At 42.5% G+C, this 288,358-nt stretch overlaps 3 protein-coding genes across 5 annotated transcripts in view; 1 reads left to right on the top strand and 2 right to left on the bottom strand.

The window, feature by feature from the left end:
- Nucleotides 1-15,617: 15,617 nt before the first annotated feature.
- On the bottom strand, nucleotides 15,618-223,349 carry MAN2A1 (mannosidase alpha class 2A member 1). The gene is made up of 22 exons (XM_075932033.1): nucleotides 222,610-223,349; nucleotides 208,657-208,917; nucleotides 188,183-188,327; nucleotides 166,405-166,576; nucleotides 158,733-158,860; nucleotides 157,225-157,398; nucleotides 145,531-145,717; nucleotides 142,736-142,913; nucleotides 134,957-135,159; nucleotides 121,162-121,347; nucleotides 115,702-115,816; nucleotides 113,924-113,991; nucleotides 73,896-74,061; nucleotides 66,979-67,215; nucleotides 66,763-66,885; nucleotides 61,257-61,371; nucleotides 56,223-56,356; nucleotides 54,114-54,255; nucleotides 48,916-49,049; nucleotides 40,908-41,102; nucleotides 19,743-19,853; nucleotides 15,618-18,691 (listed from the first exon to the last, which is right to left on the bottom strand). Exons 1-22 carry the CDS (start codon nucleotides 222,742-222,744, stop codon nucleotides 18,539-18,541), a joined length of 3,462 nt encoding a protein of 1,153 aa, XP_075788148.1. The 5' UTR covers nucleotides 222,745-223,349; the 3' UTR covers nucleotides 15,618-18,538.
- Nucleotides 223,350-254,764: 31,415 nt separating this feature from the next.
- LOC106732414 (uncharacterized) lies at nucleotides 254,765-269,275 on the top strand. Of its 3 annotated transcripts, none has more exons than XM_025187654.2 (2): nucleotides 254,765-261,464; nucleotides 266,698-269,275. In XM_025187654.2, exon 1 carries the CDS (start codon nucleotides 255,623-255,625, stop codon nucleotides 256,973-256,975), a length of 1,353 nt encoding a protein of 450 aa, XP_025043439.2. In that variant the 5' UTR covers nucleotides 254,765-255,622; the 3' UTR covers nucleotides 256,976-261,464; nucleotides 266,698-269,275. The 3 variants fall into 2 exon arrangements, with proteins under 3 accessions (XP_025043439.2, XP_075788149.1, XP_014431927.2); XM_014576441.3 differs by having other exon boundaries at nucleotides 266,898-269,275.
- Nucleotides 269,276-283,753: 14,478 nt separating this feature from the next.
- The window catches only part of LOC142830017 (uncharacterized), a 7,399-nt gene continuing 2,794 nt past the window's right edge, over nucleotides 283,754-288,358 (bottom strand). The window contains exon 3 of the mRNA XM_075932855.1: nucleotides 283,754-283,787. Within this exon, the coding sequence (XP_075788970.1) occupies nucleotides 283,754-283,787 (34 nt within the window). The remainder of the gene's footprint in view (nucleotides 283,788-288,358) is intronic.

The following is a 288,358-nucleotide window of genomic DNA, read 5'->3' on the forward strand; positions in this document are numbered from 1 at the left end:
AATTCAAAAAGCTTTTATAAGTTAGCCCAACAACTAGAGAGAAGAATATGTAGCTTGTACAAAACTGACTCATGTCTTAGAGTTGATGAAAAATGTATTAAGGAGGACATCTTCTATTAAATTCTGTTGGCCTCTAACATGATTTGATTATTATGTAGCCAGTGCTGATTTTTGCCACTATACTCAAGATTAAGATTGCATAAAATTCATGTGGGTTTTAGCATCCTCCGAAATAGTCTTTTCACCTGATTTCCAATTCAAGACAACTGCATTTTGCACTCTGATGGAGTCTACATTGAGCTTCACCAAATCCTGTAAAACTAACCAACTCCTGCTCCCCATTTCCACTGCACAACTTTTTAAAGGCAGCTTTAAAAAAAGACAATACACTGTAGCAGTGTTTTACAAGTACACCTCTATGTACTTAAAAACAAAATGATTAATATTTGTATTAGAAAGACATTATTATATCTACATGAATCTGGGTTGCATCTACCCACTCCAGCAGGCCCACTGGGTAAGGCTGGGTGCAGGGCTCTGCCCTAGCGGGGCCTTGGACCGAAGGAGCAGGGTTTTGGCAAGCTCAAGGCCCTTTGTATCACCGGGTCCCAAGGAAGTTGTGCCCTTTGCCACCCCATCAGCAGGCCTAACCCACTCTTCATTAAACCAATGACAAAAGCATGAATGCCAGTGTATAGAAAAGTTAATATGAAGACTAAGCAATTTTTTTTGAATGACTTCCTTTTCAAGGTCTTCCTTTCTCCAGTTAGTCTCCCCAAATGGATTGTTTAATGCATAACTAACCTGGAACTTCCTCTCTCTCTTGCTAATGGAAAAGTTACAGTTCATTTTGTTCAAGCTATGGTGCTTATGTTGCACATTTAACAAACAATGATATTTTTAAAAAGCTGCATGGCAGCTGTCTTGCATTTCCTCCATGGAAATATTAGTGTCAATTGCTTTGATAAATATACAATGCTCTTCTGTAGTACACACAAGAACAAGAAAATTACTTTTTTCTATCAATTCAGAATCTTCCTTGTCTGAGCCTGGGAGTTTTATATACCCATGTACCACATTACTTGAAACTTATTATTGCTTTAGATGGGACATGTGGCCTGCTGGCACAAAGGGATAAAATTACAAAGGAGGAGACATGGAATTTTGTATTACCTCTCATTTCTGTTACACCCAATATCTCTGAGCAATCGTGAAACAAAACATGCATGTCACACTCCATGTATCAGCTCATGTTGGTTAAATTATGGGACAAAGACAGCTGACATTTATATACAGGTAAAAAGAAAACATGCCTATTCAGAAATCCTAGGCCATGCCTGTGATGGAATGGAGTAACACTATAGGCTGTCCTGGTTATTGGGCTATTTAGTGTATTAGGTAAGTTGGGGAGGTGGAGGACTAAAGAAAACAAGGAAGAAAAGTATTGCTGAAGATGCATGTGTCACTGAGCGGCATGCGAGGACTCCTGCTGGGCCATATTTTGCTTAGCCCTGTTCTACAGGGTAGCTTACCCCAAGCTCTTTTCTCCAGTGCTTACAACCAAAAAGGCTGAGAACCCCTTTTATAAAATCAAGTCCAATGGTAACTTGTATTCTCAGCTGAATGCCAGGATATGTCTCTATCCCCTCAGTTATACCAGACCAGGCCTTTGCTGCTCACCTGAAATTTGGGATCCCCTCTTACTAATTTGTTTCTGAATTATCCGCATTATCTTAATTAGCATTTGATTAATAGACTTCTGTTGTAAGCAACAGACAGACTACCATAAGATAAGTGTTTCCCATCTCCAGTCTGGAGCAATTTGTCTCAGCTTGAGTGAGCTGCTTTTACCCCCAATGCCTAAAGAACATTTTTCAAAACATGTACATAACTCCTCACGTATTTGCTGTACAGGCATATGATCATGACTAACAGTATGACACATTGATCAGTTGGCTTCAAGATATCCTTGGGTCCCCGTGCACTGGGAGAAACTAGGAAGACAACAGCTATTTCCACAACTATGATAATATACGTAAGCTGGACTCCATCACTGTGGGACCTTATTACTGCTACAAATGGCATCAGGGAAACACGCACTTGTACGTTTTCAAAATACACCATAAACGTTTTAGAACAGAGAATGTGTCTAGACAGGGCTTATAGCACAATGGGATATGTAGGTTCCATTATAAATTATGTAACAATAATAGTAGGAATGTTAAAACGTGTTTATTTGTGTAAATGTGTAACCATTGACATTTTCAGCAGTTACATGTTTACACGTGGGGGTAGGGGGGTGGAGGCAGGAGCCAATGGGAAGCAGCAGTGGGGTGGAGGTGGAGACAGGCAGTTCCAAGAGAGCCAGCTTCCTGTGTGTAGCTCCTCCTGCCTATCCCTCTCTGCCTCTGCTACAGAAGCAGCAGAAGAGTAGGGCAGCTGCATATATCCATGACGGTAATGTTCATATCCCTAAATAGATGGTTGAGACAGCACATCTCCTGCATCTATAAGAAAAGAAATCCTAAACCTTTCAAATTAAGAGAGCTCCATGATCTATGGAAAAGTTGCTTCACTTCAAAGAAAAACTAGTTAGACTTAGCCTTTAAAAAGCTATGTGGTCAGCACCAGATGTTCTAAAATGTTGTCAAGGACTAGGCCTTGGTGATGATTAAGAGAAGAAAGGCAGAAGGAATGGGACATACACTACAGGTGCCACTAAAACAACCAAACAAAATCTTAATGAAAGAACAAGCAGCCTAAGATTGAAAAGTATTGACTGAATAGAATGAAGGCAGCAGTGGATGAAATAAGAGCAGGCTGAGTTATTTCCAGGTAGACTGTGTTGTGAACTGATATCCACTCTTCAACAGATTACTGAAAAAGCAACTGCTTGGCAAAACACCATTTTAATAAACTTTACCAGCATTTAACAGCGTCCAGAGAGACCCTGTGCAATAATACTAGATGCTATTGGATGCCAAGTATGCTGATAAACATAAGGTGGCATTTAGATGATGGAAGTAGATATGCAGCAAGATCAGATGCCGTCTGGAGGAGTGGTGTGAATTCGACAAGAATGCACGACAGTCCTCTTTGAATTAGCAATAGACTGGATGATGAAGCCAGCAACCAAAGGCATTGTTGACAGTGTGAAATTGGTTACCAGCATAGGCACAGACTCCATGGGTGCTCTGGGTGGAGTGAAGACCAGAATTTGGGGAATGGTTGGGGGTGGCTGGGAGAGAACAGGGGCACCGATTTATGGAAAGGGGTTGAGAGGGGGCAAGGTCTGGGGGTGGAAGAAGGGTTGAGTCCTGGGCTAGAGGGAAGCTGGCACCTATGGTTACTTGTGATAAGTTACATGATCTTGACTGTTGACAATATTGTTTTACTAAGGATGCTGTTGATTGGAATGATTGCCATTACATCACAGGTAGATCAGGAAACAGCAACAATTGGATTGAAAGTAAATGCAGAGAAAACCAAGAATGTAGGAGTTGGAATCTGCTTCACAGAACATCTTTAGCAGATATGGGTAGAAGAATTAGGAACTTTGCTTTTCTAGCATTAGTTCATTGACACTGATAACAGACACAGTGTGGTTGTGATAGCCACAGGTTGTGTGGAAAATTTGTTTTATATAGTCCTATATGATTTTTTGGCCAGGAAACATTTATAAGAGAATTTACACAAAGAAAATCTATATATGGATTCAATAGGTAGGCAACCCTGAACTAAGTTCTCAGGAAAGTAATAGTGAAAGACTGCAAGAGGCAATAAGTCTTCATCTAGGCCCAAGTGGTGAAAGGCATAATGAGGTGCCCAAGAACAGACTGCATAAACTTAAATAAAATAAGGGACCAACTAGATGTTTAGTTTGGACTGCTTCTACACAGGAGTTGCAACAGAGGTAGAGGATATTCCGAGGACCTGCAAATTGTTTAACTCTGCTTAGAGCTAACCGAGACAGTGGTAAAAATACATAAGTCCTGTCTATACTACAACTTCCATTCCTATCACAAGTGCAGCTGCAATGATGATGCTCTTAAAGTCCTAAATGTGCCAGTGGGAGTGGCCAAAAGGGGGAAATCAGAACCAGTGTCATTTAGTTGAAGGTGAAGATACGGCTACTGCTCACTCATTGACCAGAAGTGTTGAAATAACATACAAAATGCAAGTAGAGCTGGTCCAGGAGTGAACACCACCATGCAGTCTTTGTTGTCCCAAGATTCATCAATACTTGTCAATGGCACAGTGTCTTAAAGAGAAATCCATGGGTATAAAATGATAGCAGAGCTTGGCAGAGCTCAAACACATGTAATTGCAAAGAAATCATCATGACCCTTGCTAACATATGCCACTCTTTCTAGGAACAGAAAGGTCCTGAAAGGCCTTGGCACTGGTAGACCTATAGTTTTAGCTGTGCTGCATTCACATTTCCTCATTTTTATTTGAAGACTTAGTTATCAGTCATGCTTTCTTATCTTGTTTGCTGTTAGTCTATTAACTTTATCTTATCTTTCCTTTCTGTAAGGTATTTGGAGCAGGAACAAAGTTGAGCATCAAGCTCTGAGGATGCAGAGCAAACACAAAAAAATGCTAAGCATGAAATAGAGACCAGAGCTATTGCCATGGCAACGCGAATCAGATGTGAGTGGTTCAGCTTCCACTGTGCCAGTGGGTGGGTGAAAATCCTTACTTCTGGACTCACTGGTTAAATATTTTAAATTTCTAAAAATTGCAACCTAATTCACAGCAACTCCAAATAGAGATCTCAAAAATGAACACGTACAGGTACAAAGTAAGTCCAAAAACAAACATTTTTATTATAGAACATGGACTACTATACTATTCTATTATGCAGGGCAAAATACTAAGAGAAACCTTTCAAGATTTGTCCCTTAGCAGTTTACAGGAACTATTATAGTTCTCCAAACATGTAAGTAGTTCCTAATGGAATATCCTTACAAATTTGTTTCCACAAAGTCCAAATACAAGCAGAATTTAGAGTGTGAATATGGCATTTTTGAGGCTGTACATTGCATAGAAAAAAAAGACAGGTCACTGACACATGAGGTAAACAATATAAAAAAATGATTTCTAGAAAGTATTGGATTCTCCTCGCCACCCTTTTTTTTTTGGGGGGGGGGAGGTCTGAAAAGATCACATTTGAAACAGCTTCTCAAACAGCATGGATCTATTCCCCTTCATCATCTAACAAACAACTCTCCTGCATTCCCAGAGTTCAGTACATTACTTTACTTTACAAAAGGTACTGGATACACTGATGGATTCTTGGTTCAAGATTTGTGACTCCAACTCATGCTTTTCCTGGCTGATGAAAATGTAATGAGAAACTTCCGCTGATAGTCAAAATACACAACACCTCATTCAAGGAAGCAATCTTTTCCTTCCTCCTTTAAGCATACAACAGTCCGTCCAATAAAGAATAAACCAAGCTTAGATACATTTGTTCTAGCTAATTATTTCTCAATACCAAACCACCTGTCCTGAGCGAGTGCAGAAAATCTACCCAAAAACCACATGTAATTGAAGCCAAAATTCTACTATGGTCAGGATATAGAAAATATGGAGCTTAATAGCAATAATGCCAGATATCCACATGTACACCAGAATTTTGGCATAATTTAGGTTCAAGCCTTCAATACATGGCCAACAACAGATGCTGTTTTCTGATTCACACAGAGTAGATGTAGGCTGAGTCACTACAACTGCTAACTAGCTGAGCTTAACTATATACTCTTGCTAAGTTGAAAGTAACTTCTTTTTTACCCTTTTCCCTTCTCTTCCATATGATTTATGCCTATACATTTTAAACAAATACCAAATAAAATAACTTAGCTTTAGCTATGGTTTCCTGAGGTATACTCCAAAAAATGAGGAGTACAGGATCTGCCAAAAAAGCTCCCCGGTGTCAGCAGAACTGCGGCTTGACTTTACTTTTACTTTTGAAAGGGTGGTTGATCAGCACAGCACTGGAACGTGAGTATGGAAATGAAGCCCGGGATATTTAAATCCTGGGCTCATTTGCAGTTTCAAAGTGCTTGATTTGCATCCTTCTGCCGGCAGAGGGATGCAGTCTGGAGGTACCCAAGCAGTCTAAAGAGAGAGACTTACATGAACTTCAAAATGAACCTTCCTGCAGACAAAGTACTGGTGGAAAGAACATGAAGTCAGGTATAGTTGGCCAAAGGATCACAATTCCAAGGGGCCCCCCAAAATAGGTTAGAGATGGGAGTTAAACCACCAGGTGTTCAATGTGTGGGTCAACACATCTATACAAATTGGTAGGACAAAAGATCAGATAAGAGAATTTTTCAGATAACACTGCAAAAAACCATAAAGGAGATGCATTTTCTTTCTGGCTGATAAGAAGAGACATAATGTGTTGGACATTTAAAAGCTTTGCCAGAAACAAGGTCACATTGATTGGCCACCATTATATTTGTCAAGGAGAAGAACCAGGTCATGCCACCTGGAGAAACCATGGGTTGTTCAACATATTATTCCTTGAAACTGAAACATGATGGAGCAGAAGAGGACTGATGTGAGCAGGAGTTATCACTTGGCTGGAGACAGCAACTGTCACTCGGTAACGGCTCAGGTTGTGTCACTGACAAGCATCCTGTTGACTTGTATAGTCCTACAAAGGGGGACCACTGTGAAATACAGAAAGCAAATAGGAATACAGCTGTCCTGGCACCTTGAATGAACTCGTTCTTGAAAAAATAGCCATTGCCAGTGCTAAGCGAGCGCTACTACGGTGACTGTTGCTTTGTCTTGATTGATCTTGAGAAGCCTGCATATAAGTGGGAACGGAGGAAAGGCATACAGGAGCTGCCTCATTCACGATAGGTGGAAAGCATCTGCTACGGACCCTCAATTGCGGACCCGGAATGAGCAGAACTGGCCACACTGCTGCTGTGGAGAGTTGTACACAGGTCCATCCGGGGATGACTCCAGCCGTGGAAGAGGGTGAGGGCCACATCCACCCTGAGGGACCAGTTGTGCACTTGGAATGAGCAACTGAGCTGATCTACGAAGCTGTTTGAGTAGTGGGATGAGGTCTGAATTAGTATGTTGTGCTGAATGCATAAGTCCCACAGTCTGAACTGTCTGACTCAGGCAAGCAACACTTTGATTGATATCTCCATATTTTTTAAAAAAATATTCCTGTGGGACAACAAAGTGACATCATATGTCACTTTGCCTTCCCCATCTGGAAACAGCCTTTTGCTAGACTGAGCTCCACTGGCTTCCCCACTGACTGGCCTCATTGTTTGCAGCCCTCCAAGGCCTGTATGGGGGGGGGGGGTTGCACAAATGCACCCCCTATGGCCCTCAAGTAAGCAGGAGGCTGGGGCAGTGCATTGCTCCAGCCTCCCTCCCCTGGGCTCTGGGTGGGTGGAAGCTGGGAGCCGTGCAACCACTCCCCTACCGAATGCTCCCAAGGGAAAGGCGGAAAGGCCTGTCTCCTCCCCAGACCCCCCCCCCCTCACATCCTCCCTAGGTTTGGGGGAGACCGGCAGCTGGGGAGAAGGGGGCGGGAAAGGCCTAGGGCAAGCCAGGGGAGTTGGGGGGGCTCTGCGGGCCAGAAAGAGCAAGGGGGAGGCCCTCCCAAGCAGCCAGGGGGTAGGGGGAGTGGTAGAGCCCTGGCTCCTTCCCCTTGGGCAGGGAGAGTGCTCTGGAGATGTGGGGGAGGGGTTTGGCAAGTGCAATGAGCAGAGGGTGCAACCCCCTAATAAAACAACATTGTGTTGTCCATCAGGATCAAAACACATTTGCCCCTCAAGTAGGGCAGAAATGCCTGGCATACCAATTACAACATCGAGCTCCCTGACATTGATATACAATGAGTTCTCATCCACAGACACTGGGTGTGAAGGACATTAAGGTGCACTCCCCACACCTCATAAGTGGAGTCTGTGACCAGAGTGACTGTTGGTTGCAGCCTGATGAAGGAGACCCCTGCATACACTACCTAAGGCTGAAGTTGAGTCTATAGTTGCTTGAGCTAGAATGACCAGCTGATCAAGAGGTACTGAAACACTAATGCCAACCACACCTGTAGCAGACAGAGTTGGAATCAAACATAATAGAAAACATAGGTGCAAGATGCCATATTCTATGTGGGCTCTTATGAAGTTTGGTGATAATGCTCACCAAAGTTTGCAACTGTGCCTCAGGCCATAGGATACTGAAAATGTGAAATTGTGTGTCTTTGAGGTCAAGGGCAGCATACCAGTCCCCCAGATCCAAGGATGGAATGATGGAGGCCAGGGACACCATGAGGTATCTGAGCTTTCTTATGAATGCATGTAATTTCCTGAGCTCCAGGATAGGGAATAAACTCCCATTGACCTTGAGAATAAGGAAGTACTGGGAATAAAGATCCTGCTTCTGAATTCCTCAATAACCTCCTGACAGTGTGTGGTCACAAGAACTGTTGGCTGTGCTTCCTGGGATGCTGACAAAGCCACTGACACTTGCCTCCTTGCTCTCTGGGGCTTCTCACTATCCTGTCCTCTGTGCCAGCTCATCTGGTCTGGTTCCAGCCAAGGCACAGAGCTGAGATCACCACCCCCCTGAGAAGCAGTACAGACACGGAAACACTTCAGGTCCAAGGAAAATGCAGTTTTGGGCCCAGCTTCCTCAAATGGGATACCAGTCCCCAAATGGGATCTGAACCCCAAATGAATTATTCAGGTAAGCCCCCTTTAACAATGAAAAGACAATGCACACACTGTTATTTCTCTCAGATAACAATTAACTTATACTGGGCTTGTTAGAAAATAAAAGTGATTTTATTAAGTACAAATAGTAGGATTTAAGTGGTTATAAGTGAGAACAGGCAAAGCAAAACTAAGTAACAGAAAACGCACAACTAATTCTGAAACTAAAACCTCAGAACAAACTTATTACCAACTCATCCTAAAACAGTTTTTTCCAGCTAAGCCTTCAATACCTGGGAAAACTCCCTCACCCTGGGGGTGTCTAGTTCATCCTGTTTGGTGTGCCACTGCAATCAAAGACAAAAACTCCTAGCTTCCTATTGTTTTATAGATACCAACTTTCCATGGACAGTTACTTGTTGTTGGGGTAGACATGTGACTTCCTAAGACCAACCATTGCTAAGACATTAAGGACAAAATAGGATGTTTACAGTTGGTCATCATTGTAAACATGATGGCTTTCATTTGCACATTTAAAACCATAAACCATTGCATACTCAACATGGTTTCTGTAAAGGGAAGTCATGTCTTACTAATCTATTAAGAGTTCTTTGAAGAGGTTAACAAACATGTGGACAAGGGTGATCCAGTAGATATAGTATACTTGGATTTTCAGAAAGCCTTTGACAAGGTCCCTCACCAAAGGCTCTTGTGTAAATTATATGGCCATGGGATAAGAGGGAAGGTCCTTTTATGGACTGAGAACTGGTTAAAGACAGGAAACAAAGGGTAAGAATAAATGGTAAATTTTCAGAATGGAGAGAGGTAACTAGTGGTGTCCCCCAAGGGTCAGTCCTGGGACCAATCCTGTTCAAATTATTCATAAATGATCTGGAGAAAGGGGTAAGCAGTGAGGTAGTAAAGTTTGCGGATTATACTAAACTGTTCAAGATAGTCAAGACAGAAGCAGACTGTGAAGAACGTCAAAAAGATCTCACCAAACTGAGTGATTGGGCAACAAAATGGCAAATGAAATTTAATGTGGATAAGTGTAAAGTAATGTACGTTGGAAAAAATAACCAACTATACATACAGTATGATCGGGGCTAATTTGGCTATGACAAATCAGGAAAGAGATCTGGCGTTATCGTGGATAATTCTCTGAAAACTTCCACAGAGTGTGCAGCGGCGGTCAAAAAGGCAAATAGGATGCTAGGAATTATTAAGAAAAGGATAGAAAATAAGACAGAGAATATCTTACTGCCCCTGTATAAAACTATGGTACACCACATCTTGAATACTGTGTACAGATGTGGTCTCCTCACCTCAAAAAAGATATTTTGGCCTTAGAGGGTTCAGAAAAGGGCAACTAAAATGATTAGGGGTTTGGAACGGGTCCCATATGAAGAGAGGTTAAAGCAACTGGGACTTTTCAGTTTAGAAAAGAGGAGACTGAGGGGGGATATGATAACGGTATATAAAATCATGAGTGGTGTGGAGAGGTAGAATAAAGAAGTTATTTATTAGTTCCCATAATAGAAGAACTAGAGGACACCAAATGAAGTTAATGGGTAGCAGGTTTAAAACTAATAAAAGAAAGTTATTTTTCAAACAGTGCATAGTCAACCTGTGGAACTCCTTTCCAGAGGAGGCTGTGAAGGCTAGGACTATAACACAGTTTAAAGAGAAGCTAGATCATTTCATGAAGGTTAGGTCTATACAAGATTCTTAGCCAGGGGATAGAAATGGTGTCCCTGGCCTCTGTTTGTCATTGGCTGGAGAAGAATGGCAGGGGACAAATCGCTTGATCATTGTCTTCAGTCCACCCCCTCTGGGGCAGCTGGTGCTGGCCACTGTTGGCAGACAGGCCACTGGGCTAAATGGACCTTTGGTCTGACCCAGTATGGCCATTCTTATGTTCATATTCCATATATCTAACTTTATACACAAGAATGATACATACACCAAAATAAGATATACAGACCCAGCAGATTAAGACATTGATGGGTTACATGGGGCAATTTGTCCCCAGCATCTTTCAGTTATGTATATTTGTGTCCATAAGTCCATTTCATAAAGCGGAGCGGGGGGGGGGGGGGGCAGGGGGGATGTTCCATCAAACCACCTCTATTGCAACTAAGGCCAGGAGCAAGTGTACTTCCTGTAGGAGGAGTTGCTCGTGAGTAGGGTCCCTGAAGAGGAACAAGGAGGGAGGGTTGGTGGGAAGGAAGACAGCAGAGTTTTATAGAATATCCCACTGCTACTGTGTTCAGGACTCAGCGATCTCAGGTAATTTAGGTCCTAGCATGGTAGAAATGGGACAGATAGTTCCCAAAGGGTGGGGAGGAATCCTAAATGGTTGGTGCTCTGCCCTTGGCATACCCTCAAAAGTGAGGCTTAGGCCGGGGAGGCTGCTTGGAGAAGCCCTGGTACTAAGTGGAGGAGGACAAATTGTCCCTCTCCCATTATTCCGTCTGCCCCTATGATGGCCTTGCTCTTCTCTAGGAGGACTAAAGAAGAAGCGTGGAGGTGGCTGTGGCCCCAGCTGTCAGTGCTGTGGAGCAGGCAAGTGAATTCCCAAGGACTTTAGCATGACCCCGGAGTCCTTGAGACTATGGAGACACAAATCCATTTTCTCACCAAACAGACCAGATTCGTCAAAGGGCAGGTCCTGAATGGTGCACTGCACCTCAACTGGGAGGCCAAACACCTGAAGCCACAAATTGTGGCGCACAGTGATCCCTATAGCCATAGTATGTGTGGCTGAGTTCTCAAGAGTCTAGGGCTGCTTGGAGAGCTATTTTGCTGATCCATTTTTTTCTTCAAGACCATTGCAAACTCCTGCCAGGCATCCAGGGACAGGAGTTCCTGCAACTTAAGAGAGAGCATTCCAGGAGTTGAAGGTGTAGTAGCCAAGAAGCACCTGATGATTGGAAACCCACAGCTGGAGGCCTCCAGTGGAATAAATCTTCATTCAAAAAATGTCCAACATCCTTATTTTTGGATGCAGGCCCGCCTGCCTCTGCTGCTCTCTGGTTTATTGAGTTGACCACCGATGACCTACGTTGAGGGTGTGTGAAGAAGTGTTCATAACCTCACTGTGGTCTGAAATAGTGCTGCTCTAACCCTTACCCATGGGTGCGATTAACTCTGGGGTCTGCCAAAGTACCTTGGTTGTGGTCTGGATTGACTTAATAGGTAGAGCTTTCTGGAACCTCAGGTGACAGTACATCCACTATGGGGTCTGATTCCATCACCACCTCCCTGGCTTGGAGGTTAAGGTGGTTTTGGCCACCCACCAACACAGATTCTGGTGGGCCTGGAGTCCATAGATAGGGGTAGGGCAAAGAAGTGCTCATTACTGTTTTGTCCAGAGACAAGGATGAACCACTGGCAGCATAGGATCCTCCTGTCCCATAGGGTCTTCCAAGACCTCCATCTCCTGTGGCTAGTCAGAGAGGGTTGTTGTGGGTGGGAATGCCATAGGCCCCTGCTCACTGTGTCCCACAGTTTCCTTCAGCACCAGAAGGGGAGCTGGGGTGGCTGAGGAGGGAGACAGTGACGTACGAGTGGAGTGCGCCACGCATGTAGCCCTGGAAGGCAGTCCTTGCTCTTTGCTCTGATGGTAAGACCACGGAGTGCAAAAGGACCATTGCATAGGCCATCTGATGTTTTTCCTTGGCATGCCATCTTATTGATTCATGCCACTGTAAAGAGTAGGGATATAAAAGTTTAAAGAGTTAACTGACAGGCTGATACTTATCCGTTTCTGTTACCATTTAAACTCTGCTAGGGAGCGCAGGCAGGCAGTTGGGTGCTGCAGGGCCAGTGGCAGCCAGGGATAGCAGAAGCCTGAAGCTCGCAAGGCCAGAGCCTGTTGGGCCAGTGGTAGCCAGGATCCTGCAAAGCACGTTTAACCTTGTAACTGATGTATTTTCCATTGGTTACATGATTAATTTTTTAACATTTTTCACATCCCTAATAAAAAAAGATCCAGTTATTTCATCTGCTGTCTATTCCTGCAAGCTACTAACAACAGAGCTAATGAAACAAATGTCCCTTTGGAGATGCAGCTTCTCCATATACTGCTCTTCTTCAATGTAGTGTCAGGAAAGGCCTCCACTGCCCTCCTAAAATCCTTTTTGAGTTCAGCTCATAACTAAATAGGAGATACTCTCTCAGTCCATCAACTGAATCAATAAATCAATTTATCATGATAGGATTCTACAAAACTAAGTCACTGCAACCGACTTTTGTGATCCATCAATCCCATCTAGGAGATGTGCTCTATGTATCATGAGCCTGGATGCAAGCTCTCTGCGCACTTTGAACACAAGGCTGTGAAGACTTTACATCTGGGTAGCTCACCACTGCTAGAGTCCAGGAACAGAGGACTTACTTTACCAGGGCTCCTAGAAAATCAAAAAAGTGCAAACAATTACTTTTATAGCTACGAAACTCAAGCTAGCTCCTGAGGCAGGAGTCCGTACCTGGTATAAAGGTAACTGTATTCCATGGGTCTCCTGCAGCTTAGCGCCAGGGATGCTTACAGTCCTTTCCTGTGGGTAATGAAACAGTGGCCCACAGACCCAAATGGTTAGAGATCAATTCTTCTATCCAGTCTTGTAGGCCCATCTGCACCGAACTAGTATCCACACATGCAGTTCTTTAACACCTCCTGCTTACAGGACACTGTGCTGTTTATCCTATTGTTGTGACTCCTGCCAGCAATAGGCTCGTTTACTGTTCAGCTTTCATATTTTCAGTCACAACTCTAAGGCCTGGCCTTCTCTGTGACAGTTAACACCTAAATTAGGGCTCATGTGCAGCTTCTTATTCTCTGCCAACTTAAGCCTGATCCCTTCTGACCTCTCTCCTGTTCTCTTTAGCATTGTGTAGGTCTTTACTGATCAAATTTTGAAATTGTTAACAGCCCTTTCCCTTCAGTTCACTGTTGATAGTTAGAAAGCATTTAGTAATGAGACAATGAGATCAGTATGTTATAATCTTCACCAAAAGAAAAGATTAAGTTTATCATGGTTCTGAAGTCTGCAGCTTTAAACTGACAAGAAAGGAAGGATGAGTTGAAATATGATCACTTTCTTGTTTCACGGTCACTGTGTTCCAGAAGCAGCATCAGCACATGACTAGCTAGCTCTCCCTGAATCAATAGGAAGTGATCCATAACCACATTTTGGAAGCCATTGCTTTAAAACCTTCTACAGAATGCTTCATTTGCATGTGGTATCCTTGTGAGATCCAACATTATCTTCAGCATGATCATGAATGTAAACAAATAATTCTAAACAAGAAAAAATTATTTGCTCCATCACAAGTAAACTATCTGTAACCAATTATGATCCCATGATAAAATGAGCTTAAAAAGGATTTGGTACTCCAGAAACAATCAGTACAGGCCCAGTGTAGACCATGACACACACTGCAGCATGCACCGATTATTTTGTTCTTTATTTACCAATTTCTGATTTAAAATCCTGGATCTTAAAATTTCGTATTTTCTGACCACTGGTTAATCATCAGTTAACCTTTTGGCTCTGGCTCAACATGTTCCCCCATTAAGCCATCTTTATGCTAATTCTGTCTCAAATAAACAGCATCCATTGCTATTTACTATCATTAAGCTAAATCAGCTCCTTGGGAGATGTCCTAATAATGCAAGCATCTGTCCCAATTAAAGGTGTCACAAGCTGTAGTTAGCTTTAGAAAATGCAAGACATTCATAATCATTTTAATGAAAAAAATATAACCCGGTTAGCATACTGTCATTTTGAAAGCATTTTCCAACAGTCTACACTTGTTAATTTACCTAATGAAATTGCTGAAGTAAATTCGGAGTACTCTTCACTTTATCACTCTCAAATATATAAAAAGAGAACTGAGCTGAATTCTTCTTTCAAATCTTGTTAGAAAACAATTCAAGTATTTTAAAGCTGTTCTTATCCTGTTATTTGGTACATTTCCCCTTTTTGATATTACAGAACATCTCTTTCTGAACAAAGTATTCTCTTCATTTTTTGGTAAGAAGTCACATATTTAGTTTTCTGAAGTTATCATTTATAATGTATCTACTATGCACCGGAGAAGAAGGGCCTTGAAGATGCCTCACTCATTAATTTTCAGTTTTATTTATTGTTAACAATTTATTTCCAGTTTTTAAAAACGTTCCTTTAAAAAAACCGATTCTCTTTATATTTTGGAAGTATCAGAAATCTGAAGGAGATAAGGCAGCTTGGAAACCCAGGCCACCAAGTTACTGAGCTATGATCTCTCCCCCTAGAGAGGATCCAGAAAAAAAAGGGGTGTAGGAGGCAAGGGCACCATTCTGCTCCTGCTGCCTCCTCCATCTCGTTTCCAGGCCTGCTCGAAGTGAGATGACTCTAATCAAGTTACCAAAATGCATTTCACTTTCCAAAAGAGCGTGCTAGGTCAGAAGTCCCTAGGAAGATTCGAGCCTTGGTGTTCATATTGCTGACAATCCCACATTCACCACCATGCAAAACAAATATAAGTATGTGAATTACTTTTCATGCCAAAATGGGTCATTTCCCATCCCCCGCCACCAAAAAGAGAGAGGTTTCACTACATTTTTTTCCAAAAGTAAAAAAGACAAATCAGGAAATGAGTTATATTTACCCAGAAAGCTGTAAAATTAGTTTTTTGCACTTACAAAAATAAAAACAAAAACACTTGAAACAAAAGCGTTGATATATTTCTGAGGAATTATAAACAAAATAAAAACTAAAAATGAAGGACCCTAGGCATCCTTCAATAGCAATGCATTTCACACCAGGAAATCCTTATGCCAATCATATGTTACTGAAGCCTCAACAATTTTAAAGCACAATTTTTGTTTGTTTTTAAATCAACTATGGTCAAGGCATTAATGACACAGACAGCATATCACCATAAGTTCTTTTATTAGCGATCTTATATTCCATTTCCCCAAAAAGATATAAAACCTTCCAAGAGAAAATATCAAAAACATTCCATTTAAACCAGTTTTTCAGAGACAGGATGAGCAAGAAAAAAAATCAAAGACATTTAAGATAAGGGAATGTTTAAAAAAAAACAACACCCCACAACCTCAATGTAAGTACAATTATGGTCTGGAAAATAATTACAATGTTTGAAGCCATATCCTGAACTGAATTTTCTTTAAATCTTTATTTGTGGAAATTAAGGATGCTTGGATCTCAATCACCAGTGCAGCTATACAAAATTAGAAAAAATGTAAAAATATAATTAAAATTGGATGGTGTATGTATAGTTAATGCATAGAAAAAAATATCTCCAAAACCACAATATTACAATTAAAGTATTGAGTAACAAATCATAGGAGGTATGGGGGAGAGGGAAGCAAGAGCACAATCTTGAACTGACACCTAAGCATAATCTCTGCTTGCTGACTTTGATGGAAATTTTGATTGAGATAAGGAGGTCCATAACAGACCTCAAACTGATTCAAACTTTACCATAACTTATAATTTAAACAGAAGGCATTTAAGTCTCCTGTACATCCCCCCCACCTCCCGATAAAATATACTAGAACAAAGCAGAAATCTGCTGGTTAAAGAATATTCAGGTATTATGATTGTACAGTTGGTAACAAATGAAAAACTTATACAATACATGGTTTAATTCTATAGAAACAGATCCTTTGGAAACGACTCCAATGGGGAAGAATACTTTCAATTTTATTGCATCAGAATTTTAATTTTCTTCCTAACATAATTTAAGATATTATTTTGAATATTGTCTTTGCAAAGAATGCTCGGAAGATTTCTCATCTAAATATGCAACAAAAAATAGAAAATGTTACTACAATTTTCTACGAATTTACAGATTGTAAATTTCAATTTAAAAGGGGAAAATTTCAAATAATGTAGCCAAGAAAGCTTACAGTACATCTTTATTGCATGAAAACATCAATTTACTGTTCTCTATAGTCTCAAATATAATTCTCAACTTCTCATAAATGGTTAGTGGTCAACATATCCTTGACATAATTCACACTAAATTCTGCTAAATATTCTACTCTTAAGAATATTTAGCAGATTGAACTAAGTTATGAATTATGCAATCATGATAAACAGACATTGAAACCATGACAGTACATGCAAAAAGAAAAAGTAAAATGTTTTAATTTAACATTTGAAATAGAATGTATGGCTACAAGATATGATTTGATATATCACAGCACCAAAATTATCTAATTAAAATAGCACAGCAGTCATTTTTAGAGTTAGAAATGTCTTTTGTTGGTAAGAGGGTTTATCTGTTATTATTAAATAAAATCACTGATGAATGTAAAAGTAAAGCTTAAGCAAAAATGAAGGCAGAGATAGAAGATTAAAGAAGATCAGAAAGGGAATAATACTCAGATGCAAATTAGTACAATTTAATTGTAAACAGTAGCTAATTCAGGGAAACAGAATGTCCATACTCACATGGTTTCAGCATTCGATGCAAAATACTTAACATGGTGAAAACGAAGTGAGAGGAATAAAAAGCTATTCCCCAATAAGGTAAACATTGGCAACATATGTAAGCATGATTATTAAGTTTGAAGAGTGGCATTTTAAAATATATAGGCACATGAGTCTCAATGCACAGTTTACTGCAATCTGTGAAATGCAAATACATTTATGATGGGTTTTGCAAACTGTTTTACATACTATCAATTCTCTGCATCAAGATGCAGTTTCCTTGACAGTGGCTGAATATGAATATTACAGTATTCCTCATTCTTACAATATTTTGTCTTGTAACATTTTAGTACATTCAAATAGTCAAAATGTTCAGAACAACACAGCCCAAATTTGGTGCTGAAGGACATAGATCAGAGTGTGGCCAGCATGGTCAAATAGAAGACACATAGTAAGTATTATATAAACTACCCTTTTCCCCAAAACAGTGTTGTGGACAGTAAAATAGTAACGGGACACATTAAAAAATAAGGCACATTAATCTTGATATAGAAAACCCATTTCAGAGAACATCAGTATCCAAATGAGTTTTTGTAAAAAATCTTGTATTCATGATTATTACACATTTACTTTTCTATTGTATATGATAATGGAATAATTGCACATATCCCAATATGTCAAATAACAAAATGGGAGTTTTATTAAATATTCCTATACTTTTTCCACCGCAGGATTAATTTGAATTTCTACATTTTCTTAAGCCATGAAAGTCACAAAGTGATGATAGGGCAAAATTTTTAAAAACTACCATCACTAACAAGACAGACTCCTGCCTTTTATTTTACCGCGGGATTCAATTTTCTATCCCATTGAATAAATTGAAATTCAGTATGGAATAAACTGAGATTATTGTTATTTATATAAATGGTTCAAAATATTTGGACATTAGCTATTACACAAGAGCTTTTTATTCCATTTCAATTCAAAGCTGTATTAGGGATTTCAACATGACAATTATTTGTATATAAATCAAGCAAGGATCAGAAAAACAAGTCATTTAAGTTCTACTCCCTTTCCCTTAAAAAACAAAAAAAACCCCAGAAACTATTAATCAGCATTTAACCTGAGATTCAACGTGTTGTCGAGAGGTTAACATCCTTAGAAATTTCTTCACGTGTTGCATTAACTTATACTGATGTTGGTATTTATGTAAAAACGAAAAAGTTGTTTGCAACATGGCTATTTATTGTGTTGGTCAAAAGACAAAAAAATTCTAGAATGCAGATTCTCTCACAGTATCCAGAAACTGGAATAACAATGTGCTTCTTATTGCACGTCAAATTTAAAGGAAAAATAACTGTAGATTCTTGTTCTCTGTATGAATAAAGCCAGGTTTCATCTCAGTCTGATCCGGAATGTATTTATCTCCATCGAACTCATATTGATCTCACTAATATTTCTGGCATCTGGAGGTGAATGCATCAGTGATAAAGATGCAGGTATAAGACTTTCAATGATTAACTTATTAAAGAGTTTGTGCACCTTTATCTGAAAAACAAAATTAAATACAAGTCAGTGACATTTAACATAGTGCTCCCTTCTACACATTAACAATGCTGTCTGAAACAGTACGGCATAAATGTGCATTAAGGAACTTTTAATATGCACCAGCAAGGTAAACACAGAACAGTTAGTATGCAACCCCCTAGTGTGCAGGCAACAACATGCATGACTATTTTAATTGTTATAAGTTATGCTTGAAAAAGCCCATTTAGACACTATTCACATTGTGTCACATTTGAAAGCAACAAATTAAAATTATCATTACATAGCAGGTTTGATTATATAGGCATTGTATTTGACAACCTTATAATGAAAACGGTAACCAAGAAAACATGTAATCTTCCCCCACTAACTCTCTAGACAACCCTTCAGAAAACTACTTCCAGATTGGATTAAACCTTCTATGTGAATTCTATGGATTCATTACCACCAGCCAAAGATCTAGAATCCCCCACAAACCTGGTTACATAACCAAATAATCACAGGTGACAAATTAAATAATGTTTGTGAAATGTTCAGACACTAAGGAGATGTGGGCCATTCAAATACCCATATAGACAGAGAAGTTGATAGACTTGCTTGGGTTGCTATGCTGATGTTTACTGCAATCTTCAAAGCAACATTCATATGGGAGAATGTATGTTTGTTAACTAATCATATGTGCAGAAGACAAAAATATTTAAGACTCCATAACGTAAGTATTTCTGTATGAAAATTATTCTAAACAAAAACCAACAATTTGAAAATCATCTTTACAGAAAGCTTATACAAAGGAACTCCAACCTGGAAGTTTATGGCAATGTTTAACTAGGCTATTTTGACATGCAAAAGCCATATTGTTAACCTACATACTTCAGGCTCTACATATAGTTGCCAAACACAGAACATTTTACTTGGCTTTCAAGAAGTATTAAATCAAAAGCATCCTGAAAATAAGACATTTTAAAAAATAAACTGTTCAACCAGAATACATAGAGTTCTAAAACATTTTAAATTAAGCATGCATGCAAAAAATATCTTCAATATTTCAACATACCTTTCCCTGAGTAGTAGAGCATAATAGCCCTGTGTCTTTGTTTGAAAATCTACAGTCAAATCCTTTTCTGTGAAGGATCAGGGCTGCTTCATCAGATGGCCCAGAATCTGCCTGCACACAAACATAAGAACATAAGAATGGCCGTACTGGGCCAGCCCAGTAGCCTGTCTGCCGACAGTGGCCAGCGCCAGATGCTCAAAAGAGGGTGGACCAAAGACAATGATCAAGCGATTTTGTCTCCTGCCATCCTTCTCCAACCTCTGACAAACGGAGGCCAGGGACACCATTTCTATCCCCTGGCTAATAGCCCTTTATAGACCTAACTTCCATGAAATTATCTAGCTTCTCTTTAAACTCTGTTATAGTCCTAGCCTTCACAGCCTCCTCTGGAAAGGAGTTCCACAGGTTGACTACACGCTGTGTGAAGAACTTTCTTTTATTAGTTTTAAACTGCTACCCATTAATTTCATTTGGTATCTAGCTTGGTGTCTAGTTCGCTAGTTCTTCTATTATGGGAACTAATAAATAACTTGTCTTTATCTGACCTCTCCACACTACTCATGATTTTATATACCTCTATCATATCCCCCCTCAGTCTCCTCTTTTCTAAACTGAAAAGTCCCAGTCACTTTAACCTCTCTTCATATGGGACCCGTTCCAAACCCCTAATCATTTTAATTGCCCTTTTCTGAACCCTTTCCAAGGCCAAAATATCTTTTTTGAGGTGAGGAGACCACATCTGACCACAGTATACAGGGGCAGAAAGATATTCTCTGTCTTATTTTCTATCTCTTTCTTAATGATTCCTAGCATCCTATTTGCCTTTTTGACCGCCGCTGCACACTGTGTGGAAGTTTTCAGAGAACTTTCCACGATAACTCCAAGATCTCTTTCCTGATTTGTCATAGCCAAATTAGCCCCCATCATACTGTACGTATAGTTGGGGTTATTTTTCCTGATGTACATTACTTTACACTTATCCACATTAAATTTCATTTGCCATTTTGTTGCCCAATCACTCAGTTTGGTGAGATCTTCTTGGAGTCCCTCACAGTCTGCTTCTGTCTTGACTATCCTAAACAGTTTTGTATCATCTGCAAACTTTACCACCTCACTGCTTACCCCTTTCTCCAGATCATTTATGAATAAGTTGAAAAGGATTGGTCCCAGGACTGACCCTTGGGGAACACCACTAGTTACCCCTCTCCATTCTGATATATAAGAAAATATATAAACAAAATATAAGTGTAGATTGGAAATTTAACACTACAAATAAGAGACTTTTTGAACCTTCAAACTAGTCATTAGACTTGTGGGCCACTTATGTTCTGAATACCAGTCTCCATAAACTGACAGAACACATGTAACAGTTGTAAAAAGAGTGAAACTGCAGAACTGGCAGCAAGATGATTTTTTAAAATATTCTCTCTTTAAAATGTCTTGAAAACCTGGTCCCAAATTTAAATGTACTGGTAATAGCTATATGGGCAAGCTTTCCAGAATAAGCAAGGCAGTACAGGCTTCATAATTATGAAAGCACAACTCTAGGTTTAAATACTGACCATGTCTTTGGTCCTTCCCAAGCTTTATAACTATGTTTAGCAACCCAACTACTAATCACTTAGGGTGCATCTACACAGCACCCAAAACTCAAAATAAGATATGCAAATTGCGTAGCTTATTTTGAGTTTATTTCATAATAGCTTATTTTGTCATTTGGCGCTGTCTACACAGTGCCAAATTTCAAAATAAAATGCCATTTCAAGCCATCCCATACTCCCTCATAGAATGAGGTTTACAGGGATGGCAAAATAGTGCATCCACTATATTTCGAAATAGTGGACGTATTCAAAAGACATAGGGGTAGCTATTTTGGGATACTGCTAGTATCCCAAAATAATTTTGCTGTTTAGACATACCCTCACAAAGCTTACTAAAAACCATGATCAACAATATACAACCATGAGATTAACTGTGTATGTACAACTATGAGATTAACTCATGTACAACTATGAGACGCCTGATAGAATATGTAACGTATCTTCAAGTAGTAAATTACCATTATTATTATTACTAATATTATATCAGGACTCTACAAAAAAACAATACGGCTGTTTGGGAAATAATTTCACTTCCATGAAAAATTTTGAGGCTTTGGAAAAGGTTTCATCCCCAATTGGAATGAAAAGCTCAAATTCCAAAATTTTTCATTGAAGTGAATTTCTGCAATATTCTGTTTCAGAAATGAAATGTGCTCCCTGGCTTCCCAAGGAGCCAGGCTGGCAGCAAAGGGGCCAGACAACAAAGCTGGCAGGATATACAGCTGTACATTTAGAGAATCCTGCCTGGTTCTGTCAAAATTTCAAAGACATCAACACATTTCCACAGAACATTTTAATTCAATGAACTGTCATTTATTGAAGGGGAAAAAATGCCTGTAAAATTCCTGACCAGTTTCAGTGGAGTGTACCTGCTCTAAAGAGCTTATAAACGTAGACAACAAATCACGGAGGAAAGGGCAATGGACAAGATGACAGTAAACCATGTACAGTTTGTACACACAAATGCACTTTTCTTTGGCTACTGAGCCTAAGCATTTGGTACTATGGAATACTGGCACAATTTCAGAGCTGATCAGTAATTTTCTGACAAAATACTTTCATTGGAAGATACAGATTTGTTGACAAGGAGGTCTTCTCTGGAAATGTGTAGATTTTGGTGCAACTTTCACAGAAAACCAGGCAGGCAATGATTTCCTGCAAGCTCAACCACCTTCACCTCCATAGCCCATCAAATAAGTTGCTGAAGAATCATGGTGCCCAGGGTCCCTGGTTCTGCTCTTTAGGGCAAATGGTTTTATAAAAATGTGGACTTTTCTCATAGGAGAAAAAACTGTTTTGCAGCTAGTTCTAAACAAAATGTTTATACTAATTCATAAAACCAGAATAAATTCATTCTCTTTCATTTAGTTGCTGCCAGTTAAATATTTCTGTTAATGTAACCAAAACAGACTGTAGGTGAGCAAATGCTGCAAAACACAAGATTTACATTTAATTAACAGGAAAATACGAAAGTATAGTCATTTTTAGAATACCGATCCTACAGCCATCCTGCTATTCAATAATTAAGCCCACACTTTCTATCCAATTTCAAGAGCCATTAATGTACCATATATTTTAGCAGGAATGTCAGTACACTCTCACCCGCTTTACAAAGAAATGGAGATATAAAAGGAAAGGAAGGAAACACAAAGACAACTTGTCCTTTAATTAAGCAACAGGGTATCTAATAAGACCCTTCCATTTCTGGCCATTTGAACACAAAATGCGGCAGCACTTGGCCTTCAACTATGAGATCAATATTTGGACGATAACAGTTACCGAACAGTCATTCTGCGACAGACTGCCAAATTGCAGTGTCTGTGTCTGATAAGAAGACTGCTAGTAATAGTTCTAACAAGTTTGCTTCTTTGCTGACATGCTTGATGAGGACATAGCCTGGGGCTAGAAGAACCACAGATGGGCTTCTGAAAGGTCTGAATATTTTTCAGTATGGTGAGTACATCAAGTCCAGAATACTAAGACAAACTATTTGTTACAGGAGGATGACAGAATATGCACAGGGCATCACCAAATAGGCAAAGCTACTAATCAGTTGCAGAAGATACTTGTGAGCTTGACTATAAAGAACAAAGTGGAAATTACCTTCACTACCTTCCTATGAACATTTTTTACATTGTTAGGCCCTAGATAGGAATCTAAAATCATGTTTAATTGGTTAACTGGTTAAACGCATTGTTTAACCAGTTAACCAATTAAAGGGGGGAAATTGGAGTGGGGATTCGCCAGTCTGGCTGGGCTGGAATGCTACCTCCCCCCCCCATTCTCCTTGCTGCTGGGGTGAAGCAGCCTCCTACCAGACAAACGCTGCTTCGGACATCCAGAACAGCCCCTAGCTATGGGGCATCCAGACCTGCCACAGACAAGGACTGCTCCAGCCCTAGAGCAGCCCCTGTCTGCAGCAGGCCCTGCAGGGCTGGAGCAGCCCTTATCTGCCACATGTGGGGAGCTGCTCCAGCCTTCACCTCTTAACTGGAACTAGTAAGCATTACCTGGGTAAGGGTGATACTTACCAGTTAATCTTTCACATCTCTAGTGCTAGACTGGTATACTACTGGTGTCAACAGAAAAGAAGAATATGGATGATCTATGGGAAAATAACTCTAGATATACAGGCAGTCCCCGGGTTACGTACAAGATAGGGACTGTACGTTTGTTCTTAAGTTGAATCTGTATGTAAGTCGGAACTGGCGTCCAGATTCAGCCGCTGCTGAAACTGATCAGTTTCAACAGTGGCTGAATCTGGACGCCAGTTCTGACTTACATACAGATTCAACTTAAGAACCCCAGGCATCCCCAAGTCAGCTGCTGCTGAAACTGATCAGCGGCTGATTCCAGGAAGCCCGGGGCAGGGGCTTCCTGTAGTCAGCCACTGGTCATTTTCAGCAGCTGCTGACTAGGGGACACCTGGGGCAGAGCAGCTGGGGTGCTGCTGGGTTGGTCCAGTGGCACCCAGAGCGGCGCTACGGGACCAACCGGCAGCGCCCCAGCTGCTGTACCACAGGCGTCCGGAGCAAAGCCGCGGAGCACGGGGGCAGCGGGACAGCCCAGACGCGCCGTGGCTATCCTGCTGTCCTCAGGCTCCGCGGCTTTGCTCTGCTTTGCTCCCCGTCCCCCTGGTCTGCAGACCAGGGGGACGGGGAGCAAAGCGGCAGAACACGCGGGCAGCGGGACAGCCCAGACGCGCCGTGGCTATCCTGCTGCCCTCGGGCTCCGCGGCTTTGCTCTGCTCTGCTCCCCGTCCCCCAGGTCTGCAGACCAGGGGGAGGGGGAGCAGAGTAGAGCAGAGCGGTGGAACGCGCGGCCAGCTGACAGCCCAGACGCGTCTGGGCTGTCAGCTGGCCGCGTGCTCTGCTCTGCTTCCCCCCCCCCCATGGTTTGCAGACCAGGCGGAGGGGAAGCAGAGCGGAGCAGAGCAGAGCAGAGCGGCAGAACGCGCGGCCAGCTGACAGCCCAGACGCATCTGGGCTGTCAGCTGGCCGCGTGCTCCGCTCTGCTCCCCCCCCCCCTGCAGATCAGGGGGAGGGGGAGCAGAGCGGAGCACAGCAGAGCGGCGGAACGCGCGGCCAGCTGACAGCCCAGACGCGTCTGGGCTGTCAGCTGGCTGCGCGTTCCGCCGCTCTGCTCTGCTCTGCTCCCCCTCCCCCTGGTCTGCAGAGGGGGGGGGGGGGGAGCAGAGCGAAGCGCGCGGCCAGCTGACAGCCCAGACGCGTCTGGGCTGTCAGCTGGCCGCGCGTTCCGCCGCCGCTTTGCTTCCTCTTCCTGGTCTGCTCGAGACCAGGGAGAGGAAGTGCCCCGTTCGTAACTGCGGATCCGACATAAGTCGGATCCGCTTAACTCGGGGACTGCCTGTAGTCTATTGGCTCAGTGCACGTGAACTACAGCAACTACAGTAGAGGGTAGCTTCTATTTGATATTTAGTTTTCTTCCTTGACTTTAGTATCCATTTATATATTGTCCGACATGACCTCTCAAACAAATGGGAGAAATATAGCAATTAAAGAGCTGCTACGAGGTGGGTGCAGAACTAATTGGAAAACTGTTCCCAGCAATTAGTTATCAGTAGTTCAGAGTCAAACTGCTTCCCTCAAGAATTGTCCTTGTTCTGTTCAATATCTTTATCAATGATTTAGATAATGGTATAGAAAGGCATCGTGTAACATTTGCAGAAGACACCCTGATAAGGGTTGCAAGTGCTTTAGAGGATAGAATTCAAATTCAAAATGATCTGGACAAAACTGCAGAAATGGCCTGAAATAAATAGAATGTAATTCAATAAAGATTATAAACATAAAATACTTCACTTAAGAAGGAAATACCAGTTGCACACATACAAAATGGGAAATTACTGCTTGGGAAGGAGAACTGTGGAAAGTGATCTGGTGGGTTGTGGTGAACCACAAGCTAAACACAAGTCTGTTGCAAAAACCAAACAAAACCAAAACTAAAAAGCTAACATAATTTTGGGATATATTAGCAGAAATGTCATAAGCAAGATACAAGAAATAATTCTTCCGCTCTACTCCATGCTGAAAAGGTCTCAAGTAGAAAACAGTATTCAGTTCTGGGCACCACATTTCAGGAAAGATTTGACTAACTGGAAGTTTTGAGGAGAAGCACCAAAATTATTCAAGGTCCAGACTTACACGACCTAGGAGGAAAGACTAAAAAAAAAATTGGGTATGTTTTGTCTGGAGAACAGAAGGAACATGGAAAGCTGTTGTAAGTAGAAGGTGAAAAATGGTTCTCCTTAACCTCCAAGGATAGGACAAAAGGCCCAGTGCTTAAATTGCAGTTAGGAAGGTTTAGGTTGGACATGAGGGAAAAAAAATCCTATCATGGTAATTAAACTAGACCAAATTGCTAGGGAGGCTGTGAAATCTCCATCACTGGAGAGATAAAAAGAATAGGTTAGGCAAATACTTTTCATGAACAATTTAGTTATTACTCAGTCCTGCCGTGAGTGCAGGGGACTATATTACAAGGTAGGTCCTACCTGGTCCGGCACCCTCTACACCTGAGCTATCCCAGACCATGTTGTTTGGCAGACAAGGAGAGGTCAAGGCTCCCCTCCTGGCTGTCAGGCCTGCTCCTATGCAGGCCCTGCTCTCCACAGCCTTGCTGAGGCTATGCTCTCCCCACCTCCGCACTGGGGGTCCAGGCTCCACTGCCTCCAGCCCAGGTGGGGCTGTGTTCCCTGCTATGCCAGCCCCAACCAGGGCTGCACTCCCAGGCACCATTGGTCCCAGTGCCTGTGACCTGGGCAGGGCTGTGCTCCGCACCAACATTCCCAGCTGGGGTTGTACTCTCCAGCATGCTGTCCCGCTGCACTCCCCATTAACAGCCCAATTCCTGAACCTAAACAGCCAAGGATCTCGGATCCAGCAGTATCTGTGGTGCCAGACAAGAGAGTCCTGAATTTGAGAGGTTTAACCTATTGAGATCTCTTCCAGTTCCACATTTCTATATTTCTGATTCCTATGCTCCTAGAGCAACATCTTAATACAGTGAGCCACAGAAACAGCTCACACACACAAAGGTTTTAAGCTTGGGCTGTTGAACAGCTTTCTAAACTCTACATCTGTTATCATATTAGATATCAGCAGTCAGATCACAGGTTCTAGGAGCTATAAAATGACCTCTTCCCCCATCCTGAACAAAGTAAAGCCTTCTGCAAAGTGAGATTGTTGGCTGAGGAGCAATCAGTGGCAAAGCACAAAATTTGGCAGTCATACAGTATTTGTGTCAGAGATAGCGAATACTGTAAGTGAATGGAGTGGGTATGGAAAGGGAATAAATGACACCTGTTCTCCAATCAAAGGAAATTTCAACAAAAGATCAGAAATGACTGATCCAAGACATTTTCATTGAAACCATCACTATACTGACTAAACTCACTGTGAATGTGGATCACCTGAAATAATGAAGATGAGGCTGAATTCAATCCAACTACTGTCACATTTTGGGTATATATGAAGATTCTGTTACTGAACAGAAGTTGCCACTACAGCAATATTCAGTAAACGTCCTTGGTGCAAATACCCTTTGCCAAGGGTAAAGACAACATCTTGTCCCCATCTTTGCTTGGTTAAGACTAAATACAGGTTCTACGAGACTCTGGCATTCTGGATCACCTTATTGGTTTTACAACTTATTGGTAAAACAGCACCTCCCGACAGCACACTAGAATAATTTCCCAAGCACTCGTTACTGATGAAAAGATCATGTAACTGATACCATTAGGTAGCACTTGGCCATTATTTGAATGTTCTTAATTGACAACAGGATCAATAATTACTGAAATGTGTTTACAGAATAGAATAGTACTGAGCAGGTAGACTGTACTTAGTGCATTTGTGGGTTGTGAATTTTTTGCTATATTGTTTATTAGAATAACAACTCATTATATTATTGACCATCTGTGTAAAATGCAGGTTAGAGAAACATCATTTAAAATGTATAGTGCAGAAGCCTGACTTCCTATGGGGGTGAAGTGATGCTAGAAATGACAAGCTGCTCATCCACTGGATTTATCTTATAGTTATCTGCATACAGTGGTCCCCAACGCGGTGCCGGCGGGCGCCATGGCGCATGCCGGGGCATTTACGTGCGCCCACCAAATGATCTGGCCTGGTCCCGTCCCTGGCGCATGCGTGGTGCCGGCACTGGGCGCACGGCACATAGGCGGCCCCTGCCCCCGGGCGCGCGGTGCCGGCCCCGCCCCCGGATGCCCAGCAGCCCCAAAAGGTTGGGGACCACTGATTTATAGCATGAATATTTCAACTCATTTTTAAGTTAAAAGTTTTCCTAATTAAGATTTGAATTTATTAAACTAGAAATACATTAAATTCTATTAACATGTAATTGTTTTATTAAATATAGGCATGCCTATGATTTAGTAATTACATAGGCTATGCCTATACTACAGAACACTTGCTTCAGTATGTGGGCGAAGTGTAGCTAAGACACTACAGTGAAATGCAGGCTACATCCACACTGCAGTGTATAGTTTACATGCAGCAGTGAAAATCTTGAGGAGGTGGGAGGATGCAGGAGTTTTCACTGTGGTACCATCTTGCTTAGCAGTGGGGGAAGCTAAAATTATACCATTAAAAATAGCACTATAGACAGGGGAGGCATCTCTTCGGCATACAGAGCCCTGTGGAAGGTATGCATGTGTTTTTCCTCATCTAAGGAGTACTTCACCATCTACATTGCTATTTCCTATGCTAGGGGGAGGAGGGGCTGCGCAGCGTATGTACTCTACATGCTGTTTTGAGGAGTGTGCAATGCAGGCATATCTTAACCTAGAACTATTAGTATATAACCATCCTACCAACGTGTATTATAATAATATATACTAGACAGGTCTAATTTATACAATAGAGTGGTGTCAAAGTCACTTTCATTTTACTTTAATCTAGATTTCACTATCCCCACTCCCAGCATGTAAATTAGACTGAGTGTAATTAAGTTTAGGGGAGTGACTAAATATAAGAGAATCAAACTTATATCAATTCTCAATTCCTCTTGCTATGATTAATGTATAAAAATTTACTTTTACTCTTCTCTGTATTCAATAGACATTAAATACCTTCAGCCTTGTAAAATGTGACAGCATTTCCTAAGCAATTGCACTATCAAAACTCCCAAATTTTTGGTACAACTGCCAATACCTTCAATACTGATTTAATTTTGAACCCTTGATAATTTAACAGTGTCAGGTTCTTGGCCGATAAAAACAAGAAAAACAAGCCCTATTGCCATGAATTCTCCTAAGCAGTATCCCAAGGCAATACTACTAAAATTTTAAACTGAATGTGGGAGAAGGGCCATTTAAACAATTTTAACTGATTACCATAAAATGTTTAGTCATATATTGGGAAGTTTAAGCAACACTATAAAGATATACATTTATGTTTGCTATACAAGAATATGTTAAAAATTATTTTTAATGCTGAAAAACAATTTAGAGTATATCACTTTACATCAAATCCCATTTGAAACGAGAAATATTCTATATCCCTGAAGCACTAAGACATGAAAGCTGATGTTTTACAATAGTCGAAATTACCATTTTTCTGTAGAAGAACATAATTTTAAATTTAAGTAACTTTTTCAGTATTTTTCTCACTTGTTCTTTCATGGACTCCTTTAGAGTACTATCATCTAAAAATCTAAATAATGTTCTTGTTATTTTATGATAGGGTTTTTTAATATATAAAATGACAACACTATAATGTCTCTAATATGAATCAATAGCTAGAACAGTGCAAAATGTATAATTTCAGGTAAGAAATGTGTTTTGTAGGCTAACAAAGAAGTCATGATATTTATCATTCTGACTTGGAATTATCTGAAAAAAAGAAAGGCAGTTTCTTTGTTCAAGAAATTCATTTCACTTGTTAATACAGTTTTTACTGTGAGAAGGGAAGGTTTCATACCTCCAACTGTTTTCTTTGCTTACTGCCTCTGCTGATTTGCAGGTGCACATATGAGTACTACAGGCTCTGGGGTGATCTATAAAGCACTGATTGTTTGAACTGAACACATGCACCTTTTTGGCTAGATAAGGGACCATAGTCCCAAACAACCCACCTAAGCTCTGGATCATCAGTGGCATCTTGAAACCAGTTGGAAAACAGAGAATTCCCTCTACAAATGTTCACATATGGGAATTAACACTTCTTGAAAGAGGGCTATAGCACACAAAAGAAGACTAACAAATTGCTCTCTGAAAGGACCATCTGTTTTAGCCTTTAAAGATATGTCTACACTAATTAAAAACCAGTAGGTGGTATGTATCAGCTGACTCAGGCTTGTAGGCTCAGGCTAAGGGACTGTTTAATTGTAGTGTAAACAATGAGTCTCAGCTAGAGTCTAGGCTCTAGGACCTTGTGAGATGTAAGGGTTCCAGGGCTCTGGCTGCAGCCCAAGCCCCAACATCTACACTACAATTAAACATCCTGAATCTGAGCCCTAAGTCAAAATCAGCTGGCACATGCCAGCCTCAGGTTTTTAAATGCAGTGTAGACATATCCAGAATCACAAAAATAGTGCTAGGTATATTTATGAATTGAATTGTTGTAAATGATGTTGTAAAAATAAGTCCGAGGGAACAGTGGCTTGAATGAGTAGCTTCTGGAGTAAATTGTCAGCTGTAAATTTAACTTCCAAGAAGGTAGTGGGACTAGAACCAAAGGGCTAATGTGGATTGGGCTTGCGAATTCTTCTGACATTCTGGTGAACATTTACCCCTTATCCTAAGCTTTTGAGGTTCATGAGAGGGGAACTAAGTCTTTGAACTGGAAGATAACAGCTTGTTAGAGATAACACACATCTGGTATGAACATGAAGATAACTTGTTCATATTAAAAATCACTCCGTATAACCTATATAGGAAATGGTGTGGGCAGAAGGGAAAGATGCAGGCTCCCAACCACATTAAAAATACTATTACTTGCTCTAGAGTTATAGATGCATGAGCATTAGAGGTCCTGTATTTCTGAAGTATCAATGTATTATCTGATAATCCATAAAAATGGGTACAATGGGTTATCCTGAGCAAATCAGATGAGGACACAGGATAAGCAGCATGTTCAACACCTACCTATAATATATTGCTAGTAAAAATCATGGGGGATTTCAATCAGACACACACATCTTGAGGTTACATGCTGGGGTAAAATGTTCAAGGATTTCCTAAAAATTATAGAAGGTAACTTTTTAACAAACAACATTACAACTATCTCTAGGTAATTGTGTATTAAACTTAATTCTGTTGGATGAACATGCAAGAGAAATGAATTAAAACAGTGATTGCCTAGATTCAAGTGATCATAATCTAACTTCATTTGTTACATGCAAACAGTGTAATCCTAACCAATAATATACAATCTTGTTGCTTTAAAAAAGGTAAGTTTCACAAAGCTGAAAATAATTATAAGCAAAACTGAGCAGGAGAAAATATAAAGCATATAATATGAAAGATAATTGGGAACAGTTTACAAAATCTTTATTAGATGCCAATTTCCACCCATCCACCCATTTTGCAGTGGGAAAAGAGATCTCCTTTCATTAAAAATTCATGGTTAAGAGGGTAGGTGAAAGAAGCAATACAAAAGCAAAACAAAAACCCAATATGTAACAACAAATGGAAAAAGCAGCAAGTTGATAGTGAAGGCTACACAGCAGCAATTAGGAGTTGCAGACAATTACAGTGAAAGTTTTGTTATCTGGCACTCTGTTAATCCAAAAACCTTGTTAACCAGCATTGCCCCAGCCACAATACCGCTGCATCTTCAGGCACATGTGCCTGATTCCTGCCTGTCCAGCCGGGGGTGTTGCGGGACTTCTGACAACTGGCAACACTGACTGACATCAGCAAGCACCTCCTTCCTCCTTAGCCTGACTTTAGCTGCCAGGAGCCAGGTCTGCTGGTAGGGGGCAAAGGCAGAGCAGTAAGTTTTATCATCTGGTACATTCAATCAACCAGAAATCCCCATTTCCTGTGAGTAGTGGATAACAAAGCTTTCACTGTATGAACAAAGCTAAAAGTATTGGGGGGAAAAATCTGTGTCAAGCAGTGTAAAAACAATTACATTTTAAAAATATATTAGGAACAAATTGAATTCTTACAATGGTAGAAATCCAACACAATAATGGTAAAATTATCAATCGCGATGCAAAAAAAGGAGACATTACATAATATTTCTATTTTGTTTAAGAAAATAGCAGAATGGCTGTCTTCATATCTTATAGGAGCAAGGACATATTCTTCCTCCCATCAGTAACTAGGAAGGCTATTAAATAGCTACTATAACAAAAATTAGCAAGATCAGATAGCCCCTCAACCAATGATTTTAATACTTTTGGATGCAAGTTATCTGAAACATGAACACTGATTTTAACAAAAATTGGAACACTGTGAAAGTTTCAGAAGACTTGAGAAAAAGCCAGTGTTTCTCCAATATTTAACACACATGGAGAGACAGGAAACAATTTACTGTTTAGCCTAACATCAATCCCAACTATAGCATGGAAAAGCTGACATGGGATACAATCAGTAAAGAGTTAAAAGACTAATATACTTAATGTAATTCAACTTGTTTTTATGGGAAAAGTGTAAAAATATATTTCTTTTTATGAAATCACAAGTTTGGTTATTAAAGGAACTATGTGGGTATACTATACATGCTTCTGTAAGGCATCTGACTTAATCCTGTATGACATTCTAATAAAAACTGCACTATTCAAAATCAATGCAGTCATTTAAAATTGACTGAAAAAAATGGCAAGCAGACAGCTCTCAAGTAGTAATTATAAATGCAAAGTTGTTGCCCAATGGCCTCGTGATACTGCAGGAATCTGCTGCTTGCCCTACATTGTTCAAAAATCTGCACATGACAAAAAATGGTGGAGTAGCAAATATTGACAGCATCGAGTGATCAATTATATAGACCACCACAGATTGCTTGTATGGTCTGATTTAACTCAGTGTGTTTTAACAGTCAAATGCAAGGTCATATATCTAGGAATAAAGAATGAAGGAAACTCTTTGGGTATGTGGGAGGGGTAAGGGACAAACCTGAAAAACAGAGGCTTCTCAAAAAGGGCTAAAGAGTTATTGGGAAATAGGGCTGAGGTTAGAAATTCCTTCTTCAGCGTGCTTGTGGCACCTCTTTATGGCCCCCTATAAATGGAGGTAATCTTCCTCCTCCAACAGGTCTCTTTTATTAGATGGATTCCCCAAAGAGGAAAGAAGGGGAAGAAAGTGAGGTAGCCTGGAGCAGAAATGAATGGAATAATCTTTGCAGATGGTGTTTAGTACTCAATAATTGTAAGAAATCCTGCACCAAGCACTGGTGAAGAAGATATGGAGGTCCAAAGGATTGAGGCATGCGTGTGTAGTTTTCAACCATCAAAAAATGTCAACCATCAACAAAGCCACAGTTCAGCTGATAATCAGTGAGGAATTCTCCTTGTATACTGACTTCTTTTATTGAAAGCAGGCATAGTCAAAGATGCAGACTGGCACCACATCTCAGGCTGCATCCCCTTCTTTCAGACAGGGAGGCTTTTTAAAATCGAATGTTGCATTTGAATATTTCCTTCTTGTAGCAAGCTTCAACCATTAGGCACAGCAACTTGAGTTGCTCTGCTTTTTTCTAAAGACCTCTGCCTTCAAAGGAAGATTTTTGGTGTTATTTGACTCAGAAGTAAGGTTAGAGGACCTTAATCAGAAGCACCTTCGCCACAGCTATACATTCTGATGCCTCCTGGTCCTTGAGTCACATATACCTTTGGGTATAACTCTCACATTATTATCGGAGACATCACAGGCTCTTCTCACTGTGTTTTTGCTAGGGTTCAATTGTGGTTACATGAGGCTTGGTGCCACCTTTTATTTCCCTGGTGAAGAGTCCAAAATGTGATTCACAACATCCCATAATGTGCGCTTATCAGGACATCATGATTTGACAAGGTTGCCAACAACTGCCCAGGGTTGTCCTGGAGACCTCAGGAATAAAAGATTAATCTTCAATCAAAGATAATATCATCTGATGAAACCTCCAGAAATACATCCAACCAAAGCTGGCAACCCTATACCCTGATAATTGGCTACATTAAAACCCAAAGAGGTGAACAAGCAGGTATTTCTGACAAAAGTGACACATTTTATCCTTTCCTGTCCAAAGGAAAAAAGAACAAGATGTCTTGGTATCACTGGGAAGTGTCTATGCAGTAGATACCACCATGGAATTTTCAAAAGAATATTCTAGTGGAAATAGCTGACCCTGAATAGGTGTTGGGAACACACTACTAACTCTCTTTGATATTGGTGGTGAGGAAAACAAGAGAAATATCCTTAAAATGTCCTGGATTAACAGGAATATTTATTTATTTATAGTACGCAGATGCAAAATATCAAAAAAAAAAAAAAAAAAAAAAAAAAAAAGGTCAAAGCAATTCTGTTGCTAAAATGTGGTTCAAATTGAAGAGGGATAACCATTATTTCCCAAAATTTCTGGAACTACCTTTGTTCATCAAGGAACAAGTGAATGAGATGCCTGTCAGATGCTCTGGTGAAGTTTCAATTGTATATACATTGACAGGTGATTTGTCAACGCCTTCAGATGGCTCTGATAGGGAATGTCTATACTGGGAAGATATTTCAAAATAACAAGGTGAGCACTGACACTCCCAAGACTTATTTCAAAATAGAGGGCTTGATATTTAGAAATAACCCCTGCTTGTGAAGAGGAATAAGCTTACTTCTCTATAGACATCTATCAGGGATGGTCTAGATGGTACTGGGTCCCGCCACGAGGGCAGGGGACTGGACTTGATGAGCTCTTGAGGGCCATTCCAGTGTGCTATGATTCTAGGACTTAAAATAGTTATTTCAAGAGTTATTTTGAAATAACATATTTAAAAATAACCTGGTAGCGTAGACATAGCCATCCAACTCATCCAATACTGGCAATTCTTCTTGAGAAGCAGCGTTGTTGAAGCAAGTGCAAGTCGTGATTTGCAAGACAACTGTGCAGCTCAACACCATATCCCACAAGAGGGAATGTGAAGAGGCCCTCAAAAAAGAAACACGTCCTATAGTTAGACACACAAAAAGCTCCATCTACTTAGTTTATCCAAAAAAATGAGATGACCTGCTCACACTCTAACAAGCACCTATACAGGGAAACAGACATCACTTTAATCAATACAAAAAAGTTAAAATGAGATCCAGTGGTTAGATTAGATGGCTGTCAAGATGAAGGTTAACTAATTCAGATTAGAAATAAGGTACACATTTTTAACAATATAGGTAAATTAACCATAGAATAACTTGCCATATGGATGTGGTACATTCTCCATCACAAGGGAACTTTAAATCAAGATTGGCTGTCATATATATATTCTACTAGCAGGTGAAGACCATCGGAAATGAAAGAACAGTTTTACATTTATAGCATTTCAACTTCAAACATTATTCATTTTATTGAATAATTACTACAGATAGTATACTTGAATCAGAAACTTGCAAAGCGTCCATTACTCTTTCTATAACTAATTTGAATTGTTTTGTTTTTTGTAAATGTAAACATTTTCTTGGCACTAAAATGACAGTTGAATAGGTGACTCAATTTTATTTTTGTTAGCAACTATTTTTATTAACTCTAATCATAATGCTCATGACTTTTTCCAATGAAAAACAAAAATATTTACTTAAACCTTTCACCCAGCATATTCTGGTATAAAAAGTAGTGCATTCAACTAATTTAAGTGGCAGGAAAATCTGGTATCTTTAGGTAATTGCAAAACATTTTGCACAAATAAATCCATGAACAAACTCTTCAAACTATACAATAGATACCAGAAACATGAAATATGGGAATTTATGTACAAATTACTGAATTATAGTCAAGTTGGCTACATCTACACTGCACTGCTACTTCGGGATACACGAGGCACTCCAAAATAGCTATTCATGTCTTTGGAGCATGCCAGTTATTTGAAATATAAAGGGCTCACAATTCCAACAGCCCCGAAAACCTCATTCCATGAGGTAAGGGAGATTTTGAAATAGCAATTTATTTTGAAATAAGTGCTGTGTAGACAGTGTCAAATTTTGATATAAGCTATTTTGAAATTGACTCAAAATAAGCTATGCAATTTGCGTAGTTCAAACTGGGTACCTTATTTCGAGCTACAGGGGCAGTGTAGATGCACTGTCTATTATTTGAGGAAGTAAAGAGACAGGTAGCAATGTATACATGTACCTGATCTATGAAAATGCATCACCAAAGTACCAGCCTGTTCTTGACAATAAAGAAGGCATTTGTGCAAGGAATGAAGTTCTAGCTAACATTGTCCCCATTTTCTGAAAATTCTCTTCACCATTTTAAGGAACTATTTATTCTGATGTCTACCTCTAAGTGGTCTCTGAAGATTTCTCCCTATCCCCTAGTGCCTTGTAGTTGGGCACCTTAACACTAGGGTTACCATCCTTTTTCTTTCTTTGGGCTCCGAAGGACTCCACATTAGGCAGTCTTGACTCAATAATATCACTTCTTGGGACCAAATTATTAAAACAACATAATGTAAATAATCCATAATGCAGTCCCAAAACAGTCCATCTTTCAACCCCACTGCATAATAGTTCTTAAAATCCCATTACATCTAGTCCATTGACATCCATCACACCAGGGCTTTTATATTTCTGACTCTACAGGTCAGTGCAGGAACTATTGGTGTCAAATTCTGTTTAATAAGTTAACCAATTAAAGGTTACATTTAACAGGATACTCTATTAAACAGGTTTGTTACACTTTTTGTTCTATACAATTTTCCACCATATTTATACTGTATATCTAGATATACTGCATACTGTACATCTAGTTCCTTGCACTTTAGTGTGTATACTTTGATTTAATTTTTGGCACTCATCCGAACCATCACAGACTTTTTTTAATCTTTCATCATAGAATTATTTCTTTCCCTAGTTGTTTTCACTTCATTTTTTTCAGCAGTCTTGAAACTTACTGATCTGCTTCCTCAGCCAATTCATTTCTCAGGTCAATATCTTTAGTTGGTCAGCTTTCTTCATACTGCAGCATTCCAATCTGGAATAACAGCACTAGCACAGTTGTCATATACTGATTATAAAATTTATCAAAATGTCTTCAGTCTTCCCGTTCTCACAGAATATTCTAAATGCAATATTAGTTACTTTGATTCTTCTTTTATTATAATTACTACTGTTCTTTAATACTAGCCCTCGAAGAAACAGTTTCTCTCTCTGTGTTCTGGTTCATTGTTTCCATCTTTTTGACCTTTATTTCTTCCTTTTGTTTTCCAATTCAAATAATTTGTTTTCTCTATGCCAACCTTCATTCTGAATCTTTTGTTTTCCCAGTCACCCTTCTCAGTTTTTTTCTGTAAATCTTCCAAGACTATGAGGACAATATCAAGTGAATAACTTTAAGATCCAAGGAAGGCACATCTGGCCCTCCAACTGCGTGAAGTCTCCTATGGTTATGAAGTCAGCCATACGACTTCTAAAAGAATGATACTGGCAGAAACAGTGTTGAAGCATGGTAATGGAATAGCTCCGAGTATGGATGCAGATAGTCAACCACAAAATGAATGAATTACGGTCAAACAATTGGTGAATATTGGACCCTAGAAATCAAATGAAGACTGGAAAGAGGGAAAACAAGCGCAGTCCTGAATGAGTGGGGGAACAATAAAAGGAGATAAGAGCAAGTACAAGATTTACAGAGGAATCAGCTTATTAAGGGTACCAGATAAAGCATTCACCAAGATGTTGTGGAGGAGAAAGAGGTATGTGGAAGCAGTGCTCACAGAGGAACAGACTGGAGTTGGATCACATGAAATGCAATAGATCAGCTATTTGTAATAAGACAGATATTGAATAATAAAGAACACAACCCAATCTTCTTCAACACCTTTATAGACATTGAAGAGGCCTTTGAGAGTATTTGGCAGAAAGGGTTATAGCAAATATTGAGAATGTACAATGCTCCTGAGTGACTGAGCAAACTGAAAGAAAACATCTATAGTAAGTTGATGAGTGCAGTCAAAGTAGACAAGAAGCTGATAGAACAATTCAGGATAACTATAGAAGTCTTTCTGTGATAGAATTGCCAGGGTGAAACTGGGGATTATGAGTCCTCTATGTTCCCTTAACTCACTAAACTGGGTTGTCTCAAAATACTTTCTTGGGGACAACCAGCAACCCCCCTCCAGGTACCATTACAACTCAAACTGCATGTGAAACCCCACACTGACAGATTGCATGAATGATCCCAAAGCCACTCATCAATGAAACAGAGAAAAGTAGCAGCCAAATCCTCCCTGCTCCCAGGCTTATACCACTGGAATATACTGCCGTGCACTACTGAAGACCCTTTCTGAAGCAATGCTAGTTTATTAATTGGGTCACCACTTCTTCAATGGAAAGTGGAAATTCACCAACCTATGTAATCTTAGCAGATTTACAAAACACTTGAGTCAAACTCACTGGTAAGAATGAACATTAGAATAAATGTATTGATTATAAAAGACTGTTTTTAATTGATTAGAAATAGGGCCCTCCCTATAAATAAAAAAGCATCATGTACATGAAATTTGGTCTCTTGAGCCTTTACCCTATACTACACAGATTTTGTGGAGAAGACCAGAGTTTCTCAAACTTGGGATCCTGACCCAAAAGGGAGCTGCAGGGGGTCACAAGGTTGTTGGGGGGAAGGGAGTTTGCAGTATTGCCACCCTTGCTTTTGTGCTGCTTTCAGAGCTGGGAGGCTTGGCCAGGCTAGCTGTGAAGGCAGAGCCCAGCCAGCAGCAGCAGAGAAGTAAGGGTGGTAATGCTATACGATGCCATTTGTGTGCTGCTGCCTTCAGAGCTGGGCAGGTGAAGAATGGAGGCTGCTAACTGAGGCTAAGCTGTGCAGGCAACAGTGCAGAAGTAAGGGTGGCAATACAATACAATACCATGGCATGTCATCCTTCTGTGCTGCTGCTAGCGGCTCTGCCTTTAGTGCTGGGCTGCCAGCCTGCAGCCGCTGCTCTCTAGATACCATGTTATGAAGGCAGCGTGGCTACCTGCAGCTGTACGGTAGCAGTAATGCATTCCCCCCTACAATAACCTTGCGACTCCACCACAATTCCTTTTTAGGTCAGGACCTCAACAGTTACAGCACTGAGGGTATGTCTAGATTACATGGTTCTGTCGCCAGAGCCATGTAGATTAGTTTACTAGACATACCCAAAAGAAATGGTGATTTAAATAATCGTTGCTTCATTTAAATTAAAATGGCTGCTGTGCTGTGCCGATTAGCTGTTTGGCTGCACAGCACTGTAGTCTGGACACTACGCAGTCGATATCAAAGGCACTTGTCGACCTCCCCGGTATGCCTTGTGGGATGAGGTTTACCAGGGAGGTCAACAAATGCCCTTGATGTCGACTGCGGAGCATCCAGACTACAGCACTGTGCCGCCAAACAGCTGATTGGCACAGCACAGCAGCCATTTTAATTTAAATGAAGCGGCAATTATTTAAATCACCGCTTCATTTGGGTATGTCTAGTAAACTAATCTACATGGCTCTGGCGAGAGAGCCATGTAGTCTAAACATACTCTATGAAAATTCAGATTTAAATAGCTAAAATAATGAAATTTAGAATTTTTAAATTCTATGTACATGAAACTGATTAAAATGGACCATGAATTTGGTAGATCTCTAATAAGAGATGGGGAAAATCAGAATTACAAAAAAAAAAATCTAAATTTTCAACCTTAACAGACTAGGGAACATCTCTCGACTAAGCAGTTTCTCTCACCTCTCTAGATACCAGAAGCTGGTAACAATCTTTCATACACAGGCGCTCGCTGATAGCCAAGTCCAGTCACCTTGGCTCCAGCATTCTTGTGGCTTTCAGTGTAGGTGGAGGATGAGACAGGACCAACCTCTGTCCTCTATTTTATGTCCTCATTCCATGTGCTTAGAAAACACAAGTCTACACATGTTTGGTTGGCATTACTGAGTAATCAGGCAAGGTTGTGCAATTTCCCTAATGTGGCCTTGTTCAAGTGAGCCACTGAATTGTAACTTTTGATGGTTGTTTGACATTTTTCTGGCTTTGGTTAACTCCCTTGTCTCAAGGGATCTAATATATGGGAATTCCCCAACTCACAATATTTTAGTGACAATACAACTAAATATCATAACTTTCTATGCACTAATGATATACATATTTAGATAGAACAATGGCTTCGAACATATCAGATAAGCTTTGCCATGATACCTGACATATTGTGCTTTAAATGAAATATATTTATATAAAATAAGGAATATTGGGATAACAGGACACTCCACCAAGATACAGTAAGTCATATCCGAGTATTAACTCAACAGAGTACTAAAGGCAGTAATAACTGTAGCACTGAGAAGAAATATGAGCAATCATATGTGGAAGAATAGTGAATAACCTTACCATCGCAGATTATATTGACTTTCTAGTAGTCATTTCAACATGCCCCAAATTAAATTTATTAATTAGTAGTAGTAGTTTTGTATTAATGAAAGACAACGAAAGAAAACAAACCTCATCAGGCAGGGAAAAAAGCTGACTATCTGGAGGAGTCAAGAAGAACTTGACTCCACATACAAGATTGCCCAATTGGTTTGAGTCATAAGTGAGGGTGGAGGGGATTGCTTTTCTCCATCTTCTGACCACAGCTAAAGGCAGGATGGACTTAATGTACATGTATGGTGACGTGGTATATCAAATCTTGTATCTCTATGATGTTTCAAATATAACGACTGGTGAGAATATGGAAATCCTTCAACTGTTGCAGAAGAAAAAGACCTGCATTCTTATGGTGAATCACTTACTATATCCTTTGTGGATTCATAATTCACTTTTATAGAATGAAATGTTTTCCAGAATATATCACTGTTATATCAACGTTATATAAATGTTATATCATACATTTGTTCATAACATTAATATTTTGAACATACCTTAGATTGTATTGTCCTTAGATTGACCATGTGCATGTCACAAGGCATGGATGAAGAGAGTGGAGAAAAGACATTCAAAATCTGTGGGTTACCAGATTCTGCATATGTAGTCATTGGAATTACAGGATGATTTAGGAAAGACGATGTTATATGGCTCAGAAGAGAGGGGAAACTGACTGATGACTTTGCTTCTTTCTATAAAAAATAAGCATATTAAACCACTTAAGTTTACATATAGCTGTTTTAATTAAGTGCAAATCTGTAAATTAAAACAATTATTTTTACAAACAACAAAGATACAACTTCTCAATCAGTTGTTTGTCTACTTCTCTAATAAAAAAATGTTATATAACTGCTTGGTTACTTTTCTTCAAGATGTGTTGAAGTATAAAGGAGTGGAGCTATCCCAAACCCCTCTGTTCCTTCTTACCACACATGGTTGGCAGACAGAGTGTTGGGGGATTTTCTTGGTCTTTCCCATATTTCCCTTTAAGAAAATGTAGGTACTGGTACAGGGGAAAGTTCTCCAGATACAATGCACCAGTGTACACAAATCTCAAGTGGAATGAAAACGTGCCAGTTGTAAACAATAACTATAGTATCTACTCTTATACAGATCAGTAGCTCTCAAAAAACTTTACCAAAGAGGCATCATTAACACTTCTGTGCTTTTTTCCCATGCCACCCATCAAACTTCCTGTAAAATCTGTCAAATTTTTTCATCCTCCTTGAAGTATCTCCATAAGATTAACAAGTGCTGTAGTGCCTTCAAAACATTCCATGAGAATGACGAGGTGGTTAACACAACATTATGATTTTGTAGGAAAACATACCATTTACTGTTATCTTATCTTGCCATCCCATTGACTATTCCATCTACTTATTCACTCTTGTTATAAACCTAGACTGTAAACTGTGGAGCAAGGATTCAGTAGGACAGCATTATTCTCAGTGGAGTTCTGATCATTTACTTCAATGCAAATAATAGTGCCAGCAAATTAAAATTAAAGCTATAGAATTCTATACAATTTAAATACAGTTTTGTATGCTTAGACTAGTTCAAGAGATAAAATACATGCTAACTTTTTAACACAATTTATTGGAAAGACGTGAGTGTTGCTTTTCCTATTTTTGTCTAGCAGAACAACACATTTTTATTGTATTTTTATGTGGGTAAAACAACCAGCAAACATCTGATATGAAATTCAGCTAAGAACTGAAACTTTTGAAACTGTACTATGCAGTAAATAACTACTTTTCACCATCCTAATTTAAATGAAATGAACACAGCTTCCTTATCTTTTGTTTTAATGAGTATACATTTAATGCAGTACTATATTATACAGTATATGGACATTTTTTAATCTCTGCTGCCTGACTGTATTCTTTCAGTTTCAAACATCTTTAACATTTCTTTAACACTATATTTGAGAATTTCCTAATTCAAAAAGTGTTTCAACCAGCATGGGGGAAGGGGAAAGTCCTATATTTGACCTCACTTCAAAAAATAAAGAGGGACTGATCACTGGTCTAAAAAATGATGGTAGCTTAAGTACTACAAGTAAATCATGCCTTGTTTACATTTATAATGTGCATGTAGAATAAAGTTCAGACCAGTAATATAAGTGTATATACTTGGTTTGGTAAATAGGGTCAACAACGCTGAAAGCAAATATGAGCCAAATTAGCTGAAAAGAAGGATTTAATCAGAACAATGTTAGCGTTGGGAATCATTTATTTATTATTCATTTAAAATATTTTTACCCCGCCTCTCTATTTAAAATATTAGAGGCAGCTTACAAATTTGTAAAAAACACAATACAAATATATATAAAAATACGAGACCCCAGAGGGACATAAAACCTGCTAAAAATGTCTTGAGAGGAAGAACACACATACAGACTCAAACACCAATAAAAGAATGAGTAAGAAGGGCAGCTTTAGCATGACTCTGAAACAATGTTAGCGTTGGCACCAGGAGAATATCCCAAGAAAGAGAATTGCACAGCCCAGGAGCAAAAGCTGAGAAGGCCCTGTTCCACATAGATGTTAATCTTATCTCCATAAGTGGGAGAACATTGAGCACAGCCTCCTCAGCTGACCTCAATCCCCGGACAGATTCATAAGGGAGAAGATGGTCCTTTCGATATCCCAGACCCAACCCATTTAGGGCTTTATAGGTCATAACCAAAACCTTAAATAGTGCCTGAAAACATACTGGAAGCTAGTGCAGCTACTGGACACTGACAATGTGCTCTGTATAATAAGTATTAGTTAAAACTGAAGTAGCCGCATTCTGGATCAGTTGAAGTCTCCGAAGGCTCTTTAGAGGCAACCCCACATAAAGCGCATTACAGCAATCCAGTCGGGATATAACAAGAGCATGGATCACTGTGGCCAAGTCATGCTTGTTCAGGAAGGGTTGCAGCTGGCGGATCAGATGAAGCTGCCCAAAAGCACTCCCGGTCACCGAAGAAATCTGGTTCTCAAATGTTAAAAAAGGGTCCCGGAAGACTCCCAAGCAGCGTATCTGTTCTTTCGGGGGAAGAATAACCCCATCTAAAATAGGTACCATGCCACGTTCCCGAAAAGATGGCCTCCTGATCCACAGGATCCCAGTCTTATCTGGATTCAACTTCAGCTTATTTGACTTCAGCCAGTCCATCACCTCCTCCAGATACAGTACTCATTTAGATCAGTCACCGCCACACCTGATTTTGACGTCACAGGGAAACAGAGTTGGGTGTCATCCGCATATTGATGGCACTGCCCTTCAAAACTCCTTATGACCTCTCCTAGAGGCTTCATGTAGATATTAAACAGCATAGGAGACAAGATGGAGCCTTGCGGGACTCCGAAGCACAATTGGCATGGGGTCAAATAGCAGCCCCCTAGTTCCACCTTCTGAAAACGTCCAGACAGGTAAGACTGGAACCACTGCAGAACAGTGCCTCCAATACCTAACTGCGTCAGGTGTTCCAGAAGGATACCATGGTTGTTGGTGTCAAAAGCTGTTGAGAGGTCCAAGAGAATCAACAGGGATGCACTCCTCTTGTCTATCTCTTACTAAAGAAATGCCTCAAAATCCATAAACTCAAAACTGAAGAAGATTATGGTGGTTAAAAACCAAAGATGTTTAGAAAAAGGTGAAGGAAGCTTTAAAATAGAAAGGAAATAACATAACAAATAGAAGAAAGGAGATGTTAATAGGAATGAATAAGTCAGAATTTATGGAACTGCAGAAAATTGATAAAGCACATATGGCTAACAGAATTAAGGACAAAAGAAGGTTTTTTAAATAGGAACAAAGAATTCTGACAATGGTATTGATCAATTACAAAATGGATGTTAGAATTAAAAGTAATACAGAAAAAGTGTTAAATATTTCTGTTCTGTATTTTCTGGGGTGAGGGGAAGATAAATAGTCTCACTAAATGGTGATAAGGCCATCATTTTCATTCCATTAGTATATCTAGAGGATATTAAACAGAAACTACTGAAGTCACAGATTTTAAAATCAGCAGATCCAGGTATCTAGCTTCCAAAGAGTTTCAAAAGACTGGCTGAGGCACTTCTAATTCTCAGTAAGTTTTGGAGCACTGGGCAAGTTCTAGACAACTGGAAGAAGGCTAATGATGTGCTCATTTTTAAAAAGGGCAAGTGGAATGACCCAGGTAATTACTGGTGTCAGCCTGACATCAATCTCAGGAAAGATAATGGAACAGCTGAAACAGTTCAATTAATAAAGAACTAAAGCAATATAACGTAAATAAAGAACTAAAGGGATATAACGTAATTGATGTAAATCAACAAGAGTTTATGGAAAACAGAGTCAAACTAACTGTCTTTTTTTTCCCCCAATGAGATTACAAATTTGGTTGATAAAGGTAGTAGTGTCAACATAAACCCCTTAGATATTATTATGTTGTTTGACTTGGCATTACACAATTTTGATAAAAACGAATATAACACATAACATTACTCTGGCATACATTAATGGAATAAAAACTGGCTAACTGATCAGTCTCAGAATGTAAACAGAATTATTATTAACCTGGCCTGTTTTCAGTGTGGTCCTGCTGTGATTTTGACACTATACTAAAAATCTTTATCAATGATTGTGAAGAAAACAAAATAATCATAGACTAACATTTACAGATGACACAAAAATTAGGGGAGAGGTAAATGAGCATATGTCCCTGATTCAGAGCAATCTGAATTGCTTGGTAAACTGAGTACAAAATACATTTTTAATGTGGCTAAATGTAACAACATTCTTCTGATAAGATCAAACTTACAGAATGGGATATTTTATTCTAGGAAGCAGTGACTCTGAAAAAAACTTGGGATCATGGTGGATAATCAGCTCAACATGAGCTCCCAGCATGGCCAAAAATCCTAATGTAATCCTGGAATGCATAAACAAGGGAATATGTAATATCAGTAAAGAAAAGTTACTTTACATCTGTATTTGGCACTGGTGTAACCATTACTGGAATAGTGCATTCAATTTTGAGTTCCACAATTCAAGAAGGCAGGTGATAAATTGATGAGGGTTCAGAGAAGAGCCACAAAACGATTGAAGGATTAGAAAATATGCCTAATAAACATGCCTCAAGGAACTCAATCTATTTAGCTTGACAAACAGAAGTGTAAAGAGCAAGAAGCTGTAAAACAGCTGCCATTGAATGCTGCATCTCACACTTGGGATATAGCAGGTAATAGAATGGTCAACTAACCAATGAATTCTTAACTGATTAGTTAACTACTCTATAGTCCTCTGGGGCGGGTCCAGTGCAATTCAGCACCACTTCTGGGGAGTCCCCTGCCACTCTGCACTGCTGCCTCTGTGTCAGTGTGGGGTGCCAGGCAGGACCCAGTCTGTGAGGTGAGAATTTAAAAACCAGAGGCAACAGTTCCAGGTTGCAGCTTCAGCCACTGTCCGTGTGTGTGTGGGGGGAGTGGTCGTCAGAGCTCCCCATGTTCCAGCTTCAGTCCACGGGAAGCTCAGACCCTCCTCCCCCCAGACAAGGGCTGCTGCTGGAGGAGCCTCTGTCTACGGCCAACCTGAGCCTGCTGTGGGCAGCGGCTGCTTTGCAGCAGCCTGCCTTGCCCACGTCGCATGCTGCTACCTCTAATAGAGGCAGCATGGCAAGGGAAGAGGGGAGCAGGGAGCACCATGGATCTGGTCTGGGGGGAACTGGCATTTAAGCCAACTCCCCCCCTTACTGCCTCTAAAACAGAGGCAGCGGGGTGGGGGAGGGAAGGAATGAATGCAAGTAGTCAACTAGATTAACCAATAAGCCTAGGCTTATCGGTCAATCGACGACAGGTTGTACCTCTTTTAACCAGGACTCTAGTCTAGCATCTCTACATTTTGGGGGGGAGAGGAGAGAGGAGATGTGGAGAGACAGGCGACAGCAGAAATTTCTTCTCCCTGTGGCCAGGAGGTAGCAGGCATCAGCAGCAGCCGTGGAGCTTGGGCTCCAGCCACGGACCTCTGGCTGCAGCTGCGGTGCTCCAGCCGTGGAACCTGGGGGCTGGCAGTGGCAGCTAGGGAGCTCCACAGCCTGGCAGGCAGCAGCGGTGCTGGGCTGGAGCCCTAGGAGAGGGCAGTTCAACATGGGCCATGTTGGGAGGAACACCTCTCCTGGTCTAGCAAATCCCCTCGTTCGGGACCGGTCAGGTCGTGAGGGTGCTGGACGAGGGAGGTCCAACCTGTAGCCAACTTCTCCTTCACATCCCTATCTCGAACCATAGGCAGACAGGCCTGCCTATATGCCATGGCACAGGAGCACAAATTGCTTTTTTCTGTGCAAGTGTGGGTACACAATCGTTGCTTTATAATTTCCACAGAGGCACACGTACATTCTGTAGTGGAGCACCACAGGGATATAGATACTCCAAGAGCACAGCAACTTCACTGGATAGTTTTTCATACAGTACTACTGTATGTAACAATCATTCTTCTTAAAATGTTTTCAATCACAAGTAGGACTTTTTTAAAATAGCCTAATTAACTAATCTAAGCACAGAGTTCTATACTTAAACATTTAGTGCAACAGCCGACAACTCAAGATACTCAACTAAATACCTCCCAGAACAAGATTAACCTTTTCAGATAAATACTTTACCATACCTAATAATATGTATTATTATGCTTAATAATATCCTTAATAAAATCCCTCATTTAGGTTCTCTTAAATTTATCAGCACACGCTGGCAATGTTTATGGTGCTACTTGTAAAGGCGTACTCTGGAATTAACTCCAGCATTTCTTTCTAACAACATCAACATAAAACTAAAACAGTGAATTCTGTCAAATTTATAAGGTGTTTGAAACATATTTCCCTTGTCTTATGCCACCAGCACACGATAATGTTAAAACAGCAAGTACCTTAAACAGCAGGAGTTGAAATGGCTCACAGCTTCTGCCCCCCACTAACGTGATGTCTGGGAGTGCAGGGGAGGCACAAGCCCTATCAACACCTGCTATTTAAAGGTCCTACCCCTTCTGCCCAAGGTCCCACCCCTTCTGGGGTGGCCAACAACTTAAAAATTTTTTAAAGTGGCCCCCCTTCAAAAATTATTGCCCACTCTTGACCTAAACAGTCAATGGCTGAATAGTTGCTGACAGCTCGTTAATCCTGTCTTTTGAACATTTTACAATTCTTTTTCTGTATAAACTCTCCCAATCCATCTAATTCTTCATCTAATTTTCAGTTTCATCTTAGTATCATGTCCCGCTTCTCCATTTTTATTTGCTCTCTCACAGAATTAATATTTCTGGCAAAAACAATAGATAATGGTATTGTGAAATGAGGTTTACCGGAGCGGTAGACAAAGGCTTCCCTTGTCGACCACGGTGCATCCAGACTGCCCCGCTGTGCCGCCAAACAGCTGATTGGCACAGTGTGGTGGCCATTTTGATGTAAATTAAGCGGTGATTATTTAAATTGCCGCTTCATTTTCCTATGTCTAGTAAACTCGTCTACGTGGCTCCGTCGACGGAGCCATGCAGTCTAGACATACCCTTAGTTTTAAAATTCATAACCTTTGTGCTACATTTAATCTAAATATCTCAAGAGTTTGTGTGCAAAAGGTCTCAACTCATATGGTATAAACTTAAGGTGGTCACTTATTCAGCTTATCAGAGAATCCATCACAATCCATAAGTACCTATGCAAACAGAAAATTTCTTAAAGTGGATACCTCTAATCTGAAGTTGGAAATAGAAAATAGAAATAAGACACATTTTTAAACACTGAAGTTACATAATACTTGGAACAACTTATCGAGGAATATGATTGATTCTCTACTCTCTGAAGTCTTTAAATCAAGACAAGATATCTTTCTGAAAGATATATTTCTGCTGAAAAAAATGTTATGGTCTTAATTCCGAAATTATGATGTGAAATACTATGTTATATAAAAAAAGATGTTGACCGGAAGATGCCAACAATACCTTTTGGCATTAAAAAAAAAGAATTTTAAAAAAATCTATGAATCAAATGAACACTGGGATTTACCTTTAAGTGATACAGAATAAGTATTCTAATCATGCCAGTGGTTGCTATCACCCACAGAAAATAATTAATTCCAGCTCCTTAATATATTAAACTTCATACACAATTCCTCATCTTTAGAAACTACCTTCTGATTTTAAATCCACTCTGTCATAGCTGCTGCCATTTGTCTCTAATTTTCCAATAAGATACTCAATTGGTCCTCTCTCTAAAGTGATGGGCAAAGAAAGGAGAGAAGAAAAAAAACTCAAGAAAAAAGAGGAGACACTGAAGGGTAAATGTTTGTAAAAGTCAGAGTGAATCAAACTGATCATCACTATTACTGTATTCAACTTTCTAATCTTTCTGGCTTACAAAAAGTCAAGATGTGTAGGTATCTGACTTACCAGGTATTTCTGGATATAGTTTTACAGAAGTATCAAATATTTATAACTTCAGTTTTATTAAAAATACAGTAGATAAACCAATGTAATTACACCTACCTCATCTACTCCATTTCTTCTTTCCAGTAGAAGTCGGAACAGATTAGCTGTGATCTTGTTATCTTGAACACCCTGTCCAAGGCCACGGTTATCATCCTGCATAAGTCGACGGTCCATGATGACTTCCAATTGTCCTGAAAAACAAATATTATATTAATGCTTTTTATCAACCACATGAACATTATTACTGCAAACAGCAATGGCAAAAAAATAATTCAGATATTTTTTCCTACAGCTGGAGAGCTTGTGATATCTATGGCATTGGTACAACTATTAAAAAAGAAATTCCAGAAATCACTATTTGAAGAGCTCTAATTCCATAACGGGGAAATTGAAAGTTGAAAATTTACAGGAAAAAAAAGGGTTATTTACGACTGGCTCTTGTTCTTCAAGAGTTGCCTCTATACATTTACACTTATGAGATGTGTCTCTGACAACAGCCTGCTAAATTGCCTTGAGAAGCTTTTGCTTCAAGTACCTCCATCTTGGGAGGTGTGCTGACTGCCAGGGGCCCATATCCGAGATGTTACGAAGGCATTATCGAGGATTAGCCAGCCTCTGACTACTATTCCATACTACTCATCTACGTGGGCACAAATGATACTGCAAGGTGTGACACTGAACAGATCAAGAGTGACTACAGGGTTCTGGGAGTACAAGTGAAGGAGTGTGGAGCATAGGTGACACTCTCTTTATTTCTTCCTGTCAAAGGTATGGCCCAGGCAGAAAGAGGTGCATCCTGGAGGTGAATGCATGGCTGTGAAAATGGTGTTGCTAAGAGGGCTTTGGCTTCCTTGACCACGGGATGCTGTTCCAAGAAGGACTGCTATGCAGGGATGGGGTTCACCTTTCTAGGAAGGGGAAAAGAGTATATGGATTCAGACTGACTAACTTCATAAAGAAGGCTTTAAACTAGATTTGACGGGGACAGGTAAGTGAAAAACATGGAGACCTGGGAGACGGCTCAGAAATGGGTGGTATCATGCTAGGGGTCTATTACAGACCACCTACCCAAGCAGAAAAGGTGGATAAAGGTTTTTTTAAACAATTACCCAAATCATCCAAAGCACAGAATTTGGTGATGATGGGCGATCTCAACTACCCAGACATAAATTGGGAAAGTAACATAGCAAGGAACAGATTATCCAATAAGTTCTTGGACTACATTGGAGACAATTTTATAATTCAGAAGGTTAAGAAAGCTACCTGGGGGAAGCTGTTCTTGATTGGATTTTAACAAATAGGGAGGAACTGGTTGAAACTTTGAAAGTGGAAGTCAGCTTGGGTGAAAGTGATCATGAAATCATAGTGTTCATGATTCTAAGCAATGGTAAAAGGGAGAACAGCAAAAGAGAGACAATGGATTCCAGTATCAGAGGGGAAGCCATGTTAATCTGAATCTGCAAAAGCAGCGAGGAGTCCTGTGGCACCTTATAGACTAACCGAAGTGTTGGAGCATAAGCTTCCATCTGACGAAGTGGGTCTTTGCCCACAAAAGCTTATGCTTCAACACTTCGGTTAGTCTATAAGGTGCCAATGGATTCCAGAAAGGCAGATTTTAGTAAATTCAGAGAACTGGTAGGTAAGGCCCTATGGGAAGCAAGACTAGAGAAAAAACAACTGAAAAGAGATGGCAGTTTTTTAAAGGGACATGATTAAGGGCCCAAAAGCAAACTATTACACTCTCTAAGAAAGATAGAAAGAATGGCAGCAGACCACCTTGGATCAACCAGGAGATCTTAGATGATGTAAAAATCAAAAAGGAGTCACATAAGAAGTGGGAACTGGGTCAAATTACAATAAATGAATATAAGCAAACACCACAGGTATGCAGGAGCAAGATTAGAAAGGCAAAGGCACAAAATGAGGTAAACCTAGCTAGAGAGAGACATAAAGGTTAACAAGATGACATTCTATAAATATATTAGAAGCAAGAGAATGACCAAGGACGGGGTAGGCCCACTGCTCAGAGAAGAGGGAGAAACAATAACAGGAAACTTGGGAAATGGCAGAAGTGCTTAATGACTTCTTTGTTTTGGTTTTCGTTAAGAAAATGAATGATGACAGGATGCCTAACATAGTGAATGCTAGTGGAAATAGGGTAGGATTAGAAGTTAAAATAAAAAACAAGTTAAAAATTACTTAGAAAAGTTAGAAGTCTGCAAGTCATTAGGGCATAATGAAACGCATCTTAGCTTCTCTATCAGCTTTTTCAGTATTCTATCTGAGCCTTTAGCTATCATCTTTGAAAAATCATGGAAGTTGAGAGAGATTCCAGAAAACTGGAAAAGAGCAAATATAGTGCCATCTATAAAGAGGGAAATAACCCAGGAAACTACAGACCAGTCAGTTTAACTTCTGTGCCAGGGAAAATAATGGAGCAAGTAATTAAGGAATATATCTGCTAACATCTGGAAGATAATAAGGTGATAGGTAACAGCCAGCATGGATTTGTAAAGAACAAATCATGCCAAACTAATCTGATAGCTGTCTTTGATAGGATATCAAGCCTTGGGGATAAAGGAAAAGCGGTGCATATGGTATACTTAGACTTCTGTAAGGCATTAGATATGGTCTCGCATGTCCTTCTTATCAATAAACTAGGGAAAGGCAGCCTAGATGCAGCTACTATAAGGTGGGTGCATAAGTGGCTGGATAATCATTCTCAGAGAGTAGTTATTAATGGTTCACAATCATGCTGGAAGGGCATAACAAGCAGGGTTCTGCAGGGGTCTGTTTTGAGACCGGTTCTGTTCAATAACTTCATCAATGATTTATATGATGGCATACAAAGCATAATTGTAGGGTAAACTGAAGCAGTCCATAGTATTTCACGAAGAACCCCTATTTAATCCTAAAATTTGAGACAGGCCTGTAAACTTAACAGCACAGGCAGTTAGCATAAGTTAGCATAACCCTAGGAAAGGCACAGTCGCCCTGGCAACCACATTTCAAGGGTTGATAAGACTGTCTGGTACCTAAGCAACCTTGTTAACGTTAGCGAGTGTGATATGTTCTTATGGTTTTCCTTTAATCCTAGATAATGGGCCCAAGACCCAAGGATCACACCACCACGAGGCAGCATCATCCTCTTGTAGACACATCATAACTTAAATAGACCAAAATTGCCATTAAATTGTCTGTTCTGTTTACGTTGGCTTATTTAGCTTGTTAAGGAAAACTACCAGTATTAAAGATAAGGTTTAACTGGCAATGGGTGGAGATGCTGTGTAATCTTCATAGCTTATTGGCTTACGTGCTCATTTTGTTTTGCTCCTAGAACTTACTGAATTGCTTCCCCTCCGTCCATCAGCCCCCTATATAATCTATTGTAATGTTTTGCTTAAACAGTGTTAATCAGCTTAACCACTGGTAGCACTCCACCAGTGCAGTTTGTAATAAATCCTCTTGCCTGTTTTCATTGTATCCAGAGTTTCCAGACTTATTTCCAACAAAGATCATTAAGTTTGCAGATACCACCAAGCTTGGAAGGACTGCAACTGCTTTGGGGGATAGGGTCATAATTCAAAATGATCTTCACAAACTAGAGAAATTGTCTGAAGAAAACAGGACTAAGTTTAATAAGGAGAAATGCAAAGTATTCCACTTAGGAAGGCACAATGAGTTTCACACTTAAAGAATGGGAAATGATTGTCAAGGAAGGAATACTGCAGAAAGGGATCTAGGGATCATAGTGGATCACAAGTTAAACAGTCAACAGCGTGATTCTGTTGGGGAAAAAAAAGCAGCAAACCTATTCTGGGGTGCATTAACAGGAGTGTTGTGAGCAAGACAGAAGTCATCTTTCTTCCACTCTACTCAGTACATATTGGGCCCCAATTGGAGTATTGTGTCCAGCTTTGGGTATCACATTTCACGAAAAATGTAGAGAAATTGGAGAAGGTCCAGAGAGGAAGAACAAACATGATTAAAGGTCTAGAAAACATGACTTATGAGGGAAGACTGAAAAATTTGGGCTTGTTTAGTTTAGCAAAGAGACGAGTGAGGGGAGACATGACAGCAGTTTTCAAGTATCTAAAAGGGTGTTAAAAGGAGAAGGGAGAAAAGCTTTTCTCCTTGGGCTCTGAAGATAGGACAAGAAGCAATGAGCTTAATTTGCAACAAATGATGTTTAGTTCTAGAATTATATTAAAGCAGGGGTATGTATGCCCTGGGAGAGAACCACTAGTCTATAAGATCCTTTCTGAAGGAAAACAGTCATTTAGTCAAGTGTTGAAGTATGTTCAAGCATCAAAATATGAGGGAATAACCTCAATATTTTGCACATATAAGGAAGAATTTGTGAATGGCTATAGTTTTGTATATGGTCTTCAGACAGGTGAACTATGCTGAGAGTAATTTGTGGGTACAACATGTTAATACACTGTTTCTTCATTCAGCACCCACAAACTGATCGTAGAGATTATTTGAACAATGGAAACCTAAAATGTATTCACTGTTTGGCAGCACACTGAGAAGACAGACAAAGTACTGGATAACTATCAATAAAAGAAAAAATAAAAGTAATACATAAAGATCTACTGATATTGCACCTAGGGTACTATATACATCTTTAAACATCACTTCATAAGCTTAAACAGTACTTATTCATTAATACTTTTTATGCATAAAAGTGAAGACTAAAAAAATGTTTTATGACATGAATTAGTAGACGAGAAATTTCTATTCACCCTCTTTTACAATGCAAGACTAAGAGGATATTCAATGAAATCAAACAGATGGAAAATTCAGATCTTATTGAAGAACATACTTTTTCGTACAACATTCAAGGTATCATTGAGGCCAGAAACTTAGCAGGATTTACAAAAAGCCACTTTCATAGAGATAAAGAAGGCAATCCAGAATTATAAAAGCAAACATTAAAAAACAAACAAGAGCAACGGATTGGACAAAATCCCATCCCCTTATTGGCATAAAGTAACTTCTAAGTAATGGGGAGTTAGGAAGAGAACTTTCCTGGAAGTAAATCTCATATTTGCTTATGGCATGGCTTCCTCTTAGCAACTCGTGTGCATCACTGCTGGAGATAGGATACTAGAAAAGCTAGATACTTTTTCTTTACATTCTCAAGGAAGGGATACTATATAGCATAATAGTCTGTAAAACAACCTTCTGAATACTTTAGATAATTTACTATGTAGGCTAGACTTTGAAAACCTCTCCTGTATTCTACTTACCACTTTTCAAGCTTGCAACGCCTAGAGACTGAGCAGAATGTAAGGTCAAACGAATGGTATCATCCTGGATATAAGCCATTGTAGTCATTGGATAGATATTTGCCTGAAGGGGCAATTTGCTCATTGTCACTCTAGGCTGAATCTATGATATCAAAATTAACATCAGTACATTACATTGATATTTAAATATGTAAAAACCCCTAAATATCTTTCTAAGCATTATCTTATATGCCTTGGGAGCAACAATTAATAGATACCTAAACAAGTCTCTGCACTGTATCATTCAGTTTTTTTAGGGACTTATGGCCAACATTACTTCAGAAGCAATGGAGCTTACATATATTTGTAGTTCAAAGTAGTTTTCAAAAAATGAAATGTTCTTCATGGAAATTTGCATCAAGAATTATACTAGCTCTTAGCATGAGGAGCAGTATTTGAGATAATGTTTTTCTTTATATTTTAGAAAGTAGATTGTAAATAAAATCGAAGTAGACACACATATTCCTAGGATTACTTAGCAGGGACATGATTAATAGACCTCTCCATGCAGTTCTTGCAATCTATATAGATGAATATATAATACTATAAATATTCTTGATGCAGTTTTTAAATTTAAGTGCAGTACTACTTTGAAGTAATTAAATTCAATAGCAATTTCTTACTCAAGAGATCTGGGTCACCAGAATTGTTTCTGGGGAGGATAACAAACCAAAAGTTTTTACTTCTGTAAGCACCACAGAGCCAACGCAGCTAAGAAAAATGATGTGCATTCATTTCTATCAGCTGCATCATCCATACTATGGCTAACTAGGTACCAATAAATTATTATATAATTTATTTGTGTCACATTTGCCACTGGAGATCCCAAACAAAGGGTCTGCTAGGCACTGTGCAAGCACATAGTAAAAGTCAGTATGTGCTCCAAAGACCTCAATTCACATAGACAAGACAGAAAAGGAAAGAAAGAAATACTGGTTGAAACTCTCTTAACCAGGATTCTCTTGGCGGGCAACATCCATATTCCAGCATGGATGTTACAGGACCAGAGAATCCTGGTGGAAGACCAGTGGCAAGGATCCCTGGGCTGCTAAATGGGGTTGGTAAGGCAACGGGGCCAGCAGGAGTTGAGGAGCTGGCTGCGAGGCAGCGGGCTGGTGCCCAGCAGCAGGGGGTCCAGAAATGACCTCCCTTGGTCCAGCAAAATCCCTCGACTGGGACCAGTCAGGTCCCGAGTGCACCAGAACTGGGAGGTCCACCATGCACAACATAGCACTTGGAGTGTGCTGGTTTGTTAATGACATCTTAGTTCAATTTAATTTTGCACTTTGACTATGAGAACTAAATGGAGTTTTTTCAGCTCATCACAATGTGCACTGAGCAAAATGTGGTTGCCAGAAACAATCGTAACACAACTGATGTAGTTTATATCCATTTTAAGGGTGGTTTCTACTTTCCTTTTTGCAGCACTTTGTTCTTTCTTGGGTTTGGTTGGTAATTTTGGTTTTTTGTTTTGTTTGTTTGTTTGTTTTTTTTAAAGGAGGCAACCTTCCATAGGAAATATCATGCTTTTTGCCATGGACGTTGGGGTTCTTAGAAATTTGAGTTTTGGGGTTTTTAGATTTGCAAAATTTTCATGGCCTCCTAATAGAGAAGATGCCAAAATAGAAACCCCAAGTAGTTATTGAAATCTTAAACTGCATTGAAATGGAACAGAGGAAGTCTCTTGGATATTTGTAACATGCTAACATCAACAATGACCAACATCTACTTTAGCACCTTTTCAGACAAAAATCTTCTACAGCACACAGAATGCTGATGGCACTCAAAAAATAACAAAAAAAAAATCAAAGTACTGAATTTTATTAAACCTTTATTAACCCCTCCTCTTTTAAATATTCATTCATAAAGGAAAGAAGTCTAAAGCACCATACACAATTAAAATATTAATAGTCTATAAACCAAGTCCCATCATATTTTTATAACTAAACACAGATTTGCAATATAAGACAGGCTGGTTTGTCATGACAGACATAAAATACACTTTCTTGAATCCTGGAACCATGAACATGGTCATCGTTACTATATTCAGAATTAATAGATAGTAATTACCTGAAACCCATTAAGGTCAGTGTAAAACCTATTTTGGCTGTTAACATCAGATGAAATTCTCATTGCAAGCTCACGATTGTATTCTCCTCTAATATCCACAATATTGGACAGTTCAAGAGACTGGGCTTCCAACCCTATATTTAAAAGTACATTTAAAAGTTCTGATTATTAAAAATTGAAAACCAAGTTCTACAGAGTTCTCCTCGTAGCATAACAATAATCCAATTCCCTCAATTTTCTTTCCATCATAATGTCTACCCTGATAGAGCAGAGTAAGCTTTGAACCCAGTGTATGTATCACTATCATAGAAAGGGAAAGCATAGACTCTCTACAACACAGCTACCTACCAGATTAGCCACGTATTGTAATTTTGAAAGCTTCATTAATGTGGAGTAGAAAAATCTGCGGATTACTAATAGCAGTTAACACTATTAGCAGTTAAAAGTTAACACGCCTCCTGCAGGCAATACTGTGTGCAGCACTATTGATAGATCATGCTCAGTGTTCCCTCTAATATTTTTCATCCATGTGTGGAATACATTTTTATGTGCACTAAGGCATGTGTGAATGTACACCTCTGGTTGAAACAATCCTAGCTATGGGCATTCTGCTAGTTTGCTGACAGGCATGCAAATCTCTTCTGAGTGTCTACAGAAGCACACAACATACAGGGAGACAGGTCATGCTCCTGAGCAGCAGCTAATGCTCTGGATATTAGGACCAGACCATTTATTGTGCAGAGTTACTGCTACTCCTCTTGGGTCATGTAGAACTCTGATACAATCATAGGAGTAAAGAGGAAGTAGGGAATAATTTGAATATGAGTAAATAGGGCTTTCTAGATGCACTGAATTGGAAGACTTCGTTTTTATGTGACTGGGACCATAATGTATGTCTTTGGGCAGGGAGGGAAGGAGGAAAGATGAGGGTCAGATTTTAAAAGCTAATTAAGTATACATAATGACCTTGGAGAAGTTTAAAATTAAGCTTACAGATTAATTTGACAAGACTGTATACCAAATCTTGGTCAAAATAAGAAAACAATGAAATGTTTGTTTGTAAGCTAAGAGCTTCAGACGTCAAAATCTGAGCTAAATTGTGTGAAGCCTTGATCTCATCAAGGCATCAAGAACATCCTCAACCTAATTTCATAGTGAATAAACAGCCTCTGCTCTAGTTGATCATCCTGTCATGCTTCGGCTTTCCAATGTAATGCTAATGTTTTTTCAATAATTAGTACAAGAGTAAGCCATACAATCTTTGAACAATTCCAACATTTAGAATAAGTTTGGGGAAATACATTGCAAGACATTCTCCAACAAGATTCAACGAGTCAGCAGCACAGGGGGCAAAAATGCATAGTGATGTATCTACTGAATTTGATTTTAAATGCCTTTGTATGCTGGTGCCATGCCATGTTAGCTCTCATCATAGCTTTGTCTCCTAAAAAAACCAAAAACCTAAATAGTATTTTTTCAGCATCTCTAACACACCAACCATTTTACAATTCCCAACCACCCAGTGACTGCCTCCATCTGTTACTTTGAATGTTCATATAGGTATAATCACTTGCAAAAGTGGAAAAAGTTTGTGAACCTCATCGCAAAGGAATATGAGAAGTCTGAAAAAGCAAACAAGTGAAACAACAAAAAGGAAAGAAACTGTACATCAATCAAGATCACTGGTACAACTCTCCTGTAAAGTTTTGACAAAGAACCACAATTTAAAATCTTTCTTCATTTGCATTCACTGAGCAAGCAAGATTCATCTAATTTAACAGGACCATTTTCTCCCAAAAAAGGTAGAGTGGATCTGTCATATTTATTAGTCAAAATTCTGCCCCACACTTTCAATAACGAAACCACTTTTGTAGTTCACAGCTCTAAGACTTGTGCTACCAACAAATGGACAATTTTCTGCTGAAAATCAGGTTCTAGAATTGATAGTCCCAGACAAGTTGACTGCCACTCTCTGATGGAAGGTATATATTCTGGTCTCTGGGGACATGTCTACACAGCAGTACTAAATTCGAAATAAGCTACTCAACTTGAACTACTCTAATGGTGTAGCTTAAGTTGAAATAGCTTATTTCAACTCCTGGTGCTGTCTACACAGCAGCTATTTTGAGATAGAGCACTCTTCCCCCCATTTCCCTTACTCATACAATGAGGGTTACAGAAGCTGGAGTAAATAGTCCTCCAGCTAAACATTACTTTGACATTATGTTGAAATAACTGCTTGTGTGTAGACAAGGACTATATTATTTTGGAATAATGTAAGTTATTCCAAAATAATGCTGCTGTGTAGACATTGCCTGGGTGAACAGTTTTATCTTCTCTGAGTAACCAGGGCTTGGGCTGCTGCAGCTCAATCAGGAAGAACCTTGGGCCAATTAAGAGCTTGCTAGAAGCAGCAGACTAATCAGAACACCTGCAGTCTATTAAGGACCTTCTGTGGCTAATTTAAAAGACTTCCCTTCAGGGAAGGCCAGCAGACTGTGAACTGGGAGTGAAAAGGGGAGAGCAGGAAGAGCAAAAGGAGGTGGACAAGTACCAGGAGAAAGGTCCTGGGCAGAGTTGGCTGGGGAAGTGGCCCAGGGAGAAGCTTCAGCTCTGATAATGGAGGAATTATTACCTGCTGCTGCTGCCACCATTAAGGTCCCTGGGCCAGAACTCAGAACAGAAGCCAGGCGTGGATTCTTCTCAACCCTCTCTGCACCACTATGGCGGCCACCCCTGAAGGGGGAAGTTTGGAACTAAAGAGAGGTTCATCCCAAACCTGTTTAACTGGCCTGTGATGAGTATGGATCAGTAGGCTGTGATCCTTGCTTCTCGTAAAGAGTGAGAGGCTAAGGTGGAGGGTCACAGCAAGCCTCTGAGGCAAACACTATGTGCCTAGAAGTGCAGAAGCCCTGAGGCAAGTCTGGCTCTGCCATTGATCCAACAATTCAACATCAAGTTTTGTGCCAGAATCAGACACTCCAGAACTGAATAAGCCTGACAAACCCAAATCAATGTCCTCAGTAGCAAGAAAGGGTAAGAAATGCAAGTAGCAGAACTGTCTGCAGGTTATTCACCAGGAACATCCTAAAATATTTCAAGATATTTTGTAGACCAGCGGTTCTCAAACTTTTTGGGCTCTGGAGCCCTTTACATGTGTAAAAATTTATGTGGAGCCCCAGCGGTCCATTGATTGTATGTGTTGTACCTATTGATGTTTCCAGTTTGTCAACCTCGCGGAGCCCCTGGAGATGTCTCGCAGAGTCTGGGGCTCCACGGAGCACAGTTTGAGAAACATTGTTGTAGACCATTCACTTTTTTCTAGTAATTTTTTCATAAGCCTGCTACAGCTTGCACTTTTTAGCATGATTCTCATGTTTATAGGTATTCATTGCAGAAATCACAGTTTACCCAATTAACATAATTTACATTCAAAAACTGAAAAGTATTTTGAAAGGAAAAAAATAGGGAATAGGAGTGTGTTCTCTGCACTCCCTCAAACACTGTACTTCTGTTTTACTAAGGTACAAAAAAGATAATATGCAAAGGGTGAAGGTGGCAGTAGAACAGATTTGAGAAATTCTCAAAGGGTATGTCTACACTACCCCGCTAGTTCGAACTAGCGGGGTAATGTAGGCATACCGCACTTGCAAATGAAGCCCGGGATTTGAATTTCCCGGGCTTCATTTGCATAAGCGGGGAGCCGCCATTTTTAAATCCCCGCTGGTTCGAACCCCGTGTAGCGTGGCTACACGGGGCTCGAACTAGGTAGTTCGGACTAGGATTCCTATTCCGAACTACCGGTACACCTCGTTCCACGAGGTTCCACGAGGTGTACCAGTAGCTCGGAATAGGAATCCTAGTCTGAACTACCTAGTTCGAGCCCCGTGTAGCCGCGCTACACGGGGTTCGAACCAGCGGGGATTTAAAAATGGCGGCTCCCCGCTTATGCAAATGAAACCCGGGAAATTCAAATCCCGGGCTTCATTGGCAAGTGCGGTATGCCTACATTACCCTCCTAGTTCAAACTAGGAGGTTAGTGTAGACATACCCAAAAGTATTATATTTCTCCCGCCTTCATTTTAGCAACCATTACTTACCTATTTATCATTTCTACAGAGCAGTAGCCAAAGGCCCCAGTCAGAACTGCAGACTCATTAAGTGCTGCATGCAGCCCAGAAAAATGTAGGGAGTGCAAACGAGCCATTTACACTTCTCATTTCTGGGGCTGGTTCCACAGTGTCCTAGTCCTCAGCACAAAAGCAGCCTCTCTAATCTGCAACAGCAGCATATAGCCAAAGAATACCAGAGTAACACTTCTGTTTAAACTAAGGATGTAATAGCGTAGATGATTAACCAATAAGCAAAAGCTTATTTCAAAAGATCCCCCCACCAATAAATTTTTTTAGAGAGTAGGCCAGCAGCATGGCTCAGTTCTGGCTGGTGCTGGGTCCACAGAGCTACCTCTGCTGCGGCTCTGCACGAAAAGTAATTGAGGAGCTGGGGCAGCTCCTGGGACCTGGTGCAAGCCAGGACTGACCTGGGCTGCTTGTCAGCCTGTTCCAAAACTACTTTCAGTGCAGAGCTGCAACAGAAGTAGTTGCCAACCCAGCACAAGCTGGGACTGAGTGCTATCCTTGATCGATTAATCCCTAGTTTAAACGCCTTGCATTAGATAAAAGAGTAAAAGAAGATGCCCCAAGCACACAATTGCTACTTTGCTTATTGCAGGAATGCCACCTGTGCTGGATTTTGGGTGGTATAAGAGCCATTCTGACAGCTCTGCATCACAAAAGGATTTCCAGTGCTGAGGTAATCCAAGGATTTAAGCCTGCCTTAAATGGAGTGACTGTTGCAAGACTCAAGTATAGATAATACGTTCTTAAATTCTCTGAAGGTTGCAATCAGAAGGTAATTCCTACAACAGCATTGTAACAAGCGTAAGTTATGAAAGCACGAGGAAGTCAATGTAAGGCCTAAACTCAACACTACAAATTAACAAGAAAATAAAATGACACAATTGCAGCCACTTACCCTGAACTTTGTAAAGTCGCACTGTGTGTGTCAAATGATGGAAAAAACAAGTAATTTCAGAGAAAATCCTTCCATGAGTGACTCTAATGGTTGGTGGATCTGTGAAAACATAAGGCTGCAAAAAGGCACAAAGTTAAAACAATGTTATGAAAAATGTTTGTTTTCCTTATAGCAGCATGAAACCCCCCACAGCATATAAATTATTAAACCATTTTAAATCCTAATGTAAAATTTCTCCAAAATAATTTTCATCTAGCCTAGATGACTGTAGGTTTGGTAACTGAAATATAAGACTAGGATCTGGGAAATCACAACTTCTGATCCCCACTTTGACTTTCTTTGGGGCCTTGGGCAACTCTCTTATCCTTAACTTGTCTTAGAACACGGACAATCTTCACCTTTATTTTACACAACACAAGTATGTTCTGAGAATTATTAAATTAGTATTTGTGGAGCACTTTGAAGATGAGAGCAATTTATGTGTTAAGCAACATATTGCTGCGTTTACATATCAGCTTCAAAATTTTCTCTCTCACAATGTTATAGTTGTCGGCTGTTTGACCCAGCTGCTACAGAGTGGTATACTCCACAGTTAAGGTTTCAAAAGATATTCTGTTAAAAGTATGATGATGGTGCTTCCCTAAAAGATTTAAATATACCTGGAAATTAATAGGTCATTTGTAGGAGCTAAAGTAAAATGTTTCTAAAAAGTTGGACAAAGTGTTCCTGATTTAGGATATCCAAAATAATAAATACCATTGGTTTGCCCTACCTTGAACTCAATGCACAGTTAACATATGGAAAAACACAAAAGGAACAGCAATATGTTGAGTATCACAGCAAAGTCCTAGCTAAACCATTAGCTACACTCTTGATAAAGCTTTAGTGCTAGCTCAGTCTGGCCCCACCCATCCCATCTGAGTATTACAGGGGATCAGGCAGAGACAGAAAAAGCTGGGTCCAAGACCTGAAGCTGTCTCAAGCGTACTGATGCTCTCACAGTGCCAACTCCTAGCCATGGCTTGCTAATCCTCAGTGAATTTGGTAGGTAGGCTGAGGGTCATTATTGAAGCTTAGAGGCACATTTCTATATTATTGTGCATGGTGTGGAAGAAAAGAGTAGAAGTGGGCCTCTTACTTACACTTTTAATTTTGCTACTTGCTCCCCCATTATTTGTCCATTCATTATTTTTCCTCTCTTAAATGCTTCCAAAGTCTCTAGAAATAGTCACTGAGTTCCAGCCTCTGATGTTGGCTTCTTGCATTTTACCAGGCAAACCCAAGGTGGTTTACTACATGGATAATTGCTCATAACAGTTTTTCATCTAACACCACTCCTTCTGACTGGCCAGTTCATACTCTGAGTTGTTTGAAGGGGTTAGCAGAGGGAAACTCTTGTATATGTAAATCTCCAAACTCACTGATCTCCAGCCATGACTTCAACCAATGAATCATCTGTACTTTGTTAACTTGTGCTCAAGGAATTTTTCTAAGAAAAAAATACCTTTTTTGAGATGTATGTTTGCCAGCCAACTCTTTGGTTGCCAGCTCTTGCAACCAAATATTATGGTCTGTTTCAAATTCAAGTAATAATCCTTTGGCTCATTAGATTGATAGCTAGGACAGGAAGCATCACAGGAACTGAGCAGTTCATCAGTTTTGTAAGGACATGAAAATTGCTTATCACAATGGGCTTTCTTATCAGTGCACAAATTTGATGAAAAGTAGCTGCAAACATACTGGTCTACCTTTAACCAGTTAACTATAGAGACATTGTAAAACATATCTGGATGCTGTTACTCTAAAGTCGATTCAAGCAGGCGAAGAGAATAGTTAAGCAGTTTGGCAAGTAAAGGAGTCCTTGGGGGTTGTTTGCACTTCACTAAAAGCTTTTTCCTTTTGGACTTGCAAGTAGTTCTACTAAATGTCCTTCTGGGACATCAGAAGTCAAGAACCACTTGCTCAGACAGAACATGCTAACGGATCTCTATGTTATAAAGCCACCTTTTGGGAGAAGATTCCCATATTGAGATAAAGCAGGTAACATGGTTCTGAGTGATGATCTGAAGCCAGATTCAACAACATGACTCATATTAGGTTTAGCCATTTGCAACAGAGTAAAAAAACCCACAGTTCCAACGCAATAAGAGTTACTTTCTTCAAACCATTCTCTCTTCCAAAATTTGGCAGTACATTTACAACAGAGTTTAGTATCAAGCCATATAACAACCACAAAAAGAGTACTTTATTACGGTGATCTTTTTTGTACCATAATGAGAAGCAGAGATTCTTACTTGGGTGATATATGATTAAAATCAATTGCTCTTGTCCAGTACTACAGGAAAATCTGATCAGTCAGTTTCTTATTAAAAGATCATTTGTGAAAATCTGTTTCAGCTTAGCCCTATCTGACACTGTTCTTTTTCCCTGACATACACATGGTGACAAGGCTCATCTTGTACAACACACAATACTCCCACACCTATAATGTTTCTCAAATGAGGGAGTACATTTTGTGTCTCCCTCCATATTCACATAAAACATGGTTGGTATGGCTGTTCATTTTAAACAGGACTTTTAGGGGTATATCCAGTTTTTCACAGTCCTTAGAACTTACGAAAATCTCATCTCTAGAACACTGACAAAATACTATTGAGACCAAAATCTTTTGATAGAACACAGATGCCTTCAGCTAAACAGACCAAAGCAGGCTTTCGAACTTGGGACAAAGATTCTTTCATTGTCTCACTTGAAAAGGCTGCCCAAACCTGCAGCCAGGCCAGGTCTCCACTCTCAGACTAGCTTCTTTAAGCATCCAGGGTGAATGTCGCTTTTTTCCATAGTTCTATCTGAGATTTGGTTCATGTTTCATAATGTACAGTGTGGCAATCATGAACTGGTCAATTCTTTGCTCAATACATTACCAACACCACAGCTTAATTTCTGGGTAGGCAGTATCATAATTGTGTTTAGTTTTCCCTCCAGTTATGGCTCTGACCCCACCTTCTACCCAAGCTCCCATTGGGAGCTCAGAGAACATACATCCTTGGGGAGAATATATTTTTTCCTCACTGCATTGAAAGTTGGGATAGTGAATTGAGGTTTTTGCCACACTTTCTTCAGCAGCTGGTTCACAGTGGAATGTAATGGTGTGGCATTTCTACTTGACAGGGGTTTCTGGCCCAAGTAACTAAATTTTGTAGATCCTGTAAAGTCCTGGACTAACTCTCTTTCAAAATCAGGAATACTTGGTGTGCTTAAAATGTCTGGTATCAGTAGAACTCCAGTTAAAGAATGAAATTAAACACAAATTGTTCTTGACAAATACACATTGGGTATTACTTTTGATTCTATTATACTCTAGGTGCTAACTAATTTATTGTTCAATAATTTGTTCCAGTGTCTTTGAAGGTATCAAAGATACACTTACTGGTCTAAAATCCTCTACTATGGTTTGCCCTTCCCTAGTCCTCTTAAAATCCCACTCTTTCTCTAGGAATTCTGAAAAATAAATTGTTAACTGCTCTGAGACTGCTTCAGCTTGTTCCATAAGTCCCCTAGGATAAATTTAATCAGATTCTGCCAACGTGAATACAGCTAATTCTTCTAAACATTCTTTCCCTTTTGGGGGTTTAATTCCTACCCTCTGTTATTAATGTTTATTGTGGTAATATTGGGTCATAATTGATCTTTCTATAGAAGACTGAAGCAAAATAGTTATTAAACAGCTCAGCCTCCTTTTGTCATAGGTTACAAGCTCTCTCTCTGTATGCAGAGGGCCTATTTTTCCTTCTGATTCTCCCTAATATATATATTTTTAAAACCATCTTTTTATTACTCCTTTGTGCCTTAGCCTTTCTAATTTTATCCCTATATGTTTGTGCTATTTGATTGATTAGTTGCTTAGAGCTCAATGATGGCCTTACCAGTCTGCCTTTCAGTTCCTCTCTCCTTTCTTCTGTAGTGGAAGTTGAGGGGGAAGTGGGATGTAACCAATGTGAGCCCCGCACATCTCCAAAGCCATCTACAGCATGGCTGGCTAGCACAAGGACAATAAACATGTTATATGCCCTTACTTCCTTGTGTGAACACTCAGAGGGTATGTCTACACTACAGAGATTTGTCAGAAAATCTGCCATTTTTCTGACAAATCTGGTGGTATGTCCACAGTGCAATTGTGTTCTTCTGCAAGAAAATCAAAAGAATGGAGGGTTTTTTCTGGCATTAGTAATCCTCATTCTACGAGGAAGAAGCCTTTTTGCGAAAGCTCTTTCACAAAAAGGTGTATGGGGATGGGCAAGAGGGAGTTCTTTCGTAAGAAAAGGAAAAACGAGGGAAAGCACAGGTGCGCCCTGGTGGCTGTTCCATCCATTGCAATGACAGCTTACATGCGGGAGCGTGTCCATTCAGTCTGGACGCTCTCTTACGAAAAAACAAACCGCTTTTTCCAATGCACGTCTAAAAGAGTATCCACGCTGCAAAAGAAGGTTTTTTTGGAAGATCTCTTCCGAAAAAAGCTTCTTCCGAAAGAAGCCTGTAGTCTAGACATAGGCACACAAAGCTTCAATCTGACCCATTAAAATTCCTCCAAGGGAAAACAGAGTTTGGAAAAATAAAGAGAAACAGTAAGCTGCATACTATCATTTACCTTTGTAAAACTGTTTTCTACACCATTTCTCAGTTTATATTTTTCCATAAAAGTATTTACATTCTGAGAAATATTTCACAAATGCTATATATATATATATATAAAAATGTAGAGATATTTCTGAAATCCATGTTTATGAATTTCCAATGAAGTAGAACACACAAGAATTATCAGAAAAGACTGGGTTTTTTTAAATCACTAAATTAATAGCCATTTGCTCTTCCTTTTTGTTCATCATCATCATCATCATCGCAATAACGCTGAACATGTCAATCAAAGTCGGACCTTTTTATGTTAGATATTATATAAACACATCATAAAAAGCAGCCCATCCCACAAACAGCTTACAACCTTAAAAAAGTTTAGCATATTCACAATATTATTCCATGTATAAATTTAGGATATCCAATCTCAGACTAAAGGGAAAAATGAGATCTAGGGAAGAAAGGAAAAGCAGGGGAAAATGAATGAATATCTGTAGTACACTTAACACAATACATGAAAATGAGATCGACTGCTTGTGGGCACTGAAGATCACTTGGCACTTTCTGTCAGAGTTGTCAGTGTTTTGTTAAAATTCCAATGTGCACAATTTGAAGGCTATGCTTCACCACAGAAGTAGCTATATTTCAGTGTCAAGTATCAGGCGATAGACGTAAAATGTTAGTCTGAATCTGCAAAAGTGGCAAGGAGTCCTGTGGCAGCTTATAGACCGGTCCGCCAGGGTTATAATACCGGTCCACCAGGGTTATATTTCAGTGGTGGGCCAATTAGTACTTCTATACACAATTTGCCAAATGTTTTGGGATCTTTCACGATGAAAGCCTTTAATAATAAGTATAATACTAGTACTATTACCTTGGCCTCTCCATCTGGTAAGAAGAGATAAGCCCCGCTCTTATCTCTGTTACTTGTGGTTCCATACCATGCAAACTCCACCTTTACTTGATAATTTTTGCCATCTTCTTTCATGTTAATTTTCTAAAGATAAACAATCATAAATGTGAGGGTGACAAATTTAACTTTTATGCTCTTAAGAAGAAATACAGTACTTCAAACTGTGAGCCAACATACCTTTAGAAGCCCTGAGATCCCAGAAAACCATAGTTTCACATAAGAGTTTTCTAAAATAATATCATCCGCAGAATTTTGCATCTCCTTGATCTTGAACACTTTATCTGGGTTCACCTGAACATTATTCTCTCCACTAGTATATATTTTATAATCAGCCAAGACCATTTCTGAATTCAAACCCTCCATAAGCTGGTAAACTCCCAAACCCAAAGGTGGTAGGTGCACCATGAAAGTGATCTGTAGGAAGAAGAAGAAAATAACATATTAAAAATGCACTGTTATAATTAAAATAAAGTTTTGAACTAGGGATTTAAGAGAGTTTAATGGGTTAACGCAGGGATGAGTAAATACTGGTCCGCCAAGGTTAGCCTCTGGTGGGTTCCTGCAGTGCCGTCTTTACCTGCACTTTTGCAGGTTTGGGGGATCGCAGCTCTCAGACCACAGATCACCATTCCCAGACAACTGGAACTGCAATCGCCCATAGCTGCAGACACACAGATAAAGATAGTGGCAACATCCCACCAGAAATTAACCTGGGTGAACCACTGCCATTTTATTGCCCTCCCCTGGATTAATCATTAAGATGATGCTTATTGGTTCCTGTTACCAGACCTGCTGCTAGGGATCCCGGACCTGCAGCCAGAGCCTGGAAGGGCCAGAAGCCCAAAAGAGCTAGTGGCGGCGAGTCCACGAGGGCTGGCAGATAAGAGCCCTCTAACACCTTTTCCTCTCTACACCTATGTCCTCGGGTGACACATTTAACTGTGTAACTGAATTTCCATCAGTTATAGTTACTATTTTCACATTTTTTTACATCCCTATTTTGAACATACTGCACCAAATTCATGCCTGTTGTAATTCTAGTCACATCAAGTTATGCTAGCACTAATTTTGCCCAATTTCTAAGAACACAAATAGATTAGATTATTAAGGATACTTCAAATTACTAAATCAAATGTTCTAATATTTCATTGTAAATAAAATGTTTTTTTCTATTCATCTGAATTGCAGTCTTAGTGTGTGCTCCCTCCCCCAATCCCAGGAGTGAGGCATCCATCATTGTGATTGATGGTGTGTTGCGTTGGAATGGTACTCCCACGCAAACATTGCTGTGTACTGTCCACCATGCTAGGGATGATTTTATCTTGTTCGGTATGGATAGAAATTTGTGTAGTGGGTATGTTTGTGGTCAATAGATTGTGCGTAACCAGGCCTAGAGTGGTCTCATGTGTAGGCGATCATAGGGTACGACGAACGTTGCAGCTGCCATGTGCCCCAGTATTTGTAGGCATAGCCTTTGCTGTTATGATCAGAGGGTTCTGTGCAGATGCTATCAGGTCCTTTATGGTCATTCATCTGTGGTGAGGCAAGTAAGCTCTGGCTGTTGTGCAGTCCAGATATGTACCTATGAATTTCAGTAATTGAGTTGGGGACAAAATGCACTTATGGTGTTTATTTGTAGACCGAGATTTTCAAAGAGTGTTTTTGCTATTATGACCGCTTGCTGCGCTTCTTGCGGTGTACAATTCGCTAGGAGACAATTGTCAAGATACGGGAATATTGAGATCCTGTTCTTGTGTAAGTGTGCGGTGACCACTGCCAGTACCTTTGGAAGCACCCTGTACTGGAAGTGTCTGTTCTTTATTGTAAACCTCAGGAACCTTGTGTGTGCTGGATGTATGGAAATAGGCATCCTCTAGGTTGAGGGCAGACAGCCATGCTCCTTTCTCTAAGGCAGGTATTATGGCCGTGAGTGTGACCATTTTGAAACATTGGTATTTGACAAAGTGGGTGAGTTTGCACAGATCTAGTATTGGTCTCCAATCACCAGACTTTTTGGTGGTGAGAAAATTGTGAGAATAGAATCCTCTGCCCTGGTGTTGTTCCGGTACCTCCTCTATAGCTTTGAGACTAAGTACTCTGCCTCTTGAAGAACCAGTATCTCATGAGAAGGGTCCCTGAAGAGGGATGGGGACAGAGGGTGCGGTGGGGGGTTGGTTATGAACAGGATGCAGTATCCTGTTTTCACTATTTCCAGCACCCACTTGTTGGTGATAATGGCCGACCATACTGTATAAAAGTCCACTAGTTGTTGCCAAATACTGCAGATGAGGTGGATTGCTGCCTGAGAGATTTCGGGGCTATCAGACCCTCGACAACACTTCAAAACTGTTGTCTGGATGTTGATGGTTGTTGGGCAGAGGCTTGGTTGTTGCACTGTTTGTGCCTGTTTTGTCTCTGACATTGTCTGTTATCGTATTCTCATTGGTGTTGATTGAATGGTGCATGTCTCAATCTTTGTTGGAATGACCTGTTTTGCCTTCTTACAACAGGTACCTGAATACCTAAGGTTCTGAGGGTAGCCCTCGAGTCCTTCAGAGTGTACAGAAATGTATTTGTGGACTCTGCAAAGAGATTTGTACTGTCAAATGGAAAGTCTTGTACGGTGGACTAAACTTCTCTGGGAAAACCCGGCAACTGGAGCCAGGAGGCTCGTCTCATTGCTACAGCTGCTGCAAGTGATCTGGCTGCTGTGTCCCCAGAGTCGAGCGCAGCCTGCAGGGTGGTATGGGATATTAGTGTGCTCTCTTTAATGTTTGTTTTAAATTGAGACAAAGGTTGTCATGTGGTCAAAGATCTGGTGTGTGTACTTTGCTAATGCTGTGTAGTTAGCAATTCTCATTTGGAGGCTTGCCGATGAATAATCCTTTTCCCCCATTGCATCTAGTCTCTTCCAATCTTTATCATATGAAGTTGTCCACACTGACTGTTGTTTTCCCCTCTGGTTTGCGGTTTCCACTACAAGAGAATCTGGTACCGGGTGCAAGAAAAGAAATTCTGCCCCCTTGGGAGACCCATATTATTTCCTATCTAGGTGCTTAGAAATGGGGTTAGTTGATGCTGGTTTGAGCCATATATTTTTGGCAGGGTCCATGATTGCTTCATTCATAGGAATGGCCAGCTTTGGATGACAGGAGGTTTGTAGGATGTTTGTAAGCTTGTGTTGTGTCTGTGGAGCATCTGAAAGATCTCCAGGGTGTCAGTAACTCTCTTAGAGAGGTCTTGGAACAACTAAAAAAATTATCACCCATATTTGGTAGCTGGGTTATGATGGTGTCCTCTTGAGATGTGGAGGAATTCTGTGTGGGTGGGGAAGGAGAGGACCGCTTTTCTTCATCCATATAGTCCAGCTCCTGTTCCCCTAAATCAGAAGTATTGTGCTCTATGGTATGGCTATTAGGTGCCTGTAATCTTGGTGTTTGGCCCCTGTGCTGTAGTTGGGTGGGCTGTTGTTGCCTGTAGGCTACCCATGGGTCCCCAACACGGCCAGGAAGGTAGGAACTAGGTAGGGAACCACTGTGGTATCTGCTATTGCTGGGTATGTTTCTGTGCTTCTTGAACGGTGGGTCACTTTAAATGCAACAGTTTGAGAGATGTCTCCTCCTTATTAGTGAGTGAGGAGGCAATAGAACTGGCCAGTGAAATTGACAGGTTGCACCGTGAAGCATTTGGTGTACTGTCGGTGCCGAGGAGAGGCGATCCTGGTGCTGAGTTAATTGAAAGCTCCGCTGCAGTGCTGAACTGCGGCAACAGCTGTACAGTGGGTAGTGGTGGGAGGCAGGCAGCTTGTGGTACAGAGAGTGGTGTTATTGGGAATGCCAGCTGAGTACTGAGCGAGAGCAGTGCCGAGTACACTTGCAGTGCCAGCAGAGCCACCTTCATTGCTTTGCTTGTGCTCAGAGCCTTGCGTGAGTGGTGTGTGCTTGGCATAGAAGCTGGTGCCGCAGTTGTTTGGCTCAGTGCTGCTGCTGAGGGTTTCCACTTTGCCTCAGGCAGTTTCTGTGAGGAGCACTGAGAGTGCTTAGGGTTCCGGCTTTTCTCTTTGCCGGTTCCTGTGGTTTGTTGTTTGTCATACCCCGTCTGCGCAGTTGCTGGGTGCGGCTTTCTTGTAGGGAGCACCTTTCCTCAATGGGGAGTCAATCCCTGACGAAGAATAGGACCATTTCTTGTTCTTATTTTCACGGTCCTTGGGACTCGACCCAGTATGCGCCATCCCCTCTGACTCCGTCCCAGGTGATATTTGTCTGGGAGGAGTGGAGTGCTCTAGGTCAGACGTTGACCGAGTTTTTTCCTCCATCTGGAGCAGTTTAATATGTAGTTCCCTCAATCTCCTGGATCAGGCTTTGAGCTTTTGGCAATATGGGCAACAGTCAGGAAGGTGGTGTTCACCCAAACAGCGAACACACTCTGTGTGCCCACCAGAAATTGAAAAGGATAACCTGCAGCTCGTACACTTTTTAAACCCAGACGAGCCGGGCTATGCAGACTAGCACATGGCTTTTCGCGCTCATCCAGCACCGTGTCTGTCCTTTCTTCTTAAAAACAAAAAAACAAAAAACTAGAAGGTCTAAGGAGTCAGGTTATAGCAATTAGGAAGTATTCCTGAGGTAATTTTGAATAAGTAGAGAGGAAGGATGCGGTTGAAGGGAGACTTCTGATCAGCCAGGGCAGCTGACAGTGGTAAAGAAGGATCCAAGGAGGGGAGCCAGCCATGCGCAGTAGCTTCTCCGGAACACATACAGACTCCCTGTGTGCACAGCTGGCCAGGGGCACTACTGTCATAAATCTCCGACCTCGAGCTCAGTTGCACAAAGCATCTAGAGGTGGAGCACCCCATGGGGACACTCCTCAAAGAAGAAACAAAAATTTTGTGGACCACTCAACTGATTAGGCATAGCACTCACTTCCAGCTTGTGCTGGGTCAGCAACTACCCCTGTTGGTGCTCTGTACTGAAAATCATTTAGGAGTTAGGCAGGCAGCCTCGCTAAGTCTCGACTCATGCCAGGTCCCGGGAGCTACCCCCAGCTCTTAAATTACTTTTCATGCAGAGCTGCAGTGGGGGAAGCTCCCAGGATTGGTGTGGTCCGGGACTAAGTTGGGCTGCCTGTCCACCCAGCTCCTCCACTACTTTTTACGCAGAGCCGCAGCATAAGTATCTCCCAGGAGCCCGTGCGAGCGGGGACTGAGTCATGCTGCTGGCCAGCCCTCTAAAAATGTACTGGGGGGGGGGGGGGGAAGGAGGAAATACATGTAGACGACAGCACTAACCGATAAACTTTTGCTCATCGGTTAATCATTTAATTATCTACCCAATTACATCCCAACAAGAAACAATATGCTGGAAACTTTCCTTTCTCTCTTCTACAAAAGCTTCCTCAGAATTCCACATTAGAGATTTATTATCAGTAATTAGCCCCTTGGAAGAGGGATGAAAAAAATGTACACTATAGGAAAGTGGTTCTGAAATAGGAATGCAACCTGGCTTCCACATAAAAGAGTAATGTTAAGTAAATATATGAACATATCTCTATGTAACAAATCTCTGTCAAATCTCAGTGAGAAGTTCATAGTAAAATAGAACTAGTGGCATATTAAGATTGAGAAAAATCTCTTATGAGGAGGTACAATTTGAAACCACGTGTTTGCTCCAAGATCAGCTTGTACAGGGAAATGGAGAGTACATGAGAGTCCAGACCTAGGGATCCAAGACTTTGGCTCAAATCTTTGGATCTGATCCACTTAGCTCAAATGTCACATCAAATCCTCCTCTGACAATGGTTTTATAGCCTAACACCCCCTCCTTTAAGTCAATAGAGAGTTGGGAACTATGCTTTTTTTTCTACTTCATGATAGCGGATAGTGGATCTGAGGTCAAGATAAGCTAGAAAAGCCACAATGGAACTCATCAAATTTCCAGTGTTTCTTTTTATCACTAGATACCACTTCTTCTATATTTATGGCATTCTTTAAGCTTCCTCACAGTTAGGAATATTGTGATAACATACATTTATAAAGACAACTGAAATTATTTAAAATCAGCATTTTTACAAAACAATCCTAATTATGAAGTACAATATTTATTAATTAAAATCAATAAGTCTACAAGAACACAACAATCCAAACCAATGTGGTAAAGTCCTATATTATACACATTTTAGCCTTCCAGTTTATGCTTACAAGAATGTTAGGATTTTCTTAAGATTCTGCTATAGTTGATTATTACATATACCCTGCCAGTATGAGACCTTCTAAGAATATAATGATTACTATGAACATTTCTTTCAATAACCAAGTATTAGTCTACCAGTACAATAATATACAATTATTATAATTATAGATTATTTCTATTCATATATTTCTTAGTCTGCCCTGCTAGGTATTAATTTGCTGTGTTGTCTTCGAAACCTCTGTATTAGACTATTAAACATGAAAAACTAAAAAATCATTACTTGAAACACTTCAAAACTGGTCTCAGATTTCTACTTGATTTTGATGCCCTGGTTACAAGCACATATATCTCCTTAGAAATGCAGCAAAATAGCTAACACATTACTGGGATGTTTAATTTCCATTTAAATTCATGGGGCTAAAGAGGCAAAAAAAATCTAATGTACACCGCAGCTGTTATTCAAATAATTTTTAACAACTTTAAAACAAATATTTCAACATACCAGTTTTCTGACTCAAACACAGATAAACAGAAATGTAAGCAGGATATAAGACATCTATATATTTGTAGAAAAGCTACAGGGGACAACTATATTTAAACACATACTTCAAGTTATAACCCAAGGCAACTGTAAATGATACCAAATAATAAATACCTCAAAATGAAACACTTAATCCAGTATTAAACTTTGGTAATATGAAAAATAACAAAGATTAAAAAGTTGATGATATATCCTAAGACCAAAATAATTTAATTATTCCTTCTCACACTCAAAGAGTATAAAACTGATACATGATTTATACATTTGAAGTGTGCTTTTCTTTGTTTTCTCCTCTAATGCGAAGCTACAGTATATATTTAAATGCAAATCAGTATAACTTCCACTTTTTATTTCCAGTAACATACCTGATATGCTTCATTTGATACTGTAGTTGCTGTATCCCATACTCCACTAATCTGGACCATAACAGGTTTTCCCAAAGGAGATAATACTTTAGCTTTGGGTGAATTCACATAGATTGACACCACTGAGAACCGCTCCTGTTCTGTAGGATTATAAATCAGAAGGTGCCTGCAAAAATATGTTTGCCATATTATTTTTATTTCAAGTTATTGTATTATTTCACACTAATTATATCAGTAGAATAATTAAAAACTATTATCTTTCTCTGTATAAAAAAGTTTTTCCTGCGGGGAGAGAGAATGATGTCATCACACTCACTGGCCGTGAAAGTGGCCGGAGGAAGGAACAAGTGTCGTCAGCATGGGGTGCAGCCCACTAGGGTAATATGAAATTAAAATACATGGAAATTAAACAGAAGAAAACAATGGACACCTTAATGCTATTCTTTCTCAAAAGCTTAAGATGGAAAGGCATCTTATGGTGCTTATAAAAATTCTATATATATTTTGCAAACAACATGACTAGGAATTTTCTTTCACTGTTACACATGTAGTCTAACATTAAGGACAAATCTTTGCAATGAAATGCTTTTTAGAAAATTGAATTATTTAAAGTTTGTTAACTGTACAATTTTGAATCATGTTTATTTGTAAATTATGTAAAAGAAGAATGATTTTTTGGGTTCAGTATAATCAAAGAAACTAAAATATTTTAGTAAGAATTTGTAAAGACATATTTTTTAAGTACCCACTGCTGAGCCTAAAAGTTTGAGGGGAAAAAAAACAGTGATAGTAAAAAAGAATAGCCTTTAAAACGTATGCAACCTAGGCTTAATCAGATTCCAATATACATTGGTTTCCAAAGTGTCTGAATTCTCTTTGCTAAAAGAAACACAACAAATGGTTCAAAAGCATGAAACCCTGCAGACATTCTCCAAAAGATAGTTTCAGCCCACATTGAAAAAATTGAAAAATCAATTTTATTTGGAGGCATTCTTTCCTTTTCTTACGTCTGCTGCCCCATTTCAACATTTTCATTAACCAATTATATTGAACCCTTTTTCCAGTACTTTAACAACTATTCTACCCAATGTAATTTATGTGTCTGAATTATTTTTATTTATGTGAATTACTCTTGCAAAACTGTATACAAGTAGAGAATGGTACTACCGTATTTCTATAAGCCGATATGTTTTGGAGTACTGAATTCTCTAATAAGTTTCCCAAGATGTTTTATGAAAGCCTCCAATAGAACTTTCACAGTTTGTACTAATACTTTCAAAATAAAGATTTGGTTCTTAGTAATACCATCTCAATTGCTAATTCTATAGTAGATATTCACCCATATTTTTCTAATTTTATTTTCATCTTTTAGAGTAACATTGTATAGGCAAAACAAAGCATACCGTTTGCCCTATACCGCCCCCTTCTCCCTCAAAAAAGCAGGAAACACTATGGAGAAAAAAATTATATCTATTTTGAGCAGAAGATATTCTTCATAAAAGTTCAATTGCTTTTAGGTTTTCATATTTTTCTACAATCGTTATAAAACAAGATGAATGCATGTACAGAATACATGATAATGGATCACAGTTGTGACTTTTCATGCAAAGGATTCACTTAAATAGTTATTTATCACATGCAGTAACTAAGGCTCTTTGAGACAGTTGTCCCTGTGAGTGCTCCACTTTAGGTGTTTTGGAGCCCTGCATTTGTAATTGGAGATTTGTAGTAGCAAGGTAGTATATGCACAGTAGCCATCTCACACAGCTTCAAGAAGATACCTAGTGTGTGCAACTAACCATGCCCATGTACCTCTATTCCCTTTTCTTTTTGTTCTTCAAAGAGCATTCCTGTGGGCACTCCAAAATGATTACGGGGCTGGAGCATATGACTTATGAGGAGAGGCTGAGGGACTTGGGTCTGTTTAGTCTGCAGAAGCGAAGAGTGAGGGGGGATTTGATAGCAGCCTTCAACTTCCTGAAGGGAGGTTCCAAAGAGGCTGGAGAAAGGCTGTTCTCAGTAGTGACAGATGGCAGAACAAGGAGCAATGGTCTCAAGTTGTGGTGGGAGAGGTCCAGGTTGGATATTAGGAAAAACTATTTCACTAGGAGGGTGGTGAAGCACTGGAATGGGTTACCTAGGGAAGTAGTGGAGTCTCCATCCCTAGAGGTGTTTAAGTCTCGGCTTGACAAAGCCCTGGCCGGGTTGATTTAGTTGGAATTGGTCCTGCCTAGAGCAGGGGGCTGGACTTGATGACCTTCTGAGGTCTCTTCCAGTTCTATGATTCTATGACTGTCTAGTAATGCTGCTCAGTGGAAGGGAGGGGCTTGGGAATTGGTTTGACAGTAGCTAGCACCGACCGCCCAAATGAGCATCTGCAGCTCATTGTTTCAAGAGCATAATGTTTAGTAAAAATTGGGGCAGAGGCCCAGACAACAGTTTTGCAAATGTCCGTGAAGAATATGTTATTGAGAAATGCTATCAAAGTGGATAACACTCTGATGGAATATGTGCGATTCTTGGAGAAGCAGGGAAATTGCTCTGCTGGTAACACAAAAGGACATGTCCAAATGGATATTGGGCTAGTCTCAGTTTCAAAATAATCATTCTGTTATAAAGAGTAAGACAGGATGATTTTCTAAATGGTTTTGTTGTAGTTCTACAGATAAAATTCCAATACCCGGCAGACTTCAAGTGTGTGAAGAGAAGCCTCATTGTTGCCAAAATATGGTTTCAGGAAAAAAAAACCCGTTATGTAGGTTGATTTAGGTGAAATGGGGAGGCTTCCTTGGACATGCATTTGGGGTGTCATCAATGGACCACATTTTCTTTGTCAAATGTAGTATAAGTAGGGTACGCCATTATGGCACCTAACTTTCCCACACTTCTTGCGGACATGGTGATGGGGAAAGCAATCCTAATCGATAAAGTGTAACAAGTAAGCTGCTAAAGGTTCAAATACTTTCCCCATCAGGCTGTAGATTATATGATTAAGGTCCTTACAGGAGTTCAGTCTTTTAGTGTTAAGTGTTTATTTATGCCTTTTAGAAAGTGCTTAGTAGTTGCGTGAGCAAAGATAGTACCCCCATCCATCTTGCGATTGTAGCCAAGTGTAGACTGATGGAGCTGTTAAAGAGTGCTAATTTTATATATGTATGTATGGTGGCCCTATCTTCTATAATTCCAGAACTAGAAAAAGGAAATTGGCTCTTGTCCCTCTGGCTGGAGCAGACCCTGTCCACGGCCAACAGGGAACTGCTCCAGTCTGGCCAAAGCAGATCCTGTCCACAGCCAGCAGGGAGCTGCTCAGCTCACAGGCTGCGAAGAGTGACATTTGGCGAGATGGCATCTCATCTTAGTATCAGAATGTGCCTTGACAGATTTCTCCATCAGCAAATTTGAGCTGGATGACCCTGGCCTTTCATGTGTTCAGTTTTTTGCAACATGGGCAATCTGAGACTCTAAGACATCAGACAGACTGCATGTGGCCATTTGACGTGGCAATGGAAAGTCTGAAGCTCAGGCGGCTTTAAAAGCCGAGAGAGCTGGGCAAGCCTCAGGAAAGAGGATAAGCTCTGTCCTATTGAAGTGTTATTATTTGAGTGAGGGCAGTATGTGGTAAATAATAGCTGACTACAGAAAAACTGAAAGATAGTATACCCTACCAGGAAAGAAGAAAAAAGATTTAGCTACTTATGTTTTGGAGAAGCAATACAGCCCTTCCTACTCAAGTCAAAGTCAGCTAAGAAGGAACTGTGGGACAGTTGGCTGTGTGCGCGACAGACAGTCACTCAGAAAGTTGCAAGATTGGCTGCACATGCATGTGCAGTCAACCAGGGCACTGCTACTACAAAATTCTGATTACAAGTGCAGGGTGCCAAAACACCTAAAGTGAAGCCGTCACTGGGACGCTCCTCCAAGAAGAATTTCTATAGCACAGCTAGTTTCAGGCAGTACATCTAACACTCCAGAGTGTCTCCCAGACCTCACCAGTATACAGGGAAAACTAAATTCTGCTAAACTCCTTTCTGAGAAGCATTGTCTTATTACCTGATTTGGTGCCAAGGTGAGTTTGGATCCTACATTTCTTTCTTATACTCCAGAGGCCAGCAGTCCCTATGTTTTCTTAAATATAGGGACTGCCATCATGCCTGGCCCTTAAATTGTCTGCAGAAATAATGGCAGAGGCTGCTTACATGTGTAGATGAAGAGAATGTATATGTAATGAGTCAGGTTATTGAAGAAAGAAAAATTAACTCAAAAGCCCCAAGGTAGTATTACTTCTCATTCATCAAGATGTGAGAAAAAAGCATTAATCTTTCACACTTCTTTCTCTATATTACAATGTACCTCCACAACTTCTATCCTCACTGTTCTTCATGACAAACACATTTAAATTAACTTTATTGGAAATTAGTAATAAAAATAATATTAATGCAGTTTAAAGCATCAGTACTTATTTACATCTTCAAAGTTACATGCTCAACTACTGTAGGATAATACTGTATGGAAATATTTCCAGGAACTTTGTGTATATTTGTAAAACATGTTTGTTCTATGTAATCGTTTCAAATAACTTTTGTTAAAACAAAATAAACAAAATACTGTAAGACTGATAAATGCATTCACCAGAAAATACAGACCTGACAATATGCAAGTTGAAAGGCTACAAAAGCAAGTATAGGAGTACTTCCTTGCTTTTCAGACACGGACAACATGACATGTGAAAGTTCAGTACTGTATGAGATACTAAAATCTCCTAATCATGATATAACATAACTGATTTCCCCCCTCAATATTTGTGTGGGAGAAGCAGGAAAGGAATGAGTTCAAAGTTACAGAATAAAAAGATAAAGGTAGTACGGGTTGCTCAGCCAAGTTCCTAGGCACAGGAAACAGTTGGGTGACAACAAGGAGTTGTTGTAGGCCAGAAAGATGAAGCACAGAGGATTGCAGAGGGGAAAAAAGTATACAAGAAAAATGAGAGGATGACGACAGAGGAAGCACAGGAAAGAGCAGGGTAATCATAAATGGTCACTGACCAGCTAGGAACTTTTGAACTTATGGCTTTGCTAACTATTTTAGAAAAGCTTCAGCGGGCTAGCCGAGTTAGTCTGTAACAGGAAAAACTTCAACAACAAGAAAGAGTCTAGTAGCACGTTAAAGACTAACAAAACGTATAGATGGTATCATGAGCTTTTGTGGGCACAACCTACATCTTCAGATGACAGGAGAGTTGGAAGAATTGTTATTTTAGAAAAGGTACAGCTTCATACCATACAGCATGGAACATGCCAATTGCCAGATAACAGTGGGGAAAGATGAATTTAAGTGATAAAATTTCAGAAACGGACTGAAGAAGTCCCACCAAATAAATAAAAGGTTTCAGTGTTCTGAGAATATACCATCTCTTTTTCCAGACAAGTTCCCCATGCTACATTATTTTAAAGGTTAATAATTTAATATTAGCTTTATTAAAGACTTGTTTATATTTCACATTTAGATTCTCCTTTTGGATGGAAAGCTAGGAATTAAAATCACAATTCAGAATGTAGACAATTCATTGGATGGAGCTACAGTAAATATTGGAAGAGTTAACTTAATGGGGAAAAGTGTCAATGAAGAAAAAACAAATGTATCAATAAATGTTGTATTTTTCTTGTGCCTAGATGTCCAATTCATATTTTTTCAAATTTTACTTTAGTGGAACTGAAGATGTCACTCATATAATTAAGTTTTACACTTATTACAGAAGTGACTAATAATAATTCCAAAACATTTTAAATTGCCATTTAACTCCTACCCACAAATCACACAGCACCATTAACTGCAAAAAAAAAAATCTAGTTTAATTATGAGCCATCACTCACATAGAGCTTACGTCAGAAACACAATAGTATTATGTAGAATAACACCTATTAGTGTGGAATACTACTGCTGGTTATGTCCTGCCTACATCAAACATGGAGATATTATGGCACCACCTAAAGGTCCCATGATATAATTGAAAGGTAAAAAAACTACCTACACTTCAGAATGGTGAAAGTAGCATTACTGCAAACTGCCTCTAAGCAATTCTTTGTGTCACTGTCTCAGAATAATCTGCTGGAAGTCATATCTCCCTTCAAAAAATTAAATTCAATCTTGTTTTGATTGGCCAGCAAGACATTGAAGAAAAAAAAATCTGAAGTCAGAACATTTTCTCTCAGAAGCCTATTCCATGTTAATCAAGTGCTCATGGAAACTCTTCCTCCAGAGCAAGACAGTGCATTATAGCTTAGATTTTCCCTTAGGTTCATCAGCATGTTTGATTGTTAAAGTTAATTTTAAAAAAATAAGGTTCATGTAAAAAGATCTTGTCTTTTACTATGAGCATATAAAACCCCTGGTAAATACAGGCTACGATTTGTATCTAGCTTTCTATATGTTTCTATAATCCATTCAAAAGAATTTTTAATTAAAATCTTTACCAGTACCATTTGCAAGTAATTAACATTACTACAGTATTCTTTATAACAAGACTAGGGACTAAGATGAACATTGCAGTAACACTATTTGTGTAAATATAAAATTGTAGAGATTCTAATGTGAACACTATAATTATTCACATACATAGTGAAAGTTTCAAAGTCCTTTTAAGATGCTTGACTTTTTTCCCCAAATAATACAATTTAACAATTGGTTAGACCAACTGTGTAATTAAATAAAAATTCAAAAGGGGGAAATTATTTACCTCAATCTGTTTCTTTGAAGAGGCTTTCATGCAGGAATCTTATTCTTGTCTGGAGCTACCAACATGAAGGTAAAACTAACCTAGCTCAGAGGTCTTTATAGGAAATTGTAGCAGTAGGCGTCATGCAGATATTCTGACACCCTGGCCAATGTATGCCACTAGCTGCCCCTACAAACTTCCTGTCGATTCTTGCTCCTGTCACATAACCAACTGAAATGTGTCTCATATGAACAAATGATACAAAAAATTGTCAGGATAAAAGCTACTGTGTTCAATAGCACATCAATTCAGAAACATCCACGAATTTGTAGCAAGGCTGAAGAATGTGAATCCTGCATATCTTCTAAGAAAGAGAATTATAGTCAAGTGAGATTCCCTTCTTATAAGTTCTTAGTATATTCTCAGGTTAAGTTCTTTAAGAAAGACTGTAAAATAAAAAACAAAACATTGCAACCATAAAAAGATAGTTCAATACCCAATAGGTAACAAGATAACAAGGGAAAGAACGAGGCTTCTAAAAAAGCATTATTTGAACAAACAGCACCTTTCTGATATATTCTCACAAAAAGAAAGTCAAAATGTTGGCCAGCTCAAATAGTAATTTCAAAATAGAGGTCAGGAAAATGCAGACACCCCTTCTTTACAAGTAACTCTACACAACAAAGAGGTAAGACTAACATGCAAAACAAATACAAGAAATAATACCTTGAACAATGTATGTAGTGAACACGGTCATAAAACTATGACAAACATTTTTAAGGCTTGCAAAAAGCTTCTCTGCCTCAGATAGCATGACCCAGTGTGAACCAACTGCTGGCTAGCTAAGAAATGACAATAAGATATAAATGACTATGTATTTAATCTGTTGACAAGAATGATTACCAAAAGAAAAAAAAGTTGAATGGATCCTAAGGTGTACGTTTCATTTCAAATGAAGCCACATGGACCATACTGTGGCAAACTTTGGGACAGACAGGCATATACGGGAAGAATACTGACAAAATGACAGGCTAATTAAACTACTTTTCCATCACTATCTTGGACTAGCTTGCAGATCTTGGTCCTGGAAAATATGCTAGAAGGATGGGAATCACTCATTAGGAGCCCAAAGTTCACCCACATTGCTAATTCACTGCCATCAGAAAATGGCCTCTTATGACAGAAAACTGAGGTCACAAGATCTGATTTGTCTAGAGAGAGCTTTCATCAGTTATATCAAGACTACTTCAACATCCCAAGACATGAGGCTTTTTAACAGGAGTGAGCAGTGTCAAGCATCATATAAACCCAATGTCTTAAGAGACACTATTTTAAACTAGTTAATAAGATCATAGTAGCTATCAAATGTAATTGGATGGTATCAAACTATATTAAACTCAGGGAGATGAAGTAAGGCAAAACTGTTCATGTGTTTAATTAAAGAAATCAACATGAAGTTGCTTCCACCATGCTACAAACTTCTCCAGTTACAATTGTAAATTCTGCTGGCAGATGGTTTCTAAGGCCGTGTCCACACTCAGGGGTTCTTTCGAAAAAAGTACCCTTTTTTCGAAAGAACTTCCCCTGCGTCCAGACTCAAGCCGCGTTCTTTCGAAATTATTTCGAAAGAACGCGGCTTTTCTTTCGATGGCGGTAAACCTCGTTTCACGAGGAAGAACGCCTTCTTTCAAAAGTTCCTCTTTCGAAAGAAGGCGTTCTACAATGTAAAGAGGCCGTCTTCAAAAGAGAGCATCCAGACTCGCTGGGTGCTCTCTTTCGAAAAAGCGGATTTCCTCTATCGAAAGATCCGCCTGCTGTCTAGACGCGATCTTTCGAAAGAGGCTCTTTCGAAAGATGCTTTCGAAAGAGGCTCTTTCGAAAGAAGCCTGCAGTCTAGACACAGCCTAAGAGACCAAGGGGGAAATAAGCCACCTCTGTGAAAGCTACCATATTAATCGGACTCTGCCACATCAGGAACCAAGATGCCAGGGAAAGGATCCCTAATTGGGATGAATCTGTTTGTCCTCTTTTCTGGGAAGGCTTACATTTACTGCCATCTCTCTTCCTACATAAAAAAATGCCTGTAAGTTGTTCAAGATGGACTCCACATATCCACATTCCAAGAAAGTATAAACTACGAAGGTACAGCTCAGGCAATGGAACTCTAAATAGCAATGGGTGCGAGAGCACTCACATGGCTCACGCTTACTTCCCCCCGCCCAATGTTTCTGAACATTATGAAGGCAAGGTTTCAGTAGGGGCATGCAGCCTCAGTATCTTCTGCCACATCCTCAGGCCCCTCACAGTAATCACGACTTGAAAGAAGAGTGGAAGGTGGGCAATGAGCATTAATATACTATGTTGATCTTGAACGCATGTTGCAGTTGAAAAAACTTCATTTTTTTTTTCAAACATTCTCTTCGTATTCTCACACGTGGAATAGTTTAGCTACCAGCACCCCCACCAAGGAAGGGAAGACAGGGAGCCCTAATTCAATAAGGACTGAAGAATTACCCTGACAAGTTTAGCATCCAATCTGTATGACAGATAAAAAAGACAACATTTGGGAAACGTGAATGGAACATCATGTTGCTGTTAGACATATTTCAGTATGTACGATGTCTATGAAAATTCAGAGATACTGCTTTGGTTCTAAGAAAATGGGACCTAATCCCTTCAGGGAGACACACAGATGGTGTCTTACAGGCTTCTTGGATACATAATCTAACCCACTTGATTAGTGGTCAGATTGTAAAAGCCTGACTTTCTCCTTTATCATAAGAAACCAAAAGATTATCTCAACTCTTCAGTTCTGTTTAGGATAGGTAGTAAACTCACACCCTTTTCACATCCTCGTGCACAGTCTTACACAATTCCTAATGATTCCATTGGAAAATACCTAGCTAGGTCATAAGAGTCACCTCTCACAATTCCATTGTTTATCCTTTTCATCAATGAAGGTCTGGTAGTCTGAGTAAGCCAATGGTTGCATAATAGTAAATCCACCTAACAAATTAAACCATGAGTCTTGGGGCACAGTAACATTTTGGCTACACTTTCCTTTAGCCATGGCTGTTTCTGCCAGTTGTCAATGGGTTTTGGAAAAAAATTCTACTGTATTTGGAGGTTTGATAAGCAATGAACACTTTCATCATTAACTCACCAAGACCACTGAACCCTCTGCATCTTCACTGCCAATTGCCATAGAATCGCTATTTCCACGCAGGTAGTTTACTACAGTTCACTGATTAAGAAGTAGGAACATTAGCAATGACTTGACAAATTATGCTTTTGACTACTCCTAGGCCCTCAGCATCAATACCAGTGATCCTACTGATATCACCACCACTCAGAGTCAGGCATCAATATAAATGAAAAGAGCGCAGCTCTTGCACCAAGAATTCTAATAGGCTTTGATGAAGGATCTTTCAACTATGCATCAAGGACAAGATTTTTGTCACCTCCTTCTGAGACCTGAGTCTATGCTGTCAACACATGTTGTTCTGAGAGATCGGGTAGTGGGGGGGGGGGGGGCGGTGGGGGGGAGGAGATGGCTCTATATCTACATCAAGTCCTGTGTTCAGAGGAAGAGCTTGATTTGGGTTTTGCTTCAGGTACTAATCCCTTGAAGCAATTTAAGTCCAATACTAAACAGACCTACTGGAATCCCTTTTAGGAGCTTCCAGGAGGAATTTTTTATTCCCCACAAAAAAGGACTACTCTGAATGACATTCCTAGGCAGATCTGCTCAATTACAACGCAGTGGATACAGTCGTAATGCTCATCCATCACTAACACCTTTCTGCCGCAGGCTCATTGCTTGAAGCTGTTGAGTTTCTTTCCTTCAAGTGCATGGAGATAACCTAAAAAAAGAAAGCATCCCTGAAAGAAATGCATCCAAGTCTGACAAGAGAGGCAGCCAAGAATCTAGACTATGTGCAAAAAGAAAAAAAAATTATGACAGAAAAAGAGCCAATGAAGTATGAACACAGAAAAAGTATTGAAATGCCGAAGTACATATTTTAGTGACTTCCTCTTTATTATATTTTATTAGGAAGCCAGTTGTCATGGATCACAGAGCAACAAGTACCCATGAGAGAGAGAATTATTCTATACTAAAGGAGGACTATGAGATAAAAGAAATCTAATCTCTAAAACTGAAAAATTAACAACATTCCACATAGATTTGTGGTAGCCTTGGAAAACAGCATCGGACTCTGTACATCCTCTTACACAATGAATTAATGTGCAGTTACTAGTTCGTTAAGATTTCTTCTGTAGTCTCAACATAGTATAACTCAGACAATGTTAAATATCCTTAATAAATGCTAGATGTCTCAGTATGTGATGCATACAGGCCAAATGAAGCAGTCAGCTTGCTGAATTCAGAGCTTAGAGAAAATGCAGAGAGAAGGCTTTTTCCCTTTCTCATATATGAATGAATTGTGCAATATATACTTTTATCCACTCAAGGCCAGAAACCAAAGTTTCCAGTGTGAAATTTTCTTGACTGTGGTACAACTGCAAAATTAACATTCCAGGGTCAAAGACAAATGCTTTAATAAGTATCTCACGTGGATAATATTAACATTCAAGTCAAAGATTTATCATCAAGTAAACAATTCTTAAGTCATTTAAATCCTAGTGTCACCTATTCAGATTTTGTCAGGTAATGGCTGAATTCCAACTACAATACAAAATATGTATGTGGATTCTTTTTCATTGCATTATAAGACATGCATTATAAGATATACTATCCTTAGGATGAAGATGTATGGAAAGTTCTTACATTATGATTTCTTAAATAAAAGTATGCAAGGAAGATACATTTATACATGAAAACTGTACTCTTAAAAATCATGATTTAGAGTTAACAGATTTACTCTGAAAGTATTAATCTAATGATTTACTCAGATTATTCATCAAAAACCTTGTTCAAAGTTGAATTATTCATGGCTACTGAGTACCAAAATACGAACAAGGGAAGTTAACCATCTGTCTGTAGAACAGAAAAACAACTACTTTAATATTAAAGAACAAGAGAACTTGTGTGCACAATTCACTATGAATGACTTCTCTGTTATTATCTTCTTCATTGTCATCATCAACCTTTTGCTATTTTCCCCTACTCTTCACAAACATTGGGGGGGGGGGGGGGGTTAATTAGAATTTTAATAGGGTGGTTGGTATATTTCATGATTAACTGAAGCTGATGTCAACTTCTCTAATCAGTGGACTCAAAAAGTCCAAATCCTGAAGCATTTTGAAGGCTTTCCACGAAAGAAGGGAAGCATATTGGTTCTAGAGGAGAATTGCAAAGAATAGCAATCAATCAAGCCATCAGCTTCAAAACCTGATTAAAGAGAGCTGCTTGCTTCCGCTTCCAGATGCTACCATCTTCTGGACCAGAAGGCCTGTGATTTCACCATCATTGCAGCTGAGCACCAAGGAGTGGGAATCCAGCAAAATGCGGCACTGAATATTTGGCATCTACAAGCAAGTAACTTCTATCCTGACAGCAAGCCTGTCAATATTAACCAACGAAGCCAAGAAATTCACCTGCCAATATTTTCAACTGTATACTATCTTCTTGAAATTGAATGAAAAACACAAGAGTTGCAGCATCCTAATCAGTATCATATTTCCTGTATATTGTTTTTTATTTTCAATTTTTATCAATAAAAGGATATTTCTACTTCATCCTTTAATTGCTTTAGAAAAACTTTACTAGGTGACTAGTAGGAAAAATGTGTGCACATGTATGCGAGATTCATACTCTGCACATGGGGAAGCAGTGGAGACTGGCCACCTACTCCACACACATGCATGCACACACATTTTCTCCACCAGCCACCTGCTGAATATATTTTTCTACTTTTTAAAAATATGCACATCTGAGCTTTTAGATGGTGAGATGCTTTAATATAAGGTTGTTTCAGAAGCTATTTGTTAAGTGTTTCTCTCATATTCGGCTTTAATACCGGACACTAGAACATATGATCCAAAGATAATAAATTCGGTTATAAAATCCAAATTACTACACCAGAAAAAAACAAATGCAAGATTTCATTAATAAATAATAATTAAGATAACGAAAATTCAGTGATCTTAGCATATGTGCCCCATGCTTAGATGGCATGTGACCAGAATTCATCATCGAAAATGACCTTCTGGGTGGATTGTTAGCTTCCCTGACTTTGGTCAGGTATTGACAGGGAGTGTGAAATGAACGCTGATCCATGCCTCTCAAGAATTCAGTGGTTCAGAAGAACGCAAAATGAAGCATGAAGCAGCTGACATTTTATGATGAAACTGATGTTTAAAGAATTAGTAAAGAAGGAAGGGATAGAAAGATTAAGTTTAGAAACAGTAGGTCTAAATATTAAAGGTTAGCAAATAAAATTGCTACTGCTTTCAAGAGCAGTATTGGACTACCAGAATTCTGTATAACAAGGTGCTTAAAAATAATGATTTTGTGGACAAGAGACTCTTTCACTGATATTTTAAATTTTACCATTCAAGCAAAATGATTCATAGTAAAGTCTCAGATCATGCCCACAGATCTATGCACAGCAGGAAGTGAGGCTCAGTCACCTCCACGAGTCTTCTCCTTCAGACTCCATAAGTTCTGAGAGAGAGAGAGAGAGAGTGTACTGTGCACACTGGGCAAGCAACAAGCACAATTGAGCCTTATAGAAACTGGTGACAACAATATTACCTTGGGCAGCTCTCCACGAGTAAGCACCTGGCAGGAGGAATTGAGCAGGAGTGTGCTACTGGGGAACAGAGGTAGTTAGATACAGAAGCGCTGAAGAGAGAGCCTTAATCTTCAAATGACCCAATGCAATCTGCACAGAACCTCACAGATCTGCCATGTTCGGATGTGGGTCCCTTGGCCTTTTCTTAGGATGCCAAATATGAGGAAGGAATAGTTTTGAACTTTCTCTCCAGCAGGGGCGGATATAGGGCAGGGCGAGCGGGGCGGCCGCCCCGGGCCCCACGCTTCAAGAAGCCCTGTGCGTGCGCCGTGGCGCCACCGTGCATGCACCGTGTCAAAGGGGGAGCCCCGCAAAATTGTGCTGCCCTGGGCCCCGCAAAATCCTCATCTGCCCCTGCTCCCCCGAGTCCCCTCCCAAGAGCAGATGATTAGAGTCAAGAAGAAATAACATTTTCAAAGAGCCATCTGTTCACTCTGGCATTTCAGAAATTCTGCTATTCGTGATTTGTTGAAAGAACAGAGCCATAGCAGCATAGATAGCTTATATTTTTCCAATCAGAGATTCTTATTTACCCCCTTTAAAAAAAGTTGACTATTTCCCCCTTTGATACATACATGTGATTCAACAATGTCATCTTGCTTGAGTTATCTCACTCTATATAAGCAAGATCACATAAGGAGAGAGTAAGAAAATGTATTAGACAGAACTAGGCCTACTCTCCAAATTAGCCAATCACCAGATATGGAACACCCTCAGGAAAACAGCACTCACAGTGAACACAGACACAATGGCACAATGAGTAAGAATTAAAAGTGTTCAGAGAAAAAGCAAAAAGCCGACATCAATCTAAGACAACACTTTCTACATATGTTATGCACCTACAAGATATTCCAAATATAGGTACTTCCTGTGATACAGACTCATTCCTAGTGGTAAATATATCCTATACTGAAGCACAAAACTACTCTCTCATTGAGGATCAAAGGATTAAATCCAAAGGCACTATTTTAAATTTTCTTTTACCACAAAGTTGTGAAGTGTTCTGAAGTCCAAGATGGGCTTGAAGCCCCCTGACTTTTTCAGGATCAGGAAGTACCTTCACTAAAATCCTTTCCTTGTTCCTCTTGTAGTGCAGACTTTATTAATCTGTATTTAGAAGGGAAAAAAAATCCAGTTCAGAAGAACAGAAGATTTGAAATATGCCATATCACTTCAGTCTGTGCCCTGACAGCCCTGAACTAACTACAATGTTGCTTTAAGCAACAGCAGAAGAAAGGCTGAAGGAGAAGACTACGTACTGAAGCTAAGAAATAGTATACAGACATCCTGATATACTCAAAGGGAATAATTCACTATTTCTAAAAATACTTTTAAAATACATGCATGTGGTCCAAAAGGTTCCATTTTTTCTTAATTTTTTGCTAGAATATTAATTTTATTTACAAAGAGCATGCTCTGCTTTGAGAAAACATTTTACAGAAAGACATCCTGTAAGTTTAAGTAGTGGTACTGCAGTTCACATTTCCATAATAAGCCCAACAACTTATTTTTAATGGATACCAAGAATTATTCCAAAGAAGAAGATGCAGCATTCCTCATTTTTGATATTATGGTCTCTGTCATGGAAAATGAGACAATTTCATAACTGGCTGACTATTGCAATCAAATAATAAATCAAATAAAAAAATCATAGAATCACAACGTATTGGACCGCAGGGGACCTCAAGAAGTCATCAAGTCCAGCTCCCTGAAATGCAGCAGGATCAAGTCTAGGCCATCCCAATAGGTTTGTCCATCCAACCTGATCTCAAAACCCTCCAATGATAAAGATTCCACAACCTCCCTTGTAAATATATTCCAGAGCCAAATGATCCTTTCTGCTATCCTTACTAGTAGAAAGTTCTTCCTAATATTTAACTAATGTAAATCCTCCTTGCCACAAATTAAGTCAGTTAACTTTTTGTCATACCTTCAATGGGACACCATCCTTTTTAAAACAGCCATTCACATATATAAAGACTTATTAGTTTTCTCCTCCATTTTCTTTTGTCAAGCTTAAAACATTCCCCATATTTTCAATCTGTCCTCACAGGACAGGTTTTCTAAATTTTCTTATTCTCTTTGGGATTCTCTTCAGTTATCCACATCTCCCCTAAAATGTGGCATCCAGAACTGGACACAGTATTCCAGCTAAGGTCTCACCAGTACTAAGCCGAGGAAGACAATTACCAAGAATCCTGATCTCCTTTCCCATCCTTTCATGATGCTGTTGATTCATGTTTAATTTGTGCGTGCACGCTCTCTCTTTCTCTCTCTGCGTATGTGTGTGGGTATGTCTACACTTGCAGCCTAATTCGAAATAGGGCTGCAAATGTAGGCATTCAAAATTGCAAATCAAGCCCGGGATTTAAATATCCCATGCTTGATTTGCATCTTCCCAGCCGGGCGCCATTTTTTGAAATTGACAAGACTAGAATAACTGCCCACGTCTACACGCAGCAGTGAAACGGACATTCGAAAAAAGCCCTATTTCGAACTACCTGTTAGCCCTCATTGCAAATCAAGCACGGGATATTTAAATCCCGGGCTTGATTTGCAATACACAATACACACCGTGCACGCGTGCGTGCGTCTAAGCTTTTCCTGCCAGGTAACAGAATGACATCATCAGCATCAACAGACTGGGGGGGAGGAGTTAAGCGAGAGTGAGGGAGATTCCCCTAGTGACACTGCGATGCTGGGGAGGAGGCGGCACTGAGGCGGGCCCCTGGCTCAGTTCGGAACAGCCCATTACAGCGAGCGCTGGCTGGAATTCATGGTGCCCCGCTGCTGGGGGAGCCGACGGAGCTCGGAGCACTGCAAAGAGACTTGGAAAGCCCAGCCTGACCACAGCACATGCTGCCAGTGGGTGCAGTGTGGAAAATCTCTGGGCAGTAGCCGCATCACAAAGGGCTCTTTGTCACAAGCCCTGGCAGCGCCCTCTGCCCTCTATCCTCCCAACTCTCCTCCCCATCCCTGGCCTCTGCAGTGCCCCCCACTCGCTTCTCTCTAGCCATGGGGGTTTATACAGCTACCCTGAATCCAACAGCCAGCCAGTGAATAACAATTGTATCCATCCCGCATCGACGAGAAGCACAACAGTGGTGCCAAAGCTCTTACCTGTTGCCCAGAGGGGCATGAGTGAAGAAGCTGCTAGCAGGCCTCCCTGGTGTGGACCATGCTACCCACAAGGCTCTCTCCAGTTCGACTGTGAGGGAGGTGAGAAATGCACAAGGAGCCCTTGGTAGTGCAACCTATGCCTCGGGCCCAGGGCTTTTCCACACTGCACCTGCAGATAGTGCAAGGTGTGGCCGGGCTTTCCCTTCATCTCTGCAGTGCTTCGAGCTCACCTCATCTTCCCCAGCAGGGGGGCACCAAACACTCAGCCAGAGCTCACTACTGGGCTGTCCCAAACTGAGCCTAGAGCCTGCATACTCCTCTGGCATCACAGCGTCACTGGGGGAAATCTCTCACTCTCCACTTTGTCAAGATCATTTAGAATTCTGATCACTACATAGAAAATCTTGAATTCAATTCAATTGTAAAAAACTGCAAAGATAAACAACTTAAACAATTCACAAACTAGTTTTATAGTGTAATTTTGAAATGGTAACCACACTAGAAAGACCAAAGAAAAAACTAAGGAAAGAAGCTAAGCACATTAAGTATTCGTAGCACACTATCACAAATTCATGAAAAAAAAAAAGAAACCCATAACTAGAGGACAAGTAGAATTTTATACAATCATTTCATGTACTAATAGTTTATGAAAAAGATTTGAAAGCTTTTAGAATTTATTACAGAACTTGACCTCAGAAGCATATAGATACCCAGTCCAAACTGGATATTTATAGAAAAATAATTTAATTTCTTAGAATGCTTTGGAGTGGAATTAGTCACTAAAGAAGGCTTGTGTCTTCCTGTGGAAAAACCAGTATCAATTTCATTTCTCAAAAATGAACCACAAGTAAATCTTCACAGTGATTATCTTTATGGGTCAAAATACGTATTCAGTACACAGTTTTCTTTACATTTGTTTGGTATCACAAACAAGCCTGTTGCCTCACAATAAAACACATATCTCCTGAAATTATTTATTTTGTTTTTAATATTCTATTAAGTCAGGGGTTCCCAAACGTTTTGACACAGGGACCAGTAAATCCATTCACGAGATTTTGGAGAACTGGTAATAGTCATTTGCATATTCATTAAGCAACTGATGAATATTCAACTAAGTTGTGTCTTGTCCTCCCAAAGCCCCCAGAGCCAGTGTTAGCAAAGCTTTTGATACAGTCACCCACAATATTCCTGTAAGCAAGTTAAGGGAATAAGGATTGGATAAATGGACTGTAAGATGGATAGAAAGCTGGCTAGATCAAACTTTTTACTTCAGTTAGAACCCATTTTTTTCAGTACTGTTTTTTGCAGCCCAAAAATATAAATACCTATAAAAAGGTTCGGCTGCCTGCCCTCCCCGATCTCTGCCGGACAGCCCCGCTGCCCCCAACCCTGCTTCTGCCGCCCGCCCGGATCTCCGCTGGACAGCCCCGATACTCCTAACCCTGCTTCTGCCGCCTGCTTGCCTGCCCTCCCGGATCTCCACTGGACAGCCCCGCTGCCCCTAACCCTGCTTCCTGGCAGCCGGTCTCCCCCCACCCACCCTCCACACACACACCTCCTCCCAGCCCACCCCGCTGTGCTCCCCTTCCAGTAGTGGGCCGTGGCCCATAGTTTGGGAAACGCTGTATTACGTGGTTAAACAAAATACCAGTTACACAAGGAAAATTACACAGAACAGACACTGTGGTCATGGGGAACTTAGAGTTCATTAAACAAATTAGCAGGCATGTTCATACAGTAAACAGTACTCTACTTATCCAAGTGTTAAATACAAAAGACAAACGCTTCAGTTTTGTTAATTTTTAATTATTTCTGAAAGAGCTTTTGAGGTGTAAAGAAAGAGCATACTTTCATATTTATGTGCTTGAGGTTAAAACTATCAAAACCAATACTTAACATGAGCTTTCTATCAATTTCAGCATTACATGAACTAGCTAAGTTGTTCATGTTAGAGAAATTAAAAAAGCAACCATTTAACCATAAAGTTCATAAAATTCCATGATTGTCTTCAGCACTAAAAAAACCGGTTACCTCGTTACTTTTGTTCTTCGAGATGTATTGCTCATGTTTATTCCAATTAGGTGTGTGCACGCCACGTGCATGGATTTTGGAGCTCTCTCCCTTAGCAGTACCCACTGAGCCAGTCAGGGAGCCCCCTGGAGCAGCACTGGTATATTGGTGCATATATACCCCAGCTGGCTCCTCACCCCCTCAGTTCCTTGTTGCCGGAGTCTTCCAACGAAGGGGAGCTGGGTGGGATTTGGAATGGACATGAGCAACACATCTCAAAGAACCACAATTACAAGGTAAGTAATAGTTTTTTCTTCTTTGAATGCTTGCTCGTGTCCATTCCAATTAGGTGACTCCCTAGCTGTGTCCTAGGAGATGGAGTTGGAGACTAACATCCATCTACATGGTAACAGATTGCAACATTTCCCTGCCAATGGTCATATCTGCTCTGTCCTGCTGTGTAATAGCATAGTCCTCCGAGAAAGTATGCACGGAGGACCACGTGGCCACCCTACATATGTCAAGTATAGGTACTTGCACCAGGAACGCCACGGATGTCGCTTGCGCCCTAGTAGAGTGTGCCGTCAGTGGAGGCACCAGTGTACCAGCGCTGTGTCAGTACTCCCTGATGCAGAAAATAATCCAAGATAACAAGCACTGGGCTGATACTGGGGAACCCTTCATCCTCTCAGCTATTAAAATAGAAAGTTGAGGGGATTTACGGACCTCTTGCTCTTTCTATATAGAACGCTATGGCCCTTCTAACGTCCAGGAAGTGCAGGGCTTGCTCCCTAGCTGAGGCATGAGGTTTTGGGAAGAACACCAGTAGGTAAATGTCTTGTGACCTATGAAATTGGGAGACCACTTTCGGGAGGAAGGCCAGGTGGGATGTAACCTAACTTTGTCCTTAAAGAAAATCATGTATGGGGAGCTCCAAAGTGAGGGTCCACAGTTCCGAGACCCTTCTGGCAGAGTGATTGCAATAAAAAATGCCACCTTTCACAATACGTGTTTCAACAAGCAGGTGGCCAATGGCTCGAAGGGTGCTCTCATGAGGCCTGTAAGGACCAAATTGAGATCCCAGGGTGGAAACAAGGGGCACATATAGAGAAGCAACCTGTTAACCCCTTTCAAGAATCGCTTAACCATGGCATTAGCAAACATGGACCTGTGACCCTCTCCAGGGTGAAAGGATGCAATCACTGCCAAATGCACCTTCAGTGAGAATGTAGCAAGGCCTTGATGTCTCAGCTGTAGCAAATAGTCTAAGATTAGAGGGATTGTGGCACACGTTGGGTTTATCCCCTTTTGCTCTGTCCACATAGCAAGCCACCTCTACTTGGCCTCGTACAGCATCCTGGTGGAAAGTTTTCTACTCTCTAGAAATACCATCTGTACCTCCTGCAAACAACATTGCTCTAGGCCTGCCAGTCACACAGGTTCCATGCTGCCAGATGGAGAGCCGCTAGGTTCAGGTAGCACAACCTCTCTCCTCCTAAATCCTGGGTAATCAGGTCTGAGACTAAAGACAGTCTCACTGGGTCCTACACCGCTAGCTCTAACCGGGTGGTGAACTAGCATTGATGAGGCCTTACCAGCGCCACCATGACGACCATCACCTTGAACTGCCTGAACCCTGATCATGGTCTCATGAATTAGTGGGAAAGGAGGGGAACGCATACAGCAGCCCACGGGGCCACTGTATATGTAGTGCATCCCTGAGACCTGAGCCTGTGGCCCATGAACGAGCAGTAGCTCTGACATTGGGCACTATTTCATGAGACAAACAGATCCAGAAAGGGATAACTTCACCTCTGGAAGACTTCCTCTATAATATCCACCCTTTCGTGAGTCTAAAAGGAGCAGTTGAGGCTGCTAGAACATTGCTAGACCCTGGCAGATAAGCATTTCCCAGAACATCCACCTGGAGGCAGCCTAACTCTCAGAGTTCCAGGACATTTCTGCAAAGGGGAGAGGAATGAGCTCCACCCTGTTTGTTTATATAATACATGGTGGTCGTGTTGTTCATCAGCACCGCAACCACCTTGTACTTTAACGGGAAGGAAGGCCTGGCATGCCAGCCTAACCGCCCTGAGCTCTTTGACATTTATGTGTAGGGAACTCTCCCCCAGGTACCACATACCTTGAGTCCTGAGGGTTCCTGCTTGGTAAACGGGACCCCCAAACATACAGTCTCCTCTTGTGTCCACCAGTCAGTTCAGTGAGTGGAGTACGGTCTCTGGCAAAGTGACCACTGCATCCAGATGTTCCTCAACCTCCTCAGTAGGGTTCGGAGCCTTAGCCTGGTGTGGCTCATAACATAAATGCAAGCTGCCATATGGCCCAGTAGCCGCATACATGTCCTTGCTGTGGTTATAGGGAACCACTATAGGTCTGCAATCATCGAGCTCACAGGCAGGAACCTGCCTCTGGGCAGAGACGCTCGTTCGATGGTGGAGTCCAGGTGGGCCCCCACAAACTCTATTGTCTGCATGGGGTCCAAAGTGGACCTCTCATTTATGAGGAGGCCTAGCTTGAAGAACAGCTTCCTGGTCACTGTGATATGACTTATCACTTGCTCTCGGGATGTACCCCTTATCACCCAATCATCCAGGTAGGGAAAGATCAGGATCCTGTGGTGCCTCATAAAAGCCACTACTGCAGCCATACATTTGGTAAACACACTTGGTGCTGTGGAGAGGCCAAAGGGCAGGACCACAAAACTGAAAATAATCCCAAACAACTGTGAATCTGAGAAACTTCCTGCGGGTGGGGATCACTGCAATATGAAAATGTGTGTCCTTTAAATTGAGAGCAGCATACTAGTCTCCTTTTTGTAGGGAAGGAATAATGGAGGTTTTCTTTACGAACGAGTTCAGCCTGGTACTGGAACCAATGGGATACACTGCTGAAATCTGAATTATAAAACACACTTGCCTGCGATTTTTCCTTTGTGTAAGTTTAAGCCAGGAGCTGGGGGAAGCAGAGTATTTTAAATCCAGACAGGATTACCATGCCTCCAAGGAATACTGGGCATGAAAATGGCCTGGAACTTGAAGTGGATTGTTAGTAATAGGGAAAAATATCTATTTAATTATAATGGAGTTATTTTCTTTGTTTTATTGCTTGGTTAACTTCTCTCTGCTAATCCATGTGCACCCTTCTCCCTCATTCATTGTATCTATGCTGCAGCCCAGAGAGACTATGTTTTTCTGTTTTAATTTGTTTTTCTTGGTTGCTCTAACACCAAGCTGCCAAATATGCCTTATTAGTAGATCTTTTGGTTTTGTTAATAAAATCACCTTCTTTGAAATCAGTGATTTGATTCCTGTGTCCTTGCAAGTAGCAGGAAGTCTGTGTATGCATGCCTAGACTGAGAGGTCAGCTATCAGAAATTGTAGGATTTTTTTTAAAGATCTCGTGGTAAAAAAAAGCTTGTGGTACTCCTGTGGAAGAAGTTAAAGTGATGCTTCCTAGATTCCAGAAGAAGGAGCTTTTACACTTGACCGTGACAGCCATCTCCCAGGGCCAAAAAATCTGTGCCCTTGGGGAGTCTTTGTAAGCAGAAGCCTATAGAGACAAGTTATTTTTAAGGTCTCTTGTGAGCCCCCACCTTCTGTACTCAGGTAACAGTGCCAAAGTGGGTAACAGTTCTAACAAGGGGTCATAATGGACCACAAGCTAAATATGAGTCAACAGTGTTGACAATGTTGCGCAAGAAAAAAAAAAAAAGGAGGGGTGGGGGAGACATGATTCTGAGATGCATTAACAGGAGTGTTGAGAGAGACCCAAGAAGTGATTCTTCCACTCTATTCTGCACTGATTAGGCCTCAGTTGGTGTATGGTGTCCAGTTCTTGGCACTACATTTCAAACAAGATATGGAGAAATTGGAGGAGGTGAAGAGAAGTGCAACAAAAAAGATTAAATGTCTAGAAAATATGACCTAGGAGAGAAAAGTGAAAGAATTGGGCTTGTTTAGTTTAGAAAAGAGAAGCCAGAGGGGACATGATAGCAGTTTTTCAAGTATCTAAAAGGATGTTACAAGAAGGGAAAAAATTGTTCTCCTTGGCTTCTGATGATAGGACAAGAACCAATGGGCTTAAATTGCAGCAAGGGAGGTTTAGGCTGGACATTAGGAAAGAATTTACAACTGCCAGTGTAGTTAAGCACTGGAACAAATTGCCTAGGAATGTTGTGGAATCTCCATCACTGGAGATATTTAAGAGCAGGTTGGGTATACATCCATCAGGGATGATCTATACAGTGCTTGGCCCAGCCACGAGGGCAGAGGACTGGACTTGATTTCTCAAGGTCCCTTCCAGTTCTGGTATTCTATGAAAACCAAATGAACAAGGCCAGAAAAAGGAATAACTGGCTTGGCCGCAGTACTGCTGAGAACCATCTTCGAGTTGTGATGGATCACAACCTCAACATGAGCCAGCAAAGAAATGCTGTTGCATAAAAAAAATACTATTTTAAGTTGCATTAACAGAGGTATATTATACAAGTTACGGGATGCTTAGCATGTTGAAGTGGCATGTGGAAGTATGGTCAGTAATGAAAGGATGTGGAGAAACTTGAAAGAATTTAGTCGTAAGCAACAAAAGATGACCGAAGAGATCAAATGTAAGCAATAAAAGGAAAAATTAAAGACACTAGATATGATTTGTTTGGAAAAGAGGAGACTGACAGGGTCATCAAATACTTAATGTGCGGTCTTAAAAAAGATAAAAGTTATTTTCTCTTGCCACAAATAACAGCACAAGGTGCAATAGATTTAAACTACAGCATAGAAGACAGTTAAGAAAAAATTCCTAAATGTAAAATCAGTAGAACAATATAACAATCCTCCTAGGTAGACTGTGGAAATTCCCTCCCTGGAAGTTTTCAAAAGGAGGCTAGATAGCCATCTATCCTGAATGGTTTAGAAACAACAAATCCTGCATCTTAACAAAAGATGACCTTTCAGATCCCTTCTATGTCTGTGATTTTATTAAATTCTTTGCAATTTATTAACTCTGTATATTTTATATAGAAAACTACTATTCTTTTTAATGCTATTTACTAGAATATTAAAGAAAGTCAAATGTTATTTTGTTATGCTACTCCAATAAATAATTCCTATATATAGGGTTTTTTATTTGTACGTATTTATCTTATTTATATCAAGGTCCATGTAGAAACTGAACAAAATGTATACAGTCATCAAAACATTATTATTGAAAACTGCATATCAATGTAAGACACTCAGGGTGTGTCTAGACTACCTAGTTTTGTCGACAAAAGTGGACTTTTGTCGACAAAACAATACCAGCGTCTACACTACCGCGGAGTTCTGTCGACATAACATCGACAGAACTGCGCGGTTTTGTCGACGCTGGTATACCTCTTTTTACGAGGCAAAACACCTTCTGTCGACAGTTCTGTCGACAGAAGGTGTTACTGCCTGTAACGTTGCGTCCAGACTACGGAATTCTGTCGACAAAGCGGCTTGCTTTGTCGACAGAACTCCATGTGTCTGGACGCAAATTGTCGACGGAAGTTTTGTCGACAGTATCTGTCGACAAAACTTCCGTCGACAAAACGCGGTAGTCTAGACGTACCCTCACATACTCATCCTGTACCAGAAAGATGGTACAAGAAACTGGACTTGAAATTAGATTTGCCAAATTCTAAGATTACTATGCCTCTGGGTGAAGTTTTAATCTTTATAGTTCAACAAGATACCTAATTTTCCAACAACACTTACTACTGCAGCTCTCACAACCTTGGCTCAAGTGTTCAGCACAGGGTTTCCATCCTATCATCTCACACTACATGTCTCCTTTACAACTAACTTACACATCTTGTGTATATTTTCCTTATCACAAACGATATGAATAATCTGACCTTAGTATGCATTATAATTCTGTATTTTTACAACAGTACCAAAAAATTCTTGCCAGGTATTTTCTTGAAAAGATAATAGCAACTTCACACTCACATTTCTTCAAAGGTAATCAGTGAGGTTGATTGACTAACCTATTGTCCAACTGAGATCAGAGTAGACATGAGAACTGCCTGGCTGAGTATCATTGTGAAAAATGACTAATGACATTTTTGAAAGCTGGGGATAACAAAAGCAATCAATTTCCCCAAATGAAAGTTTGTTACCAACATCTGTTACTCAAGTTTGGAAACTGAACTTCTGTTGTAGTTTTATGTGCTACTAGCTATTGATATAGGTGCCAAAATTAAGGGTGCTTTTTTCAAATTGGTCTTGGCAAGAAAACTAACTTTGTATTTCAAGGAACAGAAATCACTGTAGTTGTGTGGTTTTGTAACCTTGAGTCTTGTCTATTACAAGGTATTTACATAGGGCTAAACCTTAAGACAACAAATTCAGGTAGCACAGAACATTAGCTTGCTTATTAATAAGCATATCTCAAGAAACCATCACACCCATGGATTGTGGTGATTCATTTAACTTCTGCATAAATCTTAAGCAGTTTGGTTTGACCCTAGAAAACCTTATGTGATTTGAAAACTACTTCTCTTCCTGTTATACTCGGATTTCAATGAGATGGGGTCCCTGAGTTGACAATCCTTGGCTTTCAATTAGATGGACCCTACCTGAAGAATGGTGATAGTTGACCTCCAGCCATCCTAGGGGTATGCTCCTATGTGAAAGTCCCTTGTTATCACTACCACTAGCAGGATTGCGCTGCAGGACAGGATGTCCCCCAAGGGTTGTGGCTCAGTCCAGAATTGGATTAATTCAGTCCTGTTTTTCTCTACTGTTAAGAAGTACTATGAAAGATCAGATAATACAGATCCTGATTCACCAGGCCTTGTGTTCTGAAGTAGTTCCAGGATTCACATCAGAATACTTTAATATATACCACATTACATCAATGCCTGGCAGTTATGAAAGCTCAACTAGCCTCTGTTTTTCCCAGAGTTTTTAATACTCATGCTAAGCTACACCCCACAATAGCTTACAACAGCATAACTGTTGAACATTTGGCTTAAGATAACAGGGCACTAGTCAAAATCAAGATACACTTGTTCTGTGACTTAGTACAAGAGAAGTACCTTCATAGGCCAGTACCTCGAATGCTAGTAGTGTCCAAAATAAAGATAAGAAATGGAACAGCACAAAAAGGAAAGGAATCAAGAAAAAAATAATAAGAAGGATTTGAGCAATACCCAAAGAGCTTTATAACTTGTAAAATAACCCTGTAACTAATTCTAGCTAAAATGTATAACTTTGGGAGCACATTTTTTGTGAAAGATGACAGTAATAGTACATGAGATTGCTTCCTAGAAACTGTTATTGTATTGAACCTTTTCCCTATATTATTACTGACTTTTAGCACCAAGCTCACTGATATTTCTTATTTGGTCTCTACTTCATTATGAAAAATATCAAAGTATTATCAAACAACTGACTATAATATTTTATAGTAACTGTAGTTCTTTGAGGTGCATGTCCCTATGCGAGCTCCACTCTAAATGTGCATGCACCCTGATGGACTTCAGATGGGAGAGTTTAGTTAGCAGTGCCTGTTCAACCTGAGAATGTATCACATGCAGCCCTATGCTATGGCTATATAGAGCTGTGCAGGGAAATCACCCTAATTTCCTTCTCTACTGCAGAGCTCCATGGTAAAGAACTCAAAGCAGAATGGCAGAAGGCCAGAAGTAGAATACAAGTAAGACACACATCTCAAAGAACCACAATAACTATACAAAGTGCTAACCTTCTCTTCTTGAAGTGTGTCTATGGTGCTCCACTACAGGTGATTACCAAGCAATAAACTTCACAGAAGGTTGGAGCTTCCGAGTCAAGGCCAAGACTGAATAGAGCACAGTAGAGCCAAACACTTCATAAAAAGCTAAAGCCTGAGTAACTGCACAGTGTTCAGAAAAGGTTTGATTGGATATTCAAGTTGTGGTTCTATACATTTCCATGACGGGCATTATTTTAAAAAAAGTGATTGAAGTGTAGAGAGTTCTCTTGAAGTGGGTTAATATTCTAGAAAGAAACTGAAGACCACGAGAAGGAGAGCAAAAATAGAAAATGCAGCCAGATATGCATTTAGAAAGTCTTTGGCTTGAAAACTGGGGATTCCTTACTTCTGTCTACAATGGAATGGAGGAAAAATTCAGGAGGTTTTCTAAAGGGTGTAGTCCTGTTGAAGTAAAAGGCTAATGTCCTTCTGACCGACAGAGTAAGTAATTCTATATTTTAATGTATGGAGATGTATACCATCTCCTAGAACTGGAAGGGACTTTGAGAGGTCATTGAGTCCAGTCCTCTGCCCTCACAGAAGGACTAAGTACCCTCCCTGTCAGATTTGCCCCACATCCCTAAATGGCCTCTTCAAGGATTGAACTCACAACCCTAGGTTTAGCAGGCCAATGCTCAAACCACTGAGCTATCTCTTCCCCCCCCTTCTGGTGTGGTTTAGGGAAGAAAACAGGAAAGGGCATGGATTGATTTATACGAAAAGCCTAAGGGTACCTTTGGTAAGAAAGCAAAGTTACTCACCTTGATGCAGTAACTGTCGTTCTTCGAGATGGTGCTCCACTGTGGGTTCTAGCCTTGCCCCAGTGCCGCAGAATGGAGATTTTTCTGGAAGCAGTAGTCAGCCAGACCACGCATGCACCACAGCGGCTCACGGTGTTCACGCTCTTTTCTCTGACGTGTGGTCCGGCCTCCTGCCAGTTCCTCTAGGCTGTCTTGGAGTCTGTAAGACATAAGCAGAAAGTGGACTCCGAAGCGGCAGGTAGTGGAGCACCCATGGGGGGACCATCTCAAAGAACAACAGTTACTGCACCAAGGTGAGTAATTTTGCTTTCTTCTTCGAGGATGTTTCCACGGGTGCTCCACTGCGGGTGACTGAACAGCAGTAGTCGCCAGAATGGAAGGAGGGAAAAGAGTCCCTATTTATCCACTGTGGAGAACACAGCCATCACCACCACCTCATCTGAGAGCGTCTCCTGAGATAAGGTGTAATGTTTGGCAAAAGTGATGTGTGAGGACCAAGTGGCCACTCTACATATGTTGTTGAGGGAAACCCCTTTGAGAAACGTGGTAGAAGTTGCCATGGCCCTAGTGGAGTGGGCCCGTGGCTGAACTGGGAGCAGTATACGCTTCACCGAGTATGTCTGAGTTATGCAGGAAGTTATTAGTTTCAAAATCCTTTGAAAGGATATAGGCTGTCCTTTTGATCTCTTGGCAAGCGATACAATTAAACGGTCGGTCTGTCTGAAGGGTCTCATCTGCTCAATGTAGAAGGCTAAGGCCCTTTGGGCGTCGAGAGTATGGAGGGTCGCTTCTCATGGGGAGGAGTAAGGTTTTGGGTAAAACACTGGCAAAATTATTGGTTCACTGACATGAAAACGAAATGCTATTTTAGGGATGAACTTCGAGTGTAGCCTCAGTATTACACCATCCTTTTGGAATATTGTATACGGTGGTGTCGCCATTATAGCTGAAAGTTCTTCTACTCTGCGTGCTGATATTATGGCGAGTAAGAACACTGTTTTCATGGTTAGGAGCTATAAGAGTATAGTGGCCAGTGGTTCAAATGGTGGAGCCATTAAGGCCTCAAGGACCACATCTAGGTTCCAGATAGGTGGGGATGGATCTCGTGGTGAACTCATATTTGCGAGATCCTTAATCTCTTTGTAATGGGGTGAACAAAGACGGAGGTTCCGTCAATTGGTGGTCTGAAAACAGAAATTGCCACCAAATGTACCCTGAGAGATGCTAATAAAGACCTGTATCCTTTAGGTGTAGTACGTAATCAAGGAAAAGTGGAAGAGGAGCCACTTCTGGGAGCTGCTGTTTCGTAGCGCACCAAGAGACGAATCTGCGCAACTTGGAGAGGTTAGTATTTCTAGTTGTTTGTCTACTTTGTATGAGAACGCGTTTGACTTATGCCAAACATAGGGATTCGGATGGGTTTAGTCAGCTAGGAACCATGCTGTGAGCTTCAGAGTGGGAATCTTGGGGTGTCATAGCTTGTTTACGAGGAGTCCGAGAGTCTGAAAAATTTGTTTGGTGACTTGAATCATATTGAGTACCTCAGAGGCGGTATGACCTTTGAGTAGACAATCGTCTAGATGTGGAAAGATAATTACTCTCTGATTCGGAGATAGGCCGCAACTACCACCAGGATCTTTGAAAACACCCTGGTGGCAGACGAGAGGCCAAATGGTAAGACTTTGTACTGGTAATGGTCCATGTTGACAACGAAACGTAGAAATCTTCTGTGGGCTGGATGGATTGAGACATGAAAGCAAGCATCCTGGAGGTCAAGGGCCGCAAACCAGTCCTCGCTATCTAGTGCGGGAATTATGGCAGCTAATGTGATCATTCTGAATATTTGCTTTCACAGGAATCTGTTCCAACAGCGGAGGTCTAGAATTGGTCGACATCCTCCCGACTTTTTCTGAGTGAGGAAATAGTGGGAGTAAAATCCCTTACCCTTGAATTCATTCGGGACCTGTTCTATTGCCCCCAGAAAGAATAGATGACTGACTTCTAAACATACAAGGGCCTCGTGAAAAGGGACGAGGTGGGAGGGTTGTTAGGAGAGATGGAAATGAAAGGAATGGCGTAGCCTGTTTGAACAATTTCTATTACCCGTCTGTTGTAATTTCAGCCCATTGGTGGAAAAAGGGCTTCAGGTGTTGATGGAAAATTTGGGTAAACTGGTCTTTGATGCTGCCCAGAAATGCCTGCGTGCCCCTGACCACAGAATCAAATTTGTTGCTTGTTGTTAGGTGCGGTCTGGGTACGGATATTGCCGTTGCACCGTCGTTGAGGCCTCTGGCATGAGCATTGATTGTCAATGTCCCTGTTGCTGGTGGTGTTGTTGCCATTGGTGTCAAACGTATGAGTAATCGTACCTCCGCTGGTATGGGGTGTACCAACGTCTTCTAAATGGGGGGGTATACACCCCCAACATCCACAGAGTTGTGCGGGAGTCCTTTGAGGAGTGCAGGACTGTGTCAGTCTTCTCGGCGAATAACTTATCCCTGTCAAAATGTAAATCCTCAACTTTGTCCTCTGCTGCTTGGAGGTAGGACACTCTCCGCCTAACCACTGCAGTAGCTGTAGAACGAGTCACTGTGTCCACCACACCCATAGCAATTTGGAGGGATATTCTGGCTGACGTATAGCCCTCCTGGATCACCGATTTCAAGATGGGCTTTTTAGAGGTTGGCAAGTGGTCCATCAATGGAGTAAGACGTGAGAAGGTATCAAAGATACGGTTGGAGAGATGAGCTGTGTAATTGGCAATTCTGAGCATTCATGTTGTCGATGTGTAGACTTTTCTGCCAAGAAGATCCAACCTTTTCATGTCTCTATCAGAGTCCGGGTGTTTGAATTGTGGGGCCTTGGACCTCTGTTGGGCTGCATCCACCACCAAGGAATTGGGCTGGGGGTGGGTGAAGAGAAATTCCATCCCTTTTGGCGGAACGAAGTATTTCCTATCCATTTTTTTTTGTTAGTCAGCAGAGCGGATGCTGGTGCATACCGTATTTCTTCGGCAATCTCTAGGATGACTTCGTTGAGAAGAATAGCCAGCCTTGACCTCTGCTGCGGTTGACGATTTTAACAGTTTGCGCTGTTTGTCCTTGATTTCCTCCAATGGTATCTCCTGCATGATAGCTACTCATTTAAACAGTTCTTGAAATTGACGAAGGTCGTCTGGTGGAGAGACTTCGCCAGATAAAGCGGTCATTCTTGGCAGAGAGGAGTCTGCGGGAGAGACTTACGGTGGCTGATCCACAAGATGGGTCTGCTCCAGTTCCGATGACAGCGGAAGCAGTGACATTGTTTGCCTTGTAAGAGTCGGGGAGCCGGAGTTGGTGAATGCCTGGAGGAACCATAATCGTAGTCGGATCATGAGAGGGAACAAGATCTGTAATGATAGGAATATCTGCTGTGAGAATCATGGGAGTAGTGATCATTCTGGTGGTACAATCTATCCAACGGTGTTCGTCTTTCTGGATAGTATGAGGGAGAACGTTGTCAATGATGGATGTACGGGGAATGAGGAGAACGAGAGCAGTTATAAGATGCTCTGGAAGAAGCAGGAGAGATAGAGCAATGTCTTTGATAGTGGCTTTCATGGTAAGTATTCAAAGCCTGGAATGGAGATGGCAATCTGTGTGATGAATCTGCAGATCTGTGATTGCTGCCTCAGTAGGACAGAGAACGCGGTGCCGGAGAAGGGAACGGTGCCGGCGAGGAAACGAGGGAGTGGGAACAGCTTCGATGTGGTGGTGTCATAGGGTTGGACTCACTGTGCCAGCAGTGAACGAGCGCAGTGCCATGGTCCTCGGTGCTGCCTTCCCCAGTGCCTTCGGCTCCGGTGCCATCATCATCGGCTCCGTGCTCTCAAGTGGCGCTTGCCCCGGTGCCGTGTGCTCTGGTGCCGCAGCGGCTATTGGTGCCGACATTGCACTCAGCGCCAGTTCAGTCATCGGTGCTGGAGGCTTGGGTGCCAGCGGAGCTGATGCAACCCTCGGTGCCATGGATGGTGCCGGCTCTCCGGCTTCCTTTGGTTTTGGCGCCGTTGATAGCTTCGGGCGCGATTTAGCTGTGCTGGACATGCTGGGCTTGTCCCCATGGCTGACTCTGCTGTGCGAAGCGGTAGGTAGAGATCTTGTGGGAAAGACTCAATTTTTTTGGCGAGACTGCGGTAGGAGACGAAGCCCTACACTTTGTAGGTTGTACGTCTGCAGTAGAGACAGGGAGCTGTGGTTGCAAAGCCTTGTCAAACAAGAGCATGCGCAGGCACATCTCTCTGTCCCTCCTTGCCCTTGCTGTGAGTTTGGTGCAATGGAGGCATTTTGGGGGGACGTGGACTCCCACAAGCACCTTATGCAGGAGAAGTGACCATCCGAGGCTGGCATTGCCTCGCAGAAGCTGTTGCATTTTTTAAAGCCCAGTGAAGACAGCATACTTAGTGCCTTTGCAGGCGGTCTTTAGTTGTTCCAGTTGCAGGCTTTTCTTCTTATTGATTTTATAGTGTTTGTATTTCTGTATATTTACCGATATCTATATAGATATATATGTGTGCAGAAAAGACTAACTATATACAGTGGAAAATAGAAAAGGGAATGGGGTACAAAAAAAACTATGAGGATTGTAAATAAAAACTTTTTTTTAAAGATTAATGAGGAGGATGAACGCAGTAAGGTATAGGTGTGTGTGTGTGTGTGTGTGTGTGTGTATACACACACACACACACACACACACACACACACACACAGAACTATAGAGTAGATAGTCTCATGAAAGGAGGAGTTGGTATGTGAAGAGTGCGGTTCCGTCCGTCTGCAGCCTGAGGCCGTCGAAAGGAACTGGCAGGAGGCCAGACTGCGCGTGAGAGAAAAAAGTGCCAACACTGCGAGCCACTGTGGCGCATGCACCGTCTGGCTGACCACTGCTTCCAGAAAAATCTCTGTTCTGCGGGGTCCACAGTGGAGCATCCATGGGACATCCTTGAAGAAGAACTTGGAATGTGATTACAATAAAACATCTTTTAAAAGATTGAACATATCTCTCCCCCACTTTTTAGCAGAAGTAAAGGCTACTCGAAAGACCATTTTCATACACACATATAGAAAGAAGCAGGCAACCACAAGTTCAAACAGCACCTTGTAAGGTATCTACATAACAAGTGGAGGTTCCAGGATTCATGTAGGGTATCTGGAAAAATTCCTCAATCCCTTGAAAATCTTCATCACTGTAGCATGAACAAAGATAGGAGAAATCTGTCTACTGCATGATGGAAGGTTATAGTAGCTTTCAAGGGTATACAGTTTAGAGACTATCGTGGCATTTTAAAGCTCTAGGATGTAATCTAGTATATTGGATAATGGAAAGGATGTAGGTTAAAGATGTCTTAGGTCACATTAGTGACTATCTCCTCCACCTTTACAAGCAGGTGTTAGGCATGAAGATTTCTTTCTATGCAAAAACATCATCTATATCCTCAGAAAACATTGTTTTTAACCCTGCAAACCACCCATCAGTCATACCTTAAGTCAAAGAACCTTGAGATTGATGGATTTGACTAGCATACTGATAGAGAATATGGGGGATGGTCTGGAGGGTGATTGGTTGGCTGACAGTGAGCTGAATGAGTTAAGGGAATCATGCTAGTCTTGGCCATATCAAAAATAATAGAATAACTCCAGCTTTATCTATCCATCTCATCAAAGGAATTGAGGGAAAGAGGGGGGAGGGAGAGAATACATACAGCTCAAACTTGAACAAAAATGAAAGGCATCCCCCAGGGAGTAGTTACCCACAGTGCCTCTAGACCAAAACTGGGAGCACTTCTTGTTCTTAGCTATGGCAAAGACTCCTACTTGCCTGGGATGCCCCAATAATGAAATAGCTAATGGAGCATAAAGGGATTTAACTCACTACTTCGGCGCAGAGGAACGGTGATCTTGCCCCTCCTGGATGGCTGGCATAAATGTATGATATGTGGTACATCATGGTCTTCACGTATTTGCCCCGATCAGTGGATAAAATGGAGGCAAGCATTTTGGACTGTTGTGCATTCCAGTAATATGATGATGTGCAGTGTGGAATCAAGAGGATACTAGTGTGTTCAGGATAAGTTCTTCATACTAGTACGAATGCATTTGTTACTACTGACATTGGGGGTGGCTGTGGAAAAGCAAATCCAGTGCAAACAGTGAGTGCACTTCCACCACTTAGGGGACTTGCTCTCAATGACTTTTGATCATGAAGTTTGTTCAAAGTGTTTTCTTGGCAAATATAGAGTTCTGAACCACCCCTGAAGTGGTTCATGTGAAGCTGTATTGAGCAGGCAATCACTGAGGTATGGGAATATCAGAATTCTTTGTCTATGAAAATAAGCAGTCACTAAGAGAACTTTTGAGAACACACTCGGGTCAGAAAAAAGACTGAATAAGAGCACCCTGTACTGAAAATGCTCGATTCAAATGAAACATAGGAATCTTCTGTTAAAGGGATGGATTGCTATATGAAAGCAACTTAGAAGTCAAGGGGCAAGAACCAAAGTGCTACCCGAATCTCCGATTTGAGATGCACAGTGTGAATGTGCACCTAGAGTAGTGAACCCATAAGGATCTTGAAATAGAACAAGATGTTCCAAACTAAGGTTATGTGGCATTTGATTTCAATTGCTTTATTTCCCTTTTTGTCTCTTTCCTTGGGTCTCTGATTTTCAGGCTCATCGAAGAGAAAGCCAAAATGTTAGCTACAGATAAATATTGTTAAGAGTTTGTTTTAAATGGATGTTCTGCTGAAGAGTGCACACAAAAACCAGTTCCTTGGAGAATTGTGCATCTCATTCAAACAAAGTAATATATCTTTGCATACATGCCATGTAACTAATTATACACATTTGGTGTTTATTTAATTAGTAGACTATAGTAAATTTAGGACTTCGCATTGGTTATCAATTTCAAATTCAAGTTTAAATAAGGTTTGTTTAAAAAAAATAAAGATCTACCTAATTTAAATTTTTTAAAAAACATTTTTTCTTCATCCTTGATTTTTATCCCCTTTGCCTGCCTTCAGTGTCTGGAAGTCTAGGAGTTCCTCAAACCTATGAGGAACAGAACTAACAACTTCTCTTTATATCAAGGGCTGTTGTATCAAGGCAGCTTTCAGCACCTATAAATTTCATCAAAGGAACTAGTGAGCCAATGAAGAATTCCATCTTAGCCCCATGTATTGTGGTTACAAAAACTAGTTGCTCCAAGCACTTACTGCAGATTGATTATAAACAAAGATATCTCACCTCAATCCTGAGAATAACGTATTCTTTCCTTTTTTAGAATTGTTTAAGGACGAGGACAAGAAAAGCACATGCACTGGTAGTTCAAATTCTGACTATAGATCTATAATGAAGGGTTCAGGTTTATCACATTAATATTTATCTCATGTTACAAAAGTGTGCCTCCTCTCCCATTTCACTCATATACATGCCATCATTCCCTCAAGGTATAGTTGTATATAGATTCCTTTTGATTGTGAAGTTTTTCAAGTTTCTTTGGACTTCTCCATCACTGCTATGATAAAGAAATTAATGATATTGGTCATGTGTCCTTAGAAACATAGTTTGTTTACTCAGTTAGATGAAAAGAAAATATTCCAAGGTCTAAGGACCTGTTCATTTCAAAAGCCATACAAAAATCATCCTGTGCCTGGATCTATTTGGCTCCAGAGCCACTATAAAAAAAAAGCTCGTACCCACCAAGCACATTCATACCATCAAGATATTCTATTAAGGGGGCGAGGGTACGTCTACACTTGCACCCTAGTTCAAACTAGGGATGCAAATGTAGGTAACCGAAATTGCTAATGAAGCGGGCATTTAAATATCATGCGCTTCATTAGCATGATCTCACCGGTGTGTTACTCCGCTGAACAGCTGTTTCGAAAGTGAAAGTGTGCACCGGGACGCGTTAATTTGAACCAAACCGCTTGGTTCTAACTAATGTTATGCCTCATTTTTTGGTTTGGTTCGAACTAATGAGTCCCGGCGCGAACTTTCACTTTCGAAACAGCTGTTCAGCAGAGTAATACTCCGGCGAGATCATGCTAATAAATCGCAGGATATTTGAATTCCCACTTCATTAGCAATTTCGGTCCCTACATTTGCATTCCTAGCTCAAATTAGGGTGCAAGTGTAGACGTAGAGAGAGAGAAAGAAAAGAAAGGGTTTACAGTGTGATCTCAAATCCAGATCTTGAGTGTGGAAAATTAAATGAAATTCAGGGCTGAAGTATATATTGGACTATACCTCCATACAATTTTCCTTAAACATCATGAAACACATTTTGTAGAGAAGAAAAAAAAATCTCCTCTCGAAATCAGACCTATTTATTTTTGAGAAGCAACACAAAGCAAAGTATCTTCAAAGGCCCTCAGTTCCCATATCTGATTTCTAAAAGGGAGTTTGTACCACAAAAAATGTAAGCAAAAGTACATACATTTGAAATATTACTTCTGGGAATGGACAGCAGTTCTCAATGCCGCAGCAAACCCCTTCCTAGGAGACTGTGCTCTTTATATGTTCTTTTAGAAAACTAGATGCCACAATCCTGCTTCATTTTCTTGAACTCTTGTGGGTGCTAGCTTTCCAACTCTTACATAAAAGGTTTCTTAAAATGAGGAACAACATAACTACAGAGGCATCCTTTTTGACGCTGTAGTATCTGTGCAATCAGGTCTCAAACATTTCAGTACCATCAGCCTTCCACCAGACCCATTCTATTTAAATCTGGGTACGTCATTCCGACCACTGTGGCATCACAGAGTAAAAGACATGACCTTTTACAAATTACAGCTATACGGAAATACATATGACAGGAACGTACAAGAAAGTGAGTTCATTATAAAATGAGAAAATACTAACTAATGATTCTGGTGGAAAACTTTGAATTCTTTTTAAAGTGACACCAGCAACTTAAAAAAAAATCACAAATTAAAAGTTTCTTCTAGCTGCATCTAATCTTAGGTATTATTTGTAACTGCAAAAACATTACAGAAATACTGAAATATACAATGTACCAATTCTGTGTACCGTCCACGTCCATAGCTTCCCCTAGCTTTCATTGCTGCTTGTGTGCATCTTTCACAGTCAACAAGGATAAGACTACACATTTTTAAAAATCAGTTTTAGTACCTGAAATTACATCTAGCTCATTTTAAAAAATTACTAGACTTCTAATGGACACTTTTATATCTGTATTAAGAAAAAAAAATTGGTAAGGAATGAAGAATCTTCACGTATTAAAGAATGCTTGAAATTTTCAAAATATAAATGCATTAGCTGATTTGGATGAATCCTAAAAGTTCAAAAAATTACACTAATCACTATTTTTTAAATAATCATGGTCCACACAGAAGCACGGGAAGATCACAAAAAAAACAACCCTTCATATAGTACCAGTTTTCAGTTATGAAAAGAATGATGCTATCATTTAACATTCCACAAATTTAACTTCTAGCTTTGATAAAATATTATAACAAATATGAATAGAAAAAACAGTAAAGATCTACAAGCTAACGACTGTGAATAAATAGCACAAATTAATAATGAATACATTATTGATAACTTATTAAGCATCTTGCAACCATCAAGAGATGGAATACAATTGAATTTTAGTATCCTGATCCCAAGTCTCATGATAGTGGACATTATATTATACCTGACTTTGAAGCGGATATGGAAAAGCCATCAGAGATGCAGACTGTAAAACAGCAAGATGGCAAAACTCCTGTTTATATTATACACTTTTTCTCCACTTTCACGCCTCCATTTTCTTGCCTCTAAGCCTCATGAGTAATTTTGATGTCATATCTCTAGAGCACTTATGAATGGCCAATGAAAATTTAACATTAACAACATACACTTACGGTACAGCTAGCTGATATTACTTCTATTTTGGTCAGCTACATGAAATATTTTTGAACAAGTTCGAGGGAGTTCAAAGAAGAGCTACAAAAAGGCTCATTAGGCTGGTGAAACTGATTTATATACTACTACTAAAAAGAGGTCAACATGTATAGCTTGCCTAATACACAACTATGCAGAGTTCAAATATCTGAAATGTGCAAATACCAAGGAGGAAGACATTATTTAGAATGGTACATATAGAAATAACGATGAGTAGTAAGAGGAAATTAAGTGAGGGAAAATATAAGATGTATAAGGAAAAATTTTCAGCTATACTGCATTAGATTACTGAACACTGTTGTAGCCAGACACAAACCCCATCTTGTTTTTCCACAAACCCCATCTTGTTCCCCCCCCCCCCCCCCCCAGAGAGCAAGAGAAAGGCAGTCAGCCTTTGATGCCCTGGGAACACAGGTGTGCTGCCTGTCCCTGACTCTACCATAAACAGAAACCAGACAGTAAATGGGCTAGCTGACGACCCGGGGCCTCCCGTCGCCCTGATGGCTAGTACCAGTAATTGACACGCCTGCACTGTCCCAGGAGAGGAATCTTCGCCCATCACATACCAGAGGTGCCCATTGTCTGCATTTTTCCCAGGTGTAAATTATGCTTTGCACCCTTCGTGGGAAACTTGGCGTTCAAAGCCATTTTTCCTAATTGGCCACTTGAAACCAAGCCTACATGACCCAAGGGGTATAAAAAGAGGTTCAGCAGCCCACCCCATTTGAGCTCCAATCATCTATACCTGATGGCAGGTATTGATTGTCTCCCGAGGTCTGTGGGACGCCCAACCTCGCCCTACTTCTTCCTGAGGGATTGAGAGAAAGACGCTGGCCACGCCAAGTCTGGAACGCAGGGGTGAGAATATATACCTGCTATGTGTCTATTTTGCATGCATTTAATAAGAGCTCAGAGAACCAAAGGGTTTCATGGTACCTGTAAGTGACTTATTAGTGTAATTTCTGTCCTGTCCTTTGTAGTGTCTGTGTTATCTGTAACACAGTAGTAGCATTTAATAACTAAGTTTACCCTGTAACAATAAACTAGTAACTGTTTAAGCTTTAACCTGACTCCTTCAGTTGCTGTAACAGAACCAAGCACAATTTAAAAGAACTTCAGCCGGTCTTAAGGGACTCATTGCCCTGACCGTCGGCTGACAACTGTCTGTGTGGACAATGCCTTCACTAAATGTTCCATATTGCATTTCAGTTTACTCCATTTTAAAAAGGGACATAATTTTGCCTAGAGGTGCAGAGTCCCTTAAGAAATTCAATATATGGTCTGCAAACCCCTATCATTGAACTTTGAAAACTGGCTCAACAGAATTCAGCTGTAAATACTGAATAGGCCTCAGTACAGATTTGACACAGCATAAGAAAGGGCACTAAACTGCTGGCTTCTATGATAATGACAACCCTTAGACGTTTTGACCTGCAGGTGGGACTATTTACAGTAAACGCCTGATAATCCAGCACCTTTAGGACCCAGGGGGTGCCGGATTATCAAATATGCCAGATTATCGGAAGGGGGGGCTATGAGGGGTCTGGGATGGGGTGGGGGGGGATGCCACCCCAGACCACTCATAGCTCCCCCTTCCGATAGTCCGGCTCTGCCCCAGGCATCCCCGATTCAGCCACTGCTGGTCAATTTCAGCAGCAGCTGAATCGGGGACGCCTGCGGCAGAGCAGCTAGGGTGCTGCCGGGTTGGTCCGGTAGCACCACTCGTCGGCGCTGCAAAACCAATCCAGCAGCACCCCAGCTGCTCTTGGCGACGCCTGGGACAGAGCAGCTGGGGTGCTGCCAGGTTGGTCCCGTAGCGCCGAGGGGCAGTGCTACGGGACCAACCCAGCAGAACCCCAGCTGCTCTGCCCCCAGCTTCCCCAATTCAGCTGCTGGTCAGTTTCAGCAGCGGCTGAATCGGGGAAGCCGGGCGCAGAGTAGCTCCAATTGTCTGCCTGCCCAGAGCACTTCCGGGTTCCCAATGGTGCCGGACCATATGAAGTTCCGGAGCATTGGATGTCGGACCTATGGAGTTTTACTGTATATATTTCTAATTGATGAGAAAATCAGTATGTCTTTTTTAGGATCTGAAACTATTTTCCATAGTCACCTTTTACAGACACGTTAGACTTAATCTGTAGAATGCATGGTTTGTAGACTAGAGGTTGAAAACTCGTGTACAAGACTATGGAATCTCTATGTGTCTTCCTGGGAGTTATTACTACCTTAGAATGTGATATCACAACTGTCTACTTCAGGAGTCCACCTTCATAGTATCTTGTTCAATCATTTGGAAGGATAAAAACAGGTATCCAGAGTAGCCCAGATATGCATTAGTCTTGGAAGCAAGGTGCAGAGGAAAAGCATCATAAAGCCAGATTGCTTCAGCAACAGACAAGAACACAAGGGAAGGGTTGGCTTTTAATAATACTGTCATATTTCGATACTAGATAAAATTTCCATAACAAATCATTGTGAACTGTCATGTGCTATTTGTGGAGAAAGGCTACATCTGTTAGCTCAAAACTAAGAATGGATGGCTCAAGTAGTGGAGGACCAGGCTCTTCCGCAACTCGACAGCCACTGGACTTCAGTCAACCTTTCAAAGATTTTGGTTTTCATTAACCAAAGTGTTATTTAACGAGACTTAGCTACAGCTATCATTTAAATAAACTTTAAGCTCTGAAAGGAAAGCCAGCATATCTTATAAATTGCAATCTTAGGATTCCATTTATGCTAACATTTAACATGAATAAAGCAGGAAACTTCCACTATAGGGAAAAATTTTAATTTTGGAAAATTCACTATGAAATTAAATTTTACCAAAACTAATTAGTTCAGGACAACATAAACTGGACAAAAATTAAAAACACTTAATTTCTTAAGTGATTAGCAGAAGTCACATTGCTACATGGAAGCTTTCAAATACTGCATATTCATGTATTATTTACCTTGGCTGTGTACTCAGCTTTATGACTGTCTTGCGTGGCAGAGAATCTTGTGAAGACTGAACATCATCCTGCAGGGAGGAAAAAAAAACTTTGAATTTGCCTTTTAATGTATATAAATCAAACTAGAAAGCATAACGTTTTGATTTTGGAAGAACACACACATACGCACACACAAATGCACTATCGACACCACACCAATAATTACTTCCATTGAAATCTAACGTACCACAATATGCAGGAAGATACTAGTCCCCACTTCACCAGATAATCATCTACAACCCTGCACCTAAGGCAAGGAGATTATGAACATACCTGTCTAAATAGATTTTGATAGAAAAGAAAAATGTATATTTATTTATCCAATTAAAATCATTATCTCCATTAAGTCATTTACTGTTAATTCCAACCTTCAAACTTACTGATGCCTATACACATTTCTACAGCTGTGTTCTAGATCTTCTAATCACCATCATATATGGTGTAGTTTACAAATTATTTCAGTTTTTATTACTGGACATTTACCCTCACAGGTACTATAGTCCTGCAATTTAGTTACAGAAGCCATTGGTTTACTTGACAGAAGACTGGCTCTCAATTAGGAAAGCTGATTTATCACTGGAGAGGTCACTTAGATCCACCGAGCCCATAGGTCTACACTACAATTTTCATAGCTCTGCAGCCCAGGACTTCCCAGGTTGAGACACTTGACACGAGCCTGCCATGTTTTATTGCACTGTGGATATACCCTCAAGTACCCAGAGGCAGGATTCCTCTGACAGCAGAGCAATGAGAGCCCCAGAAGGTGCTCTTGACTAGATCTGTGACTGCACAGATGCTGACCAATTAATGTACCTTAAAAAGTCAAAGTAATTAAAGATATGCAAAAATGAAATAGCATAAATATCAACGAAAAAATATTTCAAGATATTATTTATGTACATTGTTGATTATAAAATCACTTTCACATATTATATTACATTACTTAAGTGTCATATGACCATGTAACTTAGAGGGTGTGTAAAAAGCAAAAGCAGAGTTAAGATGTGTGCAACCTTTAACTTTAGAGTGTCTAACCAGGCAATTTAAAAATACAACAAAGAATTTTGGTAAAGAATAATACAATTAGTTTGTTAAAAGATGACTGACTAAAATATTACAGTATTTATTTTATTTAAATTAAAAATATGTCTTTAATGTTTCTCTTTTCTGGAAATAACTCTTCAAAAATGGCCTGTGTGAATTTTGTGATCTTTGTTCCTCAATAGATTCCCCTATCAAATTCTCTCAAATTTACAAATAAGAATATGCCTGGTCTATATGCCAATATTGCACAATCAATGTGGACTTAGATTCAAGATGAGCTCTTTCTTCCTCCTACATTACTGTAAGTAATTTTGATGTGCATATCAAGTTAGCCCCATAGTTACACTTGTAAAAATTGATGATAGGTAGCACAAATAGTAGTAGATGTAGATAATGGGAAAATAGATAAATTATTTTGATGATGCACAACATGGAAACTTCACTCAGTTTCAGATAAGTAGATTCTTTAGGACAAATGACAAAAAGTAGTAAAATATATGTTTGCCATCATCAACAACTTTAATTCCAAGAATATCCAGAGACTAGATCTACTGAGCAAGACAGGACCATCTTTACATAATTAATTTTCAAAGTAGAAGTGAACTTAAGTTGAATTCCACAACACTCATATTCAGTATTAAAATATTATTCATATAACTTCACAAAAATACAAAGAAGGAAGTAGGACAACTCACCATCTTAAGGAATGGAGACGACGGGTTAAAGATATAGGTATCTGTGTCTTTTAGGATAAGAACATGAGCAGAGTCAATGATCACCCTCTTCAAATTCATTAATGAATGGAAAAGCCTGTCAACAGAATTTTCAGTTGTTACCTGAGATATCTTATAAGACCCTAATTTGAGGAAGTATTTAACACCAGTCTCCTGAAAATTAGATCCCCATTTACCCAGTCTCAATATGGCCACCCAAAAATCATGACCATCTTTGCCACATCATCAGAAGTACAGTATATGAGGAAGGCATATAATCCCTATTCTGGGCTCCTGTTTCTAGCTCTCTCATATTTAGCAACAGTAATGCAGTTTCAGCCATTAATATGCTACAGAGTGTGCCTCTAGGTCAACTTTTCCATGCCTTGCTCAGGAATCAGCAAAGAAATGTTAGTTTATGTAGCAAATTACTGAGCATTCTTAAAAGATGTCCCAAATTTGTCCAAATTCTCATGTACTACTTGCTATGTAAGTAGGTGTGACCAAAGACCTCTTTAATTACACTAAATAACCAGTTAATTTTACTTTGGATAGTCTATTAGACATCAGTACTAAGAGCTATTTCAGTGTGCACTAGATATAGTTTTTTTCTAGGACTCTGTTCCATAGAAGAGGTTTCTTAAGGTCTTTAAAAGCACAAGTCAGTGTGATGTTTTTGCTAATCACACTGGACCTTCCATATCACAAGATTTTTTAAATACAGCACTTACGTTACCTATTCAGGGCTTCATGCCAAACACAGTCTCCAATATTGTGAACGATGCCACCCAGATAAGTTTATTACTGGTTTTCCGGCTTCACTTTTTCTATGCGAGTTCCACTATCTCCTACTGATGCTAACACTCTAGACCCAAACATGGTATCAGATGATGAGTCATGGATAATTTCACAATATCCTGAAAAACATCTGGGAAGATGCCCAAATTTCTGCCCTGCATATTTCTGTAATGTGAACACTCCTGATGAAGGCTACAGAAGTGGAAACAGATCTTGTGAAATGAATTTGGTTTCCAGATAGGTATTGAATATCGTAGGCATGATAGCAATATTTAATGCAGTTTGATCTTGCTGATCCCATAGTTTGCAGCTTACTGTATTGTGTTTTCTGTGCCACCCTGAAAGCTCTCTCTAGAAAGAGGGAAACATTATTTCAGTCCTTTAGCGTACAGAGTAAGGAATCTATCTTTTCTGCAAACAGTTTAGATCCCTCAAATGGAAAGTCCTCTACCGTTGTTTGGATTTCCCTTTCTAGACCAGAAAGGTGAAGCTAGGAAGCTCTCCCCATCACCAATGCCACTGATACAAAGCTGGCCGCTATCTGCAGTGCCATTCTTCTTAGTTGCTAACCCATGGCAATGATTACTTGGCACTGTTCTTTTTTGGTCATCTAGGAGATGATCAACAAAAGCACTACATTTCCGATAGTTGATATGATTATATTTCCTCATTGGCACCTGATAATTTGCAATCCTAAACTGTAGGGTTGTGGTAGATACAATGGTCTGCTAAAAAAACTCTAGTCTTTTCAAATCCTTGTTGTAGGAAGTTGACGCTGTATTTCCTATTTACAGAATCTACAACAAGGGAATTTTGAGATGAGTGAGAAGAAAATCCATAGCCATCGACAAGTAGTCCCTTGTTTATCGGAAGCACTATCTGTGAAATTTGTGAAATATGTAGGACATTCAACAGTTTATAATGTGACTTCTATACCTCTTCTAGGGGAATTTGAAAATCAACAACCTCTTGGGTGAAGTCCTGGAATTGTTTTAAATTGTCAGCCATTAATGGCAGAAGCGGCATTGCAACGTCATCCAGAAAAGCTGAGGAAATATTTGTTGGCAGAGTAATGTCCTGTTCCGTACTAGCCTCTTGCTCCTCAAAGGTCTCCTCTTGGGGATTGGGAATCAAGAAAGGACAGCTGAGGGAGCCGGTCTTCCACTCTGCCGATGGGAGATGCTTGAGGTCCTAGAGGGCTGGTGTCTGCAGGGCATCCATTGATCTCAATAAGGCTACAAGGCTGGATTAAAAGGGCATCAGTAATGACACCTAAGGATATCCCATTACAAAAGGGGGGTTGAGGTTCTGTACACACCTGTAATTGATTAGTCCTTGGTTGTTGCTCTAGTGAGGTGTGCACCAAGGCTAAGGAGAGGTTGTCATTCACTCTGCAATTTACTTTGTCACTAAACAAAGAGACCAGAGGTGAGTGTTTTGGTACCATGGGGGATTCTAGAAACCAAGTACTCATTACTGCTGATACTTAGTAGCAGGGATTCAGGTGTTTAAGAAACCAACAAGTTCCTGGAGGGAAAAAAATCCCGCAGCACAGTGGTGGTGATCAGTACCAGTAGGGTCTGTCTCTTCTGGCATGTCAGCATTGAAGTCTGAGGCTGTAACTTCTTTTGGTGTAAAGATCACCCAGAAAAGTGCACCCTGTGGAAGTGCTTAGTACTGTGGTCTTCTCTTCATTAGTGCGATTTTAGAAGAGGCACTATTATCTCATTGACTCCTTTGTCAGATAGTAACAAAACCTCTCAGCTTGTAACCCTTGGGTTTTTAGGCTTGATGATGGTACCAGTATCCAACATGCCTTATGGTTTCTGTGGTGCAGTTCCATCAATACTGAAGTTTTTAACCAATATCTTATCTCCTGCTGTGAAGCAAGGGGAATGCAGAATAGCATAGATACAAATAGGACACACAAAAATAGTTTTCTAGTATAACTCATATGATTATCATCTTCTTTGCCCTGAAGAACTTCCAAATTTATCATTCTATGAGAGGATGGCTTAGGAAACATCTGTAGAAGCTACAACATTCTTTAAGGTTGCAGATAAGTCATCATGTAACCGTCATGTTAGAGGGCAGTTTCCTTACACTATCTATTCACTAAGCAGGAAGCATGCACCCAAAAACAACAATGCTGCATTCATCATGGAGACTCACAATGCTTCCACTCTGGGAACCATACAAAATCTTAGCTCTTTGGCCTTCATAAAATTATTGAATTTGCCTAGTCCGATATTATAATTTCTTTTTGGCACTCATTTGCTCTTTATCATCTTCCACAGAGAAGGGTAAGCCATACTTTCTATCTGGAATAGAACACAAAATATTTTTATAGTCTTACTATCCCCCCCAGTCTTGTTTGTCTAGTACTAGTTTTATCTTCTTCTGGTTATCTCACTAAAAAGTGTTTAATTATGGTTTGGAGGGAATAGCCTTTCTTGGGTTTATTCTTTGTATCAGAAGGATTGGAGTCTGAATGATCCTCAATCAATAACAGGCTGAATCTCTTTCTAGCCTCTCTTTTTTATTTGAGATTTCTATACTATGTTTCTTTTCCTCACCTCATAAGATGAGAGATTTTCATTTTGATTTCTTATTTTTCCATTATTAGAGCAATGACCATTTTTTTAGTCTCAGAGTAACCACATAACTGATGAGCCAAGATTATCAATAAAGGCTTTTTTGCTTTACCTTCTCTTAGTAGACGTATATATGTGGCAAGATGAAGCCAGGGTTTTAAACATATGTACCTCAAAGTTAAATTTCTATATCTGCATTAAGGCATCGACAGAACTATCCTAATTTACAAGAGTGCTAACCACCGAGAGGCCCCTGCTGACTTAAATACAAATACAATACATGCCATGCACCTTCTTATAGCCTAAGGAACAAGTGATATTCAAATCAGAATGCCCCAAGTCCCTTTGATAATCAGTGAAGAATTTATAGGCATGTATACATAGCAAATCAAACTATACTGATAACACCAAGCACTTTAAGTATTCTTTTAGAAGGGCACCCAATTTTCCTTATATTACAAACACAGATAAAGGAAATTAATAATTTATACAATATTGAACTCTTTTACATTCAATACTTGGGAGAATTAACGTTACATGGGAACTGATCTAGCTTTCCCTCACATTCCAAATGGCACGTATATACATGATCAACAAATAGGAATGTTTTGAGCATTGTTTTAAATATAAGTTATTTAAAACTTCTGTAAGTTAGAAACAGAAGAGGGCATTATTCTTAACATTGGCTTATCCAGCACAGTATTCTCTCTCCACCAATAAGACATCCATTCAACATATTTACCACTACCAACTTTTCAAATCTTCTAGACATAGAAATGTTCTAAATAAAGCCTACATTAATATAGCTATAAGTGTGGGTGGACGAGTGTTAAAAGCAATATCTCTACTTTGCAAATACTTCGGAAAATATTGCAAATTATTCTATCAAAGTACTGTATAAATAAATGAGTTCTCTTCCCATTCCGATTAACGCAGGGCAGAATTAACGCATTAGCCACAGAGGTCAACAAACCAGCATGACCTGCCCCAGAGACGATCTCTGGTAAGGTGCAGTAAGGCAAACTGACACCAGAGGGCGCATGGAAAAACAAAGCAGCCCAAAAAGTGGGGAAAAACCTCAAGACTTGGTTCCAGATCGAAGGGAGAAGTAAACAAGAAAAGTAAATACACTGACACCCATCCCTCCACTCCCAGGTGACCATATTTTTTAAAATAAAACAACCTGGAGGTGGGGGGGGAGGGGACTTGCTAAAGCTGTCCTCGCACCAGCAGGGCTCACCGAAGTCATCCTCTCTTTGCCTCCTGGGGCTGGAACTGACCCCCCCCTAAATCCCGAACTCTGCACTGCCCATGGTAGCGTCTACCCCCCGCCCCGCACCAGCCCAGAGGCTGACACCTCCTCTGAGCCCTATGCCACCTGCAGTTGGGGGCTGAGCTCCCCTCCACCCCACTCCAAACTCTGCACTGCCCATGGCAGAGTCTCCCCCATTCTGGCTCAGCTGGGACTAAGCTAAAAAAGAACTCTTTTGAATAGGACACAAATATATTGATTATATAGAAGAATTTAAGTTCAGCTTTTATGATAGAATTTGTACTACAATACTTCAGTGAGGTGAACTGAAGTTTTTGGGTTGGTTTTTTTTTTTTTTTTTTTTACAGTGTAAATGTTTTGTAATAAAAAATAAATATCAAGTGAGCACTGTAAATTTTGTTTTCTGTGTTGTAACTGAAATCAATACATTAGAAGACATAGAAAACACCCAAAATATTAAAACAGATAGTATTCTAATTGTTTTATAGTGCGATTAATTGCTATTAATTTTTTAATCATTTGACAGCCCTATTTGTGACCTCTGTGCACACTGTAGCCTTTATGTGCCTCAATTTTCTTATTCTACAAAATAGGTAAAATACTTGCCTGCTACATAGGGATATGCTGAGATATAAGATGATAAAATACAAAGTAGTAATATTTTCTTAGTGGTATATATTGTGGGACTCTATAAATATAATATATTCATAAGAAACAAAAGCACAGGAGAAAATAAGTTAAAATTTTTAAGTTCACATACTCATTAAGTTACTTTACCTAGTGCCATAGTCCACAACTACCCAATCTTTAGATGTTCCGGTGATGGCATCATGGTGCTGAAAGAGTCCTAGGTTCCTTCTAGCTTCAGTCAGCAATGTATAATGGTCCACTGAAGGAAATGCATTCATCTTAACAGATTTTTTAGACCTCACTAGAGCCAAAGAATAAAGGATCTCAGCGGCCCTGAAAAATTACAAGAAAAAAAATTAATGTAGCAGCTTGTTCATTCACACTCACACTCACACAGAGATCAACCACAGCGATTTCACAGCTTCCTTCAAAAATGGTCCTACAGGTTCTTTAAATTTAAAAATAAATTTTAATCAATTAACAAATAATTCACTATTTACACACAGCACAAAAAATGTTCATTTGAACACATTTGCAATAATCAGCAATCAAACCTTAGAAGGATGCATTCATAGCACCTTTTGTTTTAGAAGAAAAATGTAACTTTCAACAACACATCTTATTTAACCAAATGAATTATCTCTCTCAAAAGATATATACTATATACACACCAGTGGTCCCCAACGCAGTGCCCGCAGGCGCCGTAGCACCCGCCAGGCCATTTCTGCGCGCCCGCCGAGTGATTGGGGCCGACTCCGCCCCCGGACGCGCAGCGCATGGGTGGTGCTGGCCCCAGGTGCGCAGCACATGGTCAGTGCCAGCCCTGGGTGCACAGCGGTTAGGTAGCCCCACCCCTTGGCGCACGGCGCGAGGTCTGTGCCGGCCCTGGACATGCCGGCCCGGGCACGCAGCACATGGGCAGCCCCGACATCAGGTGCGCGGTGCATGGGCGCTGCCAGCTCCTGGGCGCGTGGCACAGGCTCCGGCTCAGGACACGCAGCACATCGGCAGTGGTGGCCCCGCCCCCGGGTGCATAGGACATGGGCTGTTCTGGCCCTGGACGCGAGGCGTATGGGCAGCCCCACCGCTGGGCTGGGCGTGCGGGCAGCCCCACCGCTGGGCGTGCAGCACAGTTGCGGCACCAGCCCCAGGCGTGCGGCGCATGGGTGGTGCCAGCTCCGGGCATGCAGCGTATGAGTAGCCCCGCCCCCGGGCGCATGCGCGGCCCCAAAAGGTTGGGGACCACTGATATATACTGTGTTAAATATTCAAGTCTCATTTAATGTTTTTAAAACCATTGTTTGGATCTTGGTTTGGTCATTGAAAACCAAAAATTACTTTTTCCTAAATACCAGGTCCATAACAGTCAAAGTACAAGATAATTATGACAAATCCAGACTATTTGAAGATGGGATCCACCAACTGACCAACAGCACGAAGACAAAATAAAATTACTTCAAGACCTGGGGTCAGTTTTCTTCTAGATCATTAATAAAGATGTTAATCATGGTGGGCAATTAAAAAAAAAACGGTGGCCTGCCAGGGTTAGTCCCTGGTAGGATGCCACCACTCTATTTACCTGCACTTCTGCAGGTTTTGGCGCAAACAGCTCATTGGCTGCTGATCCCTAGTGGCATGGACTGGGACACCACTTCCAGCCATTCCCACTGGCCACAGATGGCAATCCGTGGCCAATGAGATCTGTGATCGCCCACTACCTGTGGAGGTGCAGGTGAATTTAGAGGTGAGGGCCCACCAGGGACATACCCTAGGGACCAGACCCAGCCCACAAGCAGCAATTTAGATGATGGGATGGGTTGCATGCACAGCCAGTTTGTGGATGACAGTAAACTGGAGACAGAGGTAAATATGCAGGAGGGTAGGGATGGGGTCTAGAGTAACCAAGACCAATTGGAGGACTGGGCCAAAAGAAAATCTGATAAGGTTCAACAAGGACAAGGGTAGAGTCCTGCACTTAGGATGGAAGAATTCCATGCCCTACTACAGAGAGTTTCCAAAGAGGATGGAGCTAGGCTGTTGACACTGGAGGCAGATGACAGAATGAAGAGCAATGGTTTCAAGTCACAGTGTGGAAGATCTAAGATGGATATTAGGAAAAAACTATTTCACAGGAGGAGGAGGAAGCACTGGAATAAGATGCCTAGGGAGGTGGTGGAATTTCCATCCTTAGCAGTTTTTAAGGTCCAGCTTGACGTAGCCCTGCCTGGAATGTTATAGTTGAGATTGGCCCTGCTTTGAAACTAGAGGGATAGACTAGATGACCTCTTGAGGTCTCTTTCTAACCTAATCTTCTATGATTCTAAGACCCTGTACCCTAGGCAAAGTACAGGAGCTCACCCTAATATAGCTAGGTGATGTCCTGGGCCCTGCATATAAAACTCTTCTACACTCTGGACAACACAAAGGCGTCTGAGGAACTTTCTGGGAACTAACCATAGAGCACATTGAGAATGACCTGAAGTTCAATACTTTGTATGCTCTCTTATGAGTGTAAACCATTATCCCATTCTACCCTGCTTTGAATCCAGAACAGCCAACAGCTTTGACATGGACTCTGAAACTCAGTGAAACTAGATGATCTTGCTGTATTCCTTCCTAGACAGTCAGTTCCCATTCTCTGTGTATGAAACTGATTGAGTACTTTGCATTTGTCCTTTTAAACTTCACCCTTTTACCTCAGATCATCTCTCTGGTTTGACCAGACCATTTTGAATTATGACCCTATCCTCCAAAGCACTTGCAACGTCTCCTAGCTTGATATCATCTGCAAACTTAATAATACTCTCTATGCCATTATCTAAACCGTTGATGATGATATTGAATAGAACCAATTCCAAAATGCATTGTGACTGGCAGGCAGTTTTAGTTAAGCAAGCAGGCATTCAGTTACTCCTTACACAAATGCTACTAATATACTCCTTCTCAAAGATGAAATGCTATATCAGTGGGTGATCTGTCCACTAACAACAGTGTGAGGTACAGCCTGATAGTCCTGATCCAGGTCCATTTTTTATTAACTGGAGCTCTTCCTGTATTTAGCTAAACTACTTCTTCTATGCACCGTTATACTACTAATTAATATTAAATCAGCCTTAATCAGAACTGTATTTCTGCCACCTTCTTATTAGCTCTTTACATTACTCATTTAAATTACCATCTGCATGAATATCCTTCTCACACTATCAATTTAGGTAAATTTTCATAAAGCATTCACCATTCTCAAAAACACTAACTGAAAACCTTGCTCAATCAATTATAACTAAAACATAAGGACACTAGGTCAGGTCCTTGTTAGGTCTTACTTTCTCACAACACTCATTTATTTTGCACTTTTCTCTCAGCTGCAACTTCAATAGCCCATAATTCTCTACCCTTAGGCTAACTTATGCCCAAAACCTTACATTTATTTGTTCACCTTAGGTCAGGGACGGCCAGTAAGACAGTGGCGGTTTGCTGAGGTTAGTCCCTGGTGGGCCACCACCACCTTATTTACCTGTACCTCGGCAGGTACAAACACTTGCAGGTCCCATTGGCTGTGGATCACTGTTCATGGCCAATGAGAACCGTGGGAAGTGGCACAGAGCAGGACACCACTTCGCACAATTCCTGTTCCCCAGGAACAATGATCCATGGCCAATGGGAGCTGCAACCACCCATACCTGGGGAGGCTCAGGTAAATAAGGTGGTGGCTGCCCACCAGGAGTTAACTCTGGCAACCCAGTTATTGCCTGCCACTACCCTAACCATTCTCTAGATTGTGTGTTAATATGTTATGAGCAGCCCACACAATTTCACTAAAACGCCTCTCAATTTACCTTAGTACACATACACACTCTTGAGTGTTAAGTTCCTATACTGTGGGTTATTCAAGAGATGACCAAGGTACTCTTGTCCAATCCAGCCTGGTTTTGCATGGTGTTTCTTGTGTTGTGGTTGTTTGCATTTTAGGTTGGTTCATTTGCAGTGCTGGTCTCAGGAGATTAGAGAAACAAACTGGGTGAGGTAACAGAAATTGGTCCAACAACAGGTAACACCCACCTTGTATCTGTTTATTTTCAATTGGGGGAGAAGGGATATTGGGCATAGGAGTCAAATGGTCTAGTAAGGCTAATGGGTCCCTGTGTGGCACTGAAAAAAAGATTCCTACATCATGAATTGTGAGCTCTTCTCTCATTGACCATTAGCCCCTTCAGTCACAATAGCTGTTCCCTAAACTCCATGCTTTTCCCAACTCATTGGCCATCCGAGTTCATAATGACTGGATTTAAGAATATGAGATCCATATTCTTAGTTCATACTGCTTCTGAATCATCAAATTAGGTGAATTAATTAGTCCTTTAAATAAAGTAGTTTAAGGCTTTTACACTTTACAGACACACAAAAAGTGACTGATGGGAATCATAGAAGGGTTTATCTGTAATAGCACAATCTCTTAAAACATCTCTTAAAACAAGATTTCCTTTTACATCTGAATCTATTCTAAATTTTCAAGTGGGTCAAATCCCCAAGGATAAAAGGACTAAGTGCATAAAACACGAGGTTATTTCTGAGGAATTAAACTTCAGGAAAGCCATTTTCTTCTAACAATCTCAGTCTAAGGAAAGCTAGTATAATGTCCCATTATAGATGCAAGAACCAATATAGCATATCCCCTATCAGCAATGAAAACTTCAGTAGTAAGAAAAAACCCAACATGAGATCTTAAAAATAATTAATGTAATAAAAAGCCTAAGCAAACAAACACAAAATAAAACGGTTCTTACTTTCTATATTTCACTGGAGAACTATAAATTATGGATTTATGATGATTTATCGCCAAACACTTTTATAAAATTAGCTAAGAATAGGACCTGAAAAATCTCAAAAGCCATAAATCATAAAAGAAGAAGTGGAATGATTTGGGCAACAACTTTGAAATGAGTCACTTTGTTATTTATGCTCACAACTTTCCATCCCTCATTGATACAACCAGTGTCATGCCAAACAGCACTGTCTTGAGATTGTAGCATGGAAAGAATACCACAGTTCACCTTTGCAAACCTCCTTTGACAAGTTCGAGTTAACCACCAGTGTGTAAGTGCACCTGCTCTAATCATCCGTAACAATCAACTCAGCCCTACATGCCTTGAAATAGAAATTTTTTTCATAGTAAATGCAGCAACGTTTTGAAACTATTTGTTGTTAAATTTAAAAAATAAGTATACAGCCTGAACAATGAAGTTAATTTTGATTTAAATATACTGAAATTCAAAAATGAATTGAAAATTCTCTCAAGGCACCCTATTTGACTTCTGAACACATTGAAATTCATGCTGCTATTCTAGTAAATACCACAACATTTTGTTTCCGTGCTTTTAAAATTGAACTCATTTAACAACGTTGCACACTTTAGTTTTAGTTTTATCCTATGCAAGGTGTTTACTTACAATGAACCAGAACATTGTAACTACTCTGGTCTTGTTTACCAGCTTCTAGTAACACAAAATTATTCCTCTAATTTTTCCATTTAAATTTAAAGCTTGTAAGTACAGCAGACAAGCTATACCTGTATTCTGTCTTTCAAATTCTTGATACAGCTAATCTACCACTATCAACTGTACAAAGGTTTTTTTCCCTGGGGAGATGGGCTCTTCTATCTTAAAGGGGAAGGTGACCAAATCTTTTAAGCTTTACCCCACATCTTTTCCTCATGCACCAATCTCATCAGCGTAAACTGTTCAAAGGCACCATTTCAGGAGAGCAGTGGGGGCAGCATCAGCAATGTGTACCGGGACACAGCTTGCTTATCTTCCCATGCCCCTGACTCTCAGTGAGCGAAGGGAAAGTACTTGGATTCCATGAATTACTCCTCTTCTCCCAACCATCACCAGCCAGCAATGAGAGGCATACACAGAATCCAAGTACTTTCCCTTCGCTCCCTGTTAGTCTGGGGAACGGGAAAAAAAGCAAGCCACGTCCCAACATGCAGAGCTGCTACTCAAAATGACACCCTAGAAACTGTTGAATCAGATGAAGGTATCAGTATCTCCCAAGCACTGTGCTGCCTATGCAGAGAGCCCGCCCCCAGGCACAGGCTGGAAGCTCTCAGCCCCTGCTCCCTGGAGGAGTCAGCAGGCAGCAGGGTGCAAGTCACTCACCTACAGAAACCGCTGCCATCCAGCAACCCCAGCTGCATCCTCAGCCCAGCCCAGGGTTTGGGGGACCGGGAGCTGCCTGGGCAATCTGGAAGCCCGGAACACCCAGCTGCATCCTCCTCCCAGCCCAGGTCAGGGCTTGGGGAACCCGACGCTGCACGGGTAGTGCAGGAGCCCGGAACACCCCGGCAGCCACGCTGAAGCTGGTATTTTTTCCCAGCAGCCCGGTACCGCGCCACAGCCCATAGTTTGGGAAATGCTGTACTAAGGTAAACTACTAAAACGCTGGTAAAAGGATTGCAAGTGTAAGAGATTGGAATGCTATTCTCTCTGTTGTGTGTCATAACTACCAGCAATAAAAGAAGTGAAAGTTGGATGGCCTTTGTAAGTTCTACGGAGGAGAGAGATAGAAGCACATAGATATCAAGGGTATCGCTCAGTGGGCAGTGTTGTCAAAAGATTCTAATTCGGCACATGTATACTAAAAGTGGAATACATACAGATAATCACCCAGACATTATTTTTCGTTATTATTGTTTTATGTGTTGATCTAAAGTGGGTTTATTTTGAGATGACAAATAGGCAGGTTTGTAGGGAAAGAACATTATTTTTTCTTGCTTGATTCATGTCTCATTAAAATGAATGGTTTCACTACTTAAATTTCATCTTGAAGCATTTTATCTGCTAAAACTTCAAGCTCAATATAAAATTAAACAGGTACACTATTAATCTAAATTCTTTCTAATGACCAATTATTCCCTAGGTTGTACTCTTCCAGTCAATGTTAATGCCCTGGCATTCCTACCAGAGCACTATACTTTCAGAAGTGCCATTATTTGACTGAGGCATGAAACTGATGTCTTGAAAATTTGTGATTAATGATTTTATGGCATTTTTCATTAGAAAAAGATGTTAAATCAACTATCCTTATCACATTGTGTTGGGTAATGACATTTTTCATATCAATTACATATAAAATTTATATGGTGCACTACATGTCACTTCTTGTCCTAAAACAGTTGAATAATACAGCTTTTTGCTTCTAACAGCTCCACTACATAGAGTTGTATTTCAGAGATGAGTGGTTATATAAGACAGCACTAATTAGGATATTTAAGTCCCAACAAAATTTGAAACTGTTTCAATTACTGAGTTTCAAATTAGTGTTGCCTGTTTTATATATTTGTACACTAACTACTGTAATCTACAGCAGACAAATAATGATAGTTGCAAAGATGTCATTTTATCATGCTAAAAAGTAAGCAATTGAGAGTTATTTCACCATTTCTACACAATTTATTAGTAGATTCTGTGACTTAAGTATCTTAAGAAAGAAATCAAGTACTCACTTATAAAATTATAGAAAAGCAATTCTTATAAAAATACAGAAGTGCATTCTTGCTTCTTAGTTATCCTAGTTAACACAGAGGTTCATCTTTTCCGTAAGTGATTAAGATTGTCCAGTTAAAAACATTTTTTATGTAATCAAGTTGTGTGTCCTAAAAACACTCAAAGAACAAAGAAATTACGTAGATAATGTGTAACAAAGGGTTAAGTAGAATGAAACTCCAGAGGCTTCAAGTATAGACACCAGCTAAAATAAATCTGTATTCTTTAGACAAAGTATTTAGTGAAGTTTTCAAAATACACAAAGTATAGCTAGCACAGAAGAGGAAAGCATGAAAATGTAAGCAACACACTGTTCCTAGAAAGCTGTCTCCAAGTGGACTCCCCAAATTTTCTAACATCATTGGAAGCATCTACTTGGATTTTTACTGATCCTCTCAATTAAAGATGACTAATGTGTTCAATTGGTTGAAAAAATATTTTTTCCCCATCTGAAAAATAACTACTTCAGTTTTGAAATAGAAAGATGGTGCTCATTTGTAAAAATAGAAATTAGTCTTAATTTAAGACTTATTTTAACAGGGAATTAATGAATTAATTTAAGTGAATATCAGGGAAAACCTGAAGGTGTCACTGACTACAGGGAGAACTAAATGACCAGAAGTTACAAGACAATGTGTAACAAATGGTTAAGCAGAATAAAACTAAGACATGCTCTGGTCTTCCTTTCACTTAGGAGTAAAGATTGCAGTCCTCTCTATTCCTGTCACTCGAATATGAGTACTAGAAATTGCTTCCTTTCCTGCCTCTTGTACAAGGACAGAAATATGATCTTGATAAGAACCAGAAAGCCATTCCTCAATATGCAATAATAAAAATTAATTCAAGTTAGAGTACATTTTTAAAAAAGAAAATGTTGTTTGGGTTAGTGGGATAACAGAAATTTAAAAAGTTAAAAGTTAAATATTTGGTATGGCTCCTATCAAGTTTCTTTAAGCTAGCCCTAATCCTGTAAACATAGAATATTTTTAAATTACTTGGGTTACATGATATAAATCTATTTACTGACTTACTAGCAAAACTATGTCTGTTTAATTGAAAATGAAGCATGCAATATCTTCTTGAGAGGAATGTCCTGTTTGTCGAAAACTATATATACACACTGTACTAGAGCTAGGTTCTAATACTTCAGCTCCTGTGCTGAATACTGATCAGTAATACCACTGCATAGTCACTGTTTTCTGTATATACAGGTTGAAGCTCTAAAATCCAGAACTCTCTGGTCTGGCAACATCTATGGTCTGGCAGGACCACGGATATTGCTGGACCTGAGAGCTCTGGCTGGCCAGGTTCAGAAGCACAGCCTCTGGCAGGGCTGGCGGTACGGAGTGCAGCCCCAGTGGGACCAGCACATAGGGGAACACAGCCCTGGCTAGAACTGGTGGCCAGGAGTGCAGCCCAAGCTGGGGCTGGAAGCAGCGAGGCCGGCGGCCAGGAGCACAGTCCCAGTTGGAGCTGGTGTGGTCGGGAGTATAGCCTCATTTGGGGCTGGCACAATTTGGGATCGCAGCTCCATTCATGGCTGGTGGCAGGGAATGCAGAGTCCCAGTTGGGGCTAGAGTCAGTGGGACCAGTAGTTGGGTGGGAAGCTCAGGCTGGCACCTTCAGGGCCAGGGCTGGAGGCAGCAAGGCTGGCACCTGTCCGGGGCTGGTGCAGTGGGGGATACATCTCTGGCCACAGCTGGCATGGTAGGGGGCAAGAGGCAGCCGGGTAGGTGGCAGGGAGCACAGCCCCAGCTGGGAATGGAGTCTACAGCCAAGTAAAGAGCCTTGGCCTCCCTAGTCTAGCAACCTCCGTGGTTTGGGACCACTCGGGTCCCAAGGGTGCCAGACCAGGGAGGTCCAACCTGTATTGAAAATAAAACAGCAATTTAACTTATTAATATTGCAATAGCATCTGAGAGCTCCAGACACTAACCAGGAGCTTACTGTGCTGAACACTTCAAAAATGGAAAGATCCCCCTGCCCCAAATACCATTCTAAATATTCTTTTAACTTACATACTCTTTCAGTAATTTTCTTAAGAATTGTCATAACAAAAACTTATAGCCTTATCATAATTCATTAGTTTGCATTCTATGTATATAACCAATATTTTTGTCAATGTCTTTTCAACTTACAAATGGGGTGGAAAAGATTCCCCAAATAAGCACAGAAAAAGAATACAGGAGAATACAGATGAACATCAACAAACAGCTCACAATCCCTAATAACATGAAAACAAGCTTAGTTTTCCTATATAGTAATCAAGGCAACAGTGGTTTTGAAGGTGTTTATGTAATTCCAACACCCAGTCTTCAACAAATGACTGAAGACTTACTTCTATTGATGTACCAATGTTCAGCTGACTCTACCAAAGTCTACAATAAGTTCTGTTTAAACAGTTATATTTAAACACTTTCCCAACTTAGTTTGACATGCCATTGATGAGGTGTACACAGCATATGTACTAGTCTTTTTAAAAAATCAGTTAATATATATGAGGGCTGATAGCAAGATTTTGTCAAGTTACATATATCAGTGTTCTCTCCTCAAGAGAGAATCAGTACTATGATGGCAGATATGGTTTCAAAATATAGTTGCCACATGGTTTGGCTCTAATACCATTCACTGGTGACTTATATAGCCTATTTATTTCATCATTGGAATGTTCAGCCATAGACCATCCTATTGCATGTGATGCCACTCTATTGCATGTGATGTAGCTGCAGAAGGAAGGAACCAGCAAAAATATTGATATACTTTGCTGAAGCTAGCTTGACTCCATAAGTGACAGATTGACTCTAAAAAAAAAATCACACACACAATTCACACTGTCCAAATCACAATATAACAAATGACAACTGATCTACAACTCATTTTTATTAGAAAAGCAGTTTTCTAAGTTAAAATATTCCAAAAATATTTCCTCTTATTTCAATGTGCAGGGAAAAACAGAGGCGCAGAGTACAAAAAAAAAAGGAACATATTTGCTAAAACTTATTGTGTATTTCAGAGTTCAGTACTAATGTGCTATCATTGAGGATTATCAAGATCTGACAGTTTGACAAGATATTAACACTGCCTTAAAATGCATTTATACACTTTGGGTTAGTCTAGACTACATCCCTCTTTTGAAAGAGGGATGTAAATTAGACATATCAGAATTGCAAATTAAGATGGGACTTGAATTTCCCGTGCTACATTTGCATAATCATGTCACAGCGTTTTTCCAAAAAATGCTATTTCAAAAGTGAAACCACAGTCTAGGCGCGGTTCTTTTGAAAAGAAAAGCCTTTCAAAAGATCCTGTACTCCTCAAAAAATGAGGTTTACAAGATCTTTCGAAAAAAACTTTCCTTTTTGAAAGAACCGCATCTAGACAGCGGTTTCACTTTCGAAATAGTGTTTTTTGAAAAAACACCATGACAATTATGCAAATGAAGCGTGGGAAATTCAAATCCCGTCTTCATTTGTAATTTTGATATGTCTAATTTACATCCCTCTTTTGAAAGAGGGATGTAGTCTAGACATAGCCTTTGTTCTTGCAGTCACTGACGGAGGTTAAGAATGAAGAATTAGTGTTTCTGGGAACATTATTAGTTAGGTGTTATGGTTTCATTGAGAATTTGAATGAACCACAGGTTTACTTATTTTAAATGATTTTCAATAGATAAACATAGCAACTCTGAGACATGAATTTTACTTGAAATTATATTTATATATATATATATATATATATTTATATATATATATATATATATATATATGGACTATTTTAGTGATATCAAGTAAAAGAGGGTTTTACAAAGAAAAATGTGAAGACACAACATTCAAGGATTTTACATAAAAATGTACTTCATTAACAACTTGTAGCAAAAAGTGATAACATAAAAATACATTTAAATACTCTGTAAGCATCAAAGCAAGCAAAAGGAGAAATGAGGTATGCCTAGAGCCCTCTGGAAGACAAAGAATTTAGAAAAACATTTAGAACAAATATTGTGAAGTAAAGCTGTAATACTGACAAACAAGGAAGCGAACATGAGCATTCTGTTCTTTACCTGTTTTTTTTCCTACAATTTTTAGCTTCAAAATTGGCATTAAATATTATTCTTTCATTGCAAATTAAATCAAATCACAAGAAAGGAACAATGTAATATAGAAGCTTTATTCCTTTGCTAGCATGTTTAGTAGAAACAATGAAGAGTCCTGTGAAAACTAACAGATTGATCTGAGCATAGGCTTTTGTGGGTAAAAACCATGGACTCCATCCATCAGATAAAGTGGTTATTATACCCACTACAAAGGCATTGCAGTCAGTTTTCCTTGTAAGCTATGCACTTAGGCAGCTACCCACAAGAGATTCCGGTGCAGCCCAACTGATTAGTACTGTACACACAGTGCCCACAGCCAACAGCATGTGTTTCTACTGGTGGTGCATACCTCCATGTGCCTCAGTACATATAAAATTCATTCTACACATTGATGGAATATTTTCACAAATAAGGATTGGCTTCAATATATTCTGCATAGTCTATATAGTTGCATATGACCAAAATTATATTTTTAAATTGCATAAAAAACTATGCTAAAAGAACATTAATATTACAAAGTAAGGAACTCAAATTACCTCTGAACAAACAGAACCTCTTCTGGTTCACATTTTCTTTTGCAATGCTACTTACGTCATCATTAAGATGTTCTTTCTGAATGTGGCAGGAACCACTACAATTTGCAAAATCCTTCAAAATAGCCGAAGTCACCCCTATTCTGCAAGTTCTTCTCTATTTAGAAGTGAGCAAGATCCTATCCCCCACGAAATGTAATCCCCAAAATGACCCTTTGAAAAGCCAAAATATCTTCTGAGCCACAGTCCTTTTAAAAGCAGGATTCAGGTGGATGCCAAGAGGATTCAGAAGGTACATGCCAATCCAAAAAACAAACCTTTCAGAGCCTGCAATGGTGGCACCACTCTTGTCCCTCTGGGGATTAGCTCTTTTAAGCCAGGTCACTATGGTCCTCCCTTTCCAGGGTGTCAAAGTTTTTCAAGTCTTTTTTCATACTAACAGTCAGGCTGTTTTTATCCCATGGTTTCACTCCCTCAGTGGCTGGCAGAGCAATGAGAACCCATTTAGTCAGCAGCCAAGGTCTTTTCCCTTCTAGATCTTACTTCCTTTCCCTGAGCTATTTTCTTACTAGCTGGCACTCTCCCACATAATCCTGGGTTAGCCAGCGTCTCAGAGGAAGTAAGTGTAGACTACCTATTTCTGCAGCCTCCCAACACTCCTCCCTTCTCCCAGAGAACAACTGCAGACTCTCCCAGCAGTATGGCTGTGCTTGCAATTTCTTGGCTTTATAAATCCTGTCCAGCTCTTAGCTCTTCAGCTGGTTCCCTGACTCGGGGGATTACTTAGCAAGTTGATTACCCTCAGCTCTCATCTGTCATGCTAGTTAGCTCACTTCTCAATCTGCATTAACTTTTTCAAGGCAAGTATGGGGTAAATATCCCATCACACAACCCCAACTGCAACTAGTTCTGCTTTCAGTGCCTCTTGCAGCTAATGGGGAGTCAAGGAGAAGTACCTGACTAATGACACTGGTCCTCAAGTACTCCCAACTTCATTTTAAAGAGATTGCAAAGCATTCTGCATAGAACTCATGCATTCTAATTTAAGCGGGCAAATACCCTTGACTACTTCAGAATTATCTCAATATCATGGCAAAATTCATGACTTTTACCTCACTCTCCGAACAGCCAGTGCTTTTTTTGTAAAAAAAGGGACAGTACTCCACTTGTTGAGCAAAAACAAAAAAAGCCGGGGTGGGGCCAGCATTGCCCTTTAAAGAGACGCAGCCCCTTTAAGACATGCAGCCCAGCCACCTGTCGGACATTTACATACAGACGTGCTGGTACACTCCGTTCTTTCCAGGTAAGCTCTGACTGGAGGTGCTGATACTGCGTACTAGGCAGTACCGTCACAAAAAAAGCACTGCAAACAGCCAAGCATTCCAGAAAATGCTAGCTCTTCTGACAGAAGTCAATACAATTATTCAAGTCCCATCTACAGAGAAAAGGATCAGGAATATATATGAATATATTTGCTAGTTTCATGGTATGCAAAGTAACTGGAAACTTCCATGCTATCTTGAATCAATTAAGATGCAGGTGGAACTTTTTACATAAAAACCTGTTTAGACTGACAAATATCCCATATATTTGTGAGTCCATTAAAATGCCAGAGTCATATTTCTTGTTCTACACAGTAAATTTTCATATTACTTATGTTCTTCCTAGTGAAGTGTGAACCTTAACTATAGCATAATGAAAATATTTTAAAATGACATTTGATATCTGTGTAGTATACACACTTTACACATGTATCAAATGACTATACCTACCTTAAATAAGATTCCAGAACTCTATCTAGTCTTTTGTAGAAAGGTCGTGATGTAAAATATCCACTCCAATAATGATTATCTCTGTCTGAATACGTGAAAAAATCTCCACTCAGGACAGGAAAAAATGAATTGCTGTTTGTTTCCTCCAAATTACCTGCTTTGTGCAAAGCCTCAAAATAATCTGACAAAGTCCCGAACTGGGCCTGAAACAAAATGAAAACTGTTTATGTGGCTGACAGATTTCTATTTCCTCAATTTTGAAATTTAGGGTGGAAGTTTATAAACATGGTAACTTTCAGAGGAATACTACAGTACCTATTAAGAACAGTCATCACAGAAATATTGTTTTAAATAAAAAAAAAGCTTAACATTTTCCCTTGACAACTTTGAATCAGAGTTGACATATGTCATCAGAAACTATTTCCAACTCACAAGATGAAATCTATCTTTTGTATTACCAAGTATAAAAACATTCTCTGTAAAGTAGCAGTTGTTTCATCAAAAATCTTAACAAAATAAGCTTTTCATTTCTCTCGTATAAGCATATATCACTTGAGCAAACATACACCTTGGCTATAAGAAATCATCTTTCCTTTCTCCCTAAAAGTTACTGGATTACTGAACTCCATAGGAATGTTCCTTGTTCATGAACGTATCACATGTTTAAATTTTAGCGGGCTCTCCTACAAGTATCAAAGACATCAAAACATAGATTTAAAAAAGTAATACAGGCAGTCCCCGGGTTACATGGATCCGACTTACATCGGCTCCCTACTTACAGACGGGGTGAGGCAGACCAGGGAGACGCGGAGCGGCTTTTCTCAGCGGACACCTCAGCTTGAGAATAAAGGACTGAGGGAAGTGAGGTGTGGGAGAATAAAACTGAGCTCTGGAGAAATGTTTGGCTAGAGTTTCCCCTACAATATGTACCAGTTCTGACTTACATACAAATTCAACTTAAGAACAAACCTACAGTCTCTATCTTGTACGTAACCCGGGGACTGCCTGTATATAAGGGAAAGCAGGAAGACCAAATATTTTCAAGTCACTAAATACCTATACTCCTTTTTGAAGTGCCATACAGAGTTTTTATTTGAGAAACTATAAAGGATCATAGAAACCTTGCACTGGAAGGGACCTAGGAAAAACATCAAGTCCAGTCACTTGCACTCACAGCAGGACCAAGCATCATCTAGATCATTCCTGACCAGTATTGGTTTAACTGACAAGCATAGCTGAAGGTTACTACAGTAAAACCTGTGTTATCTGACACTCTTGGGGATTAGGGCGTTCCAGTTATCTAAAAATTCCGATTATCTGAGGGTCCCATCAACCTAGGAAAAACCAATGGACAATAATAGTAAAACTCAGGTTTTTAATATTGGTAGTTTTGTAGTGTGAGGCAGTTGGTCTCACATTCAATTTGAGTTAAAGATGATTAGTATTTCTTAAATAAAAAATTGTTAAGCCAATCATGGTAAACCAAGCCAGACCTGTGTGCCTGAAGACGTGACAGTATTGTGGCTGGGGGCAATGCCAGCTAAACGTTTTCTCGTTACCAGAGTGCCAGATAAAGGTTTCATTGTATATAGCGAAGTCTTTCACATAAAAAGTAGTTTTGTATCTCTCAAGCAAAGAAATTGTTGAACAGCATGTGAGTAAGACTCAAAAAGCACATATTCCAATAAGTCAGGAAGCAAGAAGTTACTTACCTTATGAGGTAATAATAGTTCTTTGAGCCACTGTAGATGTGCTTGCAACCCTGCGCTGTTGATCAGAGAACTTTATAGCAGTGAGTGTTAAAATGACACATCGACTGTCCCTCCTTGTGCCCTGCTAAGGAAAGTGGATGGTTTGTGGAGCACTCATCTCAAAGAATAATTGTTACTGCACAAGGTCAGTAACTTCTTCTTTAACTAGTGTGCCAGTGGGGATCCACTCTATGCAACTGCCAAGAGTATCACCACTGAAGAGTGGGGTGGAGGGTTGTAATTAGGTCAGTTACAGATGACAATATCCTGGAGTCAAAGACTGAATTGGACGTGGAGATTGATAGCCTAATTTTCTGCAAAGGTATGGACTGACACCCAGGTCACTCATAAGAAAGGTTCCTGCAGAGGGATGAGGAAGGGTACTGAGCAGGGGAGCAGAAGGTAAAATTTATGGAATACATGTTGAAGATAACCTCCAAGATCCATCAGTTTGATGTGTTTTCCCAGGTGCTGCAGAATGTGGCAAAAGGTACCCAAACTGGATGGTCAATTACACTGATTTAGGGGAGTGGCCTGTCAATCCCTCAAACATGTCTAAATTGGTATTTTGAGGTGGATGGTTGCAACATGGAAGACTGTAGACCTGGTGGTTTGCATCTGGAGAACCAATATTTCTTTCTCTGCTGTTCATGAAAGCACTGAGTTGGATAGTCCGAGGTACAGGATTACATTAGCACTGCAGACAAAGCATTAAAGATCCCTAACAAGCTCAGAGTTGCTCTGGAAGCCCCAGCAGTATGGAGGACAGCTAACAACTTGGTGCCTACAAAAGAAAGGCCTTCAGTTACCTGCATCTCTTCAGTGAAGTCCAAAAGGTATAACCATGATGAATGCTACATAACCATGACTGTGGAGATGGACTAGAATGCTGTGTCAGCTGCAGTGATGGCTGACGGGAGCATTCTTTTAGCTATTAATTATTCTTCCCAGATAATAGCTTAGAACTGGTCATGCTGTGACTGAGCTAATCAATAAAGCCTTTGACTTTTGATTAGTTCATTTAATTATACTTGGTCAGTACACCTTGATAAGTGATGTTTAAAAAAACTACAAAATGGCAGAGGAATAGGCCTTCTCCCAAAGAGATCCAAGAGTTTCCAATCCCTATGATAGGGGATGGATATCATTTGGTGCTGGCAGCTCCAGGATTTTACAACGCCCATGATCGAGTTGCAGGAACAAAAGATATTCCTAGATCTATTACATTCCTAGCCAGTTTCCAAAAAAGAGCTAGATAAATTCATGAAGGTTGGGTCCATCAATGGCTGTTAGCCAGGATGGGCAGGTATCATGGTCCTACTTCTGTTTGCCAGAAAAACTGGGAATGGACAACAGGGGATGATCACTTGATTGATTACCTGTTCTGTTCATTCCCTCTGGGGCATCTGGCATTGGTCACTGTCAGAAGACAGAATACTTTGTCTGATGGACCTTAGGTTCTGATCCATTATGGTCATTCTTATGATGTAATATTCTTTATCACCAAAAGTGATATTTGCCATATAGTTTTTGTGCGGTCCAAAAGAGCCTCATTAATGAGGAATTCTATTCAGGAAGAGTATCAAGAAGCTTGCAGCAAGTGTCCTTGATTTCTTCAAGAGCTATCTGCAGTGTGTCAACAACCCTTTTGCCAAGTTCCGGAAGAGCCAAAAATTGTAAGAGAAGAATGATTGCCTCTCATCTGTTCTTTGGCATAGCCTCTCCCTACATTTCACCCCTGTGCTTCTCCATACTTCTCTCTGGAGATTTAGAGGTTCTGAATGTCATAGCTGAGGGAGAACATCTCAGGGGCTCACGGTTGAGGCAGGAAGCCCAAGTAATATGGGGTCAATATGCTGCTCAGGAATCCCAGTAGTACTACTGGAGTGCTGGGAGAGCACACAGTGGTAATGCTCATGGCTGGTCATATCATAGCACTGCTGGGACAGGCTGAGGAAATACCAGAGAAGCTCCTTGGTAGCAAGCATCATAGGGAGCATGGAGGAATAGGAGAATCTGGCTCTGTCTGATTTTCTACGAGGAAGTGGAGGTGCATGACAGGGTACAAAAAAGTCTCCCACAATTTGGTACCCAAGTCCCAATGTTGAGAAGAGGACTGGTAAATCAGATGCCCTAAGTTCTAATTGAGTGAAGTTCTCTTAGTTCCGCTGGTGGTATGGAGAGTGTCTGGGATCTCACCATCACCAAACGCTCTGGTAGGGCAATGACAGCAGTACCAAAAGTAGTGTGTACTGGCACTGTCTTCTTACTGGAGTGCTCTCTGCACCAGTCTCTTCCCACCAGGTACTATGGCTTAGTGCATGTGCCCATCAGGTTCTTAGGTGCATCAACAATACCTGCTGCTCTATATCTTTATATGCTCCAAGTACCAGGCTTGGATTGTCTCAGTTCCAATTAAACATGGCACATAGAGCTTTCATGGCTAGCTCAGGATTCATTCTGGGAATTCAACGCTGCCTCCATAAAGATTATCTTCTGTCTCAACTCCCCATCCTTTTAAGATCTGTGTTTGAGCTGCTGAAAGAAACCACACTTCTGGGAAATGTGGCTTTCCCCAAAGCAGCATATGCACCAAGAGTGATTGTCTAGCACAGGGACAGCCTTTTAGCAAGCCAGGCACATCCTGAAGCCCAATGAGCTGGGCATATGCCATTGGGGAAAGAGATCATAGAATCACAGAATACTAGGACTGTAAGGGACCTTGAGAGGTCATCGAGTCTCATGGTCCTCATGGCAGGACCCAGTACTGTCTAGACCAACCCTGACAGCTATTTAGCTAACCTACTCAATTATCGCTAGAGATGGTGATTCCGTAATCTCCCTAGGCAATTTATTCTAATAAAAAAAGAGGGAGAAATCAAGATTGTTTTTGAAGAGAAAATAAAAATAAAATACTACAACTAAGACTGCTAGAAATGCTAAAGGAGGAAGGACAGCGAATGTATATGCAGGCCTAAAGGACACTGGTACCAAAGTTCCCCAATCAACACCACAGAAATGCAAGCATACTTACAGTGGAGCATCCAGAGGGATATGATTCAAAGGAGAACTGGAAGCTACCGTATTTTCCGGTGTATAAGACAACTGGGCATATAAGACGACGCCCTAATTTTCCAGTTAAAACATAGGTTTTGGCCTATACTCTCCGTATAAGACTACCCCCCCCCTTCTGAGGCAACACCATTTAATAACATCAGATTTGATTTAAATAATTTTAATTAAAATGGTTTTGACTTGCATGTACTTAAAATCCTTCAAAATCCTCATCATGTTCATCCTCTGACATCATAAGTTCATCAATGACATCTTGTGGTACATTTGTAAGACAGTCATCATAGGGATCTAATTCCGAATCAGATGGTGTGGCTTCAGCTTTGGCTTCCCCTTCATCTTGCCACAAGAAGTCGTCCTCCATACCATCCAAAGAATTTGATATGCCACACTTCTTGAAAGACTTGATTACTGTTTCTGCACCAATATCATTCCAGGCTTTTATGACAAAGTTACACAAAACATCCAATTGTGGCGCACGCATGTTTCCTCCTTTTGTGAATGACTTTTCGCCGCTAACCATCCACTCATTCCACTGTTCTCGAATGCGATCTTTAAATGACTTGTTTAGGCACACATCCAGTGGCTGTACCAATGATGTCAATCCTGCAGGAATAACTGCCGCATCTGTGTTTATTCTTGCCAGCCTTTTCTTTGTGCTGATAGTTAAATGAGCCCTGAACATATCCCACACCAGTAGGCTACGTTCTTGACGAAGTCCACCTGGTCGCCTACTCCATACATTATCAAGCCATAGCTTTACCCCTTCTTCATCCATCCAGCCTTTTTCATTCACATGTACAAAAACTCCAACAGGGAACTTGATTTTCGGCATTGTTTTTCTTTTAAAAATAATCATTGGTCTTAGTTTGGCGCCATCAGCTGTACATGCTAGTACCACTGTAAAACTGGACTTCTCATGTCCTGTTTTAATTAACACTGTTTTTGCACCTTTTGGATTAACAGTTTTATTTCCAACCATATCAAAATTCATAGGAGTTTCATCCATATTTCTGATCTGACTTAACGCATAGCCATGTTTCTTGCGCTGTTGTATTACATATCGATGGAGAAGACTTACTTTTCCATCGAGATCTGCAGGTAATTTTTGTGCAGTTTTGGTCTTTTGCCTCAGTATCAGATTATGCCTTTCCATGAACCTAGTACACCAGGATACAGTGGCCTTAAATCCTTTGCTGTGATCTGGGTTATATTTACCCCACTGAAGTGCAAACATACGTATTTTGTTTCGTGTCACTACATAACCGTTTTGACGATGCTCATGCACCATGTCTGCTACGTGCTTTTCAAGTTCTGACCAATGTGGGGTGCCTCCTCTTACACTTACTACTCTTTAATGCATCTTCATTTGCTTTCCAGTCTCGGACCATCTTTTCTGTTACTCCATAATGACTTGCAGCAGCACAGTTATTATGTTCCTTGGCAAACTTTACAACTTTCAGCTTGAAACTGGCTTCAAATTTCCTTCTTCTTGTTAGAAAAGACCCCATCATGGCTCCACCACCCACTTACAGAACGTGGCTGTCCCCCTGCCAGGAGCCAGGGGGCGTGGCCGTTCGCCCGCTAGGGGGCGGGGACACTTGCACGCCCGGGGCCGGCGCTCCCCCCGCCAAGCGCCGCGCGCCCGGGGCCGGCGCTCCCCCCCCACCGGCGCTCACCGTTCGCCCAGGGCCGGCGCTCCCCCCTGCCAGCGCTCACCGTTCGCCATGTGCCGGGGCCAGCCCCAAGCACCGTTTCGGGGACCAGGTACGTTCTATGCCCGGCGTATAACACGACACCCGATTTTTGGGGGATGTTTTTTAGTGTAAAAAGTCGTGTTATACGCCAGAAAATACGGTACTCAAGAAGGAAAGAAAAGTCAAAAACTCCATTAAACTTAAAGGCTATTACTTAAAGTAAGCACTATGCTTGGCCACTATCTATGTTCCTTACCAGATGCCGTATACAGAATAATTTCACAATTGAAAGGAACAAAATAAAAGTAGTCTGGTTTGTCACTAACGTCCAGTACATGCAAATTCATATAGTAGTATTCTATCAGTTGAATTATGAATATTTATTTGAAGTGGTCTCTTCTATTTTTAAATAATTTTATTTTAAAAATTGTGGAGTGAGTGTGGTTGGGGTAGAGTTGACAGTGGGGTTGCTAGTGTGCAAGACATCAGGGTGCAAAGTGCAGGGGAGGCTGTCATCATCTTGGCCAGGCAAAGCAGAAGCTGCTGGCCAGGATGACAAGACAGAGGATAAGCCTCCAATTGTACAACTGCTACACAGTTCCTATCTAGGGACAGCTCCCACATACCTGGCTGGTGGTGAGCAAGCAGAGCCATGACAGTGGAATTGAGAAAGTCTTCCTGCACTGCCACTGGACCTATTCAGCAATGTGATGACCTCCCCATGGCGCGGGGTCCACCCTCTTCCTCTTTCAAGTCATGACCAGAAGTCTATGTGCTACCTCACTAGGATCACAGCCCTCCTCTGAACCTTGTGCCTGCAGGGATTGAGTGTCACCAACTCTAAAACATTACAATGACCTCTCTGTAGAACCACTGTCATAGATCCGCATACGCTCTTCCCTGACAACAGAGATGCAGAAGGCTCTCTATATGGCTGCAAAGACCAGTGATAATCCATGCATGATGGCTGACCATTATTGATTATTTTTGCCACTTACTGACAATTATCAATTAAAATCAAATCTTGCCAAGCTTAACCATAAAATCTAATCAGTAGTACTTTCCTAATTCACCAAGAGCTTTAGTTAAACTATAGTAGTATTAAGCTATCTTCCTCTTTGATGTACAACAAATTAATATAAAGTCTCAGAGTATTAGAAGGTGTTAAATTAAACAGGAGTATGCAAAAATTTGGAGTTAGGGTTCATTGATGTTAGTGAAGAACTAGAACTATTTGAACAAATAAATATGCAGTTCACCTTAACATGTAACTCAGGATGAGAGTTCATATAATCAAAAAGCTTTTGATAATTCTGGTATTGCTGATCCCATTCTGAGCTCTCACTGTAACGGAAATCATCCCCTAGTGGCGCCAACAGAACTTTAGTACGGAAAAGCTTTGACTTCTTTCTGTATTGATCTAAAATCATCCAAGCCCTTTGAAGAAAAAAGGAAAAGCATACAGATTAGAATACAGAAAAGTAATCAGCTGACAGAATAATAAATGCCTAAAACATGTTCTTTACAATACCGGAACCTACCCTGGCAAAGTACAACTTGTCCACTTACTTGGAGGCGAGTGGAAAGGTTGGTTTTCTCCTCTGTAATAGCATCACATTAAATTATGAGTAAATAAATGAGCACCTGAGCTAATGAAAGTGTTCATAAAATTTTGAAAAGCTTCTCTAAATAACCATGGTTTCCATTAAAGTAATTTAATTACTTGCTATTTGTTGCATTAAAGTTATTTAGGTACATTTAATACAAGAAATACTGTCAATACTGCAATAGCGTTACTTACATGTTAATGGTAGTCAAAGACTTTAGAAAAAGTGTTAAAAGATTTTTTAAAATACAATAAATATATCTCATGATGTTCTCATGTGCACATTTAGAATGGTTTCCAACCTGTTATTGCTTAAGATTCAAGGGGAAGGTTTTAACATTGTACATTAAAGTTTTGTCGGGACTTAGATATATTTTTCCAATATAAATGAAATCTATAAAAACTTTAATAAGTTGTTTATTCTTTTTAGCTATATTAAACTGCTGTTAGTATGAACACATTTTCTGAGAGTTAATTCTGAGAATTAATTGATTCTGAGAATTAATAAGTAGTTTTAAATCATGATGAATGAACTGCAGTCACTGAGTTACATGGTCTGCTGAGGTCAACATAACCCATCTAGTATCATCAAAATTATCTTGTTTGTAGCCCATTTTATAGATTGCTTTGCCTGAACCAACACCTCTTGTGAGATCTGACAGAGTATTATGAATCAACGGTGCTGAAGGTCCTCCCTTCATTGAAATAGGTGGTATACCCCTCTCATACTTTAGCAACCAACAGTATAGAGAAGAGATTCCCAAAGCAGCTCCTTTTTTGCTCAAAATTTTACGTGTTCAGTCTGAAGCAAGACAACAGTTTGTCCATATTTGTGATAATTTGTGAGATACAGAAAAAACATTTTCCCTTGGTACTGCTTTTTTACTGTCTTCCCTGAAAAAGAAATTTGAGATCAGTTGCCTAGCGTGTCAGCACCTTACTATAGCATAGGGAGGATTGAAAACCCATACCCTTAAGAATAAGCAGGCCAAAATCCACCAAATCTCAGATCTGCTGGACACTAGAAATATCTACACAATGGAACCAGACCTCCACCCCAACTCTGAAACCCTCTGCCTCTTACCCTTCTTCCATAGTTGCACAGTACCAAATGTGCACTTCTATAAATTCAAGTGTTGGTATCTGTTACATTTGCCTAAACTGAACTTTATTTTTCCCAATCTCTTGTTTTATAAAACACTCAATTTTTCATCTTATATTTTAAACACTTTTTTTCTTTAATGTGAATATTTAGTTTTGTTTTAAATTAATTAGATGTGGGCTTTGTATAAGAAGATACTCTCTAAGAAAGAGTAATGAGAACATACAGACTATACTGCAAAAGAAAAACCCACAGCACTGCATCTGAGAGCCTGGGTCACTTAACTTAGGCTTGCATGGCTGAAAGTAGCTGAGTAGATATTTGTACATGGACTCCAATTCAACTACAAGACCTTCTTCTCTCACTGAGTTTCTAAGACTGAATGGCTACTCTGTTGATTTAACCTCACATGCCTGAGTCAATTTATTCATGTTCTGAGACTCCGTGTCACTGATCTTTTGCGGGAGTGTAGACATAACCAGAGAAACCCTGATGTCATCCCTTTGCCTGCAGGTAAAGAATTTGGAACAACAGAGATATGCCTACTCCATACTCCGACATGCATATTCCGACAAGCAAACTGATTATACCTCTTCCTGGTATTCACAGAATTTAACTCACTTAAACGTTGTAGAAGTGTTTAACTGGAACTGCAGAATTAACACATTAGCTCAAGTGTACTAATTTTAGTTTTTCTTACAATTACTACTTTCATTAATTGTACTAGCAGGGCACATGCAATATAAATTATTTCTCCTATTGCAAACCTCTTTTTTTTAAAAACAAGGAAGTTGTGATGTTAATCCATATTAGGAATGTGGACTAACATGTACAGGTGTAAATGGTGATTTTATTTTTAGCAGTTACACGTTTACAAGCGGGGATGGGGGGCTTTTAAGCCCGCTGCCCACAATCACCAGCTCTCACCTGCCCCCATCTCCTCACTTCCTCTGATGAAGAGGCAGCTTCCCACATGTACTGGCTCCCACTATCCCCCACCCCTGTGCGCTGCTGCCCCTGATAGAGAAGCAGCAGCATAGTGAGGGAGGACAGATACATGGCAGGAGCTGATACATGCAGGGAGCTGTCTTCACAGGCAGCTTCTCCTGTGTGCCGTCTTTCGTTTGCTTCTCCCGCTACACTGCTGCCTCTCTATCAGAGACAGCGGGGGGGGGGGGGGGGGGGTGTACATGCAGTCATTAGGATTAACTGAAACTCAGGCTTATCAGTCTTATCAGTTAATTGTGTAAATGACCACACGGTAACATCCCTAACAAACATTGCCTTCAACAAGTAAAAAAAACCTTTACAAGTTATAGAATTCTGCAATACTTTCAGTACTGTACCTGTGCTGAATATTCCCAGCATGAATGGCCTCAGGCGGAACTCTCCAGGGACAACTTATTCTTCCTCCAGGAAGACGCTTAAAATCAAACTGGCAACATATTTTAGGATCTGGACCACAAGTATGAGGAACATCATAGCTATAGAAAGGCATCATGTGGCAAAGGATATCTGTACCGGATCCCAAATCTAAAATTACATGAACACAATAGGTCTGTAAAATAAAGCCATATTTCATTGTCCATACTAAAATTGCCTATTTAGGCCTAATTTGGGAATCCTTTTAATATGCCACCTTAAAATAGAGTGCAATTTAATATCTGAGCCTGGACTGCAACCTTTAAGTCAACGGGAGTTTTGCCACTGAGTTTGATGAGTATATGCTCAAGTCTCTAATGATCAAGCTATCTTAAAAACAATACAACTCATTATTTGTGGAGATAATAGAATTTTTCTCAGTTCCAAAACAGATAGAAGTCATTCTTCTAGAATCCCCACTGATAAGAACATAAGAACGGCCATACTGGGTCAGACCAAAGGTCTTTCTAGCCCAGTATCCTGTCTACCGACAGTGGCCAGCACCAGGTGCCCCCAAGAGGGTGGACCGAAGACAATGATCAAGCGATTTGTCTCCTGCCATCTCTCTCCAGCCTCTGAAAAACAGAGGCCAAGGACACCATTTTATCCCCTGGCTAATAGCCTTTTATGGACCTAACCTCCATGAAATTATCTAGCTTCTCTTTAAACTCTATTAGAGTCCTAGCCTTCACAGCCTCCTCTGGCAAGGAGTTCCACAGGTTGACTACACACTGTGTGAAGAAGAACTTTCTTTTATTAGTTTTCAACCTGAAACCCATTAATTTCATTTGGTGTCCTCTAGTTCTTCTAATTAGGGAACTAATAAGTAACTTTTCTTTATCGGCCCTCTCCACACCACTCATGATTTTATAGACCTCTATCATATCCCCCCTTAGTCTCCTCTTTTCTAAACTGAAAAGTCCCAGTCACTTTAACCTCTCCTCATATGGGATCCGTTCCAAACCCCTAATCATTTTAGTTGCCCTTTTCTGAACCCTTTCCAAGGCCAAAGTATCTTTTTTGAGTTGAGGAGACCATATCTGTACGCAGTATTCAAGATGTGGGCGTACCATAGTTTTATACAGGGGCAGTAAGATATTCTGGGTCTTATTTTCTATCCCTTTCCTAATAATTCCTAGCAACCTATTTACCTTTTTGACCACTGCTGCACACTGCATGGAAGTTTTCAGAGAACTGTCCACGATAACTCCAAGATCCCTTTCCTGATTTGTCGTAGCCAAATTAGTCCCCATCATACTGTACGTATAGTTGGGGTTATTTTTCCCAATGTGCATTACTTTACACTTATCCACATGAAATTTCATTTGCCATTTTGCTGCCCAATCACTGAGATGATCTTGGAGTCCCTCACAGTCTGCTTCTGTCTTGACTATCCTAAACAGCTTTGTATCATCTGCAAACTTTACTACCTCACTGCTTCCCCTTTCTCCAGATCATTTATGAATAAGTTGAAAAGGATTGGTCCCAGGACTGACCCTTGGGGTACACCACTAGTTACCCCTCTCCAATCTGAAAATTTACCATTTATTCCTACCCTTTGTTTCCTGTCTTTTAACCAGTTCTCAATCCAAGAAAGGACCTTCCCTCTTATCCCATGGCCATGTAATTTACACAAGAGCCTTTGGTGAGGGACCTTGTCAAAGGCTTTCTGAAAATCCAAGTATACTGTATCTACTGGATCCCCCTTATCCGCATGCTTGTTAACCCCTTCAAAGAATTCTAATAGATTAGTAAAACAGGATTTCTCTTTACAGAAACCATGTTGACTTTTGTCCAACAAATTATGTTCTTCTACATGCTTCACAATTTTATTCTTTACTATTGTTTTGACTAATTTGCCCGGTATTGAAGTTAGATTTACCGTTCTGTAATTGCCAGGATCGCCTCTAGAGCCCTTTTTAAATATTGGTGTCACATTGGCTACCTTCCAGTCATTAGGTACGGAAGCCGATTTAAAGGATAGGTTAAAAACCACAGATAATAGCTCAGCAATTTGCCATTTGAGAAATGGAGAAATTTTGCATTGAGGAACCATTTATTTAGCTCAACATTAGCTCTGTACTGAACTAAACAACTCAATTTAGTGGGCATGTCAGGGATTTCTGTTAGAGATTTTAAATAAAACAGCATCAGGAAATCACTAGAGGGAGATATTGATAAAAAGTAAATTAAACAAGAATTACTATCAAGATTTTCTTAAACTGTCAACATTTACAATCCTTTGATTAGATCTTAATAGAGGACTGCATTTGGTAGTTGGATATAATGGAAGATAATTAGAAATTTTAGCATCTGCACGATCTGGATGCAATGTGAGCTTAATCATAGGAAGCAACAGGTATAGTGGATTGTTGACTGTACAATCTATCCTTATGCTTTCAACATACCTGGAAACTTCCAAACACCAGAACTCACCAGATGATGTTGCATTAAAGTTTGGAACTTCCCACTCATTCCCACTTTAAATATATGAATAATTCAATATAGGTCAGGAAAAGAGGGGTGAGTATGCACCTAAGAACAAAAGCTGCTGTGATAACTATTATAAGAAAAGGGATACTGGAGAGGGTGGAAACAGCAAGTGAAGGGTAAGGGAATCCAACCAACCAGCAATCCACTTGGAGCCTGATTTTCAACCATCTGACAAGAGAAAGGCACTCTTATTAACTAAGAACTGATTCTAGCAAATCAAAATATCAGGTCACCATACATATGAGAAGTGAAATTCTACACTGAAACCCAAAAAGAAAAGAAAAATCTGAAAGTATTACATTTGTTTAATTAAAATTAACAGTCTCAAGGTCCTTACCTTGCAAACGTGCTTAAAACAATGCATAGAACTATAGGCAAGGAAATAAACAGAACCATTCATTTCAATGGCTCTACTCTACTCTCATATACCACTTTAATGCTGACCATTCTGCTTAGAATAGTAGTTGATAAACTTTTTTTCTGGTGACCCAGTTGAAGAAAATTATTGATACCCATGACCCAATGGAGCTGGGTATGGAGTTTGGCATGTGGGACCTGGAGGAAGAAGGTTGAGGTTTTAGGGAAGAGGGATGCAGAATGGAGCTGGGAATGAGGGGCTCAGGATGTGAAAGGGGGCTCTGGGCTAAATCATGGGGTTGAGGTGTGGGAGGGATCAGGGCTCTGGGCTGGGGTCAGGGATTAAGGATTTGGAGTGAAGGAGAAGAGCTCTGAGCTTCCAGGTGACTCAGGGCTGGGGCTCGGGATTAGGTCATGAGATTACCTCAAGGGGCTCCCGGTCAGTGGCACAGCAGGGGACTAATGCAGGCTTCCTGCCTTTACTGGAATCCCAGATAATGCTCCACCCCAGAAGGAGCCAACAGCAGGTCTTACTCATAGGTGGAGGTGTGCAAGCAGCTTCATGTAGCTATTGCCCACAGGCACCACTACCCCAGCTCCCATTCATCAGTTCCTGTCCAATGGAAGTACGGAGCTGGAGACTGGGATAAGGGCAGCGAGCAGAGCCCAGTGACCCTCCTATCTAGGAGCTGTATCTGCTGCTGGTCACTTCTGGGGTGCAGTGTCTTGTCAGAACATACTGGGGCTTGCCCAGTGATTTTCCAAGAGCAGGTCATTACCCAGCCTTAGGCAGCACCACTGACGGGACTTTTAATGGCTCAGATGTCAGTGCTGACCAGAGCCACCCGAGACTCTGGGAAGCTGAACAAGGTAACCCCAATGCCTTACATTCCACGACCCAGTACTGGGTCACAACTCGGACCCTGAAAACCGCTGGCTTAGAACATCCTGCCCAAACCTATTTGCCAAACCACCTCCCTCGCTTCATTCAAGCTCTTCTAAATATTCAGTTGTGCCATTTTGTCTAATAAAAGCAAGGGGAAAGAAATTGGGGGAGGGAAGAGAGAAATCACACAATCTTGTCACCGTTCTTTCAACTCTCCCCTTGATTACACTTCACACTTGCCAGTCATGCAGAATTTAATTTGCAAAACAAGAAGAGACTGTCTCCTTTTGTTCTGAGAGACATCTTTTTCTTTTTAAACTCATCATTCAAAAACTAATAAATGAAATAGCAAAGCACAAAGCAGATGGCTCTCTCATGACCCTTTCTTTATCCATTTGTTAAGTAATCAATACCTGCTTGGCTGAGATTACAGCAATGATATAAAAATCAATGCTGATCATAGTAATCTACAGTAGACACACGTTAAGGTTTCTGATTATCAGGTGAAAGGCACTATAATTCTATTACATACTATTGCTAAACTTTTAATAATCTTACATCATTAGACTATAAACTCAGAGTCTAGGGTCATGTCTATCAGCATACTACTGCAATGGGGTCCCAATCTTGATCAATAAACACTAACACACTAGGTGCTCCACTACCAAACAATTTATGTAAAACGACTACAAACTCTAAAGTTCATATGTAAATAATTTTAAATAAAATTTAATATTTCATAGGATTTTACAGGAAATGTGCTTAATAGATTATATACTAGGCAACTGATTCCTTAGCAGTCCAGACAATAAAGCCATGTCTATACTTACGTACCAGAAATCTATCTTCTGTCATTCGATTTAGCGGGTCTAGTAAAGACACACTAAATCAAATGCTGAGCCACCATTACTCCTTGCAGTTGAGGAGTAAGGGAAGCCAGCAAGGGCATGTGTGTGAAGATGGAGCCAAGCTTCACTTAAGGTATGTCAACTCCAGTTACATTAATTATGTAGCTAGAGTTGAGAACCTGAAGTTAACCTTCCAGGTTTAACAGACCTGGCTTAAGTTACCTACTTTTTCATGACAGATTTGATCTGATCTTACGATCCCATAGCCACTCAAATCTAATTTCACTCTCCACGTGATCCACACTGCTTCGGGACATCATAATTAGGAAACAGTGATTTACTAAGATATTTAAATCTGCAAATAAGCTTTTTAGATGAGCTTCAAAATGATGGTGGGAACTGACATTTTACCTCTTTATGGGTGAGAATAAAGACCTGAAAGTTGTGTCAAATATTGTTTGATTTTTACCTTAAGGTCTTGGCTACACTTAAACCACTGGAGAGTTAGTGAAGTTACGACATCACAAGAGACTGACAAATGAGCAAATGAGATAAGAGATTTTGACTTTTGCAACAGGGGTTTTTTCTTGATGTTTATTTAACTCCAATGCCTGACAAAAAGATAGGACATCTTCAATTACCCCTAAGAAATCCTCCACCATTCTGGGGAAGAAAATATGTAACATTACCCATGCCTAAGTTACAACAGTGAAAACAGGACAAAAACAAAACCGCAAAACATTTTTTTCCTGGCCATCTCTACCGAAAAGGCCAAAACCGTTTTAAAAAAAAAAAAAATCATTCACAAGAGCTAAAGGTGACTTCAGCTCTGAAAAACTAGAATACTCTTATGTGAGCCCAAATCCAGGACACTAGTCATATCTCTGGTAGTTATTTTCATAACTATTAGAAATAGGGATGTGAATGGATAACCGGTTAACCAGTTCCCAGTAAGCATCACCCTTACTTAGTTACCAACCAGTTAACCAGTTCCCGGGAGCAGCCCTACCTATGCCCTGCCAGTAGCCCTGCCACACTGGGAGGTGGAAGCCCAGCCCCTGGGCCCCACTTCATCAATTAACCAGTTAAACCTAACGTTTAACTGGTTAACTGATTTTGCTTTTCTAATTAGGGATGTAAAAACCCCATTTAATCATTTAACCAGTTAAATGTTAAGTTGAACCAGTTATCTGATAAAATGGAATTTTACATTTCTAATTAGAAAAGCTATGTCAAGTTAGAAATTGAGCTGCATACACAAAAAATGAGTTTAACAACAAACATTACTGCAGGATAAAGACTGATAAACAACTAGAGTTCTCTGTCAAAACAGAACTTTCCATAAGAAGTGTAAAGCTAACTCATGCAGGAGACAGAACTTTGTCTGCCACTCTAAACCTAAACTGTGGAATGAACTCCCACAGGAACAAATGACCTCACAAGCCTCCATTCCAAGTCAAAGGTGCATATATATATATATATATATATATATAAAGTTGTCTCCAACACCAACAAATAACAATGTTCATTATTTTCAAGCAATCTGAAAGGAAAACATTACACTACATGCATTTCTATCCCTGGGAAACAACAACAATAGGGATAGGAATCCATTTTAATCAGTTATGGGATGGGATGGAGCACCCACCACCAGACTGGAGCAACCCCACCCCATTTAATCATAACCAGTAAACATTAGGGATGTGAAAGTGTAACTGTGTACACGGTTAACCAATGAGCATAGGCTGATTGTAACTGAAGTTGAACCACACAGGCTTCCAGTACATGGGGGGCACACAGAAGATAGCTCCCCACGCAAACCAGTTCACAGGAAGCCGACTGCCACCTCGTGTGTAAACCGTGTAACCACTGAAATTTTCAGCGGTTACACCATTACTTCATTAAAACTATTTTAACATCACTAATAAGCATCACCCAATAAGGGTGATGCTTACCGATTAACCAGTTAATCATTCACATCCCTAACACCACAGATTTTAGTCATGTTCAGAACCACCACTGAAAAGGGAAAGAGGCAAAAGCGAAGTTACTCATCTTGGAACAGTAACTGTCATTCGTCAAGATGGCCCCCGTGGGTGCTCCACCATAGGGGCTGGGCTTCCCCCAGCACCGTAGAACCGAGACTTTTGCGTAACAGTACTCGGCCAGACTGCGCATGCGTGGCAACGGCCTGCGGCATTCGCACTCTTTTCTGTCCTCGCACAGTCCAGCCCCTGCCAGTTCCTCGAGACCACCTCAGAATCTGTTAATAGGAAAACAAAAGGGACGCAACAGACTCTGAAGCGGGGAGGAGGGTGGGTAGTGGAGCACCCACAGAGACCATCTCGAAGAACGACAGTTACTGCACCAAGGTGAGTAACTTCGCTTTCTTCTTCAAGTAGCGTCCCCGAGGGTACTCCACCATAGGTGACTAGGCAGCAGTGCCCTCATGAGTTGGGAGGTGGAATACGGAGTCCTTGTTTTGTCTGCTGATGACAACACCGCTGATGCCACCACAGAGTCTGAAAGCCACTTTTGCCGGATAGCAAACTCAGTTAGTGTTCGACAAAGATGTTGTGTGAAGACCACATGGCTGCTCTGCAAATGTCTTTTAGAGAAACGCCTTTAAGAAAGGCTGTTGACGCTGCTACAGCTTCTGTGGAATGTGCTCTGGGCTGGGTTGTGAGTGGCAGTCCCTTAGAAGCACAAGACTGTGTTATACATGAGGTTATACGTTTAGAAATACGTTGGGAAGATAACGGCTGTCCCTTTGTTCTGTCGGCTACAGAGGCAATTAGCCCATCAGACATTTCGTACAGTCTATATAAAAGGCAAGAGTTCTACGAACGTCCAGTGTGTGGAGGGACATTTCACGTGCTGAAGACTGAGGTTTTGGGTAAAAAGATGGGCTTGTTGATATGGAAGGACGAAAAGACTTTTGGTATAAACGCTGGATGAGGCCTTAGGACTACTCCGTGTTTGTTCAAGATGGTGTTGGGGGTATTGCCATTAGTGCTGATAGATCGCTAACTCTGCGTGCTGATGTAATTGCAAGGAGGAAGGCGAGTTTTATAGTTAACATACATAAAGGTATGGTAGCTAATGGTTCAAACGGAGGTGTAGTTAAGCCACTCAAAACAATGTCCAAGTTTACGGGGAGGGGGGGGGGAGGACTTATATTCGATAGCCCTTTCATGAATTTCTTGGTAATTGGGTGGGCGAAAAGGGAGGTCCCCTCAATAGGCTGTCTAAAGGCCGAAATCACCGCTAGATGAACTCTAAGAGACGGTAATGCTAGTCCTGTATCTTTTAGGTGTAAGAGATAAACGAGGACTCGCTGAAGTGGAGCAGAGTAAGGGAGCAGTTGCTGGGTGGTGCACCAGGAGGCAAATCTGCACCATTTTGAGACATAAGTCTTCCTCGTTGTTTGCTGTCTACTGTGGATGAGTATGTCTTGAACATGAGTAGAGCAGAGGGATTCGGCAGGATTCAACCAACTAGGAGCTATGCCGTGAGTCGTAAGGTGTATATTTGTGGATGTGTAGTGTCCCCCGATTCTGTGAGAGAAGGTTCGGAATGTTTGGCAACTGATATGGTCTGCAAGGTAGCATGTGCCATAGGAAGGAGAACCAGTGTCGATGAGCCCATGCTGGTGCTATTAATATGACTGTGGTGCCATCCGCGTTTTTATTTTCTGAAGGACTTTGGAAATGAGGACTGTAAGTGGGAATGCATAGAGGAGAGGTCCGCTCCAGTTGAGAAGTAACGCATTGCCGAGGGAGGCCGGACCGAGTCCAGCTCTGGAGCAGTATTTCTGACATTTGGTATTCTGATGTGTAGCGACAAGATCTGTTAGGGGAGTGCCCACCATAGGAAGAGAATATGGAGTACTCCGATATGTAGTTCCCACTCGTGCTCTGGTGCAAAATTTCTGCTGAGGAAGTCTGCTTGGATGTTGGTGACCTCAGGTAGGTAAGAGGCTACCGATGTTATGCCGTGGTGAACACACCAGTTCCAAAAATGAATTGATTCCGTACAGAGGGAGCAGGAGCGAGCTCCACCTTGGCGGTTCACATAATATACTGAGGTGATATTGTCCGTGAGGATCCTCATGGTGGTGTTGCAGATGTGATTCAGGAAAGATTTTCATGTGTTCAAGATTGGGCAGAGCTCCAAGAGGTTTATATGGAGCCTTGTCTCGGAACGTGACCAGCGGCCTTAGATTGAAATGTCGCTCATTTGTGCTCCCCAGCCCAGAAGGGAGGTGTCCATAGATATGTGATGAGATGGTTGTTGTGTGTGACTACGGTGCCGATGATAATGGTGAGTGGTGGCAGCCAGAAATGGTGAAGGTAACCTCTGCTGTGGAGATCTTGGTGATCGGTGCCGACACGAATTATGTAGCATGGGGGACCTCGGTGCCGGTGGTGATGGCGACGGTGCCGGTGGAAAAAAAAAAAATCAATAAACAGGAGCGTGAGCGGCTTCTGCTTCTGTATGGACTAGGAGCAGTGCCAAGTGCCTTGGTGCCAGGCGCATCAGTGCTGGGCACGCGTAGCATCGGTGCCGGAGGAATTGCGGCAGGCACAGTCGGTGCCGTATCCCGCGTAGCAGGCATGGACGGTGCCGATGGTGAGTTGGGTGCCACCGGTGCCAATGATGCTCTCGGAGCAGATTCCCTCAGTGCGAAGGACACAGCCAGTGCCAACGTGGACCTCGGTGCTGGTGTCAGTGCCCGTTTAGGCGATTTGTTGGTCTCTGGCACCATCGGAGCTTTGGAGCACAGTTTTGAGGTACCCAATGTCCCCGGCTTATCTCCAGAGCTCTCTCTGCTTTGTGTTGTAACCAGCAGAGACCTTGTAGGCAATACCCCTAGGCCTCCATGGTAGGGGAAGAAACCCTACATTTTTGAGGCTGAGTGGAGGAGGCTGTGCTATCAGAAGAGGCTAGTTGAAGTGCCTTGTCAAACAATCATGTGGAGCCGCATCTCTCTGTCCTGCCTGGCCCTCCCAGTCAGTTTTAAACAATGCAGGCATTTCTGTGGGACATGGGCTTCTCCCAGGCAGTGAATGCAACAGGAGTGGCTGTCTGAGGCAGACATTACCTTGCGACATAAGTCGCATTTCTTAAACCCTGAGGGCGATGGCATAATAATTAATATATTATATATATTGTCTTTTCTTTCTCTTCTTTTTTTTTTCAACTAGTTAAAACTCAAACTATGTATAGCTCTACTTGGGGATAACTGGAGGGAAAGTATAGCGGGACTATAACTCGGTTATGAACAAGGGAGAAAAAAAACGTTTGTTTTTTTGGTAGGAGATTAACAAGAAGGTATTTAGGAGAAAAGTGAGGAGAATGAACTAGGAATGGAACGGGCTCACGTAAATAGGAGAGAAGATCACGAGACAGCAGTTCATGCCGTCTGCAGCCTGAGGCAGTCGAGAGGAACTGGCGGGGGCTGGACCACGCAAGCATAGAAAAGAGCACAAACGTCGCGGGAAGTTGACACACATGTGCAGTTCGGCTAAGTACTGCTACACAAAAGTCTCCATTTTGCAGTGTTGGGGCAAACCCAGCATCCACGGTGGAGTAGCTACGGAGACTCCACTCAAAGAAGAATGGGGGAATTGCCTAGGAGCTCCAGGTCACCACCATTACCCACAGTAGTTATGGTTGCTGGAAGCTCCTAGCTGCTTTGCAGTAGCAGTGGCAACTCCTGCATGCAATGTACACTGTCCCAGCCAACACCCGTGGTCCAACTCCACATCCAGGTGGTGACGCCACACTGGGCCACCAGCACTGTTTGGCACAAAGGCCACTGACAGGAGACAAAAGGGGCATCTGCTCCAGACCCTTTAACTTGCTGCCAGAGCCCCAGCTAATGAGGACCAGGCAGCACTGAAGAATTGGCTGGAAAAGATTAGCCCACAGTCTATCCCACGTCCCATTTCGCCCAGGGTCCTGGCATTTCTGTTGGCAGCCCTGATCATGCCACTTATGCTCTACAGTAAGGCACTTGGACAGTATGGTAAATGAGCATGGTACAAAAACATACGTGAAAAAGATTATGCATTTCTGCTGACATTTATTTGCTATACTTCAATACTCTCTCTCTCACACACACACACACACACACACACACAGGATATTTAACCTTTAAAATTTCACCTATATATGTACTTGTATTTTTAAATAGGGTTTGTTTGGTTAGAGCTATTAATGAGACTAAAAGTATATTTTGTCATTAAAGCAGGCCTGAAGATTTACTTAATTCTGATGAAGTAGATTATATTTAATCCTTTACACATCAAGCATTTAAGATTAATTACTCTGAAGAATCCCTCTCATTAAAATTCTGTTTGAGAATATTAATTATTCTGAAGTTTTGCTTGGTAAAATTAAAAACAAATGGAAGAATCATATCACCTTCTACTCATTGCAAAATATCTGAAGTTTTGTTGGTTGAAATTTTTGTTGTAAGAAACAAGTCTCTCGCTCTCTTTCTGCACCCTTAATTCATTTTTCCCTTACTTTTTTCAGTTGCAGGAAAAAAGACGACACAGCAAACCAGTGAGAGAAAGGGGAAATTCCTACCTTTTACTTCTTCCTGCCCACTGGAAACGTGGGGAAATCATTTGTGTTGTTTTAAAATGTGAGAATATAACAACCACTTTCCCCATCCAATTTTCCAGTGGACAAAAGATGTTAGGAAAAATAAGAAAATTAAAAACAAAGGATAAAAAAATTAATATTTTAAGTCAAAATTAAATTACTTTTTTCTCACTTTGTCAAAAGAGTAAAGCCCCAAAAAAGAATCAAACTTTTCAACACATTAAAATGTGTTCTTTAAAAAAAACTGTGCCAATATTAAAATTTTGATCAGACCAGTTTTTAATGATTGAATATCATCTACAGGTAAAGAATTACCTTGTGCAGGAGGTTTTCACTACTGTTTATTCAATGTGTATTCATAATTCTTAGGAGATATAAAGCAACAAAGGACTGAGTGATATAAAGAAAATAATACATACCCCAGTTCTGTCTCCAGAAAAATTCTAGTGTCTTCTGGGTTGCAAAATACTTTTTAACCGAGTAATGAACTCTCTGTATAAGCATGTTGGAAAATCCTGTGCGTTTCAGAAGGTAAGTCATTGTTGGTGAATGCCCAAAGGGATCAACAGCCCAACCAGACTTCGGTTTTACTCCTGTTGATCAGCAGAAAATGTAAGACATTTGTTTCTTTCTTACTTGTTTCTTATTTCAAAGAAAACTACACCCATATGATTCAACCTAGAGTTCAGAAGAGACAAGTTGTGCAAAGCACTTAGCTTAAGAACATAACAATATCCTGACTTCCAACCGTGGCCAATGCTAGGTCCTTCAGAAAGAATCAACAGAACAGGAAATCACCACGTGATTCATCTCCCAATGCCCATTCCCAGTTTCTTATGAACAAGTTAAGGACACCATCCTTGCCCATTCTGGCTAATAGCCATTGATGGAGCTATCCTTTATGAACTTATCTAGCTCTTTTTTAAGTCCGTTGCAGTCTTGGTTTTCACAACATTCTCTTGCAAATAGTTTAATTACATAAATGAAAGATAAAAATACCAAGTCTGTTTAAAATACTTCATCATTAGCTAGTCCAAATAAAGTATAAATATAAATGAAGCACATACACATAATTAAAAGTAGGTCAATCTCTTGCACTGCACAAAAACCTGTACAATAGACTCTCTAGTATTCCATTATTGTTGTCTCTTGCATTTTTATCGTCACAGTATTTCATATTTTACTTAAAACCCCATGAAACAATTATTCCAAAAAAATCAAATACCCCAAAATCTCACCTTGCATTTAAAAGTAAGCATCTGGCACCTACTGTTATAGAAAAAATGGGAAGCATGAATGCTGTAAGCTCAAGAGATGGTAAATAAGAAGGATCCACGTTTATACTTTTGAAAATTTCATGACATTTTGGGCCTGATTCATGAATTTTCCAAAGTTGATAGAGACAATATTGGTGCTACCCAATTCCTTCATCAAACCCTGGGTTCTCAGGTGCTTTTATTAAAGCAAATTTTATTGCTCACTTATTATGCTTTATTTCTGTAAGTATCTTCTACAGATCAAGACAAGAAAAAATAGGATGGAAAATCATGTAATTGATCTTATTCTGGGAAACTATGTTTGCAAATAAGCATCACAAATACAGGCATCAGTCTTGCAATTTACAATGTATACATAGACTGCTTCACTCACACATAGAAATTCCACTACTTAAATTGTGAATCAGGTCCAAAGCCACTTTTAAGAATTATGGCTGTATTAACAGAATAGAAATGCACAATATTCCTTACATCTAATCTTTTGAAATAACACACTCAGCAAAAATGTAACCATATTTGCACAAATTTGTTTCTCTGAAAATAGTTTAACTTGCAATCATGCCTACTGTTGCCAGGCATCAAAACATTGTACAACCCTCACTTAATTCTTTGTTAGTGTAAGTTGTGGTACAAAAATTGCACATATATACCTAGCGTCTTCTCTAGCCACTGATGTCCTTCTATCAGCTGGTCAATTAAAGCAAAGTAATGAGGAGAAGCTTCATCAGGCATGACCCATCCTCCTGTAACTATTTCAAACTGTCCATCTTCTATTAATCTGGGGGAAAATATTCCGTAAATTGGTATCTATAAATGCAGATGATATAACACAAAATCTATGCATACATTGAAAACTCACAAAATTTTAATGTTCACAGTAATAGCATTGAGAATATAAAATTTGAACTACTACAACTTAAAAAGTAATGTATAATAACTCTCCTAGGCTGCATTATGTCATTTTAATACATGTTCACATAGGAGTAGTGCCAAAAAAACCAAAAAGTTATCTAGTTCACTGGAAACTATTTTAGCAGGAATTTTCATGTGATTATCACACAATTTCAAACCCTTTTCCACAACCACCTACCTAGGATCAAAGTCACAAAATGCCCTCCATACTGTCGAAGCTTCAGCTTCCCAACCAGCTTCCATTATAAAATTATGCACAGTCAATGCAAAAATCTCTTGCATTCAAAAATTCAAAGCCTGGGTCACTGTAAATTAAGCTGCATTTTACATAACAGAGGATACTGTTTTAATTATATTCTTTAATTTCAAGTGTAATTCAAGAAAAACCTCTATTTTAGAAAATAAATGAAATTTACAGGATTACTAGTCTGTCTCTCACACCAGGTATTCTGCCACTGAATTTAGATCTTCTTTAGCTGAGTACACAGTGGTTTGCTTATAACTGTCATTGCCACTCCCACTATAAAAAGAGCCAAGGCTGCAAGGGCTGCTTAGCGCCAACAAAAATGTATGCTAAATTCAATCCTAAACATCAAATAGAACACATTTTGATGCTATTGCAAGTAAACACATTTCTATATTCACACCCTAAGTACAACTTAATAATATTTGTACAAAATAAGCCTTGGGAGATAACATTTGAAAACTAATAACTCACTGATCAACAATATCATGAAATGAATGCCACAACACTGTTTGCAAAGTCATGAAATCCCCCCATCACCCCATATGATATTTAAAAAAAAAAAAAACGCATGTTCCAACTCACGTAGCTCCATTTAGTTTGACTAACTTGACCTGTTCTGTCTCAACTACATATAGAGCCTTCAGATAGCAAGAAAGTGAAGAATGAAGAAAAAAATCTGCATCTCATCATACACAGGTGAAAAGACACTATATAAAATGTCTTCTCCATCACACTCTATGTCTCCTTGCTCTCAGCTGTAAAGAAATTTACATAGCAGTCACTCAGGAAAATACATTCCCAGGGGTTACTGAACTACACAAGTCGGAGGCAAAACACCCGGTTTCTCTCTCTCTGTCTCTTCCCCCACCCCCCATCTTTTCTCTTAAGACAACAAAAGAATCAACCATTGGATCTTGCGAGCCAATCCTAGCCTGAGAGTTTTTGGTAAGCAATGCACAGAAAGCCTATTGTAAGAACTTCAGCTTAAACCAAATCTAGTTATTTTAGTACTAAGAAGTATTTCATTTTTATTTTTATAATTTTTCTGATTTTAATGCATTAACTCCTTTATTCATTTCATCTCTGTATTTACAGTTAAAATAAACTTTTTTGTTGTTTAAATCAAAATTCCTCTCATGTTGTGAACTGTTTGGATAACTTCATTTAAGGTGGCAAGTTGTTGTATATCGTTCCTGTAAAGGAACAAAAGATTTAAAAAAAAAAATCCAGAAAAAAGCTGGGAAAGAAACAACATACATTTTTAGAGGAAAATTCTGGACTGGCAGTGTGTTGGGGGTCACCTGCAAGTAATAACCAAGGCTGGCATGAGCCAGAGTGCAGCTGGTGTTTGCAGACAGACTGCTGGCATGAGACACGTTGAAGAACCGTGAACATTCACAAACACTCAGCCAAATAGCATGCCTGTCACACCCTGTTTGTGAGTGGCACAGGAGGGAGCTACAGCAGCAAGGCACTGAAAGGCAGCCAAAACTGCAGGACAGAGGTGACAGACCCTCACTGAACTGCATCCTAAAACAGCATCGCTATCAGAAAAAGCTCTCTAAGACAAACAGTTGCACCACTGGAATATGGTTTCTTTATATATTTTAAACTCAAATTTAAGATGTCCAAAAAAGAAACCCTTGACAGTTTTTAGAAACCTAAAAAACAATCTTAGTGCAAATTGACTTTTCTATAGGCACTTTACAAGCACAAGAAAAAATAGTTTTTCAACACTTCATACACATATATAAATAGCAGGGCCTAAAAAAGAAGATGGTCTCAAAGCACTTACACCAGAACAACAGTTTTAGCTGGATGGTTGGATAGGCAAGACCATATCTTAGAAATGTTATGCAGAAATTATCACGAGATTTAGAAAGTCTGAACATGAGGACCCAAATGAGAGGTCCAAGCCATAAATAGCACACAAGTTATGGACTTGAGTACCAGGCAGGATATTGGTGCTGTCCAGCAATTGAGGGTATGTCTACACTACAGAGTTGTGTCAGAAAAATAGCCATTTTTCCAACAAAATCTAAGTTACGACCACACTGCAATCGTGTTCTTCCAAAAGTAAATCGAAAGAATGAAGGGGGTTTTTCTGGTGCTGGTAATCATTTTTCTACGAGGAAGAAGCCTTTTTCTTAAAGATCTCTTTCAGAAAAAGGCATGCGTGGACAGGGAAGAGAAAGCTCTTTTGAAAGAAGACGAAAAAGCACAGGTGCCTTGGTGGCCACTCCATAGAAATCACAGCTTAAATGCGAGATAGCATTCACATGGAATGGACACTACCTTTTGAAAAAGCAGATCACTTTTTTGATGCGCTTTTGTGTGTTGATGCTCTCTTTCAGAAGAAGCTTTTTTTGGAGATCTCTTCTGAAAAAAGATTCTTACAAAAGAAGCCTGCAGTCTAGACATGGCCTGAGAGAGGAAGTGGCAGGAAGAATTTGTATGGAAGATGACGAGCTCTGTTTTAGACTTCTTGAGGAAATGATGACTGGTAGAAATCCAATAGGAAATGTTAGAAACACAGGCCAAGATTTTAGTTTGAACAGAAGGACACAGTTTGGAGTAGAGCAGTAGCTGAGAGTTGTCAACAACCGATGGTAGTTGAGTTTGTGATCATAAATGAGATTATCTAGAAAAAGTGTAGAAGAAGAGGAGAAGGGGACGAATAACAGAAGTCTGTGGAAATCCCACAAAACTGAAAGGCAATGAGGATCATTCAAAGGAAGTGTTTAAGGGAGGAGATTAGAGAGTTAGTGGGAGAGCTAGAAAAAGAAAGTCACTGAAATCAGGTAGTCAAGATTTCAAAAAGAGTATGGTCAATGGTATTAAATTTAGGGATCTAAAGTCTTGTTTAACTGGTTAACCGATTAAAGTGAGATGACTGAGGGGCCACTCCAGCCTTTACTGGAGTGCCACTTCTCCACCCACCGTGGCCAGGCAGAAATGACCCCCGGCTGCAGACAAGGGTTGCTCCGGCCAGCCAGTCAGAGAAGCCCCTGCCAGCATTTGGGGGGGGCCGAGAAAGGCCGGCCATGAACAGGGGCTGTCCATGGTTAACCCAAATTAGTAAGTCTCACATGTTACCAGTTAACCATTCATATCCCACATTCAAGTCAGCTGAAATATCAAGGATGATGAGGATGGAGTGCTGGTTCTGAGTTTTAACTAAGACAAGATCATTAAGGATTTTGGTGAGAGTGTTTTTGGAACACAAGCAGTGGAAGCCAGACTGAAAACATGTCTAGAATAGAACTGGAGGAGCGGAACTCCAGAATGCTTTAAGTAGCTCATTCAACAATCACATAAATCAAAGGGAAAGGAGCACTTGGATGGGTTGTTTAGTTTAGTTTTTAAGATGAGCAATACAAAGCATGTGTTTGTCATGAAAGGAAAGATCCAGACTGAAAGAGATGAAGAAAGAGTAAAGGAGGGGATAACAGTGGGCATGAAAGAGATTAGAAGACAGGATGGGTATATTCACTGGGAGGGAGTGGGAAGGAATGTGTTATAGATAGAAATGTGAGAAATCTGTGTGAAGAGATGCAAGAGATAGTTGTGAAAGGGAAAGTAAGTGGATGCAGAGGGTAATGCAAAAGTTTGTTTTCTCTTGCAGAAAATAAGAGATACTGCATAGAGCAGGAGTCGGCAACCTGTGGCACGCAAGTCAATTTTCATTGGCACACAAGGCAGGAGCTCATCCCCACTCCTCCTCCCCCATGCAGCTGGGAGCCTGCACCAGTGTTGCCTTACCGTACGCGCCCATGCGATGACACAAAAATTTCTAATCTAATCCCATCCACCTCCACAGCAGCACTCTCTTTCCTCCTGCTCCTACAAGGTGAGTGCAGAGGCTGCTCCTACTGGCGGGGAGGGAGATAGGACCAGAGACAACACGATGCCATGTTGCAAGCTGGCTGCCACTAGGGCTAAAGCTGCACGTGGGATGGCTGCCGCTAGTGTTTTGGGCCTAGAACATGTGGGTGGGCTGCTGCCACTGCGTGTTGAAGTCATGGACAGGCAGCTTGCTGCTGGAGGGTTGAAGCTGCAGATGAGTGGGTTGCGGCTGGGGGAAGGGGGGGGGGGAACGCTGAAGCAATGGATGGGCAGGTTGCTGCTGGGGGGTTGAAGCCGTGGGTAGGCAGGTTGGAGACAGGGACAGCCGTGGAGCTGCACTGGGGAGTGGCTGCTTGGGGAGCCACTCTGGCATGCCACAAGTTGCCAAACCTGTCTCAGAGGGTTGTGCGTTGCTTAGAGTTTCCAACTACGAGCCCGAAATCAAAGAACTCAGCCAGGCAAAGGAAGGCCAAGGATCACACCAAACGGTAAGATCTGCATCTTTATTTATTAATTAAGCTGCTGTAACTAGGCTATTGTTGACTTTAAAAAAATATTACCAGCACACTGACCCATAAATAGAAGTGAATAAGTTAAATCTCGGCATGCTGCTTCTGAAAGGTTGCTGACCCTTGGTATATAGGGAAATGTGATAGCAAGAAAAGGAGAGGGGAGTGTTGAGTGCATAAAAGGTTCAGAAAAGATGGCTTGTGTTGAGAACATGGGATTCACTCAAGTTAGAAAGAATGTTGCTCAGTTCAAAATATGGCTGGACTGAATACATTTGTAGTGGAGGAAGTCAGCCTGGTCACAGGATTTCCATTAGAGTTGTACCATGAAGCAAGAACAGGAACGGATTTGGCTCATGGAGGTGGGCCAGGGTCTGAGGTTGACAGAGTGGACCTTGTAACGGAAGAGGGGCCCAAAAGAGTCCACAGTGAAGGATACTGAAGCATGGAGCAAAACAACAACGATATAAATGGAAGACAGGGCAGAAACTGGGAAGGATAGGGCTGAAAGCTGATGAGAAGTCTACAAGAGAGACTGGGAATCATGGACAGGCTCAACAACAGATCACAGCGGATTGATGGGAGATGGTGAAAGAGACCAAATGATGGCCGAAGAAGGAGCATTCACAGCAACAGAAAAATTAAAGAAAATGCTTTGTCTGGTGAAGACTAAAACAGATGAATGGCCCTTTTGGTAAGCGTAAGAGTTGAATCAGAGCTTCAAGGTCAAACGAAGAAGTGAGGACAAACCCCACTCACACGTTTTGGGGTCAGATTATCAACAACAAGAAAACTGAAGAATTCATGTAAGGAAGAGGGCCAGAAGTCTAACTCAAACAGGAAGATTGACCAGTGAGGAGTTGGGTGGACAGTAAATAATAGCAACATGGAGGAAGAAAGGAAAGGCAAGTCAGATGCAGTACTGTTCAAAAGGGGTGAAAGTCCAGTCCAGAGAAGAGAATATAAAAGAAGGAGTGGCATCTATAGGCAGGGTCAGATAAAGGGATCCATGTCTCATAACCAAACATCAGAAGGAGAGAGATATGAAACTGTCATGAACAGATTTAGATGTTCTGTTTTGAATTTTTAACAAATATAGAGTAAGTATTCCAGGGAGCGAGGGAAGAAAGATTAGAAATGGTGGCATAAGACAGGGCTACCCATCACTACTGTCCCTAAATTTCACTTTCAATCAAGAGTTTTTTAATTAACTTTCACAATTTCTAAAAGCAGTCATGTCTGAATTATAAATTAAAAAAACATCAAACAAGTCAAAGCCAGAGATTGCCCAAGTAAAATTGCCTGGTCAAATTCACTGCTAACATTATATCAGATGCAATGACTAAGGAAAGAATATGTAGTAAATTGACAAAGAAAAATATTTGTAATTTAAGAGACTACTATAACACTGAAATAGGCAGGCTTCCATTTCTACAACTCCCTGCTATTTTACCCACTGTTCACTCTTTCTCCATTGCCTCCTACAACAGTCTGCTGTTACCATCCACACCTTCCATTGCACCAACCTCATAAGTCCCGTAACACAAATCCTAACAATATGTGCAATTCTCACTGACCTAATAAGATCCATAGGAAGTGAGCATTTGAGGAGCTCTATGAGGGGGGTGGAGGGGAGGGAATAATGGTGACATCTTCCAGCCCATCTCCTGATTCACATCCCACCATGGAACAGATAAACCAAGTTGCCAACTCTCATGATTTTAATGAGAGTACAGTCATGATATTTATCCTTTTATTAGGATCAAAGCCCCTGGAATTTTATGATTATATGAGAATCTCCAATTTATCTATTTAAGTTTCTAGCCCACATCTTTGGCAAGATGTTTGAAAATGTGAAAAATACATCTTTACAAGTTATTTTGTTATTTTGGAAGAAAACTTGACTCTTGCTTATTGACCACACTGGATTGACAATAATGGGGAAATCCCTTAAACTTTATGGAGTTGAAGATTAATGTAGATCGTCTCAAGATACATGGAGCAAACCCAACTTAATTTAGAGCTAGAATTTTGGTTCAAAATTCTTACTCAGAAGCCCCTCAAGTGATCAATTTACAATTACAGGACTATGCCCACAAGTTAAGTGGACAGAGACTTGCATTTTTCTCCCTTTAAGGGTGGTTTAAGATCACTGCAACAGATTATCCAATTGTAATTCAGAAAAATGTTTATACTTTCTAAATGTGATTGTACTCAAGTAAGAATTAGTTCTTGCACTAGAATTCAAGTAAGAATTAGTTCTTGCACTAGAATTCAACTAAGTCATATTTTTTTATTTCCATGGAATCTTGTAAAAACCATCAAGGATTTTTTTAAACTGATTAATACCTCAATTCTTAGACATCCTAATTGAGGAACCTATTATCATGTGCACATATTTTACAGAAAGATTCTATGTTAGACACAGTCCCGATTTATCAATGTTGAGACCACTCTAATTCTTTTGTGTGCTGGGATGGGGAAGAGTAGTTAGGTTCATAATGAAAACTCAGTTGCAACTTCAACTATTACTGATCCTAATATATGCCAACAGATATTTTTATTTGGTTCTTTGCCAAATACAGTGAACATATATTATATGCAGCGTGCCTTCAAATCCCTGCAAAAAATGTATTTAAAATTAAGAAAAAATTGAAGTTTAACCAGCATAATATTTTAAAATATGATAACTTTATTTATATACTTTTAACCATGAAGCTCCAAATTTAAATATAGCTAAGTACTTCATTAAGATTTATAAAAAAATCTACAAATATGGTTTATTGCAGCAAATACAAATGTTCAAACCTTTTAACAGCATCCTTTTTTTGATTATCTATTCCATCCCACCACTTTGAAAAGTAAGAGATTTCAGACCACATGAACTTCCTCCTGCTGTCTTCTTGCAGCTTTATCACCATGTTGTTTAGGATATGCTGTGTCTGATCTCTGAAGTAGTCATCAAAAGTCTTCAACCAACCTAAGTTAAAATAAGAATACATTGCATAAAAGTTTCACCCCAAAAGAAAATCTGCGTTAGTTTTAAATGTGTAATACTCATCATGTAACAGTCATTTAAATGCCCAACCCTATCACATTATGGCCTGTTTTGCAATGCTAAACTTTAATAAGCAATCTGAATCCTCCTAACCTGTTTTAAAGTCTCCATTTTTTGGTTTTACAATTTTATATCTTTGATTTTCCTCTAAAAAACATGGTCAACTTAAAAACCAACATTTCTGCCTGTTGTACTGCATTTATATTTATAAGTGATAAAACTCTTCTATTACAAAAAAGTCATATAGTTTTAATATAAAAACAACAACGAGCAGTCCTGTAGCATCTTAGAGACTAACGAATACATATCATCTTTCATGGTTAAAACCCACTTCATCAGATGCATGATGAAGTAATTGGTAGAATAATGAATTTGGTTATGGTGGTAGGGGAGAAATGATGGACACTAGAAAAATATAAGAAAATCTTTTCTTTGTGTGTGTTTCAACAGAGAAAACCTGAAGCTTAATTTTTGAAAGAGTACCATTTAAAATATAACCACCACAAAGAAATAATTTTAACTACTGACCTTTGTAGCTCCTCTGTTTAGAAGCCTACAGCTACTTACTGCCTCTTTTTTTGTTGGATACTATCACCAAGGAAACACATCAAAACGTTCAGCAGGCATTGTATTAGGGAAGGAAAAAAGTTACCTGGGACCTAGGCAGTGCCATTTCTCTCACCAGCACAATGTTCAAGCCTACCCTGACCATACACCCCCGAAGGCTTAGAAGAGGGGGTAGAAGTTTCCAATAGCCACCTGTCAGGCTTGCAGAGGGGGCAGGAGATGTGAAAAAAACCCAACAGGGCCACAATTCCACACACCCAATCCTATTACTTAAGGAAGAAGGTAACACACACTCAAACCCTCTTCTCCAAAAGATGTGAGGGAAGCTGCATTAAAGATGTTCCAACTTTGTCCTACATGCATGGCTGAAGAGAAAAACTTTTCCCCTAGGAAAAGAGTGAAGAAGAACATAGCCAACTAACAATGACTTATACTACATGGCTTTTACGAGACGCTAAAAATAGACACTAAGAAAAAGGATTCACTACTGAAGTTAATTAGGAATGGAAAAGGTACTTTGTGGATGTGTATCAATTCTACCAGCCTAAAACATGTAGCGGAGAGTGAGGAACAAAGATGCTGCTAAGCAGAAGGAGCTTAACTACTTGCCCAGATTTCAAATCGGTCTGTTAGGAATATCCCTTATTTAAAGCAGAAAATTGCCTATCCTATACTAAAATCAATACTTTTATGGAACGGCTTTTATCCTGTATTTCAACACCTTAAGATATCATGCAAAGCCAGTTTTTATTACCTTACCTTGCAATGATATAAAGTTTGCAAAATTAGACAATATAGTAATGCAGAATTAATCCCATGGTTTACTGAACCAATGTACCTACAGTACAGAGGTTCCCCAACTATGAGGCACTGCCCCCTGGGAAAGGAGATAAGTTCATTGTGGGGCATGAAGACCTGATGGAGCAGCAACGGGAGGTTAGAGTCAGGAAGAGACTCGGTCTACAAGGAAAAGATGGGCTCTGTACCATGGTTTCAGCTGCCAGTACCAAACTCCCTGCCTGCCTCACTCCAGCACTTCTGCAGTTGCAGCAACCATCAACCAACAATCATGCTTCTCTGCTAGGGATGCTAGCATACATTCTGCCTACAGGAAATGAAAGGCTACACTCTTAAGTATTCACTCCCCTGCCAGACAGAACCCCTCGCCTCTCAGCATAGCTCCGGAGCACATGACCCCATCCGCTTGCCCTGCCAGACAAAGCCCAAACCGTGACAGCCAACATGGAGGTGTTCAAGGACTGGAGTCAGCAGAGGGCCATTACTCCCAGGGTGCATCTTTCCACTCGCTTCCCAATCCTGCCCCTTCAGTGCTCCCTCATTCACTTCCACAGCTGGATGCCAGCAGCCAGACTACTTCAGGGAACATAATAGGGATGCCTACTTCCTAACTGCATAAAACTAAACACCCTGCCCTGAAGCTCTGCCCTGCCCCTTCTACAAGACCCTGCCTCCGCTCACTCCATTCCCCTTCCTGCCATTGCTTGCTTTCCGCCACCCTTACTTTCACTACAGCAGGAGGTTGGGGTGTGGGTTCTAGCTCAGGGCCAGGAATCAGGGCTTTGGAGTGCAAGAGGGAGCTCAGGCTGAGGTAGGAAGTTGACATGAAGGAGGGAGTGCAGGGTGCTAGCTCCAGGAAGTAGTCTGGGCACTGGAGGGGGCTGGGAGGAAATTTGCAAGTGGGAGAGGGCCCAGGTCCAGGGAACAGGGTTGGGGTGCAGGTGAGTGCGAGGTGTGGGCTCTAGAAGTATGTCTGGGTGCAGGAAGGGGCTCTGAACTCAGGAAGAGGTTAGGTACAGTAGGCAGGAAACAGGGCACAGGCTCCAGGCAGACAGTGCTTACCTCAGGCAGCTCTCGGTCAGTAGCACAGCAGGGCTAAGGCAGACTCCCTGCCTGCCCTGGCTCTGTACAGCTCCCAGAAAACAGCTGGCATGTCCAGCTCCTAAGCGGAGCAGCCAGGAAGCTCTGCATGCTGCCTGTTCCTTTAAGCTCTGCCCCCGCAGCTCCCACTGACTGCTATTCCCAGTCAATGGGAGCTGCAAGCCAGCACTGGGCCCAGGGGTTTCTCATGGACCTTCCCCAATCACCCCTCTGTCTAGGAGCTGCAGAAACATGATATCTGCTTCAGGTAGCTACACAAAGCAAGGGCCAGCAGAGAGCCTGTCTTAGCCTCACTGAACTGCTGAATGAATTTTTTTATGGCCTCGTCAGCAGTGCTGACCGAAGCCACCATGATCCCTTTCTGAGTGAGTATTCCGATTGAAAACCAGATGCCTGGCTATCCTGAAGTGGAAGTTTCCTTATCTATCTTATGGTTAGTACTTCCACTCCCCCGAGAGTACAGAGTACTCCTTCCCCAAAGAGGTGCTAAGGCAACAGTCCTTTATTTTTCTAATGCAGTGTTGGCAACTCTTGAAGAGAGGATATCTTGCCATGAGATTCCCCCCCAAAGACTCTATGAAAATGCACAGGGAGATCTCTCTCCCTTTCACAGGCCCTGCTATAAGCATTATTTCTTCATCCCCTTTTCCAGCAATGTACAAGGAAAGACATGATCCCTATCGACCCAGAACACAACCAGTCTCTTCTTTTTCCTGATGTCTGTAGCTCCAATATATATTGCTATTCAGTGATGACAAAGGGAAGAAACTGGAGGCATTTGAGTGAAAGCAGCAGCTGCAGAGCACGCCTGAATAGTAAGCAACAGATGAGAAACTTGTTTCTGCAAATTTTAAACACTGACTTTTTTTTTTTTTAAATTAAAGCTTCTACTTAGAACCAGAAATACCTTTGAATCCTTGTGGGCAAGCCAACTCTGAATTCTAAGAAATTCATCTTTATTCCATTCCTTCAAGACACTTGCCAACTAAGTCCAGTATTAGTTTTTTCTATTGAACTAAATGGTACCAGCACAAAAGAAAAATGAGTGACCTGCATCACCCTACAACTTAACACACTACTCTGGCAGTAACTAGAATTAAATATTACTTCAAAGACAGCAGATTAGTGCAAAAGAGTATTTTAGTGTGTAACAAATAGAAAACTATTCAAAGAAAATTTCCATTTTTACTAAAAAGAGCTGCTCTACCCAGATATTCAGAGCCTATATACTTACCTTATTGACTCAAATGCGGTTTGGTTTGGTTTATTACAGTTTTACTTCTGTTAGTATTGCAGAGCCAATACATTTTGGCAGAAATTAGCTAATTCTTTCGCAGCTCACACATCCACACTGTTGACTAAATTCAAAATGAAAAACTTTTATAATTGGTGATATACAATAGCCACAAAACAATAAAGCTTGACAATTAGGTTTCAGATTAAGCTTGCACAGGTGACACTCAGGGAAAAGATCTTTTTACTCAGAAATTGACTAAAATAGATTTTTTTTAGGTCACAGAGGAAAAACAGAACCACTCTCAGTATCAGTTTTCAGAGTGTAATAGCACTTTTGTAGTTTCCTTATGCAGCATCTCCTTAAAGCCTGAACTATGGCTATCGCTAAACTTTAAAAAAACCATTTAGAATCTACAGGAATCACCCTACAATTTTAAGTTTTAATAGACAGGTGACCTAAACTGTCTGACAAGGTCTATTAGTGGAGGGAAAGTGCATCTTGCAAGGAAAAAGTAATGAAAATAAGATTGCTTAAAAACTAAATATAGCATACACATTTTTTGAGATTGCAACAGGTTAACTGAAGTTGATAAGGTGAATTATACATGCAATAGTTTCAATGAGACTGAAAAAGGAAAACTAATAAACCATAAGAATTTATTATTTTCTCTAACATGCTGCTTTTATCAGAATGATAACTTGCTATGAACTACACCCATTTCAAGAAAAGTTTTGTTCTGGAACTTTTTATCCATTAGGAAGTTGCTTCAGAACTATTAATTCATTTTCCTTTTGCCTGTCATTGAAGACAAATATTTCAAATATATTTATGCAAATCAACATAACAGTATGATTATGAATTAAGGAACTCTTCCTACACCATGAAGTTCATTCTTGAATAGTTACAAATATTGCCATATTATCACACACAGAATGAACTGAAATATAGCTTGTTGACCTTTTTTCTATGCAGTGTAAAACAGGCACAATATAACAGTAAATTAGATTTCACTGCTGCTATACAATAGAATAATCACGAAGTTATTCATGCTGTATTTATTTGTACATGTTAATACAAAATTTAATACTTTAGTATGAGCCCAATGAAATGCAAACAAGTGATGTATTCAGCAAGAAGCTGCATATCAGATATTACAACGGAACGAAAACCACCCTGAAAACGCTGTGTGAAGTTTTGGCTTTGACTAGCCTTTAGTCCCTCTCAGTAACTCACAAAACTAAAAATTAAAAAGCCTCTAAACATAGAATTAGAAATATTCCCCTTAAATTTTTTATAATACTAAGAGTAATTCCAGCAAACACTCCAAGATTTAGTTACAAACTCTGGTAACTGTCACTTTTCTGACATTTTGGAAACAGATCTTACACTTCTTGTTATTCTGCATTTAACTGATTCTTAGCCCTGACCATGTCCACCCATTAGGTAACATACAAAATGTAGTACTATTTCAACCTATTCACTTTCCCCATCATATAGAAATATTATTCAGCCATCGAGATATGTATCCATCTGGGTACACCGTTTGAGGTGTGCAAGTGTTCCATATGCCTTTGATCTGAGATTTCCATTAGCAGTGTCAGTTTGGTCCTTACTGATGTCCTCGTAACCCACCCTGATGCTATACCAGGCTATACAGGTGAACTGTCCTCAGTTCTTTCCCACTACCAAGTCTCAAAAGAAAACTCCAAATCAGAAGGAAAAAAAAGACTGGTAGTGGAGTTCCCATAAAGGGAAACACCACATAGAACTACAGTTAATAACCAGGGTAAGTAATCATTTTTTCTTCTTTGAGAAGCAACCCTATGGATGCTCCACCTCATGTGTCTCCTGAGCAGGAGATCCATAAGGAGAAGGAAGTTTTGAACTAGAGTCCAGAACACAGCAAACAAATTGCATTGCCAACTGCCCCACATCAGATCTAAAGGAATCAACCAAGGCACAGTGCCTAGATAAGATATGTGCTGATGACCTCGATCAACTCTGCAGATCTCATATACTGGAACATTTTTAATTAGAGGCCTGGATGTAGACTGTGACCTTGTAGAGAGAGCTGACGAACAAGAAAAGGATGGAACCCTAGCAGCACCATAATCAATAATACATCCAATAATTCATTTAGATAATGTAGCAAGGCACCTTCTTTATCCTTCCGCACTTCTCCTTATGACAAGAAGGACCTGATGGAAATCAACCTCTATTTGCCGCAATGGGCAGTCAATCTTCCCCATAGGGAAAACAGACAAGTTGAGTTCCTGTTAGGGAGAAGGCAGCACAGTCTCTCCTTTTGGAAATGTTTACTCCTCTACACCCACTAGCCAGGTAAAAGCTTGTCTCCCCCTTTTTCTCCCCCTTCTATCTTATCTCAACTGAAGAGTTTTAAAATGTCTCAAGTAGTACTTAGATACATCTGATCCTAACTGGCTGGTATCAACTTCTCAGCTGATACAGAAGGCAGCCTTTAGCATTCCAGAGTTTTCACATTTGCCTTACTCTACCCTCTTGCACCTGGCTGGCCTGACTGTCACATCTCCTCCCTCCTACCACTTAACACTGTGATCTAGAACCCAACCCAATAAACAGTGCATCTTAGACAGGCTATCAGAGTTTCCATGCTTGATCCCAGACCCAGGCAATTTCTCTAATGTCCATTGCTCTGCCCATTTTTTCATCTTTTAAACTAAGTCCTAGGCCAAATTCTAAGCATAGATTACTTTCTCAAAGTAATTATATGTATTATCACTGGTAGTCAAAACTGTTTCTAGCTACATCACAAGCAAAACCACATTTTTATCATGCAATATATTTGACAATCAACTGAGGCTTCAGAATCAAAGTTTTCATTTTAAAAAACTATATTTATTCCTGACTTTTTTCAGTGTTAATCTACCATGCTATATTGTCTATGTGAGTCTACACACAACCAAAAAAACAAAGTGTTCACAGCTTCCTCCATTCAATAGAATTATGAACATGAAACCAAAATATGACCATTTAAAATGCCAACTTTAACTTTTTCATTGAGGCTGTGTCTAAACTACATCTCTTTTCTCAAAAAAGGGATGTAAATTAGACACTTCGAAATCACAAATGAAACTGGGATTTAAGTTTCCCATTGCTTCATTTGCATAATGGCAGCCATGGTTTTTTCTAAAAGGGGCTTTTCAAAAGAAAAACGGCTGTTTAGATGGGGATCGTTCGAAAATAAAACCCTTTTTCGAAAGATCCTGTAGTCACTTTTTCAGTTTAGAGACAGCCTGATTGTGTGGGCAGCATGCATGGATAAGAGGCTTGATGTTTCTAATTCTCATAAAAAAATTTGCTTCAAAGAGAAGGTTGACATTATGCATAACTTGAGTACTTCATCAAATTAATGCATTCAAGACATCTGTCTACTGAGGTACTCACTTATCACTTTCTAGTTTTTTTAAGTCATTCACATTTAATTTCCATGAACTTCAGAGTTCAAACATAACAGTACTAGCTTCCACTGACCAAAGTAATTTGTTCATAATCTTGTATTTGTATCAGAATTAAATGAATCAAAAAGCACACTTTATAATTTCATTTAAGAGGACAACTTTAACTTTTCTCTGACAAATACCTCAAACTAAAAAGCATACCACTAAATTTATCAATAATCCACATCATATAATCTCATCATATTACCACCTTTATAGTCCATTAAAGAAAGACTAAAGCACCACCAACTCTTAGCAAAACATCTAACCATTATAGTTCCTGACAGTCAGAAAAACCAAAGACGCCAGGATTAGGAACTAAAAGTAAGAAGTCTCAGTTTCTGATAACATTAATGCTTCGAGATGAATGTGAAAGCCTCAACAATATAATTGTTCTACAAAAATGAGTTCATCATACTACCCGTGAAACACTTAACACTAAGTCCTCGTCCATACTAACATAGAAGCTTTCTGGAGCATGGTTGACTTGATCAGATTTTGTATATACTAATGAGAATAATCAGCATAAATGCAGTAAACAGTTCAAGTAAGATGAACACCTGAAAATGGAAAAATAGAAACTTTGTTTTGTGAGAATATATAATTAACGTTTTAGTTTGCATAGCTAAAATGACAAGACTGGACAATTCATCATCAGCATCTGTGAGATTTAATCAATAGGAAAGGTCGCCCTTTCCTAAAAGTTTCAAAACTTGGGCACAAATGTTCTGCCTTACTCTTCAAGTCCCATAGTATTTCATCTCTGCATTTCATATAAGCTTCGAGAAAGAGTTAAAGTAGGTAAAACTGTGTCTGATAAAATTATAAACTAGCTACTATTTTACAAACAGTTTCTGATTACATGAAATTTCTTTTGTGAAGAATGACTGTTGGCCCTTATTTTGTAAGTCAACAGAATCAAGCAGTTCAGTGGCCAAGAATCAGAATTTCACTGTTGCATCTGAAGAACTACTGGCTGAGATGACAACCTAGAGAAAGCAGGGAGGAGGGATAGCTCAGTGGTTTGAGCATTGGCCTGCTAAACCCAGGGTTATGACTTCAATCCTTGTGAAGGCCATTTGGGGCAAAAATTTGTCAGGGATGGTACTTGGTCCTGCTGTGAAGGCAAGGGACTGGACTCGATGACCTTTCAAGGTCCCTTCCAGTTCTAGGACATAAATTAATGTAGATTGCCTAACAGTAAGGGAACATCTACACAGCACTCTAAACTTGAAATAAGATGCAATTTGTGCATCTTATTTCAAATCAATTTCAAAATAGCTTATTTCGAGCCATTCCTTATCCCTTGTGCAAGGGGAGGTTATTCACCTTGTGCAGTAACTAGAGTTCTTTGAGATGTGTCCCAATGGGTGTGTCAGTGTTGCTGCACATCAGATTGGTGATTCTCTTTAGCAGTCTGACAGCCGCCGGCACGAGCCACACTATTGCACAATCAGCCCAGATGACAGTTGAGCACGTGCCAGCGGCTGTTCCCTCCGTTCCTTCCCTACAGCGGACTGTGATTTTCCAGAGCAGGGGGGAGAAGGGTGAGAGTGTGGAGCACCCACGGGGGACACATCTCAAAGAACTCCAGTTACTGCACAAGGTGAGTAACCTTCCCTTCTTCGAAGGTCCCCGTAGGTGCTCCTCTAGGCGACTATGCAGCAGTATTCCTGCTAGGCGATTTGTGCTCCATGGCACCAAGCTCAATGTTGGACAGAACTGCATATCTGAATCTAGTGTCTGAGGCCTCAATGGCATAATGTCGGGCAACAGTGCTAGTCGAGGCCCACATTGCTGCCCTGTAAATGTCATCTATGGGAAGACCCTTGAGGAATGCCATCGTGGTAGAGACAGCTCTTGTGGAGTATGCTCAGACAACCGACCGTGGCTCTCTGTCCTTGAGGGACTACACCAATCATATGCATGAGGCAAGCCACTTGGATATACGTTGTTTGGACACAGGCTGGCCCTTTGTCCTGATTGGGTAGGACACACATAATCTTGGTGTCCTTCTGAAGTTCTATGTGCGTTGCAGTTAGAAAGCTAAAGCCCTGCGGACATCTAATGTGTGCAGGGCTGCCTAGGTGGTGTCCTCATGTGGTTTCAGGAAAAACACAGGCAAGTACATGGGCTTGCTGCAATGGAATGAGGTAGATATCTTGGGGAGGAACTTTGGGTGGGTCCTAAGGATAACCTTGTCCTTGTGGAATACTGTGCAAGGCGGGTCCACCACGAGCATCGCTATCTCTCCTACTCTCCTGACCGATGTCATTGCCACAAGAAAAGCATGGAGAGGTGGGCTAGCGAGCAGGTTGCAAGCAGCTCGAACAGTCATCTCATGATCAAGTCGAGCACCAAATCCAAGTGCCATGATAGTACAACGTCCCTATATGGTAGATTCAGATTGAGTATGCCCTTGCAGAACTTTTTAATAGAAATATGGGAGAAAATAGAGTAGCCTTGTGTGGGTGTATGAATGGCTGATAAGGCTGCCAAATGTACGATGACAAAACTAATGGACAATCCTGTGTCTCACAGGTGAAGGAGATATTCCAGTACATCTGATATCCCCGCCATGTGTGGATCCTGGTTGTGAGCTAAGCTCCATGCCTCAAATCTGGTCCACTTCTGCAAGTAATTGTGTTGCGTAGTAGGTCTTCTGGAATTAATCAGTACCTCCCGTACTTGCCAGGAGACAGTTCTTTCATTGCATGAGAGCCAACAAGCACCCACGCTCAGAGGTTCAGCACCTGTATTCCAGGATGTAGTACGTAGCCCTTGGCCTGGGTCAGTAGAGCGTGCACCAGTGGGAACTTGTATGGCCATCGTGTGTTGAGTTGCAGTATGGTGGCGTAACAGATCTGATGCGGCCAGTTGGGGACTAGGAGTATGACTCTCCCTGTCTCCCACTTGATTTTCAATACTATTTGATGTATTAGAGGAATGGGAGGGAATAGGAGGGAAAGCATATGCTAGTGGGAAGTTCCAACGTAAGGCAAATGTATCACTTAGCAAGCTCAGCCAGATGCCTGCTCTGGAACAATATGGGGAACATTTGGAGTTGAGACGTGTTGCAAACAAGTCCACTATAGGTTGGTTATAACATAAGTGTAATGCCCACATGTAATGAGGTAGAGAGGCAATACCCTGAATGCAGTCCAGCTGTGCACCTATGAACTCCAGAGTTTGCGTGGGCATGAGTGCATGGGTCCATATTCAGTCAGAGTCCTAGGTAGTCAAATATCTCTCGAGTCAACTGTGCTGAGTGTGCCGTGTCGTTGTAGGTGGCTGCCATGATTAAACAGTTGTCCAGATAAGTAAAGATGTTTATTTTTTCCCACCATAGGTGCGCTGCTATCACAGACAGGACCTTAGAGAAGAGTCTGGATAATCTGAAAGGAAGTACCCTGTACTGAAAATGTAAGTCCTTGATGGTGAACCAGAAGAAATATCTGTGGGCCGAGTGGATTGAGACATGGAAATATGCATCTCTGAGGTTGAGGGTAACTAGCCATGCTCCTTTCTCCAAGGCAGGGGTAATGTGAGCCAATGTGACCACCCTGAATCATTGGTATTTGACTAACCGATTTAGAGGCTGGAGGTCTAGGATGGATCTCCACCGCCACGACTTCTTGGTAGTTAGAAAGTACCTTCAATAGAACCCTCTCCCTCTGTAATTGCTGGGCACCTCCTCTATAGACCCCAGTACAAGGAGGAATTGAGTTTCTTGCAGGAGGACCAACTCATGAGAGGGGTCCCTGAAGAGAGACAGAAGGGGGAGGGGGGGAGGAACTGCTATGAATGGAATGCAGTAACCAGTTTGTATATTTTCCAGAACCCATCAGTCTGACAATGGTATTCCTGGCCCGGTGGAATGTGGCAAGTCTGTTGCCAGATGGTCTTTCATTTGGATTTACCTTGCCTGGGAGATTAAGGGCTCTCGTACCCTTGACCAAAGCCTCAAATCTGCTGACGCGAGGCATTCGTTTGGGTAGACTATTGATCATTCGGTTTTCTGCAACGAGTTTGTGTCATACGCCTCTTGTTGTCATAGGGCCTTTATTGCTGCGCAAACCCGGATGATCTAAACCTTTAGTAGTAGTTGTACGACATACGGTTTCCTTCTGGCTCCAGGTTGTTGGATCCCTAAAGTTCATAGCGTCGCTTGAGAGTCTTTCACTGTGTGAAGTGCAGCATTGATCAGCTCTGCAGAGAGCTTGTCCCCTGCAAATGGAAGGTCCTCGCTATTAAACTGGACCTCCCAGGGAAACCCTGACAGCTGTGGCCAGGACATGCATCTCGGCACAACCACTGATGCCATCGATCATGAAGCTGTGTCCGCGGCGACCATCGCAGCCTGTAAGGCCGTTTGAGAGAACAAGGAACCCTCTCTGACATTGGATGCAAATTGGTCTCTGATGTCCTCTGGTATATATTGAATAAAGGAGTTGAACAGATGAAACGTGTTGTGGGAGTATTTAGCTAGCAGTGCCACAATTTGTGATGCGTAGCTCAAGGGAGCTTCTTCCCCATCACATCCAACTGTTTGATTTCCTTGTCACAACCCGGTGCCTTGGGGTACTGGGTTTGTTGTCGCTCTCTCTGGTTAGCTGTCTTGACCACCAGAGAATTGGGGTGGGAAAAAAGAAAGTCAACATCAGCAGCAGCAGCTTCCTCAACACTGGGGGCACCAATGCTGAAGTTTTCCAAATGGTCCTGGCAGGATCCATCGAGCCTCATTCATTGGAAGAGCCATTTAATTATATTGAGGGGAAACAAGTATGTCGCTAAGAGTATGTTTGCCCTGGGATTGTTCAGAAAGCTACGTCAAGCACATCCGTCACTCTCCAAAACAAGTCCTGAAAGCACCTGTAGTCAGCCCCTTTGATCGGTGGCGCAGGCAGACTCTGGGCATCCCCCATGGAATAGGTGATATTAGGAGAGATAAAGGAGCTCCTCACTCTCTGCTCCAGCGAAGAGTCTATCAGAATCCGTGCCATCCCTGTCAGCTCGCAGTCATGTGTGTGCCCCAGCCAACCGCGATATCGGGATCTATGCACTGCTAGGGAGCTGTTGGGTACTATACGGTGCCCAAGGATCCTAATATGCCCACTGTGGGGGGAGCAGGGAAGCATCCACTGTGCCATACGCCAAACCTGCATTTGTTGCTGCTGGCGTTGAAGAGAAGAGGGAGAACGTGGCATGCCATACGTATCAAATAGAGGGGAACATGGAACCAGCAGTACCATAAGATCCACCTCCACCAGGAATGCCAGTAATGAGACATCAGTACTGCTCTATGCCCAACAGCTGTCTGCATATGCACCACTGGCACTTTAAACTGCCTCTGTACTGGCGATATCGAATGTTTGCTGCTACACAGGATTCCATTGCCCTGGGGCTTGCCAGCAAGCTTGCTGTTCCCCAGTACCAGGTTTCAGAGGGGAGAATCTGAAGCACTTGTGCCAGATCTATGCTCCTCTGGAGGACTGCAGCTTATCTGTGAGCCGCATCTCTTATCCTGCCTCCATAAGCCCTGTTTAATCTTATCAGCCTGCTTGACTTTCTTTGAAAAGCAAGGCTGAGGCTCAGCTGGGGACCGGGAGCGTTTTCAGCTGTGTTCTGACTCCAGGTCACAGGCTCTTCCCCTCTGGGGGGTGTTACTATTGCTCCCTTCTACCTGAGAGGAGGTGAACGGGGCTGTGGCTCAGCCATAGCCAAACCAGCAGTTTTCTTTGCAGCTCCCTCACCCTCTTGGACCATGGGTCGAGCTGTTGGCAGTGAGAGCAGAGGCTCATAGGGTGATACTTCCCTAAGCAGCGCAGACACTGCTCATGCCCGTCTGCTGCGGCAATCGTCATTCCGCACCCTGAATACTTTTTGAAGCCCAAGGATGCACGCATGTCAGGAGTAGGAGCCCTAGGAGTCAAGTGGGGGAGCAGTGCGCTGTGATGGGAGCCACGCTGCTTCCCCCACTTGTCTTTTTATTGCTCCTGTTTACTATCTCTTTGTAGTGTTTTGGGAGGGGGGGTTGTTTTGTTTTCCTTTTTCAGGCTGAATGAGAAGGGAAACAAAGATATGCTACCAATGACAGCAGCGGTTAAGTAGGAACTGAGGTAACGGCTGCCGGCGCATGCTCAACTGGGCTGATTCCAACAGTATGACACATGCCAGAGGCCAGAAGACTGCTAATGAGAATCACTGATCTGGTGCGCAGCAGCACTGACACACCTAAGTAGAGCACCCCTGGAGCCCTCAAAGAAGAACAAGGTTTATCAGAATGGCAAAATAGCATGCCTGTTATTTCAAAAAATATTTTGAAATAATGGATGGCTTGTGTAGACATGGGGTATCCCAAAATAGCTGTGCAGTGTAGACGTACCCTAAGACTACCAATCATGAGGAAGCTATCCCAGGGTAAAACACATGAATAAAATTAAAAGATTCTAGCACAAGATCTTTACCTTCCAGCCTATACTCCATCACGGAAGAAAATGAAAGTAAAGTAGAAGAACAATTGTAGCATGTATGTTCCAGTATTAACGGTAGCAAGCTTTAGTAGATAATTACAAGCTCCTCTAGAAAATTTTTTGCAAGTATTGCCCATTAGCCAGGAGGAAGAACACCACCACTGGAAGAGTACATCATCAAATTTAACTTCCTGGACAGGCAATATGACCTAAATTGTTAGCGGGACAAATAAAAATAATTCCACAGTCACTTGCTATGCATTCCGCTACAGATGGTTATCTATGCATTCAGTGACCAGATATTTAACCAAAAGCAGTATCTCTGTTGTAAAGTATGAAGGGCCAGAAAGATTTCCTCTCTAGGATTTTTATTTGGTAGATTAATAGGCCTTCAAGTTGGAATATGAAAAAACAAAAAGCCCTCTAAAATTACCAATTTGCATCCCCAAGAGAAGGAACAGCCCATTTCCAAATAGAAACTCACCCCTCTTCCACCGAAAAAAACGTTGCCACTAAAGTGTATTCTGATCCTGAGTATTACAAATTTGAAAAGAACAAAATGCTTTTCAATTATTGCATTCAGCAACCACTTCACACTACTTAGTCTAGAGCAGCAAGCTGAAGCTTTCTTTGCCAGAGTTCACTGCAGCAGAAGAAATCCGCTAGGGACTTCAGTATTAATTTTAGGTAAATTAACTCAGATGATGTGCCAATGGATATAGCACAAAAAATGGTGAGAGATTAGACAGAATTCTAACCTTGCCTTTTCTCTGTTTTAAAAAAAGCAGAAACACATGACAGCAAAACAATGGCCCTATCAAGATGTCCATGTGAAGTTTCATAACCAGGGAAGTGACAAGTTAAACTGCTTAAAGAGGCAAGACAAACTGCATTGCTGTAACCTTGCTTTTTTAAGGAATGATGGAGGAACAGTCACAAAACTTGCACTATATAGCAGAAATAATAAAAATGATAGTAGGAAACAAACTTGTAAGTCAAGCTTCTAGGAAAGAAAACTGAAATTGCGATTAGCAAGAGTGTAGGGGCCAGATGAAGCGCTGAGATGTGTTGACACTTAATACAGGCCAAGTAATATCTTAAGGCTTGCCTAAGTAGCAAGACTCTCATGATACTTTGCAGCTAAGATGAAGCTAACCATAGAGAATGAAATTTACCAAGCAGTAACTTTTATCATGTGTTGAAAGCTTTTGTAGGAGAAATCTCAGCACTGTACCAACCACAAGATATGAAACAAATGTCAAAAAAAAAAAAAAGGCATGTGTGATTAACCAAAAAGGTACTGTCTCAATGTACTAGTTGACCTGTCCCAAAAATTCTAGAAATGTTAGAGAAGCAATACTGACGTTATAAAAATGACAAAACCTTACCTTCTCCAATGGAGAATATTTCTAGGAACACGACATGTTTTTTAAACAGGACAGTTTTACTGTTACTGAAGAATATTTTTTTTAAACTGTCAACCATTTTACTACAATGCTTTATATGCTTGTTACAGGACTGCATAACAAGGTATACCAGGACCTTAACTCAAACACAGGTTGACTTGAAGGGTTAAATGCATATAGTTGCCATTTTTATTTTGATAATCCAAGATGGTGATCACAAGGACAATCTGTCCTCCATCTTTGTGCCCCTTCTCCTTCAGGCTGTTGGTGTCCTTTTTCAAGTTTGGAGCCAAAACAAAGCGGAGAGGGGGAAAGGTGAGAACTGTAGTGTTTTGTGACTGCAAATCTGTCTAGCAACCAGAATATATAAGGGAGTGTGACACTCAAAGCACTCTGTCTCTCTGGATGCTAGGCAAGCAGGGGCGGATATAGGGCAGGGCGAACGGGGCGGCGGCCCCGGGCCCCGCGCTTCAAAAAGCCCCGCGCATGTGCCGTGGTGCCGCTGCGCATGCGCCATGGTAAAGGGGGGGCCCCGCGGAATTACGCTGCCCGGGGCCCCGCAAAACTGTCATCTGCCCCTGTAGGCAAGTATGTCATCCCAGTGAGGCATGGAGACCCTCCCACATTGTACCAGCCTAGCTTACAGTCAGGTCAGGTCTACACTGGGACAATGTCAAACTAAAGTATACAACACCAACTACATGAACAGGGTAGCTAGAATCAATTAGTTACCACGGTGTCTCCACTGGAGGGGGTCTGATGGGAGAAACTGCAGGGGAATTGACAGGAGCCCAATGAGCAATCAAGTTAGCAAGTCTTCAATATACCCTCTAGATCAATCCCCGGGAGATTGATCCATGTAGCACCAATCTCCCGTTAACTGTAGACAAGGCCTCAGAGTCCCAAGGGAATAACATCTATTAAGGACCCTTTGTCTAACCTTTACTCACCCATTAGGACTCTGGACTCAGGGTGGCATGATCTAGAAGGCAGAAAACAATGGACTAAAGAAGATTTATTTACCTGTCCTGAGGTTGCTGTAAAATGGTTCCTGGTGTTCCTGTGTCCTGATATCCTGGTCCTCGCCTCATCCTATTGTCTACAGGATGTGGTATAGTCCTTCCCTGGCTTTCTTGTGAATCCTATTTGTAAGGGTTTGGGCTCTGGGGTTCATCCCCATTGATACATCTGTGCTAACAACCAAGCCCTTATTGTTATGTTTGCAGAGAGTCTTAGTTGTGTGAACACTAACAAACATCTTGTTGTTTTCCACCTTAACCTGCCTGTCTTAAACTACACCACATACTGTTGATAAATGCTGAGGGAAGGATACTGCAGATAGCCTGAAACAGATTTAAGGTTTACGTCACCAAAGATGGGCTAACAGACCATTTCTCAAAATCTGCAAACAATAGATCCCTCAGTTTCAGGTCAAATTTCAACAACTAAAGAGGGGTAAAAATATGCCTTAAAATGGAATCCAGTTGTCAGAAATATGGAGACTTGAAATCCATTTTTAAAGCTCTTGAGGATTAAAGTTAAACTCCTAAATCCCTAAGGGTATGTCTACACTACCCCGCTAGTTCGAACTAGCGGGGGTAATTTAGTCATCCGCAGTTGCAAATGAAGCCCGGGATTTGAATTTCCCGGGCTTCATTTGCATGAAGCCGTCCGGTGCCATTTTTAAATGCCAGCTAATTCGAACCCCGTGCCGCGCGGCTACACGCGGCACGGAGTAGCTAGTTCAGATTAGGCTTCCTAATCCGAACTAGCTACTCCGAGCCGCGTGTAGCCGCGCAGCACGGGGTTCGAATTAGCCGGCATTTAAAAATGGCGCCGGCCGGCTTCATGCAAATGAAGCCCGGGAATTTCAAATCCCGGGCTTCATTTGCAACTGTGGATGACTACATTACCCCCACTAGTTAGAACTAGCGGGGTAGTGTAGACATACCCTAAACCTTTTCTTTTTTAAGTTGGGGCCTTCTAAAAGAAATTCAATAGAGGTTAAACATACAGTCTCAAGTTAATAGCCACATAGTAACTTGCAGTTTCATGTGATAATTTGCATTTATCCCACACTTTTAAATGCCCCTACCACAGTCTCTCTACTAAGGCATCTTCTTTAGGATTACTAAACTCTATACTTTCTGAACATTTTCCACAGCATCAAAAAAGTTTCCTTTTCCCATCATATGGAATGTTCACTGTCATGATACTTCCCTAAAACCTAGTGCAGACAGCATTCAAGTCCTAACCTCATTCAGCCTATGAATGATCTACTTCACAATTATTCGGGACTAAAAATGTAGGGTTTGTATCACTGAGAAGAGATTTCCAGCTTTTCAACAGACTCTCAGAATTTATTTTGACCTAGAAAATATGTACAGACTTCAAGTCAACATATAAATATAATTAATTCTCTCAGAAGCCTTTACATTTCAATTTATAGGGCTAACAAGGTCAGATTTACAGACAGAGGAATTTTCCACAAAAGAATCTCTTTTCCAAATCAAGAAGCTCCAAAATCTAAGGCTCAGTGGTGCCTTCAAGTTCCTTAAGTTTACAGCAGGCACACTGGTTGTAATTCTGGGACACATTTTGCCCCAATCTATATGCTTTGTGTTATATATAATAAACATTTGAATAGGGCTTGCTCTCTTATATAAAGCAGATCTCATGGGACATGGAGCATCTTTCTGCAGTGTGCTTACACAGCACCTAGCACAATGAGGTCTGGTCCACTATGGTTCCTATGCATTACCACAGTAAAAAATACCATTTTATGAGAAGTTGTATCAGCCTGCAGCACATACACATATCCTTTCCTGAACCACTAGCAGGAGGGTACCCTGAGGGTGAAACACTATTAGGGGGCTTGATGCATTTTTCACCTCCTTTTTATTGTTTGGCATGAGTTCTCACAAAATCTTATAAACCTTCCATGACACTATTGTGAGTTGTAATCCATAGCGTGGGAAAGCTTGGAGACCTACAGATATAAACAGACTATAAGAACTAAGATTTTTTTTTATTATTCTTATAATACAGTGTAAGGCTCATCTCATCTCCATGTGACACACAAATTAGTTTAGGGTACTGCATGAAAAGTTAATATAAACTCAGACTGACACACTAATTCATAATATCCGATTTAAGTTACCATACTAGAGATTATTATCACTATTTTTAGAAGGATGTTTTTTTCAGCAACATAATGAAAGCATGTTTGCAAATCCTAGTGGAGACAAATTAGTGTAATTTTACCACAAGGTAGTCAAGCCAAGTTAACCATAGTTGGGGTGGCATAGTGTTGACCTCTCCCAGAAGCCCCCTCATAAAAAAAAAAAAAGAAAGACAGTGTCTTATCTTCACTAGAATTTTACAGTGCAATAGCTAACATTTACTTATCCACACTGGGAAAATATCTTTTTCACGGTGAAGACAGCCTAGAATTTATGGTACACATTGAAATTCTAGAGCGAAAAATGAGTCTAATGAAAAACCTGGGCCAAGATAAAAAGGAAACATGGCTGATAGTTTGGACTGCTTCATGGGGAATGAAGCACTGAGTCATTAGCAGGGCAACTTAACTCTTTTTCTAGACAACAGATCACAGATACTTAGAAGCTGGTAAACCATCTCAATTGTTCTGTACACATTGGACAATTCTAAGTTTCCATAATGGGACCTGAGGGGAAACTTTCTTCAGAATTTGATGCAATCTCTCCCAACTCTTTAAATCTTGAGTTCTGCCAGAAGGTATGGGCCCAAGCTTTCATTAAACATCCACAATTTCAAATGTGCCTACTGTTGGCATTAATAGTAAGCAGTGAGCATTTTTGCAGTCTAAATAAAAGTTAGTAACCACTGTTAGACTAAAATGCAATGATGAGAATAATTAAATATATTTGTTATGCAGGGTTCACGGTAGTAACCGTTTCAGCTGGCGCAGGCAAGGGTGTTATTACCTAGAGCAGGGCTACTCAACCCACAGCCCCGTTTGTTCACGGCCTGTGGTGCAGTTTGGGTTTACACAGGGCTCAACATGCAGCCTGCAGGTGGGAACCAAAACAAAAAAGTAGTCAATATAATGGTCTTCTGATGATGTGCATTTTAGTAGTTAAATTCCTGGACTGTCATTGCTCATTAAAACTGCTGTCATACGGGTGGAAATCAGGTAATACTACATTTTATTATCAGCAGAACTGCCTTAAATGGGGCCTGTGTGTCGTGTAGTTTTGCCTTCATCTTTGTATTCATGCCCATCAGTGTGAAAAAGCTATTTCCATATATTTTTGCATGTAGATACAACCACACTTAAGTTGCAGCCCTCGGGATGTGCTGAAAGTATCATTGTGGCCCTCGCGGATTCCCAAGTTGAGTAGCCCTGACCTAGAGCCTCAAATGTCGTTATACCTGGTACAAGGTTATAGCCTCTTCAAGAGCTACAAATGAAATTGCACATAAGCTCTAACATCTGCTAGCATATTTTCTGACTCTTCAACACCATAGATGAAATTCTGAAGTTATAAGAGTTCTATGGCTTTGTTCATTAACAGTTTTGGGGGGGGGGGGGGGAAGAGAGCAGTCAACCTCCTTTAGCCAAGGTTCTTCAAGGTATTGTAGTCTGTGAGATTCCCACCATTGGTACAGGTGTGCATGCACTTCACCTGCATAAGATCAACTTACTTTGAATAGCCCTGTATATCAGGGCTACATGTAACCCTGTGCCTTTTCTTGTTCCCATGTGAAGATATGAATGGCATATCTCAGTGGTTTCAGCATTGCCCAGCTAAAACCAGGGTTGTGAGTTCAATCCCTGAGGAGGCCATTTAGGGATGTGTAGCAAATCTGTCAGGGATGGTACTTGGTCCTACTGTGAGGGCAGGAGACTGGACTCGATGACCAGAGCTTGGCAATGCAAATTTCTGTCACTCACACAGTGGCTGTGTCTGTCATTCTCACAAACACACACTATCCTTTGCTCTCATCTCCTGACCCAACACACGTGGGAGGATTGTTATTACTCCTTTTACTGCTTGCAAAGTGTGTTTTTGACTGTTCTATGCATTTCATAGTTTTCATTTCTCTTATGCTTAAATGTAATTCTTTGAGCAGTGTGTTCTGAAATACCTAACCTGTCGTGGCTGGACTAATTATCTGGTAATTGCTGCTCCTCGAAGTGATTGGCATGTCCTTGCAGCACCTGAGAAAGGTATGGCAGAGGGTTTCCACATGCTGTCCTTGCCTGCAGACACTACTCCTGCAGCTCCCATTTATTAATAATGGGGAACAGTGACCAGCAGAAGCTGTAGGCTCAGTGCCTGTAGATGAGAAGCAGCACATGGTGCCATGGAGCCACTTCTGTACATGCCAGCTGCTTTCAGGAGTGATACAGGGCCAGTGCAGGAGTAAGTTTACCTTACCCCCACTGCTCCACCACCTGGAAGCAGTCTCAGTTAAACAGCACCCAGCCCGGAATCCCTGTCCCAGCCTTGAACCACCACCTACACCCAACCTCCTGCCCCAGACATGAGTCCCCCGCACCCAAACTCCTTCCCAGAGCTTACACCCTGAAAACCCTCCTGGACCCAAATCTCCCTCCCTGGGCTAAACCACGAGCCCCTCCCACACTCCAAACCCCTTGGCCCAAAACCAGAGCCTGCACCCCAACTCTCTACCCCGGCCTGGTGCAAGTGAGTGAGGATGGGGGTCGGAGTGAGTAGGGTGAGGCCTTGCAGAAGGGGTGGAAGAAAAGCAGGGCTTCAAAGAAGGGGCAGGAAGGGAAGTGGGGCAAGGGTATTTGGGTTTGAGGTAGAACTTACATTGCACTTAAATTGAAAAAGTGAACTTGTGGTTTAAAAAGGTGCAAGACCACAGATATAAACATTATAGATCTATGACACTTTTAACCTCACTTAGTCATAAGAAACATGAACTCTTCTTGGGGGGAAGGAAGGATTACATTTGCTATCCATTTTAGTGAGAGCAATGAGGAAGAAAATGATAGAAATTTAGATTCTCCTATATAACATCAGCTTCTAAAGATACAAGCCTATTATTACTGGTAACTTGTATTAAAGAAATCAATTATCACAAGTTGACTTTTTTCTGATTCCACATGCTGGTAAAAAAAGTCTTATTAAAATGAACTGGTTTAACGCAGTAATGTATAGTAGTTCCATTTGACTTAATAGCAGGAGCATCTAGAAATTCCACAATACACTCCAATGCAAAATGTCACCGCTAAGGCTCTGATCCAGCAAATAATTAAGCACCTGAGTAGTTCCAAACCAGGACAATGAGCTATATTGGCACGTGCTCAAATGCTTTGGTGAATCAATACCTAATACACTAGGCAGAATGATTCGGGAAAGCCCAAACCTTAACACCAAAAGAAGGCTGAAATCAGACATACCTTAAGCTGATAAATACCGAGATTTCAAATCCATATGACAGTGTATTACCTGGGTCATTATGTGAATGAGGCACAACAAACACTTGAAGAGGTTCATCATCCCATTCATTTTCATTGTATGTGATATCAAATCCTTGTTTCCAAGCTCCACCATCTGGATTATCGAAAGGAAGAATATCATAGACATCCAACATCTAAAATGGGTAAAAGGAATGTACAGCATGAATTCAGATACAGTGCACAATTCCATACTAAAAAAAAAATGCTGTGTTCATTAAAAATTCAAATTCAGTGCTGGCTTTTGCTCTTCAAAATATTTTTTAAATGGGCAACTAAAGACCAATCTGATTTACAGAAGCACAAATGCTTAGTATGACAATGCCTGGGGACCAACTAAGATTAAGGGTTAATTGTATTGAGCACTGTACATATAGGCAGCAGTATGACAGTCCCTGCCCCAAAGAACTTACAATCTAAACTGCCAAGAAAAAGAGTAGGGAAAAGGAGCATATATACACAAGCCAACAGACCAGTTCCCCAATTTTGGGGTCAGGAGATAGGCGGGGTGAGGGGAAAAATCTGTTAAGGAATTCAAACAAAGTCAATGGAATGTAAAAAGTGAGGGGACAAAAAAAATCAGAAAAGGGACATAAGAAAGGTCTGAGGGCAAGTGTGGTGTGAAGCTGAGGTAAAGAAACTACAAAGACACCAAACACGGGGGGTGGGGGGGGAAGAGAGGAGACAATAGGCCCAGTCCAGTCAAAAATACAGGAAACATCTTTGTTGGCTGATATGATTAACACTGCTTCTGTAGCTGATCTTCCTTAGTAAAATACCAGCTCAAGGCCAAACAAGAGATATGGAAGTTTATTCAAGTAACTGAGCTTGCAGTAAATAAAACTCTCTAAGTTGAGGTGCCTGCACAACTTGCACACTAATGGACATTTTCACATGGAGAAAATCTTATGTTGAAGTCATATTTCATTACAGTAATTATATCGGACTTTGCTAATTAGGGTTTGGGTAACCATGGCTCCACCTATTTTTTATTTTCAAACTACTTTAAAAAAAATACAGAACTGTTAATTTCTAACGCCCACCCTAAAAAAAAGTAACTTTATATGTTCCATATTACTGAAGGAATAGATCTAGGAAGACCAAATATAATATTATCTGAATATGTAAATGTATGGTTTCAAATTCTGAAAAGAAAACCTTCCAAAAACAGCCGAACTGAAATCCCATATTTCACAATGAAATACAAAATTTAAAAGTATATGTAGTTAATCAGGTCAATATCTGTCAAGCACTCTGTGAAAGTGCCATTATCCATAAAACTTTAGTTTTATATTGCCGCAGTACCAAAAAAGTTAACAGACCATTAAGAGGCAGATTTTTAAAAAATCATACACAGAAGATTAACATCCTGTTAATTTTGGGCCAAGTCCCCAGTTCCTTGGATTTGACCAAAGCTTTTTAAAAGATCTGTCAGGACCTGAAAATGGGTCACAGCCTCCTTTTAATGGGGTCATCGGGGTTGGTTTAGACTTGATTAGGCCTGAAGCCAAAGCTCGAGCCCTGCCACCCTATGCTAAAGCCTGAGCCTTTGCCAAAGTCAAAGTCTGAGGGTTTCAGATTATAGGCCTTTGAGCCCAAGGCATTAGTTTTGCCTGCTCTTCCCTCCTCGACTTACACATACACTCTAGAAAGGGCAGCAAGGCTTGGATGGGATCAGGCTTCAGTCCCTCATTCCCAAAGATGAAGTAATTTTTGTTGTAAAAAAATTAAAGTTGGAAAACCCATTAAAGAATAGGCAATCACCAAGTAATCTTATCCTGAGGCAATCTAAAAGGTAAAGGGCAAAAACTGAGCAAGGATTTCAGATTTTGGCATTAACACCAATCTATGGAGATCAAACTACATAACAATATGTTAGTGTGTCTGAGTGCACATCAAATCAATTTTCTTCTAGCTCACAGATTTAAGTTGCTTTACATGCCTAAAATTATAGAAATATGCTACACTGAAAAGTTGTAATTATATTTGCTAATCCTACAGTTTTATCGCATCTCAGAAAAAAGTTATAGGATGAATGTTTACATAGCACACACACAATTATACAGCAATGCTCAAAAAAGACCAGAAAGTTGCTATCAATTTAGAGAAAACTGACTTGTCACTGAACAATCAGAGATAGAATTCCATTTCAAAAGTTTCGGGGGGGCAGCTGTGTTAGTCTAACTGAAAAAAAACTGACTGCCATAAGAAGAGCCTCGACTTCTACATCGATTGCTTCCACAAACGTGCCCAGGCTGACACTGTCAACAAACAACAACATTTAACATATAATCTCAGCCATGCAGAACGCAATGCTGTACACAGCTGACAAAAGGGGTGCTGTAGTCATCATGAACAGAACAGATTATGTGTAAGAGGCTGCCAGAAAACTCTCCAACATCAGATTCTACAGGCTTCTCTCCTCTGATCCCCCTAAAATATACCAAAAAAACCCCACCCCTAAACCACCTACAATTCAGGACCAAATCTACACAAACTCCCCTACCCTGACCCCGGAGTCCCAGACCAGAAGTTTTCTGCCTGCAACCTAAGACCCACAAACCTGGAAATCCCAATCTCAGTCATTGGCACTCTTATAGCAGGATTATCTTGATCAGTGGTTCCCAAACTATGGGCCGCGGCCCAGTACCGGGCCACAGGAAAAACATACCAGGCCTCAGCATGGTTTCTGGGGTATTCCAGGCTCCCAAATGTGGCGCCGGGTCCCCCAAGCCCGCGGCCGGCCTGGGCAGAATCTGCAGCCGGATGTTCCGGCTCCCAGCAGAGGCGTAGATAGGGGAGGTCAGGAGGAGGAGGGGAGAGCTGACCACTGGAAGCAGCACTGGGTGTGGGAATCGGGGCAGGACGGGGAAATGGGGGGGGAGATCAGCTGACGGAAGCAGAGCTGGCCAGGGAGCTGGCCGGGGGAGATCAGGAGGACAAGTAGGGGAGAAGCAGCCGCCGCCACTGGAAGCAGGGCCGGGAGAGATCGGGGGACAGACGGAAGCAGGGCTGCAAGTGGGCACGAGGTCAGGGTAGGGAGCTGGCCGGGGAAGATGGGGGAGGGGGGAAGGAAGCAGCCGCTGGAAGGAGGTCTGGATGTGGGCAGTAGGACTGGCCAAGGGAGATTGGGAGGAGAAGCGGGGGAGAACTGGCTCGCTAGGAGGGGGTTGGGGGAAGTGGGGCTGGCCGGAGGCACAGCAAGGGGAGCGGGGTGGGGGAGCAAATCGGCCGGCAGAGAGCGGGACTGACACAGCCATATGCAGATCTCAAGGCGCTGCCTCTCTCCCCCCGCCCACAAAGAACGAGTGAATCCGGCCCCGGGAATTCTATTGTGCCGTGCCTCCCCCCACACACACACCCCACCCCCCGAGTAGTTGCGAACCGGCTGGCTGGCTGGTAGACACACTCGTGCAGCCTGAGCACATTTACCAGCCAGGTAGTTAGAAAGTACAAACTGATACATCTAATAATAATAAAGCTTACGTAATGAGAAGACACCGGACATGTTTTATGTCTGGTATTTTCTCAGTTTGTTTTCTATGTGTTTATATTTTTGGCCTGCAAAAAACAGTACAAAAAAAAAAGGGTTCCAACTAAAGTAAAAAGTTTGGGAAACCCTGGTCTAGCAGCTTTCTGTCTTACACAACATTTATCCAATCCATATTCCTTAACTTGCTGGCAAAAATATTGTGGGTAACTATAGCAAAAGCTTTGCTAAAGCTGGCACTGGGGGTTTTGGGAGGACCAGAAACAACTAATTTGAATATTCATTATTTGCTTAATTAATATGAAATTATGAAATGAATGTTACCGGTCCTCCAAAAGCTCGTGAATGGATTTACTGGTCCCCGTGTCAAAAAGTTTGGGAACCCCTGATCTGGATATATTGACTCTCTTCTCAGACCCTATGCTATCTTCAAGACAACACCAATTACATCAGTAATCTTCCTGAAAACACCATCCTAGCCACCATGAATGTAAAAGCTCTTTATACCAGCATTTTACAGGATGACAGATTAGCGGCTCTCAGGAACACTATGCCTAATAATGATGCCACTGCATACATGGTTACAGAGCTCTGTGACTTTGTCCTCACCCACAACTATTTCCAATTTGGGGGCAATTTATATCTTCAAGTCAGTGCAACAGCCATGGGCACCTACATGGACTCACAATATGCCAACAACTTTGATGGCTAACCTCAAACAACATTTGCTCCGCTCTCGCCTCCCAGCACTCTTATTGTGCTTACACTACATTGATGACATTTTCATCATATGGACCGACAGGAAGGAGACTTCTGAATAATTCCACAGGGATTTCAACAACTTCCTCGCCACCATCAACCTTAGCCTGGACCAGACCACACAAGAGATCCACTTCCTTGACACTACAGTACAATTTACACAACGGACACATTTCCACCATCTTATACTGGAAACCTACTGACCATTACATGCCTCTAGCTTCCATCCAAAACACATTTCCCATATTGTTTACAGTCAAGCAACCTAAGATACAACCAGATTTGCTCCAATCCCACAGACAAACACAAACATCTATAGGATCTATATAGAGCATTATTAAAACTGAAACATCCTCCCAGAGAAGTGAAAAAACAGATTGACAGAGCCAGACAAGTACCCAGGCATCAGCTTCTTCAGGATAGGCCCAACAAAGCCAACAACAGAACACTACTGGTCATCAGCTATAGCCCCCAACTTGCCTCTCCAGTGCATTAACAACAATCTATGACCTATCCTGGAAAATGATCCCTTATTCTCACAGGCCTTGGGGGACAGGCCAATCCTTGCCTACAGACAACCAAGATCTGAGGAAGTGGGTCTGGCCCACAAAAGCTCATCACCTATTAAACCATCTTGTTAGTCTTTAAAGTGCTACATAGTTTTTCCTTTTGTTTTAGCAAGATCAGACTAACACGGTTACCTCTCTATTACTCCCCAACCTCAAACAAATTCTTTCCAGCAACCACCCAGCACACCTACATCCTACTCATCTTGGAACCCACCCCTGAAATAAACTCCAGTGCCAACTCTGTCCACACATCTGTACAAACGACATCACAGGCCCTAACCACATAAGCCACCACATCAAAGGCTCATATAACTGCACATCCACCAATGTGATCAATGCCAGCAATGCCCCTATTCCATGTATATTGGCCAAACTGGACAGTCTCTACAAAAAAGGATTAATGGACACAAAACAGATAATTGAAATGGTAACACAGACACCTGTTAGGGAACATTTCAAACCTGTTGGGGAACAACTTGTCTGGGCACTCACTAATGGATCTAAAAGTGACAAGCAATTTCAAAAGCCAGCTGGACAGAGAAGCTGCAGAACTTGGTTTCATTTACAAGTTTGACACCTTGAATAGACGTTTAAACAAAGTCCTTAACTTTGGGCTTAAAAACGGGCTGCTACATTTCACACCCTAAGGACATAAAAAGCTAAGCACCAGGTACTTAAAATACTTAGAGGCCTCTATTGTTTCATGCTAAAGGAGGTTAAAAGACAGGACTATGCAGCACTTTAAAGACTTACAAGATGGTTTATTAGGTGATGAACTTTCCTGGGCCAGACCCACTTCCTCAGATCAAATAGTGGAAGAAAATTGGCATGACCATATATATCAAAGGGATACTTTTGGGTACGATGTCCATCTTTTTGCACTTGGATAGAAAGATTATGTCCATTTAGCATAGACACTCAGTCTAATTGACAACATTTTTCCCCTCTCTTTCCCTCCCCTCTTTCTGTACTATTTATTTGTACCCTGGACCCTTTAACTCCATTCATCTGAAGAAGTAGGCTTTGCCCAGGAAAGCTCATGATACCATCTACATTTTTTGTTAGTCTCTAAGGTGCTACAGGACTATTTGCTGTTAAGTTTTACCATTTCAGAAGTTTGACATCTACATTAGGCCAGGATTTCACCAGTAAAGATCTGCTGGCAGCAAGATCTTGATCACTCAAAAGTAGGGATGTCAATGGTTTAGTGGTGGCCCAGCTGGGCTGGAGCAGCCCCCCTGCCTGATGTGAGCCCAGAGCTGCTCCAACCCAGCCAGGTCCTCAGTACCATTGGAAGGGGGGATACTTCAGCCAGACTGGAGCAGTCCCAGTCTGTGGCAAGGCTGTGTGCCCAGAGCACACCCCCGCCCCATCCATGGCAGGGGAAGGGGAACACTCCTACTTGTTGAACCCACCACACTGCAGACAGGAGTGCACCCCAGCGTTGCCAGGCTGGAACAGCCTCTGCCCGCTCCCATTTAAGCAGTTAACCAGCTAAACATAACATTGAACTGATCTAACAGGATTTTACATCCCTACTCAAAAAGGTTTATTATTTTTTCCATCTTAAAATAAAAGAAAGACAGCTGAGTTTCTGCTGACCACAGCAAGATTCTCATTTTATATGCTGCAGTATATTATGTAATTTATGAACACCAGCAAGAGTAGAGAAACCAGTTAAATGGATTGGTTTACTGTTGTAAAACTGTCTGCACAAGGGATGAGCCGTTAGCCTAGTCTGCACTGGACTCGTTACCTAAAATTTCACAATATTGATACTACAGAAGCAATTCTGATAGAAATTGTTCCTTGTTATTCCTTGATCTCACAACCAGCAGCAGACAACATTTTAACAACAGTGAATTGTCCACAACTCTTGAGCAATTAAACAACTTTGAGGTTGATATGCCGATCTATATTTAGTGATAGCAAGAGCAGGAATTTTTTTTAGGAAAAAAGCTAATGTAAACACGTCCTTCAAAGTCTCCAAGAACTCATCTAAATTATTTTTCTAGAAAGAGAAACTGATTCAAGACTCTGGGGTTAGAACAGAACCAGGACCTTTCATCTGTGTCTCAAAATATGTGCTTCTATTACAAGCAAAAGGAATACTCTACAGTACCAACAAGGGGTGCGAAAGTGTAAACGTGTACAGTAAAACTCCAGTGGTCCGGCACTCCTGATGGTCCGGCACCATCTGGTACCCAGAAGTGCTCTGGGCAGCCGGACAATTGGAGCTGCTCTGCCCCCGGCTTTCCCGAGTCAGCCACTGGTCAGTTTCAGCAGCAGTTGACTTGGGGACGCCTGGGGCAGAGCAGCTGTGGTGCTGCCAGGTTGGTCCCCTTGGCTGCCCCTCAGCGCTGCGGGACCAACCCGGCAGCACCCCAGCTGCTCTGCCCCAGGCTTCCCGGAGTCAGCCGCTGGTCAGTTTCAGCAGCGGCTGACTCGGGGAAGTCTGAGACACAGTAGCTGGGGTGCTGCTGGGTTGGTCCCGCAGTGCCAAGAGGCGCATCCCCCCCCCCCCACTCTACCACAGACCCCTCCCTCATAGCCTCCCCTTCCGATAGTCCGGCATATCTGATAATCCAGCAGCCCCATGGTCCTAAAGGTGCCAGATTATCAGAAGTTTACTGTTCATGGTTAATCATCACAATGAGCCTGTTAACCTTCACGGTTCCATGCACACATCCTGCTGCCTCTGTTAAAGGAAGCAGCATGGAGAAGACAGCTTTTAAGCTAGCTCCAATAACCACTGGTTCCCAGGGAGCCGCCTGCCCCCACTCTCCGCTGCTGCCTCTGATACAGAGGCAGCAGTGTGGGCAGGACAGGCAGGAACCAGCTTTTAAGCCGGCTCCCCATATGTACCGGCCCCCATGGAGGCGCTTCTTATTCCACCCCACCTACTCCTGCAGCAAAAGTGGCTCCTGTGGAGCTGCCCCCTCCCACTGCATGTAAACGTATAGCTGCTGTAGATCTCAGCAGTTACACATTTACCTAAATAAATGCATTTTAACATCCCTTGTACCAACAAACTATGCCCCAACAAGAGTAAAACATCAAGACCTAAAAGAAGTATCAGGACTATGGAAAGATTCATTGTTCTGCTATAACTGCACTAAGGCCTTTACACGTGGAGGACAACTATGAATGAACTAACACATTAAAAGCTACTGAGGACACATCCAAGACACTGGATGCCACTGCACCCTGGTGTTGATGCACTCAGCTGGCCTCTATTTCACAAGGGTATTGTGAGAATAAACTTAACTGAAGCATTCACCATACCGTTGAGGACTATATAAGCAGGTAAAAGCTAAATGTCCCTCAGCACAGAAAATAAGTCCACATAGCCTCACCTCTATGGCTTACAGCATGTGTATGGCTCGTCTAGTCGTGTCTCACAAAAAAAAAAAAAAAATACTGCCTGTTGGCAGTGATTTATTAGTAGTAGTAGTAGTAGTAGTCGTCCTCTTTGCTCCTGATGGAGCATAAGGCGCCAACGAATCTTCTCCAGCCTTCACAGTCCTGGGAAAACCAGCTAACTTCTTCCCAGGTTGTGCCCTTCCTTTTCATGTCCTCTTCCAGGTGCCCAATGACCTCCCTCTTTTACGCTTTCCAGGTGGAGTCCACCTGAGTACCATATGAGGGAGTCTTGTTTCGCTCATCTGAAGGACATGCCCCAGCCATCTCTGCTTAATCTCATCCACAACATTGTTGATGCCAGTGCATTGGCTTATCTCCTTGTTGGTAACATGCTGTTCCCAGCGGACTCTGAGGATACGACGAAGGCACTGTCCTTCAAAGCCTCTGAGTCTGCTCTCAATCTTCTTGTTAGTCCTCCGAGTCTCTACGGTATACAGCAGGACTGAGCACGCGTTCGACCTACAGATCTTCAGTTTAGTCCTGGTCTGCAACAGTGACGACTTCCAAATGTTGTTAATCTTTTGGAAGGCTTGCGCTGCCAGGGCAATTCTAGTGGCAATCTCTTTATCGATGTTGCTGTCCATCAAGATGTAACTGCTGAGATACCTGAAGTCATTTACTTCCTCTAACTCTTCATCCATGACGGTGGTTTTATCGGTGTTAGTTGTCCTCAGTTTCATCACTTTGGATTTGCCAGAGTGAATTCTGAGCCCAACGCTTCTGGCTGTCCGGTCAACAATGTCGGTCTTTTCTTGGATGTCCTGCTGATCATGCACGAGAAGTGCCAGGTCATCCGCGAAGTCGCAGTCCTCAAGCCAAGCAGTCGGTCCCCACAGCACTCCCCTTCATCTGCCCTCAGCGGCTCTGCGCATCTCCCAGTCGATGACCACAAGGAAGATAATAGGTGCTCCTAGGCCGCGGCAGCGGCAACGCGCCTGCACCCGCCGAGACCACGCCTGACGTCACGCGGGGGGGGCGGCACCAGATGGCGGGTGTGCTGCCCCGCCGGAAGTAGACCCACATACAGGGGGCGGCACGGAGATTTAAAAGGCAGGACATGGAGGCCTGAGGGAAGGCGGAACCCGAACTGCGGAGGTAAGCCCCCCGCATCGGCGAGACAGTGGGGCAGGGAGAGGAAGCAGCCCAGAGCAGGCGAAGGGAGCCTGAGGGTTCTGAGTCCTTAGGGCCCTGGGCTGGGGTCCGTGAGAGGGGGGGGCCCGGACCCCCCTCTCCCTGCTACGGGAAGCCTGGAGACTCCTGGTGTTAAAGGGGCCCCCCGGGCCAAGAGGACAGTTGACTGGGGACGCCAGACGGCGAGCCGCTGGGTGAGGGGAGCACGAGACTCAGGCGGAGAGCACGGGGTGCCAGTGGGTGCCCCGACAGACTCCTTTACAGCACTGTTCCAAATTCTTTTAATAAATTGGTTAAATTTATACCCGAGTTGTGTTTTCATTGGGCAAATATCCTCTGGTGATAGATACAGTGTTGGGGGAACCCGTTCTTCTGGTGTTGGGAACAAACTCCAATCAGATCCTAGTTTTAATTTAATCTTGTTACTTAGTTCCTGGGTAACATGCCTGAAAATCTAAAAGAGAAGCTGACTTACCTATTTCAACTTATTTTGCAACTGGATTGCATCCATTCTGTACATTGCAGGAGTCACTTCCCTGACATGCAAGCACACGCATAAATACAACATCCCTCTTAGGAGATCTTCCACATCTCTGTGACCAGAAGCCACTTTGGTAATGAGCCCCCAAAAAGGGGGAACTGTAAGTGTTACTTCAGACAGAATGCCGCTCGAGAACAAGAGTCACCATATGTAATATCCACTTTTCTCTTCTACATGGAATTGTCCCCACAAGCCCCAATGACATCCTGGAAAATGTGACTGAGGAGCCCCAATTACCCTGACTAAATCACAGTCCTCCCAAAATTCATATAATCAACATGAATTCTCAAGAAGATAAAATTAAGATAGGTGTGACTCAAATGGCACGCAACACCCTAAAGATTTCAGTTAAGGATAAACAGAAACTACATCCTTTTAAAACAGTCATCCTTTTAGATGACCAATTGAGCCAATACTGCTTGACAACTAATTTTTTTTCAAAGCCAGTGTCTGGTTGGCTTAATTTAAGTTATTCTAACATAAAGGGTGATTAATTTTGCCTCTCCGGAATAGGATGAGGCTCTATGAAGGGAAAAAAAAAAAAAGAGTCAGGCTTTGGTATTAGCTTATTCAGATGAAAGTCAAATAGCACTTGTGTCAGATATTGGTATGAAGGCCAAATACCACTTTGTGAAATATGGTTCAAGATTCACCAGGCTGTCTGGAATTGCATCTCTAAGACCTCTTGCCAAAGGTAATTGACACCAGTTTTAATTAATCAAAGGTCAGTGCGCTTGTGAGGAGGAAAGAAGTCTACGATCCATTAAATATGGTTTCACCAAAAATTCTGTCCTTCACAGCAATAGGACAGGCAAAAGAGTATCTATGTAAATCTCTACAATTGACAGGAATAGCAGAATAGAAGGATGGTTCAGGGGATAGAACCCGAACCTAGGACTTGAGAGTTACAAGTTCAAGTCCTTCCTCTAGCACATATTTCCTGTGTGATCTTGGCAAGTCATTTAGTCTCTCTTTTCTTCAGTCCCTATCTGTAAAATGAGGAATGGGAACCTCAGAGGGATTTTGAAAGTAAAGACATTAAACGACTTATAAATTGTGAAATACTTATATTATGGCAACTGCAGTTATATCAATTACTTTCTCCTATGTCTATTAATGCTAACTGGAACCAAACGGAGCCAAGTCAAAATCTCTACTTAGACTTAAGAACTGTATTTCATCAGGACATTTCTTAGTGAAAGGACTTTTGTATTACTACAGAACTATCTTGATTTCCTCATAAGAACAGGGCATTTTGCATAGGACCTAAACAACCATGCTATTAGAAAAAGGATTTTGGATACAGACACACCACCCTACCGGACTACTGGGTCCAAGGGAGCTGAGTTAAAGGGGAAAAAGAATGGCTGATCTCTGGACAGAGCCAGCATCTTTGAAAAACAGCCTGCCGTGTTCAAGCAAGTGTGTCTCAGGCCATGTGGGCTTAGTCTTGCCCAATTTTCCTCAATATTCTGGTGGAATGAGGAAATTGAGCAGAGACATAAAAGGAACCTAACACTCCTCAACATAAAAGAAAGGTGTTGATAAGCACCAAGGGTCTTTACCAAGTCAGCTGGGCCCCAAACACCTTCTGCTCTAATTCATATCAAGTAAGTTTGCATCCAGATGAGTCCCATTCTAAATATCACAAATACACTGTTTTTGATCTGTTACTCAAACTCATCCACATTCTTCAAACTCATATCATCAACAATGGTATGCTGTTGGGTGGGCAGGTGGTTATTTTAATACCAGCCTGGTGGAGAAAGACACTTGATTCCAGATGCTTCAATACTGGATAGATGGCCAAGCATGCCGTATGTTCAACAATGTATTATTAACTATGCAGTCTGACAAACTGCACTGTACGTCCTATCATCTATGGAAGAAAAAAAGGTAAGAGCAGCCTGCTAACCCTAGAGCTTTAACGAACTTCTATGATTCTCCTACGGTAACTTCTATGAACCACCTAAGGTAACTGAAGACCACAAACAGTGAAGGCTTACAGATGTGTTCCTGAATACATCTGTACATGCTCTCATTGGAGAAGTAGATTAGGAGAAAGGCATCCAAAACATTCTTTACAAGACATACTCTAGTTGGACCCAGGGCAGCAGAATCTTAAGCCTACCAGAAGACAGGCAGAATTTATTCAACGAATACTTTATTTATGCACCACATTGTACCAGCTATAAACTTCACATTGGTAGACTTGCAAAGCGGGTGTCAAAGGTGAAAAATGCAATCAGACCCAACGCCCTCAGGAAAACCTAATAGGGACTTTTAACAAGGATCTGATGAAAGCCTAAATTACAGCAGGGAAAAGCAGCGAGGAGTCCTGTGGCACCTTAAAGATTAACTGAAGTGTTGGAGCATAAGCTTTCGTGGGCAAAGACCCACTTCGTCAGATGCATGTAGTAGAAATTTCCAGAGGCAGGTATAAATATGCAGGCCAGAATCAGGCTGGAGATGACTAGGTGGATCCAATCAGGGAAGATGAGGCCCACTTCTAGTAGCTGATCTGGAGGTGTGAATTCCAAGAGAGGAGAAGCTGAAAAGAAACTGAATTCACCAAGCAGAGACAGTAAACTAGAGCCATAAAGGGCTGGGAGGATATAGTTGCAAGTTTGGAGCGTGCATAGTACAGACATTTCAGGCATAGAACCCTTGGTAACTGAAGCTGACAGGATTAAGGGTTATAATTAACTAGCCCACATAGAAAGAAAAGGGAAAGTATAGTAAAAACTATGTAATATGGTACTTTATCAACAGTCACCTCTATTAACCAACATGTCTGACATTTTGCAATACAAAGCTTCAGCCTAGTAACCAAGTCTACTATACTGCCCAGGAGGTTATGCAATTGTACATTTTGTACTCTAGTTTTATGCAAAAGAGGCAGAAGACAAGTAATCAAGCCGATAGCAGGGATTTATTTAAAAAAGTAGCTTCCAGGGAGTGCACAAGGTCATTACAAATTCAGCCTAATCTCCTACACCTTCTACATCTACAATGACAATGTTGATAATGATGTCCCTGAGGCACTGCAATATCCTGAAGTGCCTTCTGAATCAAAGAAAGATTAAATTATATTCAGCATAGTTTTAGCATGAAGTGTATTCTTAATGATCTGGGTACAAACTATACGCTCCCAATAGTGATATTTAGTGTCATAAGATAAATTTTTTTGTGCAGTAGGTTATATACACTTAAGTGTTTCAAGAAACCAACCACTCTGCATTGCAGTATACTACTGGGCTGCATCTAGACTGGCAAGTTTTTCCGCAAAAGCAATTGCTTTTGCGGAAAAACTTGCCAGCTGTCTACACTGGCCGCTTGAATTTCCGCAAGAACACTGACGATCTCATGTAAGATTGTCAGTGTTCTTGCGGAAATGCTATGCTGCTCCCTGCTCCCGTTCGGGCAAAAGCCCTCTTGCACAAATGCTTTTGTGCAAGAGAGCCAGTGTAGACAACGTGGTATTGTTTTGCGCAAAAAAGCCCTGATCACGAAAATGGTGGTCGGGGCTTTCTTGCACAAAACTGCGTCTAGATTGGCATGGACGTTTTTCCGCAAAAAGTGCTTTTGCGGAAAAGCGTCCATGCCAATCTAGACGCTCTTTTCTGCAAATGCTTTTAATGGAAAAATTTTTCCCATTAAAAGCGTTTGCGGAAAAACATGCCAGTCTAGACGCAGCCCTGGATTGTTGAGTATGTGTACACTATTTTATACTTCTTTCATTTTATTGTATTCTAATCCTTTGAAATTTGCTATTCCATTGGTATGTATAACTCTTAGTTAGCCAGAATTTTTTACTAACTGGCACTCCCCATTCCTGCAACATGCCTGATAAAGTTTTTACTGTATGAAAATCGTTTGTGGGTCATCTCTTACTGTTAGAATTAAATTTATTAAGGTAGTTGTACTCTTGCTGTGATACAAATCGAGGTTTTCTCCATAGAGTCCAACTGTTGAATGGGTGTCAGAGTGGATTTCTGAAGACTGATATGTAACCCTAAGCCTCAGGGGGTAACCAAGTATCCTAAGTCCATACAGGATAAACTAACAACAAATAGAGTAGCAGCACTTCATAGACTAACAAAACATGTAGATGGTATCACGAGCTTTCGTGGGCACAGCCCACTTCTTCAGATGACCGAAGTATTGAGTTTAGGATGTCCAGACCCAAAATAAATAGGGGAGAAGGGAGAGGGAGGAAAAAAAATGCAAAGGGGCAGAAAACAAGAAGCAGAGGTATGTCAACATCAAAGGGAAAACCAAAAAGGCAAAACTGGCAATTTATAAACACCTAGAACTTGGATAGTTAAAAGAATATATGAGAGAGAGAGAAGGGGGGAGGGAGGGAGGTGTGGGGCATTGCTGGCATTTCATGGCATAGATCAAATTACTGGATGTGCAGTTAAATGAGCCTCTGATTTGGTAGCTTATGTTGCTGTTCCAGTAATGAATTTGCTTGTATAGATATGTGGGCTGAGTTGACACCACAGCTGATTGCAGGGTTGGGTTCGTGGATGCTTATGATGTGATTGTGCAGCATGGTGACCAAAAAAAATTCGTTTCAGGTTGGGGGGGTTGTTTGTAAGCGAGAATAGGCTCCCCCCCCCCCCCCCCCCCCGAAGCCTCAGAGTGAGGGATCATTTTCCAAGATAGGTTGCAGATTGTGTATAACGCATTGGAGGGAGTTGAGTTCTGGACTGTAGGTAATAAGTGGAATTCTGTTATTTTCTCTTTTGGGTCTGTTTTGAAGTAGTTCACGTCTGGGTACTTCTTTGGCTCAGTCAATCTGTTTTTTCACTTCTCCAGGGGGGTATTTCAGTTTTAAGAATGCTCTATAACAGCGTTTCCCAAACTATGGGCCGCGGTCTGGTACCAGGCCACGGGAAAAAAATACCGGGCCTCAGTGTGCCTGGTGGCTGACAGCAGGGCCGGCCTTAGGCCAATTCGACCAATTCAGTCAAATCGGGCACCACGTCCCAGAACCAGGAAGTGCTGGCAAGTTACAGAGCCAGGGGCTCTACTTTACCAATGTGTGGAGCTGGGTCTCTCCCCCGGCTCTGCCTGGAGCAGGCCCTGGCCCATCCCTGCCGTGCACAGCTCCTCCTCGCCAGCTGCTGCTGTCCATGTGCAACACTGCACGTGAGCAGAGAGGACGCCCGGGTGTGAAGTGACGTGACGGCCTGGGATTTTAAAACTTCTCAGAGGCACATTCCAGGGCTGCCTCTGGGTTCGGTCTCCGGCCCCACAACATGGAAGGCAGAAGGCAGGGAATGGGCTTGTGCAGCGGCGGCGAGGAGAGAAGAGGAGAGGAAAGGCAGAGGGGGAGGAGTGGAAGGAGAAGGGGCTTGGGAGGGGAAGACACCAAAAGACAGGGTGCAGGAGAGACAAATGTCAGGGGGCCAAGTGCAGACAATGAGGGAAAGGGCAGGAGGGGAGGTGTCAGTGGGAGGGGGGACAGGATGATGCAGGGAGAGGAGAGGGGAAGGGCACTGGGAACTGGAGGAGGTGGTGCTGGGAGAAGGCTTGAAAGAAGGGGTGGGCATGAGAAAAGTGTGAGGGCACAGAGGGGCAGGAGGGGAATGGGGCAGAGAGTGGTGAGGGGATGCGTATCAGGGAAAAAGAGGGCAAAGGGGATAGGGGCAGCAAGGGAAGGGAGAGGCACCAGGAGGATGCAGAGCTAAGGGAAGGTGCAGGTGCCAGGGGATTCTGGGGTGAAGCAGAAGGGCAGACACCTGCAGGGGAGGGACCAGCACCAGAGTAGAGAAGCAGGACAGGCGTGTTGAGGGAGGTGTTAGAAGAGGGGTAGCCTACATGACGAGAGTGGAGCTACTGGAGGAGTGGGCATAGGGGGGAGAGAAGGGCTGGTGGAGGGGAGCAGATCACAAGAGGGCTGAGGGCAGTGAGAAGGGCAGGAGTCAGAACAGCAGAGGAGGGTGAGGAGTTGGGGGGCAGCAGGCACCAGGAGAGATGATGGAGCAAGGAGAGGAGACATGGCAGCAGAGAGAAAAGGTAAAGGTTTATAAAATATTTATTAATAACTTGGTATGCTACCCACAGCCAGTTTGTTTGCGCCCTGCGGTGCAGTTTGGGTTTATGTGGGGATCAACACGTGGCCAGGGAGTGGGAGCAGAAACAAAAAAGTAGTCAGTGTAATGACCTTCTGTTGATATGTGGTTTAGTAGTTAAATTCTTGGACTGTCATTGCTTATAAAAAGTGCTGTCACATGGGTGCACCCCATGGCATCGATCATAGTAATGGTCAGAATAGGTTGGGGAGGACCATCTGGAAGAGGTAATCCTGCCATGATGCCTATAATAAATTGTGCAGGGAGAACGCCATGTTGAATGGGGCAAGCGAGACGAGCACCTTGCCAGTGATGGAGAGTACCTGCGACGAGGCGATGTGTGATGTCTCCGGGGTCTAGGACTGCGCCATGGTGAATAAGACCCCCAAGTGCTGCGGTAGTGCATGGCCCTCTGCATGGGAGAATAGTGCCTAGGAAACAAAGGAGACGGTGCAGGGGAGAAAACTGGCCATGGGGAGAGAGCTGAAAGACACATGGACATTTTGAAAGCAGCTTTTCTTGGTGCTGCAGCCGCTGTATTGATCAGCTGGGCGTGGTCTCCATTGCCATGCACTATCAGTGCTGGAGAGTGCCCTGGTTCCCTGCTGCCTTCATGATAGCTGACCCCTCCGGTGCCGATGCCTCTGGCAATGGTTGCAGCGTGTCCAGTGCTGACAGCTCTAGTGTCAGTGCCGAGCCATTAGTCTGCACAACTCTTGGTGCCAGTGTCAGTGTCTGTTGCGCTACCGGTGTTGAGCTGACTCTGCGCACTGCTCTCGGTGCTGGCGCAGGTGTTTGCTGCTCCTCCAGTGCCGCCAGCTGTGCTGGCGGTGCAGAGCCAGCTCCACGCACGGCTGTCAATGCCTGTGCCGGCGCCTGCTGCGCCTCCGCTGCTCACAGCTGTCCTGGCGGATCCGAGCCGACCTTTCGTGCAGTTTTTGGGACTGGTTCCAAGGCTGCCTTCTGTGCCAGCACGGCACCTGCTCTCGGCACCGGGACAGCTGATTTCCTCATTGTGGCCCCAGCAGTCATTTTAAGGGCAGTGGGCGCAGATCCTGGCATGCCCGGCTCGCCCCCTCCGCTAACTCTTGGTGCAGCTGGTAGAAAGTGGGTGGAAGATGCCCTCACTCTCTTACCTGGATATGGCCCGGGGGACGAAGCCCTCCTCTTTTGTGCCCCCATACTAAACAGAGCCGGCAGCGGAATGCCGCTTTAAGGCTGTGCATTTCCCTTTCCTTCCACGCTCTGGATGTCAATTTTAGGTAGTGCGCACATTTGTGAGGGATGTGAGTTTCACTCAGGCAGCGGATACATGCCACATGCCCATCCGATGCCAGCATAGCCTCCCAGCAACGGGAACACCGTTTGAAGCCTGAGGAGCCAGGCATGTCAATTTCAGTTTCTTGCTTTTAACCGAAGAACTAAACAGTAACACCAACAATTAACTAACTACTACTAACTACTATCCTACATGAAACTCTAACTGTAAATAACTCTTTTTCTCTACAGAAGCTGAGCTTCACTGAGGACAACAGAGAAGCTCCACCAGCAACCAAGGATGGCTGAAAGGAACTGACGGGAGCCGGACCACGCGATCAAAGGCGTGAAAGCCGCGAGACGCTGACCGCTCATGTGGAGTCCAGCGGACAACTGCTACTGAAAATCTCCGACCAGAGGCACTGGGACGAGCTCGACACCAAGAGTGGAGCACCCATGGGGACCACCAAGAGTGGAGCACTCACGGGAACCACTCAAAGAAGTAGCAATGATGCAACATGCTGCCTTGTCAACAGAATCGAGAGAAACCTGTAGGGCCATTCTGGCAATGAGGGAACCTTCTACAATATTGGCCTGGTATTGCTCCTCTTTATCTTCTGGAAAATAGTCAATAAAGGTCAACATCTGAGAAAACATGTTGTGCATATATTTGGATAGTCAAGCTGAGTTGTGAGTGGGCTATGCAGAAGTGGAAAGTAGCCAATGAGTAGGTTTTTCTTCTGGAAAGGTCTAACCTTTTCCAGTCTTTATCATAAGGAGTGGTTCTCAGTCTAAGTTGCTTCCCCCCTTTGGCTAACCATTTCTACCCACCAATGAGTCTGGGGTAGGGTGAGAACAAAAATTCAGCCCCTTCACCAGTACATAGTTCTTTTTGTCAAATCTCTTATAAGAAGGTGCAGCTGTGGCTGTTTGGTAGACAATTTTTGAAGGGTCCATAATGGTGGTAACCTTAGCGGTTGGATTATATCCATTAGTTATGCAGTGTCTGTGGTAGCTCTGCCAGTCACATATCAAAAGACTTAGCTACTTGTTTGAACAGGGTGATTTCTGGGAAGCTTATTTCCATGCTTGTAAGTTTTTTTGATATGCTTTCCCTGTAATGCTTTCACCTTAACAACATTATTGCTTATGAAGAGCCATGTGGTACTTATAACTGTGGGCAACCATAACAGATCATACATAGCCACTGAGGAGAAAGCCAAGTGCAGGAGCAAGCAGTCTGGCCTGCTGGTGAATGATGCAGACAACATAAGAAGGGAACTTTGCAGCCTGGAGGATTAGGAGGCAGAGATATCTATCTCCACCTCAGAGAGGTGGGGGAGACAGAAGAAAAGTGACTGCCCTTGCAGTTCCATTCTGTGGTTCAGTAAGTGCAATTGAGCTGAAGTGTGATCATAATGATTCTTTCTGGTTTTGAAATTCTATTAACTTTCTAGCTTTGACAACTTTTCTAAAACTGCAGTGCACTTAAATTTCCTACCTACCCTTTACTACCAGTACAGATGTGTATTTATAATTTTATCAACATCTTAATTAAGTTTTTTATCTGACAATAGCCTCATCATCTATTATTGAAATATGACTGGGACTTGTGTAGATTACTGATTTTTAAAAATGAGTATATTGCTCTCTTTATTTGAAGCATTAATATAGTATGAACTACTACCAGTATCCCTGAAGGGCTTACAAGTATTGCAATAGGTGCTACAGCTCTTACAGATGTTATTATGCCTACGTTTAGTCATCCAAAGTCAAGTGTTTCCTGAACACTGTTGCTGTTCAAAGAGTTCCTGATTTCATCTTTGCATACAAGATCTGTATCTACGCCAGATCTCCTGAAAAACCAAGTTCAGAACTAAACAATACAGAATAGGACTGTAAGGTTCCCCTGCTCTGTAAAAGTAGCCACACAATTTTTCAAGAAAATCAGTTGAAGACCCCATTCCTCCCTGATAACTGTAAAATAAACTTAATGTGTAGGCACTGACTTGAAAAGATGTTCAACACCTACACCCCACAATGAAGTAAATTGAACAAGAGGGTATTTGTCACTTGAAATCTCAAGCCCAAATTTCTAGGTCGATCTAGACCTGAATATTTCTAAAAACAGAAACAGCTCTCTCAAAAAAAAGGAAACCAATCAAAAATTTGGAAGCGAGAAAATCTTGTTCTTACACATGCATCGTCCCCCAACCCTGAAAAAAATCTCACTCCCTACCACTTATCTCTGAAAGCAGCATACTGAAAAACTTTTAATATTTCCATTCGTGGTTCCATTTCAGAAAAGTTTAAGAGTAGGCTGGATGGTATAGTCAAAAGCTCCACCAAATCAACACATACCTTTAACCATAGAGTGACTGCTATCTTTTTAAAATATAACCTGTTCGAGTCTTGCAACCTGTCTAGCCTGACAGGATGTGACCATGTGTGTCAGGTTTGAGTCAGGTCATGTCTGAAGATAACCTGGACCTCCTTAGCCTAGGTCACCTCTGATCATCTCCTACTGCCTTCACATGTAGTGCAACAGCAGCTGTGTGCCTCACTCCTGGCAATGCACCAGTCACAGTGGGCCACATTCCATAGTGCACAGCGCAGCAATGACCGTCAGGAACAAGGCACACAGCTGCCATCACACCAAAACCCATCTGAAAAAGTCATCCAGAAATGGATAGTGCATATGGGATGTGGGAAGCCTGATCAGACCAAGTTGAAGGACAAGGTGGTGGTGGCAGCAGCACTGATTAAAGCAGAATTGTCAGGTTTCAGTCATATCTCAAATTAACTTGACACACAGTGGTCAAGCCGGCTGAGCTTAAGTCAGGCTTTACCAACGGTCCTGAGCACACCTCTAGATCTGTATTAATGTTTGATAATAAGATACCATAATTTAAACACCTGGGCAATAGAATTTGTGACCTCGTAGTACTGTTCCACAGTGCCATGTGGTGAATCAGGGTAGATTCCTTCTCAGGATAAACTGAACAGAGAGCACTAAAGGGTTATGTTCCATCAAGAGGATCCACATAGACTATCAAAAGAGCCTGTCATGGACTAGAAAGATAAGATAATGGCTATGACTAATACCACTGAGAAAAATCTTCAGGATAATGAAAGCCGGTAACACACAATAGACTGAGGGGGATGAAAGGAGGAGATACTAAGAGTGTTAATATTTATTTACATGCTTCTTACCTGTACATCTGAATCTTGACTTCCACTTTTTGAAGCAAATGAGCAATCCTCAGGATCAACTGTGAGGGATACTAAAGCAGACGGCAGAAGGTCGGAGAAAGATCCTTGACTGAAATTTATGGCCTCAGGGTTTTTTTGACCATCCTTCACAGATTCACTCAGATTGATCACCGAGTCCCTTATGTTCGAAATAATCTCATTATTTTCTGCCAACAAACGTTCTAAGTGGTCTATTTTCTCTTGTAATATTGAAAGCTGGCCCTGTAATAAGAAATGAAAAATTCTATTAGTCCTCAAATCATCTCCTTGCAAATTTAAATATTTGGAATTTTTCAATCCACTTAAGTGGTATTTCCTAGCATAAACATTTTATTAAATGTTTTTAAACCATTGTTTAAATGTTAAATGTTATTGAACCATTATTTTGTGTTCATTTTTAGAGAAACAGAGCTAATTATGAAAAAGGGCTCCTCACTAGGGATGTAAAATCCCATTTAAAATGTTAACTGGTTAATGTATACGTTTATCCAGTTAACCAGCCTGCTGCATCACAACATAGGCAGGTGGCTGCACTAACTGGGCCAGGCACTAGTTAACTGGTTGTCCCAGTAAGCATGCCAGTAAGGTGAATGCTTTCCAGGTAACCATTAACCCTTTACATCCCTGCTCTTAATCTTGTACAAATGGAATCTCCCAAATCCAGGACTCTCTCATCCAGCAATATCCACGGTCCAGCAGGGTCACGAATGTTGTTAGACCAAAGAGCCCCCAACACCAGGTGCAGAAGCAATTCAGAAGTCCTACTGTAGAGCCATGGCTGAGCCAGCAGCAACTGGGCTGGTGGTGGCTGGTGAGTCCTGGCCTGGCCAGGGAATCCTCAGCAGAAACAGGTGCCATTCAGCCCTGGCCATAAACCTCCAGTGGCAGTGGAGGCTCCAGCCTTGACCAAGCAGCAGGAACCCACCAGGGAACCGCCCCCAGCAGCAGTGGGGCAGAGAGCCCCACCTAGCCAGCATTAGGTGGGCCAGCTGCAAGGCAGGGAGCCCTAGAGCCAGGAGAGGAGCCTGGGAGGAGGGCAGCAGCCAGAAGGGTAGCACTGACCTCCCCTGATCCAGCAAATTCCCTGTTTCAGGACTGCTCAGGTCCCAAGGGTGCCAGACCAGAGAAGGTGAACCTGTATTGCTATATATAAACTTCACGACCTGGAAGAAAAGCAACCAAAAATGTCTTATACGGTAAACTTCCAATAATCCGGCACCTTTAGGACCCAGGGGGTGCCGGATTATCAGATTTGCCAGACTATCAGAAGGGGGGGCTATGAGGGGTCTGGGATGGGGTGGGGGGGATGCCACCCCAGACCCCTCATAGCCCCCCCTTCTGATAGTCCAGATCTGCCCCAGGCGTCCCTGATTCAGCCGCTGCTGGTCAGTTTCAGCAGCGGCTGAATCGGGACACCTGGAGCAGAGCAGCTGGGGTGCTGCCGGGTAGGTCCCGTAGCACTGCCCCCTTGGGGCTGCAGAACCAACCCAGCAGCACCCCAGCTGCTCTGCCCCAGGCGTCCACAAGTCAGCCGCTGCTGAAACTCATCAGGGGCTGATTCCACGAAGCCCAGGGCAGAGCAGCTCTGCCTCCAGCTTCCTGGAGTCAGCCGCCGATCAGTTTCAGCAGCGGCTGAATGGGGACAGCTGGGGCGCTGCCGGGTTGGTCCTGCAGCCCCGAGGGGGCAGCGCTACGGGACCTACCCGGCAGCACCCCAGCTGCTGTGCCCCCGGCTTCCCAGATTCAGCCGCTGGTCAGTTTTAGCAGCGGCTGAATCGGGGAAGCTGGGGGCAGAGCAGCTCCAATGGTCCGGCTGCCCAGAGCACTTCCAGGTTCCTGATGGTGCCGGACCATCAGGAGTACCGGACCATCAAATGCTGGACCATCGGAGTTTTACTGTATTATGCTATAAACTTGAATGCATGCTACAATATTTCAACAACAATATAAAAGAATATGCTCATCTATGACGACAAAGCCACACTGTGTTTCAAATACCAAATTAATCATGGCAGATAATTTCCAAGTTAGTCAGCCATTTCTGATTTAACACATTCCTTTATGCTTATCAAAATTTTCCAGAAACCTAGTCTTTGCATTACTAGCATGGTTATTTCAAAAGAAATTGCTATTTTTATTGCAGAGTCAGTTGCATTCTGAAATGGGCTTGAAAATAAGGCATAAAGTTTTGTTTTTCCTATATGAGCAGATAGTCATTCAATATGAACATTTCAAAGTTATTACCTTTTAATTTCAAAGATATAGCTACATAAAAATTTGTACCTGATTTCACTGTTTAAAAAAAAAAAGCAGAGGCATGAAGAAGAATAGAAGTGGTACATAACAAGGAAAAAATATAAATTACTAGCTAATCCTTGAACTTAGGGTGTGTCTAGACTACCTAGTTTTGTCGACAAAAGTGGACTTTTGTCGACAAAACAATACCAGCGTCTACACTACCGCGGAGTTCTGTCGGCATAACGTCAACAGAACTCCGCGGTTTTGTCGACGCTGATATACCTCATTTTACGAGGCATAACACTTTCTGTCGACAGAACTCTGTCGACAGAAGGTGTTATTGTCCGTAACACTGCGTCCAGACTACGGAGTTCTGTCGACAAAGCGGCTTGCTTTGTCGACAGAACTCCATGTGTCTGGACGCAAATTGTCGACGGAAGTTTTGTCGACAGTATCTGTCGACAAAACTTCCGTCGACAAAATGCGGTAGTCTAGACGTACCCTTAGGTTGAGTACAGGTAGAAGGATAATCCTACAGTTATACAAATTAGAGTTAAAATTTAACAAGTTATTTCTTTTCGACTGCAGCTATGAAAGATCTCTCAACCTGATGGGTCTTCAGTCACAGGGTCATACAAAATTTTGCAGTTACCAACAGATCTAGTTCTAGACCTTCTTGGCAGGTAACATAAGGAAAAGAAGCCAACTCTTCTCCAGTAAAACAGGGATGAGTGGAAACCAATCAAACAGAAGGACAACAATAAGCGTACCCATACCTATTAACGAATACTCTTAGACTAGCAGAAGGGAGGTGAAGCAAAAGATTATATGCTTCCTACTAGGGTGCTAACTTTGGAGCACTCTGCCCCTTCCCTTAATTTCAAATCAATTCCAGCTAAAGAATATGCAGTATATTTTTAAGCTCCAATAATTTTTGGAGAAGATGTTTTATTATAAATCACTGGAGGCTAGATGACATTTACATTTTTGATACGTGGATATATTTGTTTACTAATAATTTTTTCAAGATTTATCTCCATGCTGTTATTTTGGTCCACAGATCCCATCATCAGTAAGAAAGGATGAGGGACAAAGGGACTAAAATAATTTTAAATAAAGACATCACCTATCCCAAAGTTATACAACACACGTCATTTCTGACAAATTTTTTCTTCACCTCAAGTAAGAGTATTACAGGTCAAAACTAACCAAGCTTTGTTCATTACATTCAACAAGTAGCTAATACTCTCACTGAGCAAACCTTACAGCATGTTACAAAAAAGTTGAAGACGCAGATTGTTCCTTTAACATTTAAAAAAAAGTTTGGAGTGTTCTACTTAAACTTGAGTAGACATATGGCTATGTCTACATTGTACACCTTAGAATGTCACAGCTATGCTGCTGGAACACACCGTTGTAAAGTGTGTTATATAGCCGCACTTAATCACCAGGAGAAAGTTCTCACAGTGACAAAATTAAACCATTTCCAATGAGAAGCAACAGCTTCACTGCTGGTAGTGCACGTATCAAAATCAGTGCTTCTTGTTGAAACTTTTGCCACTCAAGGAGTTGTTTTTTCACACTGCTAAGCCACAAAAGTTTTAGCAAAAGTGCCAGTGTATAAAAAGTCTTGATTTTTTTCCCCAACTATTGCACTAAGCCATATGTCTCTTAATTAAATTCTATGATGTAGAGTCTTGTGTAATTCCCTGAATTCTGTTTACTTGAGTTTGGACCATGAGGACCATCCGTCATCCCAATACTGTAAAGACAAAACAGACTTTTCAATTTACCTATAAAGGCATTTCCATTACTTTTAAACTAGTTTTCTGCAATCATGTGCAAGACTTTTTTTGTGATTTTATAAGCATTTCCAGTTTGTCTTTTCATCTATTTGGACTATGTCGTTTCTTTTGAAATACACTGAATGAATAAAGATTCTAAGTTAACCATCTCAGAATACAAAATTTTAAAAAGTAACATTCTTATCAGAACACTTTGTTTCTCTTCACTGGTTCACAAACACGTCATATGGTTGTTGGTCTGCCATATTCCACTTTTTACTGTGTTTACAAAATGTATCATGGCAATGACTAACTTTCCATCCTTCCATATAATTACAGATCAGTTAACCAAGCAGGGATACAGGCCTACACCATCACAGTAATGTCCTAGATATTTGTAAAGGTTATGACTCCAACACAAACAGAAAAACGGTATGTATATGACAAAGGTATTGGGGAAGGAAAATAAGTGTAGTCCCATGCCCCCTGGTGGAACAAAATAAATATCTGAGGACAAAATCTCTGCTGGATTTTGAGACTACTTTAAAACAAAATTCAGATTCTGTACCTCAAGACAGAAAACATGATCAGGTTCAAAGCATATTTATATATTTGCCAGAGCAAAAAGTTTGTGCACGTGGATGATGGGGGTGGGGTAAAAGCATAGGTTAGCTCTGCAGTGAACTCATGCTGGGAATCTCACTGAAGTCACTTCAGCTCTGTGCAGGCACTTAAATCTGCCTGCATGGATCTAACTGCAGAACCAGAATCTAGATTTTTTTTTCCCTTTACAATTTTTAAAAGTGGACATTCATATCCTCAGAGGATGATAAAGCAAAATGCAAAAGCAACATGTTAAAGGTGAAATGCCTAAGAAAGCAATAGGAATTTTAATTTTATTTTATTCTAATAATTGTATTTATGCTATTCTTCAGAGTTCTAAATTTGATCAAGAGTCAATAAAAATGTTCCTTATTTTTTCATTTAACTGGTGCAACACTACAAGATTCTACTTTACCTCCTACCTAATGTGTTTTCTGAGGGGAGGCGATGGGAAAATTATTATTTACTCACTATTAAAGCAGGTATACTAGTGGGGGCTGCAAGATTGTGTCCATTCTAATTCTGTTTTTAAGTTGATCCTAACTTTCTGCAATATTCGCTTTTCTAGCTGTTTTCCAGTCTCAAAAATAACCTTCATCAGGTAGAAACTAAGTGTTTATTCAAATATATTCCAACTTTTTTTAAGTACAAGTGGAAAAGTTACTGGAGTAGTTTTCAAAGAGTTATATAATTGAAATTAACTTAGTTGAAATTTGCACAGAAATAGCATTGGGAACTGAGTGTTCTAGTGTTGTTTATTTGTTATGTGACCAAGTTATGACTTAAAAATCACATAGGTATGAACAAAAACATAGGTATGAACAAACATTTTACACTAAGCCCAGAAGTACTGTAGCTACTGAAAGTTATGCTGCCCATACTTGGCTAATTTGACTGTACAATTCAACAAACTCACTTGACATAAGCACAAACTTGAAACTGATCTCAGCCCCTATGAACAACATGAAAGTATTGATATATTAAAGAGCTACACTTCAGTGGGCTTTGCAGTGGACTATGAGCTCCACAACGCCACAGGTTTGCAGAAGAGACTTCATCCTGTACAGCATTTTAGGCATATGTGCACACACACTTCTGATATTAATTTTAAGAGGTTCAGACTATGAAATTTGTAAGTGTAATTTTTTTTGGGGGAAGGGGCTGTTTTTGATGCTACCCAGCTGTTTCAAAGCTCTGACAAATTAAGGTTTTTTTTGTGGTCTTCCCTCTTAAAGACTTGAGAATACCATACCAAAAGGTCATTATGGTAACATTTCAGCATTTGAAAGTCAAGAAATTAAAACTGTAAGGTTTCATTGATCTTTAACTCTACTCTCTTGGAAATATGCATTATATGCTAAAGTTTGGTTTTCAAACAGTTTCTCAAATACACAATCATACCATTTTTCTACATCCTTTCACACTGACATGTTTCATTTTGTAGCACTGTATAATTAAGGCTCTGTGTCTCATGTAAGTCACAGATGTCGTGGATTCCGTGACTTTCCATGATCTCTGTGACTTGTGCAGCAGCCAATGTGGCTGCTCCAGATTTACCTGAGCAGATCAGCCAGCCCCTGGGTCAGCTGCACTGGCCACAGCTGGGGCAGTTTGGTGTGGGAGGGGGCACAGAGCTGGAGCAGGGGGTTAGAGTGCAAGATGACACTTGCTATCTGCTTCTAGGGAGCCCTGCTAAGGTATGTCCCTGAAGCTCCTAGAGCAGGGGTGGGGAACCTTTTTTGGGTCAGGGGGCGCTGATAGAAAAATCAGGGGGCCACACAAGTCAGAAGCAAAAAACCTAAAAACAAAAAAAATGTGACCCATGGCTGAGAAGGAAAGATACTCCCCAGATTCCCTTCACACACCAGAGCCTAGGGGGCTCATCTTAGTAGATTGTGTGCTCCATCCCTGTGGTGAGGCAGCTGGATCACCAGCATGGCCCTCCCCAATGCTGGGTGTGGAGGCTGAGCCTTGCGGGCCGGATCCAGGCAAGCCAGGGGTCACATCCAGCCTGAGGTTCCCCTGTCCTAAAGGTATGGAAGGCTAGGGAACTCCTCTACATGCTGCTCCTGCTGTGCATGCCACCCCTGCAGTTCCCATTAGCTATGGATCCTACCCAATGGGAGCTGTGGCACCAGAGCTCACGAAAGAGACAGGCGTGCAGAGCTGTGCCTCTGGCCACCTCCCCCTCCCCCCAAAGAGGCATGGGGCAGGGGTATTCCAGATGCTTCTAGGGAGATGTATGGAGCTTACTAGGAAGATTCCCACACCCACCCCACACCAGAGGTGGTGGCTGCTCCCTCCCCAGCACTCCCTGCCCAGACCAAGTTTGAGGTGGAGGTATACAGTTCCAGTCACGTAAAATATGCTGTGTTTTTGTTTACTGGCTTGGACCAGCCCATCACATTTACTAAAAATACCTGTGAGTGAAATGTAGCCTTATGTATAATACTTTAAGTTTCATAAGAGCTTTCTGGCATGCATACATACAGTAAAGCACACTCAGACAGCATACTCTGTAATACTGTAAGTAACCTGTTTGTGAGCCTCCTGTGGACACTTCATAGACTTTTGTACAGGAATCTGAAAACAGAATCCCATATCTTCTTAACTTGCTAGAAGCTGGGCAGAGTTTAAGAATGGTCCCTACCTTTGGGACCCTAGAAAAGGTTTCTGACTACACATCTTTTGGCAGTATGTACTACATGGCATAATATCTAGAACCTGAAATTAGTATCATTTCCCCAAACCCTCCTTAACAGCTCTTGCACATTCCCCTGAAAGCCTAAGCTTTCTTGGTTACAGTTTACTTCCACAGGTCTACACAGTAGCAAAAAGAAAATACACTAATTTTGCACAGAATTCAAAAGCACCATTACTAATTATTTAACATGAGAAATAGCCAGATCTAAACAAAATCACAAACAGAACTAGGGATGTTAAGCTTAGATTAACTGCTGAGAAATGCTCTTTTTACAACTTTTAGCTTCCCTTTTCAGTAGTGCTCCTAATCAGCCTCAACAAGAGACCACTCCTTGCAGGTGGCTTCATTTCCTGTCAACCTCTCCCCTGATAAATCAGTTCTACAGAGTAGGAGCCTGTCTTTTGTCTCAAGGTCTTTCTGCCATAACAGAGATGGAACAATCTATCATCTTTAGTTTGATAAGCGTATCGTGTGTGATCTGCAAATGTCAGATTCCACAAAGAGGTGTTCCACGACTACAATTTCATAACTACCAAAATTCATATGTAATAAACAGGCTCCCCGGATTATCACAATTGTGATAGTGAACATGTTCTAATTAATATAGGCCATTTATCTGTAAATGGAAGTTAACAGCTTCAGTATTATTCAGTGCCAAAAAAAGCAACATAGGCTATGCTAGTGGTTGAAGAGTATGGTACGTGGGTGCTGACAAAACAACTAAAATACATACCTTATAAATAATTAATCTACATCAAAAGACAGACTAGTTACAGTACAGTAATTAAAAATACTGAAAAATGCGTAACATATAGAACTGTTTAGCATGCCATGTTTGAGAGTGTACATGAACATGCAATTAAGAGCATATGCAAGATGAATCAGAATTCAGATTACTTGTGAAACCTTTGCTCTTGCATTTTCTGACAGAAGTACTTGTGCAACTTTCATATTTTCTTAAAGCTTTTTGTATAAAATCATCATGCTAAGAGCAGATTTTATTTCTAGCCTGGTAAACTTTCATGGTGACTTTTGTTGTGACCTAACCGGGTACTGAATATACGTTTTAAAAATATCAGAGATAGTATTGCAATAAGTACCTACTCATTGAGTCTTTCCTCTTCATGTAAAGTCTTAGGTTTTTGTAGCTGACTATATACTCAGAAAATCATGCTTTTGACCACCTTAGTCACTTCAGAGCACTTTTAACAGTAGAAGTCCAAAGTTCATAGGTAAAACATAGAAATATCCATGTTGTGTGGCTTACTGATTCCACACAGACTATGATGAAAGCTACATTGAATATGTTTCTGCCATTAACAATGGTAGCAGTGAGCACTGGCCCAAATTTGACTAAGACAGCATGATGACTAATTCTCACAGAACTATGCCTGGAAGAGGAACCTTGCCCTACTATTAAACAGGAAGAGAGAGACTATCCTTAGATACGCACACAACTGAGGCATTCCAGCCATAACCTACAGTTGGACTAACCTCAAATCAAGGCAGAGAACTTAAAAATGTAGTCTCTGCAGAATGAATCCCTCACTGCATTATTTGTAAAGACACTATAGAAGTCATAAAGCCACTTGGAGAGAAGAGAATGCCAGACAGGAAACCCTACAAGATGGTAGGGTCCTAGAGACTTGTCTGCAGCCCAAGTCTGTTTGTCTATACTGGAATTAAATAGTCTCACTGCCCAAGCCCCAGGAGCCTGAGTCAGCTAGCCTGGGCCAGATGCAGACCTTTAATGGCCTCTGACTTCAAGCTTCCTGAAAATGACAACTAGCTGCAGATTAAAGCAGAAAAGTTCTGCACCCTAGGACCAGAAAGACTAGACAGGCCAAGGCAAGAAGATCAAAGAAAATTTGCAGCATAATGTAAACGTAATATTCTACCTTAAAAGCCTACTGAATAAAACCTAAACTAGTCCACTTGGAGTTAATATTCTGGAATTGGTGTGTTATACTTGTGTCATTTTATTTTGTAATTTAACTGCTTTAGCACACACTACAAATGCCTGGGGCCCAAATTTTGGTTTTCAGCTGCCTTTCCTAGTGTTTCAGCAGTATCACAGGGGGTTACAAAACCTAGAAACACTACCTAGACAAAGTCCCCAGCATAAGAGGAACTCAAGCTCAGAAGCCAATGAATAGCTTCCAAAGCAGTTTTACAGCAGCCTTCTTACCTGCTCCCAGCATAGGGGACATGCCAGAGAGGAGGAGCACCTTTGCACTCTGGCTATTCTCAGCAGGTAGAGATCTCATAGTTAGTACAATAACTACTGAGAGCCAGGCACAGAATACCAGGGCATGCAAAGATGAGTCTCTTTCATCATCCTACATTCCTGCAACTAGCTAAATTTGCTGGGAAAAGAATTGAGGCCATAATCTCTAAATCCACCATGCACATCCAATACCCATGAGCCTGTCATTTACTTCACCTTAATCATTTTAACAGGGCAGTGATTTAAGCATCAGAATGTCACTGGCACCATCTTGTTCACAAGTCAGTTTTTTCTAATTATTATAGGCAACAAAATGTACTTTATGATAGTGCCAAATCACCTCAAACTGGGATTGGGACTCCATTGTGCTGGGTGCCATACACAGAAAATATAATGTTACCCTCACTGTTTACAACTTAAAGGCCATGCCTACATTTGGAAAAAATGGGATATTTTAACTTATATTAACTAACATGTTACACACTTTTTCTTAATGAAGATAAATTCACTTGCAATATGCATAATATACTGTTTCTGGCCAATGTGCAGTTGACACAGAGCTGGAAAAGTTATTTTACCATTGGTGAATAGGAAATAAAAAGTGAGATCTAACTAATGTTTCCTCTAATCTTCTTTTCTATCCGTGTGCAGATTTTTTCCAAATTCCTGGTCTTCACCAAGAAAAAAGTATATTTATCATGTGTTTACTAACATGTTAACTAACTTTCAAATTCCAATCTAGATAAGGCAAGTTGAAGTTTTATCAGGTAAATAATGCTAAGGTAAACCTGCAGGAGAGCAAATATGGATACTGAGGGAGCCTCAGATTTACATGTCAGCTAACCAATTTAGACGTAGAGATCATTTAATAGAAGTGAAAAGGTCATATAGAGTTCAAGATAATAGAATGAAAATCTGCTTTATGGTAATTCTGGTTTAATCTAAAATGTAGAACTCAGAAACAAAATACTTTCAAGAGATTACTTGCAAAGATCTAAATTGCTCTACCTAGAGCACAGCCTCAACTATACAGGGTTGGAGGAGAAAATGGCACATTTCACATCCTTGAGGGCATACAACTGGAAACTGTTTCTGGCAATTGTGCAGTTGACACAGGGCTAGAAAGTTAATTTGCCACTGGTGAAGAAGAAGCAAATGGAGAGATCATCATCTAACCCATCAGTTTCTGCCACAGCTTGTGTTGGTTTTTATTTTATTTTTTACATTAACTTTTTAACCTTTATGAAGATAAACTTCCAAATGTTCATAAAATGCTATGTCCCCGAGCCTGGACTGAAACAGTATATTGCTACTCCTTCCTTTTTGAAACAGGAGGAGGAGCATTACATTGACAAGGCATTGGTCAGTTTAACAGATGCTATACTGAACCCTGACAACAACCGTGAACTTTGAAACCAAGTCAGTGGAGGTGCCATTACATTTGCTACTGGCTTTTCCCTCACATCCTCATGTTTCACATTTCACAACCTCAAGCTAATACCACTGTGATTAACTGGTGCCTGATAAGTGTCATAGCTTTCCCAAATCGTTGTGAAGTGCAAAACTACTACAGGTTGAACCCTCTCTAGGGCAGCACCCTCAGGACCTGACCAGTGCCAAACAAGAGAATTTGCTGTCTAGCAGCATTAGCATCACATCCACTGGTTACTAAGCTCTTAATTAGAGCTAAACAACAGTTCAGAACACAGAGCCAGGACTGGTGGTGGTAAACAAACTTTACGGGACTACGGGAAACTTGGCCATCCCCATGATAAGGGGACATCCGGTTAACTAAAATCATTCCAGACCACAGATGTTGCCAGATCAGAAAGGTTCGATCTGTAGTATTTTCAGCTTTCACTTCTATAATACCCTGTGGACGGGGCGGGGGAGGAGGAGGCAAAAATAACATTACTTCATTGGTAACTACTTGTGGAAAAACATTTAAGCAACAGAAACAAGAACTGAAACTATTCGCTCAGAGGTACCCCAACTAAAGGATAGGAGTGGATACCATATTAAGAACCATTCTAGATGCAATTAGCGAGAGCAAACATGGTATTTTGGGATAAGTAGAGGGAATATGAGTAGTCCCTCTTAGGAATAGATGGTGGCAACTGTATATTTAAATACTAGCTATCCAAATGCTAAAACAAGAGAGATACCAGGGTACTGACTGTGGACAATGAGAATCTCTACCAAATCTTTCATATCTATTTATATAGCCCAATTTTTTTCAGGCCCTGATATCACTATATAATGACAGAAAAGGAATGTATTTAAATACATTCCTTTTCTGATTTCTTTTTCTGGACTTGAGGCAGTTACTTTGCAGTATCTGCATCTTCTTCTCTCCCTCCTTTCTTCTAGAAAAGTTGGTGGCTAGACTCTGATCCATAACATTAGATTTAGAGAGAGACTATCGCAAGTTTGCACCCTTCTTTTACAACCAAGTGGTGCCATAGTTTTGCTATCTCTCTCCCCTCCGCCATTCTTTTTGATGTATTATTATTATCATTTTAGCAGTAACTCAACAATTAAAACATTCTACTCACAAAATAAGGCATTTTATTTTTTAAAAATAACATCTGAAAATTCATCTGTTTGCTTCATGCACCTTATGGTCTTAAAGGAAATTTGGGGTTTAGTTTGTTTCTGAAATAGTGGAAAATATAAACATGCTTTGCCTTTTACTTGACCTTTTATATTTCATTTTGATAAGTTAATGTAAAGGCAACAGGAATATTTATCTTTCCACAGCTATATACTGTCAATATTCTCCTGTTATACAAATGAGTACTGTACAGCAAGGTTGTTTTGCTGAGTGACAGTTTGCAAAGCACAAGACCTTGTTTAAAAAGCATTGTTCCTTTTAGTTACATCAAAAAGAAATATGAATATACACTTCATGACTCAATGGTGTTATAAAATTTAACTGTTCCACATTAGATCAACAGGAATATGCAATTTCTTAGCCTTATTTACCAATTAGGATTTTTTGTTGGTTTATTTTTTAACTGAACTGTAAGTCACATTTTGCCTTACTAAATGAGCATTCTCCTAGAACAAGAGTAACACCTTGTAAATCACATTTAAATTTCTCTGCCACACAAGCACCAAGAAAAAAAACCAAAGGGTTACAAACGCCCATCTGTACTTTATAATCCTTATGTAACTTGAATAATAGTCAGCAATAAGCCCAAAGTGACTCTCAGGGGGACAAAAAGATAAATACAGTCAATTTTTTCTTTAGAACAGACCTGTTGATCTGAGGAAGTGGGTCTGGCCCACGAAAGCTCATCATCTAATAAACCATCTTGTTAGTCTTTAAAGTGCTACATTGTCCTGCATTTTGCTGTTGATCCAGATATCTGAACTCAAGGATAAATTGATGAATAAGAAGTCCAAATAATAATTCTAAGTGCTTGTTCTCAGAGTCCAGAATAAAACTGAACTTGATTCCGCTTACTAAGCACAATGAACATAAATTAAGCTGTTAGGTTGCAGAAAAGTCTTGTTTGCCCAGTTAAGATCAACAGCACATAATTGAGCACCACATGCCTAATCTCGGAAGCATGACAGACATTTTACATTATCTCAGTTACATATCTGTTGCAAATAAAAACAATGGTTAGAAAATAATATGGCATTATGTCCTACTCTCAAGCAGGTAGTTTCCACCTGAACTAACCCTTATACAAGCAAACTCAACAGGCTCATTTTCCTACAGAATATCACAACAGCTAACAACAGGATGACATCCCCAATGACAAACTATTTTCCCTTCACTGATACACGAAGCTTCTTGGAAATGAAGACTGTTTTTTTATGTTCCGTTAACACCTTATTTACCAGCTACCCGTGCCGCTATACCCCGACAAAGTCACTGACACGTCAGATGTGTGCAAGCAGGGGTAGCAACGGGGCACTGTTGGTCCTGCGCCATAACTGCAGCTTCAGGCGAACGCAAGTCCCACCGTAGCGGTCTCTTTCCTCCCCCCACACAGCTCCCACCACATGAAAGAAACAAATGCAGGAACTCAGGCCAGCCCCGCACTCCGCGGAGCACCTGCCCCTAACCGGACCGGGCGGCAGCCATCGCACCAGGCTGGAGCTAAGATTTCACGGGGGTGATGCCCCACTGGCAGGATGGCCCCTCAACAGCGCCCAGGAAGCTCAGCTCTGCCGGGGCGGTCAGACCGTGCCTGCACCCGGGCAGCTGGAAGAGAGGCGGCAGTCCCACGTCCGGCCAGCAGCAGTAAGGAAAGGGAAAGTTGGGTAACTCGCCCACCCAAGGCTTAAAACTCGCCCCCTTCCGCCGGCAACAGCGCCCTCCGCGTGCCCTCTGCCCCGCTCACCTTGGGGAAGGTGCCCTCCCGGCGGGGGCTTTTGGGATGGTCGAAGTGGCCCCTGTCCAGCATCAGGTAGAGGGAGAAGATCACGACGCAGAAGATCGCGCTGCCGAACACCGTGAACTGCCTGCTCAGCTTCATGTCCCCGGGCAGCGGGCCCCGTCGCCTCGCAGCGCCCAGCCCGCAGCGCGCTCGCCCGGCCGGGGCCGACAGGCAGCAGCTCTCCCAGCACTCGCTCAACTTCTGGTGGCGCCCGCTGACTCCGCCGGGCCCGCCGCCTGTCCCGACTCACGGGGAAAAGTTTCCTCTGGCCGGGCTGCGCGGGCAGCTGCAGCGGCAGGGTCCTCACGCTACGTCCCGAACTTGCCCCGTTCCGGCTGCGCTCAGCCCCCAAGCCGCTGCCGCGAGTTTCCGGGAGCGGAGCGGGCTCCCCACCCCCCAGACTAGTTATCGCCGAGCAGGGGGGGGGGTGAGGGGCGGCGCTGCGGGACCTACCGGCAGCCCCCCAGCTGCTCTGCTCCCCCGCTCCTCCAAGGCTGCAGCTGCCTCGTCCCTGCGAGTGCGCCGCTCCCCCGCGGCACAGGGACGGTGCCGCGCGCACTCAGCTCTGGGAGCGCGGAGCCCCCCAGCCGGGCACCACCCGCCCCTGCTGCTGCTGGAGAGCAACGCGCTCCGCCCCCCGCACGCACCGAGGCCGGGCGGGGCCTGCGCGTGACACGCCGCCGCAACAGGGCCGCCCCCGCGCTCGGAAGCAGGAGACCGGCGCTGAACCGAGGGGGGAGGAGCCACTGCCCCGCGGACCGTTGTCGCCCCCTCTGCAACGCGGAACGTTCTTGAGAGCGGGGGGGGCTTCTGGAGGCCGCGCGGCAGCACGAGCCGATAGTGCTGCTGTTGCGCTCCCTGTGCCCGGTTGGGAGCGCGGAGCAGTTAGCGCCCCGGCCACAGGACGGTTAGCGCTCGTGCGTTCCCGTGGGCCCGACGGAGCGACAGGAAGCGGAGCTGCGGCACGCTCAGAAGGGGGCTGGGCGGGGCCTCAGCCGCCTCCACTCGGCAGCTCACACGGCGGCGAAAGTAAGAACATGGCTGGCTCTGCCCGGGCTCAGCTGCAGGCATCCCCGGGCCTGCTCCAGCGCAGCGGGCACTAACCGGGATTGTCCCTGCGGGGCACCCGGCGTGATGGCAGCCACTCTGGCTCCCTGCGTGCTCAGGGCGCTGCTGGGGCAGGCGGTGGGTAGCTGGGCAGGCCCATACGCAGGAATTTGGGGGAGGCTGGTAAATGCGGACTGCAACTGTATCCATTCACCCCCATGGTCCTCCGGCTAAGCAGAGAAATCAGCCCCAGCCTTCCCCAGCAGGCTTACTTGCCGACGGTGGTGGGTGTGTTAACCTGGGTTCTTTCAACACATCTTGGTAACTTTTACTCTCTGCAAGGTGGTGTCAGGAAATAATTCAGGGGAGACACGGTCCCACCGATAGATGGATGGTACAAACAGGACAACATGAGTGCTTTTACTTAAAGCTAAACTTGATTTAGTCTCAAGCACTTATACACGTCCACAACAGGTTAGTAAAACTACCCCACCTTTGAGAATTACCTAAGTTGAGTGTGGCTCTCGCGTGACACTGAGCAGGCTTCCGATGCCCAGTCTTCCGTCTGTCTGTCGGTAGGAACAAAGATACATCCAGAAGTGAAGAGTCCTCGAGGTGTCCCTCCGAGTTTGTTCCCCCTAACTCAAACTTTCCTTCCCTATTTATCCATTAGATAATTTATCCATTATTATCAATGGATAATTTATCCATTATTACAATAATGTCACTCAAAAACTTCCTAGGCAAGCACTTTTTAAAGGTTAGGCAAGAGGTTTTCTTCTGATCATCACTGTCACCAGATTTTTTTCTTTTTTTCCCCTCTTTTTCAGAGACTTCATGCTCAGGGGCCCTTATAGATATATGTCTTAGGGCATTTAGCCAACCTCCCTTTTTTTCTTAATGCATAGCTCAGCTATTTCACTAGAGATTTGGGCCTCAGGAAGGACGCAGGGTCAAGCTGCCCTCTCTGTGGCACCCAAACTCTCCCTTCTTCCCCCTCCCTGACTTGGTCATGCTGTCTTGGCCTATTTTGGGCCTGTTAGCTTGGTTGCTAAAGTTCAAGCAGTAAGCAGTAGTGTTTCAGGCACGTTATTGGATTTGCCGAAGTCTCCCGTACAGGTGCTTTTGCAACTCCCTTTGCCCCAGGCCTTCTACAACAGCTAGCACTGTGAGTGGGGTGAGAACATAGGAGCTGGTATTTTTCTGAGCCTTTTTTCTCCATGTGTTCCTCCTTGTGCCCCTGACTGGTTCTGCTGCAGTTTCAGTTTAGAGCAGTCTTTTCCCAAGCTAGAGAAACGAACAAAACAAGTTTCTTCCACCTCATTGAAGAAATGGAGTCCCTGTGCTTGTTAGGAGCTCCTGCAGCTAAGGCTGCCTACTACTGGTTGTCCCTCCCTCCATGTCGTCTTAGAAGACCTTGGGTTCAGTTGCTTATGACTCTGCCCAGTTTGAACTTTTCACCCTAAAATTTTCCACATTAGTAGGTCACCTACAGTTGTTATTTTTGTTAAACTGTTTCTGAGCAGGTTAGGAGGGGGGAAATACATGGAGTTAAAAAATTTCAACATGGACAAAAGTAACAGTTCTCTAGTGAAAACCTCTAATGCCTACATGCTTTGGAGCAGGGATGTGAAATTAGGCAGGATGGTTGCATGGATGTCAAGGGTGTGCCTTTTGTAGCTTTCTGAAACTTCTTCCCCATTATAAACATCTAGGCTACATCTACACTGGCAGCTTCTTGCGCAAGAACTCTTTTGCGGAAGAGTTCTTGTGCAAAAACTCTTCCAAAAGAGAGCATCTACACTGGCATGTGCTTTTGCCCAAAAGCATCCATGCCAGCGTAGACACTCTCTTGCACAAGAAAGCTCTGATGGCCATTTTAACCATAGGGCTTTCTTTCACAAGAAATTCATGTGGCCTGTCTACACTGGACTCTTGCGCAAGGGCTTATTCCTGAGTGGGAGCATCATAGTTCTTGCGCAAGAAGCCCTGATTTCGTACAGTAGAACGTCAGTTTACTTGCGTAAAAACACACAGCCAGTGTAGACAGGCAGCAAGTTTTTGCGCCAGAACAGCTGCTTTGGTGCAAGATCATACCAGTGTAGACACAGCCCTAGAAATAATGTTCACTCATGTTCTGGAGAACCTTGCTAGAGTGGGTAGCTAAGTCTTCCACTGATTCTGTCTATTCTAAGCATGTTTCAGAACCTCCCACTTCCTACCTGCCAGCTGGAGCACACATACACCATCCTCACAAAGCATCTGAGCATGCTTCATCCCAGGGCTCAAGGGGCTGGGCAGCAGTTCTAGGGCCAGAGAGAACGTCACTCCTGGGCACTCTGTTTCTACAGTTGGCTTCCATTCACTCTATTTGCCTTTATTGCTTGAGCTATTTCTCTGAATTGAAAGATTCCAGTCCTGCTGGTGATGCCTATGGAAAAGGATACTGTAATTGCATGTGCTGAAATTACATATAACAATGGGCTGGTCTACAGTACACCGTACAGTACAACCGTACAGTACAACCGTAAGGTTGAAGTAAAGCCACGTCAGAGCTACACAACTTTGGAAGCCCTAGGGGTCACAATGATACTCACTGCATATGTCAAGGGCCACAACTTAAATGTGGTTGCATTTACCGGGAAATAGCTTCTTTCACACTGACAGGCATGAATATGATTGAGGCAAGACTACACAACGCACAGGCTCCATTTAAGTCAGCTCTGCTGGTATTAATAAAATGCAATATTTACCCAATTTCCACCATATGACAGCACTGTTAATGAGCACTTTTAACAAGAAAATTGTATACCAGCATTTGGATATTTAGCCGGAAGCTTCGGTTTGTGCATTTCTTAGACTGATTTTACTCGGGAAAAAGTTGCCAAGCCAGAGCACTCAAATCGGTGGCAGGTGGGAAGCTGGGCAAGTCAGACTGGACACAAGGCAAAAAAGGACAAGTGGCCAGGAGCATCGTCCTGGATTCCCAGCAGGGCTGACATCCCTACATGGGAGTCCGTCACTCCATGCGGGACAGAAGCTGGGCTGTCTGGCCGTGGCACCGGACCCGGCCGTGGCCAGTGGGAGCCACTCAGCACCTCTCAGGCTCTGCCGACAAGGCTAAGCAGCCAGCACTTCCCACAATGCCCCGGCACTCCCAGCACCTCTTCTCTGGGGGCTAGAAATGCTGACATTCTGTAACTGTCTGTTCTAGCCAGCCTATTTGCTTGCATCTTTCAATGCTCACCCCGTGTGGGAGATGCCTCAACATTGTGGAGCATGTTCCCAGTGGAGGCCATGTTCAAAAGATCCCACCGATAGGTTGTGTGTTGAGCCCCACCTGCACCCAAACTGCACTGCGGGCCACAAACGAACAGGCCACAGGCTGCATGTTAAGTAGCTCTGACTTACCCCAACCTAGTTATGGGCCTTGCTCTTGCCCTTTTAAGTGCTCTATTACACACCCTTAACTCCATCTCCACGAGAGACTTATGTCAGCATAGTCAGTGTCTGTGTAAGTATTGGGTTACTTATGTATTGGCTATTATCTCTTGTCAATTTTGCAGCAGGGGCCTTGAAATTGACAAGAAAGCCAGGCGCCAGAACCTAGTTGCCCCTGGCTCCTCTGGACTGGTGGGTGGCTGGACCCCTCTCCAGGCTGGAAGCCAGGGCAAAAAATCTGGGTTGCTTCCCACCTGCTTCCTGGAAGGAGCTGGAATGAAAAGCCTTGTGGCTGGACTCTGCTCCCAGTGTACTGAGAAGCCAGGCATTTTCTATCCTGAAACCATGAAATTGACTAAGCTGTCTGGCTCTCAGCCGATAATGGGCAAGATGTCCAAGAATCCCTGAGAGAGTACCTCTGCTCCTGGTGGGGAATGGAAATCAGCAGCCTGCTGGGAACCCAGGAACTTGTGGAATAGCAAGACTTACAGCAAGGAACTGGCAGAGGAGCTGAGAGCCCAGTCCCTCAGCTTCTCTCACACAAGAATTAGGAAATGCTATAATTAAAGTTGCCCATACAGCCTTAATTAACTCTCTTGTGCATGTGCATTAAAAGAGATTCTTTAATTAGACAGTCACGTATTACTTTTTCCCCGTGTCACCCCTACCTCGTTCAGTGCACAGGACAGACTGTGTCCTGAGAATAAGTTGAGAATGTATAATGAATATTGCCTGTTAGACTTCTACCTCATTTGCTGAGGAAGTTGGAAAAGTAAGGCCAGAAAATTCAGGAATTAGAGAAGATGATCTTATATTCTAGGCGCTCTAATGCCACCTTAAAAAGATTTAGACTCTATCCCTATTTCCATCACCATAGCCCACTATTGCACTGGAACCACAATTTTCAGATTGCAACTATATATTTGTTTTCTGAAGGCTGAACTTGAGAACCTGCCATTTAATTTGCTTAAGTGTATTTGATCATGTGTATTAGCAAATTAACTCAATGGGCACCTTGTTATAAACATATTACAGTCACATCTTGAATACTGCATGCAGATGTGGTTGCCCCAACTCAAAAAATATATATTTTAATTGGAAAAGGTTCAGAAAAGGGTATCAAAGAGTTGCCATATGAGGAGAGACTAATAAAACTAGGATGGGGTTTTTCATCTTGGAAAAGAAACGAGTGGATATGATTGAGGTTTATAATATCATGACTGGTATGGAGAAAGTAAATAAGGAAACATTTACTAATAACATAAGTACTAGGGATCAGCAAATGAAATTAGTAGGCTGCAGGTTTAAAACAAACCAAAGGAAGTGTTTTTTCACCCAATGCACAGTCAGTCTGTGGTACTACTTGCCAGAGGATGTTGCCAAGGCCTAGACTATTAACAGGGTTCAACAAACCATTAGACACATTAATGTAGATTAGGTCCATGGATAGCTGTTAGCCAGGATGGGCAAGGGATGTTGTCCCTAACTTCTGTTGCCAGAAGCTGTGTCTGGGTGTTGGGATGTATGACCTAAGTACCTGTTCTGTTCATTCTCTGAATGCCTAGCATTGGTGAGTGTCCAGAAGTCAAAGTAAACTGGTGCAGTGCCCTACTAAGAAACTGGCCGGCTGGAGCCCTAAGCTGCAGGGGGAAAGAAGGGGCACGCCAACCCTGCTCCCTGGATTTTCTGCAGACTGCAGTGCTAGAAGATGGAAGCCTGACAGGCTAGAGGGGCTGTCTGAGGGGAGAGAGAGCTGGGACTGCCCTCGACTGGAGCCCACCACCCACCACCATTTCAGAGGCAGCAGGGGTCTGCAGCTGCACTTACCCCAGTCACTGAGGGGGTTTTCCCCCTCCTTTTTTTGTTGACTAGGGAGCAAGGCAAAGCTCACCTCACAGCCTGCTCTGCTCTTGGCTGCCCCCCAGGGAGGGCAGAGGAGGAAGGCACACAAGCTGTGAACTTAACCTTGCTCCCTAATCAGCAAAAAGAAAAAACTCACTAAGCAGCTGGGATAAGTGGGTCTGCAGCCACCAGCCCCTGAAATGTCATCTTTGCTCCCCCTTCACACTCAACGAGCCTTCTGCCCTGAGCCCCCTCCTCATACACCCCAACCTTGACTCTTGCACCCCTAACACACCCAAACTCTGCCCTAAGCCCTCCTACCACCAACCCACACTTAAATATTTCTTAGAAGTACTGTCATATGGCCAATCCTCCCCCACTTAGCCTCTCCCAAAAGGGGGCAGGTTGTGATATGACAGTAACTGTAAGTAATTTAAGTTTCTTTCATCCCTGCCACTGTCAAAAGAAAGGATATGGGGCTAGATGGACCTTTGACCTGACCCAGCATGGCCTACAGTAGAACAGCAGTTCCCAACTGCCAGGCTGTGGACAAACGTCTGGCTGCTGGGTCACAGAGGCTCTGGGGGCCAGGACTTAGGTACACTGCATAGCACCTCCCTTCCCGCTATGGCTGTTGGGAGGGGCATGTCCTGGCCCCTCCCATCCACCCCAGCCAACCAGTGCCGGTCAGGGGCAGGGTCTCCTCCCAACCACAGGAAAGCAGTTCACTGTGCGGCGGGAGGGCCACACCGAGCCTGGCATGGTAGCCTTAGAGCTGGCATGACCCAGGCAGCAGCACTCAGCTGGAGTCTAGGAGGCAGTGCAGAGTTAGGTGGGTGGTTGGGGGGGCAGGGCAGGGCACTGGAGGTTCAGGGGGGGCTAGTGCTTAGAGGCTCTGGGGGTGGGGGATCAGAGGCAGGGGGCTAGCACTGGGGGCAAAGCTGATACTTGAGGGGCCTGAGAGTGGGGCTAGTAGTGGGGGGCTTTAAGGTGCAGACTGACAATGGGGCAGTGTAACAGGGTCCACACTTCATGTGAGCACCCTTTTGTGGCTGAGGGATATTTTACAGTCTCTATTCGCCTGTCTGCAGGCAAAGCAGCATCCAGTAAGTGGCCAAAGATCAGGCCTCTTCTTTTACCCCAATGCCTCCAGGTGCAGTTTACAGGGCAATTGGGGAGGACCCAGGACCACCCACTCCTCCAGCTCAGGGACCCTACATCTAAACTGGTGGGTTATTGCGCAAGTTCAGCCATTCTTGTGCAAGAATCCGCAGAGCGTCTACACTGCCCACCCGCTCTTGCACAAGGAAATTTACAGAACAGCATGCTAAGAGAGGACACAATGCGCAAGAGCTACACTGTTTTCAATCAGGTGTAAGCTCTCTTGCTCAGGCGCTCTTGTGCAAGAGAGCAGTGTGGACATGCAGCAGGGGTTTCTTGTGCAAGAACTGGCCTCCGGGAAAAAAACTGGGAGCAACAGCCAGGTCCCTCAGGTCCCACCCAGGAGCCACCCCAGAGCACCCAGCAGACCCACAGGGGCACCAAGCAGTGAGCTCCATGCTGAGGCAACACCGAGGTCCAGACACTCCTGGGCTTCTGGGATGAGGAGAAGGCCCTCCATAATCCCAAATCTGGGAGGCGAAATGTGGACATATTTGCCTGCATAGCCCAGGCGCTGGCCGCACAGAGACGCCCGGACCCTGGAACAGGTCCAGGCCAAGGTGAAAGAACTGCGGCTCAGCTACGTGCGGGCCAGCAAGAGTGGTGGTGGCAGAGCCACTGTTTGCCCCCACTACCACTGCCTGCACAGTATCCTGGCTGACAAGGGGGCCGAGACCTTGGAAGCCATGGTGGACTCAGCCCTGGCCACCCCAGTGGTCCGGCCAACAGATGTGAAGGAGGAGGAGGACGGCAGCCAGAGCCCACCAGCCTGGCACAGCAGGCACCATGTGTCCCGGGCCTCCTTGAAGATTGGCAAGGGATCATCTAGTGAGTGTCGCAGCTGCCACTCACAAGTGTGCAGGGAGGGGCAGCCATGGGGTGGGGGAGAGGGTGTAGCACATGGCACAGCCTGGCTGGATGCTGCTCAGCAGCACGCAGCATGTGCAACCTTGTGCAGCCAGACCAAGTGGCACACAAACATGACAGCCAGCCCCAGCACACGCCTGGGACCCCAGGGGTTATGCACATCCAGTCTGGGAGGGTGGGGGAGAGGTCCAGCTGGGAGCAGCCCAGCCCCAAGGGCGCAGGGCGGACTCCATGCAGCCCAAGGGTGCTGCACACAGCACTAATCCATGGCCACCTATGGGACACAGTAGCTGCCCCAGGGGAAGGTAGAACAGGACCCCCACCACCACATGTGGCCCTCCCAGGATCCACCAGCCCACCTCAGGCCCCCCTGCTGCCTTTAGGGGAATCCCCCCATGCCAGTCTTACCTGTCCCCAGGCATTGTGGCATGTGCGGTGGCATGAGGAGGGCAGGGGTCACTGACGAGCTCACTCTCATCTGCTTCCTCTGCAGCGAGGGACCTTCTGGCACCGAGGAGCCAGGGCACATCACAGTGCACCCGGGACTGCTGCCACCACATCTGCGCCATCGAGCATGTGTTGCCCGGTCTCCAGTTTTTGCTGGAGCAGTGTGGGTCCCTGCAGAAGGACCTCTACAGCCTCAATTATGGATGTGATGGGACATTGCTGGGTGGGGTCCTCCTCTGGCTCCATGTCTGTGAGCAAGGCAGCAATGGTGCCCAGAGGCACTTGCTCAGAGGCTGAGTTGGAGGGCACCGCTGTGTGTCTGGATGCCTCAGTGAGGTGCCTCTGCATGCAGCCGCAGGGAAACGGCCATCCAGGGGTCCCCTTTAAGCGCATTACCCAGCAGGGGTCCAGCATGCACCCACAGACGCCACTGGTGACCTTTTGACATGGCTGAAGTGGTTCTGGGGCCAAGTTATTGCATAACAGCATCTCGCCAGTATGCATGCTTTCTTGTGAAAGAGCTCAGCATTCTTGCACTGCGTTCTGGCTGGTGTGGACGCTCTCTTGCGCAAGAGATCTTGTGCAAAGATACTTGTGCAAGATATACTTGTGCAATAACCCACCGGTGTAGACATAGCCTAGAAGTAGCAGTTACCTGCTGAGTTTCAAGTGATTAGTTGCTGTCACATCCCTAGGCCTCTTTCCTGGGATGCTATTCCATCCAGCCCTTCTTTAGGGCCTTGTGGCTGAGTTCCCCTTGTCTGGGATTCTGCAGGTTTGCCTTTGGCTTCTTGGCTAGTTTTCAACCACAGGACCTGGCTCTGACCAGGTACCATGCCCAGAGTGCTGGTGTTCCCTAGTCAGCCCTAAGGTCTGCCTGGGTCAAGCTCCTGGAAGGAACTGAGAGGCTGTGGCCTAGCAGCTCCTTTTATATCAGCCTGCTGCATGCTGCACCCTAATTTGCTGCAGCGGAGGCTGCCACTCTGTTCTGCTCGGAGGACCTCTCTACTGCTCCTGTTGCTGGCCAGGGTGCTGAAAGGCCTCCAGCAGGGATGTTGGGCTTTGTCCACTCCATCACAGCTGGGAAGCTAGTAATGTGGGGCAGGACTGGCATTGGGGGCACTGGGAATGGGGCTAATATTGGGGACTGAGGGCTGGCCGTGAGGTTGAGTGCAGTGGGGCTCTGGAAACAGAAGGCTGGCACTGGGGAATTCTGAGGCCAGAAGGCTGGCACTGGGGGTGCGGGCGTTGGGTGCAGGGGACCCTGTGGTGAGTGGCTAGCACTGGGGGGTAGTGGATGGTTGAGGGGCTCTAGGGCTAGGAGTGGCACTGAGGGGCTCTGGGGCTAGAGCTTTTTATAGGCAGATCAGCCAACACATTTACAAACTTTTGGCGGACTGGTAACATTTTATTTGCACATTTGAATATTCATTATTTCCATAAGACAGCACTTTTCTGTCTGCACAGAGCATCAGCAAAGGCAGTGTTACAGCAAGGGAGCTACATCAGTATAGCCCCACAGCTGTAGTGCTTCTAGTGTAGATTAGTCTTCAGAAATCAGGTCCAAATCTTTTCAAATTGGGCACTGTTACGGGGTGATGCAACCCCACACTACCCCAGGGGCACCCCCCCGATGGGTAGAGAGGGGTGGACCAGCTTTCCCCACCTAAGGGGAAACAGCGGCGGCAGATGGAACACGCCGCACGACCAGTGGCTTGGCCCGCTCTCCCACTGACACACCAGGGGAGGCCATGGTGAACGCGGGCGTCAGCGCCGGGGAAGATGTCAGGGACGGGGCCCACAGGAGTGGGGGAGGAGCAGGCTTAGCAGATGCCGGTGCAGGCATATTAGGGGAGGGCGCGGCCGAGCCATGGGGGGGAAAGGGCAGCATCCTCAGCTGTATAAAGGTAGCAGGAGCACTTGTATGGGGGAGGCCATTTGGAGAAGTGGATGAAGGGTCTCCAAGCCTTGGGAAAGAAGTGAATGGAACACCCGGGTGAGCGGGGGTGAGGAAGCAGCCAGGGCGCACGCAAATAGGAAAGCCCATGGGCTGATGAGTTGTAGCATGTAGCCCCATCAGCCAGGTGAGGAGAGATATTTTCCCCCACCTTAGGGCCCTGGGCTGGGGCCTGGAGAGAGGGAGGGCCCGGGCCCCCCTCACATCCCGCTCGGGGTAACCCCTGGGACAACCCGGGGAAGGAACAGTCTAACGATCCAGAGGGGCAGGTCGAGGTGAAGGGGGGAAACAGAGGCGGAGAAGGGGGACTGGAGGACGTGACCAAGGCACCATTTGACAGGCACCAAAAGTAGTTGACATTCTTGACTTTAATCATTGGCTACGTCTAGACTGGCATGATTTTCTGGAAATGCTTTTAACGGAAAAGTTTTCTGTTAAAAGCATTTTCGGAAAAGCGCATCTAGATTGGCAGGACACTTTTCCGCAAAAGCACTTTTTGCGGAAAAGCATCCGTGGCCAATCTAGACGCGCTTTTCCGCAAAAAAGCCCCGATTGCCATTTTTGCGATCGGGGCTTTTTTGCGGAAAACAAATCTCTGCTGTCTACACTAGCCCTTTTGCGCAAAAGTTTTTCAGAAAAATACTTTTGCCCGAATGGGAGCAGCATAGTATTTCCGCAAAAACACTGACAATCTTACATGAGATCGTCAGTGCTTTTGCGGAAATTCAAGCAGCCAGTGTAGACAGCTGGCAAGTTTTTCCGGAAAAGCGGCTGATTTTGCGGAAAAACTGGCCAGTCTAGACACAGCCACTGTGCTTCAGTTCCACTGTGTGCAGATAAGGGCATTAACTTTTTTAAGTATTATAAGATGAAATCATGGAAAAATACATGAGAAAATGGACAATTCAGAGCAGATTTTAGATAGCATGTAGTAAATAATACATGACTTACATATTAATTAATTACCCATTCAGTGAACACCGTCTGTCCAGCTCATTGAAGGAGGTAGGGGTCCTGTGATCAAATAATTAAAGGCTGTATCATAATGCAGGTACACAAGGGGAGGAGGGTGAACTCCAGTTGCACAGATGTGAGAGAGACTTGTGAAATGCAGGATTATACAAGCATGTTCAAATCTGTGCTATTTTAGAGTCAAACAGTGAAAAATAGTTTATCCATAGTTTTCTTATTGACTACAGTGGTATCTAAAGTTTAGTTTCTAGAGAGTGTAGCTATTAAGGTACTGTTCAAAGGCTTGTATGCACTTCACCACAATGTGGACTAGGAGGGTGTGAACTGTAAAGTGCACTAATGTGTTTTGCTCTATCTGCCCCCATGTGGAAGCTGCTGGTCGTGTTAAAACAAACTGGATCCCTTTTAGTTCATGCCAGCAACATCCATACTCATCAGTTACAGCAAAACACTTCAATAACTCTCCAATTCATATGTTTGCTATCTGTGCTCTGATGCAGTGTACCCATAGCCTAAATTATCTTCATGCCTAAGGGACACTATCCAAGCAAGGTCGGGTGGGAGAGAACAAATACACAATAGAATACCTGAGTGGGTTATACAAGAGTAAATCACATTTTAAGTATTATGGATAGTAGCATGATATAAACAAAACTTATTAGGAAGCACCTACTACCAAAATTTTAGAAGTCTATTTTGTCTGTGCCAATATAACAGTCCCATTAAAGGATAGCAGTAAATCAGTAGTTTATATGTGATAAGATGCATAAGCCTTCTCTTTCAGCAGCTGAGTGGGCTATATGAACAGATTGCCTCAGTCTTTACTGAGGATGCTGTGGTATAAATATAGACCATTACTGCCAAACCATATACATAATGATCTACGGCTACTTATTTGAAAACCATAATTGACTTCAAAGATCTCACATTAACCTAGCAACAGTTCTCATTCATCTTCACTATTCCTGTTTCTTGCATTAAACATTTATTATTAACACTTACCCTACCTTTTTAGGACCAATTTTTACAACAAGCGGAAGAGATTGATGCCTTCTATCACAAAACATTGAGTGTGTTTGATGGTTAATTAAATGTATGACTAGATGGGTGAAGGACAGAATTTCTAGTTTGCTGAGGATCTGTTTCTAGAGTTGGTCCTATACATTTTTTTATTGTTTTGGACATACAAACAAGTCACTGCCTTTCTGAGGTTTTTTTAATATTAATTTAGTTTTTTAAGTATTTCATAAGTGCAAAGGTAACCAAGTGAATAACAGCACAGAATATTACACTGAAAAATTAAGATATGGAGAGGTATGTCATGGGAAAATTCTGAGAGGTCACATGATCATAGATAAAGACTTCTGTACACTTGAACAAATAATTACAAAACATCCATTAGAAGAATTCACTTCAGTACAAAAACACTTTCCACATTGCAGGTCCCTCTGTCCTTAACATGTTTTGATCTTATTTAAGCATATCTGCCCTTGGAAAATTGACTTGATATAAGATGGGGTAGAAAGGGTTTTGTTTGAAATAAAATTACTGTAAGCTGTTTTTCCTCAGTATATCTTCCCATTTCTTTCCAGACTAGTTTATTTTCAATGCATCAATATTTTTGTTACAACTTAATAGTATTTAAGGTGCTTGGCAACTACTCTTCAACAGTTTACTTCTGGTAGTTTCTGGTGTTTTTATTATGTCTTTTTAGTGAGAATAACCATATATGCACATGAGGCTACTTCACACAAATTGAGCTACAAGGATTTCCTGAGGAGAAACTTTGGAGTAGTTAGCAGTATAATCTACCTGGTTTGTTTTAGCCTGAAAGACAAACTCTACAAATTACATTGTTCTCACCTCGTATCAATTTCCAAAACATAATGTTTCAGAAAATTCTTATAAAACCTACTTCCTGAATATCAGTCAGATAAATCACTTATTTGAATCCAAATGAAAACTGTGACACTGGTAGACCAGGTGCCAGCTCATGTCAAAGCTCCCAGGCCTCACTGAACACTGATAAATGCATAGCTGGAAACCAGTCTGGATCACCTGTGAGTTAATATTGTTAAATAGATGTTAAGTCTATGAAGACCTGTTTAATCTTTATAAAATGGTTGTAGATGCTACATATATTGATCTCACTTATAACACTTATCCCATGTATTACACTGAATGTTGGTTTTGTAAACCTTTGTAACTGTGTAACTCAAACAGGAATGAAGGATTAATTAATGTAAAATGCTGATCCTGTAACAAACAAGGCTGTTGAAACCAAATGAGCTTTTGTGAAACAAAGGACAAGACTTTGTTGATTCCCCCCAGACACATATATATCCATGATGAGGGGATGAGCATAAACTCATTTTAATTATAAGGGAAGGGAATAAAAATCCCTCACCAGAATGAATTGTATCACTGTGCTGCTGCATTGAGTTAGAAGTGGGCAATATTTCTAAGAGTAAGCAAAGGGATACTCAAGATGCTGAGCTGGGTTAGCCCTAAAAGACATAGAAAGCTTTCATATCACAGGTTCTATTACATTTTGGAACCTAAAACACGAATTCAATTGTGTGCATATGTTTAGCTGCCTTAATCTTGTAAGTAAATATTTCTTTTTCTTAATTCATATATCTTTAGTTAGATTTTTTTTTCAGAATTAACTACAAATGACTTTGGTGTGAGATCTGAGATGCAATTGACTGAGGATAAGTGACTGATCCTTTGGTAACCTAGATTTTAGTTGTGACATTTTTATCTAAAGGACCATAAGTAAGTTTGCCAGCTAGCAAGATAAACTCGAGTACCCAAGGGACACTGCCTGTGACTACATGGTTAGACTGTTATAGTACATGGGGAGTTCACACTTGTTGGTTGGTGAAATCTGAGTATAGCATTAAAAACCATTTTGGGATTTGTGCCCTGGTTTGTAACAGTGGGTATGTCTACACTGCCACACTAGTTCAAATTAGGGTGGCTAATATAGGCATTCAAACTTGCAAATGAAGCCCGGGATTAAACCTGCAAGGAGGTTTAATGGTAGTTCGAATTAGGAGCTTTAATTCATATTACCTAGTCCGTGACACGTGTAGCCGCGGGCAGGTATTTCGAACTATGGGGCATTTAAAAATGGAGGCACCCGGGAACATGCAAATGAAGCCCGGGATATTTAAATCCCGGATTTATTTGCAAGTTCGAATGCCTATATTAGCCACCCTAGTTTGAACTAGGGTGGCAATGTAACATACCCAGTCTGTCCTGAGGCTTGTAATCAAGTTTGTGAGCCACTTGAAAATACAAGATAACTTGACAAAAACAAATATATAAACCCCACACCCAGGAAACAGCCACATTGCCCACTGCTAACATCAAATAAAAGTACTTACCCTGCATTGAATTTGTTGCTGAGTAGATTAAGGTGTACAGTTTTAAGATAGAGCAATGAATTTTTGAAGCATTAAGGTCTGTTCTGTTCTAAAATGTTAGTAATTGGCCAAGAGAAGCAAAACCTTACAACCAACTTCATGGCATTTCCCTGGTTGTTTGTATGTAATGTGATACTTTGGAATTCTGCATCCCGGAACTGTCAGAGTTGCAGGGAATATTCAAGGCATCAATGGGCAGAACCTATTGATTTTGTTGAAAACTAGGGAACTGAGTTTCTTGACTCAGAGGAAAATCCAAGCCTCCAAACTACTGGAATCTGAGAATCTCTCTTGACTCCCCTGCTGCTACCTGCATATATCAGGGGACATAACATAACTTGCTGAGTCAGAAGACTGAACTCTGGCCTATAGTCAAGAGAAATAAGATCTTAAAAGGAACGATTTTTCAGGGGGAAATGGATTCCAGGGGAAGAGGGGAGAGAAGAGACCTGAAATAGGAATGAAGTGGAGTTAAGGAAGGAAAATAATGGTGCCGGATGGAGTTGGAGAGGCAAGACGTTTTCTGCTCAACCTCTGTAGATATTGACTCTAAAAGAAGAGTCCCATATAGAAGAGTTTCCAGGCCGGGGCTTAAAGGGAAAAGAAAGGTTCTATTGGAGGAAGTGTGTGAAGTTCTGGGATTAGGAGGGAAGGGAAGGGGGCTCAGGTTAATGAGTCACTGGAGAGTAAAGGACTAAGCAACTTGGCAATAAGTGCTAAGGAGTAACTAATTCCACTCATCCCTCTCATCTCCATTATTCCTCCTTCACTCCTGACACATTGTGATGGGGCACATTTCCCCCACACTGAGCAGGAGGGGGATAACTCAGCCCTTCAAGCAGAGGAGGCCATGCCCCCTGGATCTTTCTGACTGCAGTGCTATAAAAGGGAGCAGCTCAGTTCAGTTGGGATTGGCAGCTAGAGAGAGAAGACATGCTGAGCCAGCTCCTTGCAAGCCCCAGCAACTATCTAAAAGCTGGGACACTACCACACAGACTGGAGACCAGACACCTCTAGGGACCACACAAAGTTTGGAAATAAGGTGAAGAAGCCAGAACAAAGAGGAAGGTGATGAAACCAAGACTTATGAGTGAGCTGGGACCAGGGAAGCAGGAAGCAGCCCAGGAGCGGTGACAGCTACTGGGGTGAGTGAGCCACTGTTGAGGAGTCAGCATGTTGTGTTTAGGATTTCCCCGCTGACTCAATGGCAAGAACAAGACACTTAACAGGGCCCTAGGCTGAGGTCCAGTGGAGTGGGAGGGCTTAAGCCCCCCTACAGGGGCATATAAAACTTTCCCTTATCTACTCTCCCACGAATAGACTCTGACCATTGGGTCTTGTGATGACTTTTGAACAATACTACCCTGCCAATAGAGGTGTATTATAGACTGTAACTATTGGGTCATGTATTGACTATTGAACTATGCTGCCCTGCCTCTAGGATTGCTACAAGGGGATTAGAGGGAAGGAGCAGAGAGGCTTTGGGAGCAGGAATAGAGGCACCGGTGGGGGAGAAAAAAGGTGGAGATAAGTGCAATAGGAGCAAGGTGAACCACCTCACCCCACCTGGGACAATGTCATCCCCATAGCCGTATGACACACATTCTCTCCTCCATCAAGTTGCTGCAGGCAGCAGAAACTCCGTGGTGCCCCTTACTGATGCCTCTACACATCACATGTGGAAATAGTTCCCTTTCTCATAGGATGCACTACCTGGCCTATTGAAAGAACAAAATGGGTGACTATCAAATTACACCGTTGTGAAATGGAATGTTATTGGGCCATCTCTAGCATTTTTTATGAAATGACAGATTTTCAGGGGCTGCTGGAGTTAATGTCATGATGATGCCAGAAGCCCCAGCCCCTTCACAAAGTTCATTCCTGACAGAAGCCAGCAAAGTATCTCCCCTTAATTTTCACAGCAGGGAGCCCACTGTGGATTCACTCCTGAAAGGGTGCTCCTCTCCCTTTCCACTGTGGTGAGTACTCGGAACATACTAGTCTCTCCAAATTCAAAACACTTGGGCAGATCCTTAATCTAAGTCCCTTCCCTCCCATGCTGCTGTTTTTTCTTATGCTGATATTGCATTATGGTGCACTCAGATTTTTTGTTCACCAGAAACATACAGAAGATCCATCCTAGGAGACAACAGTGGTTTCCCAACCAGTGCTGCTGTGTCCCAAATCCACCATCTCTCCTTTTTTTTGCAGCATGGCCCACCGTTCTGCAGTTGACACTGCTACTTCAGTGAAAAAAAAATTCTATGACCACTGTTGCTTTTAGACCAGCAAATGAAAGCATCCTCTATTCGCTACTATATCTTGATAAGAGGGACTCTACAGGATCCTATCAACTACCCAAGTTACTAACAAGCCAGTAACCACGGCCTTATGGCCATTCTAGTATCCTGCCTGTTTTCCCTTTTCTGTGTTTTTTTTGAAGAACTCCACACAGTGCCTAGGGCTGGTTTAACAACCAACACATCATTCCTGCCTGGGACTGGTTTAATAAACAAAACAATCGAAAACACTCCTCAGGAGCCCAGAATAAAATCCATCACCACAACACAAAAACTCTCTCAGCTCTGGCTTCTTCTAAAATACACAAAGAGTTCTTCTGTCTCAGCATGCTTTTCATAAACTCACTACCTGCAGTTCTTCTTAGGTGGAGCTCAGCCTTTTGACTCTGTCTTTCAAATCCAAACCCTTCCCTAAATCAGTAGGGGTATGTCTACACTACCCCGCTAGTTTGAACTAGCGGGGGTAATGTAGTCATCCGCAGTTGCAAATGAAGCCCGAGATTTGAATTTCCCGGGCTTCATTTGCATGAAGCTGGCCGGCGCCATTTTTAAATGCTGGCTAGTTTGGACCCCGTGCCGCGCGGCTACACGCGGCACGGACTAGCTAGTTCGGATTAGGCTTCTAATCCGAACTAGCTGTACGCCTCGTGGAACAGATTAGAAGCCTAATCCGAACTAGCTAGTCCATGCCGCATGTAGCCGCGCGGCACGGGGTCTGAACTAGCCGGCATTTAAAAATTCAAATCCCAGGTTTCATTTGCAACTGCGGATGACTACATTACCCCCGCTAGTTCGTACTAGCGGGGTAGTGTAGACATACCCTAGCTTCCTATAGGGAACTTCTGCACACAAAGGCTGTGTCTACATTGGGCCACTTATTCCGGAAAATCAGCCGCTTTTCTGGAATAAGCTGCGAGCTGTCTACACTGGCCCTTGAATTACCGGAAAAGCAACGACGCTCTACTGTACAAAATAAGCCGCTATTCCGGAAAAGCTACGCTGCTCCCGCTCGGGCATAAGTCCTTATTCCAGAACACTGTTCCGGAAAAGGGCCAGTGTAGACAGCCCAGTAGTCTTTTCCAGAAAAAAGCCCTGATCGCGAAAATGACCATCGGGGCTCTTTTCTGGAAAAGTGCGTCTACATTGGCTACAGATGCTTTTCCGGAAAAAGGGCTTTTCCGGAAAAGCAGCCTGCCAATGTAGACGCTCTTTTTCGCGAAATACTTATAACGAAAACTATTCTGTTTTAAGCATTTCCGGAAATTCATGCCAGTGTAGACACAGCCAAAAGCTCTATATCACAAATTTCACACCCAGTTTTCTGTTACCTTCTGGCTCTTTATAGATTGTTAATGGCCCCACTCTACCTTGTGACAGTGAGCAACTCTAACTGCCATGCATGCACACACAGTCCCTGAAGAATTCCAAAATCAAGAGACCATAACCACAATATAATTTTTTTAATCTCAATTTTGGGGGCCACTCTGATTTTTGATCTCTTCAGTTTGGCAATACTAGGAATACTGTCTGACAGAGTCTTGTGCAGTTACTAACTTACAACTCTGTGATTGTCATGAACCATTCAGCTTGCACAGATCTGCACTAAGATTGGCTGATGACATTAATAGCTAGTCATAGCCAGGGCGGATATAGGGGAGGGCAAACGGGGCGACCGCCCCGGGCTCCGCGCTTCAGAAAGCCCCGCACATGCGCCGTAGCGCTGCTGTGCATGCGCATGGCGTCACTGCGCATGCTCCGTGGCAAAGGGGGGGACCCGCGGAATTATGCTGCCCAGGGCCCCGCAAAACGGTCATCTGCCCCTGGTCATAGCACAGGGCAACAAAAAAAAGTATGGTCCTCTAAGTCACTAAGAAAACAGTGAACAGGGTTCAGAATAGTGTCAGCTCATCAGGATAGGCAAATCCACCAAATTTTTGTGGCAGCTTAGTACTTTTTATAACAGACAGTTGTTGGCATTTTTCTTTAAAAAAAATCATGCTTTCATTTCTTCTTCATAGCTCACTGAGCTACCATGGCTCCCAGCCCCACGAGGCAGCCTTGCGCTGGGTCTCCCAACCCCACTGGGCAACCCCGCTGCCCAGCACTAGGCAGCCCTGCCATCAGCTTGCTGTGGGCAGCTCACTTGCCCTGCCAGCCTCGCAGGATCCATGCTGATGGCCCCCTCCACTGGGACTCTCTGGTCCTGTAACATCTGTCCTGGATCATGGATATTGCCAGACCAGAGAATCCTAGTTAAGAGAGTTTCAACTGGTACTAATAACCTTCCTGCCTGTAGGAATGACCATTACTCTGTGAAACTAACCAGTGGTATGAGAGTTAGGCCACACTGCAGCAGTCAATCTTCTAGTGTTTGATTTAGCGGGTCTAATAAATATCTACTGGGCAAAACCATTACATTCAGGACTACAGTCAGTGACCTGATGTCATCTTGGAATTCAAGTTGAGTCTCTCCAGCTTCAGCTCTTTTCACAGAACAAATCTATAGACAGTTATTCACAATAGCTCTCCAGTTCTGCTTTCCTCCCTATTTAAGCCTCTTGTTTACAGACTGAAAACAGGCCCCACGTTTGTTTATTATGCAGTAAATGTAAAGACAAAACTCTCTACCATGTAGCTCAGACAACATCACAAAAAGTTCCAAGAAATCCTAACTCAGGGATTATAGTTATTCTGAAGGAGAGAGGGTTTATGTACAGAAATAAGATAGCAGTGAAAAGTAGCCTAGGCAGAAAGGGAAACTATCCACACAAATATTCTTGGCTCTCTGATTTATCCATGTTCACTGTTTATCTTAAAGTATCTGTGCAGTTTGGAAGATTAAGCTATTTGCCAGTTTCATAATAAACCCCAACTCAGGCTCAGGCCATGCAATTCCAAGGAACCATCACAAATAAATACAGTGTTTTGTAGTTCTCATCTAAGAGAATTAATGTAGAAGTAGCATGTGGTTTAATGTGTGCTAATAGCTAATCATGACTCTGTCTCTCCTGCTGTAAATATCAGAACTGAAGACTGGCTTTTACTGTTTTTGTTCTCTGGCAGTTCAGTCTTACAAATCAGCTGCTGACTCTCATAGCCACTTCCCTCCTTCACAATTCACTGAACCACAACATGAGGTTACTATACATATTGTAACCAGAGACATGAAAGAACTATGTATAGCACATTGATCTGAAATGAAAACAATGTGGTCAAGACTGTAGGCAAGCAGCTTCAATTTAATTTCAAATTTTCCAATGCTTAGCACAGAACAGCTGTATCCTGAAGATAGTACATTTGGCCTATAGATAGGAATGAGAACATATTTGCCAGCAAGAAGATAAGTATAAGTGTGTGCCAAAATATTATTGTTGGAGATAGCTCTCTCTATAAAGGTAATAAAAATGACTGTGATATAAAAGTATGTTGTCTTTATGCTGTAAGAGCAGGCACATACAGCAAAACCTGTAAATAACTTTATGGACTTTCTGGAGAAATAGAGTTATTGTCCTAGAGTTCAGATCTGAATTGGTCAAATAGAAGTACACCCTCTGAGATCTAGTGATGTGCCATAAGAACAGAGGTGAAAACGGGTGCGCCCAGGCGCACAGCTCTGGCAAGAGCTGGCTGAGCTGCAGCAAAAGCCAGAAAGAATAAGGTGGGGAAGGAATGGTCGTTGAGTTCCTAGCTCCTATTTGTAACTTTTGAACATCACCCCATAGGTCTTCCTGCTTGAGCTGTTCCCAACCAGTTAATCACAATATGATAATGTCATCAATGTAGTGTAAGTAGAGTAAGAGAGAGCTGAACAAACATTGTTTGAAGTCAGCCATAAAGACACTGGCGTATTGTGGGGCCATACAGGTGACCATGGCTGTGCTGCTGACTTGAAGATACAAATTATAGAATCATAGAATCATCGAATAATAGGACTGGAAGGGACCTCAAGAGGTCATCGAGTCCAGCTCCCCGCCCTCAAGGCAGGACCAAGCTCCGTCTACACCATCCATGACAGATGTCTATCTAACCTGTTCTTAAATATCTCCAGAGAGGGAGATTCCACCATCTCCCTTGGCAATTTATTCCAATATTTGACCACCCTGACAGTTAGGAATTTTTTCCTAATGTCCAATCTAAACCTCCCCTGCTGCACTTTAAGCCCATTACTCCTTGTCCTGTCCTCAGAAACCAAGAGGAACAAATTTTCTCCTTCCTCCTTGTGACACCCTTTTAGATATTTGAAAACCGCTATCATGTCCCCCCTTAATCTTCTTTTTTCCAAACTAAACAAGCCCAGTTCATGAAGCCTGGCTTCATAGGTCATGTTCTCTAACCCGTTAATCATTCTTGTCGCTCTTCTCTGTACCCTTTCCAATTTCTCCACATCTTTCTTGAAATGTGGCGCCCAGAACTGGACACAGTACTCCAGCTGAGGCCTAACTAGTGCAGAGTAGAGCGGCAGAATGACTTCACGAGTTTTGCTTACAACACACCTGTTGATACAACCTAGAATCATATTTGCTTTTTTTGCAACAGCATCACACTGTTGACTCATATTCAACTTGTGGTCCACTATGACTCCTAGATCCTTTTCCGCCATGCTCCGAATCAGAAGCAGTTGTAGGTGAGGACAAAGTCGCAGAGCTCTGTAACTAGGACTGTGTCTAGACTACACCTCTCTGTTGACAGAGAGATGTATATTAGGCACGTCAAAATTGCTAATGAAGCAGGGATTTAAATATCCCGTGCTTCATTAGCATAAACATGGCTGCCACTTTTTTTCTAAACGGAGCTTTTTTGAAAAAAAAGGCAGTCTAGATGCGGATCTGTCGGAAATAAAGCCTTTTTTGACAGATCCTGTATTCCTCCAAAAATGAGGTTTACAGGATCTGTCAAAAAAGAGTTTATTTTTGACAGATACGTGTCTAGACTGCCATTTTTTTTAAAAAGGTCAGTTTCGACAAAAAGTGGCAGCCATGTTTATGCTAATGAAGCACGGGATATTTAAATCCCTGCTTCATTAGCAATTTTGACGTGCCTAATATACATCTCTCTGTCAACAGAGAGGTGTAGTCTAGACACAGTCCTAGTTACAGAGCTCTGCGACTTTGTCCTCACCTACAACTGCTTCTGATTCGGAGATAATTTGTATCTTCAAGTCAGCAGCACAGCCATGGTCACCTGTATGACCCCACAATATGCCAGTGTCTTTATGGCTGACTTCAAACAATGTTTGCTCAGCTCTCTCTTACTCTACTTACACTACATTGATGACATTATCATATTGACCCACGGGAAAGAGACTCTTGAAAATTTCACAGGGATTTCAATAAATTCCATCTCACCATCAACCTCAGCCACTTGAGGATCAGTCCACACGAGAAAGCCACTTTCTTGACACTACATTACATTTACATGATGGACACAATTCCACCACCTTGTACCAGATACCTACAGACCGCTACACTTACCTTCATGCCTCTAGTTTCCATCCAAGACACATGTCTCAATCTATTGTATACAGCCAAGCCCTAAAATACAAACAGATTTGCTCCAATCCCACAGACAGAGACAAACACCTACAGGATCTATATAGAGCATTCTTAAAACTGAAATACCCACCCAGAGAAGTGAAAAAAACAGATTGACAGAGCCAGACAAGTATCCAGCCATCAGCTTCTTCAAGGTAGGCCCAACAAAGCAAACAACAGAACACTACTGGTCATCATCTACAGCCCCCAAATTAAACCCCTCTAGTGCTCTATTAACAATCTACAACCTATCTTGGAAAATGACCCTCATTCTCATAGGCCTTAGTGGTTAGGCCAGTCCTTGCCTACAGACAACCCCCAACCTCAAACAAATTCTTTCCAGCAACCACGCAGCACACCACCATGATACTCATCCATGAACCCACCCATGCAATCAGCCCTGGTGCCAACTCTGTCCACACATCTGCACAAGCGATTTCATCACTGGACCCAACCACATCAGCCACTACAGGAGAGGCTCATTTAACTGCACATCCACTAATGTGATCTATGCCATCAAATACCAGCAATGCCCCTCTGCCATGTATATTGGCCAAACTGGACTGTCTCTACGGGAAAGAATTAATGGATACAAATCAGATATTTGAAAAGGCAACACAGAGAAACCTATAGGGGAACTCTTTAACCTACCCAGGCACTCATTAATGGATCTCAGAGTCACCATGTTTTTTCAGGACTATTCCACAAGCCAAATACACAGGGAAGCATTGGAACTTAACTTCATTTACAAGTTGGGATCTATCACAGAGGTATGAATAAAGACATTACCTGACTAGCACAGTACTTTCCACATCTTAGGGTGTGTCTAGACTACAGAGTTTTGTCGACAAAAGTGGACTTTTGTCGACAAAACTATACCTGCGTCTACACTATCGCTGAGTTCTGTCGACATAACGTCGACAGAACTTAGCAGTTTTGTTGATGCTGGTAAACCTCATTTTACGAGGCATAACGCCTTCTGTCGACAGAGTTCTGTTGACAGAAGGTGTTATTGCATGTAGGGTTGTGTCTAGACTACAGGGTTTTGTTGACAAAGCAGCTTGCTTTGTCGACAGAACTGAATGTAGTCTAGACGCTCTTTGTCGACAGAAGCTTTGTCGACAGTATCTGTTGACAAAACTTCTGTCGACAAAACTCTGTAGTCTAGATGTACCCTTAGTGACTTAACCAACCAAACAACAGGTATTTAAGTACAATTTGCACCTTCTCTATCAGCTTCATGTAACAAACACTCTAATTCACTATTTTTCCCTTCCTTCCTCCTATCATCCTTTATTTATTTTGGAACTGGACTTTTAATAATGCATTCATCTGAAGAAGTGGGCTGTACCCGTGAAAGCTCATGATACCATCTACATGTTTTGTTAGTCTTTAAGGTTCTTAATTGTTTTTTAAGTTTTTCCAGTTACAGACTAATTTGGCTACCCCTCTGAATCGGTTGAACTTATTACAGGCTGCATGCTGCTGTAGCTCCAAGCTGATTTGCTGGATGTTTTTTCAGCCGTTTGTTTTATCTAATTTTTATCCTTCCTATTGCTGCTGCCTCTTCCCCAGTCCTTTAATCCCTTTGCTTTTGCTTCTTCCCACTCTTTGCTGTCCCCACCTTCAATTTGCCACCTCTTCCTGCTATGACCTCTGACTATTCCTTCCCCTCCTGACTACCCTGTGATCTTGTTCAAGATGACTGCTGGTGCTTGGGGGATGGGAGGGGGCGCTAAATTGGGATCTGATGAGAAAGAGTTGGTCCAACTGCTGTGGCAAATGGTGGATCTGGCCAGTAGGAAAATATGCACTGTTTGCCAATGTGCGTTCAGCAAGGGGTTCCGGGAGTGAGGGAGGATTATAACAAATAAACTAACCAGCTGTCAAGGGGCATTGGGGGTGGTGCCTATGAGCACCGAGGAGAAGACATTGCCTCAGCTAGGAGTGCAGATGGAGTTAAGCAACAGCCCAGACCACCCCATTACAGGTCTCTTGGTCAAGCAAAGTCCTCCACCAAACCCTGTGGCACATCCAGCCATGCAAGCTTTTCCTTTGGGACTCCAGCCTGGGGGCAGCTGTCCCTCATACTAAAGATCACTGAGGGGGGAAATGCAAAGCCTTGCTTCCCACAAACATTCAAAGGTTTTCTCTTTGGTCTGGGTGCATGCTTAGCACCCCACACTCTGCCCCAGCCTGGAGCCCCCTTCCAGAGCCAGCACCCTACACTTCTCTTATATCCCAACTCTCTGTCTCAGTCTAAAGTAGGGATATAATAGTGTAGTCAATTAACCAATAAGTAAAAGTTTATAGGTTAATCCTATAGATTGCATGCATTTTCCTCCACCCCTTGGCAGTACATTTTTTAACAGGCTGGCCAACAACTCAGCTCAGTCCTGGCTTGCAATGAGTCTGGGACCTAAACCCTGATGCATCTCTGCATTTAAAATGCATTAGGAGTCAGGCAGCCAGCCAGCCAGGCTCAGTTCTGGCTCGTGCCAGGTTCGGGACCTACCCGTGCTGCAGCTCTGCATTTAAAGTGTATTAGGAGTTGGGTGGGCAGGCAGCCTGGCTCAGTTCCAGCTCACACTGTGTCCCTGGAGGGGAGCTGGGTTTTAAACTGGCTCCCCTCAGGGACTAGCTCTCGCCTGGAACCCTGTGCTGCTGCCTCTGTATTAGAGGCAGCAGCACAGAATGGCAGGGGACTCCTCCGGAGTGGGGCCAAAGTACACTGGCTGATGGCTCCACCTTCAGGGATTATAGAATAGTTGACTAACCAATAAGAAATTCATGAGGTTACTCGACTACTCAATTAACCAATATTTAACATACCTAGTCTGGAGTCCCCTCCTAGACCCAAATTCCCTCCTAGAGCTTGCACCTTTCATCCTTTCTTGTTCCTAAATCCTTAGGTTCTGGCCCAGAGCCTGAATTCTTCTCTCCCACCCTAGTGAAAGTGAGAGAGAGTGGGGGAGAACAAGGAGAGAAAGTGAGAATGGAGCAGAGAGGGGATAATGAAGTGGGTGGAGCCTCAGGGAAGGGGCGGGGCCTTGGGGAATGAATGGGGTAGATAAAAAGGTTGGACCACTGTCCTGCTTTGTCCATAAAGACAACTGGAGATTTTCTGAGTGATTGAAAATCAGTGGGCCCAAATTCAAGGACAAGAAAATCTAAGAACCTTAAATCTATGGTTCTTCTTTGAGTGGTCTCCATGGATGCTCCACTGATGGTGTTGGGCTTGTCCCGGTGCCTCAGCTCAGAGACTTTAAATAGCTGTGATCAGCCTGGCCATGCATGCACAATCAGCAGCTCACGCCATTCACGCCCTTTGATCGTAGCTCACATCCCGGCTCCCGCCAGTTCCTCTCAACCGTCCTTGGTCACAGATGGAGCTCCTCTCTCCTCCTCGTCTCTTCACAGAGTCTCCTTATCTATCCTGTAAATAGTTAATTGTAACTAGGTTACTCCCTTGTAATATCCGTTCTTTGACTTAGTTATTACCAAAAAAAAAAGTTATTTGAACTGTCCATGGCTTGCTGTGTTTTGCGGCTTGTGGCTCCTAGCTGCAGAGAGAAAAGAGGCACAATAACAACATTCTCAATAAGAGCGAGAAGATGAAGAAATTCAGCCTAGATAGGCATGATGCCTGGATCCCCAGGCTTTAAGAAGTGTGCACTTTGCCGACAGTCGATGCCGGCCTCAGATGGCTATTCAGCATGTATACGCTGTCTGGGAGAGATACATATCCCCCAAAAATGCACCCACTGTTCCAAACTCACAGCCCTCGCTCACCATGACAGGGAGATGCGCCTCAAAAGATACTCTTTGATAAGGCGCTGCAGCCTAATATGCCATCAGCAAGCCACCAACCAGAAATGGCCCAGAAGGGCAGGGTCTCCTCCCCTGAGTCTACTTCTCATAAGAAGAGGAGGATGTCCCTGCTCGTTCATTGCCGCCTGATCCAACTAGTAGGATCAGTAGAGGGGATAAGCCAGGAACCTCAGGCCTTACGCCACGACCCTCAGTGCCAGCTTCTGGCACGAAACCTATAAAAATAGCGGCTCCCGCACGGGCACTCTTGGAACCGAAACCATCATCGGTTCCGGGCAGTGGCACCCACACTTCACAGGCTCTGCCTGCACCCACCACACTGGAGCACTCGGTGCCAATGCCAGCTCTGCATGTGGCACCAGACCAGCAGGTGCTGCCTCATCGAGGACTGGCACTGGATGAAGTCCGTCCAGCACAGACGACATTGGCACCAACAAACGCTCTGGCACCAACACCAGCACCACATCAGGACCCTCCAGCACAGATGACCCTGGCACTGGCAGATTCCCCAGCACCAGCACCTATGAAAGCTGTGGATAAGTCATGAAGGCAAGGGAGTCCCATTTCTCCATCTACTACATTTTCACCAGGACCTTCCCCTTCGCCTCTGCTATACCATTCGCCGCTAAAGCACATTTACCACCAGTCCAAAACACTATTACTATCAGAGGAGTCCTTACTCACCACACAGGTCCCGTCCTCATGTTTACAGCTTCTATAGGCAATGATCCTATTCCCCATCGCACAGATGGTCACCACGCTATTCTTACTCCCCGGCCCGATCTCCCCATGCCGGTCACACTAGGCGATATGCAAGTGATAGGTCATCCAGATACTCATCACCTCATCCTTCCGACTGATATTACAATCATCACTACAGGTCTTCTTACTCTCCACATTACCATTACCACCAGTGCTCATATCAACAATCTCCACACTCCAACCGGCCGCCAGCACAGCACACTCCCCCATCGGAGATTAAGCACACACGCCAGCTGACTCCTCCTCTACAGAGTCCGAGCGTAGTCACCCAACATTCGGATCCCGAAGAGGGCCAATTGTCAGAGGTAGAAGGCCAATACCCGGAGATTCCAACAGCCAACTGCTCGTCCTCTTCTCCTAATGAGGCAATGTTCCCAGCGGATATGTCCCCTCTGGATGATGTCAAACAGTTCCATGAGCTTTTCAAAAGCATAGCCCAGTCCCAGGAAGTCCAATTAGCAGAGGTACAAACAAAGCAATACCAGCTATTAAAAAATCTCCATCCCTGGAAGAGTGCAAAAATTCCCCTCCCTAATGATGAAGCCATCATGGAGGCTGCTGAGGTCATCTGGCAGACACCAGCGTCGATTGCATCAACTTGCAGGAGAGCAGACAAGAAGTACTTTGTCCCCTCCAAAAATCTGGAGTTCCTATTCAATCACCCACAGCCGAACTCCTTAGTGGTGGACGTGGCTCAGCAACGTGCCAAAATGCCACAGTATAAGGCGATATCAAACATAAAAGGTTGGACATATTCGGTAGAAAGGTCTATTCTTCCTCAAGCCTACTTTTACGCATCGCTAATTATGTTGCCTTGTTATCTAACCACAACTTTGATAACTATGAAAAGATAGCACAACTGCTTCAATATCTACTGGAATCCAAACACTCTCTCCTAAAGTTGCATGTGCAAGAGGGTTTTGCAGCAGCTTGAGCGAGCTTGCAGATCTCACTGGATGTGGTGGACAACAGTGGCCCATACAACAGTGACAGCAATCGCAGTGAGGTGGTCGTCTTGGCTTACCTCTGCTGCAGTCCCCAGGGAGCTTCAAAACAAAGTGGAGGACCTCCCATTTGATAGAAACAAACTATTCATGGACAAAATGGATGAGGTCCTCCATTCGGGAAAGGCTTCTCACACAACACTCCATACTTTGGGGATGTATACACCTCCCTTTAGGTGCAGAAGATACTATCCCTATCAGAGGAGGTACGACTATTCCTTTCAAAGGCAACAACACCGGCCACTAGATCAGTCTCGTACAAGGCAGCGTCCGCAGCATAGATGACTCCAGCCCCCACCTTCCGTACAACCAACCAGTGGAACTCAAAACAGCAGGTTTGACTTTTTGGTCGAGGGCATGCAACAAGTCCTTCCCGCACAGGCAAAACATCAGGTCACCTACCTCTTTCCCCACCGACTACAACCTTTTCAAGCTCAATGGGCGGCTATAACATCAGACCGCTGGGTGTTACAACTTGTGGTATTTGGGCTCACCATCCCCTTCACAACCATACCACCTACAAATCTCTCAACAGGCCCTGTTGAGGCAAGAGGTCCAGCATCTACTGTCCGTAGGAACTATAGAGGTCGTCCCATCCCAGTTCAGAGGAAGAGGGTTCTATTCATGTTATTTTCTCACAGAGAAAAAACACAGAGGGTGGAGGCCTATCCTTGACCTCAGAAAGTTAAACCGGCACCTCCACCAACAAAGGTTCAAAATGGTGACCCTTTCCACTATAATACCTGCATTGGACAAAGATGATTGGTTTGCAGCCCTCAACCTGCACGACACATATTTTCATATAGGCATCCATCCAGCCCACATGCATTTCCTCCGCTTCACCGTTGGTGACGAACACTTTCAATATAGTGTGTTATCATTTGGTCTAGCAGCCATCCCCAGAGTTTTTTTGAAGACTCTGGCAGTTGTAGCAGCTCATTTGCGGCACTGAGGCGTGATTAAATTTCCGTACCTCGATGACTGTCTTATAAAGCGTCAGTCGAGGCAAGAGACATTGCATATAATCATATTAGCCAGACAAACCTTCCAATCACTTGGACTCATCATCAACGAGCAGAAATCAACAACAGAGCCTACGCAGATTATACATTTTATAGGAGTGTGGCTAGACTCCATTACCGCTCGCGCATACTTACCTCACGAGCGCTTTCAAGCCATATAAGAACTAGCTACTGTCGTTATGCAGGCCCCCACAGTGACAGTTCTTACTTGCCTTCACCTCATAGCACATGTCAGTGTCACCACCTTTGTGGTTCATCATGCAAAACTCCATTTCCGCTGTCTACAACAATGGCTGGCATCAATGTATATCCCCACAAAGCACAGCACTCACAGAGAGATAAGTCCAACCGCTCTCATTCACAGATCTCTAGGTTGATGATTGAATCCCCAAAATCTATTGGTGGGGTACCTTTTCATCACCAGCAACCATCAAGCCAATTAACTATGGATACCTCCCTTATTGGTTGGGGAGCACACATCAACGGCATGTCTGTTCAAGGGAAATGGTCGTCAACAGAGGCCGCCCTGCACATCAATCTCTTAGAACTCAAAGCCATGTTCCTTGCTTGCAAGCATTTCTGTGCTCACATTGCTGGTACGACCATCAGGGTTCTTACGGACAAGATAGCCAGCATGTATTATGTCAGTCACCAAGGTGAGAACGGTCCCGACTACTCTGTGCACAAGCAGTCAGCTTATGAAACTGGTGTGTATGAAATCCCATCACTCTGATAGCTTCTTACTTACCTGGCACAAGCAATGTCATGGCGGATGCACTCAGCAGACATTTTCCACATGACCAGGAATGGGAAATCCATTCCAATGTCCTGCAACACATCTTCCACACTTTGGGGTCCCCCCAGATAGATCTTTTTGCCACCTATGACAACAGGAAATGTCACCTATACTGTTCGAGAGGGGTGTAGGCAAAGGGTCCCTCGGAGACGCACTGCTAGTCCTCTGGGACAGACATCTGCTTTATGCGTTTCCACCCATGGTACATATACCGAGAGCGTTACAGAAAATCAGAGCAGATTCAGCCCGGGTAATTCTTCTAGCCCCAGCTTGGGCAAGACAGCCATGGTACCCATTTCTCAAAAGAATGTCCCTGCAACTGCTGTGTCCTCTGCCGCTCCTCCCAGATCTCCTCTCTCAGAACCATGGCTCTCTGCTACATCCGAGACTGGAGACCCTGCATCTAACAGTGTGGCTCCTAGCTGGTTTGACATAGAGGGGCGCCTTTGCTCGGATTGTGTAAAGGCGGTTCTGTTGCACAGCAGAAGAGAATCTACAAGGAAGACTTACCTGGCAAAATGGAATAGATTTGTGGCGTGGTGTGCGAACAACCACATTGATCCAGACACATCACTGATACATAAGATCCTCAATTATATCCTATCTCTTGATCAAGCGGGTCTTTCCATTTCCATCTCTTACAGTGCACTTATCAGCAATTAGTGCTTTTCATGGAACCGTCGACAGAAATTCGATCTTTGCCTATCCGTTGACTAAGAGACTACTAAAGGGCCTACAAACCTCAACCGCCCCTCCAGAAGACCTCAGCCCCCCCTCCTGGAACTTGAAATTGGTACTAGACACCTTGATGTACCCACCCTTTGAACCTATGGCCACAACATCACTATCCATGCTTACCAGGAAGATAGTGTTTCTCTTAGCAAGTACATTCACCCATAGGGTCAGCGAATTAGCAGCACTGATGGCAACGCCACCCTACACAGTTGTCAACAGAGACTCACTTATATTACACACTTATCCTGCTTTCATCCCTAAAGTTTGTTCACGGTTTCATGTTAATGAACCTATTGTCCTTCGCATCTTCTACCCGAAACCACGTGCCTCCATGTGAGAATTGCTGCTCCACACCCTTGACGTATGTCGAGCTATAGCTTTCTACATTGACAGAATGTGGAGCTGATGCAATATGGACCACCTACTAGTATTCCAAGGGCAATCCTTTGTCCTCCCAATGTGTTTCTAAGATCATAGTTTCTTGCATTACCACCTGTTATGCAATCTGCAACAAGGCCCTTCAGACCTTATGGAGGGCCCATTCCACCAGGGCGGTAGCGACATAGACTGTTTTTGCCTGTAGAGTCTCATTATCAGACATTTGTCGAGCGGCTACATGGTCATCCAATGTGACCTTTATGAACCACTATGCAATAGATCAATGGTGGGCCACGGATTCCACGGTGGCTTCTGCAATACTTTCAGTCATTGACAAACCTTGACTCCGGAAGCACACATCAAGTACTGCTACATAGTCACCATCAGTGGAGCATCCCCGGGGACCACTCGAAGAAGAAGAAGAAGAAGAAGAAGAAGAAGAAGAAGAAGAAGAAGAAGAAGAAATTACTCACCTTCATGCAGTAACAATGGTTCTTCAAGATGTGTCCCCGTGGGTGCTCCATGTCCCTCCCTCCTCCCCATTCCGGAGCCTTGTTCTTTCTTGTTGCAGATAACCGAGCAGTGAGAGGAACTGGCGGAAGCCAAGCCATGCGCAACAATTAAAGGGTGCGAATGGCACAAGCCGCTGATCACGCATGCGCAGCCTGGATGATCACAGCTATTCATAGTCTCCAAGCAGCGGCACTGGGAAGAGCCTGACACCATCAGTGGTGCACCCACAGGGACACATCTCAAAGAACCATCATTACTGCACAAAGGTGAGTAACTTCTTTTTTTTGCACCTTCTTCCACCTCTCTCATCCTGCAAATATATCAATTTAGTCTCCTAAAGATTCACACCCAGTTACCAATGTGTAATTTGTTTATCGTTTACAGCCCTTTGTACATCACGTGTGAATTTGGCACACTAAGTGTAATAAATACAATGTTATTAAATTAGGTTTAGTAAAGGACTAGTAAGTATATTTCAGTGAATTTTAAGTGATCTTATTAAATGCCCAATTTCAATCTTGTGGCCCAGTGAGATGAAGGAGGGCCACTCTCTAGCTTTGGTTCTTCTTCGAGCGGTGTCCCGTGGGTGCTCCACTGTAGGTGTCAGGCTTGTCCCAGTGCCACAGTTTGGAGATCTTTTTAGCCGTAGTCCACCGGACCACGCATGCACCAGTGCAGCTCGTGTCTTTTTGCGCCTTTCTTGTGCACGTGATCCGGTGCCCACCAGTTCCTCTTGATCGTCCCCGACTGCGGACGGAGTAAACGTGCTCGCCTCAAAATTTTGTCAGGATAGAGAGAGAGACTTCTGTTACAAATCTTAGTTAGTTAGTTCGTTGTATATAGTATATTACTTAGTTATTTGTTCATAGCTGTAGTCCCCCCAAAAAACAAAAACAAAACAAAAAAAAGATTTATTTTTTCTTGTACATAGTTAGTCAAAATGCTGGCCTCTCCTGGTTTCAAAAAATGTGAGACTTGCCGAGACGCAATGCCGGCATCCGATGGCCACTCCCATTGTATACGTTGTCTGGGAGAGGGCCACATACCTCAGAAATGCCTGCATTGCTCTAAGCTCATGGCCAGAGCAAGGCAGGACAGAGACATGCGGCTAAAAATGCTCTTATTTGATAAAGCCCTACCAGCTCAGGGCTCTGACGAGCCGACCACAACGTCTTCCAAAACCCTCACCAAAAAGATGAAGAAGAGACCTTCTCCATCTCCATTGCTACCCCCCTCACGAGCTAGCGCGGGAGCTGAACTGGGAACCTCTACCACCAAAAATGGCTCCGACAAATCAAAGCAAAGCCGCAGTAAGTCAGCGCCTTCCAAGTCCTTCCTTGTCTTCATTGATTTCGACTGCCAAGGTCCCGTCCCCAACTCAATTCTCTCTAGTGGGATGCTCTGCGGCTCCCCGGCGGTTTCCTACACCGAGACGCTCTCATGCTACAAGCCGCTCTCCGGTGCCCAGGCGCTCGCCTGTACCGAGCCCATCTCCAGCTCCACAACACTCCCCTGTCTTGAGTCATTTGCCAGCAGCAAGACACTTGCCGGAACCGAGTCGTTCTCTGACTCCGAGACGCTCACCAGCACAGGGAGGTCCATCAGCACCGAGAGGTTCCCGACGTCGAGACGCTCGCCAGCACCGAGGTATTTGCCGGCACCAAAGCGCTCTCCGGCACCGAACTCAGTGGCACCGAGGCGCTCGCCAGCACCGACTCGCTCACTGGCACCGACTCGCCTCCTGGGATCGCATAGCTCCCCTGCATGCAGACACTTACCAGCATTGAAATGGTCTGCAGTGTCGAGACATTCATCAGCACCGACGCGCTCATCGGTGCCGTCTCCGCCTTCAGTGATCGAACCATCACAATGTGACCCATCCAGGCAGGAAGACCATCCGACATTGGATAGACTCTCTACAACGGCGTCATCATCGTCCGAGCGTTTTCCAGCCCACACAACAGTTCAGCATAGAGCACGAAAACTGCAAAGCCTCTCACCCAGTCCTCACCCTGCTCAATTTTCACTGGAGCCTCCCTCAGTGCATGCACCCTACTATGCACGATCACCAGAGTACTCACACAGGAGCTATCATGCACCATGTCGTTGTTACCATACCAGTCGATCGCGCAGCTGCTCCAGCTCTTCCAGGGACAGGTCTAGATCTCCTAGAGCATTGGCTTGTTCCCTCTGCTCTTCCTATCATACCGGTCGTAGCCGACCATACCGGGCTCTTTCGCATATATCACAATACATCTGTCATTCACCATCTTACCATCCATATTCACACTGATGATGTACGGTCTCCCCAGGATCAACATATCATTCCCACTCTCCATTGCCATGGGAACGATCCTCTTCACCATCCCGATCAAGGCCGCAGATACCATCCGGTGTCCCATCGTCCCTCCCGTTGCATCACGCCCAGCAACCTGCCACCACACAGGAGGGCTCTTCAGTCCGATCTCCTATGGATGAGTCCTCTCCAAATGAGGCAGTTTTTCAGGGCGATACCTCGCCCCCTGATGATTTACATCAATTTCAAGGGCTCTTCAAGCAGGTAGCTGATAGTCAACGAGTACAGCTGGCAGAGGTCCAGCAGAAACAGCACCACTTGCTCTGTAATATCAAGCAGTCACTTCAGAGTAAGATCGCTCTGCCGTTGGACAACGCTATCCTCGAGATAGCAGACGATCTGTAGCAAAGCCCTGCTTCCGCTCCTCCTACCAACAAAAAAGCGGATAAAAAGTACTTTGTTCCTGCTAAAGGGATGGAGTTTCTCTTTACGCACCCACAGCCAAGCTCACTGGTTGTGGATGCAGTACAGCAGAAATTGAAAGCACCACAGCACAAGCCTACCAGTGCGGACAAAGACAGCAAAAGGTTGGAGTTGTTCGGGCGCAAAGTATATTCTTCGGCAACTCTAGCCCTACGCATGGCTAATTACTCCGCACTACTAGCTAATCATAGTTTCGACTACTATGCCAAGTTCGTACCACTTCTGGAGCACCTACCAGATACGAAGCGGGAAATCCTAAAAGCAGTAGTGCAGGAAGGCTATACATCATCCAGAACTGCGCTGCATATAGCTCTTGATGATGCTGACACGGCAGCCCATATCACCGGCACCTCCATTGTCATGCGCAGAGCATCTTGGCTCCAGCAGTCATCTACTCCGAAACACCTTCTACCGAAACTCGAAGACCTCCCATGCAATAAGCAGAACCTCTTCTCGGAGAAGACAGACCAGCTCCTTCACTCAGGGAAAGACTCTAGAACAACGCTCAAAACTCTCGGGATGTACACTCCTCGTGCCGTAGGAAGCAATATACCCCCTATCAGAGGCAGAGGCAGTTTACCCAACAAGTGCCTCAGTATAGGCAGCAGGACCAGCAACACAGGGGAAAGCAAAGACAACAAAGGAGGCACCCACCACCAAAAGTGTCTACTCAACATGGTACCAAACAACAAATTTGATGCCACGGTCGAGGGACTCAGAACCACACCCCTCTGCCTGTCTGCCCATGCCACAAGTGCCATTTTCCATCATCGTCTCAGGCCTTTTCTCCAGCGCTGGGCCTATATTACCGCAGACAAATGGGTCCTCCAGACTCTCAAACTAGGGTACATGATTCCTTTCGACTCCCTTCCCCCCTCCCCCTGCCCCGTCCCTTTTCAGGGACCCCTTTCATGAGCCCCTACTCATGCGGGAGGCTTTCAACCTACTTACCATCGGCGCGATAGAGACTGTTCCCGATGAGTTCCGGGACACTGGGTTCTACTCCCAATACTTTCTAACAGAGAAAAAATCTGGGGGTTGGAGACCGATATTGGATCTTCAAGGTCTCAATCGTTACCTTCGAAAACAGGGCTTTTGCATGGTTACCCTAGCTACAATAATCCCAGCCCTTCATGACGGAGACTGGTTCATGTCCCTCGATCTCCAGGATCCATATTTTCACGCAGCCATACACCCGGCTTACAGGCATTTCTTACTATTCCAAATAGGTCCATACTACTTTCAGTACAGAGTCCTCCCCTTTGGACTCTCATCGGCCCCCAGGGTGTTTTCCAAGACTCTAGCGGTGGTTGCAGCATTTCTTCATCGTCTAGGGGTCAAGATATTTCCCTACCTGGACGATTGCGTAATCAGGGCCCCTTCCCTTGCAGAGGCCCTCACCGCTACGAACATTACAGAAACAGTCTTCAACGCCTTGGGTCTCATTATCAATGCTGCAAAGTCGTCCATGACTCCTCATCAGTCCATACAATTCATCAGCACCCATCTGGACTCTATCAGGGCAAGGGCCTTTCTACCAATATCGAGGTTCCACTCAATGCAGGATCTAATACAAGTGCTTCTTATCAATCCCAGAGTATCTATATTCCTTTGCCTACAACTCATGGGGCATTTCGCATCCACGACATACGTCGTCCAGCACTCAAGGTTACATTTTCACTGCCTCCAGCATTGGATAACAACTATCTACTCTCCAAACATTCACTAGGTTCACAGGATGGTTCCAGTTCCTTCACACATCAAGAAATCTCTAGCCTGGTGGACCATACCCAAAAATCTCATGTCTGGCATGCCCTTCCACCAATCTCAGCCAACAATGCAAATCACTATGGACGCATCCCTCCTTGGATGGGGTGCTCACCCGGATCACCAACAAATACAAGGCTGTTGGTCTCCCGAAGAGTCCCTGATGCACATCAATCTTTTAGAACTAAGAGCGGTTCGCAACGCCTGTCAGCATTTTCTTCCACTTATTCAACACCGAGTCATTCGTGTCCTCACTGACAATATGGCTACAATATATTACATAAACAGACAAGGGGGAGCTCGATCTCGGTCGCTTTGCGCTGAGGCAATACGTTTGAGGCAATCACCACAACGTCTCCCTCACTGCCAGGCCAGCAGAACTGCACTGCCGATGCGCTGAGCAGCACTTCTCTGCAAACCACGAATGGGAGCTACACCCCCAAATATTGTACAGAATATTCCATCACTGGGGGTTTCTAGATATAGACCTTTTCGCTATGTCTCGCAATGCGAAATGCCCTCAGTATTGCTCGAGAGCCAGGATCGGACACAGATCCAGAGGCGATGCTTTCCTACGCAGCTGGTCTCACCACCTTTTATACGCATTTCCTCCCACGCCTCTGATGCCCAGAGTTCTGGAGTAAATACACTCAGACAGAGCCACAGTAATTCTCATAGCACCCTATTGGCCCCGACAGACATGGTTTCCCTACTTTATCGCATGTCAGCCCACATCCTGATCCCACTTCCCAGGTGTCATGATCTGCTCTTGCAGAATCATCGTTCCTTGCTCCACTCTCAGATCGACCACCTGGCACTCACAGCATGGTTTCTCCATGGTTCCAGCAAGCAGAACTAGCCTGTTCAAGTCCAGTTAAGAATGTCCTTTTACACAGTAGGAAGAAATCTACACGTATTGCCTACCTGCACAAATGGAAGCGTTTTTCCTCATGGTGTGCGAATACAGGAGACAGTTTGGCCTCGGCACCTATCCATCTAATCCTAGATTACCTCATGCACCTCAAGGACTCCAGTCTCTCCTTGGCATCTATCAGAGTCCACGTGGCAGCAGTCACCGCCTTCTACCATCCTGTACAGGGGTATTTGCTCTTTTCACATCCTATGACAAAGAGATTTATGAAAGGAATCACTAACCTTTTTCCCCATCACACCAGACCAGCAGATCCTTGGGACCTGGAGCTGGTCCTCAGTACTTTGACAACTTTGCCTTTCGAACCCCTGGCAATGTGCGACCTTCATACTTTGTCCATGAAAGTCATCTTTTTATTGGCCATAACCTCGTCAAGAAGAGTTAGCGAGCTGGTTGCATTATCAGCCTCGTTCCCCTATACAGTGTTTACTCCTCAAGGAGTCATATTATGCCCTCAGCTGCGTTTTCTGCCTAAAGTGAACTCTCAGTTCCATATTAACAAACCCATAGTTCTCCCTGTTTTTCACCCTAAGCCCCATTGTTCGGCAGAGCAAGCACGTCTTCACACTCTGGATGTCAGACACGCACTCGCCTTTTATATACAAAGAACTAAGCCACTGCGAAGATCAAGAACACTTTTAGTTTCGATGGCGGAGCACTCTAAAGCCTGTCTGCTATCTGCACAATGCATTTCCTCAATCATAGTTGAGTGCGTAAGAAAATGTTATATTTTTCAAAGCAAACCATTTCCAACAACAACTAGGGCTCACTCGACCCGAGCAGTCACTGCTTCTACTGCATTCTTGAAAGGAGTATCCTTGAAGGACGTTTGCAGGACTGCCACATGGTCATCCGATTTTACTTTTGCCAAGTATTATGCAATGCCTAACCTGCTTATACCAGACGCCACTGTAGCATCAGCAGTACTCTCCACAGCTGCACCTCGTTAGCTCCGAACCCTCCACCGTTCCAAGGAGCTATTGCTGTGCATTCACCTACAGTGGAGCACCCACGGGACACTGCTCGAAGAAGAAGAAGTTACTCACCCTGCTCCACGACCCGCCCTCCTCCCCTCTTCGGAGTAACTTATTGTGTTTTTCAGAACAAGTGGATCAGGAGGAACTGGCAGGCACCGGACCGCGCGCACAAGAAATGCACAAAAAGACGCGAGCTGCACTGGCGCATGCGTGGTCCGGCACACTACGGCTAAAAAGATCTCTGAACTGCGGCACTGGGACAAGCCTGACACCTACAGTGGAGCACCCACGGAACACGCATCTCAAAGAACCATCGTTACTTTACAGGGTGAGTAACTTCTTCTTGTTCATGCTGCTCTGGGTACATACATACATTATTAGCCTGTGCTGTAGTCCATTCCACTACATCTTCACTGCTATTTTTAGTGTACTAGCTAGATTAAATAGTGCAAGTACTGCCCCCGCAAAATGCAAAACAGCCTAAGTCAGAGCCACATGACACCCAGATGTTGTTTTACCCTTCTTCTAGCTTTTCCACAAATCACATAACATGTAATGACCAAACAGTGGATGGGTTCCATGAACACAGAATTTGTCTTAATTTCCTAGCGGGTGGCCGGTTTCTGTTAGTTCTACAGTATGCCAGCTGTTGCCCACTATCTATCACGGTCTCTCTTTCACCAATCACCATTAACTCTGGAACATAAAGCTCCTGCCTTAATTCTCTGTGGACTGACTCAGAACATCTGAATTCGTGGGGTCAAATAACTTCACAGCAAATGATAATTTAATGAGCAGGACATGAAAAAAAGCAGTATGTTTGGCTTCAAAGCTGTGTTGAGATCTGAAAGTAATCCATGACAGGCCATATGTCTGAGTCTTGATGAATGTGTATTAACCCACATGAAAGCTTATTGAAGTTTATACAGAGTAATGTAAATCATGCATATAACAAAGATCATCCAGCTCAGAATTCCAAAAGGGAAAAAGAATATTTGGAAATGGCTTACCCAGCTGATCTGAGGATGGTTCAAAACTTACAGTGCATACGGATGTATTTACAAACTGTCTTGAGTTAACGTCTTCTGTTTCTTTACTGAATTCTACCAGGTATTTACTTCTTAAAATTGTGTACTGACAGCATGCAGTTTCATTATGCAGATATTTTGTAAAAAGCATTTCTGCTTTAGTTAAAAAGGAAAATACATGCACATCAGAAGAGTAACATCTAGCTTTAGAATAGAAGCTGATACTTACCAGTGCTTGTTAAAGGGAAGAATGAGCACAAAAGAAACAAAAGCCAGTTGAAGGGGAGATAGAGAAGACACATGATGGAGTGGGAGCTAAAGGGATATGACATGAGAGGAAAGAATGAAGCAGATCTTGAGCTTGAGAAGAGGGAGTTTCTTACAAAGTGAAGCTGATCTGTATATTTAGCATGAGCATTGAACTCTGGGGAGGAACAGTGATCAGAGCTGTGCAACTGGGGCAATGCCTCCAAAACAACAAGCAACCAACTTCCTACACCCCTAAAAGCCCTAAACCCAAAGTTCCATCTCTAACAAGCACAGCATACTTAATTACATTTAGAGAATGTCATATTTACTGTTGATTGGGCTGGGACACCTAAAAAAAGAGCGGTATATACATGGCCCAGATAGAATGTGTATGAATGGCAATACCCTTCTTGTGTACAAAATGAAATTAAGAAAATTAGTTGACATAAAGGAGCATTTCATTCTATTATAGTTATAAAGAAACAATTCAAAGAGTTGTTTTACAGCGGAGAAACAATTCTGGGAACTGCAAATTTTTAACACAACCATTATTTAAGGGAGGGAAAACAACAATGTATGGGTGTGGTTAAAGTACCCTATTTGGACATCATCAAAGTAAAAAACAATGATCAAAATACATTGTAGATAATCGGATAAAATAAACATGTTAATTTAAAAAAACGAATATTTAATGAATACAAAGGAAAACACATAGCAACAAAATGCTGAACAGAGCATTAAATATGATAATTGCCATGTGTTAAAAGTACAAGCTACAAACAAAACTGTGAAGTTAATAGTACCACTTCAATTAGTTTTATCATTAGGAGTCAAATAGCCAAGAAACATTTTAAATTGATTCATTCCTAGCTTACCTTATTCTGTGAATTTTTCTATTATAAAATATAACCATAGTTCTCTGACTTATCCCTACAATACAACCAATGATCCTAAAGCTAAATAAGCATTGTACCAGTCCGGGTCAGCGGGAGGCCCTGCTGACTCACTCCACTGACAACCGCTCCTGAAGTCTATGACAGTTTGGGTGGCCATGGCCCTGGGTCAGGGCAGGGCAACAAAGTCACATAGGGTATGTCTACAGTACCCCGCTAGTGCGAACTAGCGGGGTAATGTATGCATACCGAACGTGCAAATGAAGCCCGGGATTTGAATTTCCTGGGCTTCATTTGCATAAGCTGGCCGGCGCCATTTTAAATGCCGGCTTGTTCGAACCCCGTGCCGCGCGGCTACACGCGGCATGGGCTAGATTGTTCGAACTAGCAAGCCATTCCGAACTATCTGTTCCACGAGGCATACAGATAGTTCGGAATGGCTTGCTAGTTCGAACTATCTAGCCCGTGCCGCGTGTAGCCGCGCGGCACGGGGTTCGAACAAGCCGGCATTTAAAAATGGCGCCGGCCGGCTTATGCAAATGAAGCCCGGGAAATTCAAATCCCGGGCTTCATTTGCATGTTCGGTATGCATACATTACCCCGCTAGTTCGCACTAGCGGGGTAGTGTAGACATACCCATAAAGTCTATAACAGTTGGATTGCTCAGGCCCAGTCCCAGCTGCTGCACCTCTGCTTTTTAAATGTATTAAGAGCTGCCAGGTTACCATGAACTAGGAGTTACAGGAGGAAAAGCCCAAGCTCTCACTGGAGCAGATGAGGGATGGACTCCCCGAACCTGGCCTGGAGAGGCACAGGGTCACATGCGCCCAGGCGAGGAAGCCCTGCGCTATTGCAGAAGCGAATGGGCATGGCAGCTCTTAATACATTTAAAAAGCAGAGGTGCAGCGACTGGGACTGGGTGCAAGCTGGGACAGCGGATTCCCAGCTTACACTCAGTTCCCCCACTATGCTTCTGCCTTCCCTTGCCCTCCATGGAGACAGTGCTAGGGAGAACCAGCTTTTAAGCCAGCTCCTGCTCCCCCTCTCCTTGCTGCCTCTCCCTGATAGTGACAGCAAGGTGGGAGGGAAGCGACTAGTTGAGTCACTACTCGACTACCCAATAAGCCTAAGCTTATCGGGTAGTTGACTAGTCAACTAACTGCTTACATCGCTAAAGAAAAAGCATGAATATTTGGAAAGCTTGACTAGTGGGTTCACACACTGAATCCACAAAGTTTAAACCGTGTGCTAGAAAGGAACCGTATATCACATCGTCACTTTCATCTCTCATTGCGCAGTAGCAGACTTTGTGTGAATGATAACCCTGAGACACATATTGGAAACAGGAATTCAGCCTTGCCACGCTTCAGAATATTTTCCTTGGAGCTCTGTCCTTTCACTCAGGCTATTGATTTAACAGTCTTTAGCTTTATTGTATATGTAGTCATTACACTTTGTTCCATGGTTCAGCTTGGAAGAAAATAACTTCACCTATATTTGGATCTTCATTTCAGTTGCAGTGTATCCTTACATTATATAAAAAAAAGGCAATAATTCGTTGTAACTTCAAAATGCAAACATTCCTGAGACTATATCAGATGTTTTAATGTATGGTACACAAACTAATTAAATCATATATATCTAAGATTTGCTGATTCTGGAATAATATAACTCATTTGATGAAGTGGGTTTTACCCACGAAAGTTCATGATACTATATATTTTTGTTAGTTGCCAAGGGTATGTCTACACTGCAAAGTTAATTCAAAATAGCAGCCGTTATTTCAAATTCACTTTAATAGCGTCTATATATGCAAACTGCTATTTCGAATTTAATTCAAAATAGCAGGGTGTTTATTTTGAATTTGATAAACCTCATTCTATGAGGAGTAATGCCAAATTCAAAATAGCTATTTTGAATTAAGTGCTGTGTAGACACTTAATTCTAAATAGGGGGGCTCCAGCCCTTCCCAGGGAGCTCTGGTGGCCACTCCGGCCACAACCAGGAAAACTTACTCTCCTCTCCCCCAGCCCCGGAGCCATTAAAGAGGTAGACTTTGGCCACAGTGCCTGTTCCAGCTCCAAGCCTGCCAGCCCAGAGCCAGCAGTGGCCACTGGGGCCCCTGACACAGTAGCCCCAAAATATGAACCACCAAGCCACTGGCAGCCAGCCCTCCACGACTACCCAGGAGCAGTCTGCCAGCTCCCAGAAGCCTGACAGGGGCTGGAGAAGGCAGTTGCCTTCCTGGTCCAGAGTGGAGAACATGGACCTTATTCAGGTTTGCGGGGGAAGCCCCCTACGTCCATGATCTCCTCACTAGATGGAGGAATGAGGCCGACTATGGCAGGATAGCCACCAGCCTGGCCTCCAAAGACCACATGAGAACCCAGGAGCAGGTTTGCATGAAAATCAAGTTGGTCCGGCGAGACCTCCAACCCTGGGCCCTGAGCCTCCCCTCCCCCTTCTTCCCTTGCTTCCCACTTCCAGCTTCCTCCTCCCAGGTTTCCCCCTCCCCTCTCCCACCTTCTCTCTCCCCCTCTCCCACCTCCTTTTCCCAGTCTGCCCAGAGGTTCATCCCCCCCCCCAGTTTTGTTCAATAAACCCAGTTTCTATTTTTGAACATACGTGTCTTTTATTTGACATCAGAAAGGGGGGCTAGGAAGGGGTAAGTGGAAGGACGTGAGGGAGGAATAGGGCACGAGCCCCCGGTGGGGAGGACCAGGTTGGCTCTGAGGGCTCCTCAAGGTGGATGCTCTCCCTCAGGGCCTCCTGGATCCCCCGAATGGCAGCCTGTAGCAAGTGAAGCTGACCTGATGAGAACAACCCCATGAGACACACCAGCATGTCCAGGGGCGGCTCTGGCTCCATGTGGCCAAATGCTGTGGTGTCCCAAGTGTGGGCACTCAGGGCACTCCAAGACAGGACTGCTTTGCTGTCCCTCATCGAGGTAGACAAGCAAGCAGGGAACCCTGAGAACTGTCTGTCCGGGGTGGGGGTAGGATCCCTTTAAGCATGGAGCTTTGTTAGCCTCAAGCAGCAGCTCCACACACTAAGTCCTAACCTGATGCCCTGCCAGCACTGGTTCTGGCCAGCCTTAACTTCGGTTCAGGGTCCACTCAGTGTGGACGTGCTATTTCGAAATAGCAAAGCACTATTTCTATATAGTTTTTGTGTATAGATGCGTTATTTCGAATTAGCTTAATTTGAATTAACTATTTCAAATTAAGTTAACTTGAATTAATGCTGTAGTGTAGACATACCCCCAGGTGCCACAGGACTACTTGTTGTTTGACAATATGGAACACAATTTGAATTTGTTTATGCCTGCTATTGTTTACTAGCTATTTTCAGATTATATTTTGTGTGATATTTCTTTTGATCTCTTTTTCAGTGCAACTAAAATATACTTTCTGGAGAGGATATTACAGCTTCACTTTGTAAGAAAACTCCTTCTTATTTACTGCTTTTAACTGAAAAACAACATATAGAAGAAAAGGTTGTGAAAATTTGTTTTACTTGTACCAGGTATTGAGCAGAATTGCTTTCATACAATGCACATTCATGTGTACATTATTTATTTGTATTATGTAGTGCCTAGAGGTTCCAGACAGGATTGAAGATGTATCATTATGCAAGAGTACAGAGTAAAAGACAGTCCTTACTCTTAAGAGCCTGCAATCCAAACAAAGGAGACAAAGAAAAAAAATAACCAACAGCTCAAAAATACATCATGTGTTGATCATATTTCTCCAACCTACCTTTCCTGTATTCTGTATATATGCCACAACCAACTCATAGTGGCCATCTCTCACCAAGCCTGCCCCACAAATTGCTAAAACTCAATTTCAGAGAATAAAACAAAAACAGAAAATCAGACTGGCCCAAAGTGTCTCAAAGCTTGCTTCTGACTCACATCTTCTCTGCTCCATTTGGAAGGGAATGAGGAGTAACATCTGACAATGTCTTGGGAGAGGGAGCCAACATGGCCCATTCCTTCCATTGCAGTTATTGGCAGACAGCTCAAAGCTACTCATCTGCTCCCTGTGTTGCAGAAGATGACAGAAGAGAAGGGGTTCTTGCTGTAGTCTCATGAAATAATATTCAGATGTTTTTGTTTGCAAAACAAACAAAAAATGAACACTTCCTTCTCACCGTGAAATCAGGAACTTCTGGGAAAACACTGCTTTTGTAATGAAAAGACTTAATAAATAAGTTATAATATAAATCACTCTGCTACAAGTAGAAATCCTGATAGAAATATACAACCTAAACTACTAAAAACTAGTCTCAAATCCAGTAAGCATTAGTTTTTAAGAGACAAATCATTATTGTTCATTATTGTTATGTAATTGGATTGTGATATGTCTTTACAGATCATTGTGGTATATTTGCAACAAATCATGTATAAAGCGGGCCAAGTGAGATATCTATGTAAAGCATATGGCTCGCTGGTTGTGTTTGTAGTATTTGTATGCATGCATCTTTTTTTACTTTAAGATATGAACATTATATGTGTGTCAAATGTTAGCTCGTAGACTGGAGTAACTAGCTGGCCAGTAGGCCTAAGAAAGGCTATTCATGTTGATTGGCCCAACAACATGAACAATGAAGCATGGAGGCACCCAATTACACTGACTGGACTTCCTTGAAAATCTTCAGTCTAGAATGTGATCCATGGTGTCTAAGATGATACTATATTTTTAAATAGTAAATGACCACTAGGCAGATGACAGATTGTGGCAGGAGCACAAGCGCTTGCTTGTGGAGGGAACCAAATTGAAATGGAAACTTGAAATGACCAGCAGTGGGTCTCAAATGTTGACATGAAGACAGACACACTCCTGGCACTGTGCACGGAGTTTGACCCACTACATGAATGAGAGAGTATGCAGGTGACAGCTCCAGTAATAGGCCAGCAGTACATTATCACCCTGTGAAACTGGCAACCTCGACCTGTTGGCAATCAGTTTGGAGTTTGTAAAAATATATGGTTGGCACAGTGATCATTGAGGCGAGCCAGCCAAACCAGAGCTAGTGGAACAGATGCAGAACAATATGTCAGGAGTGAAGCAGGAGACTATGAACTAAATCAGGATGAGGCATCAGGAGTAGAGCAGGGGACCAGAAATCAAGAACAGGTCTGGGCTCAGTCACCAGGAGAATGCCATAAGGTGTGCTTGCAGCAGCAAGCCAAGGATCCATTTAGTTGCATAGAGAGCCTACACATAGTTTTCCTATACCTTAAAATAGTATGCCTGGGCCAGTCAGGGAATGTAATAGGCTCTCTGAGGGTATGTCTACACTACAGAGTTAGTTAGAACTAACTTAGTTCGAATTAGTTAATTCGAACTAAGCTAATTCGAACTAATGCGTCTAGAACTAAAAACTAGTTCGAATTAGCGTTTTGCTAATTCGAACTAGCATGTCCACATTGAGTGGACCCTGAACAGGGCTTAAGGATGGCCGGAAGCAGTGCCGGCAGGGCATCAGAGGAGGACTTAGAGCGTGGAGATGCTGTCTCAGGCTAGCCGAGGGCTGCGCTTAAAGGGACCCGACCCCCACCCCGGACAGACAGTTTTCAGGGGTGCCCCACTTGCAAAGCAGTCCTGGCTTGGAGTGCCCAGAGTACCCACACTGGGCACATCACAGCACTCGGCCATCAGCCCGGCTGCACTTGCTGCAGGCTGCCATCTGGGGAGAGGGGACAATTGGGGGGCTGCAGGAGAGCTTCCACCCCCAGAAGCCCGCAGAGCCAGCCCAGTCCTCCCCATCGGGGGCTCGTACCCCATTCCTCCCTCACCCCCTTCCACTTACCCTTCCCTAGTCCCCCTTCCTGATGTACAAAATAAAGATAACGTTTCTTCCAACATTGACTCTGTCTTTATTGAACAAAACTGGGGGAGACTGGGAAAAGGAGGTGGGAGAGGGGAAGAGAAAGGCTGGGAGAGGGGAGGGCAACTAACATGATCAGGGGCTGGGAACAGGTCCCATATGAAGAGAGGCTACAGAGACTGGGACTTTTCAGCTTAGAAAAGAGGAGATGGAGGGGGGACAGGATAGAGGTCTCTAAAAGCAGGGGTTGGGTGGAGAGGGTGCATTCAGAAAAGTTCTTCATGAGTTCCCATAAAGAAGGACTAGAGGACACCAAAGGAAAGGAATGGGTAGCAGGCTTCAAACTAGTAAGAGAAAGTTGTTCTTCTTCACAAAGCAAATAGTTAACCTGTGGAACTCCTTGCTGCAGGAGGCTGTGAAGGCTACAACTAGAACAGAGTTTAAAGGGAAGTGAGATCAAGTCATGGAGGTTGGGTCCATGGAGTGCTATTAGACAGGGGGTAGGAGTGGTGTCCCTGCCCAAAGTTTGTGGAAGACTGGAGAGGGATGGCACGAGACAAATGGCTTGGTCACTGTCTTCGGTCCATCCCCTCCAGGGTCCCTAGTGTTGGCCACTGTTGGCAGACAGGCTACTGGTCTAGATGGACCTTTGGTCTGACCCAGTACGGCCATTGTAAGCTCAGGGCTCAGGGTCGGGGGTCTCAGTGGACCCCCTTGATTTTCATGCACACCAGCTCCTGGGTGGCCAGGCTGGCAGCTCTCCTGCCCTAGACGGCCACTTTCCTGTGCCTAGTGCGGAGATCGTGGATGAGGTCCACGATGTCTGCACTAGCCCAGGAAGGTGCCCGCCTCTTGCAGTTCCGGGCAAGCTCCCGGGAGCTGCCAGCCTGGTCCCGGGAAGAGGGGGAGGGCTGGGGGGCATCGGGTGGGTGGCTCTGTGCCGTGCCAGCTGCAGGGTCTGCCGGCTGGGTGCTGGCAGGCTTGCACCTGGCATGGGCACCGTAGCCAGCCCGTGCCCCTTTAAGGGGTCCGGGGCCGGGAGGGGGGCATAGAGTTTCCCTGGTGTTGGCCAAAGTGGCCACCAGGGAAACCTGGGGAGGGCTAGCCTCCCACTAGTTCGAATTAAGGGGCTACACACCCCTTAATTCGAACTAGTAAGTTCGAACTAGGCTTAATCCTCGTAAAATGAGGTTTTCCTAGTTCGAACTAAGCGCTCCGCTAGTTCAATTCAAATTCGAACTAGCGGAGCGCTAGTGTAGCGGCTATGAATGTTAGTTCGAACTAACGTCCGTTAGTTCGAACTAACATTGTAGTGTAGACATACCCTGAGGATCTCTGAGAGGACATCTCTTGGTGCTTGAACCTCTACAGCTCATATGATGTCCCCCACTTTAATTTAAAAAAAAAAAAGGTTGAGCATGAAGCTAGTATGCAGCGAAGAGAAGGCCTCTGTCTCTTGCTCTGATTCTCCTTCTGAAGGGTAAAGAATTGTCTGATCTGTTTCCTAACTCTCAATAGCTGAGGAAGGTCTCCATTATCTCTCTCTATTCCTCAGCTTCTAGTAGATAAGGCAAGGAAGGAACATCTCACCACTGCCTCTCTATGAACTTGAGGGAGAGGAGTCTCTCCCTCCCCTACTTTTAGTGACCAAAGGAGTCTCCTCCTTCTGGATTTCTGCTAGGATGTTGTTAAACTGAGACATAGATGGTTAGTCCTAATCGTTACAACAGTGGTGGCCATGAAATCAGACCAGAGACTCCAGGCAATTGTCAGAATAGAAATCAAGACTAGAATTAGAACAAGGAACAGTCTGTCTGAACCATCAAGTAGCAGGTTTTATTCCCAGCAAGATAATGATGTTGAGCAGACTGGAGTAGCTACTCTCAGCAGGAGCCTATATTCCTGGCTTTGGGTATCACCTGATTAAACCTTCATTTGTAGATTGAGCCCTGGTTGCTTGACAGCCACAGAACTCTCTAGTACTCAGGCTCAGAGATGACTAATTTTAAAAGATACTGTCATAGGTGTCATGGGCAGGTCACAGGCAATAAACAAAAATTCATGGAAGCTTGCAACCTCTCTGAATTTTACTAAAAAAAGCTAGTTAGTGGGGGAAGAACAGAGACTAACAGTGGGAGTCCATCAGGGATGACTACTGGCTGCAGCTCCAGGCCGTCCAGTACCATAGGCTGAAGCTAAAGAAATCATGGATGTCTGATAAAGTCACAGAATCCATGACCTCAGTGTTACAATCGTATCCCGAGAGAGGACTCGTTACTGGATGATGCATTCCCCACAACCTATGAGGCATTAGAACAGCAAATGGAGAAGAGGTAGAAGAGCTTACTTTGCCTCCTTACAATGAGTGATTATGGTGCCACCTTCCACCTCTTATTCACGCAACCTTATAATACCAGTGGCATGCAAATTGAAGAGCTTATCATCTTGCAAAGCAAGTCACTTATAGCATGAGAATGTGTGATGGAGTATGTCTTCTCTGTACTGAAACCAGGAAAGTCATCTGGTATTTACGCTAAAACAACAAAAGAGGCAGTGTTTCAGATTATTTTCATACCATTTAAATGACCTTATTGCTATTCTTTATAGAAATATAAAATAACGTGTACAAGTCGCATAGTCTATTTGTTTTAACTCAATGTATTCCTTTGAGTTCATCTTTTAACTTTGAATCAATTTTGCACTTGTTGAAAAATGCTGGATTAAGAGCCCAGTATCCTGGAGCCTGGCATTTTCCCAAGATGGGAGAGCTGACGCAACAGCATGGCAACATTTCCTCTAAATGTTGGAGCCACGCTAGCTCAATCTTGCTCTGATAGGCCCATTCAGGCAACAAGGGTACCAGTTGGTGGCAGAGATTTCTGACTTAGACATTTGGAAGTGGCACAGGCCACTAACTCATTTCATATAACCTACTAGAGAGTCATCTGTGGTTCCAGAAATGCAGCCACTACCAACCCAAACTGGATTTGATCCTGTGCAGGTGAAGGTGAAAAGATCTACATCTGCTTACTAATATCTTGAGCCAAAGCACATGAATCTGCTCACTATTGTATATGCATATGTCTTTCAATTAATTAACGTAATGCTAATTATCCCCCTAAATTAAAGTATTAATTACAAAATATCCACTATCAGAGGGTTAGCCAAGTTAGTCTGGATCTGCAAAAGCAACAAGGAGTCCTGTGGCACCTTATAGTCCAGTGGTCCCCAACCTTTAGAGGCTGCCGGGCGCCAGAGGGCGTGGCCGTTCGCCTGCCAGGCGCCAGGGGGCGGGCGGCCCCCTCCATGGCCGCATGCTCGGGGGCGGACCCCCCCCGCAAGCGCCGCGCTCCTGGGGCTGGCCCCCCCGCAAGCACCGCGCTCCCGAGGCCGGCCCCCCCCTTGCAAGCCCCGCGTGCCGGGGGCCGGCGCCTCCTCCTCCCCCAAGTGCCGCGTGCCCAGGCCGGCGTTCCTCCTAAGCGCCGCGCGCCCGGGGCCGGCACTCCCCCGCCAAGCACCGCGCACCCGGGGCCAGCGCTCCCCCCCTCGCCCTCCAAGCGCCGCGCACCTGGGACACAAGCGGCCAATTCGCGGCGCTCCCGGGGCCGGCGCTTACCATGCGCCAGGGCCAGCTCCGACACAGCGCATGCACCACGTGCCCAGGGCCAGGCCAGCCCCGAGCACTTGGCGGGCGCACAAAAATGGCCCCGCGGGTGCCATGGCGCCCGCGGGCACCGTGTTGGGGACCACTGTTATAGTCTAACAGATATATTGGAGTATAAGCTTTCATGGGCAAAGACCCACTTCGTCAGAATATCCACTAATCTGACGAAGTGGGTCTTTGCCCACAAAATATCCACTAACACCCAAAGTTCAATAATTAATGTGAAAAGTAGAAAAATCATCTGCTCTTCAAAATGGTTTTGTAATTAACTGAAAAATCTGGGCCTGCAATCCAGTCATGTAGGTACTGATCAGTGCTGCTCCTGTTTGTCCTTGACTAAACAGTTATTAACAACAGAGATCTAAATCTGCATGCAGGTCCAGACAGACTATACATGATGTAAATTTTAAGGGTCTTATATAGCTCCCTCTCATCCTATGACTGTTGTCCACCTCCAAGTACTCAGTGCTATTCTTCATTATGACCTTCATGTGACTGAACCCCTCCAGCTTACTAGATTCGTCTTCACATGTTTTCTAGGCTCCATAGCCACAGATGATACCATGGATGAAATCCCAGAGTTTGGAGCTAAAGTAAAACTTCCCAAACAGTGAGCAGATGTACTGTTAGGGCATTAAGTGTGTGCCAGGATTCTCTCCTGGAAGATGGGAAAGGGATTCAGAAACTCATGTCTATCAGCTTGGATGTGTGCAAATACAAGGTCCTTTGAGGCTTTAAGAGGTCTCTATGCCATATGATGATGAACATAATTATGTCTTTAGATTGGAGAAAACCCTCTGCCACTAGAAAGTTTGGATCAAAATTCATGAATTTTATCTACTCACTTCAAAGTCTTGAAGATCAGCAAAATTTTAAGCGGGAAAGATTGTAGATAATTTGACAGGATTCAGGAATTACACACACCATTTTGTTTTCTACAATTCTCACATTTCATGCCAAAATATTCATGCCATTGCTTTAAATATCACTGCAACTATTTCGTATTTCTCATCTGAAATAAATTATTTATAGTTGAGGAACATTACCTTTGATTCCTTTTAACCAGGTCTATCTATAAATATGATTGATTTAATTCCAGCATCACTTTTTACATATAGGAATCCTCGGAAGGGCAAATACAATTTTGTGTTTATATTAGGGATGTTAACTATCGATTAATTGAATAGTCGAGTAACCTCATGAAGTCTTATTGGTTAGTCAAATATTCTATAGTCCCTGGGGGCGAGTCTGGCAGCCAGTGCACTCTGGACTCACTCCTGAGGAACCCCCTGCCACTCCACACTGTTGCCTTTGTATCAGAGACAGCACACAGGGTGCCAAGTGGAAGCTGGTCTCCAAGGGAAGCCAGTTTAAAAACCAGCTTCTTTCGTGGACCAGCTGCCTGTTGCCCCATGCTGCACGTGAGTTGGCAGCAGCTCCTGTTGGGAGGCAAGCTGTGCTCCCAGACCCTGCACAAGTCAGAACTGAGCAGGGATGCTTGGCCACCTTGCTCCTAATCCACTTTAAATGCAGGGCCGCAGTGGGCTTAGGTCCTGGACCCAGCACAAGCCAGGACTGACCCAGGCTGCTTGCCAACGTACTAAAAAAATGTACTGGCAAGGGGGGGGGAGGGAAATATGTGTAGCCTATAGCATTAATCTATAAGCTTTTGCTTATTGGTTAATCGACTACACTATTACATCCCTAGTTTATTACTGTATGTTCTTTTAGCAAGATATTGAGCATAAATGGGTCTATTTATTTGTATGTACAATTAGGGTAACTATAAGTGCAAATGACAGGATGTAATAGAATGTGTCTTTAGGCTTCACCTACCTCCTGAAAATGTGAATCAAAGCATCAGAACCCTTATACATGAGTTGATTAATTCCTGAGGGTATGTCTACACTACAAAGTTAGTTCGAACTAACTTTCATAGGTGCTACACTAGCGCTCTGTTAATTCAAATTTAATTCGAACTAACGGAGCGCTTAGTTCGAACTAGGTAATCCTCATTCCACGAGGATTAAGCCTAGTTCAAACTTACTAGTTCGAATTAAGGGCTGTGTAGACCCTCTGGCCAACACCAGGGAAACTCTATTGCCCCCCTCCCGGCCCCGGACCCCTTAAAGGGGCACGGGCTGGCTACGGTGCCCGTGCCAGGTGCAAGCCTGCCAGCACCCAGCCAGCAGACCCTGCACCTGGCACGGATTGAGCCACCCACCCGATGCCCCCCAGCCCCCCCCTCTTCCCGGGACCAGGCTGGCGGCTCCCGGGAGCTTGCCCGGGACCGCAAGAGGCGGGCACCCGCCTGGGCTAGTGCGGACATCGTGGACCTCGTCCACGATCTCCGCACTAGGCACAGGAAAGTGGCCATCTAGGGCAGGAGAGCTGCCAGCCTGGACACCCAGGAGCAGGAGTGCATGAAAATCAGGGTGGTCCAGTGAGACCCCTGAGCCCTGAGCTTAGAATGTCCGTACTGTGTCAGACCAAAGGTCCATCTAGACCAGTAGCCTGTCTGCTGACAGCGGCCAACCCTAGGGACCCTGGAGGGGATGGACCGAAACAATGACCAAGCCATTTGTCTTGTGCCATCCCTCTCCAGCCTTCCACAAACCTTGGGCAGGGACACCACTCCTACCCCCTGGCTAATAGCACTCCATGGACCCAACCTCCATGACTTGATCTCACTTCCCTTTAAACTCTGTTCTAGTTGTAGCCTTCACAGCCTCCTGCAGCAAGGAGTTCCACAGGTTGACTCTTTGCTTTGTGAAGAACAACTTTCTGTTACTAGTTTGAAGCCTGCTACCAATTCCTTTCCTTTGGTGTCCTCTAGTCCTTCTTTATGGGAACTAATGAAGAACTTTTCTGTATGCACCCTCTCCACCCAACTCCTACTTTTAGAGACCTCTATCCTGTCCCCCCTCCATCTCCTCTTTTCTAAGCTGAAAAGTCCCAGTCTCTGTAGCCTCTCTTCATATGGGACCTGTTCCCAACCCCTGATCATGTTAGTTGCCCTCCCCTCTCCCAGCCTTTCTCTTCCCCTCTCCCACCTCCTTTTCCCAGTCTCCCCCAGTTTTGTTCAATAAAGACAGATTCCATTTTTGAACACAATTGTCCTTTATTTTGTACATCAAGAAGAGGGGCTAGGGAAGGGTAAGTGGAAGGAGGTGAGGGAGGAATGGGGCACCAGCCCCCGATGGGGAGGACTGGGCTGGCTCTGCGGGCTTTTGGGGTGGAAGCTCTCCTGAGGCCCCCGATTGCCCGCTCTCCTCAGATGGCAGCCTGCGGCAAGTGCAGTCGGGCTGATGGCCGAGTGCTGTGATGTGCCCAGTGTGGGTACTCTGGGCACTCCAAGCCAGGACTGCTTTGCAAGCGGGGCACCCCTGAGAACTGTTTGTCCGGGGTGGGGGTCAGGATCCTTTAAGCACAGCCCTTGGCTAGCCTGAGACAGCATCTCCACGCTCTAAGTCCTCCTCTGATGCCCTGCCGGCACTGTTTCCGGCCATCCTTAAGCCTGGTTCAGGGTCCACTTAATGTGGACATGCTAGTTCGAATTAGCAAAACGCTAATTCGAACTAGTTTTTTAGTCTGGATCCGTTAGTTCGAATTAGCTTAGTTCGAATTAACTAATTCGAACTAAGTTAGTTCAAATTAATGTTGTAGTGTAGACGTACCCTTAGCTTCTTGCTATGTCATAAGTATTCTTAATTATATCAGCAGCGAAGTAAAAAACTGAAGCCTCTACTCTTTGTAGCTTTAAAAAAAGAATAGCTTTCTATTTTTAGAAGTCAGGAACACTCCATCACTAACCATTCTCTGCTAAAACCAGAATTGCATAATTGTAATCTTTCATACAATATGATCTGATATTTCCTCCAGAAAGAGAAAAGCTTTGTCAACCAGTTCACATTTCATGGACCACTTAATATTCATGACCTTTGCTATGTTTTGTTAAATAAAAGTTTAGAACACAAGACAGGCATGTGGACTATTTATAACTGATTTCCAAGGGGTTGAAGTTCTTCTTGCAAAGCAGAGAAAGCCTTTCTTTTTCCTGCAGATTATCTTACACAGAGATTGTTGTTCTAAAAAATAGAAACATAGCTTCATTCCAAGTTCATTTTTGTGTTTTTACCAGTGCCAGAAGTCCTCAGCAAATCATAGAATCCTAGGTCTGGAAGAGACCTCAGGAGGTCATTGAGTCCAGCCCCCAGTCTGAAGCAGGACCAACCCTAAACTAAATCATCCCAACCAGGGCTTTGTCAAACCAGGACTTAAAAACCTCTAGGGATGGAGATTCCACCACCTCCCTAGGTAACCCATTCCAGTACTTCAGCCCTCCTCCCCAGAGAAATAGTTTTTCCAAATATACAACCGAAACCTCCCCACTGTAACTTGAGACCATTGCTCTTTGTTCTGCCATCTGTCACCACTGAGAACAGCCTCACTCCATCTCTGGAACCTCCCTTCAGGAAGTTGAAGGCTGCTATCAATTCCCCTTCGCTATTCTCCTCTGCAGACTAAATAAACCCAAATCCCTCAGCCTCTCCTCATAGGTCATGTGCTGCAGCCCTCTAATCATTTTGGTTGCCCTCCACTGGATCTTCTCTAATGCAACCACATCCTTTCTATAGTGGGGGCCCCAGAACTGGACACAATACTCCAGATGTGGCCTCACCAATGCCAAATAAAGGGGAATAATAACTTTTCTTGATCTGCTGGCAATGCTCCTCCTAATGCACCCCAATATGCCATTAGCCTTCTTGGCTACAAAGGCACACTGTTGACTCATATCCAGTTTCCAATGCACTGTAATCCCCAGGTCCTTTTCTGCTGAACTGCTGCTTAGCCAGTTGGTCCACAGCCTATAACAGTGCATGGGATTCTTCTGTTCCAAGTGTAGGATTCTGTACTCGTCCTAGTTGAACCTCATCAAATTTCTTTTGGCCCAATCCTCCAAATTGTCTAGGTCACTGTGGGAGTGCGTACTTCCCACCATGCCTCAGTGACCCACTGCCAGTCTTCATCTAGCCCAACTCCGGGCAAGCTGCAGTCTGTACGGGCCGCTCATCACCAGCATGGGGTGTAAATTTGCTGCCCCGCTTACCAGGGCTGCCTCGCTACTGCCCTCCAAGCCCCAGGCCTTGCTGCCCCAGTCCTGTTCTCACTCCTGGCAGCCTCCTGCTTCCTCAGCTACCAGCACCCTACTGCTCTCTCTCCTCAGTAGCAAACTGTTCTTCTTTATATAGCCCCCAGCTGGGCCCTCATTAGTCCTAATGGCCTCAGCTGGGTCTTTTCTTTCAACCCCTGCTCCAAGCCTGGGTTTTGCCCTTAAAGGGCCAGTGCAGGGTGTGCACCCTGTCACACCCTGGTTCCTCCAAGGACCCTAGCTATCCTCGGGTTCTCTCTAGCCACCTCTGAGCATGCACAACAGAGTCAGCATGATGACCGGCGAGCTCCCCAGAGAGTCGCCGCGCAGCTGTCAGTGTGGGGCAACGGTGCCCCGTCACAGTCACTCTGGATCCTATCCCTACCCTCCAGTATATCTACCTCTCCTGCTAGCTTAGTGTCATCTGCAAACTTGCTGAGGGTGCAATCCATCCCCTCATCCAGGTCATTAATAAAGATATTGAACAAAACAGGCCCTAGAACCGATCCTTGAGGTACTCCACTTGAAACCGACCACCAGCCAGACATTGAGTCATTGATCACTATCCGTTGAGTCCAACAATCTAGTAAGCTTTCCAGCCACCTTACAGTCCATTTATCCAATCCATACTCCCTTAACTTGCTGGCAAGAATATTGTGGGAGACAGTATCAAAAGCTTTGCTAAAGTCAAGGTATATCACATCCAATGACTTCCCCAAGTCCACAGAGCCAGTTACCTCATTTATAGAAGCTAATCAGCTTGATCAGGCATGACTTGCCATTGGTGAATCCATGTTGACTATTCCTGATCACTTTCCCCTCTTCCAAGTGCTTCAAAATGGATTCTCTAAAGATCTCCATGATTTTTCTGGAGACTGAGGTGAGGCTGACCAGTCTTCAGTTCCCTGAATTGTCCTTCTTCCCTTTTTAAAAGATGGGCACTACATTTGCCTTTTTCCAGTCATCCGGGACCTCTCCCAATCTCCATGAGTTTTCAAAGGTAATGGCCAAAGGCTCTGCAATGACATCTTCCAACTCATTCAGTACCCTCGGATGCATGAAATCTGGACCTATGGATTTGTGTATGTCTAGCTTTTCTAAATAGTTCTTAACCTGTTCTTTCTCCACCGAGGGCTGCCCACCTTCCCATTCTGTGTTGCCTAGTGCAATAGTCTGGAAGATGACCTTGTCTGTGAAGACAGAGGCAAAAAAACCCAAACCATTGACTACTTTAGCTTTTCCCATGTCATCTGTCACTAGGTTATCTCCCTCATCTAGTAAGGGCTCCACACCCTCCCTAATCACCCTCTTATTGCTAACATGGCTGTAGAAACCTTTCTTGTTACCTTTCACATTCCTCTCCACAGGGAAAATATTCTTTCCATGTTTCCTAAAATAATTGTCACTATCTGTTTATGTATTCTATTTCTGTTTTTGTTAAAGCTAAGCATTAAGCTGATTGACACATAAGGACCAATCTCCACTCTTACACATCAATGTTACCCTTAACTTCAATAAGATATACCGGCATGTAGCTGATGTGAGAGAGTGGAAAATCAGGCCCTTAGTTTGCATAGTGTTTTAAGTGGCAAAGGAAGCTGAAAGGTCTATGTTAATCAAAGGGTGTAATTATCTGGAATTTTGGTCTGTCTAGATAGTTTGTAACAATTAAACATGCAAGTAAGAATTTTTACTGAATTTTAATTTGAAGGTTTATGACAACCCATTAAAAGCCATAACTCTTTCCTCTATCCCTCCATTCCTCTGCAGGCCAAAGCACTTGGGACCCACTTCTTCTGTCACTGTGAAAGAAACACTGATTATTATTATTATTTCAAACTGACATAATAATTGAACATAGCAATATATTTCTAGAACCACATTATTCCATTCAAAAACTGGAGAGCTTCCAGAATAAGTTGAAGGAAGTAGATAATCTAGCTCCACTGAGATTCTTCTATGTTCTCTAAAGTTCTGGCAGCTGGACAAGTGAGTTTTAAATTATATGCAGACAAATCCAGTGTGATCAGAACAAAGCTGTCCTCTGGTGTGATACTCTAACTTGAAAATAGCTGGAATTTCACAGCGGTCAACTAGAAAGAATTTCAATGGAAGAAATTAACAAAAATTTTCTGGTACAACTAATTAGAGCAGATTCTTTCAGTCACGGCATGGAATTTGAAAGGGTGCCTGCAAACATCATTCCCAGCCCAAGTGTAGGAGAGATACTAAGGTGATTGTTCTAAATCTACTGCACTTTCAAAAGAAGGGAATTTTGCATCATGCCTTGAAAAAACACACAGGGATACTCTAGATAAACTTTTCATTTACTCATATGTCATTGTAGAAAACAACAAACAATTACCAGACTTCAGAAGGATACATTCTGGAATCTTCTCCCATGTGGCATTAGCTTTATTCCTCAGTAGTTTCCACATTCATGGATGCTTCCTTTGTTATGTAGTAGTAGCAAGATAGATTGGCAGCAGTTTCTAAGGGAAATTTTCTTGTCTTGCCATATGGCATTAACCACAGTGCTCATCTATTTTCTGCCTCCTCACCCAGGACTTTCACTGGCTCCACCATCATTTCATCAGATCCTGCTGCTATACTATTCATTTCCTGGATTGTATTTCTCACCTCTTTTATGGCAAGTTCAGGAATAGCACAGGATCATATATTCACAATTCTGCCCTACCAGCATTTGTTTAATCTAAAATTCTGATGATTCCCTCTCAAGTACTCAGTATTGACCACTGTCAGAAGATAGGATACTGGGCTAGACAGACCATTGGTCTGACCCAATATTGCCATTCTTATATTTTTAAAGATGGTACCACTCTTTCAATAGATGTAAAATCAGATCCTAGAAATTTATCCTGCACTACTTTCACAAACTTCTCTGCTGTTCTTCCCCTTAACTTCCCAGACCTTCAGGGGCATGCCCAGAGACACCCCCAGTACCTGGTAGGAGCACAGAATTCCCAGAGGTGCAGTGAGGAGAGTGAGTTCCTCTGGTCCTGGGGCTATGGCAAGACACAGAATATGCCCCTCCAAAAGCTGTCAAGTTTAAATTCCTGTGCACACCCCTTCATACTTTAATCTTGTTTCTTTTGATCTTAGTTCCCTCCTTTCCCAACACTGACACAATTTCTTCTACAACCTGATATCAGTCCAGTTTGTTTCCACCAGTGATGTACATAACAAAGGGTATGTCTACACTACCACCCTAGTTTGAACTAGGGTGGTTAATGTAGGCAACCGAAGTTGCAAATGAAGCCTGGGATTTGAATTTCCCAGGCTTCATTTGCATCTTGCCGGGCGCCGCCATTTTTAAATCCCCGCTAGTTCGGACTCCGTGCCTGCGGCTACACGCGTCACGGAGTAGGTAGTTCGGTAGTTCGGAATAGGAAGCCTAATCCGAACTACCTACTCCGTGCTGCGTGTAGCCGTGGGCACGGAGTCTGAAATAGCGGGGATTTAAAAATGGCGGCGCCTGGCAAGATGCAAATTCAAATCCCGGGCTTCATTTGCAACTTCGGTTGCCTGCTTTTAACCAAAGGATCAGGAGTTGAGATCAGACCTTTCCTTCTCCTAGCTAGGCTGTCCTCCTGGGCCTTCCATCTGTCCTGAGCTAACATTTTTTTTAAAGGCACCAGCTACCCACCTATCCCATTTCCAATTTTGATGGAAGCACCTGTGGCACCTGAAGACAAGTGATGATGAGTTCTGCTGTCAGAGTCTCTCATGGATGCCAGCCCTTTATAAATGGTGGGAGCTCATCCTCAATCTGCAAAGGATAGCTCTTTTAGGAGGTTGACTTGTTATGAAGTTACATAAACTGAAACTATTCTGCAATGATAGCAGGAACTCATGCTTCTAGAAATACTTTTACAAATTACTTTGTAAAGGGCATCAAATACATGCTCAGTGAAAGGAGATCCATAGTAATACTTAGGGCCCAACTGGTGCCTTTAGGAAAAATGGCAAAGAGGAACCAGTATCAGACTCTAGCCAATAGTAACAGGAACACCCAAAGCAGGGACTTCTAGATGCTCAGGAAACATTGTACAGTTTTGATTGGATTCTTTACCCTGTGCTGCTATCCTCCCCCCTCTCCCTATCACTCTCTTCACCTCAGTTTTGAGACATTTGTCCCTCTTACTTTCTTCTTCCTTCCCATGTCCATTCATTTTTTTCCTCCCCCTCTTTCAATGTCGCTGATTATTGTATCATGTAAGCAAGGTACTAACAAACTTCAACAGGACTTTATTTATCAAAAGGGAAACCTCTTTACAAAGCTGCTGCTGCACCCCTCTGTACCTCTCACTCAGCCCTGGCTCATCTCCTCCCCCCCTTCTTCCTGTTTCCTGTGCTTCCAGACTCCCAACAGCCAGTGCTCCCAGCTCTAATAATTACAAGCAGCATCTAAAACATCTCCTCTCTTAAGAAGCTCTCTCAATTATAAAATTAACATTGCTGTTCTAACCACAGCAACATATATGGAACAAGCCACTATACTGCTGGCAGAAATATTACACTGAAAACACTGTAAATACTACATAACATAGTCTCTAGTCCAGACCGGTGGTCATCTGAGTCTGACAGACAGTCTTTCAAACCCTGTTTCTAGTGCAATGTCTTGTTGTGTTGGTACTACAGTGAAGTCATCCAATGGGGACTGGGTTCTGTCATCATCTCCTCTTGGTGCATAGGCAGATGCAAAATAAGAAGCATTTCATACCTGCCCATCAGAAAGTCAATAGGTGTAAAGTCCCTTCTTCTCAATGATTTTAAGAGGAGATGTGAATATATGGTCCCTTTTGCGTAAAATTCCAGGTTTTCTTACTCTAATGAAAGAACTACATGCAAACGTAGGTTCCTTAGCACCCCGCCGTCTGTCTGTGAAAGCCTTATACTTTTCTTGGTTCTGTTCAACTGTTTTTCTCAATGCGCTCGTCTCTAATCATCTCATCTGCCATATTCCCAAAGTCACAGGTTACAATCGGATTCCTCAGAGAAGCAATATACTGCATTATAGTCTCCCCGGTTTCTGCTCATGCTGGCGAAATCTGTAGTGATTAGCTACTACATTCACTTTTGGCACAAAAAAGTCCTTTAATGCAGTGAGTGCAATCTCATATTTATCATTTGCAAGGGGAAAAGTATAAAATATATGCTGCCCTTCTGCTCCAAGGCAGTGGATTAACAGAGCACGTTTTCTTACTTCGGAAATCTATGTAGCACTGATTGCAAGCAGATAAGTCTCAAACATATGGCTCCAGTAAGCAATTGGAGGCTCACCTGGGCTTTGCAGGAAGGGTGCAGGTAGGTTCAGAGGCAGAAGATCCATCCTCGTCACCAAAATGTCGTATCATGCAAACAAAGTACTAACAAACTTCAACAGGCCTTTATTTACCAAAAGGGAAACCTCTTTACAAAGCTGCTGCTGCACCCCTCTGTACCTCTCACTCAGGCCTGGCTTATCTCCTCCCCCCTTCTTCCTGTTTCCTGTGCTTCTAGACTCCCAATAGCCAGTGCTCCCAGTTCTAATAATTACAGCATCTAAACCACCACACTGATCCCCACTCTTAACTCAACCTACCCTCTCATACCCCCCCTAATAATTATGGAGCTCACATGTTATGTGCTGCCATCTTATTGTTCACTCCGCTTGTGTGTTTTTCCCCATGCTGTATATGTCTTGCGTAGTGTGACTGTAAGCTCTTCAAGTGCAGGGATCCTCTGCTACTCTTTATATAGTGCTTTGCACAATGGGGCCCCATTCTTGGTTGACCTTTAGGCACTATCCAATTCAATAATAATGTGGAGGCTAGAAAACAAATATAAAATTAAAGTGTTCTTTAGAAGAGCTGACTGCTAGAATTTTGTTGCTGGACAAGGTGTAGCAGAAGAGATATTTTTAAATGAATGTTAAGGGCTTGTGGGAAAATGAGGACTGAATGTCTATCTATAATAAGTGGCTTTTGATGCTTTTTAGCACTAAATTGTGACCAAAAATGGATTCAGAACCATCTGAAGTCTCAGCCAAAGTCACAGCCATCTGAAGTCTCTGCCAAAATCCATTTTACATGAATTTGTGGTCTTAAGTCAAGTTTACAAAGGAACAAACAACCCTCCCCCCAATACACCAAACATATACCTAGTTCAACTAGCACATTTGGAAGTCTGCACAGAGAGACCAATGTTTGAATGTTTATAAAATCTGAACAATATTCTCTTCAACAGATAAGGGTGAAGAGATCATTTACACCATGAAATGTTATAAGCAGATCGGGTCTTTTGTCAGCAGAACCTTGAATGCATCTACTCTTAGTTTTAAATCCTGTAGCCCAAATCTTCCACTTTAGCTGGCAAAGTTAACCAGTTCCTTGAGTGATACAAGCATCTTTTTAACTGGTGCAATGCCTGTGGGGATGCATAAGTACCAATACTGGTACAATAGGTCATCCAGTAACAAGCCTGCAAGTCTCCTCATCAGTGATCACTCAGGGTATGTCTACACTACCACCCTAGTTCGAACTAGAGTGGTAATGTAGGCAACCAGAGTTGCAAATGAAGCCCGGGATTTGAATTTCCCGGGCTTCATTTGCATCTTGCCGGGCGCTGCCATTTTTAAATGTCCGCTAGTGTGGACTCTGTGCTGCGCGGCTACACGCAGCACAGAGTCCGCACTAGCAGACATTTAAAAATGGCGGCGCCCGGCTTTATGCAAATGAAGCCTGGGAAATTCAAATCCCGGGCTTCATTTGCAACTCCGGTTGCCTACATTACCACCCTAGTTCGAACTAGGGTGGTAGTGTAGACATACCCTCAGAGTTTTTCTTAATCTCTGCTGCCTAGGGTGATGGTGACTAGAGACACTCATTCTCCAACACTCCCCAGTTGAAAAATGAAAGCCCTCAGCCTATATTGGAAATGCCTCCTTTTCTGCTAACTCACCTGTGCAAGCACATCTGCACAGACACAGTTCCGCCTTTCCCTCATGCTGCTACTTGCTCTAGGAAATAGGTCCTATATTTTTCTCAACCTGTATGGGGAGAAATGTGTGCCAGCACAGCTGTGGAATTCCTTCACGAATAAAGATGTGTACCAGGAAATTGCAAAGGGCATAGAGGCACAGCAGGGACAAAGGCCAATGCCAGACAAAGACAAAGGAGCTAAAAGATATGTCCCTATGATGAGCTGCTAAATTCCATGCTGAGCCACAGCCCCATCACTTTTCCACCAACAACAGTGGACATCTTGAGACTTGAGTTGAAGAACACCCAAGAGCTGGTGATCAAGGTAGATATCTTTGAAAACATTGATGTGGATGATGCCAGAACCAACAGGTACTGTTTCAGATCCACTTGGAAGCTTTGGAAGTGGACTCCAGTGGAATTTAATAAGACTAGCCCATTAGTACAGCCATTTTGTTTACTTTCTCTACAGTCCAGGAGGCATCATCACCCTTTTTTTCATCCTTCCTGCCCCCCTCCCCCCCCCCATGATGGCCATTCACATATGGAGACAAAGGAATTCTGTTTTGAACTAGATTATTTATTTTCAGAGCATATGTGACGAACCAGGCCGGTCTGGGCATAGCTGAGGGAGTCCGCTCAGGGCGAATTGCTCAAACTAGGGGCTCCTTACAGCCCCCAGATTGGTGACCTCTCCAACCAGGCCACAAACCAGTCCCACAGAGCGCTTCAGCTGCCTGCCTGAAGCTTCGCATCCCAGCAATATCCGTGCCCCAGATGGGCCTGGGCCTCATACACAGGTGGGGGGTCTTAGCACCCAATCCCACTTACCCTGAACAAGTTCTGTCCGGTTCCAAGAATCCAGCCACAGATCCCTGGTCAATTTACCCTCTGGACCTTATGCACAAATCACGCTGAGCCAATCCTTTAGCATCTAACATCTAATGGTTTATTACCACAAGAAAGAAAAGCATGAGAGTAAAGTTGTTAAAGGATAGTACATTACATGCATTGATCTCCCAGTTCTCTATGCAGGCTCTAGCAGAGATGTTACAGCTGCTGGCTTAAAAGTCCTTTTTGCGCATCCTAGGATCAGGATGGGTCCACAGTTCTTCCTGGCTCTTCGATCCTGGCACTGCTGCCTCTGGGATGAAGTGCTGAGCTGAGTACCAAGATGGAGTCCGCCACATGGCCTCTTTATACATCCTTCCTGGTCTCTTCTTGGCTGCAGCAGGTCACCTGGCCAGTGGCCTATCCCTGTGTTCCTTGCTGGCAGCCCTTAGGTGTCAGCCTTCATTATTTAGGTGTGTCCTTGGCCCATTGAGTGCCATTGCCCCACAGGGCCTCGCTAATTAGCATGTCCATAGGCCGGGCTCTGCCCAATGCTCAACCACATGCAGGGAAATATTCAGTATCCACACAGATTACAGATTCCTAACTACACACACAGACATTAAACAATCACATGACTAGCATACATAGGATTAGCAGACAGTAAGCTTCTATTCAACACCTCACATGGCCCCCTTTTATACCATTTTTGGAGCCAACACCCCCATTTATGGGTGCAGCAGTGATCTGGTTGCTTCCCTCAAATTCAGTAATGTGACAGCATAAAATAAAATTAGCAGGCAAGGCCCAAGCATAATTTTTTCAGGCCCAGTACAAACTTGTAATATGAACCCCCTTCTACACACAGGACAATTTGCAGTCTGGGATGGGACACAGTGCCATGATATATTGTTGCTTACCCCCATGCGGGGCCCCATTATCAGGCAATAGGCCAAGATAGGAATACAAGGCTAGGAATACAATTTTGCCATGCAAAGTACTGCTTATAAACTACAATGAACACAGTGAGTAAGCACTCTAAATACATAGTCTTATAAAATACGATTTCTTTGAACCAATGAAATGCAATCTCATGAAAAGTAAAGTATGAACATAAAAGCACTTGCAATATTTTTAAAAGCCTAGACAATGTAAAAACACTTCTCAACTACCATGAAATCGATGAGTGAGCTTTTTTTTGTACATAATTTACAAAACATGTTGCTTCAAACCATCCTAACAATTAAAATGAAACATTGCGGGAACAAATATAACTAATAAAATATAGTATCATGGAGGTAAATAAATAGACCTAGAATAATTGAGTCTACACTTTTGTGCACTGAATTCAGGAAAGAGGAGAAACAGTGCTAAACTCCTGACATATGTTAACTAGTGGATGCTGGGACTTCCCACTACTTGTGAAGACTTTGGATTTTAACACAAACAGCATTGTTGTGTGCTGGTGCAATTTCACATTTCTAGTCAGAACTGTCTTATTTCTCCTGCCTTAATAGGACACTTTCCTATGCCATTCTGTAAGGAATTCAAGGGTCATCCCTTTGAAGAGGCTGGCAGTAAACAGCCCCAGCCAGTAAACCTCTCAGGCAGCTTCCTCCTCGGGTCCTTGGAGACTCACATCATTATATACTCAAGGACCATGACTACCTGTAGTAAGTGTAGTAGTCATTACTATTCTATATCAAAAAGTTACCCAAGACCTCATGCCCTGTCATCCCTCACAGCTACAAGATTTTTAACAAGCATCCTCATACATTCACTACTCTGTGTGCTCTTAAAGACTTATCATAGAATCATAGAATCATAGAATCATAGGACTGGAAGGGACCTCGAGAGGTCATCGAGTCCAGCCCCCCACCCTCAAGGCAGGATCAAGCTCCGTCTACACCATCCCTGACAGATGTCTATCTAACCTGTTCTTAAATATCTCCAGAGAGGGAGATTCCACCACCTCCCTTGGCAATTTATTCCAATATTTGACCACCCTGACAGTTAGGAATTTTTTCCTAATGTCCAATCTAAACCTCCCCTGCTGCACTTTAAGCCCATTACTCCTTGTCCTGTCCTCAGAAACCAAGAGGAACAAATTTTCTCCTTCCTCCTTGTGACACCCTTTTAGATATTTGAAAACCGCTATCATGTCCCCCCTTAATCTTCTTTTTTCCAAACTAAACAAGCCCAGTTCATGAAGCCTGGCTTCATAGGTCATGTTCTCTAAACCTTTAATCATTCTTGTCGCTCTTCTCTGTACCCTTTCCAATTTCTCCACATCTTTCTTGAAATGTGGCGCCCAGAACTGGACACAGTACTCCAGCTGAGGCCTAACTAGTGCAGAGTAGAGCGGCAGAATGACTTCACGAGTTTTGCTTACAACACACCTGTTGATACAACCTAGAATCATATTTGCTTTTTTTGCAACAGCATCACACTGTTGACTCATATTCAACTTGTGGTCCACTATGACCCCTAGATCCCTTTCCGCCATGCTCCTTCCTAGACAGTCGCTTCCCATCTTGTATGTATGGAACTGATTGTTCCTTCCTAAGTGGAGCACTTTGCATTTCTCTTT

The sequence above is a fragment of the Pelodiscus sinensis genome, chromosome 6, assembly GCF_049634645.1.
Source record: "Pelodiscus sinensis isolate JC-2024 chromosome 6, ASM4963464v1, whole genome shotgun sequence".
NCBI lineage: Eukaryota > Metazoa > Chordata > Testudines > Trionychidae > Pelodiscus > Pelodiscus sinensis.

What these genes read in the sequence shown, in the direction of transcription:
- MAN2A1 (XM_075932033.1), bottom strand. Translation starts at nt 222,744, where the DNA reads ATGAAGCTGAGCAGGCAGTTCACGGTGTTCGGCAGCGCGATCTTCTGC. An exon ending in CGTTGCAAGCTTGAAAAGTG is followed by an intron (nt 49,050 to 54,113) that starts GTAAGTAGAATA and finishes TTTGTTTTTCAG; the next exon opens with GACAATTGGAAGTCATCATG. An exon ending in GAAGAAATGGAGTAGATGAG is followed by an intron (nt 41,103 to 48,915) that starts GTAGGTGTAATT and finishes TATTTTTTATAG; the next exon opens with AAAGAAGCAAAGTCATCAGT.
- LOC106732414 (XM_025187654.2), top strand. Translation starts at nt 255,623, where the DNA reads ATGCTGGCCTCTCCTGGTTTCAAAAAATGTGAGACTTGCCGAGACGCA.